The 288,358-nt window shown below is 37.8% G+C and overlaps 3 protein-coding genes across 6 annotated transcripts in view; 1 reads left to right on the top strand and 2 right to left on the bottom strand.

The window, feature by feature from the left end:
• dpys (dihydropyrimidinase) overlaps nt 1–5,735 on the bottom strand; it is a 10,982-nt gene extending 5,247 nt beyond the window's left edge. The window contains exons 1-7 of the mRNA XM_084385441.1: nt 5,327–5,735; nt 4,064–4,222; nt 3,660–3,839; nt 2,300–2,489; nt 1,023–1,179; nt 724–865; nt 407–549 (exon numbers count right to left, since the gene is read on the bottom strand). Of these exons, the coding sequence (XP_084241567.1) occupies nt 407–549; nt 724–865; nt 1,023–1,179; nt 2,300–2,489; nt 3,660–3,839; nt 4,064–4,222; nt 5,327–5,566 (1,211 nt within the window). The 5' untranslated portion in view covers nt 5,567–5,735. The remainder of the gene's footprint in view (nt 1–406; nt 550–723; nt 866–1,022; nt 1,180–2,299; nt 2,490–3,659; nt 3,840–4,063; nt 4,223–5,326) is intronic.
• Nucleotides 5,736–85,001: 79,266 nt separating this feature from the next.
• zfpm2a (zinc finger protein, FOG family member 2a) lies at nt 85,002–252,934 on the top strand. Of its 4 annotated transcripts, XM_084386173.1 has the most exons (9): nt 85,002–85,029; nt 89,388–89,458; nt 134,400–134,558; nt 145,080–145,181; nt 175,235–175,353; nt 196,367–196,478; nt 248,185–248,391; nt 249,279–249,500; nt 249,879–252,934. In XM_084386173.1, exons 2-9 carry the CDS (start codon nt 89,428–89,430, stop codon nt 252,347–252,349), a joined length of 3,423 nt encoding a protein of 1,140 aa, XP_084242299.1. In that variant the 5' UTR covers nt 85,002–85,029; nt 89,388–89,427; the 3' UTR covers nt 252,350–252,934. The 4 variants fall into 4 exon arrangements, with proteins under 4 accessions (XP_084242299.1, XP_084242298.1, XP_084242301.1 ...); XM_084386172.1 differs by lacking the exons at nt 85,002–85,029; nt 89,388–89,458 and adding an exon at nt 92,093–92,340; XM_084386174.1 differs by lacking the exons at nt 85,002–85,029; nt 89,388–89,458 and adding an exon at nt 126,933–127,108.
• Nucleotides 252,935–253,367: 433 nt separating this feature from the next.
• On the bottom strand, nt 253,368–278,126 carry LOC311276493 (uncharacterized protein). The gene is made up of 11 exons (XM_084386178.1): nt 277,960–278,126; nt 277,488–277,647; nt 277,324–277,395; nt 277,152–277,228; nt 274,982–275,082; nt 271,584–271,700; nt 271,070–271,144; nt 259,957–260,095; nt 255,319–255,401; nt 254,146–254,242; nt 253,368–254,038 (listed from the first exon to the last, which is right to left on the bottom strand). The coding sequence occupies exons 1-11, from the start codon at nt 278,020–278,022 to the stop codon at nt 253,871–253,873; spliced, it is 1,152 nt and encodes a 383-aa protein (XP_084242304.1). The 5' UTR covers nt 278,023–278,126; the 3' UTR covers nt 253,368–253,870.
• Nucleotides 278,127–288,358: the final 10,232 nt, after the last annotated feature.

Raw genomic sequence — 288,358 nt, 5'->3', positions numbered from 1 at the left:
GTTTCTACGGTGTTGCTAAATGTATGAGTACAGGCAAATAAGCCCACCCCCAGTCTCTATAATATTCTGTTCTGTAAATATGGCTCTTTCAGTGTAAGTCTATGCAACATTTTCTCCTGGAGGAAAGCAAGTCCGAGCAGTTAGAAAAGGTTAGAAAATTAAAAGTACACATCTCCCCAAAAAGCTGTAGAATTTGAGTTATACTTGGGGTTAGTGGTTTGTTCAAATGCCTAACCCCTAAGTATTTCTGACCTATTTCATTAGTAAATCAAATTTATTTCAAGTACATTTTGTATTCACATTGGCCAGAGGCTGATAGGAATGTCTGCACAATGAAACATGGCTCACTATTCATTAGAGCATATAAATGAGGTCACATGTAGTTTTCTAGGCAGCTGTGAGTTACCTGGTGGCCTTTGGGTCCCATATGACCAGGTCTGCATCAGAGCCTTTAGCAATTCTCCCTTTTCGAGGATAAAGGTTGAAGATTTTTGCTGCGTTAGTACTGGTGACAGCAACAAACCGGTTTTCATCCATTTTTCCGCTGTGCTGGGCAAAATAAAACACACATATAGTGAGTTATTTTTGTGATCGCTGTACCTCACGTCAAAGAATGAGAAAGCCAAAGGTCAGTGCTGCACTGAGACTAGATAGATAGATAGATAGATAGTTCTATCAGAGAAATGTGAGAATGAAGGAATCATTGCTATCAGAGGCACTGACCACTCCCTTCTCCCATATAACCGACATCCTGTCTTCAACACCGTTGACTCCGTTTGGGATTTTGGTAAAGTCGTCTTTCCCAAGGGCTTTCTGGCACACCGAAAAGGTGCAGTTATCCGTTCCTGTTACGCTTAGATCGTCACTGTAAGATAATGCACATTATCATCTCATCGCTTCATGATTGTTAATGTTCTTTTTTTATTATCTTGTGACTTTTGTATTCCGTGGTAGCAAGGAAGTCATGCAAGTTTGGAAGTAGATGTTAAGTGAATAATGAGATCATGAAAGTTCCCACATACTTGGCCAGCAGGTCCATCAGATATCCAGGGGTGCTGGAGTCTGGCCTCAAGGGTGGGCCCATGACAAAACCAGCAGCATGAGCCCAATTCTTATGCCAATAGTTAGTGCCATCTGTGCCCAGTCCAGCCGCAATGGGCTCTCCAAACACCACTCGACCTGGCGATAAACAATCAGTGTGATAAAGGATCAACTTTGAGTGTTTGATAATCAGGTTTAGAAATGTAAAAATTAAACAACATCAAAACCAGCTCCAGCAAGTCCAAATGTAAATGTAATAAAATCAACATTTAGTGGTGCACGACCACCATTTTAAATCCATAATCTTAGTGAAAGAATTTTAATGTAGGATGGGACTTTATTGTATTTTATTATACACTTAAAAGTTTGGTGTAAAATATTTTTTTGGAAGGAAATCAATCTTTTTTTTTTTTTAGCAATGATCAAATGAGATTAAAAGTGAGAGCAAAGACATTTAAAATATTATTTCAAATAAATGCTGTTCTGAAATTTCCATTCATCAAAGAATTCTGAAAAAAATATATATATGTTTTTCCACAAAAATATTAAGTGGCACAACTGTTTTTAACATTGATTAATAATAATAAGAAATGCTTCTTGAGCACTAAATCCGCATATTAGAATGATTTCTGAAGGATCATGTCACATTATGTGAAAATTCAGCTTTGCCATAATAGGAATAAATTAAATTTTAAAGGCTTATTTCACCCAAAAATTCAAAATCTGTCATTAATTGCACACCCTCATGTCGCTCCAAACCCGTAAGATTTTCGCTCACAAATGTCCGAAACGTGTTGCATAACATGAGAATTAACCTCATTGGTTCTCGCACGCCAGGCGAACATGCTTGAGCTTCCGTTTACCACAACTGTCCTCTTCAGAACACAAATGAAGATGTTTGTAATATAATTTTTTTGGATGGGACAGTGCATATTAATGAACGTACAATAGAAGTTGACGTAAATACGCCGGATTTAGCACAATGCTAATTTCCATCCGTAGTCCCACTTCCGACATGATGGTGAGTAAATGACAGAATTTTCATTTTTGAGTGAACTAGCCCTTTAAAATGTATTAAGTAGAAAACACTTATTTAATACTGTAATAATAGTCCACTAATACTGATATCACAATGAACTTGCCTCATGATTTGCATCACAAAATAAAAAATAAAAAAACTCAGATCCAGACTTGTATATTTTTGAAACTTTTCTGCTTTGAATAATAATCTTATCTTGTCTTATCCCAGCTCACTCACCGTTTCTGCGTGCATTAGCCACCACCTTCGCTGCAGATTTGCTCATGACGTGCACCACATAGAGCGGGCAGTTAGCGGCATGGGCGATAGTGATGGCGCGCTGTGTGGCCTCCGCCTCCACTTCCTCCGGACGACACATCTCATGGCCCTCAGGACCCGTGATGCCCAGAGAGAGCATACGCTTAGCACCCTGTGTGTGTGAGCACACACGCAAATCAATATTCACAGAAAAGGACTGTTTAAAATGAAATGAAATCTCTACGTGCTCTGTGAGACAGGCATCAACTGTGTCTCAGCACACTGCATCAGCATGAAATTCTTCAGATTTAGCAACTATAGCTTCTATTACCAACTACATTAGCATTTCTGAAGGAAACAGTAGTGCCTGCAAAGCAGGAAAAGAATAGTAAAACAGATATTTTTATTTTCTGAAGAGTGCTGCTTGCCTAGCAAAACTCACTGCCACAATCCTAAGGTTTTGTAGGTGGTTGTCAGGGCTTTGATATGTTTATAAGGGCATTCTAAAATTAAAATTATAAAAACTCATTCATGTATTTGGTGCCCTCCAGTGGAATCATATTTCACACATTTCTTGGGATTTATTATAAGAATGTCAGGATGGCAAAATGTATTTCAGCTAACGTAAATATTATCATTATAATTTGCCTGAATTTGTACTTTTAATGGCATATAATAATAAACTTCTCCATTGAACTCTGACCACTCTAATACTAACATGACACATCTGGTTCTTTTTTAGGCTTTTTGCTGCATTTGGCAATAGACAGTCTAAAAATGAATGTGGTCAGTATTTATGTAACAAAAATAGGAAGTTATTTTGGTGTCTTAACACTATAATCACATGGAAAAAACATTTATAACTGTTCTTAGCTAAATATGCCCCATTTGAACTTTTGACCAGCATGTAACTTGCAAAAATGGCACTTCATGTTAGTTTAAAGGCACAGGCCAGTTCTTACGCAACGTGGTCTGTTTGTTTAGTTTTACATTTAAAGAATGATTTACAAAAAAACACCTACACACTGGTTTACTTCTGGTGAAGTTTAACTCAGAGAGCATTGGGGGTAAAAATGAATCCCTTCACAGGCCCATTCTGATGCACAAAGATGATATTCTGTATTAGAAGCATATCCAATAGTAAATATGGTGATGAATGGCTCTTACATATGCATCCAGGAATCTCCTTAGAAAAACCATCATCTGCTGTAAAACAACTTGCATCCCTCTATGAATCATCCTCCCCTCAAGTCAAATATAAATTCCATGATAGATTCTTGAATTTGAATGTTAGCAATCTAGATGCAGAATTGTCATTTGAAGATCTTGGAATACTTCTCACCTCTGCAATGAGGTCTCCATTCTCCGCATGGACTTGAGCTATTGCTCCGATGTCCTTACACTGGGAGAATGCAGCATAGAGCTCATGGTCACGCAGCATGAAGACGTCTTTGTATGCCATGAACATCTTAAAAGAGTTGACACCTTTTTCACGAACAAGCGTCTCCATTTCCTTCTTGACCTAAAGAGAGTCCCATATGTTAATGTTAAGATAGATAGATAGATAGATAGATAGATAGATAGATAGATAGATAGATAGATAGATAGATAGATAGATAGATAGATAGATAGATAGGGCAACAATATGTAAGTAAAGTGACAAGTCCCAGTTAGTCTAGCACAGTACAGGGAGCAAGTTTTTTATTTTATTTTACTTTATATATATGTGTGGTATAGTAGCCATACAGTGTCATCCCACCAGGTTACAGCCATATGAAGGGAGTAATCGCAGCAGACTTTGGCATCCGCTGTTCTTCTCCACCGCTCATAGGCTTCCAGGAGTGAACACCCCTTCTGAGGGATGACGAAGTCCAGGATCATGGTCGTGCCTCCTGCGACTGCGGCCTGTGGACACATGTTACCATCATAGACTGGTTACCATGCAGCGATGTAAAACAACATTAACGTGTTTCTGGAACACACCGTTACAAATTAACTCTATGGTATCATCCAAATCAGCTTGGGTGATAACCTTTGACCCTTACCCATAATTTTGTATAACTGACCTCTTTATAAGTCATTGTTTTTGTTTTTATGACTTACCAGCATGCTAATGCACCAGATTCTTCTGTGATATTTACCACTATTTTATGTTGTACATTTCCCCCCCAGTGATTTTGTCCTATTAAGCCTACTTATCACATTGGAAACATGAATTTCTAAGGCCTCTAAATTTTCAACATGATCAAAGTTTTACTGAAAAACCTGTGACACAAAAACTTCTACATGACTTCTGCACTCTGATTGATGTAGCTCACAGTTTTTTAGCAAGTAAAAGTATATACAGTAGCATTATATGTTTTGCCCACCACAATAAAAACTACAAAGCCTTGATCATAAAACTAACATTTAAATATCATCTTACCAAGGCATATTATTATTGGGAGATATATGGTGACAACTGATATTTATGCAATTTATGTAAGTAGTCTTCTACACGGTTATAAAAATCTCATTGGTTTACATTACAAGCCATCAGAACGTCATCTTATTTTTTGGCCATATAAATAATATCTGCACCAAATTGCATATTTTTGCTCCGTTTGGGCATGTTTTTTACTCCATATTTTCACTATATGGGTCATAAAAGCCGGATGTATCAGATATGATACAAAACATAAAACACATAGTATTTTCTTTTATATTTTGTCTAAAGATTCAGAATGAATAATTCATCCATCAGATGACCTTCAATTGATGGATTGTTCTGTTCTGTAAGACATCTGAGTGGCTATATTAGTATTAAGTAGGTGAAATAAAATGTAATAGATGCCCTTATGTTCTGTTACAAGAGCACTGAGCTTATTTGCATTGCTGAATGTGCAAGAATACTATACATGAGGGGGAAATCAAAGGAAAATTTTTGGTAGGTAGGTTAAGATGACTTATCAAATGACTCTTTAGGAACAATAATGGATGCACAGAACATATTTCATGGGTTGTATTTACCTTGGTACCTATATGAAAGTCATCCACAGCTGTGGTGCCCATGAACGACAGCTCCATGTGTGTGTGCGTGTCTATTCCACCCGGCAGCACGAGTCTGTCTGTGGCATCAATGACCCGTGTGCCAGCTGCTACCTGCAGATCTGAGCCAACTGCACTGATAACTCCATCTTCAATATACACGTCTGCCATCACAGAAAAATCCTCATTTACCACCTTCCCTCCTTTAATCAAGGTTGTCATATTTTCAATTGTCTAACTAACTAATGCACAAACGAGTAAAAAGGGTCCTAATTTGTTGTCTTCGGTACACAATCTCTAGAAGCATTAATCAGTGTGTCTATCAATGTTGAACTAAAAGTGTGGTCCGAAAGACTGAAGGTCTGTCTCTCTAAGTGTTTTTCTTCTTCTTTTTTTACCTCACGCCCATTTCATTGCGAAACATGGCCGACCGACCTGTTCAGCCTGTTTCTGACACGATGAGCAAGATTTATCTGAGCTCGTTTAATGATCGATTCAAAAATCGATTCATCACTCAAAGTGTTCCCAGATTAAATCTCCACCACAAACTTTTATAGCCTAGCCTATAATCTTATTCTTCATAATCTCTATGTTAAATAAAAAGTGTCAGACTCAAAATATCTAATAAACTTTAAACGTGATTCAACACGTCTTGTTGTGAAACCTGCGACCTGTTTAAAACAAGATATGAAAATGAATGATAGCCTAATTATAGTCGTTTTTTTAAATAAATAAATAAATAGATAGATATTATTGAGTCTTGACTAATAATGTAGGCTAGGCTATCTGTATAAAACATTTTTCATTTATTTCCTAAAATTATGTTGTATATATTTTTATCATAAACAAAATGTTTCAGTGCATCTACAGTAATAGACACGTGATTCAAATACGTCTGATACGATGATCATGAGCATAATTAATCTGAGCAAATTAGATTAAATAAACCCCTTCAACAAAATGAAGTATAACTGGTTACCTGGCATCAATGCTATCTAATGCTAAAAAAAAGGAAGATGATTTATTAAGATTAAGATTTTTTTTTATAAAATTAAGATTTAAATTTGTATTCCAATTAGGTTTGTTCTCGCATGTTAAGCAGCTTCGGTTGAGCTTGTTTATATTTGCTGATCAATGTTTATGAATAAAAGCCTAAATTCAGTATGTTTCAATCTTGTAAGTTACATTTTTCTTCATAAAATTTGGACTAAACCACAACAAATTCATATGGATTAGTTTTACGATTTCTTTATGAACCTTTTCAAAGTGGTAGTTGCGTAGCTGTCAATGGAGAGTATAGAACTGGCTTACATTTTATTAAAAATATCTTCATTTGTATTCTGACGATGAACGAAAGTTCAATTTTTGGGTGAAATAACCCTTTAAGTGTTTGATAAAAACCACTTATTGATTTGAAACTATAGGCCAAACTGATCAACCATTGATAATAATAAGTCTACCCGAAAATAAACAGTTGATGGCAAGTATCTTTTAGCAAAGAAGAACGACCAAGAAACGATGTGTGTTGTAATCTACATGTTGAAATTTGTTTGAAAATTTCCTCAATTTGTAGTCGCATTTAAACCTTCCCCCGCAAGGTGGCGCCATTTGCTCATTTTTGTGTGTGGTCTAAAATGTATCACTGCAGCCTAGAGTCCTTCAAGTGGAGGAACTTGAACTTGAATCTGAAAGTAACCTTCTGCCCGGGTAGACATCTTGATCTTAATATTTGTAAGCTGTAATATCATCACATCAGAATCATTTTTAGAGACACATTATGCAAAAATTGTAACAACGATCACAGTGAATGTGTTTCTGGTAGAGTTATCGACATGATCTGCAATGTGCTCATCTTCATAGAAATGATAAAGGATACTTGATCAGACATGCTCTTACTTTCAGCTGTTTTGAAAGGAAAATTTGGCTGCAGGTTCAGATCATAATACAACATTGTCTCAAAGCATCCAAAAGGGAAATTTGAATAGATCAAAGATTATAAGCAGAGGAAAGTCCCTTATCTAATAGAGTTTCTCTATAGGTGAACTGATGTTGGAGTCATGATAACCTGACATGACCAGTTCCTAGCGAAATTGAGCTATACCTCCATTTGAATATTCATTTTGTGAATATTCAAATGTGAGCGAATTTGAGTTGCAAAAAAAATAAAACTCTAAGATTTGCTTTACTTCAGCCTAATTATTCTGCTGCCTACTTAGCTCACTTTGGAAGTTCAAAAACCACACCTCTCAGGTGCATTTCACACTGTCATACTGTCATTCTTCAGATGTTCCAGCCATGACACTGTATATCACTCTGGGTCTCATCACTGTTTCTTTCTCCACAGGTATGTGTATTTCTTTTTATGATTCTTACTTGATTAAATTACTACATTTCTGTATTAATGAGATTAAAATGCTGATACATCAAACAAATGCCTTTTTATTTGTTTTACTATATGCCATTCTCTTTATATTTCAGTATTTGCTCTGAGATGCTACCAGTGCAAATACGAATACAATTCATCATGCAAGCAAAATCGAACAAAATGTCCTCTTCAATGTGGCTCCATCACCATATACAACAGTAAGCATTGCATGATTTAGAAAATTATTAAAAAGGTTTATTAGCCAATCTTTATGTGTTTTTTAAATATTTTTTGTGTAGATGACAGTACATTAGATAGCAGTGAGAAGAACTGCACAGATCCTGCCCTGTGTGTTACTGACGCCATACATTTGGGACGAAACGAAACGACCTTTAATCCCCAATGTTGTGACTCAGACCTCTGCAACACCGAAGAGGCACCAGGTACATGAACATATAAGAGCGAGTTTCTTTTTCAGATATTTTTTTTTATTTTTCATTTTAGTGTATTAATTTAATAGCAGTGATAAAGTAAGTCTCAATTTAGGTTTTGATTGTTGCATTAACTACTCTTATTCATTATTTCATATCATAAAGCTTTGCTGCGATATTACAATGGGCTGATGTGTTACACCTGTGGCATATTCAATAAGGACTGCTCAAACATTGTGACTTGTTCAGGTGACCAGAAAAAGTGCTTCAGTACAAAAGGTGATTACAGTCTCACACACAATCTGCAGTGATGTTATACTCTTACTCTTACAAAATACTCTTGTTTTAGTATTTCCCCCCTTTATAACATCTCCTTCTTTTTTTCCAGTTGACATTATTGGTATGAATACGAAAGGATGTGCAAGTGATATAATATGTGGGAACTCTCTATTAAATACCCTGGGGTCTATATCTGGTGCTCAGACGACATGCTGTGAGGGAATCCTGTGTAACAGCGGTCAGGGATTGAAACAGAGTCTCTTCCTGCTGCTGGTGACACTTCTCTCCCTCCTTTTCCTCTGAGATGTGCTCTGTTTTTGGTTCTCCAGACTTTTTGTGCTTTATTAACATACAGTAAGACTCTGTTGTAATAGATGAAGTATGTAGTATGCATGGTGGTGCCACTTCTCTTTTTACGCTGCGTTCTGGTTTTGGTGAAGGAAAACTTTCTTTTAATGCAGGATATTCTTCATTTAATTAACTACTTTACTAAAATATATCCAGCTTTATTGAAAAATGAAGATGTCTTTTACTCAGGAGGGGGTAGATGGATTGAACATAAGGAAAGTAAATATTATAACACTAAATTGCTTTATTTATCTATGATAATTATCTTTACTTCTATATTGTTTATGTGTTCCTTTAAATACAATCACTTTTATTACTAAGTTGTTGATTTGATTAAAACTAAAACACTTTTTACTTTTACCAATTTTTACTTTTTAAAATGCCTCTTTTAATTTGTTTTACTCTTCTTCCAGAACTTGTCAAACTTAAATATGAAAATCCATCATAAAAAATATGAATTATATTATGTTTAATGGTGCGTTCAAGTCCTCCTGGGAAGTTCGTACTTATGGTGGGAAGTCGTGTTTACGACGGCATATGCGTTCAAGTCACTTTCGTCGGAGCAAGATGGCGGTGAACTTTCTCTTAATTAATTACACAAAAATACTGCAAGGTTCTTAAACTCTAGTTCTAAAAAATGAAGAACAAAGAAATGTGCATCAGTGTGCTTTGCTTTTTTATGTTTTTAATTAATTTATGAAGCTTTATCGTTATATATATTACATTGTTATATTATAATGCCATCATATTCTGTGCAGGCAAAACTTCCCAGACAGCAACATAGTGTCGGCCCAGATCCGGGCCACATCTGGTACATGTGGATTCGACGCATACCAGATGTGGGCCGATGGGTCGACACTATGTTGCTGTCTGGGTTAATGCGCTGTGAATAGAAAAGCCTGACAATATCACTAAATAGGCTACCTTTCGGTATTGTGGTATTCTGCCATGATTCTCACTGACACGCCCCCATGCAGCTCGTAAAGATCGTCTCTTAAAGAAAATCCCGAGCTTCCCACTCTTATTTACGACATTGTGGTGGCCTTCATGTGCGTTCAACTCGTAAATACGATCTTTACGAGATGACTTGAACGTACCATAAGACGTTTATGATCGAAACGAAGAGTGAAATAAACCATTTTGAAACTATTGATTGAAACAATGTAAATTCCAAATTGTGTCAGTCATTTTTTTCCCACATTACAACTGTCCCTCAGTTTTGATGCAGTTTCTTCCAGAACCAACTGTACTTCTAATAGGCTTATTTTTCAAATATTTAAGATATACAATTTTTAACCCTTAATCGCTGTTTGGGGTCAAAATGACCCCAATGGACTTTTCATTTTTTAAAAGTGTTACCTTCATCTCAGGGGCATGAAACTCTGTGACTTTTCCTAAATAATCTATCTAAACATGCACAAAAAACTGGGCTTGATTTGGTTGCTCTAAAGGTGTGTAAAAAAAAAAGTACCATTTAAGCTGTTTGGGGTCAAAATGACCCCACATTGAAAATGAATGGGAAAATGAAAAAAATGACTTTTAAAAATTTAGTTTGTCAAAAAAATAAAAGTAAATCCATTATAAATCTAAAAAAATTTACAAATAAACCAAGGTCTGGTCCTAGAGCATAAATAAAAAGTAGAACGAACTTTCTATCTCATACACACACACTCACACACACACACACACACACACACAAACACACACATGTATGTGACTGCAACAGAGAGCATTTTTACAGAAATTGGCAAATAAAATAAACAAAACTGGCATAAATCTAAAAATGTTTACATTTAAATAAAGGTCTGGTCCTAGAGCATAAACCCAAAGTGGAACGAACTTTCTATCTCATACACACACACAAAAACACACACAAACACACACGTATGTCACTGCAACAGAGCATTTTTATAGAAATTGGCAAATAAAATCAACTAAACTGGCATAAATCTGAAAAATGTCACATATGCAACATGGAACAAGCTTGCCAACATGGAACAAGCTCGCTTTTATAACATAAAAAAAATTATATATAGTTTTCCATTTAAAAAATGTATATTTCCTTATGCAATCGCTCTTTAAAAGTTTGGGGTCAAAATGACCCCAAACATCTTAAGTGTTATCCTTTTTTAACAGCGATTAAGGGTTAAGATAAAAATAAGATATTTACATATGAACATTTACATATAGACATTGAAAAATAACATTTTTTCAAATGTTAGTGTAGTCTACTGTTCTAAAAAAAGTCAGTAGTCAGCAGTATCAGTGAAGGGCATGCTTGAAATTAGACTTTTTAATATTTGTGAACAAACTACTTTTATTGTGCATCTTTTTTTTTTTTTTAACTATAGTAGTAGCACAGGCTTTAATTAGCCTACTAAACGAATTTTCAAGGAGCCTGACCGTGTAAAGATTACCAAACCGGAAAATCAGAATGAATATGCAAATGACGCAACGTCCTGCTTCTGTCTAAAATAAGACACATTCCCTGCGTCCTAATGCACACACTATCTATCCTAAATAGTAGCCTATGTGAGATTAGAATAAGTGTGTCCTAAAGAGTATGCCAAAAGTCCCTGGATGGTCTACTATTTACGCATGAAAGACCCGACTGGCCTAGGCCTAGCCTACTTCTTTTCTTTCCAATAAGGTAGGAAGTTAAATGAGACACAGGTTGTGTATATTATTAGACAACATGAGCTATAGGGAAAACGTGATCTAGGAGCTTTATACAGCTTTTTACAGCGGATGCCATTGAAAACAAGGTAAGTCTATCCCTCACAGACTCGCATTCATACCAGTCATGAATAAGGTCTAAATAGGCTATAGTTTATAGTTTTGTTTATAGTTAAGTCTATAGCATATATATGATGTCCCGTTGATTTACAGTATTGACAAGTGTTTTTGTGATCAGAGAAATTATAACGCGCCAATATGTTGGCTATTTTAACTTAAGATATCGAGGGTAGGCTACTATAGGTGTTTTTTTAATTGGTTCCATCAACATGAATTACTAACCTTTTAAACTCAAATTGAAACGATATACCAGTCCTACTGAGATTAAAAGTATTTAAAGCATTTTTGTTTGACCACACGGGGGTGCTGTTTATCCTGGTAAATGAGTTACTTCATATGTTGTTTTCAGCTCTTAGTGATTAGTCATTCCTGCTATTCGGTTCCTTTTGAAGTCTGTAAGTTTTAAAAATGTGATATATGCTTTTGGTGTAATATAATGACCGGACGTGCTTAGACACTTAAACTTTATTAATTATGACTCGATTATTTATACACAATGGCAAGAAAATTAACAGGATGGGAAAAGAGCTAAAGCCATTGATCAGTGAGGGATTGGGTTTACATGAGGGTTTCAATGGATTTTTAAAATGGATTTTTAAGGGAAATTGATGACATGGGAAAGTTATACATTTATTACCAGCTTTGTTTACCATATTTTGTTTTAAACATTTTTATTTAAGCAAGAGAGATGTTTGTTTATTTACTTAGTCATTTATGGGGAAAAGAAAAAACTTTTTATGTAAAAAAAAAAAAAAAAAGAGGCTATAGTGTAGCACATAGACAACATCCTCAAACCGAAATATTATTTATAAGTATTTCAAATGTTCACGTTTGCTTAATTATGATATGACGTTACTAACTAATATGATTTCCATCTTTAAAGTGTCTAGGTTTAATATTCCATCCAATATATTAAGACCTAAATGCATAGTAGGGAAGACGCAGGAATTTTTCTCATGCTCGGTCAAGGGGGAATTCTTCTTAAGGATTTCAGGCCATTTCATGTCATGTGTCTTTAGGCTATAGTTGCACCAAAAAAAGTTTCATCCAGTTTTGTTGTTACTGTATTCATTGGTTAATTTGCAACATTGTTTTAACTTGCAGTGATTTGACGGAGTGCATGAATAATGACTATAATGATTTATTTCGTTGTTGTTGGTTCCGTTGGGTCTTTTTGTTGTTGCACAGGAATATCCTCAGAGCTGTGAATTGCATCAGCCGGTTCAGGGAAAGTCTTTTCACTGTCACAGCATCTTGTGCAGCTTACTTTGTCTTTGCTGCGTTAAAAAATAGAAAACTGACATGCACAAGAGACACAAAGATGCATGTGCTGGAAAGATAAGCAAGCCTTTAGGGTTTATAAGTACCTAACCTCTCTCTGTCTCTCTCTTTATCTTTATTTTTTCTCTCACTCATTTTCTTCCTCACACACATACACACGCCGAACAATTCTGCATGCCTTAAGAGGATTTACAGGGTGATTTGAAGTGTAATCAGAGTATGAAATATTAAGAAAGCCAGGGCATCTATACACCGCGCCTCTGCAGACAGGGATAAGAATTTACTTTCGCTCATCAAGTCTAGAAGAGTTCAGAAAGTGTTGTTTGTTTATCGAAGCGGTTGTGTTCATATAACATGATCATCGACTGCCAGATGCGACTGACACCTTTGCTGTGAAGAAAGTATCTTTCATATTATGACCATTGCATACGATCATACTACTCTTACTATTTCCATCTTATGTTTGTGTTGCTGGAAATAGTAAGAGTTTGTGAAGTTGCACTGGATAAATATACGTGAATATATTAGCATATAAATAAATGAACGAATTAATGAATATATATCTAGTTCAATCCATAGACTGTAAAAAATAGGTTCAATCACGGAACTCTAGAGGCAGCAGGCTGATAGGTCCCAATCACATCATTACCGCGTGGCACAGTCTGATTGGCCTCTGCTGATTCATTAGCCAATGAAACTGGTTGCTCAAAATTGAAATAGTCTGGTTCAGTGTTTGCTGTAAACTAGTCCTGCAGTGCGCTATTAGCCTGGGAAAACCCAGACAACTTCCGGCAAATTTAGATTTGCTCTGCATACTGGCAAAGAGCTCATTCAAGCAAAGAGTATAGAAGCTGATTCAAGCCCATTTCTAATCCGTCGAAATCGAGGCACCAATCAGAAACGTTGGGGCGGGCTTTACACGATGATGATCGCTCTGATTGGTTTAAGGTCTATCCAATTGCGCCCAGAGGCATTTGAGCGACGTCCGTTGGTGAAGCGCAGCAACTTTTAAACGCATTATTATATTCAAATTGCATTATTGCAAACACATGAGGACAGTCTCCATGAAAGACCTACTGGCAGATGAACGTGCTACTACATTTCTCTCCGAAACGGTAGGAAATTAAATTAGATTTAATAGAGGATTGTGACAAGATGATTGACAGGGCAGTTTACGTGACAGGATGCACGCGACAGATCCGTCCGATAAAGATGACGAAGTAGTATGTCCCAAAGCTTGCCTACTTTTTTGCTACACATTCAAAAGTAAATACCTTTTCTTCACAAAAAGAGTACATACTTTGGGCGTAGTGTAACTGGACGCAGCATATGACTTGACTTTACACGATGATGATGGCTCTGATTGGTTTTAGGTCTATCCAATAGGCCTATGTCACACTTCCTGCTTCCGGAACGCGGAGTAGGGATTCAGAACTTCCGGTCAACAGTATTTCTCCATAAGGATTTAGATTATCAGCCATAATGTCTAAACCATCCGAGGTAGACTGACCACGAGCTATGAGGTTGTGAAACGAATGTTTTTGCTCCTGTAGAAGCTATAAGTTCGTATGAAATCAACCCTGTTTTAAGAAAAACATGTTTTATCCGCGATCTTATGAAAAAAAACTACACTACCCACAATCCTAAGCGTAGCAGCAACGTCTGCTGATTGGTCCAACTCCCTGTTACCATAGAAACGTTTACCTTACTGACGAACAGCCCGCCGCTGTTGTTGTAGTGTACCGGGTTGCTCTGCGTCAGGACGTAGACAGCCATTCCTCAGCTTTCACGCTTTTCCACTTGAAAGTTTTCATTTACCATCCGAACTACATCGTCATATGTGACTTCAGGCAGGTTGCGGAGATATTTGGTCCAGCGGTATCTATCGGACTCCGCCATTGTATAAAGCTAACCGGAAGAGCCGTATCCCTACTAAAAGACGTACTTCCGGTCTTCAATTTTTTCGTGACATAGGCCTATTGCGCCCAGAGGCATTTGAGCGACGTCTGTTGGTGACGCCCCTTTGGAAATGATTTATTAATTCTCGAGGTCGGACATCCGGGACTTGTGCTCCCATAATGCACTGCGCACGCATAGCAACCGCGGCGAAGGGTAAAACAAACAAGCGCCCGCCATTAAGCAACACACAAAGCGGAAGACAAACGAGCGCCTAACTCTTTTCCTTTGGTTGCAAATCATGCCGAAAAACTGTTGTGTTGTTGGTTGCACCAACAACAATCTCAGCTCTCAGATTTTGTCACTTTTATTACGAAATTCAGACAATAAATAGCGTTTTGGCGCTTGTAAATGTGACGCGACAGATCCCTAGCGGCACGTGAACCGGTCTTCTCTACTAGCTAACAGTAAATAAACACGAATGAACAATGTTGAAAGATACAGTACAACTTACCGAAATTGATATTCCTCATACATAATATCGACCAATCAATCAAACAAAGGGGTCAATAAAACAGCTGGAGAACAATTATGTCACATTACATTTACCTCAGGAAATCCATTTGATGACCATAATATAGGCTAAAGCATGTAGTTGGCTAGAAAAAAAGAGCTATAGGGAGTATTTTGCTAAATATAAATAATATTGCCAGCTGATGGGGCTCTCTGTATGTTTACAGCATTAGGCGAGTTGTTTTTTTCTTGAGAAAAATTAATGCCTATCTTGCGTAGCCTACCTAATATTTATCCAAATTAGTCAATATTAAATCAAATCCCAATAATTGAATTGAAATAATAAAAAAGCGTAACGTTAGCTTACCAGAAATTGTACCATGTAAACATTGTAACATGTCACTAAACCTAATAAAATTCAGTTTAGTTACTAAATGTTTTGACAATCAAAATACACTTAATGTGATGCAATATTTATATATATATAGAGTCAGTCTAATATATAGAGACTGTCTACTGATAATAAGACATTCTGTAATAGAAGAAGATCTGTATTCATATAGCGCCTTTCACAGACATGTAGCTAGTCACAAAGCGCTTTACATGAGTGTTTTATTACATTCACTTCTCACCACCGACATACATTCGCATACACAGATATCATTAATACAAAGTAGTCCGTTAGTATCCATAATTGACATAATACACAGCAAAACTTCCGTGAATAGATAGCTTTTTGATTTGCCTCGGGCTTTGCCTTCGGTTTGTTTTACCCTTCAAACATGGCGGCGGCTTGTTGCTATGCAGGTCACATGATTTGTGACGTAACGCCGACCAAGAGAATGAAGCTTTGTCAGACCATAACTCAGTTACTACTGAGAATGGTCTGGTTTTAACCAGGCTAGTGCGCTATCAGAGGTCCTCTGAAAGCCTCTACCTCCCCCAGCTCCACCTGCCTAGATCTGTTACTGGATTTATGTATATTTATGCAACACAGCATATCTTCCATGCTCACTGCAGCATGTCTGTGTATCTATTAGCACTATAGCAAGCAAGTCCATACTTGCTCTGCAGCAGCAGCGTAGCCAAATACATTAACATTGCCATATTCAATAACATGCTAAAACTATTCAGATAGTTGTCATGATTGAAATGTGTATACACTGTCAAGTCAAAAGTTTGAAATAAAGATTTTTAATGTTTTTGAAAGAAGTCTCTTATGCCTCTGAAGATTAAAATGTAATTTATTCCTATGATGCAAATTAGATTTTTTTTATCCTTCAGAAATCTTTATTTTTGATCCAATAAATGCAGCCTTGGTGAGCATAAAATCTTAATTATTCCAATATATATATATATATATATATATATATATATATATAAAATAGTATGCTATTCCAAATTCAGCCCATGCAAACCTGGCAAATCTGAACTTTACAGCTCAAATAGCACTTTTCCGGAATAATAAAATATGATGATTAAACAAAAATTGACACTTCCAGTATGCTTGTCCCATAGACTTCCATTGTAAGTGTATTACTATACATATTTCCTTTTATTTTCACAAACCGAGGGACAGTACAACATTATTAGCCTATCTCTGTCTGTCTAACATGAAAACATTAGCTAAAAAGGAAGGCAGAGCAAGTTATTATTATTTTGATAAAAAATTATGAATGCATTTTTTAAATAAATTTAAAGTAATATGCACAAATAATTAATTCACAGTAAGACCACGAAAGTAAACAGAGTTTATTTTGATTGACATTATTTTCATGTTGACTGTAAATTGTTTTTAATCTGGAATATTCCTTCATTGAAGTACTAGTGTGAATACATGAATGCCAGCAGATGGCAATATTTATCTGTATTACAGAGGATTTCGAGAGAAAGACTCAATCCTAACCATCCTTACACTTACACAAAAGACTCAAATGGCAAGAAAATATATATCTGATTTTTTTTTAATGGTCAACTGCCATTTTAGATTCAACCCATGCTGTTAATACATGAATGAACTAGTTAAAGCTTCTACAACTACATGTATGTCTCTATTTGCAGTTGAAATCATACATTGTTACATTCCCTTTTAACAACAATTCTGTCGTATTTTCATTCGTTCTTCATTGCTGGATATTCGTACACGAGTAAATCAAAACAACACGGCATGTATTCATATGCCGTGGTGAGATTGAAGCATGTTTGTGCTGTATGTGTCTCGAATGTCGCAGGGTTTGAATATGTCACAAAGTGGCATGTCAAGCACCAGTGCAGAGACTCAGAGAATGTAAAGCTTCCAACAATGGGAGGCGGAAAATGTGAAGGGGAACAATTAAATTACGCCTTGCATGAAGTTTGCTTTTCATTTTGTGAGGCAAATTTAGTGCCATGCTTAATCATTATGCTGTCGAACACGATTTGCAAAAATATTCAAGAGCTTTGCGTGCCTCACTGCCCTTTCTGTATTGAAAAATAATGGGGCTCTATCCAATTAAAAACTGCATTTAAATCAAGAAAGTATTACATGCTCTTTAACAGTATCTCTCCGCTGAAGCTTTTCAGATGCTGACTGTATGCACAAGAAGGACTCTAGCGGACCTGTGTTTCTCTCAGGGTGTGTTATTGTGCTGAGTTTTGTCTTATGATTGAGAACAAAGCTATGGATATCTTCATAAGGAAAGGTCACTTGCGTAGGTGAATTTTATAGCGGTGGTTCTCGACTGGTTTTGCTTCAGGACCCAGATTTTGCTCACAGTACCTTTTTTATAATCAGACATTTAAGATATATATGTGAACTGCATAGTCCCAACAAATAGGCAAGATTATTAACATAGCATGGGCTGAACAGAAAAATGAATACCCTTTCTGTCTAAATATATTTTAATGTTTTCCCATGCACCACACAAACAATGTGGTTGCAATTGAACCTTTTTTAACGTGACACACACACACACACACACACACACACACACACACACACACACACACACACACACACACACACACACACACACACACACACACACACACACACACACACACACACACACACACAGTACATAACTTAACTTTTGTAGTCACATGACCTGTTCATGTATAGCTTCTACCAAGTGAAAGATGAAATTGCAAAGTACAGTTTGATTGGATGCACAGCTTTTGATGACAACAACGTCAAATATTATGGGAAGATATGGGAAATATTCTCCTGTTTCTTTTTAAAATTGATCAGCTAGAATTATTTTGCAATGAAAACTATACCACATAATATATGGTTACCGGATATATACTGCTTTTTTTTTCCTTTTTTTGAGAACAGACCTATAAGTTATGACCTGCCAGTTAAGAACCACTGCTTTAGAGTTTATGTAATAATAATAATAATAATTGGTTATAAAACGTTTATATAGCACTTTTCTCTGCACTCAAAGCATTTTATGGAAAAGAATCTCCTACCAACACCAATGTGGCACATTTAGATTAATGCTATATTGATTATACACACAAAAATATACACACATACAGTACTTGCAGGTTACATTTCAAGACCTATTTGGATTGTCAGTTTATATCTCTTGGATATACATAGCAATTTTGTCTGGCATGCATCGATTTTTCATGGTTGCATGCCTGGCAAAAATATTATCAAATATTTGTATTCTTCTGTATGAAGAAACATTGTCTATAAATGCACTTAACCAGATTTTACTGCTAGAAAAAAAAAATACAGTGCTCTAAATTACAATTCATACATAAATGCATGTTCTTTATTTGATTACTAGCAGGCTCTGCCTACTCTTTTTACTTTTTAATCTCACCCTACAAGCGTATTGCATGTAGTCTACTGTAATAATGTCATGACTACTGAAATGACATGTTTACTTGTGCAATAATTATGAATTCTTCTTATGTTTCTTCTCAGGAAGGCAGTATTTAGTGTTTTTGTACTGATTTCGTGGTTTGTCTGTGTAGTAGTGACCAACAATTTACCTAAACATTTTCATCTTATAATGTTTTTGAAGAATGTGTGGTGAGTGCATATATTGTGAGACACCGTACCTTTAATTAGGCATATATTATTTTCCTAAAAAATCTGCATTAAGTTCTTGCAAATCGATGTAGTGTAGGATGACACTGATGTACCCATTTGTATTAACAATGACAAATCATCATCACCAGAATGTATCCTGCTTTGCCTGCATATTCAACCTGCATGTAAATCATAAAACCAATAACACATGCTTTTGGATTCTACCAGTTACAGTGCGTCCTGTGAACCTTCTGAATCTGCTGCTCGCCGGTGTAATTAAAAGATTTGCAAACACGCGTCAGCCGATAATCGCACACAAACTGCTTGCTGCCGTCCCCAGCTGCATTACGTTCCAGAAATCATTTACTGCAGCAATCTGATGTTTATTTCGAATGAATAAATCTACTTACCACTGAAGGCATTAATTGATATTTTAATGCTATTCTTATAATTGAAGTTGCAGAAATCCAAGAACAAAAAGACACAGTGAATACAAATACTGATCAGTGTAATACACACACACTTATTTCTATTATTGTCTCTCTGGTAAAATGAGCAATGCATCTCCATTTGCGTCTGGATGCACCAATGTTGAACGGCTAGATGGCATCATTGAGCAACTGAATAAGCTCTCTCTCTCTCTCTCTCTCTCTCTCTCTCTGTGCAAGTAATTTGAATTGTGCGGTTTTGCTTCAACCCAGATCTGTACATTTTATCTGCAAAGACAGATATTTGCAGGACCCTTGTGACATCCTCGCTTACAGATGCATTTCTGAAATACTTTAAATGGCAACGTTATAAAAGTAGAAGAGGATTGTGGGTCAATGGTCTTCTGAAATCAGAGAGCGCAATAACATCCTGTTTAGAACAGAAAGGCTGATATTTGCTCTTATCGGCCGAGAATCAAAGAGGACATTTTCCGTGTCTCAAGTTCTTCGTGATGTTAATATTCTCCTTTCACAGGAGGTAAAACATGACCTGGGCCAGCTCTACCCCAAATGTCACTGAGTTCAAGAAAAAGGATAAAAGCTGGAAGAGCTGGGAACTAGAGTTCTCATGCATCTGATTTTTTTTCAAATAAAAATCATTTTAATCAAATCTGAATTAAACATTAGGAGTTAAAATACTTTTTAGCATTTTAATAATTTATTGCAAAAACTAAACAAAGTATATTATCAGCATAACCATTATAAGTAGAAGTTGAGTGACCCCAAAATGTATTTGGACTAGTGCTGTCAAATCGATTAATCACAATTAATCGCTTCTAACGTAAGTTTGTAAATGTATAATGTATATGCGTGTGTGTGTGTGTACACACACACACACACACACACACACACACACAAACAAACTTTTATGTAAGATGCGATTCATCGATTTGACAGCACTCATTTGGATACTCAAGCTGTAATTTAAAATGTCATTGCATTATATATAAAATGTCAAACCAAGTGGTATTTATTTAAAAATATTGTTAAAGCTTTTCAGTTAACACATTGATTGCATTTGAAATGCAATACATTTTGTGCATTTTTAAGTTTGTTTTAGATGTCCACATGATTTGTGGAGCAATTGTACATCCCGTTTTTTTTTCTTTCTTTAATGACAGCAGGACTTGGGTTGGCATGCCATTGACTTCACAAGTTTATGCAAAACCCAATGATCCATGTTATTCCGTCATGTTGTGCTTCAATGGAAGCAACAAAATCTGACCTTTTATACGGTCAACGGCACTAATTTGCTGACATTTCATTAGTAACCTAGAAATAATTTTACCTTATCTTTGTTTTAAATGTTGTTTGTTTTAAATGTCTGCTTAGGGTCCAGGTTTGAATAAAAAAAAGAGAGAGAAATCACAGATTTTCAATGTGATCTCATACATTTGGACCCCACTGCATGCAATATCTTATATGACACTGAAAACTTAATTTCATTGTCACAATGTTCTGAAATCTCTATTCCCTATAAGCCCTATGGAACTCACAGGCATCATGGCAGCCAGCTCTTATCAGAGAGAACAATTACTGCCTCATCCGCTCTGACTATCAGCCCTGATGATCTGCACAGATTCACTTGACAGCTAAATAAATATGTAAAGGTGCTGTGCTGGAGATCCTGCAGATAGTTACAAGCTCATTGAGGAAAACTACAGCGCCAGAGGAGATGATAATGATTGTGAGAACGCACACTAAATTAATCTCTCTCTTATCGCTCCATCTTCAAGCTGATAAATGTGTTACGAGCGTGTGATTTTGTATGCCATTGTTTCTTTTGATAGCAAAAAAATACTACCAGGTTAGATGATATCTCTTAATATACATGCTGAAAAAGAGACAAATATTTGCAGTAATCAATTTTGCATTTTGTTTTATTTAGTCGTCTTTTGTGTTTCATGGAAGAAGGAAAGTCATATGGGTGAGTCGTGCACCCGATGCCAAATGCCAAAATTAATAATATTTGGGTGAACTGTTCTTTTGAAACAGAAGTTGCGATAGGCCTTTCTTCCCTATTGTGACGTATATCCGATTGAAAAAGCTTCTTGAACAAGAAAAATGTAGGGCGGAACTTGATTTTGTCCATGGGGAATTGATTGGATGGTTGTGGTTTGCTATTGGTTGATCTCATGTGAGTGATAGGTTGTCCCGCCCTCGTGACAGTAAGCACGTCAACAGAGAAGAGAGGGGGGGTATTTTGATTAAAGATTACAAAGGCAAAGGCATTAAAGATTACGAAGGAAACATTTTTTTTTATATAAAAAAATGATGTGCACGGGTAAATCATTTATAAATACTGGAATATTCCATAATCAGAAACAAGAATTGTCAATTTTGATTTCATGGCTATTTGTAGATTTGAGAAACTGTTGTTATTAGTGACTACGGTGGCCGTTAAGTGAACTGCAGCCAGCAACTTATTGCTTGTGCTTGCACCAAGATGTCTTTTGAATCGACCGCAGGGAGGAGTTTGCGTTAAACAGGTTTTGGGAAATAAAAAGCACTATGTATTGGATTTAATGGATTTAATAATTGGATTGAATCATTGGGCTACAGGCTGCAGTGAGGACTGAGGAGAGTCTTGCTCGCACTCATGGACACGTGAAGAACAACACACTGAACGTGCTTTAAGGCCCCGAAGAAGTTCTTTTTCGTTCTTCGCTTATTAGTAAAATGTTGGAAACACCTTTGCAGCACATCCCAACGCCGTCCACACTGCTGAAAGCAAAGTTTAGATGAATATGTGCTCTTTCCTCTCAATGACAAAATGAACGCACAACAAAAATGACATCGGTGAGAAAGCAGCAGTTAAAGGTAGGGTAGGCACTTTTCAGAGAGGCTAGCAATAGCGAGCTAGCTTTGAGATCACAAGCCGAGCCTCCTTCAAAACATGAACGTGTACAGCAGGGAGCAAACAAAAGCACCACGAGAGACGGCGTTAAACTACTTCATGTCTCAAAGCACATAACATTACAATAATAATGAACATAACTTGAGAGCACTGACATGTAACTTAACACTTACACTTAGCAATGACACTTAACTTAGTGATTGATATCAGGATGTGAAGAGACTTTCAACCGGCATAACAAAAAAAATGTTTCTGGAACAAATCACCTACCCTGCCTTTAAGAAAGCATCTGATGTGGATATTTGCACCAACTCTGCGATTCACCAGCATCATGTTGACAGATGAGGTAATTAAAATTACACCATTATGATAGTTTGATTAAAAAGATCTGGCTGTGTGTGACCATAGTTTGAATTAATCCATTTTCTTTGCATGACACATTGACAATACAGAATCGCTCTTTTGGCATTATGCATTCATTTCATTTGTCATTGAATGGAAGAGAGGTTCTCGTGAGGATGCGTAACCATCACATCCTTTGGATTTTCCCCGGCAAAACCGACCCGAGTCCTTATCATAAAAATCAGTCTACATGCTTTCATAGACAACCTAGGAAGTCGGGGAAGGTCTCTTGTTATTTTATTTTTTTAAGTTTTGTTGCAAACTGTTCATATATTGGTAATACAAAAAACAATCAATACATGTAAATTTTTACATATAGCCCCTTTAATAATAATAGTAAAAAGGACTTCATTATGTGCTTCCCTCTTTCAGCTTTACCAAAAGCCAGGACCTCAAAAAATCAGAGGTTTCTCAATAAAGGATCATAAAGACATGTCTAGTAAGCTCTAATACTTTGGGTTGGCGCCTGCTCCCCATTTCCCAGCATGCTTTGATTCGTGTAAGATCTTCTCAATCGCTTTTCAGCCCAGCGTTGATATTAGCTGTGCTTTGGCGACACAATGAGTGAGCGAGACGGTCATGGGAGGGATCAGCGTTTTTCCACCCAAATAAAAGCAACGGAAAACAAAGCATCATCGCTATATTTAACCAAATCTGCAGCTTACTGCGACAAGCACATGATAATGATATCCTCTTAACAAGCGTCGGCACTGAATGACAGCCAATGGCACTGAGGCAGCCAGCACAAGATGGTGTAAGAAAAACAGCTTCAGCCCCTGCGATGCTACAGTACCAACTTACAGGAATGTATAAATTACAGATTATAACGCTTGCTGTGAAGAATGATTCTACTATTTGTATAGTTTACAGTTACATTTACAGATAGACAAGAAGTAATTTTTTTTTTTTTTTTTTTTTTTTTAATGAAGGACAAATGTGAGTCTTACTCTCAGAAAAATTAGCTAAATTTTTACCAGTTGGCTAGTCTGTATCTCAGTGAAAAACTAAAAATGACTGTTTATAGATATGTGAATTATAAATATACAGTAACAGAAAAACATATCAAATTAATCTAAAATCAAATGGACTATTGTAGCCAATATTTGTTTGTGTGTGTGGTGCTTTTTAGATCATCGTTAGCTTAGCATCATGCTAATGGAAAACTTGAAATCAACTGTAAATCAAATCTCTTGTGCAGTTTTTTTTTTTTTTTTTATGAATTGCTATTTGAGCAGCAAATCAGCATATTAAAATGATTTCTGAAGGATCGTGTGACACTGAAGACTGTAATGATGTTGAAAATTCAGCTTTACCATCAGAGGAATAAATTGCATATCAAAATATATTCATATACAGTATACACTCACCTAAAGGATTATTAGGAACACCTGTTCAATTTCTCATTAATGCAATTATCTAATCAACCAATCACATGGCAGTTGCTTCAATGCATTTAGGGGTGTGGTCCTGGTCAAGACAATCTCCTGAACTCCAAACTGAATGTCAGAATGGGAAAGAAAGGTGATTTAAGCAATTTTGAGCGTGGCATGGTTGTTGGTGCCAGACGGGCCGGTCTGAGTATTTCACAATCTGCTCAGTTACTGGGATTTTCACGCACAACCATTTCTAGGGTTTACAAAGAATGGTGTGAAAAGGGAAAAACATCCAGTATGCGGCAGTCCTGTGGGCGAAAATGCCTTGTTGATGCTAGAGGTCAGAGGAGAATGGGCCGACTGATTCAAGCTGATAGAAGAGCAACTTTGACTGAAATATCCACTCGTTTCAACCGAGGTATGCAGCAAAGCATTTGTGAAGCCACAACACGCACAACCTTGAGGCGGATGGGCTACAACAGCAGAAGACCCCACCGGGTACCACTCATCTCCACTACAAATAGGAAAAAGAGGCTACAATTTGCACGAGCTCACCAAAATTGGACAGTTGAAGACTGGAAAAATGTTGCCTGGTCTGATGAGTCTCGATTTCTGTTGAGACATTCAGATGGTAGAGTCAGAATTTGGCGTAAACAGAATGAGAACATGGATCCATCATGCCTTGTTACCACTGTGCAGGCTGGTGGTGGTGGTGTAATGGTGTGGGGGATGTTTTCTTGGCACACTTTAGGCCCCTTAGTGCCAATTGGGCATCGTTTAAATGCCACGGCCTACCTGAGCATTGTTTCTGACCATGTCCATCCCTTTATGACCACCATGTACCCATCCTCTGATGGCTACTTCCAGCAGGATAATGCACCATGTCACAAAGCTCAAATCATTTCAAATTGGTTTCTTGAACATGACAATGAGTTCACTGTACTAAAATGGCCCCCACAGTCACCAGATCTCAACCCAATAGAGCATCTTTGGGATGTGGTGGAACGGGAGCTTCGTGCCCTGGATGTGCATCCAACAAATCTCCATCAACTGCAAGATGCTATCCTATCAATATGGGCCAACATTTCTAAAGAATGCTTTCAGCACCTTGTTGAATCAATGCCACGTAGAATTAAGGCAGTTCTGAAGGCGAAAGGGGGTCAAACACAGTATTAGTATGGTGTTCCTAATAATCCTTTAGGTGAGTGTATATAAAAAATGTGAATTATAATCATATTTCACAATTTTACTGTTTTTACTGTCATTTTGATCAAATAAATGCAGCCTTGGTGAGCATAAGAGATTTCATTTTAAAAACATAAAAAAATCTCACTTTTGACTGTAGTTTATGTACATGAATTCAGGCTTAGACAGGAGTCTTCACTTCTGCGGCTGCCGTAACAAACTTCCAACAAACTTTTACTGAACATTACCTGAGACCCTTTTCTCCATCTCTAAAAATAGACTCCTCTTTCATAAGTGTCTTTTTGTTGTTCTGCCAAATCTTAATTAGCGATTAGTCAGAATTATTCTCAAACTGCTTGATTCTTGTGCAGAGCCGTAGATAGTGTGGTGTTTTAATTAAGCAGAGGTCAGATGTCTTAAGTCAGCAGGAGACGGGCGGAGTGACGCCATGGTTGGCGGGAACGCGCTCCAGGAAGGGTGTGACTTCACCGTCCCACATCAGTGCCCAGGATCTGTTATTCCAAAGAGTGTTTCGGAAGGAAAGGAGTGGACAAAAGAACTGGTGAAGAAAGAGAATGAAAAAGTAGATAGTGATTAACTTGCTAAAACAACTAGCTTGAATTCCCATGGTGGTTCAGGCTGGATCAAGGTGGTCTGGCTGGTGGAAAACAGTGTCAGTGTCAACCAGTTCTCTTTTAGTATTATTATTTATACTATTGTACTATTTATTACTTTTTTAAATTAGCTTTTATTTTTATCTTTTCAGATTTAATTTAATTTTGGTAAAACATTTTTTTTTTATCTTTTTCTCTCCAGTTTTTGTAATTTTAGTACTTCAATTTTTTTCAGTTAGCTGCCATGGTGACATTTCTCATTTCAAGTTTTTCATCTAATATGTATATTTTATTTCATCTTCAGATCAATTACTGAAAACATTTTTTTTTTAATAGTTTTGGTTTTAGTTAACAATAACAACACTGCTGGAAAAGCATAGTCATGCTGCTTACCTGCAAAAAAAGACCAAGTAAGTCTGCTGGTTAAGCTAGTTGAGATGCTAGTGTGCCCATCAGGCTTCTCATGTCATACAGGACCACCAGTATCCAAAATATAATCTTTAGTGACCAGGGTAGTTAGAAAGTAAATAAGCCACTACATTTCTTCTAGAATTCAGATCTGATCAACCTTCTGTTACTCACCGTCATGTCGTTCCAAACGCTTTCGTTCTTCTTTGGAACACAAATGAAGGTATTTTAATGAAATCTGAAACATTTCTTTCCCTGTATTGAAAGTCTATTCTCCCAAATATATCTGAATCGAGCAGTGTACTCAAAAACACAAACACTTTATATGATGAACCAATTTAATTTAGGCTTTTATTCACATATAAACATTGATCTGCGAACATACAGCACTCAAATTGGGAAAACGGAAGCTCAAGCATCAAGCACGTTTTGAACCGTCAGAGTTTTGGGTGAAAAGACTTTCAATGGAAGGATCGAAATCTCACTTATGGGTTTGGAACGACATGGGGTTGAGTAACTGATGACAGAATTTTATTTTTCATTTTTGGGTGAACTATCCATTTATCCATTCGATAATAAATCTGCTTGCTTGGTTTCATATCATAGCAGGTCATCGCAACTAACAGAAGGTCTCAAATGACATTTTACTCTGGATTGGATTTACACGCATGATTTGAGTCCATCAGCCAGGCTTCAATCTCTTAACTTGGATGAAAAAACTTTTCTTTCTTCAATGTGCAATAAGGCTCATTCGTCTGTAGCACCTGCTCTCCTCGACCTGTCTCGAAAGAATGCGCTTCAAATTCACATTCACTTGTACACCATCAGTGTCACAGATTCCCTCTCTGCTTTGCACGATCATAATCGCAAAATCTTCTACGAATTTAAACTAGTCCCCCCGGATGCTGAAAGACAAGAGCGGTCTGATATTAAAACAGCTCGGCTGGCAGGCCTCAACGCTGACTGACACCCTCCCAATGATAGCGAAATCTAGCAGGTGCGTTCACGCGCTCTCCTCTGATCTGTACACCGACCCACTTGTCTTCTTAGTGTACTCTGTAATAAGCTGCTTCAAAGATTACTATGTATGCTAGCGACCGATAAGATCTGCAGTATGGAGTTCTCCTGTCGTCTCTCTCGTGCTCGTGCTCTCCTACTCGGTCCCTCTCTCACTCACTCTTTTGGTTTTCTTAAGAAAATGTCAGTCTAATCATATCTTAATGCTTTGATAACAGGCTCTTTTTTTCAATGTGAGAAGAACAGATACTCCAGTGTCTTAAAGGCCGAGGGATGGGAATGGAAATGAAAGAAAACACCCTTGAAATTCAATTTTTCTCCAGCGTGGGTGTAGCCGCGGTGGCTTTTGACCTTATGCGCAATTACTTAATTGTTTCATTTAAAGACGTAGAAAGATCATACAAACTCGCTCTACACGTGATAAACTGAAGAAATGTGTGCTGTGAAGTGCAAATGTGACATTGTAGTGTACTTTTGAAGTCTGCAGACGTGTTAAGGAAAACAAACTAGCATGTCATAACCGCGTGATTCAATTAGTGTGATATTTCATTTATGGACGTTCAAAGGACGTTCATTGTGATTGATGGCTGCTTATCGGCCACAGTGAATAGATACAGTTAAATTGATTGTTTTAGCGAGGAACTGTGTAAAACAGCGTAATAGGTACATAAAGACAAAGTATAGGAATTGTCCCTTTATCTTCATAATCCCGGGAGCACAGACGCTTCATATACTTTCCACAATGCCTATATAGGCTTTTTGTAGTTAAACTTGGTGCAGTGTAGCAAGTTTAAAGTGAACTAGAATGCAAAATGTGAATGGTGGCTGTCTGTGCAAAACCCACTGGAGTAACGCTAGGATTATTAATAATATAGTGTTTATTAATATTTTGAATAGCTTAATTTGATATATTTTCAGTTTAATTTTTTCTTTCCTTTTATTTCTTTTATTTTTCTTTCTTTTACATTGCTACGAGGTTAGGCTGCTGAAGGCTAGCCAACACCAAAATATTTAAAAAAAATCTTGTCAGATTTAAAAACAGACACCACAAACAGGATGAAAAAAAAACTAGTTTTAATGGTTTTGCTCCTATAGTGTGTAGAGTGCCGTGATGTGACCAAGACAGCACCACACACTTTCAGATTATATTCACAAACAACCAGATTCCCGACTGGAAACACGGGATATCTCGCAAAATCTCTCGCAGTCAAACGTGACTTTAGAGTAAACAAACATGGTGGACGATGGGCAAGAATAAATGGCGATAATAGGCTGTGTTCCAATTCAAAGGCTGCATCTTTCAAAGGACTGAGACTTCGAAGGCCGTGAAGGTCGAACTGAGCGCTGTTAAATGGGACGGTCTAGCCTATGGAGGACTGTTCTTGTCACCTAGCAACTGTGACAGCTGCCGTTTGGTGAGTGATAATACCGTTTTGCACTGGACTTTTTTTGAAAGTTATATTAAACTATCAGAAGACAGGCTTCGCAACCTGTCTAAATATGTTCATGGTCCAATTTTGTATATAATAAAGAGTATAAACTATATATTTATAATCGCCACTTAGGAAGACACAAGTCAACATTTGAATTGCTTTAAAGTTTTTATTTTTTACATTTGTATCATTAGATATTTGAGTAAGTTGAAACCCAAACCATTTAAAAGTGTAATTTGGAGAATTCTCGCAAAAAATTCCTGTCATCACAATGAATCAGCAATGAATTCTGGGGTACACAAGGCCGCGAAGGGTCCATCTGTTGTATCCTTCATTTCACGGGAAACGAAAGATGCATGGAGGCCGCATTTGAAGGAGCCTTCGAATTGGGACGGCCTACGTCGCACCACGGTGATGCAATTGGCCTTCGAAGGATGCAGCCTCTGAATTGGGACACAGCAATAGTGTTTGGACTGATTTTTACAGTCTAAGCTCCCGTCTTCCGTCAGCTCACTTTCTGATTTGGTATCGTTTCATTCCACGTGACAATCTACAGAATGCGTGCGCATTTGTCCCGGGGGTTCGCCCCACACAACAGTATTTCTGGATGTTGAATACTTATGTTTTGAGATCGGTGTGACCCCAACGTTCTTCCGAGCAGATTCAATCACTCTTAACACACCTCACAACACACAGGAAAATCTGTAGAACCATCAAGATAATCTTGACTTGTCGGAAGGGACTTGTCCCTGAAATTGGCCCAATTATCTTGTAGTGTGGGTGCCTTAAGGAATCTGTGTGGTTTTAAGCATTTTGCTATGCAGTTGCTTGGGTGTTATGGGAAGTTGCTAAAGTATTGCTAGATGGTTCCTTACTGTCCCAATTCAACCTAAATTTAAAATGTTCTTAAGAAATTAGCCTTTGCAAGACTTTGCCACCACTATGCTAGTATGTTGAAGGCAATTGCCAGAGGCGGAGTATTGCTATGCATGTGATAAGGTGTTCTGAATAATTTTAGCATGCTGCTATGCAGTTGCAAGGTTGTTACTTACTGACCAAAATTAATCTAGATTTTTCCTTTTTTTCTCAATAAAATGTGAGAAGAAGTTCTTGTCTGTGCATCTCAACCATTATACTAGGGTGCTGTGGGTGGTTGCCAGGGCGTTGCCATGTAGTTGAAAATGTGTTCTAAGTCATTTTAAGCATATTGCTTGCTATGCAGGTTCTAGGGCGTTCTGAATGGTTTCTACTTTCTAGATGGGTTGCTTACTGGCACAACTCATCTTTACAAGAGTGGTGATTGCTTGTGCACATTTTTGCCTCTAATATGCTAGTGTTGTGGGTGTTGGCCAGGTTGATGCTATGCAATTTTTAAGGTGTTTGAAATGGCAAGTGCTGTTCACATTTTCTTGATTTAATTTGGGCCAGTAACAAACCACCAAGCAACTGCATAGCAACATGCTTAAATCATTCAGAACACTATCATCTGAACAGCAACTCCTTGGCAACTACCTACAGCACACTAGCATAGTGGCAAAATGTATTGCACAGTAAAGCACAACTTGCATTTTCTTAGGATGTTGCTTTCTGGGCACTATAGGGTCTTTATAATGCCATTGCAATTTTGTTTGGTGTGGTTGTTGCTTAATTACCCAAATCAAAGAAGCCCACCTAGTCTATAAATATGGCTTCCTTCAATGTAGGTGAGATTTTTGTCACTTCTATGCCATCTTCCCAGCAGTAAACATACTTCAAATCACTTTTCTTCAACAAGATGAACTATTTAAGTTATGTTGTGAAGCTGAATATTTAGGGTTCAAATGCTTAAGATTAAAGAAATGCAGTAAAAATAGCAATACATTCTTTCTGCAAAGCTCATATCTGTATAGATGCGGTGCTTTGTTTGGCCCAGTTTAAAGTGAACAAGTGCTTCTGTTGGTACAGGCCTCTGTCTTGAGATTGCAGGTGCATATGCAGCTGCCAGACCTTTGGGAGGAGTTTTATTTTTTTGTCCTCTTCTCAGCTGTCACTCAAAATGATGGGCAGCTGCGGCTGGAGATGCACAGAAGCTGCTGTCATCCGCCATCACCATCACCCTCTTTAACGATGGAGGTGTGTGCGTCTGACACTCACCAGGGAAAGCATGCAGCGAGGATTCAGTAAAATGCTATACAGAAACTTTGGGGCAGTAATGAGGAGATTTGACATATCTGTAATATTAACCAATGTGAAGCTCTGTTTCTGGATTGGGACACGGTAAAGCAGCGTGAGAGGTGCAGGCCGGCAGCCCGCGGGGTTTTACTGTAACAACAAGAGCACAATCAGTATCCTGACATGAACTCAAGGCACCGTGAAGCCATATGACATGGACATGTCTGTCACACCTAATGGAGCATATACTAGAAATATCCACCCCACTTTATTCATCAGGGTAGGATTGCACCAGCCGTCCATAAATGGGGTTGTAAAGTTTACACTAATAACTGTTGTGCTGCGAATATTTTTTTTTTTGTGGATACTTTTTTTTCAGGATTCTTTGATAAGTAGAAAACTCTGCTGCTCAACCAAGACTCTACGGGTCACTAGCATCACTTAAAAGCAAGCACGTTGCTGTAAGGTTTAAAGGATTAGTTCACTTCAGAGTTAAAATTTCCTGATGATTTACTCACCCCCACGTCATCCAAAATATTCATGTCTTTCTTTCTTCAGTTGAAAAGAAATTAAGGTTTTTGAGGAAAACATTCCAGGATTTTTCTCTATATAGTGGACTTCAAGTACAGGTATCAACGGGTTGAAGGTCCAAATTGCAGTTTCAATGCAGCTTCAAAGGGCTCCGGAATAAGGGTCTTATCTAGCGAAACGATCGGTCATTTTCTTTTTTTGTATAGTGGACAAGAAGCGAGGTGGGAGAGAGACGGGGGACGGGATCGGGAAAGGTCCCCGAGCCGGGACTCGAACTCGGGCCGCCCGAGTGCAATGGCGCTACATGTCGGCTCGCTGACCACTGGGCAATCGGCGCCGACACGATCGGTCATTTTCTTAAAAACAAAAACAAATATATATACTTTTTAACCACAAATGCTCGTCTTGCACGTCCACGACTTCACACATTACGTAATCACGTTGGAAAGGTCAGGCTGACGTAGGCGGAAAATATAAGGTATGGCAAAAAACTCATTTTCTCCCTCAGCTTCAAAATCGCCGACATTTTTGTTTTACCTTGTATTTATTCAAAAAAAATTGTAAAGGGCGTAGTCTTTGCACGTTCGCTTTGAAAACACTAGGTCAGTACTTCAGCCTACATCACGCGTGACCTTTCAATATGATAACGTAATGTGTGGCGCAGCACAGCTAGTGCAAGACGAGCATTTAAGTACATAAATTGTTCTTGTTTTTTAGATAATGAACGATCGTTTCGCTAGATAAGACCTTTAAACCGTTGAAGTCCACTATATGGAGAAAAATCCTGGAATGTTTTCCTCAAAAACATTATTTCTTTTCGACTGAAGAAAGACATTAATATCTTGGATGACGTAAATGGGGTGGGTAAATTATCAGGAAATTTTTATTCTGAAGTGAACTAATCCTTCAATGCCCGGTCCGGACACATTGTACGATTTTGGGCTGTCCCAGACGAAAGATGACCAATCGTGGCGAGTGCTGTGGTCGTGGCTCCTAAATGGTGGTTCTACGTCGTACAGAGAGAGAGGTTCAAAGACGGCCGTTGTGATGGTCTTGCGACTAAAGATAGCATGCGATAATTTTCTGACAGTGTTAGAAATTTAGCATGATCGTCTCACAGTGTGTTTGACCTACGTCTATTGACTAGCCAATAAAAATTCTATATGTGTCAGAAACATACAGAACAAAAAGTAAATCCCAATAGTCCACAAAGTAAATCTAGAAGGAATTTGAAAAAAAGTTCACAAAGAAGATCTGAGAGTACTCCAAAAATTTCAAGGAGCAAAAGTCAATAAAACAAAACAAAGGAACCATACCAGGTACACAAAGTAGATTAGTTTAGATAACTCCAAAAGAGGGTCATGGTCATGGCACTGGAAACACGGAGTAAAGTACTCAAGAGAAGGGTGACTTAAATGCACAAACAGGGAACAAGGCACAGTTGACAACAATAAGACATAATGACAGAGACTGAAAACCAACAAGAGACGCAATGGGGGCCACTAGTGGCCAAACATAAGCCTGAAACCCTGACAATATGAAATGGCAAATTGATCAATTCGACATGGCGCTAAACCTTGAAACTACTTAACTCAAGCTCAATTTGCAAAATTGGCATGCCAAGTTGGCCTCTTTTCCCTAGCCAAGACCATGTCCATATTCTCCTTTCGATTCTTTTTTCATCGCACATACTGTAAAAACCACAATTGACCTATGGCTAAGCCACGCCCCCAAACGCGATGAGCCAATCACAGTGCGCATAGCTAGCCCAATACACTCGGACATTCTCTGCTTCCACGTCCATTGAAATGCATTGCAGTTAGTCAGTTTTCATTTGTTTTTATGTTTTTTCTTGTCATTTTTGCTTTTAAACAGCGTGTGTGTGATTTTGGTTGGGTGACAGTTGTAGGTTACAGTTTGACAAGAGTTTACAGTTTGACAAAAGCACAATGTTGTGTTTTACACAAATATAAGTAGGCTAAACACTTTGCAGTTTTAATGATGTCCTGTATGAACAAAATGGAGTATGTTTTTATGTTTCCACTGTTCGATCGCGCCCGCGCCTCTCTCTCTCTGACACACACACACATTCCAGCATTGCAATCTTGACATCGCAGCCTGTTCATTATGCTGCGTTCACACCAAACGCGAATAGAGCGTAAAATTCGCGCGTATCGCGTCTAGTTCGACGCTTGAACATTTTGAATCCATTCGCGCGTCCAAAGCGAATAGGACGCGCGTATAAAGCGAGCGTTTGAAGCGAAATAGCACCAAACTATAACGTTTACACTGTGAACTGTAAATCTTTGTCTGGAGCTGAAGCTTATCGACCTTCTCAACAATAAAATTATTAATATAACCCTCCAATGCATAGTTAAGGCCCCTTTGGTGACTTCGAAATGATATATAATCTTTCTGTCTCCAAAAATCATCAATTGCCTCCTGTGAAATGTCTCCTACTGTGACAGCTAGCGCCTGTTACCGAATGTTGACTGTTTGTCCGAGTGAGTGGAGGGGGCGTGGCTTAGCCATAGGTCAATTGCCAAAGTGCGATTAATCTTTCTCTATTTGTTTACAACTAGCTCATGCTGATGACATTTTATTCTTCTATACTAACTTGCGTCATATCACACGATTCAATAGGTGTCGTATCGTATCGTACAGTCTACATACACGTCGTACCCAAGTTTATTTGATCCATGTCGTAGTGTGATTTTTAATGATCTTAATGGACTGCTGAAATCGCAGGCATTATGCATGTGAAAAGAACAGTGCTCTGAGGACTCCAGCTTACAGCTCCTTCCAGTGGCTTGTTTTACACTCTTAATTTCACTTGCATAATGTCAAATTGCTTGGGAGGATGCTGTCGGCTTCATCTTTTAATGAGTTGGTTTGCATGGTCTGTAGAAAGCACAGTACGCAGCGGATTTTGGTCGTCTTTTGTGAGACACAGCTAGCCGTGGTATTGTTTAACTGTGTGTCTGCATCCACTTTGATTTGGGATAATGGAACCCCACCAAGATATACAATTAGAGGGTTGAATGTGTTAGGATCTAATTCCGTCTCATCTCAAAGAGGCATGCACATACTGCAAGAGAAGTGGACATATCATCACTCCAAAGAAGCCTAATGAAACCGTTAGTAGTTGATCACAAACCCAGAGCATATTCAGAATCAATGGTTTTATGGCTCATTGACCATCTTGACAAACTATTTACAAAGCAAAACCTCATACAACAATTAATTCCTCTGTTTGATTGGGAAATTAGAAAATAGGGCTGCTTTCTGCATTTCCTTTGTTCTGCAGTTTGTAAACAGCTTGGATTGAGTTGAGAGGAAAGCAACTATAAACTGCAACAATAGAAACAACAGATGCGTGCCGGCTCGTAAAGAATTCATCATGCCTATTACAGAATCAGGTCAGCTCAGTTTTAATTCATCTATGCATTAATATATACAATTGTAATTAAAAAAAATTTTGAGAGAGAGAGAGAGGTGGAACAATTTATCTTCATTGCGTGAATATGCATTCTGGCATATATGGAAGTAACAGCTCTTAAAAGGTGCCTATCAATCACACCTTCTGTGTGTTTGTTGCTAAAGTCAGATATAATGAAGTCAAATTGTCTAGTGACCAATACAAATGGTCACTGGACAGTTTGCCTTCATTATTTGGGTATTAAATATTAACACAAAATGAATTTACTAATCTAAATATACAAGAAGAACTGCAAAGAATTGTGGGGGAGACCAGGGCTACTTGTCACACAGTGAAGAGTTATAATTCACTAAAAGGTTTTGAGTGCTCTCACACGCATGTTTTGTCTAGCATTGGATGTGTTATAATGGTTTGCAAACCACTTAAATTCGAAGTTTTGTAAATTCTGTCTTCTAAACTAAAATGACGATATCACATTTTTGTAATGCCTGTGATTCTCAGAACTGTTTTCTCAGGACTGAGATGTCGGAGCAAATTGTGACATGTATATTATGTCAATTTGCAGTTTATTTTTTACAACATTTTTGGCCCAAATGAATAAAACTGAATAAAAAGAATTAGCTTGAATGTAGAATTTGAATTTGAATTGGAATGACAGGAACAGGATTATTCTGCACTGCAATTCAAAGGAATAACTACATCATTAATTTTGACTAATGCATATGTTTCACTGATACAGTATGTACTGTACAATATGTAGATTTCGTTTCTTGACTGATAAGATATAATTTTGTATTAACATCAGTACTGTTAAAATGATCATAGACATCATTTTATTTTTAATATTTAATTTCCACTACTCTCTCTCCTTTTTATATAATGATCATTTATGATATTGATTTTGGTGCCATTAAAGTCAAGAAATAATGAGTGTTCTTCCACCAAGGTTCATAAGATGGAAGGTCATTTTTTTAGACATGCCCAATTTTAATATAATATATATATAAAATTGTATACCTTATTCCATCCATCCATGCATCCATCCATGCATCTATGCATCCATCCATCCATCCATCCAGTTTTAATTGTTCTTGAAGAATACAGCATCCAATTTGCTAGTTTTCCAAATGAATAAATTCTGAATTCATTTCTGACTAGCAATAAACCCTGCTGTCAGTGCCATCATATGATGGCCGAGGGTCAAAGGAATGCCTGAAATATTTCTGAGATTGGACAGTGTGTTATTTTTAGAGTTGTGGAATGAGAGGGGAAAAAGTTGAGAGCTTTACAAGTAGGTCAGCTGCAACATTGCTTCATATCGCTTTCAGTATTATTACCATCCTGCAGCCCAACTTTTAATCCAGCTTGAGCTGCACCAATTGCACTTTCACGGACATCTTTTATTGTTGTCAAAACTGCTTACAGAACCAAAACTGAGCTTCGCCAAATACCTGAAAGGCTTTCAGAAGAGAACGATGGCCAATGATGGTCAGATTTGTTGTGCAAGATTTGGTCGTCGGTGTTGGGGGACATTCGTTTTTAGAGTAACGTGTTATATTATTGTCAGTTGGTTCCCTTCTACAACTGTACAGTAGAACTATGTTTGGCTTGCTGATTTTGTATTTATTTTTTGACATTCATTGTGGTATTTGTTCCTCTGTAGTCAAGTGTTTGCCCCCCTTGCATGTGATCACTACACCTCCTTTATTTTTATTTTGCCTTGTGCTGGTTGCTTGTAGCTCTATGCATAAATAACTACATTTTGGTGAAGTTTACAGTCTAACTGTAAATAAAATACTCCATACAGTACATGTGCATATATACAGTACCAGTCAAAAGTTTGGAAACACTACTATTTTTAATGCTTTTGCAAGAAGTCTCTTATGCTCATCAAGCCTGCAGTTAAAAAAAAAACAAACAAAAAAAAACAGTAATATTATGAAATATTATTACAATTTAAAATAATGGTTCTCTTTTTTAATATACTTTAAAATGTAATTTATTTTTGTGATGCAAAGCTGAATTTTCATCAGCAAGTACTCCAGTCTTTGGTGTCTTATGATCCTTCAGAAATCATTCTAATATGATAATTTGATACTCAGTTATTATCAATGATGGAAACAGTTGTGCTGTTTAATATATTTTTTTGGAATACTTTTTTCAGGATTCATTGATGAGTAAAACGTTAACAGCATTTATTCATAAAAACAGCATTTATTCAAAATAAAAACATTTCTAACAATATAAATCGTTACCATCACCTTTTATCAATTTAAAGCATTCTTGTTGAATTAAAGTACTAATTTCTTTAAAAAAAAATAGTTATTGTTCCCAAACTTTTGAACGGTAGTGTATATTGTTACAAAAGATTTCTATTCTAAATAAATACAGTTCTTTTTAACTTTTTATTCATCAAATAATCCTGAAAAAAGTATCTCAGGTTATAAAAAAATATTAAGCAGCACAACTGTTTCCAACATTGATCATAAATCAGCATATTAGAATGATTTCTGAAGGATCATAAGACACCAAAGACTGGAGTACTTGCTGATGAAAATTCAGCTTTGCATCACAAAAATAAATTACATTTTAAAGTATATTAAAAAAGAGAACCATTATTTTAAATTGTAATAATATTTCATAATATTACTGTTTTTTTTTATTTATTTTTTTTTTAACTGCAGGCTTGATGAGCATAAGAGACTTCTTTCAAAAACATTAAAAATAGTAGTGTTTCCAAACTTTTGACTGGTACTGTATATATACCACAATTTACCAAAATGGGGGCACTAATTAATAAGTCATGGGAACGAATCCTTAATTCAAGGTCACAATTTAAGTAAAACAAGGGAACAAATGAGTAAATCGTGGCTACACTCTCAGAAAAAAAGTTACAAAAGCTGTCACTGGGACAGTAGCCTTCAAAAGGGTTCTAATATGTACCATTTAGGTACTAATATGTACACTTTTGGTTCCAATATGTACCTTTTGAGGGACTAATATGCACTCTTTAGGAACAAAGGCGTACCTTTTGAAAAGGTACCGGCGCAGTGACAGCTTTTGTACCTTTTTTCTGAGAGTGTACGTTTTACTAAATATATATATATTTGTTCTCATATCATGTGCGGGTCTCCATATAAAATAAAACTGTAACATTACTTTTTGTAGCCTATTTACTCCCAAATTACTTGGAAAAAAGTCACCTGGGTTGGCAAGGACCAAAACAGCTAAATCATTCACAATACGGCATGAGGACGATAATGTTTTGAGTTGTTGATGTTTTAGGCTCTAAGAAACATTGCGTTTATTTATTTTTTTCAGTTAACGGGGCGAAACTGTCTGGTGCGTTCATTTTGAATCTGATCTTCAGGATCCGTTTGAGCTGCGGTGTCTCTCCGAGCGCAGAAACACGCCAGGTGTCCCAGCAATTAACTGCTGTGAGATTGATGAGATCTGGCTGGGCTGATGGAATCACTCTTATTACATTACATCTGGACCGATGTCCATTTATTTATGAAGCACTGGAGGAGCAGGTGACTGCGCCGTGATGGAAATGATGAGGTTTATAGTAGCGTGGCCCTCGTTTGAACTGTGACAGGTAAACAAACTAATTGATTTTAGAGGCCCCAAGGAAACAGGAGCTGCCACATTTCCCACTTTTCTGTTTGCCGAACAGACGAAGCTGTCATCCGCAGCGGCGAGAACACGTCAAACGCGGAGCCGGTAATTTGTGCTGATGAATGACAAGCCGAGACTCTTGTTAGGTAGACGACTCGCTCATTAGAAAACACATTTTCAGATGTCAGTGTGCTCCCGTCTTCCGTTTTTCTTCGTTCTCTGGATGGAGGAAAGGAAGAAATAAGCGCAGTGTGAATATTGCAATGTCATAGAATCAAGCAGAAGGAACTCAAACCTCAATTGACATGTCTGGTGTATCCGAGCGTGTTTTGAACACTGACAGCCATCTGCGAGGGGTTCCTTTCACTCCTGCTAATGAGCGGCGTGTCACCGCGGCCCGATCTCCTCTGGACCGTCCCGGGAGATGCGTTACAGCTGTCGGGACTCACGGCTCCATCCCGCGGCTCGCAGCGAAGAGCCTCAAACGACATCGACTTCCGCCGTGAGAGGAAACACAAAGGCTTCGCTGACTCGCTTTCATGTGCGCATGAAGGGTTTGTCAGAATGAGTTGAAATGTAAACCAGCGCGTTGAATGCTGCTCCTGAACCTGCCGTTGTGTTCAAGTTCTGTGAGCACTAATGCAGTTTAGAAGTCTTCTGGAACACTGTTTGAATTATTAATACACCTTCTGTGTGTTTGTTGCTAAAGTCACATATTATGGAGTTAAATTGTCTAGTGACCAATACAAATGGTCACTGGACAGTTTGCCTTCATTATATGTGAAGTTGGGTGTTAAATGTTTACACAAAATGAATTTACTAGGCTAAATATACAAGAAGAACTGCAAGGAATTGTGGGGGAGACCAGGGCTACTTGTCACACAGTGAAGAGTTATAATTCATTAAAACGTTTCGAGTCCTCTCACACGCATGTTTTGTCTAGGATCGGTTGTGTTATAATGGTTTGCAATTAAATTCTAAGTTTTGTAAATTCTGTCTTCTAAACTAAAATTACGATATCATCATATTTTTGTAATGCCTGTGATTCTCTTAACTGTTTTCTCAGGACTGAGATGTTGGGGCAAATTGTGACATGTATATTATGTAAATTTGCAGTTTATTTATTACTATATTTTTGGCCAAAATGATAGATTGATGTTTAAATGTATTTGGCGGTGTATGCAATCTATGGCACGTTTTTGCTGTTTAATGAAAAGTTTTGTTTCATAATTGAATTCCTGAATCATTAACTATAATAGGACATTTAATGTCAGGGGTTTGTGAGATCCATCCATCCATCCATCCATCCATCCATCCATCCATCCATCCATCCATCCATCCCTACCTACCTACCTACCTACCTACTTACTTACTTACTTACTTACTTACTTACTTACTTACTTACTTACTTACTTACTTACTTACTTACTTACTTACTTACTTACTTACGTACGTACTTACGTACGTACTTACTTACTTACTTATACTTAAATGCAAATTGCACAACTTAAGGGGAATGTTAGTTTTAAAAGAACTGAATGACAAGATACAAAAAATTTATCTCAACCTTTAATTCTGGTACAGGAGTATAGGAAGAGGAATAAAAAGAAGTCAAATTATCTATGGAACTAGAAGAAAAATGGCCAATTGGAAATAAAGTCAAATGTTCTCTGGTTTCACTCCGTAAATCCCAAGACAACAAATTTCATCCATGAGACGGCAAAGTAAACTGAACGAGCTGGATGATAATTTCCCGTAGCTGGGGATCATTTCACTGAAATACAAATTTCTGATGATACCAGAAGAGAAGAAAAACACACATTTGACTCTCTTTAATTATAGTCCATATCAACTGGTTTGCAAGGCTTTTTTATATTAAAAGGAAAATATCTTTGTCTCTCCTTCCAGTTGAACACTACTGTCAAGGATTTACTGCGTTTTAATCTAATCACAAAATCGGAATATTCACAAAGCACTGCGATATCTCCCAGAAGCAGCCAGCCGTTCATTTTGAAATTTGTGTAATTTACTCTCACATAGCAGGCTGAAAAACCCTTTCCTGTGTGAGAGAAAGAGGCCGAATCAGTAAGAAGCACAGAGAATAATTTATCATGGGAGGAGTGTCATTTGAACCTGCGATTCAAGTAAACTGTATGTTTAATTTTGCCTCAAGATCAAGAGTTAAAAAGCCTATTAAAGTGGCTCTCTTGATGCCGAATCTATCTGTTATCAGCATGTCGAGGAAATTCGAGAGGCTCTCTGGTGAGCATCTCTATCTATGACACACTGTCAGTATTGTTGAGGGGGTTGTGCCGTCGATGACATTATTCACTGCATCATAGGACAGGTGGGGATGAACAGGGAATATTATAACAATAATAACCACCCCCGTGTTCATAACAATAATAATAACAACCGTAATGGTTTTTAAAGAAGCCACATGACTCTTTGTAAGCAGCATTATCGTTGTCTTTCCCACACAGAAACACAAGACGTCAACGGCGCTTAACAACCTTCACCTTTGTAAGTATTAAATTGTTAAATGATGATTTAATTATGATCTCATGGGCTTAGACTAACAATGTCGTCAGCCTCTTGTTTTTGCGATGTGTTAAATCTGCTGCAGTATCTGTATTGTTTTGCATTGAATTCACAGACAAAAATATATGAATGTCACTGCATTCGATAACAAAATATCGAAGAATATAAAGAAATATAGCATAAAGTCAAGCAAAATGATGTTCAGCAATTCCAGTGATAATAGTAAATGATGTTTGTGCTGTTGTTTTCTTACCAGAAATGATGTCACTTCCTGAGGATCATGTCATTAAGGACCTAGCTTTTGCTGTTTAACAAAAATGTTACGCTATCCTATTTACTATGAACTATACACTATTTACACTAAGATTATCACTCTTAAAAGAAAAGGTTCTATATAGAACCTTAGAGTTCTATCAGGCGTTTCATATAGAACCTTTTAGGGGTTCCCATCATAGATGGGAACATAGTTTATTACTATTGAAATAACCAGTTAAACATGACAAAATTATTGCCATAATTTAAGACATTTCTCAACAACAACCCTACGATTCTACAAAACGCCACTGAACCTTTTTTTTCTAAGAGGATGAACGGTGCTATTGAGGACATTGGAAAAACAACAACAAAAAATTATCACCAATTAAAAAATATGCACAAAACATTTTGTTTGTAGGCTGTTTTAATGCCATCATAAAATACAAGATTTTTTTTATTTATTGTTTTGTATTTTATATCTCATTTTAATTTTATTATATGTAATTTATATCTCATAATAACACTTTAATCTTGTAACCCTATAGCTTTATTCTGAAAAATGTATTATTTGACTCTCGTATAATGCCTATCATTTTCAAACCATTATGACTTTATTTTCCTCATGGAATGATTTTATTCTTGAAATCCTTAGATCCTTTTTTATTTTAACATGGCACTACAATGTTGTCATACGCTGCCCGTCCAAAAAAAAAAAAAGTCGCTGTTTGGATTTAAATAGGCAAATGCTTAAGAGTCTATGATTGGATCATCATTGCAGTGATTATTGTTTCTAGCATGTTATATGTTTGGCGACAGTTCTTCTAAACCTATTTGATGGAGTGTGTAGCTTTTAATTTCTTAAACAACCATGTAGGAAGACACATCATGGTCATATTCCAGGATGACAATGTCAAGATTCATCAGACTCAAATTATGAAAGAATGGTTGTGAGGAGCATGAAGAATCATTTTCACACATGAATTGGCACCTCTGAGTCCAGACCTTAAATTCATCGAGAGTCTTTGGGATGTGCTGGAGGAGACTTTACAGAGTGCTGGACTCTTGTGTTTCAATACAAGATCTCGACCAAAAATTGAGTTACCTCTTGATGGAAATAAATGTGATGTTATTTCCATCAAGAGGTGCACACATTTTTGGTCAAGATCTTGTATTGACAATACAAGAGTACAACATATAACATGTTAGAAATATAATAATCACAGCAATAATGATCCAGTCAAAGACTCTTAATTTTTGCCAATTTAAATCCAAACAGTGACTTTTATCCAGTATTTTACAACCATAAAATAGGGACATGAAAATGTATTGCCCAAAAGCATATTTGAAATGAAGACTGAAAGTATTGTGACTCTTTGTGGATGTCAAACATTAGTGGAACATGTTCATAGTTAATGTGATGAACTACTCTTGTGGTTCCTCTGCTATACAGCCCCTTAAAAATCACTTTAAGAATAGTCAAAAAGGCTTCTCACATTTGCAAAAAAATTTGTTTGGCCTTTGATTTGAAATTTTGCAATGACATTAAAACACTTTGAAATGTGACTTAATTGTCCAAATGCATTTCGGGGGTGCTGTATTATTATTATCCTAATGATTATAATAAGGACTGCTTGTAATTTAAATGAATAGTACTTCACTTGCAGTGATCTGTGCGGCTGTTTTTGTCAGTGATTCTGAACTTGAGTTGGATGGACCGTGGCGCTCTGATCGTGGCCTGATAACCAAAACGGATCAATATGTGTGTTGTAAAGGTTAAATGACGCTCTGTAGTGTGTTGTCATGGTGCAGCGTGAGTCAGGATGAATGATAAGAGCGGCTCGAAACTACAAGCCACTAACATGACCAGAAATCGTGTTATGTGTTAATCAGAAGAAAGATGCAGGCTTTAAAATCTCTGCTTGTTGAAATGAGAAATGTGTGTTGAAATTTCCCCCGTGCGTTATGGGTTTTTGCAGCATTCCCAGGCTGCGTGTTGCTGACGGCGCTCCTGATGCCGTTGTGTTCTTCTCCAGGAGGATTAGACACTTCCTGAATTACGTAAGTGAGCTAATGAGCTGCACACACTCCCACACACACACACACACGCTCATGCACACTCCAGTCCCTGTAGGGACCTCAGACAGACAGTCTATCCTCTCTCCCCCGGGCTTCTCACTGCATGTTATATACACCAGAGAGAGAGAGAGGAATACATGAACTGTATCGTGTATTCAAGGACACAGAGACAGTGTAAAAATGTTTGTGACTATCACTGTTTATCTTTAATTATTCTGATTTGAAATGTTTACTATTCGTACTCTTCCTGCAGTATAGTGTGTGTGTGTGAGTGTGTGTGTGTGTGTGTATGTATGTATATATATAAAAAAATTATGTTTGTTTGTTTTTTCAACAAACCGGGTAATATACATTAACACATTTTGTAGATTTCCTTGTACTTTTCTTTCTATCTTGTTTTTCTATCTTGCTCATGGGATTTGTCCTTTTTATTGCTTTAAAAAAGGAACTGTATGCATAAAAACGCATGTTTAAAAAAAGCATATGTTGATTTTGATTCGTATTAATATCTGATAACTTGGTGATGGTCACCAGTGACCAACCATTTTAGTTGACTATGTTTTCTATGTCATTTACAGAATAGATTATAGCAATGCATACTTATTAAATCTTGACAAAATACACATAAATCAAAAGATCTAAAACATATGACAACAAGTCGACTTGCTTAGGTCGCCTGCCGGAAGCTAGTTATTTTAGTCAATAAAGTTTTAAATATGGCTATTTTTCTTACACGAACGCATCGCTTCACTTCAGAAGGCCTTTATTAACCCTCGGAGACGCGTGGAGCACTTTAATCATGAATAGATGCGCTTTGATGGACTTCCAAAGACATACAGCCATTCACTCCCATTATAAAGCTTGTAAGAGCCAGGACATTTTTATATATAACTCCGATTGTATTCGTCTGAAAGAAGAATGTCATATACACCTAGGATGGCTTCAGGGTGAGTAAATTATGGGCTAATTTTCATTTTTGGGTGAACTAACCCTTTAAGTGAAGCTGAGTAAAATTGTCTACATCCAAATGTTTAATTATGACCAATATGGTATAATTATTACATTTTTTTTACACACGCCCCAAATCTGTTATTACATGTCTGCTCATCTTGTAAATATGATCATTCTGACATGACTTGAAGACAGTAAATGACAGCATTGTCTTTTTTCAAGGTCGGCGCTGTTGTTAATTAATTTGTCTGATTCATTCCACAGATGTTGTCAGTCTTGAGGAGGATTGTTTGCATCTGAATACTCTCATGTTCAGGTCGAACAGTAAGATGGTGAATATTATTTCCCTTATTCATATAATGGCACAAAAGGACAAAAGAGTCGTCCTTGGATCTGCCCTTTCACAAAAAAAACAAAAAAACAAAAAAACTATTGTGAGCGTTTCAATTGCAGAAACATGATGTATTGTTTTCATGGCAGCAATGAGCTTAGTAATTGTAATGAGTACGTATTAATTCCCCATTGAATGTCAAATATTTAGATTTACCCATTAATTAAAATGTGTACTTGAATGCTTATCTTCTTTGTTATATTACCTCTACTGTGAACAATTAGGATTTTTTTAAAGACACTCGCTTCCATAAGCTAATTGTTTTCTCTTTTTTTCTCAGGGAGACTTTATCAGAACTGGCCACTAATTAACAGAAATCGCAGTAACTATTGCATAGGTAGCTTGTTAATTAATGGTCTAAGATGCAATTAAATTACAGATGCACGTCCTAATTTACTAACCAACTTCTCTTAATCCTGTGTAATTTCAGAGGGATCTTGTTAAATCGAAAAGCGGAGTGATCAGGGTGGCAAAGTGCTAATTAAGCTCTAAATGGGGGGGCTGCATCAACAGAGCACGGGGATGATCCTTCGCTGTCTGTTTACATCGCTGCAGTGCATTCTGGGAGGTCACCCCACAACCTGGGGCAGGCGTACTGTTCTACTGCTCTGGGAAAAAAGCGTGTAAGACAGATAAAAAACAGCACATCTAAATCCCTTCAGCTCTGTGTTTATAGACACAGATGACTTTATCTACTCTAATGTCATCAACATTTAGAGCAGGAAACTTAATTTCCAAGAACTGAAGCATTTCCACACAATACGTGACCGGTGAGTAATTTGTTACTGCAACAGAAGCACAAATTTTCTGTTAAATGGTGGAAAGGGACACTTTAAGTGCACTTTATTTTACAGTATGTGCACTTACATGTACTTAAAGTGTACTTACCTATAAAGTACTATATAAGGTAAATACATGGGTTAAGGTTTGGTTATAGGGGTGGTTCAGGGTTAGTACCTAGTTATTACACAGTAATTGCATTTACTATAATAAGTACTTAGTATGTACATGGGGAACAGGACTGTAAAATAAAGTGCGACCAGCTCTCTCATTGGTGAGTCGTCGCTTTAATGTCTCATTTGTTTCTTAAAGGCAGAAATGATTAATTGAAGAGAACGCAGACTTGTTTAAGGCTCTCATTTTTTAGACGAGAAAAAAAAGAGTTTAAAAAAAGATCTCAATTATGTCTCAAACTGTGCTCAGATTTGACTAGATGTCAAAGTCTGCTTCCAAAGGTGAAAAATCTCACTATGAACTCATCATTTATCAACAAATCCTTAGCTAACTAAGTTTCTAGTGAGGAAAATGAGCTCAGTAATCTCTTGTGTCATCTCTAGTTTCAGAAAGGATCTCAAAAATGTCTCTTATTTTCCTGAATACCAAAGTCTGCAATTAGATATAAAAGATCTCTGAATGAACTCAAACATTTCAAGAATTTCTTGTACTCAACATCAGGTTGCTGTTGTTGAGTTTCAAAAGAGATCTCAACTATGTCTCAGATACCAAGTCATACCACGGTCTGCTTCCAAAGGTGAAGCAGTGCATAATGAGATTTCTCACCTTTGGGATCAGACCTTGGTATCTTGTCAATTCTGAGCTCAAATGCGACTTAATAGAGATCTCTTCTGAAACTCTAGAGGAACGACATGCAAGATGACTAGAGTATTTTTTTTTTTTGGGAGAAAACAACAACAACTTGATGTTGAGTTCAAGAAATTATTGAAATGTTTGAGTTCATTCAGAGATCTTTTATATCTAATTGCAGACTTTGGTATTCAGGAAAATTAGAGACATTTTTTAGATCCTTTGAGAAGCTAGAGATGACATAAGAGATTACTGAGCTCTTTTTCCTCACAAGAAATTTCTGAGAAAGAAGCTTAACTAAGGATTTGTTGATAAATTATGAGTTGAGTTCATAGTGAGATTTTTCTCCTTTGGAAGCAGACTTTGGTATCTTGTCAAATCTGAGCACAGTTTGAGATGGAAATCTCATCATCTCATCATCTCTAGTTTTTCAGAAGAGATTAAAAAAAAATTCTCAAATTGTGCTCAAAATTTTCAACATACCAAAGTTTGCAATCAGATATCAGTGATCTCTGAATTAACACAAAAATTTGCTCAACAGATTCTTAAGTTGTTGCTTTCCTTCAGATTTGTCTCCTGAGAAAAAGACCACAGTCATCTTGCATGTGGTTCCTCCTGAGTTTTTGAAGAGATCACAACGTCTCAAATGTGCTTAGATTTGACAAGATACCAAGGTCTGCTCCCAGAGGTGAGAAATCTCATTGTGAACACAATATTTCTCAAATTCTTAGTGAAATCTCTCTTCTTCTTTTTTTTTTGGCTTGTGGGAGAAAAAAAGACTTAAGTAATCTTTTTTCATCTCTAGAGTTCCCCAAGAGATCTAAAAAATGTCTCAACCTGTGCTCAAATTTTCCAATATTCCAAGTTTCCAGTCAAATATCAGTGATCTATGAATAAACTAATTGTTCATTTGTTGTTAATTTTTCTAGATTTTTCTCCTGAGAAAAAGACTCCATGTCATTACTTTAGTGTTTTGAAGAGATCCCAACATCATCAAAAAATTAGTTTTGGTTTGACAAGATACCGAAGCGTAAATTCTTAGTTTCGTCATCTATTCAGATTTGAAGTCCCTCGTAATCTCACGTCATCTCTACTTTGTCACAAATTTTTAGTCACAAAACTTTAAGTCACTAATTTCGTTATGAACTCAAACATTTCTCATCAAATAATCACTTACAGTACGTCAACAATCGTCTCATTTGTGTCCATTTATATGTCTCCAAAGGAATTTTAGGAAAAACATCTGAGAGAAAGTTGACACTTAAATACAACATAATGGGGCGAAGCATTAAGCAAATTCAGTCGAGACTACAGACGTTTCTTACCACGGGGTATTAAATGACAAAGTTAAAATCAAAACTGAAAAATAAGGTATTGCGGTAAAACAACTTTGCAACTCTGTCACTGCGAGTCAGATATTTTACATTTGTCTCATGCTTGTTGACCACAATTTCCATCATTTTTCGAGGAAAACGTAGCCCCCGTCATATACGGTTAAGATGCCTTCCTCTGGGCTTTAGGGAATCAGACAGACAACATGGCTGCCTCTGATTAAGAGTGTCAGAAATCCTGTTACACACTTGCAGCTGAACGCCTGAGAATATCACCACTCTCATTATTGGGCTGGGATTTAGAGAAGGGCTTGTAGCGTTCCTCATTGGGAAAATGTCTACAAACATCTTTTCATCCTTTTTCCTCTATATTTTACTCCCTCAGTCAATTTAGTTTCATCAGTCTTGTAAAACAATAAGTAGTCATGTTTCTTTTCTGCATGCTGTCTTATGGTCAAGGTGACTCTTTGCTAATGCGTGTAATAACAGAATCGTGTAGCGGGAAATGCTCACAGCTGTCTGTAGCGCTCTGCTTCCACTGCGAGATCTTTTAGTTTTCCTATATGTTGCATCATAAAGAACAGACAAAAGGAAAGTTGCATGGTCAGTAAAAAGATTTCAATGGACTATACACAAAGTTAGTCCATATACTATAAGAGTTTGTTATATAATTTCTGTATCTTTGTTTTGTAGCCTGTGAGATCAGAGAATACTTGGAGACAAATTGAATGTAACAAAGAGAAGGCAATGCTGTTAATATTGTGCAGTACAGAGATGAGAGTTGATTTCTGGTTTATGCTCCCGGCTCCAAAACAATTCCATGAGTGATTCTTTTAACGTCATTTTTTTTAAACGTTTAAATATTTTATACATGACATGACAAAACATGTTATTGCTTAAGATAACTTAATTAAAATGTATTAGATTTTTTTATTACAACATGGCCAAACTGTTTTTGTGTGATGTCAAATTTTCATATGAACAAACAATCAGAAATATTTAGAATTTTGATTTAAATTTCATATTAAAGTCTTAATACACAAATCAATAAATCATAAGTTCGAGACATATGAGAGTTTGTACGGAGCCCCTAAAAGGACATGGTGAAGAAACAAAATATGAGATGGGAGGAAAAATAATTTTGCGTTCTCTCAAGAATTGTTTGCATCCCCCCCCAAGAAACTGCGTTCTCTTGTAAATGTTTTGTTCTCCCGAGAAACTTTGCGTTCGCTCACAAAATGTTTGTGTTCCCCTGAGAAACTTTGCTTTTACTCGCAAAGAACACAAAACTTTTGCGAGTGAACCCAAACGTTTTTGCAAGGGAATGCAAAGGTTTTGTGAGCGAACGCAAAGTTTCTCAGGGGAACGCAACACATTTGTGAGAGAACGCAAAATAATTTCCCCTCCCATCTCATATTTTTTTCCACCACCAGTAAACTCTGTAAGTTTGAGAGTTTTAATAAAAATAAAAGAGTCACAAGTCGCTATTTAAAAAATAACATGTTCATCAGTTTGCAGTCTTATGCAATGCAACCAAAATGCACACTTTTGACGATAAAGATTCAGTAACGGTGCAGCCGGTGTTCTGTCCGCTAAGGCGGAAGTATACAGACATTCATTTGAGAACCGTTAACCGAACGAACCGGCTCTCCATTCAAAACCATTGGTGTGTTGTGCATTTATTGTGCATTTGACACTCCAGCTTGTGTGGGTTCAAACTTCAAATTTGTACAATTTCATGAAATGCTCTTTAAAGGATTAAAGTCCACAGAGTTTGAGAACGCGTCTGCAACATGGAGACTTTGCTCTGTAATTACAGTCGTGCCTGAACCAGCAATTTGTTCCTTGACACAAAAGCATAAAAGTCTTTCCTAAACGGCGACCATACACACGCACATCAACTTTTGGAGACTATTTTGATCCCGCTAGAATTCCTATCAATAACACGTCCCCGATCAGCCAGTGAACTGCAAAACAAGGCGGCAATTAGCGCAAATTAACAGACGTTTTCAAAACCGTCTTTTGCTCAGAAAATGGCCGCTTTGTAGTTCAAAAACATCCCATTCCGGCCCTCGTGTGGGAGTTCTTCCAGCAATTGCTTAAATCCTAAAATAAGTACTGCAATCTCCAGGCACAGACACACTGTAATGCTTTAAAAACAATTTAGAAACTGTCATCGTTGTAATTACAGTAACTAATTACCGTCCTCGGCAAACAAATAGCTTAACATAATACGGCGGCCCAATCAATTTTGAAGAAATGCAAATTCCGAGCGCGAAAGGGGGGCATTTTGGCAAACCTGAAAAGGAATTCCGGAAATAATGCACTTTGTTTTATCCACACATAATTCCCAGGGAATATCATATCATAAATATTTGCATTCAGTTCTTATCAGGACATTTGCATTTGCCTCTTATCAGCCGGCAAACCAGGCACCGGCAGATAGCGAGAGCGGCTTCCACGCCATACACACATTTCTAATGAGACACGTCCCAGGCTGATATCATATTTTGGCTAGAACTTTATCGCCAAACCGAGGAGGTCATTTTCTCCTAGAGTTGGCTCATCTTGGAGCTGTCTTTGAGTTGTTGCTTTTTTCTCTCATTTGATGTGATTCAACTCAGATTCATTTTTTAAAAGCCCACAAAAAAAGGATTATTTCTTTTCTTCTCGCAACCGCAACTGCCTGCTATCAGTGGCACGTATGCTAGCAGTGATTATCACCACGTCACAAAATATTTCAGTTTTATCAGTGTATTATTTTATTTGCCGCTGCATCATCCCTTGAAAGATGGTGGGAGGAAGAGAGGGAGGAAGAGAGACGGGCGAAGCTCATCTGCATGAACCGTCGTCCTCGAAGCACAAACAGACAGCGCAGCCGTGCCCATCTTCTTCAATTACTACACGTATGCAACAGTTAGAGGGGAAAAAAATGGAAATAATTGTTTGATAACGTTTTCAAAAAGGCATTCCACAATAACAATTTCATGGCGCATTGCAGAGTGTAATTATAAATCAGGCGTTTTTCTCGGACAGCCAGAAAAACACTGGAGGTCAAGTGAAGTGTCCTAGTCAAATGTTGGTCTCATTAGCACAATCAGCTATTATCTGCTAATTATTTCTCTGTTGCTCCAAACCGCTGTGCTGGGCGCTGGGCATCCGTCTACCCACGCGCCTCTCAAATCAGTCACCTCTCCAGAGCGGGTGCTTGTGCAAATGCGTTCCTTTGCATAAATTACTAAAATGATTCAACGAAATGTTACGTTTTCTTTTGATGTAACCGTAATCAAGAACAAAAAAAAAACACACAAATATATGTTGACTCTCACTGTTTTCCTACTTATTTTCTTGGTGTCTGTTCTTATCGCTTTTCTTCAATTAAACGCATTGCTACGCTGAAGAAATAAACAGGAGTAAACAAGAAATGCTGAATTATAATATCCATATGCAACCCACTAGAATATGGAAAGAATCTGGTGCAAAAACTAATTTATCTTGGAGTACACTACCTTTCAAAAGTTTGGGCTCTGTACATTTTTTTTTTTTTTTTTTTTTTTTTTGGAAATTATTTTATTCAGCAAGAAAGCATTTATTTGATCAATAAAGACATTCATAATGTTTCAAAATAATTTTATTTCAAATAAATTCTTCTTAAATAAATGCTTTCATCTTGCAATTTCATCAAAGAATTCTGAGCAATCAGTTTCCACAGAAATATTAAGCAGCACAACTGTTTTCAACATTGATGGTAATAAGAAATGTTTCTTGAGCACCAAATCAGCATGAAACTGTGAAACTGAAGGCTGGAGTAATAATGCTGAAAAGTTAGCTTAGTCATCACAGGAATATATTACAATATTTTACAATAGGGGAGAGCGGGGCACAACCTAACGCTTTTTGACTTTCTCAGTTTGTGTAAATCTACTTATGGATCAGAGTATTTATTCTTTCCCACATTAATTCCCCACATGTCTAGTACAATTATGTGTTTTTGTTTTATTAATACAGTATATACTTTTTTCTGGATATACCCCGAAAGAATGGAAGTGAAATGTGACAACATGCCCCATAGGTGGGGTACACTGTAACATGTGAGGGGCACATTGTAACATGACCATATGACAGATTAAAATGCTATCTGATCGAATAAAAAAAATATACAAAACAAACTAAAATATTTTCTAAATAAAATACAATTAAAAAACTTTTTCAAATAAAATAATGGCAATTTTTAATAATTAAATATAAACTCATTTTTGAGTTTTGACTATGAACACATGAAAACACAGCTATACAACATAGTTCAAAACAAATAAATAATTAGTAATTTCTGAACATTGACTTTCAGTCTTTATTCACCTTTTTCTCACGTTTTCTCAATAAAATTAATAAAAGTATAGAATAGAATAGCATATTTCTAATAGGGGCACATTGTAACGCAGTGTTACAACATGCCCCGCCTGCACAACTGGGATTTAAACCCTGCTAGTTAGCGAAGCATTAAATAACTATCTCAACTGTTAAATAACATCTTGGAGATTAAAATAATATCAGATTTGTCTTATTTTAAATATACACAAAAAATAGAGATGAAAAATTAACTTAAGTAAGAAATTTACTTTTGCTATGGTTTAATAAATGTCTATGGATATCTTCCAAAAAAAAAAAAAAATTTGGCGGAATTTTATTTTCTATATAGTGTTGATATGGCAACTAGTAAATACACAAAGTTTCGTCATCCAAGCATGTGCAGAAGTATTTAAAACAAGCGTGTTACAACTAACCCCGTGTTAGGTTGTGCCCCGCGCTCCCCTATATTCAAATAGAAAACAGTCATTATAAATTGTAATAACATTTCACAGTATTACTGTTTTTACTGTATTTTTTTATCAAATAGATACAGTTTTGCTGAGTGAGCAAAGAGACTTACTGACCTAAACTTGTAAACAGTATATAGGACATTTTCTATTATTTTATCATTCTCAGTGGAGATTTTGTTTCTCTATGATTTGAATACTTTTAATTTATTTTATTCACTAAAAAGTTTTGTTCATTGATTAGTTGTTACATCGTTGCACCAGTAAATCTTTATATTTATTATGTGTGTTGTGAGTGATCATTGTATAATGCATGAAACTGATTCGTTCAAGAAACAGTCATTCATGATTCAAACTTACTTATAGATGTCCCTGCATATTTAACTGGGATGGGAGGACACTGTAACATGACACACAAATCAGCTTGAAATCTATGGGAATGTGTAACGTGCAGAAGCAAACATTTAGGTCAATGCTACAACATCAATGCTAACGCAATCTCTGTTTACTGCTATCTCTGCTCTGGGCTCTTTCTGATTCTGAAAGAACACAGATACAGAGGAATGAACTGATATGTGTATCTCGAGCAGACCAATCTCTCATTTTCGGAGCATATTAAACGTTTTGCTCACCCTGTCTGCTAATGCTAGTAGTGGCTAAGTTATCTCACCTTTGTTATTGTCTTGAAATCTTATCAACATCTTTGTTTAAACAGAGAGGCCAACACATTCCTGCTCTGTTTCTGCTGTTTTCCCTTCATCCAGAGCTCCTCCAAAATGTTGGTTTGGTACTACAAAAACTAGACTGATCATTGTGATGACAAGTGTTTTAATTAATCATAAAAGTGAGTCATTATGTGGTGGAATTGTACTAAATTCTCAGAGGAAAGGAAGTCATATGGGTCTGGAACAACATGATGGTGAGTAAATGATTTCAACATTATCACCTGTATATTTATTCATTCATTAATTCACTTATGTCTATAATATATTATTATTGTTATCATCATTATTTTTATTGTAGATATTCCACAAGTGACTGAAAAAAAAATGCACACACTGATAAAATCAGTGTACTAACACTCTGAAATTTTGTAAAGCCAGCTAATCAGATAGTAGCTTGTGATTTCAGCCAGCTTTTGACATTTTTTTTGTAATATGCATCAGATGGTTTGCAGGCAGCCTGTAAGCGTTCCGTCTGAGAATAGAATGGAGATGGAGATCTGTGAGATAACCCTTCCAACAGAACATCTTCTTTAATGGATTCAGCTGACAATTACTCTATCAAAGCAGCTGATGACATTTAAGTTGTAGTGGATTTTAGGGATAAACGTTCTCTTCTCTCACGTCTCACAGATGGAGGAGCAAAGCCTCAGACAGACAGGAGGAACCAAGACACATACACAGACATGTGGACAGAAGTCAGGTAGAAATGTCACAGCATGCGCAGTTTAACACTTACAAGTTACTTACAGGTTTTAAATGAATGTTGAATTGGAATGTTATTACGTGTTCAAGTGATGCAAAATGTAAAAGTAAGAAAAAAAAGTACCATGTTGAAATATTTTTCAGTACTTTCGGTTAAATTGGTTTTCGACTAGCACTATTTTATTGTTTTATTTTAATTAACGTCAGCCAAAATAAGATATTTAATTGTGAATGTTCATTTGTCCTATATTTCATTTAGATTGCCTTTACTACTAACAAAGTTAATCTTAAAAACACTTTTTTGTTATGCAAATTTCAAAATGAATATTTTTCATACTGTACATTATAATGTTGTGATGCCTAAATTTACTTGTAGTACTGTGTTTTTATTTTTATTTAACATAGACAAAGTAGAATTTATTTACTTATTTATTTATTTCTCAGCCACAATCAAAAGTTTGTAATATTGGTGCATCACTGTAAATGACATAATACAACATAGATTATAATTTGGATCATAATTTGTCATCACAAAAGTCTCATTTTTAATTTCGTCTTTACTTTGACCTGAGAAAAAAATTCTCTCAGTCTCTCTCTCTCTCTCTCTCACAAACACACTAAAAATGGCCTGTTTGAGGTTTGGAAATGGCGTACGAGGGAGGACAGGACAGGGTTGGGTGGAGTCGTGCCGATTAAGTGATTGGAAGCATTCGGTCGCTGAAGTGCTTTTCTTCAATCCTCCAGATAACATCGTCCCTGCGCTCTTTATCTCTCTTCTTGAACTTCTTTTAAACATCCCTCCCTCACTCTCTCTTCATTACATACTGTCCGCTTCTTCTGGCGTCCACTTTCATTACCGAGACTTATCTCATTCACCCTTCCGCTGTCACTCCTGTTATTGTGTGGCAGAGATTTTTTAGATTAGCCGTTCCCACAGACTCTTCACACCGAGGAGCTAAATATTTATTTATAAGTGAGGTAAATTAATTCGATTGTCATTGAGAGATGAAGGGCTCATGTGTTTGTGCACGTGGTTGGTCGATGGTGCTCTGATTGGTAGAGAAAAGTGCATTTCAAGCCTTATTAGACCTGACTGGCCCCTGATTCATGGGATTTAAAGTGAAAAGCAACTGAAATCAGAAGCATGCTCTCCAATCAGTCCTAACGCTTGATAAATCAAATACTTTAGGGGAGACAGAGAGAAATCCTCTTCAGACAGGTCTGTAATTTATAATGAGAGTCATTGTGCGACGATCATGTGGTGATTATTAATAATGTTCATGCCATCAGTTCATTCTGTGATTTTCAATTCTAAAAACATATGCATACATCTGTTTTTTAATTCTAAAACAATGCCTATTAGAGGAATGGTTCACTTAAAAATGAAAATTCTGTCATCATTTACTCACTCTAAAGTTGTTTCAAACCTGTATGAATTTCTTTCTTCTGTTGAACACAATAGAAGACATTTTGAAGAATGTCAGTAACCAGACAGTTGATTTGAGTTCAGTTGAGTTTGTTTTCCTACTGTGGAAGTCAATGGGGTCCATCAACTGTCTGGTTACCGACATTCTTCAAAATATCTTCCTTTGTGTTCAGCAGAAGAAAGAAATTCATACAGGTTTGAAACAACTTGAGGGTGAGTAAATGATGACAGAATTTTCATTTTTAAGTGAACTATTCCTTTTAAGAGGCTCAACGGCACAAGATTTGAACCAATGCGTCAGAATAAATTAAATCCCATTGCAAATGCCAGATGTATTGTTTCTATGTAAAACTGATTTAAACATAAATTGTGCAATTTCTGCAACGACCTTTACAAGTTATGAAATGCCACATTTGGGTCAGTTTCCGGAACACTCCCCCCTTCTTCCATTGGTCAGACAAACATATACTTGTCCCAGCCCAAACTCAAACCTTTGGTTGATCCAGTGTTGCTACATTGGGCTAGTCAGGATGTTTAATCATTATCTGCAGAATCTCTTTCAATCGGATAGAAATTTAAGTTTGATTGGATCATATTTTCAGATTGATTTGTTAACGTGAAGGCGTTCTATTCTGATAGAGCTATCATTCGAGTTGCAGATACATTTTTGTTGGCATTTTGTTTCACAATATTACTATTTTCTGTATTTTTAATCAAATAAATGCGGGCTTGATAAGCAGACTTCTTCCAAAAACATTAATTTAAATAGTAATGTTTCCAAACTTTTAACCGGTACTGTATTTAGCATCTGAGCAGAAATTTGCGAACAAAAGCTTAATTGATGTGAAATAGGCTATTTTAAAGTAATTTTACTTCATAATCTGTCCAAAACAGGCCACAGAAATCTTGTCTTAACATTCATATTACATCTATGACATTTTATGTATCGCATTTGTTATATTATAGATCCTATAAATGTTAATTTTCAGTTTAATACATTGCTAGGACATTTTATTTCAGTTATCGTTTTCAGTCATAGCGATATATTTTGGGAAAAGCCAATATGGCATGTTTACTAATGTAAGTATGCGTAGTAAACGAAACTCTGCGTCTGCGCCATTCATTCACACAGAGACACGCAGAACATGCAGGATTCATATTTAAACTCTCTTTTTGCGGTTTAATATTCACAAGCACTATTCCATATCGCGATTAGAATAAAGAACTTACCCGTCACAATCCTCAGCTTGATCAAGTTGCTCCTCTAAATGAAACTGAAACCAGTCGCACTCTTCCTCTGAGGTAAATTCTTCCAGCATTATTCCTCACCGCGTCTCATAACGATGTAAAGTACATGAATCTGACTAAACTTGATGCATTTTTTCAAGTTGATGCGTGCGTTGACTCGGAATAGATCACGCTCTCCGTGGGCGTGGCCACATTAGCGGATAATGAGGTGACGTCTCTCTCTTTTCAAACAGAATACATTAACAGAAAATATTTGTTTTCGATTTGACTTACATTATTTACCTGACATTTTAACGTTTCTTTAGACATGTCTCATGTTTGTGTATGTTCAAGTATTCGCTAAGTTACAGTTCGTTTTCTGGCGAGTATCAGAATGGACTTCTTTGAGAGAGAGACTGCCGATCGCGCATCATGTTTGTTTTCTTTATTTTGCAAAAAGCACAACATTTTGTTTTTATTGTGCATGTACACAAATAAAAGTAGACACTTAACAGTTTCCAATAATCTGTATGATCAAAATCAACAAAGTATTTTGAGTCTCTTTCGCACTGATAAGAAAAAAAGCGAGGTGGTTGCGCTGGCGCGATGTTGACCCCAGGGGGTTAATTTCTGACATGCGCCGTAAGCAGTAGACCAATCACAACAGACTGTGCCATCTAACCAATCAGAGCAGAGTAGGCTCTCTGAAAGGAGGGGTTTAGAGAGACTGAATCCTTAATCGAACCATTTTAGACACTGATGCTGCAATGTATATTATGAGAAAATTATAGTGTGTGGTTTTTTTTTGTTGTTTTTTTTTACCTCGGATGCATGTAAACGAGAGCTATTTAAATTACACATGTGTATGTATTTCCACAAAATTTTCAGTGCTTATTAACTATATTTACTTATTTTACTATAGTAAGGAATTCCAGAAGCTTTAAATGCCTTTAGTGTGAAGCTGGATCTTATTAATATACTGCTTTGTACTGTTGTTCCTCAAAATTTAAGTTTGTACTTAATTTTCTCACAATTTCTATACAGTAGTACACTGTGTTGAACCGAAAGTTGCGGTAACACATTTAACACAAGGCTTAAATCTAGTCCCAGACTAAAGTGCACATTTGAGCTATCTTAACTGTAAGTAACTTGCTCCGACATACTCTTAAAATATGTCAGTGCCATTGTTTTGTCTAAATAAAGTTTTTTTTAAGGCACGTTTAAAAAAGCTACTTAAATGTCCTAAAATAACTACGGTCTAATCATTACTTTTTGGTGAACAGGTTCAAAAAATTCGAGTCACTGGGTTAAATCAAGTTACTCAAATTAACTCTCATTCACACACGCCAAATATTAAAGTGTTTTTGATCTGATAAAAGTCTTTCCCGTAGTCTCTGTGCATGATGTAATTTCATCATTCATCACACAGGTTAAGAGAGGTAAGAACATTAACAAGGTTTTTTTTTTTTATGTGCACATATTCACACAAAGCACATTTCCCTGCTGTTTTAATAACTCATCTAAGACCTGCGATCTAATCGGCATGTACAGCAAGTAATTAAAGTTGAAATTAATTACAGTCTGTGCTGATATTCTAATCAAACAGCTTTGGAGTATTTCGTAGCAGAAAGTTGATATTTTGTCATCCGTGTTTTATCTCCAGTGGCGGCGCGCGATCGTCTGTACTTGCAGATTATTCCTCGCCAGAAAAAGCTCAGGAAACGACAGATAAAGAGGGAGAGAACTTGCACGTTTCTCTTTTTTTCTAGTTCCCGCTCTGACCTCTTGACAGTTCTCATCCCTCGTTCCGCTCCTCCGTCTCTCCCTCTTTCTCTTAACATTCCTTTATCATGACAGTGTTTGGAGAGAGATATGGCCAAGGCTTTGTGGATCTGTTTGATGGAAATTAGACAATCGTTCATTAGTGAGTTAGATAAAGTCTCTCCCTTCCTCCCACCCGGCTGACAGTTGTCTCCTCGGGGAGCTCATTTCACACCGAGAGCTTGCGACGGTGGAAGTGACTCCGACTCGCTCGGGTCCCATCTGAGTTTGTCTCCGCAGACAGTGCCACTGGAAATGTCAGCAGGAGCAGAGAGGAGCCGTGTTGAGGCGCTCACTCTAACAAGCTGAAGGGTTCTTCCCACGGGTCCCGTGTGTGCAGAACCGCTCTTATTTCTGCGGATCGTCTCCAGTCAGGCTCGTCAGAGAGCCCGCTGCTCACACAGAGGTTGCTCTTATAGAGGAGACTCGTGCGAGTTCTGCGCCACTAGCGTCAGTTGCAAAAAATATGACTGTTTTCGAACAGGTTTTGCAAACACTCCACAGATAGTGCCAATCAAACACACACTATGCACCGTTCAAAAGTTTGGGGTTGGTACGATATTTTTCTATTTTTGAAAGAAGTGCTCACAAAGGCTGCATTTATGAAATATTATAACAATTTAAAATAACTGTTTTCTATTTAAATATATTTTGTAATGTAATTTATTCCTGTGATGCAAAGCTGAATATTCAGCATCATTACTCATCATTATCAGTCTTCAGTGTCACACGATCCTTCAGAAATCATTCTAATATGCTGATTCTGATTCTAATAACTTATTATCAATGTTGAAAACAGTTGTGCTGCTTATTTGTTTTATAGAAACCGTGATATATTTTTTCAGGATTATTTGATTCATAGCAATTATTTGAAATATAAATCTTTTTAAGACATTTACAGTAAAATTGTAAACTTTAACTTTTGCAACTTAACGCATCCTTGAGGAATAAAATAATTAATTTGTTTCTTTCAACAACAAAAAAAGATCCTGGTGAACTGTAATATAATTGTAATATATTCCCTTTTTTGAAATTTGAAAAAGTATTTACAATACAGATGCAATTAACATTACTTAAGCAAGTACATATTATTCTTACATATAATATTAATATCTCTTCCTCATCGCTCATGTGCTGAAATGTTTTTATATTATATGTATTTATTTTATGTGTTATTAAATATTATATATATTTAGTGGCATAGTCAAAGTTTTAAGACAATTATTCTGCCAGTATTTTACTGTTTTAAGGTTACCATGCATGGGCATTTGGCAAGAGTAAAATAAACACTCTTTTTTTATGTCACAAAATTGTATTATGTATACAGTACATCAGCATATATGGTTTCTAAATATCGGCTGTTGCTAAACTCATATTGGCTGTAAAATTTATGTGGATAGCACAGATCAGATCATTTGGTCCTTTTTTTAAGTTTGTTGAAATTACTTAATTTTGAAAATCATCCTTGGTACCATCTTGACAAACAGACATTGTTGAGATTTGTCTCTAAAAGGAGACACATGTGAGATTAGAGAACAATCTAAAAAGCCGAAGACATTCAGGAGCTGTTCATTAAATCTCATTGTTGTCTTTGAGAAACAACTGAGATATAAAAGAGATCTCATTTGTGATTTGTTTTTTTGCGCTACACAATTTTTCTGGCTCTGGGCATTATTTAAATCAGTTTACATGAAATGAAATGAGCTTGTTTTCAATCAGGTTTATTGACATACTGCAGGAGAAACTGCAAAGACATGAGCTTTGTATCATTAGCAAGTTTTCCTAATGATGAAGAGTAGCGACTTTTGAAATGATTAGCCAAAACTCAAGTCGGATGTAAACTGTGTTTGAGTCGAAAACAAAGGAGAAGTTAGAATCTCACTCCTCAAACTTCCAAACAAAAGTTTTAGACAAAGACTGATGTGCAGAAGATCAACCGTTTGAGGAAGCGTGTGGAATGTGGTCTACACCAGGGTCAGATGATCACATAATCACAAGCAACTTCACGTAAGGCAGGCCTGCCCTCTCTCTCTCTCACACTCCCTCGCTTTTCTCTCTCTGTTAGGCCGTCAGATATGGAGAACTGTCCCTGCGTCTCAGCTCACAGATCAGACGCTTCTGTTCTGGCCTGCAACAAATTCAGGTCTGATAGAACTTTCCAAAGCTTTCTGATGGCGTTCAACATTCGCCTCGGGGAAAATAACAAGCTGGTTGCTCACTTTGTGACCCACTGGATGAGGTAAATCAATACAGACTTACCAGGAGGAAAAATTATCATGTTAAATAAAAATAAAACGTTTTACATTTGTAATATGACATTTCTGAGTCAAACAAGATATTCAACAAGGAAAATCTAGGGTGAAACCAAATTCTGTCTAACGTAGGTGAAAATGTGGGTGTAAGACTAAGAGGGATTGATGACGTCATCCAGAAAGGAAAGTCTTTTCAGAGGAAGAGCAACTTAGAAGATTATTTGTGGACAAAAAAACTTGCTTATGGGCTTTAACACTATATAAATGTAGATCTATGAAATGTTCAGATAAATATTTCAGGTAAAAAATATAATGGGGAAGGGTGATTTCTGCAAAACTAGTGACACCATACGAACCCATGAAAAATAATGATTGTTTGTAAACAAATGGCCAAGGTTGGAATGCCTTTTCAGGGAATACTAAAGTTAATTTAGTTCAGTTTAATAGTTAAATTTGGTTCTATTCATCACACAAAACTATTGTATGAAGACTTCATAAGATTGTCTCAATATTCAATATTTCAAATGAAAAGTTTCTATTCTTTTTTTTAATGTACAATATATTTTTTCTTTTTTTTCTCTCATTAGCAAGATTATTTTTTGAAGAAATTAGTGCTTCTATACAGCAAGGATGTATTACATTTATAAAAAGTGATATTAAAGACATTTATAATGTTACAAAAGATTTCTTTTTCAAATTATGTTCTTTTTTCTTTCTATTAATCAAATAATCCTGAAAAAAAAAATGCATCGCCGTTTGTTTTTTACATTGATAATAATAAGAAATGTTTCTTGAGCAGCAAATCAGCATATTAGAATGATTTCTGAAGGATCATGTGACACTGAAGACTGGAGTAATGATGCTGAAAATTCGACTTTGACATCACAGAAATAAATGTAAAGTTCTGGCATGGAAGGGCACAGCTGATTGGTTCCTGCTGTATCAGTAGCCAATGAGCTCACTGCTCAACCTTCAAATACTTGGACAGCATTTGTTAGCAGTTCCAGCACACTTTCAGAAACCCTCCCCCTTCCCCAGCTCCACCTGTATAGATCTGCTACAGGTAAATAATGTATGCTTTATTGTACAGCAGCAGCATATTTTACTTGCTCACAGCAGCGTGTCGTATATGTACTGGCAGTAGCAAGTCCCGTACTTGCTCTGCAGCAGCAGCAGCGTCCCAGACAGCAACATGATGTCGGCCCACATCTGGCCCACATCTGGTAAACCGGATCTGGACCGACACTATGTTGCTTTCTGGGGTAGCAGATCTATTCCGCCAAGACAAAACATATAAACATTGTCAAATCCATTACCTTGCCAAACACTCCAAGAGATGTCATGACAGAAATCAAATATAAAAAAAATTTTTAGTGGTATTTTTGCAAAAATAAATGCAGCTTTGGTGAGCATTAGAGACTTCTTTCAAAAATCTTACTGACCCAAAACTTTTGAAAGGTATACCTCAGTAACAAAACTTATGGATTTTTTTCTTCTTCAGACATCTCATAATGTCTTGATTTTGCTCTTGATGGTTCTAGGTGGGTCCAGGTGTATCAGTCGCCCTCATCCTTACCCCCCCCCCCAGGCAGGGACCGTTGCCCCCTTGTAGTGCCTGAACCTCAGCTGAGTCGGGTGGCAGCCTCCCATTTGTTAAATGCTACGAGGTGACTGGAGCTTCTCTGCCCGTTGCTGAGAGGACAGATGGAGAGGCCACGGAACGTTCTGGAGAGCCGATGGTAATTACGAGCCAGCAGCAGAGCCGGTGGCTTCCGCAGGGAACAGTCCTGAGCGGAGCCGCTCGAGTGGCGTGGGGGTTGTTTGCCCTTTGGCTGCTCAGCATGCTGTTGCTCTACGCGGTGAGCTCGTGTTGGGACCGCCGTTGCTGCACTTTTCTCCGTCTTCACATCAATGAGTGTGTGAGAACATGGTGACAATTGCGTGGAGCTTTTGTCATTCACAGGGAAAGATCAACTCTTTAGGTGTGTTTCCAGTTCTATTCATTTTTCAATAGAAACTGATGGAAGTTGCAGACACAACTTATATATGTCTAAAAAAGCATTTTATGGAATAGTTCACCCAAAAATTCTGCCATTTACTCATGCCATTCCAAACCTGTGTGACTTTTTCCTTTTAAAGGAGAATTTTGAAGAATCTCCAGGCAGCTTTTTGATCACATCTGAAAAAGTGATAATTACTGTAAGTGTTCTTCATACAACATGTCTCATATTTCATATTCTCTTCAATGACACTTGTTTCCTTGGTAACCAAGTGCACTAACTGCTGGGAAAAAAAAGACAAAATTGTTGTTTGTGAACACCACACCTGAGGAACATGTGTGTAGAAATGTATAAATCATAAATATTGAAATGGATTATTTTTATTCTCCGCTGTTTAGATCATCATAGCTTAAAACATGTATTTTATACAGTATAAAGTAAATGTGTTTTATAATGGATTTTTTATTTTTTAAGTTTAAGATTGAAATTCAAATAGAATATAATTGTTCCATAATATTTCTTGCAATTATGTTATATTTCATAATTGTTACCTTATTTTACAACTGCAGCCCTTTCATATTTCTGACTATCTCAGAATTACTAGTATTTCTATTACTAGTATATCTCACAACAATAATTATAATAAAAAAGATCATCATCAAAAGTCATATGAAATGTAGCAGGAAAAATAAATGAAGGCATTTGCTTGCATTGCAGATATTTATCATTTATTGTTGCTCATTTATAGATGTTTATGTATCCATTTTATTTTTATCCTTGTCCCTTACTTTCACTCTTAAACTATAAATGATCCATTATAAAAATAGAAATTTTTATAAATGTCTAAAACTATGATGATCTGAACGAAGAGTCAAATACATGTAATTTTTGATTTCAATATTCATTGTGTAAAAAATATTTATATGATTTTTTTTTTTATGACTGTACCCTAGTTGTTGCATCCCTTAACAAGTTATTTTGTAGTTACTGTTCTTGGTTACCATAGAGACAAAACTGTTTTAATGTGACCTTCATTTAACAAAAGGGGGAAAAAATGAAGTCTGTTAGTTTCAATAAAAATCAAACCTCGAGACAAAAGGTGCATGAAACACCCTTGTATCTTTTCAGATCTGACCAGTCATCTGCACATCTGAAATGCTTGCCGTCTGCAGATGATTAATTACTTTGTCACCCATCAGTCTCACAGAAAATGAGGAGAGAGGAGGAAAAGGGAGGAGTATCCGAGAAAACGAGCGAGCTCAGCTTTGCGGGATGCTGAAATGTAGCTCTGCAATCCCCATAGGGCTCATATTAATGAGGGTGCAGGGAAAGTTAACAACTCGCATTAAGCACTAATGCATTCTTTAATTAATTAAGTGCTCATTTATAAATATCCAACACATCCTGTACACGTTCAGTCTGACTTGACAATAACATATTAACGATTCCTGTTCCAGGCATAACATATTTAAATGTCACTGATACTCCAACGGCTAGATAAACATACTCCGAAACTCTATTAACAGCATTAGGTGATGTCTGGAGCAGCACGTATTCCCCTGCAATTCAGTCATAATTACAAATTAATTTCACGTTTAATGTATGAACACAGCCATGGTGAAATTTAGTTAATTAGTTGATTAAAATGCATAGTTCAAAGTAAAAACTGAGCAATTTTGGTCCATTTAGTGTAATCATTTTGTAGTTATTGGACAGTTTTAACTCTGTTTCTTTTCATTATTTTTACAGCATGTTCTTAGACCAGGATGATGCATTCAAGGACTCCAGAATGTGTGCAACACCACAAAAAGCCTTTATTGTCATTACTGATGGATAAGGCGGAAATCAAGCACTTAAATGGTGTTGGCATACCAGAGCTGCCAGTGTACATGTAAGCAGCCCAACACACACACACACACACACACACACACACACACACACACACACACACACACAAAGCTGGTGTCACAGTGCTTTGAGAAGTCCTTTAATCTCTGATGTGCGTTAGGAAAGTACAGAGGAAGGAGATATCAAATGACACTCGCATAAAAATATTCTGGGGTTTTAGGGGGAAATTATTTGTGAAAACATCCTAGTAGAATATAGAAAAGCCAAAACTCTATATGATGTCATTCCATTTTTAGCCCAATGCGATGGGCTCCATAAGAAGGATAACATGATATAGACATGTTTGAACATATAATCTCTGAGGAAAGATTCATCTGGGTTAAGTTCAAAACAATCACTTTTACGCTCATCCGACAATTCTGTTTATCTGAAATTCTGTTTTAAGAGAAGCAGGAATAGATATTTCACACAGCTCTCTTATAGCTTAATACTGGGACAAAGAAACATATACAAGTAGCTGAAAAGAAATTGGCAGAATGTTGAAAATAAAACCCAAAACAACCCTCAGGATGTCAACAATTCCGACACTGGAAAATAAAAGCAGCCGTGTTAATAAAACGCTTGGTTTCCAGACAAACTGCTTAATGGGCGTCTCTCAGAGTCGGTTTCTACATGTTTGAAATCAATCAGAATATTTACGCCCGTGGAAGCAGGCAATCTGTGGAGCGCCACACACCTCCTCACTGGAGAGGAACTTCACTTTTGGCACGGTGTGTTTCGGTATTTCATGGAGCTGCACCTCCTTTTCCCCCTGCAGGCGTCGTCTCAATGTTCCAGCCGAACGTGTGCGCGCTGAACAAAAGCATAAGTTGTTTACGTCAGGGTAATTGGTCATGGACGGGTCATTACCTGCAGCAAGAAAACTGAAGAAAAGAAAAGTGTAAAACAAAAATACGTCAATCTGATTGACTGATCAGGTAATATATGAACAAACATATATATATATATATCTGTTTGTTCATAAATATCTGTTTCATATATTTCATATATCTGTTTGTTCATTTGTTTCACTGAAAAAAACATTGACATGATCACCCTCAAATTTTGAATCTTCTTGTAAGCATAGTTGTGCTTGGAGTCAATTGTTTTATTTGTGAAAACTCAATGAAACATGCCAAATTGTGCGGACATCGTTTTTGGCCAGGCTGTCGTACAAAGAAATGATGTACACGAGAAAAAAACTAAAGAGAACCAGGGAAATATTAATAGCTGATTATGTCGTAGTCAATGTGTGCTTTTTCCTGTGAGTTTTTTTTTTTTAATGCATAGTAAAATAAAACCTGCAGCTGTAGTTTACCTCCTTTTTTTGCCAAAAGTTTTTGTCAGATAAATGCCTTTACTAAGTTTAGTGTTTTGTTCTTCTCTCATAATCAAATTCTTTTCCTCAAATTTTTATGGTTTAGTTGTAGGGGTCATTAAAAACAAATCCCCAAACCGATCACTTAAAAGAAGGACAAAAGAGGTAGTTTATCATATGGATTCAGAAGACTTGAAATATATGGATTCATTTTGTTAGTTTTGTGTGAGGAACAAACCACAATCTTCGCCTCTCAAATCAAATCTTGTTTGACTTCAGGTCATTTGGTTACAAGGCGTTACAAGGCGTTACAAGGTGAAGGTGCTTATTGGGGTTATCATTTATTAATTACAAAGTCTAAAAATCATCATCCCTATTTGATACTGATAGGTATTTCCATGCGGTTGGGTGAGGAAGATGTGGCCTCATTTGCTGAGAGCACTTCTTCTTCCTCAGACGCAGCACCCTTCGCTGCCTCCTCTTCCTCCACGTGGCTGTCGGGCAGGAGAGGGCGATTGCGTTCCCCTCCCGCGCCTTGCCGCCTGTCCGCCTGTGGGACCTGCTCCGTGGGCTTTTCATCAGCTGCCATTTTCACCAGCATGCAGTAATTTCATGGCTCATTGCAAGCGCTGAAAACCTTTGAAACTGCAAATGTTAACTTTTGCCTGGCCCGGAGCCATTTAGAAAGCGATTAATTCGGCAAACAGACGTGAGCCACTTTCTCCTCCCAAGTTTTCGCATAATTTTCCAACCCTTTCTATCTGGGATTTGCATTGCAGGGAACTCGCAGGACAAGGATAATAACTGTTCCTGTTAATTGTGGTTTGGTGAAAATACAAGGCCTGTCGCTCTACGGTCTGATCTTGCCCGTCTGTCCCGATCCAGTCCAGAACCGGAAGAACGGACAGAGAATCAGGCCAAGAATCAGAGAAAATCAAGGTGAAGTGTGCGCTCTTTTAGATATTAAATCAACAAAACATTTGCAGTCCATTTTACTTCTGTAATGTGACGTATTTCTGAGTGAAACAGAAAAGTAAGGTGGGACCATGGGACTTTATCCATTGGGAATTGATTGAATTGTGAAAAATGTGTGTTTACAACAGCTTTGAATGTTGCTCATTCACAACTATCCATTTCATAATACAGTTTAACTGTTTTGAGTCAAGTAGATTTTGGTTCACCTTCAAAAGTACTTTTAATTTGTAAAATATTAATTCCATATTATGCCCTTTTACAAAGTCCTGGTTTTGTTTTTGGGGTCTACTAGAATAGGTTTTTATGGTTAAATATAAAACAACATCATTATTTATCACTTTTTTTCTTTTTTGCATATGCTCAATTATTTAAATGAGGAATATTGTGACATGTTTGCTCCCAGGAGAAAACTCAAGACTACAATCAAGGTTGTTCAGGGAGTTCAGAAACAGTGTGCACTGGAGAATAGAGAATAACTCCTTTTGGAGTGACTTTGTTCATTGTAACTTTGCAGACATTTTTCATGCTCAAACAGCAGCAACAAGAAAAGCATAATAGGTCATCTTTAATCCGAAATATGCATTACTATATGGTTTATTTTTTACATACAGGATAAATAAATGTTGTATATTGTGATATATACAGTATATATATACCTCTACCGTGATAAAATGACTCGTATCATGAGGTAATGTTTTGGTCATGCTGCCCACCCCTAATTCAAAAGCATTAAGATTACACTGAAATACTGAAATACAATTATCAAGGCTTCCAAACATCTGGAGTTACAGATTCACATTTTAATCTGTCAACACAATCAATCAGAGCGCTGCGTATGAATGTTAAAGCTGCAGGTACAGCGTATGTTCTGTGTATGGTAGGAGAGAGAGTCCTGTGCAGTAAAGCGTGAGAGATGCAGACGTCCCCCACAGCTGTCCACCTGCGCTCTGGCACCCACAGACGCTTACCAAACACAAGAACTAATTCTGCCGCCTGAACTCCATTAATTTCCCTTTGCTGGGACACCCAACGCTTGACAATAGCTTGTGTCGGAGAAAAGCTGGACTTGGTCAAAATAGTACAAAAACCCGAAGATGGCGGAGGGGTTGTCTTTAATGCAAGGAAGCTTGTTTCCACCACTGAATAAAAAAATAAAAAAGTAATAATTGCGACTTTTTATTTCACAATTCTGACTTTTTTTAAATTGCGAGATTGTATTACCCTGGTAATCCAGAGTTCTCGTGAGAGCACAAGTTGAATTTACTCAGCGAGTTACTCTGGTGTCGAGTAATGATGCTCATTAGATATGCCCTTCGATCTGAGCTGCACCAATCACATCGGGTTATCTGATATAGGTGGGCCAGTGGCGAGCTAAACAGATGACGACAGCGCTGTGACGTCGAAGTCATTAGTAAACATTGCAAGATGGCTATGGATGAATACCAGTTGTTTGAAACGGCTTTGGCCGCTATAATAAACGAGTTAGACTTGACTTTTTATCTTAAACAGGAACAGAAGATGCCGCTCGAATCGTTCCTTTGCAAGAAAGACATTTTGCTGTTTTGCCGATCGGATACGGTAAGAGTATAACGGGTTTATTGTTGTGATTGGTCGTAGTGTTATCCAATGCGTGCAGTGAGATTTTCAAATGCACGCGTGGTGCCGCCCCTCGAGCTGGGCTTTTCATTAGTCGAGGCCAGACCATTAATCTTTTAGATTTAGGTCTGGATTTCCAGGCTAAGATTGTATCTCACAATTCTGAATTTTTCTTCTCAGAATTGCGTGATATAAACTCAGAATTGCGTGATATAAACTCACAATTGCGAGTTATAAATAATTGCGAGATATAAACTCGCAATTGCGTGTTATAAAGTCAGAAATGCGAGATATAAACTCACAATTGCGTGTTATAAAGTCAGAAATGCGAGATATAAACTCGGGAAAATTCTGAGGGGAAAAAAGACTGACTTGCAAGTTTATATCACGCAATTATGACTTTAAAACTCGAAATTGCGAGTTTATATCTTGCAATACTGACTTCATAATTCGAAATTGCAATTTTAGTCTCACAATTCTGAATTTATAACTCAAAATTGTTTATATCTCGCAATTCTGACTGTATAACTCAAAATTGTGAGTTTATATCTCGCAATTCTGACTTTATAACTTGCAATTATGAATGTATAACTCAAAATTGCGAGTTTATATCACAATTCTGACTTTATAACTCACAATTTCAACTTTATATCATGCAATTATGACTTTAAAACTCAAAATTGCGAGTTTATATCTTGCAATTATGACTTCATAATTCGAAATTGCGAGTTTACAACTCTAAGTTGTGAGTTTATGTCTCGCAATTCTGACTTTATAACTCGCAATTGCGAGTTTATATCTTGCAATTCTGACTTTATAACTTGCAATTGTGAGTTTATATCTTGCAAATCTGACTTTAAAACTCGAAATTGCGAGTTTATGTCTTGCAATTCTGACTTCATAAGTTGAAATTGCGAGTTTAGTCTCGCAATTCTGACTTTACAACTCGAAGTTGTGAGTTTATATCTCACAATTCTGAATTTATAACTCCAAATTGCGAGTTTATATTTTGCAATTCTGACTTTAAACTCGCAATTCTAAATTTATATTACGTAATTCTAAGAAAAAAGTCTGAATTGCAAGAAAAAAGTCTGAATTGTGAGATAAAGTGTCACAATTTCCTTTTTCATTTTTTATTCTGTGGCGGAAATAAGCTTACATATTTAATTGATCTGATATAAAACTAAAATGTTGTTTGGCTGAATCACATCCTAATATTAATAGGTAAAATCTTTTAAATCGATTAACTGGTATTTTTCAACACATCTCTGGGCTCAGTATAGTACACAGAAACCACAAGGCATGGGAATTGCAAGAAATGTAATGTTTCTAATTCACTAAAACGAACGACTCCTAAGAGTCTTTCACTCATGTATTGGTCGAGCTGTTTGGTTTGATTCACTGAAAAGAACCAGTTTAAAAGAATCATTAGTGCGAAAATCTAATTTCACTAATTGCGCTGTATGTTTTGAGTCACTATAAAAAGAAAGGGCTCATAAGAGTCATTAGGTCGGCAAACAGACTTCAGGTCATTTCAGCTAAATGAGTTTAATTTTCTTCTCAAAACTACCGTCCGTCCATTGACAATAATGCAGACGGAAATTCGCTTACGCTGCTAATCAGAGCCGCATGTGACGACACGCGGGCCGCGATAGAGGCCTAAAGTTAACTTTATAGTTATCGTTCTTGGTGTGAACGAGAATAAACAGAACGATATTGTCCACTGGTGACACTAAAATAGTTATCGTTATAGTTATCGGTAGCACTTTATTTTACAGTCCTGTTCCTCATGTACATACTATGTAGTTATTATAGTAATTAAAATAACTGGGTAATAACTAGGTATTAACCCTGAACCACCCCTAAACCTAACTTTAACCCATGTAGTTACCTTATATTACCCAGTACTTTCTTAGGTAAGTACACTGTAAGTACATCATCTTTATAGTTATCGTTCTTGGTGTCAACGGGGCTTAAGAGCTGAAAGAATGAAAAAGTGAGTAAATGAAAACGATTAATTTTAAATTATTTTTAGACTGTGATTAATGCACCTCTGCAAAGTTATCTGGGAAAGTGATACTGTTATACACGGCAAGTTTCATAATGCTAAACCTTACAATAATGTTGCTGTCTTTACAGGCAATTTGTCAGTCACAGTCACTTTCCTTTTCCACTAAAAATGCATCAGCAAAATCATGCAGTTTCTTGTTAACCGCGAGCAATGGATGGGCTTGGTTCATGAAGCTGTGTGAAGTTTGTTGGATACCTCCTTTACTCATGCGTACAGATTTTAATGGGAGACAAATTTGCATCTCAACACCGTAACTGCACAAGAGTCTGACAAATAAAAGAGGCCACCTGGGATTTGTGGAAGCTGCCCGAATCGTTCTAATGAGAATGGATTCAGCTGTTGGGATGCAGTCCTGACAAACACAGCCTAGTTTCTGCATGGATGTTTTCTTCTAAATATTCCTCTACTTGTCAATAAAATGCCCCTCTGCTCCCTTTATCAGCTGATGTTGAAAGAAGATCTGACAGCATTACTGTGGCATTTTCCAAGCTAACAAATCTGCCAAATCTTCTACAAAATTTTCCATCAAGAACAATTAAAAAAGAAGTAAAAATAAAAGGCACAAAATAGAATAAATGTTTCATTGTTTTTTTGTTTTTTGGGGGGGTCATGTGGAATACCATGGCATTTGTTGAAGTACCTCAGATAAAGATTATGGTTTATCTATAATGAGTAGATAGATAGATAGATAGATAGATAGATAGATAGATAGATAGATAGATAGATAGATAGATAGATAGATAGATAGATAGATAGATAGATAGATAGATAGATAGATAGAATGAACGATAGATAGATAGATAGATAGAATGAACGATAGATAGATAGATGGATAGAATGAACAATGGATGGATGGATGGATGGATGGATGGATGGATAGATAGATCGATAGATAGATAGAATGAACGATAGATAGATAGATAGATAGAATGAGCAATAGATAGAATGAGCAATAGATAGATAGATAGATAGATAGAATGAACGATAGATAGATAGAATGAACGATAGATAGATAGATGGATAGAATGAACGATGGATGGATGGATTGATGGATAGATAGATCGATAGATAGATAGAATGAACGATAGATAGATAGATAGATAGAATGAGCAAAAGATAGATAGATAGATAGATAGATAGATAGAATAAATGATAGATGGATGGATGGAATGAACGATAGATAGATAGATAGATAGATAGATAGATAGAATGAACGATAGATAGATGATAGATAGATAGATAGAATGAGCGATAGATAGATAGATATAGATAGATAGATAGAACAGTAGATGGATAATAAATGATAGATAGATAGATAGATAGATAGATGGATATAATGATAGATAGATAGATAGATAGATAGATAGATAATAAATGATAGATAGATAGATGGATATAATGAATGATAGATAGATAGATAGATAGATAGATAGATAGATAGATAGATAGATAGATAGATAGATAGATAGAATAATTGATGGATGGATGGATGGATGGAATGAACGATAGATAGAATGAACGATAGATAGATAGATAGATAGATAGAATGAACAATAGATAGATAGAATGAGCGATAGATAGATAGATAGATAGATAGAACAGTAGATAGATAATAAATGATAGATAGATAGTTAGATAGATAGAATAATTGATGGATGGATGGATGGATGGAATGAACGATAGATAGAATGAACGATAGATAGATAGATAGATAGATAGATAGAATGAACAATAGATAGATAGAATGAGCGATAGATAGATAGATAGATAGATAGAACAGTAGATAGATAATAAATGATAGATAGATAGATAGATAGATAGATGGATATAATGAAAGATATAGAACTATAGATAATAAATTATATATAGATAGATAGATAGATAGATGGATATAATGAATGAAAGATAGATAGATAGATAGATAGATAGATAGATAGATAGATAGATAGATAGATAGATAGATAGATGGGGCCAAAAAAAAATCTCCCCCTGAAAAAACAATATAAAGAATTTATAGGGAAAATAAATGGGAACATGTTTATTTATTTTATTTTATTTTTTGTACCATGGTAGTACTGGTATTGGTAAATACCATTATACATGAATATTTTTTGGGGATGTATACCGTGACAATATCATGTCTTTTTTTTTTTTAGGTAATGGATGAAATGCTGTTGAGGGATGGACACTGAGAATCATGTAAGTGGAGTATGTAATGCCCTGAGCTGTGTGGTTTTACACGGGGATCATGGCAACGTCTGCTTCCTCACCTGGCTTGCCGACAATCACATCTGCGTCCTGCTTTAACGGGACCGTCCAGCAATCTCCACGCCAATGCACCGTTAATTGAGCTGGAAGCCACTGAAGTCACCGTTGCAGATAGTGGCCAGTTTTATTTCACTGCTTATCATAAAGCTTCCACATGTCCCCAGTTCCAACACTAAAATAAAAACAGATAATATTGTCTTAATTGCATCCCTTCAACAATGATGTTCGACAGCCAAACACATCAAATTAAATTTTGTTTTTGTCCGGCGAAAGGCTAGTCAAGGTCTTATATTTCCATTGCAGGTACATTGTCTGATAAACAGGGGAACGAAAAGAGTAATTACAGGGAGGAAATTACATCAGAAATGAAGGAAGTCGTGCTTAAATGGGATTGAGCGGAGCGTTAAAAAGGCCATTAGCGTGACACCACACAGGTGTCCCTCACTCCTACCAAAACCAACAGAACACAAGAGAAAAATACTCTATAAAACAGACTTTTAAGTTCAACTTTATCACATCATTCAAAATAAGTTCTCATTTCACACTTGTACCACTTTGCCAAAGAAATAAAAACATTCCCACTAAAGGCCAAATGCAGATATTATTGCGGATATTCAGAAAGTTTATTTTTTCTCCTTCTGCTAATGACCAATGCCTGTCAATGTCCCTCTTCTGTCATAAATGTGTCTCTGCTATCTGTGTTTTCACAGTCTCTACTGCTGTATCTATATCATCAGTGTGTCAAAACGAAACGTTTAGGTTTCGCTAAGCACTTTCACTCCCGCTAACTTCAGTGAACTGTAGTCCACTGGCTTCTCGAGAGGTTTCCTGAGAGCGTTTGCAGTGTTTTAGTTCTACGGCAGAAACACATAATTGTTCAGTGTTCACCGTTTCCACAGGTGTCCAGCCGTGATAAGATAAACGGAGAGCTCTCTGTATTACACTATACAGGCCTGCAGGGCTGATCATCTTATACAGAGAAACACTGGGGAAAATGCTTAAATTACTTATTAGAACAAAACTTTGAGTATTAAAAATGGGAAAACCATCTTTTGGTTTTTGACATCATTAGTGATCTGTATAGTGATGCACACCAAAACAGCATTTGTTAGGGTTATGTTTAGTTTCTTTGTGTTTAGTTTGTTCCCAGTTTTCCCTGTCATTGTTAGTTTCCGTAGTCGTTAATTAGCGATCAAAAATAATAATATTTTTACAAACAGAAAGAATATTATTATTTAATATAACTGTTTTCTATTGTAATATATTTTAAAATGTAATTTATTCCTGTGAGGAAAGCTGAATTTTCAGCATCATTACTCAAGTCTTCAGTGTCACATGATCCTTCAGAAATCATTCTAATATGCTGATTATCTGATTTAATTTCTTTCACACACACAAAAAAAAAACCCTAAAGACTTGTTTATTTTTTTTTATTAATTTTATTAGCATTTTATATTTTTACCATATTTAAATTACCATAAGGTGTCCACAAATACTTTATTTTTGTAATTCCCAATTTTCTCATTTTTGATTTTCGTTAGAATCTTATTACAGTAGTAACTTTTTTATTTATTTCTAAATACTCTAAAATGACTCTAATACAATGATTTAAACATTTTAAATCAGCATTGGGTCAGTAAAACAATATCTACTGTATTATGACAAATACTTTTTTTTTTTTAATAATATATCAGAATTGATTGTTCAATTATTCACAGTAATGGGAATTTGGGAGGAAAATTTGTTCCTTTTGATTTTGGGGTGAAATATGTTTTCACCTATTCATGTGTAAAATGACTCCTTGCCTTTATTTTTATTTATTTTGAATCAATTCATGATAGCATAAAGCATTATTTTGTATGCTCAATACATACATACACACACATATATATATATATATATATATATATATATATATATATATATATATATATACATACACATATGTGTGTATACTGAGCATCACAATTTGTATGTGTGTATATATATATATACTGTATATATAATGTTTATATATATTTATATATATGTTTATACTCTTTGGGACCAGAATAATAGCACATTTTCTTTAAGAGTATTTTAGTCCTGCTGCACCCTACTATAAAATAGGATTAGAATTACACCCTGTTTACAAATGACACCCCTGCACCTCCTCCTTTTCTCTCTTTTTCTCCAGTTCTGGATGGCATGAAGGTTGACATGGCTGCGGTCCAAGATCATCGTGCCTGTGACCACACAGATGGGGATGAGATAAAACTTCTGTGAGTCTCTCTCTCTCTCTCACACACACACACACTGCATTTCTCACTGAGTACGGCGGAATGGGCTGTAAGCGTGTGATTGGTTATTTGTCGGTTGGGGGGGGCGGGGTTAGGAAGCCACCTGCGGCAGTGACATCAGCGTGGCAGAGATCAGGGCCCCGGTCTCCATCCCCCACCGTCCACCTCGTGTCCTTTTATCTGTGATCATGTATCACCTGCAGCTACACGTCCAACCGGAGGAGACAGATTTCATCTGTCATCTGCGAGTGGATCTCAATACCCAGAACTAAGTCAGTCCAGGAGTCCATGTCCAGCGGCCGGCCTGCCGGAGCTAATCTCACAGATGAAGCGTCTCCTCTTTTGCTCAGTCATGTCCCTGTGCGGGAGGGGGAGAGAGACGGAGAGGCCTCGCCATCAGATTCAGCTCTTATTAGAACGTCCATCTGGGGTTATAGGGTTAGTTCACACAAAAATGGAAATTCTGCCGTTATTTACTCACCCTCATGTCATTTCAAACCCGTATAAACCTTTCTTTCTTAGGCAGAGAAATTACAGCGAATGGTCAGCGAATGGTGCAATTTCAAGCTTTAAAAAGGACACAAAAGCACCATAAATCTATCACAAAAGTGGTCTATTTGTCTTGTTCAATAGCTTTTCGTATTAAACAAACTGAAGTTTCTCTGTGAACGGTTTATAAAGTCACTGAGTTGAACTTGTGAATCGAATCAGTCGGATTTGTGAACAAATAATTCTGACCAGTGTGGTGAACTGAATGAACCGATTCATATAAAATAAATGATTCAAAAGAATAATCCATTTATCATTCCAGAAAGCTACTTCTCACATAAACTCTCTTAAACACGCCAAGGAAAGCAGAAAAGTCATGATTTATATATAATATGATATAATTGACTAAACACACACACATACACACATTTTAATGTATTTCATTTTTCATTGATTTATTTGCATTTTATTATTTGACATTTTTAAATTGCAACAAAAATTCTTTATTTTTGTCATTTCTAATTTTCTAACACTATTTTTGTGTCAGAAATTGTCTTTTTTGTCTATTATTATTCAATAAAAGGATTTTAGATGGAAAAACCTTAGTCAAAGATACTTGACCGTTACTTTTCCGGTCAAACTGTGAATGTAGTTTGAGCATCGACACAAACTCCACGTCATCTTAATATAGTGCTGCAGTTCAAGATCTTTTATACAAACACACACCCACACGACCGCATGCAAGCCTTGAGTTCATGTATCTGTGGTGTCAGGGGAGCATGCTTTAATTAGAGAGACTAATCAGCGTTAACGTCTTCATATTCCAGACAGGAGAATGACACGTCTAAGATTCAGACTCGCTCTAAACTCATCTACATTCATTGTGTTAACGTGCTTCGATGCAGTGGAAGATGCCCACCCACATATCTGCTAATTGCAGGTCTTTGCCCCTGAGCATCCTCACAGAGACAACAGGAAAATTTGGTCGTTTTAGCTCTGCTGCTTAGAATGAAAAATTGATGACACTTTTGCCTCCTCCACTCTCCGGTAGCATTGCAGAAGGGAGAGTCTTTTCTCTTCCCTGTATTTGGATTTTTGTGTTTTGTTCAAATAAATAGTCGTTTCTCCAATGTATTTTGGGTGAACACACCCCAAAATTGCATTTTAACAGCTTTTTATTTTTTTATAAAATGCAAAAATAGCTGCCATGATGCTAGTGTTGTTGGTGGTTGCCATGCTGTTACTTTCAATAGAGTTTGGCATTAGCAAATTGCTAAGCTAATGCACAATACTCAAGCAAATGTTTGGCAAAAGTAGACTGAACTATTTTAAATTACTTATTTTTTATTCAATATTTGAATATTTAAAATAATGCATTATTTTATTTTTAGGGAGGAATATGGTTCCTAAATTTGGAAACATTTGGAAACATTACAATTTGTTTAATGTTTTTTTAAAAAGTCTCTCATGCTCAACAAGGCTGATTTATTTAATCAAAAATACATTAAATAATAATACATAAAGTAATATAAATAATACATTAAGTAATATTGTGAAATTTTATTACAAAAAAAAAAAAAAAATCTTTCTTGAAAAAAAAAGTATTTCTTGAGCAGCAAATCAATATATTAGTGTTTTGGAGAAAAACATTTATTTCATAATGTGAATACTCAGCGTTCCCTCGACTCCAACATGGTCCGTCAGCCCTAGGACTCCTCCGGGCTCAATCGTCTCTCCGGATCAGGCTCGGCCAGTTGTCGTTCTGCCTCAGCCACGGACTTCCGGGTCTCTGGCTATACCTTGCCCCTCCACCCCTTTGGCTCCACCAGGCTTCTCCTTCCCTCCGGCTTCCCCATCATCCTCGCTCCCTCCATCTTCGCCCCGGTCTGCCGATCCCCCATCTGCACTTTGGTCTAGTGCTTGCCAGGTCTTCGGGGCCGCGGATGTTGCCCTGATCCGTCAGCCTCTCTGCTTCGCAAAGCATTCTCTCTTCTCCATTCACCTTGGTTCCGCCTCCGTCAGTCAGTCCCCGGGTTCCGTATGGACATTCTGCCAAAGCTCCACCCTGGCTCCTTCCACCGCCAGCTCCACCATGGTGTCTTTTTCCTATCGGCTCCTCGATGTCCCTGTCCATCGCCAGCTCCATGCTCACCTCCAAAGCCCCCTCCATCCATCCCTGTTGTGGGAGTTTCAGTTATGGCGCGAGGACATGCCTTCCGGGAGTGGAGAGTACTGTCACGATTATGTTCTTTTTGGTTCGTTCCTGTCGTTTCTGTATTAGTTCTCGTTAGTCTCTATGGATACTAATCAGTTAATACTCGTCCAGCTGTTCCCATTTAGTCCCCCCTCATGTTCCTTGTGTATAAATACTTCCTGTTTGGTTCAGTTTGTTGTCGGTCATCGTCTATGTTTAAGTGGTTGTGTTTATGTTAATCTCCAGCGAACGACTGTGTTTCTGTCAGTGGATTGAATAAAGACTGTTCTGTTTATTCTTCTTCATCGTGCGATGTATCTACTCAGCCAGATTATGACAGAATGACCGACCTAAAAAAGATTTTAAAGATAGACTTACCGATCTTGCAGAGGCTCATCAGCTGCCAGAACAGGCCACTGGTGGCACACTGGTGGTGGAGTCTACAGCAGGGAGAATCCCAGTTCACCTACAGCGGCACAGAGAGGGAGCAAGAACCACGGAGCAGACGCAATCTGTCCAGTCCATCCCAGAGCCTGGAGCGGAGCTCTGCTAATTGATCTGTGGTCCACGGATCCATTTCCCTCCCGAGTCCCCACCCTTGAGTCTTCGCCTTCCCCGTCGGTCCTGTTTAACTGCCCAGATACTCCGGTCCCGTCCTGAGACCTTCCTCCTCTGATGTACCCACCTGACTTCCTGGTCACATCCCCTTCACTGGTTTCGTCCAGTTCCCTGGATCCGTCGGTGCTACTGAGGTCATCCTGCCCCTCTGCTCTGCCCCCGCCTCTTGCTCCATGCGGCCCCTTGACTGCTTCTTGGGCTTCCCCTCCACCAGCTCGGCATAAGATCGAGTCTGCGGCTGCAACTCGGGCCTCCAGGCCCATGTCTCCACCTCAGCCTGTCAGCCCATCTTCGCCTCGGTCCCGCGAGACAGCAGCTTCACCTAGGGCAGTGGTTCCCAAACCTGTCCTGGAGTACCCCCAACACTGCACGTTTTCTTTTTCTCCCTGATCAAACACACCTGATTCAACTCATCAGCTCATTAACCCATGTGATAATGAGCTGATGAGTTGAATCAGGTGTGTTTGATTAGGGAGAAAAAGAAAACGTGCAGTGTTGGGGGTACTCCAGGACAGGTTTGGGAACCACTGACCTAGGGCTTCCGGGCCGCGGATGTCACCCTGGTCCTTCGCAAAGATCTCCATGCACCTTGGTTCCGCCTACGCTAGTCAGTCCCCGGGTTCCGCATGGACATTCTGCCAAAGCTCCACCCTGGCTCCTCCCACCGTCAGCTCCACTCCCTCCCTCCGCAGTGGGAGTTTCAGTTACGGCGCGAGGACATGCCTTCCTGAAGGGGAGAGTACTGTCACGATTATGTCCTGTTTGGTTCATTCCTGTCGTTTCTGTATTAGTTCTCGTTAGTCTCTATGGTTACTAATCAGTTAATACTCGTCCAGCTATTCCCATTTAGTCCCCCCTCATGTTCCTTGTGTATAAATACTTCCTGTTTGGTTCTGTTCAGGTCATCGTCTATGTTTAAGTGGTTGTGTTTATGTTATTCTCCAGCAAACTCCAGTGTTTCTGACAGTGGATTGAATAAAGACTGTTCTGTTTATTCTCCTCCATCGTGCAATGTATCTACACTGCCAGATTGTGACAGAAAACTTGTAATTTATAGTCATATTTCACAATATTACAGTTTTTACATATGTACACACATACATATGTATATATATAAATATTTCATTCAGAGCCCCTAAAGGAGATATGATTGTTACTCGTTGTATATGAGTCTCAAAAATAAGAGATGGGAGGAAAAAATAAATATAAAATATATTTTGATGCTTTTGCGTTTTCGCAAAACCTTTGTATTCTTTTCAAACCAAAGCTGTCACTTATCTCTCTGCCATGTTTTTTTTTTTTTTTTTTTTGCATTGTTTCAGACATCATTCATGTCTATAGCACAAAAGACATATTTTATTTCAAAGTTTTAACTACAGATTATTAATCTTTGTGACACTGATAGGAGTCGTTTCACACCCTTAAGTGAACCATCAAACTTGCAGTCAAGGGGAACCAAGCAAAGCTTCATCACTTCATTATCCTCTCATTTCATCAGACTCTGATGAATATTTTTTAAATTGCTATAAGCCGTGTTCATCGTGAAGCCTAAATGCCATAGGATTGAAACAATCTCTTGTTTTTCCCTTCTGACTTTCCTGAGGAAGTGGAAAGAGGTCTTCAGATAGTAGACAAGCAGAAAGCCATGAGCTGATGAGTGGAAATCCCTCTGCTTTCTAATTAATGGAGGTACACAGGGCCAGAGGATGAGGCGGATCAGGGAAATGACATCAGGAGGGAGATAGCATCACTCATTTCTCCGGTCCATTGTCGCCCCACGGGATCGGCTGAAATGAACCGCTCAAGCATTCGCCGATACATTTGAATGGTGGAGAAAAATTCATTGTCCAGTGGAGAGTTTTCGATAAGGATCTCATCCACTCTCTCTTTTCTATTCTGCTTCCACTTCTCCTCTTTGTAAGAGAGCGTCCCGATCAAAAAACGGAATCGAGGCATCGGCAACAGGTGCGGTACATCCCTCAAAGCTGCAAGAATCTTGCAAATGAACTGAGGAGATTTGGTCTCGCCTAACCCTGGTTTCTTTCATCCGTCGGTCTGTGTCAAAAGGGGCAGACGTGAGGTGTTTCAGGAAGGTGGAAGATCATTTAGGCGCATCTTAGCAGGAAAGAGAATTCAATGCAGTCAAAAAACTGAGATTTGCTGCTAGTGACTTAAGTGTGTGTAGCCATACAGCTCTAAGAGCGAACAGCGGTTAGATGAAGGCAGATGAAAATTAGTTCAAATGTAGTTGAATGCCCAGGGCTGCGGTTTTCAAAAATCATTGTAAGCATTGCCACCATTGGTCTCTACGATCAACTTAGCGCACGGTGCTTTCGGGAAACACAGCCCAGTACAGGTCAAAAAATATAGTGAAAGGGCTTGGTTTGCATGACAGTGTGCGTTTATTTAAATGAAAACATTTGATATTGACACAAAAAAATGGTTATAGTGTGTGACTGATGTTGAACATGATTTCTTTTGTGTTCCACAGAAAAATAACATTGTGGAAGGGTGAGTAAAAACTGACAGATTTGTCATTTTCTGGCAAACTATTCCTTTAAATGCATTTTTGTTTCGCTTTACAGTACATTTCCTTTGTTCATTCTCTCGTAGTGTTGCACTCAACACCGTTTTCGGCGAAGAAAGACGAGGAGAAACCACAAAAAAACCTTCATCAGTTCTCGCATGTATCGCAAAATGCCAGGTTTGAATGTGTGAACGTGGAGTTTTAACCACTGGGTCAAAGTAAGTCACTAAGCATTGTGGGAATGTTTTTTCCCGCAATTTCATTTGGTTGATTTGCTAAAACGTAAAAGTTTGGAAGAGTGACGAATAAGACTGTTGAAATGTATTTGCAAGAAGGGAGTCCCTTTAAAAAGATTCTGGTGTTTACTGGGGAAAGAACGGTGTGTTGAAGAACAGTGTTGAAACTTCCATGATCCCTGCATTTGTTGTTGTAATAGTCATTCCGGCTCAAATAAAACAACAAAACTGGAAATAGAGGTATCTTCAACAGAACGAAAGAAACAGCGAAAATCAGGGTTTGTTTTGGATTAAGCTTTGCCACCTTATTCCTGTTCCTCGCAACACCAAACGGTTTTAGGAACAAAGAGCTTTGCAAACGTTACTGCAAAATCCCAGTTTTCTAAACGCAAAAGTGGAAATGACCCATCATTCGGCATTATTCGCCATATCGCTGTAGCGAAAACACAGCCAAAGGTCCGCGTGCCAGAATCACACACATGCTCTGTTGGGATTTGCGCAGCCCTATCCATTGACGTTCCCTTCAAAGTTCCCAGTGATAAGTGAGAACTGAACTCAGCAGTGCATATATTCCCTCCCTGCTTGCCTGAAGGAAACAAGCAAGCGTCTCTGAGCTCCGCTAGCTTTGTCTTTCCTGGCTTTTAAATGATAATTGAAGTTTTCCTGGCTAAGTAGTTCCGTCCGTCCCTAGAGACCTCCATCCCTGTGTAAGACGTTTTTTTATTTTTTTATTTTTTTATTTATTTTATTTTACCCCCACCTCAACCCTTATACCCCGTTCTGATATTTAACACATAACCACTCATAGTCTGCCTATGAGATATGAATATAATTGTATGTTAGTTTTTAATTACAGGAAGAATCTAACTTGTAAGACGATGAGCTGGAAGGTGCCACCGCATTGTTATATTTTTTCATCCTGGTTTTTCTGATTATGTGAGCTCGGCTCCTTTGCTAAGCGTTGATAAGCAGAATTTCCATGTTCCCTGCATAATTAATCCATCTCTGCCTGCCTTCCATGCCAACTCCTCCGTTATCGCCCGCACATGCCTGAATTGCAAAAGAATTCTCTCTTCAATTGGAACTTATTGATATTCCAAAAAACTGGAAATCCTTAAATTTAAAGCCACAGATTGTTAAATGGATTAATTTCGCGGCAATCTCGGGCATCTAACGCGGGAAGACAGGCAAAGCGAATCCAAAGTGTCTCCCGTTTGTGGACTTTTAGTCCCAAATGATAGGGTTTATTGGCATCTCCCCCCTTCGCTTCTCCTCCATAGTCAAAAATTACCATTCATTTGCATCGTATAAAACACTTTTTATATGGTCTGAAATTCAGAGGAATGTCTTTCAATGCCTGTCGTTTGGCCGCCCGATAACAACTCCGGCCTGGCACATCTGGAGCCTTTTGATACTGTGTGAAAGGGGCGCCTGAATATTTAATATTTTTATCTGTTTTTCATCGAAGGTTTCACCATTAAGGATGGCGGCGCTATTTGCATGGAGGCTGGCAGATGTAGATTCACTTTTCTGAGCCGTCTACACCCAACCTCTCTGTGAAAATATACACATGCTGCTTCTCTTTCCTGTTGTGTTGCACTGCTGCTTCTGCGAGCAAAACAACCGAGAGATAAATAAGATCCGAACGCAAACGTTCTAGTCCAGATGTTTTAAATGAAACGCCATGGATCGGACAATTATATTAGGCGCATTAGAATAAGGGCCTCTGATTAACTGGCAGCTCTGCTCAGAAATGTGATATTATGCTGTTATTGTTACATCTGTCATGGGCGCAAGTGCTCCCTGCAAGCATGTAATTAACCGCAACTGTTGTGGACTGTGCCCGGCCATTTGTAATCTAATAATTATAGATGAATCAACTCGATATTCTGTGTATTTTCCTCCCTTGGCAGCCTTTAATGAAGGTATTGCAGAAATTGCGTGCAGCTGCATTTCAATGTAATTATTCTGTCAGAGCGTTCATATGCCGTTTGTGACTGATATCCACTGAATATTATCCTCGCAAACCTGAACGGAAGGGAAGACTGCAAATAAATCCCTTAGGGAGGATATTTTGCTCAATACTGGACATAATAGGATTTGGATAAAAATAAAGAGGTTGATCATTTGCTCGTGGTTGTAATATATATGCACAATAACAATGATTTGGCCTGGATTACAGTATAAAAATGCTCTGAAAGATCTGCTGGTAAAAAATAAAGGATAAATCTCTCTTTTGGTCAGGATGCAAAATAATCTTTTTGGGGTTTGCATTTAGGATTGGCTTCTTCCCCGACTCTTTCTTGAAAATGTAGTCGTGCGGTTTACTTAAACTTGATAAGCAGTGATTTATTCTGATTAAAAATGTATTAAACGTGCAGAACAATTGTCGTTGTCCCCAAAAACGGTCAGTTACGTAACTGTAGAACATCTGCTTCTCTCTAAATGCGTCTAGTGGCTGTTAAATGTTTAAGTGTTGCGATATTTCACAGCTCTTGCTGTCATTGCTTTCAGCCTGCACTGAAAAAAAAAAAAAAGTTTTGTCAGGTAACCTAAAATAATCTGCTTCAAGTGGTAACATCTAAAATAACCAGAAATGTTATTTAATATGACTGAATCAACCTGACAGCAACAAAAGTCATTTTTATGGGTCAGAGCAGGTATAAATAGCTCATTAAGGAAACAATAATGTTTTGGGTGCGTGTGTGTGTTAGAAGAGGTTGTCATATTGAAACGAATCCGTTTTTCATTTTTACTGCTTAAAAAAATAAAATAAATATTAAGAAATATGGTCTACAGATCAGCATTGTCTGTCTGTATATATTTAAGGAATAATGTTAATATTGCTTATTTTCCATTTTATTTTTATATAATTTATTTTACAGTTATGACTATGTGCATATTTTTTATGTGAATTTCTAGTGGTTCTTGAAATTGGGGGTAAATATTAAATTCCAATTAAAGTGGAATTGTGATTATGAGATTGATTCAAATATAATTCACACCTTTTATGATTTTTTATAATAATAACTATTATTATTAAAATGTTTATTAACCATAAATAGATTATATTAATAACTTTGATGATCTCCCAATTTATCTGTTAAATGCAAATGCAACAGATATTCACAGATGCAGAAATTAATTAAAAGACTGTAAAAAAAAAAAAAAAAAAAAATGTATATATATAAAATCAATAAAAACATTCTTGAAGAATCAGTCAAATATGAATCGGTTTTACAAAGTGATTTTTTTATTGAATTTTTTCAGGGGAAATCTGACAGTGGGGTATAATCTGTGTTTCTGCTGATAATATAAATAATACCTATATTTTGGGGGGAAAGAGATGAAAAAGAATCATTTTAGAACACTGTTTACATCTTTGATTTGCATATTTGACACAAACAAACAAATCCCTTCTCCCAGAATGAGTATGTCCTTACAAAGGCAATTTTTTTTGTAACTAATTTATTATAATTATTCCAACAATTTCCTCTTCACAGAATGTCAAATAATTTCCATCTCTGTGTGTTTTACTTGTTTTCAGCTCCAACACACAAACCGAAGAAGAGCTTCAAAATGGAGGGATGGAAATCAGCAGTGAAAGAGAGGAAAGGACGACTGCAGAGAAAACAAAGAAACGGAGGAACAACACAGAGAAGCCGGGGAGAAGAAGGTGTGTGGCAGCAGAAGTGTGTAAGTGTGTTGCTGGGCAGAGGGTTGGCAGGAGGGGTGGAGAAGCGGGCACGCTCGCAGACATCTGTTGGCACGCTGCGGATGCTGGAGGGGGGCACGGTGCCATGACCAGCGGGAACATGGCACACTGATAATGCTGTAGCTATACTGAGATACACACTGCATCTCTATAGAACGCCACACACACACACAAGCACTAATGATCAAATAATCTCACACTATCGACAGGAGCGACAGGGACACACATGTTGAGGATCAAAATATTATAATTGCCAGCTTTCAGGTTTTAGTTTAGGCAAAATACTTTTGATAAGAATCAGAGAGAAATGATCCTGCTCAATAAAAAGTGAATTTACATACATTCTTAAAAAGAAAGGTTCTTTACATTCTTAAAAATAAAGATTCCAAAAGGGTTTTTTCACAGCGATGCCTTAGAAGAACCATTTTTGGTTTAACAGTTGTTAAAAGAACCGTTTTTATCTTAATGTGAAGAATATTTTAAGAACCTTTTTTTTCACTATAAAGAACCTTTTATGCAATGGAAAGGTTCCATAAATGTTGAAGGTTTTCCCTGGAACCACACATGCCAAAAAAGGTTCTTTAGAACATTTTAATATTCCTCTATGGCATCACTGCGAAAACCCCCTTTGTGGAACCTTTTTTTAAGAGTGTAATTTGATTTAATCACCAACTTTCAGTGGTGCAATAATATAGTCGCTGATTTAGTTACATTAATATTATTATTAATATATTTGACTTCAAATAGATTAATTGCATATATAATTTTAAGTGTCTATTATAATATTCATATTTCAATATATATATGTTAATATAATAATATTTTATATATTATGAATATTATAATTTTTTATCCATCGCTTTGGATAAAAGCATCTGCTAAATACATAAATGTAAATATATTTCCGATGTTTACCACACAGAGCACTTTTTTTTTAGGTTACCTGACTACACTTTTTTTTTTTTTACACTGTGAGTCATTTCTCAGCAATATTATTCTCTGTATCTTCTGGTCTTTATTAATTTTATCAGTATCAACACTAGACCTTCCATCTCTTTTCAAGCAGATGGACATGAATGCATGGCCTTGATGCCCGTCCACTCCTCCAGCTGTCTAACAGCGCCCACACACACACACACACACACACACACACACACACACTCGTCACCTCCTCTGGATAGCAGCCAGTCCCATAATGCCAGTTGGTGTGGCATCATAGAGCAGACAGTCAGCCTTGCGTCTTCAAGAGCCACCGCCGATGCTGATGCTGAAGTTCAGACGGCAGTAAATCATATTTAAATGTGCTGGAGGCCGACGCGGATATATTTAGCTGTGCACACACACACCTCGTTTACAGTGATTTCGCAATGTGAAAAGTGAAAATGTGCTGTTTTTTCCTTTAAAGAGCTGTTTCTATTTGCCCTGATCCATTATTTCATTAGTGTAACCTATGTAGTCAGATTGATAAAGTAATACTTTTGACTTCATTTAGATGTTATCAGATTTTTATTGCAGGCACCCAGGCAAAACATTTTTTTTTTTTTTAAGTGGACAAATATTGGCTTGATCTTCACCACTGAAATACATGTTTTGCTGCAAGTCAATGACTGTGCATTTCTTATCATCACAGCACAATCCCATATGCCTTCTAAATCCCTTCATTTAATGTTACCATTAAACTCCTCACTGTATGTGTGTTAAAGTAGCAGCGGCATGATCTCCATGCCACTGATTTCCCCTGCGATGAGAACAGCATCATGTTAATTATTTCAACCATCTGCTGCAGCCCGTGATGGAGGCGCCCTCCACCTCACACAGATTTGTACCTGTCAGTCAAATTGCACGACCAACACAAGGCGCCGCGGCGGCGAGAATAAGATCCAACGCATGCAAAGGTCCCGAGGGATCGAGATGTGGTGTGAAATTAATCTGGAGTTCACAATTTTAGCTGGACTCTCTGAATTTACGCTCAAAGAAGCCCCAACATCTGCCTATTTTTGGAGTGTTTTGGCATGAGAAATGTCAAATGCTGAACTTTAGGGATTTCTGCTGCTCGGTTTGATTAAAAGAAGAGAAGTCTGATCAACAGATATGAGTTTTTAATGGTCCATGCTGAGGATTCCTGTTACTTAACATCACAGAATTCTTTAAATTCATTGTTAATACTAACCAATGTTTATGCTGTTGCCCCCCTCCCCTCCCCCTCCCACTCCCACTATAGTATACAAATGATGTCACTTCCTGGAGAATGATGTCATTAAGCAACTTGCTTTTTATTTTTGATTTTTGAAAGAAACTCAGGATGGAAAAGATACAGGAAAAAACTCCACTAATTGATTATCAATTCAAACAATATTCACACACACACAAAAAAAGTGAAATATTAATATTAAATATTAAAGTAAATAAAAAAAAAAAAAAAATAGGAATATATATATTTTTTTAATCGGTTTTTCCATGTTAGATGTAGATGTCATGGCAAAAAAAAAATGTCGTTGTGATATTGTGATGAAAGACTGTATATGATTTCCATGAAATTACTATACTATAAGAAACATTACGGGAATATGAAATTGTTTTCTAACTTTAAATGAGCATATAGTTTCTCAAAATTCAGTTAAAAATGAAACCAGAAAATTGTCATTACTCATCAACAGGGTTACAGGTGAAATTTAAACAATTTGAATATCGTGCAAAAGTTTGTGTATTTCAGTAATTCAAATTAAAAGGTGAAACTAATATATTTAGTATATATAACTATATACATATGCATGATTATACTTTTCAGAGGGCCGACATTTCTGTATTTAAAATCCTTTTTTTTTTATTGATTTAATTTAATATTCTAAATTTCTGAGATTTTGAATTTGGGGTTTTCATAAGCTGTAAGCCATAATCATCAAAATTATAACTTTTGCACGATATTCAAATTTTTCGAGTTTCACCTGTAGTAGTTTTTTGACATTAGTCAAAACTGACATTAGATTGAGTGGCCACTGTAAATCAGCCAATCGAGTAGAATGATAATCTCAGAATAACCAAACATCATCTCATTAAACAGCCTGGAAGGTTTATTGGTTTGAGTAATGCAGTGTTGCCAACTATATTTCATTACATGTATGCACTATGCAGCAGTGGATGTCTCTTTGTGGTTTGAATTTGGGATGAACAACACCTTAGCAATCATTATTATACAGTATACTATTATACAGCCATGTGTGTGTGGATTAATTTAATCTTACCCTGAAACAAAATACGAGGCTAAATTAAGAAAGAGCAGTGTTTTCTGATCACGGTGACCGATATAGCGTCGCAGTTACACTGCGTCCTCCTGCAGTTAAATCTCCTACAGCAAAACACTTTGATTTAATTATTGATTGGTTGAAAACGGCCTTTACTTCTTTGCATATGTGTGTTCATTTCTTTTTGAAGAAATGAAACCTGTTTCCAGACGTAATCTAACCTTGAACGATATGAGAAGACAGAAAGGACTGGGTGGCCCTGCACTTGCCCAGGGTCACTTAATTAATTTGGAGGTGCTGGTTAATACAAAGCACACGCGCTGCCCCTGACCTGCCACAGGAGCTCAAAGAGGGGCAGAGAAGTCATAGTCAACCTTATTCATGAGTTACACCAAACAACAGACTGGAACAGCTGTGGCCTTCAGAATTAAATGTTATGAACACCACACAAACACACAATAGACATGAACATATATGCAACATATTACTCTGTTTCACAGGGGTGCACAGTTCAAGGGAACAGCTGTGAGTGAATTAAGAATATAATGTGTTTTTTAACATGGAAATGAATAGCTTTTTACAGAAATGTCAGAATGACTTTGTAGGTCCAGACTGTAAACTTTCAGTTTGATAAAGTACAACCTCCCTTCTCTTTGCACAAACTGTCCGTCGTCTAGTAATTTAGAATTCCATGAGTTTAGAAAAGATGAGATGAGAATATCGATCGATCGAGATTCAGAAATGTTATTTGCATTTAAAACCAGCTTAAAATTCTCTTTACCTAAAAAAAAAAAAAACACTTATAAAATGAAGGGAGAAATACATTGTGTGCTAAACAACTCATTTTTAAAACACGAAACTGCACTTGCGACTCGTTTTCTACTTTTTATGTGTTTGAATCTGTGTTCAATGGGAAGTTACATGGTATTACATTTTGATAAAATATTAACCATTTGGAATAATATGCACATGTGACAGATATAAATATGATTCATATTATGAACAATAAATAATTAATTAGGATAATCACTTAACACAGTTATTTGAACAAGAATCAACATTCTCTTTTCTTTTCAGAGATGGCGAGAACTGAGGGATTTGAAATGTTGTTGAAGTGATGCAGAGATGGCGTTTTTATTATTCAACAGGTTAGTACGGTGTTTTATTGATCAAATTATTTGCCATATGTAGCTCTCTAACAGAGTTGATTGTAAAGCATTATCTATTGTTAAGGGTCATTTCATAATGGTTATTGTAGCGCTGTGCTGGAGTTTATTTTAAAGGATGCACCGTGTCTATATACAGTAACATCTTCAGCTGGTCAGCTTGAGATCCTTTCCATCTAAACTGGTTACATAGGCCTATATTAAGCCTAATAGTGAATGTTTTATGAGCAGTAGGATAACCAAATTCATCCGGACAGTCACGCAGAGTCGAAGCACAACCACAACCTTGTTCTTCCAAAATGCAAGCAGATTTTTTTAACTGCAAGACGGCCAAAAGTAACATAATGTACCTTTAATTTCATGGTTTACTGTTGGCAGGAGCCTCAGTGTGTCACTAATGGCACCACATGCAACTGCAAAAAATAAGGATTGTCTGCCATTGGTTCAGCCGAATGTTTAGTCTCACCCCAAACTCAGACCATTGGTTGAGTGGGAAGATCAATGAAGAGCAATGTTTGAATGCGTCACAAAAATTAATGCTTTTAATTTGCAGAGTAGACAGCAGAAATCAAGTTGTAGAAAACACTAATGAACATGAGCTTTAAACCATTACACATAATGAAATGATAAAAATTTGAACATATCGATTTTTCACCACTAGATCTGAACTAGAACTATAGAACTCAGCTCTGAATAGCTAACGTTATTCTCCTTCATGGCTCAAGCTCACGGCCCGCCAGCGCTGGAGCAGAGGATGCTGGGAAGAGCACAGTTCTTGCCAGAGTGTAATGGCTGGTGAAAGCAGAAGCAAACTGCACAGAGGCAGATAAAGGTTTCCTCAAGGTGCAGCTCTGTTGACTAGTTAACCCCTTGAAATTATGCCGTAGTTTCAGACTCCGTTCCAAAGTCCCGGAATTGGGTTACAAGATAATTTCACAGGCGACTTGCTTGTCTTACTTGGCAGTTCAACTGGCTAATTGAAGGTGGTGATTTCCGGGCCCTGAAACTGTTTAGGAAATGATACTTTAAATTTGAGTAAAGAGATTTTCTGTGACGTGGACATTGCAGGATTTTTGAATAAATATGAATGTATTTTTTTGACCAAATGCATGATGAAAGTAGCAAACTGAGTCTTGAGTTAGTTGAAGATCAGTATTAAGGTTAAAATGCACTGTTTTCATTTAGCATTTGTTTTAATTTCAGGTTGGCCTCATTGATTTAAAAAATATAGATATATTTCTTGTCCTGGAAAACGCATGGAAATTTGGATATAGTTTTTTTTTTTTTTTAATAGTGCAATTTCTATTAAATTATTACAAAAAAAAATCAGTAATCACAGACGACTGGAAAAATCATTTGACCTGTTTAACATTTATATACATTTCAATAACTGAGTTATGACACTCTTTCTGAATAGGGCAATCATTCTGTAACTTTCTTATACTGTAGAGTGATTTGTATTGTGATTTAGAAATAAAACTGAACTGCACTGAATCAATAACAATTTTAAATTAATTCACAAAATATTCCTCTAAAACACAAAAATGTGCCATCAAAATTAATTTAGAAGATTCCCCACACACTACAGTTTCATACGGATGACATGTGTAGGTCAGAGAGTATTTTATGATGCACAGAAATGGCATATGAATCTGAGACAATGTCAAGTTAGTATAACTTAGTATAGTTAGTATGTGACTTCAATAACCATTCAGACTCATCCAATTAGAGAGAGAGAGAGAGAGAAAAAAAAACATTTGTTAAGACATTCATAAAAAAGAAAAGCCACTTCATATTTGCCAACAAAACTAATTTCAAGTCAAATTTTTTTTTTAAGTTTATGAAAAATAAATTCTGTCAAGTGTGTCAAAAGCTTCGAAGGTAGATGTAAGTAGTCAGGACGACGTGAACGCGCAGAAAGGCACGAGACAGTCAAAAGCGCCAAAAATCTAGCCTTTTTTGTCAGCCGAGCCCATATATAAATTAATTATTATTTAGGCTACTTTAAGAAGGCTACCTAGTTTGGTTTAAAGTAATGCTAAAACGTGGTGCTTTCAAAGGATGCTTGGTGTAATTTAGAAAGCAAGAAGCAAACATCTATTTTACTTTAGGTAGGCGTGGTTCTAACTTCAACCACACCTGTTCCAAAACCCCGCCCTCCAAATAATGGCAGCCAATCAGATTTTAGCAAACCCGGATACGGATGATTGACAGGTAGGCTAACGAACGTTTCTGATTGGCAAAAAAAAAAAAAAAACCGCGCGAGGCACTCCTCACTAGGGTTGTCACAACGACAATTGTAATTTCCGATGCACATATCTATTAGGTAGTAGGAACACTTTATACTCGATAAATAAATTAAATCATTAATAGGCTAGGCTACTTAAGTTTCTTTTATTCGAGATTTCTATCTATCAAACCTTTTAAATAACTTTTTTGAAAATTCTAAAAATAATGAACACGTTTGGCGTCAGTTTAGTGCTTTTTGGAACAATAATCCGTACGAACAGTGAAGTTTAACAGCCATACATGTAAAAGATTGTGTGTGTACGGCGCCCGCGGTGGATCAAACTTCATGTTCAAACAAAAGCGCGAAACGCCTTCCCCTCTGCCGTCAGTCCGAGCGGACCGCAGCTCCGCGCGCACACACACACATATAGGCTACACGCACGCACTGAGCGAGGGGGACGCGCGTGTGAGAGCAAGAGCCTGTGAATAATAATCCTCATTCCTTCTGCGACCCGTTCGGTTCTTGGATGATCCATAATAACCTCTAATAACAACCTATAATAATATTTAATAATCAATAATCATCCGGATCAACATGTCCCGCAGAAAGCAGAGCAACCCCCGGCAAATCAAACGTAAGTTACTCGGTTTGTGATTATTACTGTTATTTGTTTCTAAACCAGGCGGAGTAAAGTTGGATGAAAGGGAGACAGAGATCGATCAGTTTATTATCACAACTGATAGTAGCAGCAGCTACAAATGTCTTTCTTTTAGTCCTTCTTTAAATTATCTTTGTTGTTTCGGTGTTTTTGTATTTAATGCGACTTATTTTTCGCGTGATACGATCAATGTAAGATATTTAAGTCTTGTTTGTTATGCTTTCGTTTTGCACATTCTTCGTTAATATTCTTTTATTCTTATTGAGATGTGCTTATTTCATGCTGAAAGTTTCATATGACAACCACAGGAACTGACTAAAGTAGTTGTTTTAGATTTGAAGATGATTCTTTCAGAGGGTCTGTTGACAGTCAGTCTATCTTTCAGTATTTCTTTTAATTTGTTGAGGCATGTGGAGATGTTTTTCATAATGATGCAGTTAGTGACATTTAAAGACTTGCTTATTATGCTTTTATTTTGCATTTATTTATTCTTAATGCATATTCTAGTTTTATAGAACCTTTTCAGGCAGAATAGAAAAAACTGTTGTTTATTTTTTTTGAAGTGCATTTATAATAGTAATGCATGTGTTTGTTTAGTGCTGAAAGTTTCATAGAATCTCTTGCACTGATTTGTAATTTTATGTTCAGCTGATTCTTTAAAAAGGTGAGACTATGTGTTTTGAGTCAGTTCATCTTTCAGTCTTTTTGTATTTGGGCATGTGAAGATGTTTTCCACGATTAACAGGCGATGATTTAATTTTTACAATTGTTCTAGTTTTATGGTGGCTTCGAACGCATAATAAATGCTGATAGTTGAGTTGTCCCTCAGTTTTTAAAACATTTCCAGCTTTTCTTGTAAAAAGGGTCTTTTTAGAATCTGATATTGATATCATGAAATAAATATTGCCCAAAATCCCTCACACAGACTGATACATATATTTTCTATAATGTAAGCAAATTAAATATTGCATTTTTACTCAATATAGGCTAATTGTATTCTTCGAATGCATCCTTCCAAAAGTATTTCTGTAGTCTAAAATAAATTTCATATTTAATGAATATGACACATCTCAGCCTAGAATAATCTGCAGAGCTCTACAGAGTTAAATAAATAATGTGTTTCATAAAATATACACCATCAGAAGCTTGAGCATTTCCATTTTTCAGGCCTATTTTTGGACACTGTTATGATGGTACTTGAATATTTTTAGCACTTCGGGAAGTTAAAAGATCAGACAATAAAATTGCAGTTCTGTCTTTTATACAATAATTAAATGAGCTGGCTATTGTGGCATTTATCTTTTGCGAATGAAGGAGTCGAAGTGCGATCGCTGGTCTGGGCCCTTAGCAGCCTGTGTGTGTGTGTGTGTGTGTGTATGGACCGCAGGGAGGAAGGATGAAGGATCTTCTTTCTCTGTTGTGAAATGTTTTTTTAGAAACAGGTTAAACTGAGCCAAGGGGATGAGAACAAGCGAGATGAACTAGTTGCACAATTCTGAAAGCCATATACTTTTTTATTAATGTCGCTGCTCGATATTCGTGTGTGTGTCATGCAGAGTGTGTACTAGTGAAAGAAAATGCTTCTCTTTGAGTGTGCGCGCGCATGAGATGGTGCGTGCTATTTTGAGCTCGTGTATTTTAGTATTAAAGTTAAATGTAACTTTTGAAAAAATATATCAATAATCCAGACACTGAAACATTAAGACGTATTGCAGTGAGAGCGTGAGAGCAAATGTTGTTTGACTGTACCAGTGTACAGTACAGTAAACACAAATACGATTGAAGGCTTTCAGTCGTATTTCGTTTGATGTGGTACTTTCTCTTATCATTCGACAAGCATGACGGCTTCAGAATACCAGAAATGAGCTGGAGTCATTAAACTGTTGACCGAGGCGTTTGCATGCAAATCGATCTGCGACGATTTCCCCTTTTGATACGTCCAGGAAACTGAGGTCTGAGTTATCTAACAGCTCTCACAGCTCCGTTACTAGAGCATTCATAATATCAGGGTATTGTCTCTGGCTCCGAAAGGTCACGCGAAGCCCATAGTTCCTCTCTCCGGCACTTCAGGAAGAGGAAGAGAGATCCAGTGAACAGAGAGACCGAGTCATTCTAAAGGACAAAAAGGTTGTTGGGCACCGTACGCCCCCTCCATACGTTGGACGGTTATCTAAAATTGTGATTTATGCAGTATTTTAATATTTTGCTTATTCTCTCCCCTTGGGTGCTCTCTGAGCAATGATAAAAAGGCCGTGCTGAAAAAGCACCATTAATTTGCACCGATGCCTGTGAGATAGGGCCAGATAATGGGAAAGATAAGGCGGGGAGATATACCATCAGAGCCACGATTATTACCATTAAAATTCCAACCCAGCAATCTGCAGCCGGCTGATAATTCCCTCTCCGTTTCCACCACTTTGGATGATAAGGCAAAAAATAGTCATCCACCGCTCCTTGATTAGGCTGCCTGGATATCCCGATAATACTGTGATAAATTATGTATTTCTCCTCCTTGTTTTTTTGGCCCTGAAACGTTACATCTGATTCCATTTATTTTTATTTTTTTATCAATATTTATTTTTGCGTTAGTTTTGGTCCCCGCCCCCACCGGCGAAGCGAAGACCCCTCTTCGCCCTCTCCTCTTTCAGTCCTTCTCATCGTAATAAGAGTTTGATAGAGAGGTGATGGAGGGTGAGATGTTTTGTATGGGAGCTCATATCGGCGTTATCAGCTCATCTTCACGAGCGGCTGCTTGCCGCTGTTGTTTTTAGCCCTTATCACCTCATGCCAATATGCCAATAAATTGGGGCGATTGTTAACCGGGCTGAGCCGGGGCCAGCGAAAATTTATGACAGGAAGAGATGAAAATATGGCTGATGTGTTTGGATGGAGCTCGATTAGCTTCGCAGGAGAGTGTGATGTCTCAGTCTGCGTTGAGGAATGCCTGTTGGCGCTGTAATAGGCAGGGCAGATACACAGGTTGGGGAATGGAAAGCATGCCCCGTGGTGTAATTTGTCTGTAAAATAGCCATTCGTGTTGCACATGTGGGGTTGGAGAGCAGGCAGGGGTGATGGGTATAGCCTCTCTCCATCTGTTCACGCTCTCTGCAGCATCACTTCTGCTTTGTGAGATGCTACGGTTTCTCTTTCAGCTCTGTTTCCAAAGCCAGCGAGCTGCATTGTTGTGTACTTCCTACATGGGTATCATAATACATTTGTGCATTTGGCAGATGCTTTTATCCAAAGCGACTTGAATTGCATTTATGGTGTCCTTTTAATCAGTTCGTGCATTCCCTGAGAATTGAACCCGTGACCTTGGCGACGCTAGCGTCACAGCTGTCACCACCATAGACTTCGAGAGCCGGTATTTGATGTTGTTGATGCTGCTCGTCTGCACTTCATTACACGCCGCTTTGTTTGTTGTAAGGGTGGCTAAAAGTTTAAAAAGTTATATTTTTAGGCTGATTTGCCACAGTGGTCTAACAGCGATTGTCTGTGTTAAGATGATGGACTTGGCCAATCAAATCAAAGAAGGCGGGCTTTACTGCTCACAGACTCTGAACATGAATTTCAGTGTGACACTTCAGTTTTAACGGTTTTGACAATTCTTTTTTGACGACTTCTTTTTTTGGTCAAATTTTGTTGCAGTTTTGAATTGAAGGCTACCATTTAGATTTGATGTAATTCATAACAACAAGAAACATTAACAGAGCAGTTTTCAGGAATATTAGGGTACCCTAACCCAAATTTAATTTGCAAAGAGCTCAAATTGAATAGGTCATAATATCATACAATGCATTTTTGTTATTTTTGTTTCTTTATCTTCTTTCTTTTTCTTTATTCCATTTAAATCCTATAATTATTAAATACCTTTAAACAAAAAGGAGCATGATCCCTTTTTGTTTTCCCCAATATTTACCCCCCCCCCCCCCCCCCCCCCAATTCAAAAATTAATTGTTTTGTCTCAATTTATGTTAGCAGTGCTACACAAATAGCTCTCACAATTGCTTTCAGTAGAGTTTGGCATTAGCATGGATACATTAGTACGTATTTAATTAGATTAGACTTTTGGTATTTAATAATCAACATATTGTTTTTCACTGAGCTTGTCGCAGTGCATTCTAGGATTGCCTTTTCCCTAATGAGAGATCCAAAGGGACGATCACAGTGACAGCAGTTTGTAGCAACCTAAAGTCATTAATTTCAAACAACTGTTGGCGATTTGACTTTATGCAAATGAGCAGCAATGCCTTACAATGCTGTCTAAGTAGGATGTTCACTAGGTTTTGGAGCAAAACTAATTCTAACCAATTCAACAACGTGGTCAGGAGCGGACTGTTTCAAACCTTTTTGAGCCTCTTCCAAACCAATTTGCACTGTTTCTCAGTTTTCAGCTGACAAAGGAAACGTCTGACTGAAATAGCTACAGTACTTTAAAAGTGTATTCGCGATCCAGTGCCAATCCAAATGATTATTACGCTCGAACTGAAGTATATGGAGGATTTGCCAGCTTTCTGTGTTGGAAAATAATAGTCAGAGATCTCGGGTGGAGGTTTGTTGTTGCTATGTGTCAGTGTATGTGTGTAATGGACTGTCAGTATTACTTCATAATGAATGTGTGATTGTCATCTCGGCTCCGCCCAGCAAGATGATGATGTCATACGAGAGCTCCGTCAGGCCTATCAGGTGACACGTCTATCTCTGGACGGGGTTTATCACAGACTCAACTTATAATGGTGCAGTGAGAGTGTTTGCTGACTTGGCTGCCAACATGTCAGTGTGTGTGTGTGTGCATGGATATGTTTATGTTGGAGATGAAACTGTGTGGTTTGAATTCTGTGGTTTACCAGTCAGTCAGTTTAGTATATTTTGTTCTATTTTTATGCCTTTTTGTTTTATCAAATTATTGAATGTATATGGAGCTTACATCTTTGTGTCTGCGGTCTGGTCGATGTGTTTCATCACCGGGGAAATTCTGACGCGTGAAGACTGTGTGTGTGTGTGTGTGTATTGTGTTCTATTGAACTGTTGTCCAAACCAGCTCAAGCATTCATTGGTTTTGGAGGAGAATGTCATTGTGGTAATAATAAAACTCCTCTGAGAGGACTTTCTCATATTTTTGACTTTTTTTTTTTTGTTAGATTCCACTGATGAAAGTGTGCAGTTTTTTGTTTTCCTTATAGATTTGTCTCATGACGAATAGCTGCTGGATGCCAACTTTCCTTTTCGACATCTGTTGGCTGCCAATAACAGCTTGAGTAGTTTTGCCTTGTCTAAGCTGAAGGAGCCATTTGTATCCACAAACTTATAGAAAGCAAATGCTCCCATGTACTGACAATATTTTTCAATCTTCTGCTTTTATCAATTACTCAAATGCAAATGCTTGGTCGATGTATTGCAATCGCGTTGTTGCATTCAAAATACATGCATTCCTGTGGCTGCCTCAATACTTAAGTTCACCCAGTAGAATTCTGCCAATAATTACTCGCCCTCATGTCGTTCCAAACCCGTAAAACTTTAGTTCATCTTCGGAACACAAGTGAAGATCTTTTTGTAGAAATCTGAGAGCTTTCTATTCTTCCATTGACTATTACACAACTACCACTTTGATGCTTCAAAAAAGTTAATAAAGAGATCGTAAAGTCGTAAAATTCATCGTAAAAATTTTAATTGAGCGGTTTATTTCAAACTTTCTGAAGAGACTTGATTGCTGTATATGATGAACAGATTTAATATAGTCTTTTATTCACATTGATCAGCGAACATAAACAGAAGCTCAACCGAACCGGCTTGACGCGCGAGAACAAACCTCATTGGTTCATGTAGAAGCTCAAACGTGATGCGTAACACGAGAACGAACCTCATTGGTTCTTGTAGAAGCTCAAACGTGATGCGTAACACTAGAATGAACCTCATTGGTTCTTGTAGAAGCTCAAACGTGATGCGTAACACGAGAGTGAACCACATTGGTTCTTGTAGAAGCTCAAACGTGCTGTGTAACACGAGAATGAACCTCATTGGTTCTTGTAGAAGCTCAAACGTGATGCGTAACACGAGAGTGAACCTCATTGGTTCTTGTAGAAGCTCAAACGTGATGCGTAACACTAGAATGAACCTCATTGGTTCTCGCACGTCAACCAAACATGCTTGAGCTTCTGTTTACCACAACTGATGAATGTTTATATGTGAATTAAAGCCTAAATTCAATCAGTTCATTATATAAAGCGATCCAGTCTTTTAGAAAATTTGGACTTAACTGCTCAATTCATATGGATTAGTTTTATCTCTTTATGAACTTTTGATAAGCTTCAAAGTTGTAGTTGTGTAGCTGTCTATGGTGGGACAGAAAGCTCTCAGATTTAATCAAAAAGATCTTCATTTGTGTTCTGAAGATGAACGAAACTCTTACGTGTTTAGAACGACATGAGGGCGAGTAATTTATGACAGAACTATCCCTTTAAGTGGACAAGTTGTGTTCAAATATAAATATAATTTCAAGCAAATATCAAGCAAAAGAGTGGGGTTTGTTTTGGTTAAACCCTTGAATATCTTTTGTTATTATTATATACTATGATATTTTGTACGTGGAATGGATGAAATACCCTTGTTTTGTTAGTTTTTTTTTTTTTTGTCTTGTTTTGTTGACTTTTTTTCTTGTTCTCAACTGGACACTTATGTTGTTTCGTAAAAAAAAAATCATGGATTAAAAATAAGAATAAGAATAAAAAACTAGGGAAGCTGTTTTAATGACAAAATTACCAGAAAAAAAGCCTGATGCATTTCTGAACGTATAGCAATCAGAGAAAAAAAATGGTTTACCTTAAAGAGAAAACTGTTTGTAAAATGCAAGACAACATGGGTTTCGTTATGAATTACAATCTGAATAATTTCCAAATGCAACAATACATGTAATCGTGAAGCTTTTCGTAGCTTTGCGTTTATGTAAAGTATAGCCTACGAGTATGCTTCAGGTCTTGTTATTGTCACTGGTTTCATTTGTGAGAGTTTCATTGAGCAAGTGTGTATGTAGAGTGACCATCTGCGTTTCCTGGGAGGAAAATACAGATGTGTGTAAAGAGTTTGCACATCCATCATTAGAGAGGAGGAATGCTGTCATTTTTGACTCTCTGAACATTCCCCTTTTCCTTTTCTCTCTCGCTGTCAGTTTGTCTGTCTGTTTCTCTCGCTGTGTTGGAAAACAGTCTATGATGCATCAGGGTTGGCGGTTTCAAAAGGTGGAGGTCATTTCCTGTCAAAGTTTCCTCTTTATCTTCCTTTTTCCTGAATTCCTCACGAATGATTCCAGAGCTGACAGTTTGCCTTCCTCGGCTGTGATATTTGTACAGAAAAAAAAACGCTTTAAACAGTATCTTTATCTTAAGAGAGCAACTCATCAATTTACGGTTGTCACTTCAGATTCACATTAGCTTTAATCCCGAATCATTAATTCTCAGAAACCTGTTAGTTGGTAATCATGCAGTATTTTTCCTCACAATTGATGAGCTTGATGAAAGCGATAGTTCACCCAAAAATGAAGATTTTGACTCTCCCTTATGTTGTTCAAATCAAAACCTAAAAAAGTATACAAATGATATAAATATATTATGCAAATAAATCTAAATAAATATTTTATTCACACTATGTTCAAAAGTTTGGGTTAAATAATTTTTTTAAAGAAATTTTAATATTTCACAATATTGCTAATTTTACTGTATTTTGATCAAATAAATGCAGCCTTTGTGAACATTTAACAAAAACATTTAAAAAATCTTGCTGACTCCAAACTTTCTGAAAGGTACTGTATATAGTCTGAATTACTCGTTTGAGCTATTTCAACTACTTCAATGGTATTTGTTGGTTGGTTTCTCCTTTTCTGCTTGGCATGAGGCATGAACTGTCCCTTTAAGTCAACTTTTTTCTTTCACTCTGTCTTGAAGGACCTAACAAGATCAAATCGCAGAAATCGTACTTGACTAATCTGTGTCGTCCGTTGTTTAGTTTATTTAGCTGTGATATCAGTGATCAGTCTATTGAGCTCCAGGTAACAATTGACTTTCAGCCTCAGAGTTAATAGCCTTGTGTCTTGCTTGTACAGATCGATATTGGTATTAATTAATCAGCGCTATCGGCCATGCGATCTGGTTCTATTTGTTGTTACATCAGCGTAATATCAATAGGGAAAGTGTACTCCCTGATCGCCATGGCAACTTCATCGCTCAGGTCAAAGAAAGTTTATCTTATCTTGCTGCTGAGAGTGGCAAACTGCTTAGAAATCTAGTTTAGACTCTCAGATCATCGATTGGGTCCTTTCTGTTTTTCTCTCTGTCTCTCTCTCTATCTCTCTCTGGCGTCATTTTGATCAAAACAGAAATGGAAGGTTGGAACATCCGTATTTAAAGTCTGATACTGCATGCCCTGAGGAAGGAAAAATCACAAATGAGATCTCTTTTACATCTCAATTGTTTCTTCAAGGCACCAATGAGATTAAATAATAGGAGGTTTTTTTTCTCCTGAGAAAAGGACCCTAGTAATCTGACTTTTGTCTTCCTGAGTTTCAGAAGAGATCTCAAACTGTTTTCAGATTAATCAAGATACCAAGTTTTGTGATTAAAGGCTCAGATTGACACCAAATTTTCTGAGATATGCTATCAATGTTAGCTCTATCCTCTTCCTGTATTTCAACAATTGTCTCAATTTGTCTATTTTATTTTTAATTTAAAGTGCCCCATTATGCGTTTATTTTTATTGTACCTTTCATGCAGTGTAATATAGCTGTTTGTAAATGTAAAAGGTCTTTAAAGGTTTAAAGATCAATGAAAAGATCTTCTCCTAAAAGAAAGAACTGATTCTGAACTGAATAAAGCGAGTCATCAGTAATTTCAGAGTCACTTCCTTTTAGCAACGTAACAATGTAATAAATTTGCATAAAGCCAGCCTAATGTTTTCATTGGCTGCCCGTGAACGATGTTTATTTTTACTCGCTCTCAAACACTACTTGTAACTGAGGCCTGGAAGAGTTTGGTTTGTGTTGTCGACTTGTTGAGAAGATGCTGTTTTCAGCGCTGCGAATCCACTTCGCATTCACTTCATAAGGATGAGGATTCGCTGGAATTGATACAGAAACAAAACTATGCCACCGTTACTGTTCGTATCGTATATCATTAGTGATTCGTGACCAATCAGAGCAGAGGAGACCAATCGCAATAGTCTGGGCCATCTGACCAATCAAAGCAGAGGAGACCAATCGCAATAGACTGAGCTGTCTGACCAATCAGAGCAGAGCAGACCAATCACAATAGACTGAGCTGTCTGACCAATCAGAGCATAGAATACTCTCAGAAAGGCAGTGTTTAAAGAGATAGAATTTTTGAATGAACCATTTCCAGGCTCTTTGAGAAATGAGGTGATGCAGCAATATTAGTTTGAGAAAATTAAAGCATTTTTTTATTTTTATCTTTGATGTATGTAAACCTGTTGTAGAAGACCTCCAAAGCAAAATTAGGAACTGTTAAAATAGCACAATAGGGGCACTTTAAGGAGTTTCTTAGGTATTTTTTTTTAACCTCTGACCAACACAATTGTCCTTTTAGGTGGAGGGTTTTAGAACCTGTTTAGTCTGAAGCGGGGACTTTTATAAATAAAATTAAGCTGCGATTGTCAGATTGAGTGTGCAGTTGATGTGTGTGCAGGTGTCTGTCAGTCAAAATTCATGTATATTAATAATCAAATATGAATAAGGAGAAATTAATGGTGTAATTTGAGAAACGTTGTAAAACCCAAACCCTTATTAGAAAATACTATATTATACACATAAATAATATTCAAGTTGTTTGCTTTCCTACAGCAGTTGTGTCTGTGTATTATCAGTAAAGGTTTTCACGAAGGCTCTATTAAAAACTGTTTCATATTAATCAGAGGTATATGGCTCTCACAGACATGGAAGAGGTGAGCCCGATGTCATTTTAGTTTATTTATTTATTCATTTTTATGCAAGTGCCCATCTGATTGTTCAGGCATCAAATGAAGACTAACACACATGCACACAACCATACACACACTCGCACAAATGAATGACTCTCATCAAATATATAGATCAGAACAAAATAAAATATTTAAAGATATTCCCTTTTTTTTCCTCAACATGGCACTCTATTCCATACCTGTGTATAGACCAGTGTTGGGAAAGCTACTTTAAAACTAGCCTCTAAGCCTCTAAGGGTGTAACTACTTGTTCTCCCAGAGGTCCCAGTTATGGCCCAGTTTGCGATTTGGTTCCAGCTTGGTTATATACCTCATCAGGCTCAGAATAGCCCCCAGGGATCCCAACACACAGACGCTCGTATCCCCCCCCCCCCCCCCCCCCCCCCCCCCCCCCCCCCCCCCCCACACTCCTGCCTTGGGGATTCTCTATTTGGCCCCTGCCAAAAGGGGAAACAGCCAGAAAGAGAGTGAAGGGGCAACATCATGAATTCACTCATTTCACTCGCACGTCTCCGTCACCTTGGCTCCGAACATCACCGGCGTGGATACGGCTCAATTAAGTGCGTTTCACGGGTTAGACCGCCAATCTGCCTTCCAAAATTTTATCAGCGGAAATCTTAGCATGTAATGAATATGGATATTGACTTGTGTTAAGCTTGTTTATGTGTGTGTGAGGCATGGAGTTGAACACAAACACACAATCCAGTGCTTCTCAGAATGAATGAGACTTTAGCCAGTATCAGTATTAGACTTAGATTCAGGAGCGGAGGAAGAGGAAGTGAGGAAGAGGAAGAGTGTTTTTTTCTGAGACATTGAGTTCACAGTTATGTTTTATTTAAATATGAACTCATTGATGCACTTCTCAATGCTTAATTGAAGTTCCAGCCTTGTCTCAGACGTTTCACTGGTCTTAACATTTTAGGGGGGATTTTTATGAGAAATGTTTGCATTCATATTGAGGAAATCTGAGCATATTTTGAGACATTGTTTAGATCTCTTTTGAAGACAAATGAAACTTTTGTTCTCCATTATACAATCTTCCAGTTCTGCCTTGATTGGAAAATCTCATCTGAACTGAAGAAGAGACACGTGATTTCTCAGTAGAAATGTCTTTGATTTTCATTCAGTCATTCTCATTGTCTTTTGAGATCTTAAAGAGATCTCATTTTTGTGATTTTGTTTTCTTTATCTTTGCAATGGAGATGTTGATTGGACACAAATTCACTTCTTGAGCTTATGATGATGATGATGATGTTACTTATTTTTCACTCATATTAAGATTTACAGGGAATATTTCTCATACACACTGACCTTAAGCTGGTGACAGACATATTGAAGTGTGAGTTTCTGGCAGGAATTAGTGGAGCTGGTGTGTATCTGATGGGGGGTTTGGGCATTTCTCTGGCATTTCTTGGGAAACATTATTAAGGGAAAGGTGCTGGGGAGGATTAAGCATCAGGCCTTTCACTTCAATTTGTACATCAGTATTTCCTCGAGTCTGTAATATAAAGCGGACATCATGTTTCCGACTGGCTGGAAAATCACTGGAGACAAAGCTCCGGGAAATAAACAGATCAACAATTTACGTCAGATATGTAAGAAATGAGAAGTAAACCTCCAGAACATGTTAAGGCTTTAAGGGCAAAGCTGTGCATTGATTTGACAGGACCGCATGTCTGAGGTTTGTCATGAGATGGACTTTCTGTAAAACCCTGTTTTATCCTTTGATTCAGGCATATCTGCCCTTCTGCCTTCACATGATACAGTATACACAGAAAACATTAACCAGGATTAGGCTTTAATGTTATGGTTCATGCAAAAAATGTAAATTCTGTTCTGTTTACTCACACATATGTGAAAATTCTGTTCTGTTCATTACACTCCAAACATGTATGAATTTCTTTCTTCTGTGAAACAAAATGATATTTGAAAGAGGATGAAAAGAGTCTGTAAAACTCAAAACAAAAAATAAGAAATGTGTAATAAAATTGCATGAGAGAAACAGACTAAATCTGTCTGTCTATCGTTCTGTTTGTGTGTCTAATATTTTAAAGGGATACTCCACTTTTTTTGGAAATAGGCACATTTATACCTCCCCCAGAGTTAAACAGTTGAGTTTTACCGTTTTCGAATCCATTCAGCCGATCTCCGGGTCTGGCGGTACCACTTTTAGCATAGCTTAGCATAGATCATTGAATCGGACAGGACCATTAGCATCTCTCTCAAAAAAATTACCAAAGAGTTTCGATATTTTTCCTATTTAAAACTTGACTCTTCTGTAGTCACATCGTGTACTAAGACCGACGGAAAATGTAAAGTTGCGATTTTCTAGGCTGATATGGCTAGGAACTATACTCTCATTCCTTCAAGAAACTTTGCTGCCGTACCATGAGTCCAGCAGGCGTAATGATATGACGCCTGAAAATAGTCCCCAGCTCGGTAACTTCCAACGTGACCGGGACTAAGTTTGTCTAACCTATTAGACCTATTTTCAGGCGCTGCGTCATATCATTACGCCTGCTGCACTCATGGTACGGCAGCAAAGTTTCTTGATTATTATGCAGGAATGAGAGTATAGTTCCTAGCTATATCAGCCTAGAAAATCGCAACTTTACATTTTCCGTCGGTCTTAGTGCACGATGTAACTACAGAAGAATCAAGTTTTAAATAGGAAAAATATCGAAACTCTTTGGTCATTTTTTTGAGAGAGATGCTAATGGTCCTGTCCGATTCAATGATCTATGCTAAGCTATGCTAAAAGTGGTACCGCCAGACCCGGAGATCGGCTGAATGGATTCGAAAACGGTAAAACTCAACTGTTTAACTCTGGGGGAGTTGTAAAATGAGCCTATTTCCAAAAAAAGTGGAGTATCCCTTTAAGATATATATATATAATATATAAACAACAGGGTGGGGTAGGCTAGGGTGGGGGGGGGAGGGGTGTATACTGTATATGTGAGTTGGTTTGTGTGTTTGGGATTTGCAGAGGCACACATTTGACCATCATCAACTTTCTTAAGCCACTGAAACAGGATAACACATGGGTCAAATGATAAGAGAGGCCAAAAAAAATAATATATATATATGAAAGTACTGATTGATTGATGTCTGGCTCTGCGTTTGACAGCGAGTTTCGGATCAGTGTGTTTGATTCCCTCTTTCAGATTGAAGCTCGGCAAATGTGAAGGACAAAAAGGTCACAGATATTCGTCTCCTTCTCTCTCATCTTCCACTGGTCTCGTGAAACTAGTTATAGCACAGTGGTCAAGTGGGGCAGCTTCTGCTTCTTTACATTCAACATACATTATTATTATTTTTATTTTTTTACAATGAGTTTTGTCTTTGAGGCTCTGCTTCTTTTAATCCTTAAAGTTGATAACTTTAAACGTGTAAAACGTAAATGTTTTTTGTCTTTCTTAGTCAGATTTTTGAAACAAACTCTTGCAATTGTAGAGGATTTCTTGTCTGCGATTTTCGTACTAAAGGACTAATGTTGTGTATCAGGTGTGATGCATGTGACGTCACAACTAAAACTACATGTACGTGGAGCAAAGAAAGAAAAAGCAGTTCAATGGCAACCTGTCATGTCTGATTTTGGTTTAACATCTTTATGGTTTAAGCACAAACATAAAAATAAAAGGAACCTGTTATGTCTGTAAAGACGACTCATCCTTGAGATTACGTATCCTTTTTATTCTTCTTGTCAACCTACTTGACCTCTTTCACATCACTGAACTGTGTAAAAACATTCTAGCGTCAATGTCACTCCCCGTCCAAAACCCTTGCCGTTCATTCTCTTATTAATGTAACGAACACATTAATTTAACATTAGATTATTAGTCTAATTGAGAATGCAACAGAACCGTAATTGGGGAATCTGAACCAAAATCATTACAGGTAACTTGCACAAGTTTCTTTCCTCAGAAATCTTTAGTAAAAGGAAAAAATATCACATGTCAATGAAGAGAAACTCAAGCTGAATTTATATATAATGCATCATAACCGACATCGATTGAGCTTCAAACTTAACGATTGAAACATGGTGTGTTGGTGATACTGGAGGGTTTGTGAGTGCAGTAATGTGTGAATGTAATGCATGATGGATTGTTTGAAGGACGTGTGCTGCCTGGCTCATTGACGCTTTAATCGTAATGATCTCCCATGTCCATTCATTTCTCAAGCTTTTCCTGAAGATTAGCTCCTTGTGTTGGTCAGAAATGTACATTTGAAAGGACTTTAATGAATGTAGTAAAATGACTTTCATCACATTATCTCCAATTAGATAGCAGCTCCACTTAGCAGATTGCACACGTTTATCTGAGTTTTAAAAGTCTTTTTTTTTTTTTCCTATACCTCTCTTTGTTTCTTCCTCTCTCTCTCTGACTTTCTTCTTTATGGCAGTTTAAAAGATATAGAAAGATAGAAACATAGTTTTGTATTTCAGGCAATTTTTTCAGAGGTTCAAAGACCCTTTCATATTTCAGTTAGCTGTAATAAAATGACCTGGCTGTTACATGACCAGCATTATTATCTAATTTAAGATAATCCACGTGGTCAAGATTTGGCTGGAAATCATGATTGTTAGCCACTGCTGAAAAAAAAAAAAAACTCAATTGATGGCCATTCATGTGTAACCGTGTATTGTTACTTTTTTTTTTTGCAAGATATTATTTATTATATAATATTTATTTAGTGATGCAGATGCACCCAAATTCACATTTCGGCTGATATTGGCTCTCTGAATATTCCATAAATCAATTTTTTTTTTTTTTTTTTTTAAGAAAATAAAACAAAATCCTTACTTTTATGAATGTTAAAAAAATGTATATAACTTTCACAAATATAACAAAGAATTTTCTTAATGCATTGTTTTAGAGGCTCTGAGATTGATTTGTGTTTTCAATATGTAGGCCAACTAGAAATATTGTGGGCATTTGGCTACTTTATTGGCTTATGACCACTGATATGTCATGCCTCCCTAAAAATATTATATAATAATCTGGAATGACCAAGTGACTGTCATGAATGGGAATGTTGACAGATAGCTTTCACCGTGGTTCATAGACATCCTAGTTGAGGTCATGACAGACTTTAAAACTTGTTTAATATGGGAACGACACACCTCAAGCCTTTAACTCGCACTATCATGATCTGTGACGCCTAAAGCAACAGACAGAGAAAACCAGTCCATAGGCTTTTGCATTTGAATGGTAGTGTAGTGTGACCAGGCCTTTAGCATGATCCGGATCTGAGGTGTGAACGGGTCAGCGGCCGTGTGGTCCCAGTGAATAGGCCGTGGCGTGTGACTGCATGTGTCTCTGGTGTTCAGGCGTGTGTGGGTCCATGCGGTTCCCTGTGGACTCTTTGTTCAGCACCTATCGGCATATCAGCAGAGAGTCCTTCAGCCCGGGCCTCTAATGCACCATGTATGGCTTTGTAGAAGCAGCCAGGATTGTGGGCAGTGCTGGGCAGCAGGATAGCTGCAGGCCTTCTCTGCAGTCAGTGGATTAGAGGTACACACACACACACACACACACCGGTGTGAAATTGGGCTCTCCTCAAATGCTAAAGCCTCTTCCCGACCATCTGTAAAATCCTCCAACTTTGTGTCTAAGTTGAGTTCAGAGTCCAATCTCCACTGCCAAAGCCAGAGAGAGAGAGATAGTGACAGAGGATAGAAAGGAAAAAGAAAGAGTGGTTGTTGAGGTTATGTTTGGAATGACATACTAGCACTTACTACACACGGTATATACTGTAAACTACCTAGTTTGAATATCAGAAGTACCTGTAATTTGCAACCAAGTGTGACGATACCATTGTTTCTGTGGTATCAGAAAGTAAATTGCGGACTTTATCTCTGTTTACTTAATTGAGAATTACTTAAAGGCTACATGACAATGTGCTAATTTAATTTGTTAATATATATTTATGTTTAACTTCTATTTAAATTAATATACATAAACATGAATATGTATGTATTAATTTACATAAACATTTACATTAAACTTTGTTAATGAGTGTGTTCTATAACTTATAGAAATTTCATCTCAGCCCTGTTGACATGAAACTGTAAAAAATGTAGTAGTATGTTGCATTTTTGTCATGTGGCAGCAGTATGTTTAATTTTAATGCAGTGATTTAATTCATCACTTTATTTAATTAATCATTCACTGAATTTAACTTTTGTGCTTGTTATCAAGTTTTGTGTTGAAATGTCTTATCTTTTAGAAATCTGAACAAATTTAGCTATAACAGTTTATATACGTAACTTCTAGTATGTTTGACACACTGAATATGGTCAACTGGAATGCATTGCATCATGGGAAATAGTGTTTCTATCTTTGTTCTCTGTTGAGCTTCACACTTTGTTAGATACAGTAATTAGTACAACTTTTATATAATATTTCGTACAGAAAAAATACAGTAATGCATACTGCAAAAATAGGTATGTAGTATGAACAGAGCCATGGAGCATAAATAAGGAAATACAGAATTGTCAAATTAACTTTGTGGGGTAAAAAGGACATTGTTGATTACAGAGAGACTACTTGAAGCATGCAAAATGAGTTGGGTAACAGGATGTCTCTAGGACTTCTTTTGAATAAATACATGTATTTTAAATAAATGTAATAATAAATAACAAATAAAATATATAAGCTACCCCCAATTTACAGCAACAGTGCAAACCACATTGTGTGTGTGCGTGTGTGTGTTGAGCCAAAACATCAATCTATTGGTCAAATATCTTTTCGCTAATTTGCTGGACTTGTCATCTGAAAGTCAATGTGACCCCCATTATATTTTGCCGCTGTGTGAATTTTTGTGGTGTTTGTCATTTTTGTGTAGTTACGAAATGTATTTAAGAATACTTGTTATATAAAATCAGAAAGCAATGGTTTATTGTGTTTGCTGTGTAGTCGTACAGTTTACAGAATGACAGATTATATTTCTGCTTACGCACATGCTGATTTGTTTATAATGTTGTTCGTAATGGTGTTATATTTCATGATCGCCTCAAAATCTAGATCTGTGCTTTTGAAACGAGTAGCTAAAACGAGTGTGCCGTCTTTTCAGACTCTCGCATCCATTTCAAGTCGCTTTGGCAGTCAGACTTCTTCTGTGGTTAAGCTGGGTGCATTTTTTCCATATTTTGACATTTGTAAGTCAATGGTAACACTCCTCAACGTCAGCTCTCTCCACAGCTGTGTCGAGAAGTGGAATAAAAGAGTCTATCATAATCAGGACACAAATTATGTCCTCTGTTTTTTTTTTCTCCTTCTGTGGCTTTGGAGTTGAGATGCATGTCTAATCTCTGGTGATTGTGTGGCATTTTGGAGGGGGAGGGGGGTGGTCGAGGGGGAACATTGGCCTTCGTCTCGGCCAGCACATCAGCTTTCCATCCTCCATGTGAATCACGCTGTCGCCGGACTCATCAGAGATGGAACGTTGATTGCTTTCTGACACCCCTCCAGCATGGACTCGGTCTTGCATACATCATCCAAATTGAACACACCCAAAGTTTGGTGTGTGTGTGTGTTACTTCGCCTTTTTCTCCTTAAAGACTTTGATTCCAAGTGCTCTGACAGTGTGAGTGTGTGTTTTAGGCTGTGAGGTTGATATTACCGTGTTCGTTTAAGATTTTCAGAAAATTGCTGGAAATTTGAATGCCACATTTGTCCTTCTTATAAGTGGAAGCAGTCATCTGATCATCTGTCACATATCTGAGGAAAAATATCTGTTTTGAATTTAGTGAAACATAGAACTGTTTATGAAAAGCATTTTTAAATCACATATGAAACCAGTTATGTGATGCTTAGCGCTCTTTCACTGAAAATGTTGACTTTTTTGGTGCTTCATTAGGCTGTTATCACATTTCAAATGGTTTTATTTATAAAAATTGTATTTTATTACATTTCATTTACACATTTCAAGACAAAAGGAATGTTTGATAGGCAAATCTGATTATTTGCATTGACAAATTGATAGTTTTATGGGTTAATAGTGACATGATAGCTTTAGAACAATTTAAAGAAACGCAAAAATAATAAAAATAGTGAAATACAAAATAGTATACAGATTACTTGTGTGCATGGAATACGTGAAAGATCTGTACAACCAGAGCACTTTATGAGATATTAGTCTATGCAACAATGCAATGCACTTCACTTAACTTGACCTTTCATTTCCAGTGTAAAAAAAAACCCAGAAGTATTTAACACAAGAACCATTTTTACTCTCTGAATTAAGCATGCAATGTAATGAGTTCATGTGACAAACAATGTAGCATACTACTTTTTGAAGCAAACTATTGTTCTTGCTGTTTTAGCAGGTAGTACACTAGTTTTTCATTCCGAACAAGCCTATGTTTGTCACTTACTGCTGAGAGCATGTGTCATGTCCGATTCGTATGGCATTTTTAAGAGAGTTCAATTAGGAGAGGAGCAGAATTAGGTTAATACCACAGGGCTTAACAACAAACATCTGTTTTATTTTAAGCATTGACCAACGGGACATTGAGCTTTGAATGAGTTCGAGAGCTTAATTCGAGTTTCCTCCTACTAATGTCCCCCAGGTATGCAAATGAGCTCTTTGTAATTGGTGGGCGTAACAAAGGGGAGGAGAGTCTCTTAATTAGGCAGCACAAATGAGTGCGTGTTATCCAGCCTGCTTTAATAAAATTACTGGAGACAGACAGCATGTCACGCCTCGCTCGTGCGAAGAACCCGTCACATAAGATACAGGTCACATACTTAAGCAGGACTTTTTCTAGTTCGCACGTATAATATCACTGCAAAAAGCACTCTATATCAGTATCTGTGCATTTATTAATTTGCTTTTATATTCATATTTTCATTTATTCAGATTATCTTATTCAAAGCCACTCACAGATTGAGGAATGCAACAACAGCAGTGAATTATCACCTTTTGAAATTGCTCTGAGAACCTACTGTAAATGTCAATGTGATATTTTCTTTTTCATTGCATATAACAAAAATTTTACAGAGAAGCAAAATGAATGTCATATAATGTACATTTCATTGCATTAGATAACAAAATATTAGTGGAAAGACCACACTCTAAAAACATGTTCACAATGTAAGTACTGCAGTGACAGATGATTTTAACCCTGGTTGTATCGAAATTCGTTGTGACGCCTAACCCCGGTTGTAAACCTAAACTTGACATAAACTGTAAACTTGTCCCTCAAATCTGATTGATTGATTGGAATGTTGTTCCAGGATCAACAAACATGTTGCACTTGGTGAAATCAGGTTCTGCGTTGGAAAACCATTAGTGGGGTTACCATTACCCAGCAGGAGGTGCATCATTTCTACTGTCAGAGAAACTGCATCCCAGGCAAGATGCACCATCCCCGGGCACGAATCGAGCCCCTGGAGGAATATCCTCCTAAAAAAAATGGCTAAATCCAAATGGACAAACTTGGCCTAACATCCATGCTGTCCGACCTCCCCCTCCAGGCCAGGGAGTGTGGCTCATTCCCGGTCAAAGTCAGATCTGTCCGCCCCCTCTGGAGGTTATTCTCAAGTATGTACTGGGCGAAAACAGACCACATAGGTGGTGTAGAAGAAGGTGTACTGGTGGTGGCTGAACTTTCCTAGCCAAACAGGAGCTTGTCGCGGAAAAAGTGCGCCCGGCGACGGCCAGGTGGTGGTCCCCAACTAGGGGATTCAACTGATATTCGAAGTGAAGACAAAATCTTTTTAGACTTTTTTTATTTCAGACAGAACACTTTTTGTTGGGATCGTGGGTCGTTGGGATGTTGGGTTGTCATTGTGGGATATTAAAGTGTGGCAGCACAATTCAGAATCCCAGCAGATGTTGTAGATCATCCAGGTAGTGTTCACCTACTGTATCATGAATACTAAGTATCTTTTAGACATTTGACATATTGCGTTTTGCATACTTTGTTGCAGGTACACATATTCAGATGTAGGGCTTGACACCAGCTGGTTAAAAGCCATTGCAAAAATGGCTCAGAAAAGTGAAGTTAGTTCAGAGTTCGTTTTAGGCCACTTGGTTTGATGTTTTTTTTTATCTAATCCAGTGACATTCACAAATTTGAAAGTGTGGCTTAAGTGTCCAAATACTTTTTTGAGGCCGCTGATCTGCTCATCTCGGGTCTGTTACTAAAAGCTTTTGCGGGTTCTTTCAGGAGCACAGGTGCTGTATCTGAGCTGCAGCCGTGAATCTGTTGCTCCGCGTGTTAGAAACGAGAAAAAAAATAATAACACAAAGTGCAATATCGGCTCCAAAAGGAATCATACTGCTGTTTCTCCTCTTAATCTCGACACTGATCTTAATTCCAATAAAACGTTTCCTTTTTCCCAGACCAGGAAGCACTCCAGTCATGTTTCTGTGGTCATACTTTATTGAATATCATTTTAGATAAGAATATAATCCTTTCAGCCAGATGATGTATATTGACCAGCTTTTTTTTTTCTTTTTTTTTTTATCAATAATATGGTACAAGGCTAGAGACCTTTAAAGTGGAGTGTGATTTTGTATCGGTGTGTTCTTGTGTCATTTCATACTCTTGACTTCTGATCTATTGCAATAAACCCACATGATCTGGTAAGGAGGGTCTTGTATTTCCCTGAAGGGGTTTGTTTGATGATAATGACCTGCTAACTTTACATTATACTGGCTTTTTACCACATGAGTCAAATATTATGATGTGAAAAGAAAGAGACCACAGATGTAATGTAGGAAATCAGTTGCCTGGGGCAACAGTCAGTTAAACAGTTTAATAGTCACTATACAAAAATATCTGACCACAAGATGCCAGAATTGACCAATCATTTTGATTTATATTAGGCCCAGTCACATCTTCTGATAGTTTAAATGGTCTGTGCCACTAGCAGCACAAATTAACATTTCAATCTATTTCTTACAAGTCAACCAATATTAAATAGTATTACAAAATGCACTATATTATTTGTGTATAAAAATTCTATCTATCTATCTATCTATCTATCTATCTATCTATCTATCTATCTATCTATCTATCTATCTATCTATCTATCTATCTATCTATCTATCTATCTATCTATCTATCTATCTATCTATCTTATCTAGTCTGCCTATCTATCTAGTCTTATCTGGTCTGTCTGTCTATCTATTTATCTGGTTCATTTTACCATATTAATTGTTAATAATTAATTATTAATCATATTTTTGTAACAATTAATACAAAATAAAAATGGTAAAAATATGGTTGCTTGACTTTTTGAGTTACCTTAATTCTGAAAACAGAATTAGACAATTTCTAATTGTCAGCAGCACTCAAGTTTAGTGTAGTTTTTTTTTTTTTACCTTTATTTTCATTGCAGTGGAAAGCTTGATCGACTGCCGTTTGTGTGTAAATCATCAGGTTTGTTTCCCTGAGGGATGGGAACACGTCTGAATTGTTGCTGTTAATGTGACTGCATGAAGTTGAGCATGGTCTTGTTGAATGTGACCACAGGACATTGTCCAGTGCTTTTGTTTATGTTGACTCATAAAAAAAAACAATAAAAAAAACATATCTCAATTGTTTCTCCTGCACAATAATGAGATGAAATGGAGAGCAAATGGGGTCTCTATGTCAGAATCGTGTTGTGTTGATCAGATCTTGTGGTTGGCTTGAGATTGATCCAGATTGGTGAAATTCGTCGTGGCAGATGTCCCTGTGAGAGCCCACACTGAGGTGACATCTCACCCCAAAACGTCACCCAGGAGGAGGTCAGAATGTGTGTTTTGCTCCAATTTACATCAAAATCTGTTCACCAAATCCTCTGTAGTTCTAGTATAACCCTGCTTACACCAGCTCATATCCTCTTACTGTTTCTCTCCAGCTCTTTTATGCCACTATTTGATCCGTGAGACCTGTCTGGCATAAAGGCGTTGGAACCTGAAATTCCCAATATAGGCTTCTATGCAGTGCATCCTTGCGGATTTTGGGCACAGAGAGCTTCTTCTAATGCCGTTATCCTGTGTTTGGGAGCGCTGCCGTTCTCTACCCTCAGACGACTGAGGCTTGTAGACCCGGCATGTTATCGGCACCAGATGAGCGTTGTCTTCAGCCTTTTAATGTACGGTAGAAGGAGAGTGAAAACTAATGAGACCCATAAAGCACCTACTGGATAAATAATTAGGCTGCTTCACAAAAATCCTGCCTTAAAGGGGGAAATAAACTTTCTTTTCCTTCTGAAGTCAACAGTGTCAGTGATTTCTGAGGTGTTTTTCTTCTTTCGTTGCCACCGTAGAGGATTTTCTTCTATGTATTTTTGTCTGAAGACTGTGAAGGTTGACTGCATTGAATAATGAATGTGTATCACTAACAAAAGCACATTTAATCTGAATATCTACAACCCTGAATAATCACGCAGGGAAATGTTTGCCTTTTGACAGGCCACTTATGAGCTAATCCTTCAGAAAGATGGTTATTAAACATTTAGATTAAAATGTTTGGAACATGTCTGTATATTCTGTTACAATTGTTTTTGTTCAGATGATAAATATTATATCTTTATTTCTCAAGCTACTGAATATTTGCATGTCCTGAAGGAAATATCTGCGCTTGCAAGGCTGTGCATGATTAATGCTAAAGTTTTAGGTAAGTTTAGGTTTCTTAAGCTTTAGTTTGGAGTTGGTTCCGCTTCATCATGACAACGTCACAAGAATGCCATGTGTGCCAGATTTTTCATGCTATTTTAAGTGTCATGACAACTTATGATAGACATATATCAAGCAGGCAGATTAATTAGCAGATATTTGGCCATTATAGGAGATTGTTAGCATCAGCCGATAACTGTGCCCTATATTGGTGATTAATAGAAGTGTTTGTTTCACCTAATGTAAGTTCCAAAATATATCAAAAGCATTGTAAATGATACACATTTTTGTACTTAAAAAAAAAAAAGTACATTTTTAATATTGTGCTTTTATGCATTTTTTTTATGCTGTTATTTTATAAATTTTATTTCTTGTCATTAATAGGGATTAAGTGACAGGAATGACTGATCAATCATCAAAGCAATGATGCACGTTTTTACTGAATTCAAAATTCACTAATTACTATAATCAAAGTCTCAAAAAGTGGATTTTTTTTTTTTTTTTGTGATAGAGTTCTAGTGGTGCCTTGCTGTTCAAATCATCAGATTTTTTTAGACACATTTTTTGAAACATGATATTTAAAATAACTACTTTTTAAAACAGAAGAAAATGGCGATGCACAGTTATTGATATAGGTAAGGTAATCTGAAGAAAAACAGAGAATATTTTTATTTTTTATTCCAGAAAGTCTTCAAATAATGACAAATCCTGATCCCTTGTTTTGAGTTCACTGTTTTATGGACCGTTTTAAAAACTATATTAGTGAATATGCAAAACGTGCAATTAAAAAAAAAGTTTGGTCGATCACTAATGATAAGATTACACTTTAATGCTTTATTTCATTTAGAAAGAAAAGACCAATCACAATTCAGCATGTAAATATCACAGTGACGTCATTCATTTTGGTAAGTGTTTATAATTCTGAAAAAGATATCTTAAATATCTTAAAAGAATACCTTATAATACCTCAGAAAGAAATGATCTCTCTGTACACGAAGCAGTTCAAGCTGGGAAGAAATTGTGGAAAAGAAAAAGAATGAGGGATTTCAATGCAGTCCTGCCTTGCAACCACTTGAACAGTGTTCACAAATACACAAGAAAGGATAAATGAGATTGTTTTATCAGATCATTTTGATCAAAAGACATCTAACTGTTAACATGTGATCTGTACAGGCTTAATATGCTTCGCGTTCAGAGTTTTTTTTTTTTTTTCACATGCGCCGGGTCCCACAGGATCGGCTGCTATTGTTGTCATGCTCTACAGAGCGTTCGCATTCCCATTGTTCTAATACTCTTCCGACAGCGTCAGAAGAGGGGGATAGAATGGAGTGAAAGAGTGACATTATCCTCGTCGTCTTTGATGGCGACTCGTGTTTCGGCACTGGCTAATCTGCTGCTCTAATCTCCCCGGCAGATAGAAATAAACAAGCAGGTCTGTGAATGAGGAACCGTGCATGGGTGAACCGCAGGAGGATTATGGTAATTTTTAAGGGATAAGTAGAAGTATTTGAGACATGGCTGTTCTAATAGAGAAGTTGCTTTTAGTAGGTGAGAATTGGGGTATTTTTAAAACCTAAATGTTGATCATTCTCTTTTTGCAAATGCTTTTCAATATCCTTTGGCCTCCGTGATGCCAGTTGGCCAGTCGAAGGAAAGAGAAACGCATTCAAAATTTGGAAAGTCGGAAATCAATTACGAGTCGCAGCTCAAATGAAAGGCAAGGCACCGTTCGACTTAAAAGTCAGGCTGGCTCGCCTTTAACCGGGTCCATTACAAAGGGAAAAGGAAATCACACCGCATACCTGATCCACCAAAAAAGCCCTTTTGAAATGTGTTGCTGGGTGGCATCCAGCCTGGCAAACGCGGCGGGCATCGATGGCGCAGCCCCTGGGCGCGAGGATGCTTGGCCCAAACGCGACGGTCCTGGGCATGTATCAATGGGCACTGGCCCATCCGCTGGGACCTCCTAAGCCATGCTGTCTGAAGGAGAACCGATGGGCTTGGCAGCACATGTGGGCATGCGGCGCCTGCCTGCGTGGGCACCCGATGTTATCGCCTTGAGCCACCGAACGCGCTGCCCACCTCTCTGAGCCCAGCCCAGCTGACCTCCCTGACTGCGGCTCACACAAAACGCCTTCCTCAGAACTTCTCTAACAAGCTTTGCTTTCGCATGCATTTATTTTAGTACACTTTTCCTTTTGGTGCATGAATAAACACGAAATGCAAAACAGTCCAAACGGCCTTTAGATGCAAAACTAAGCGTGTCATGTGTCACGCTAGCTACGCGCTTTCCTCGCATTGGATTCGCTTCGAAGCGACCGTGAATGTTAACTTTAAATGAAAATACATAACCTTTGCTGAGAAGCCAACTGAGTTTTTTTTTGAACCGCACAAAAACCTGGATGGAGAGCGAGGCGATGAAAGCGTCAGGCGGTGGGTGGGTGAAAGCGCGGCCCCGCGTTCGATTTAAAAGAAACTCCGGGCGGAGGTGAGGGGCACGCTCTCTCTGCTCAACTGTCTCTGGAAGACTGCTGCCAGGACATATCTTTTGTCTTCCATTATCTTTATTTTCTTATTATTTAAAATGGCCGGATTTTTTCCTCTCCTTTGCTCCAGCGGTCTTTTTTGATATCCATTTAGATTGGAGCTTCATTAAAAAAGCTCAGACAATAGAGTGACTTCTAATTAAGAGCAGCAGCATCTGGCCTCTGGCACTGTATCCCAGTGTTCCATCTCTTTTGCTGGGGAGAATTCATTTGTTTCTTAATTAAGAAAAACACCAATAGCGTGAAAAATCTGCTTATGTTACCTGAATCCTAATTAGTTAAATAGTGAGTGGAAAACACATTCCAGTAGCCCTAGAAATGAACTCGGTGCTGATAAAAAAATGAACTAGCCTCGCATAAATCGAAGCCGGATGGAAAGTGTGCCGTCATTACGGCTAAGACAATATGAAACTATCTTCAAAGAAATCAAATTGCCGGAATGTTTTCATTTGCATGCATTAACCATTAACATAATGAGGGGAAGTGACACCGGACTCGGATCGCGCGTCTGCTCGGATTGATAACTCCTACGTCTGCAAATAGTCTTTTCCGCCGAGCACGAGCAGTCAGATCGGCTCTGAACCGCGAGCGTGCGCGTGCAATCAAATAAAGCCGCGTGCCGCCGTCTCTTCGAGGAAAACGAGGGTCTGCGGACGTGTTGCACGGAGCACTTTTCAATCCCATAGCGGGCAGGCGGCCAAAGCTGGCACCGTGTGCACTAAACGCGACTGTTTTAAAATCCAAAAACTGTTTTTTTTTTTCCTTTTTGCTACATGCTATTGCGGCCGATCAGCCTCTCAGGTCAAATGATTCAATTAAGTGTCTGTTTATGGCTGATACCAAAGCTGGGTGTCGTCTTCACTTATCACCTTTTTTGCAGATCAGTGTTCTCCCAGAATGCCACAGGAGAGATTGCTGGGGCTGTAATTAAAATGGCACGGAGACAAATTTGACGTAGGGGCTAACAAGCGGGGGGGAGGGCGAGGGGGAGGGCGGAAGGAAGGAAGGAAGGAGGAAGCTTTTAGAAATGCCGTTAGCCAATTAGGAAAAAGAGCAGGTTTGAAAGAGCGGGTGCAGTTGAACCATGGACCCGACAGGCTTATTGGCTCTTTACGATGTCAACATGTGATCGGTCCTTTAGCACTTAGTTTAAATAGTTTAGTACCGATTAAATAAGGTCAGAGACTTTTGATTACGCCTAACTGGGAGTCTCGCTAAAAGCCTGGTCTTGGGCGGTTGACGCGTGTGGCCCTGTTTGGATGTATCCGAGACCCCTGCTGTGCTACATTTGATGCTCGATTGGCAGGAAACAGACACACGTGCTCCCTGTGTCTCATGGCAGCCGTACCTTTCACCATGTGACTTCTTTCGGAAGCCTGAAAAAAAAAAAAAAGAAATCCAATGCGCCAATAAGTAGCAGAAATGCAAGATGAAAAAGAGACAGAAAAACAAGAAAGAGCTGTTACAAAAAAAAAAAAAAAAAAACGACTTTGGATTTCCGGGGCTGAAATCTTCCGAAGGCTTTTGACAATTTGCATTGTTATCGGCGATAAGGCTGATGTTTTTCCTCAGCTGTACATTTCCGTGTGAAATATTTCAAGTGTAAACCAAGCGAGCGTTCCGTTAATGAGCAGGGGATCCGGTCTCTTGCCGGGATGGAGTCTTAAGTAGCGGCTTGCTGCTTTGGATGTCTGATATCTGAATATTTAAAAGAGTTTCAAGCTCATCTGCAAATGTGATTTGCACATATCACACTTCTGCAGTCGTCAGGCTGCCACATCAGCGGGCTTCTGAGCAAAGACAGAACACAGAGGGAGAGAGCGAGAGAGAGAGAGAGAGAGAGAGAGTCGAGGGGGAGATGTTGCACATATGGGTTGCTATTGATGTATTCCAGTCCTGACCTAATTTAACTCTCTGCCAGCGAGCTCATATGCATACTGTACATTTGCTAAATTAGAGAGTGCAAACCTTGCCTTTCTCTTGGAGACAGGTGTAAACAGCATTGTTGTCATAATGCGGCCGCAGTAAATATGATAATTGTGCCACGATGCAACGGAGCACAAAATAATTTGGCCATCATTTTGATGCCCGGGGGCCCAGGGGATCGCCCTCCGGAAGGAAGACGGGCCATTGACATGCGGCACACGCAGCGATATAATTATGGCTGCCCATCTTTGTTCCTCGCTGGCGTCTTCGCACTGCACTAGTAATTTGCTTGTAATATGGAAGCGTTTAGTAAAAAAGGAGGTTGTGATATTTAGGTTGGAGGATTCTCAGCATACCAGAGATTGACGGCATTATAATGGAATGGGTCTGTGTCGCAGAGCTCCAAGCTGTTATATAAGAATACAGTTACATGCAAATGTACATTCTGTCACTGTTACAGCAATAATCATTTTAAACAATAAAGATTTTTTAGTTAATAATAATTGTATGTAATATTATTTTTAGTAATATTATTTTTTATTTCATGTGTGTGTGTATATATATATATATATATATATATATATATATATATAATTATTATTATTATTATTAAATTTTTTAATTGTATAATATAAATTTTTCTTTCTATTATATGAAAAAATTTATTATGAAGAAGCATATCCTTTCTATTATATGAATCAATTAATTACAGTATGAAGAAGCTTATAATACAATCATTTCTCAATAATAATGAAATAATAATAATAATAATTATTATGATTACTAAAATTTTCATTAAAGATTATAAATAGAATAGAATAGCATAGCATAGAATTTAGTACAGTCAAATGAAATTAGACTGTTTCTAATGTGCTGCAATTATATTTATATGCAAACATTGATCATAGGGCCCTATCATACACCAGCGCTAGGCACGATGCAAGTTTTTTTTTCTAGTTTCAGACCGACGCAATTATCATTTTCATGTCCTGCACCACGTTGTTTAAATAGCAAATGCATTTGCGCCCATCTGTGTGCCCATGGGCGTGCTGGTTTGAAAACGAGGTGTGTTCTGGCGCATTGATGGCGCGTTGCTATTTTGAGGCAACTAAAATAGACTGCGTCTAAATTCAATGGCGCAATATTTTTTTTGTTATTTAAAGACCGCGTTAGTAATGTGCACCTATAGGCAGGTCCACAACGCGCGTACACTCTGCTTATTAAACACGCGCACAGCAGCACACAAATATGCCAAATATTACAATTAAAAGGATTACATTGTAAAAGATTATTATTGTGTACATAAAGATATGGTGGAATCCAGCTTGTCCCATAGATGGTCTGCTCGCACGCTTTAACCTCGAGCACGAGCAGATCCGTTTGCGCTCTGGAGATCCGCCAAGGCGCGAGCTCAACTGGCATTTAAAGGGAATGGGAGATGAGACTCTGATTGGTTTATTGCACGTAAAGCCCAAAACACACCCATTACTCATTAATAGAATAGGGCAAACCTTTTAGACCATACGACTGGCGCGCCAACCTTTTTGCCCGTCGTTAAACTAGCAAAAGTGGATTCGGACACGCCCTAACTGCACTTTAGACCATGCGCTTAGATCGGTAAAATAGGGCCCATAGTGTACTGTGTTATATAGTTATGCTAAGACTTTAATTGCAAACATACTAGTGCTGCATATATCGTTTTAGCATCGATATTGCGATGTATGCATCCACGATAGTCACATCGCAGGATGTGTGATGTCAAGTATAGGGATCGTAGTTGATCTGTACGGATCAGGCACCACAGTTCAACCATCATAGAGTGAAAGTTTAACATTTGCACGTTTTAATTCCTGTCAGTTTAAACATTCAAGTGATTTTAAACCATTTGAGTGCAAAAAGATGCGAAAGAGAACTGAATTTGGAACTCACGCGCTGTTTACTGTGTGCACAGACAGCACACGAACACAGAATTTCGTTCTCTTTTGTGTTTGTTTGTGCTTGAATGGACTCCATGCACGCAAAATTGTCAAAATGCCCGCTATGGCTTACTTGAACGTAAACAATTAAGAAAGTAAAACAGATTTGTATCATTATATTGAATCCATGCATTCGGTCTTAAAGGTGCAGTGTGTGATTTTTAGCGGCATCTAGTGGTGAGATTTGCGAATTGCAATCGGTCAATAATTCGCGGCCTTTCCTTGAAATTTCAAACTCGAATGAGAGGCTACGGTGGCCGACGTAGGAAGCCGTGTCTTTTTCTGCTGCTTCTCATTCAAGTTAGTGATGAAACGCGTCTGTCTGTTCGCTGTCGGCTACGGTAGAAACATGACGTCACGATATGGCGACCTTCATAGAAGGGGTGGCCGCGGTTATGTACATATAAATGACTCATTCTAAGGTAATAAAAACATAACGGTTCATTAAGTAAGGTCTTTATACACCACTGAAAACATAGTTATGGATCTTATATTGCATTTCTGTCAATAGATCCTCAGAAATATCACACATTGCACCTTTAAAGTGACAGCAGCCTAATATTCCTGCTACTGTCTGTGTCATCAAACAAAATACTAAGAGAAAATAACTTTTGTAGCTGCACAATGATTAATTATTTTAAATGTTTTAAGTGAAGACTATACAGTATTTTACATCTGATTTATCAATTTCTGTACCTGAATACTTCAACATAAAGCACTGTTTATTTCATTTGGATCTTTGTTCTATTGTATTTATTTATGCTTGTAATTTGTTTATTATTTTCTATTGAGATTAAGTACTCACCTACAAAATTACCCCAAACATTCTAGAATGATTAATTCTTTCCACATTTTTCTATTAAAGTCATCTGGTGAAAAATGTTTCCGTATCGCAATATATATTGAAGAAAAACAAAGCACATCCTATGCTGTCTTATATGAGTCGGCTGCAGTACAGACCCTCTGTTAGTGTGTGTGTGTGTGTGTGTGTGTGTCCTGTCAGGAGGGGTGTCTCTCATTAAGTCTTTTGACATGAGGTCTCTCTCTCCCCAGTTTTAGCTAAAGGTCAGTGTGCTGTCTTCTGTGTGTTACTGTGGGAGTGTCTCTTTCTCCCTCTGGAGGTGACGTCCCTCTCCACACACATATGAAACATTTGCTCCTGCTGCCAGCTGTAAGAAAATGAATAATACAGAGACTGCATGGTGTTCCACATGGGTTTGTGGTTTTACTAAGTAGGATTCTGGATATTGGGAGTTATATATAATGATCTGTTTCATCTGACAGTCTATTTAATTTCCCCAAAATATTATTAGCCAATAACACTTTAGCCTGGCCATTACAATCCAATCCAGTCGTTATTGCTAAATTCAAGTCTTGCCCTATATTATTGCTCACTGAAGATTCCATTTCACTTGAAAATATTGCACATTGCCATATATATATAGAGAGAGAGTGTGTAGTGTGACATGAAGCCCAGAATTATGTTTTTTTTGTATTATATTACAATTATATTTCTACAGGTAATCAGTATAGTTTTATGCTGAGTCATTTAGAAGAGTGATCTAATTACTCATAGTTAAACAATGACTCCATCTTCTGTGGTTATTAGACATCACACATGTGTTTCAGATTTGTTGGGTAGCCAGTATTTCATGGCCTTTTTATTGAGCTATTATGAAGCTGTTCTAATTGTACTGCCTACATAGACTGCATTTTAAGGCATCATACACCTCAAAAAGGTATTTTTGTCTTGTTTTCCAGTACAAATATCTCAACATTGTTAAATTCAAATTTACTTGAAGCAAAGTGACTTTAAGATTTTAAGGGCCAGATTTACTAAACGGGGCAAATTAGCGCAAGGTCGCAACTCCAAAAAAGCGCCGAAGGGAGTGGAAAGTTCTGCGTGCGCGCAAATTAAAGAAACCGATCATTTCCATAATGAACAACGCAATCTACCAAGAGCAGCGCAAATTAGCGTCTGATTTAAGACAAGCTTTTTTGGGGCGTTAAATAATGGCGCAAATACCAGTAAATTGACTAGCGCAAACCTTAGTAAATCACCTTACAAGATTCATTGAAATACTCTCCTACCGTAAATTTTGCGTCTGAAAGGGAAACTTTTTTGGGGAAAATGTTTTTGTTCAATGCTGAAAAATATCTGTGTATATTTGTATCTGTGAACTTAATTGCAAATTGCGATGTTGGTTTAACAACAAGCAAACAATGAAGAGTTCTATCTTTATAGCTGAGTCGCTACCCTTAGAAAGAAGGCCTTAGAAGCCAGCACCCTATGTAAGGCAGTAGACAGCCAGGAAGCTCTAGAACTAGAACGAGGTTTTGAAATCAAGCCATGTGCTTTTAACTCTCTGACGACATTAAATGAATAACAGTGTAATGCAGGAAGACTCATCTCCCCGCGAGTCTCACCGTCAGGATCATTAGAAGTGACACTGGTGCTGCTCTATAAAAGCCGAGTGTAAATACCCTCTGGAGACACCGTGGAGACAGTAGGTGAGGCCTCCGAGGGCCCCTGGCTCCGCTGTTTGAGAAACATTATGCCGTGACACTGCAGGAGCGTCTCAAGTTCTCTGATACATGATGAAATCAACACGAAACCTGAGACTTCATCTTTGGCGAACAGTCCACATAAGTTTCTACCCATAGGAAAGAAACATCACAGAGGAAATGTTTTTAATATCATACTTTTTTTTTCTCCTATACAGCAATGCCCAGGTTTTTCTCTTGAGAGAAAATGACCCCAGTAATCTCAAAAACCTTCTTTAGGGTTTCAGAATTGACCTCAACAGTGTCTCAAACTGGGCTCTTTAAATGACCTCAAACATTGCTCCTGAAATTCTTAGATTATCGGAGCTATATCATCTGCAATACCTCATATGCTTTCTGTATGTCAACATTTATGTCTACTTTCATTTTTCCTCAGGGATTTAAAAAGCTGAAATGTGTGTAATTCCAGGTAAAGCTTTCACTAGTTGGAAAAAACCCCAAAACCATGCCATTGGGCTGTTTGGGATGCTCATACAAGCAGAGTGATGTTTTGACTTAGAGTTAAAGGGATAGATCTCTCAAAAATAAAACTGTATGTCTTCATCTATTGTACTGTATGTATGACTTTCTTTCTTCTGTGGAACATATTTTAAATAGACGATGTCAGATTTTTTTTATATTTGGGTGAACTATCCATAAGAGAAATATACACTCCTTAAGAGAAACAGTCAAAGTTGATACTTTAATGAAAGTGCAACCTCTGAGCAATATAATTTCTCTCTGGGTTAGAAACAGAGCAGCCCAGATGAGTTCCTCCTGCGTGTTATCATAGAAATAGAAAATGTATTTCACACTTGACCCACGCGTTAAACAGTTAGACCATCAAATAACGATCCAGGAGGAATCCAAAGATATAGTCGCCCAATCGAGGCCACGTTCCCCAGCATCTTCAGGGGGGAAAACGGGCCCTTCGTATCGGCTTCTGAAGGAATTTTAATCTCTCTCCGTAAGCTTCACACGGCCACATCAAGACTTAAGAGCCGGCAAGAAAAAAACCCCGCCCTCTGTCTGTTTTAAAGGACAGCACTTTGAATGTCATTTGACAATTTCCTTTTAATTAGAACTAATTTACAGAAAGATGCCCACCAGCTAATCTTTACAGGATAATTAGCTTCTATTTTCTTTACTTTTAATTAAAAAGTGGAAAAGATTTAGCTGATCCATAAATAATTGTTCTTTTGAAATGTTCATCAGACTTCACACTTCTCTTTGGCATGAGTAATATTTAGATCTTATCGTGGGTTCTGTCTCCTTAGAGTTAGAGCAGCGTTTTTTTTATTTTTTTTATTATTATTTTTATCTGGGGTATTAAGAAGTGGAACTATCAATAATAGAAATAGGAACCAGAGGCAAATTAGAATTGAATTAATGAGGAATTTATTACTTTAAAAAACGGTCCCCTCTTTCTTGCTGGAGTGAAATTGGAATCGCGGGTATATCCGTTTCAGAAATTGTTCCTTGATGGAGAAACATTGTTTTATCTGCAAGTATTTAAGACTCCAATCACTTTCCTCTGAAAGCTCCTCATTTATTTCCTTGATATAAAATGGTCTTGATTTAAAACTAAAGCACTGAGAGCTCTATAGTGCTCATTCTCCATTACCTTAGTATAGTCAGATCAATAATAGTGTTGAATATTTATAGATAAAATGAACTAAATTAATAATTGATGATCTTTACAGCGGAACTGAATCAACACTGAACTGACTTCAGCTGAATAACAGCCGAAATACATCATTTTCCTGTTATCGCTGTAAAGCTGCTTTGAAACAATCTGTATTGTATAAAGAGCTATAGAAATAAATTTGACTTGACTTAACTTGACTTCTGGATGGCAAAAAGTATATCCTAAACATTATCCCTGGCAAAAAGCATGCCCTAACCGGATGTGAAGTAATTTCTCTTTCCACAATGAAAAAGAAAATGCTGTACATGACGGCCAGTCAGAACACTTGTGATGTTTAATTTCCAGTTACATGGAGCAGGATTTTGGACCGAAATATTTGTACAATCTGTTTTCAGATTCATATAGCGAATAGATGTTTGAATTATTTAGTATACAGTATTGAAAGTCAACATTTAATGCCAATTACATCCCGTTTTTCTCGTGCATTTTATTCATAAATTGGTCTATAACAATGTTTTTCACCATCTGTTGTATTTTTAAGATATAAAAAAAAATGTGGGACAGGACTTGATTTTATACATTGGAAATTGATTGGATTGTGAAAAATGAGCGTTACATATCAGTGGAGCCAGTTGGTTGGAGGGGAGGGGTTGAAAAGTAGGAGGAATTCATAAGGAAAATAGTTTTTAAATGTGAAGTATATTTTTACATTTTGCCTAAAGGAGAATATGGAGACAAACATTTGTTTTACTTCGAATAATGTGCACCGAAAAATAGTTTGCAGCAATACCAGGAATGTTTTTCATTTCATTTTCATTTTTAAATCTGCTATTATTTGTTCATTTCATTTCCTAAAAACAAAAGCCCAAAAGTGTGACATCCTGTTCGGCCATATTGGTTGCAGGGGCCGAAGTGATTTTGCATGCTTGAAGTGTAGTGCGACCTCACCTCAGGCTCAGAAATCCAGTGCGGAAGGCAGTTCACTTGCAAATGTCTCTCCCTGGAGCTCAGTGGAGTTGATGTGGTGCAATCGGAGGGAGTGTTTCTGAAAGACGGCCCAGTCCAAATTGGGACAGAGCACAGGAGCTAATGAGAACGCACACCTGAGCTTCAGAGAGCAGGGTCTCTGTGATTGGTGTTGAACATTTGGAGGACGACCCGCAGCCTTTAATAGGCATGTGGCACTGCCAGTTGGGTGCAAAGAGAGGGAGAGAAAAGTAGAGGCTCTGAGATCCTGGCATCTGTTGAAGCCCATCAGCTTGCTCAGAAACGCCTCCAGCATTTTAATGGCCTTGTCAAATGCCAGTCCTGTTTTTATGCCACTCCAATTCCAGTCTACTAGATGCTGAACACAGGGTGTCTCACTTTCATACGCACAAATTCTAGTAACTGCAAACTCAACAGCTCAGAGCTGCTTTGCTGTTTGTTAGCATGTACATGTGTGATTTTTCACAGTGATTATGAAACGCTCTGTTCCGATCTGATCTTCATGGACTTCAGCTGCTATGGTAATTGAATCTTTTAATCATGGATCTGTGGGTTTTAAACACATTAAACATGCAACCCAGAAAGCATGACCTAATTAAGATATAACCAGATGTTTTGCCCTCATTAACGATCAATACTTTCAGATGTTTATGTTTGAAAACACTATAAAATACATTTATGTTCAAAACTATTTTATACTTAATGAATGGGTTCCCATAGGCACGTAAATCCTGGATTTTAAAATTGGGATTTTTCGGGCCTGGATTTTTTACAATTTTATTAATTTCCATAAGGTTTTTTTAATATGAATTCTGGAACCTAAAATGTAAAAAATTAAAGTCATTGAAATTTAAAAAAATATGGATATTCTATATAGCCTATCATAAAAACAATTATGCTCAGTCTCCATTTGGTTTATCTTATTTTTCTCCTTTAATTTCATTGCTTTCTAGGATAAAGACATTTCGACAAATTAAAGAAATCACATCTTTTTTGGGCTTTAGTCATATTTTTGTTTATATTAGATCACTCTCTATTTTGGTAAAGATATTTTACCAGCTGATTCTCAGTAGTTCGACCAAAATATGTGTGTGTGAATCTAATGGAGGTTAACCGGACGATTTAGCAGCTCTAGATGAGTTGCGCTGTTCTGCACTTGTGGGTCGGGCTGTGTGTGTGTGTGTGTGTGTGTGTACTTTCAAACCAGAATGTCCCAACTCTATAACAGAATCTGTCTTTGGCCCACAAAAGGCAGGTTTCCGTCCAAGTCTGGCAGGGTTTGGGCCGGTCTGGACGTCCCTATAGGCCTTTACGCAGCATTATGTATTCGTGTTGGGTCTCAGGTGCTCGCTGTGTGTTTTATCCTCGGGCCAAGCTCGGTCCCGTTTTCAATGGCACAGCCAGATGAAAAAACGGCTGCTATAGGTGCGAGCAGAATGATTTCCACGCTTGTAGAGATCTGCTGCTTTGTTCTATGCGATTCAATTACCTCTACCCTAATTAGGAGCCATAGAGAAGTCCCAGACTGTGATGGGACTCCACACTGTGGCTCCCGCTGATAAAGTGCGCTATCACCATCAGAGGCCCCAGACGAGCCCCGGCCCGCCTCCAAACGCGCGCATGCGGCTACACCGGCGGCCAGTCCCCAACACCGACCCGTTTGTTTTGAAGTTTAGAAATCAATTTCAAAATGATTTCATTTTTCTCCTCTTACTTTGTTAAGGTTCGTCTGGGTTAGCCAGAGTTAGATTTGAAGTGCGGTGACACGTTATGAATGATCAATTTGGCAAAGACGTTTTGATTCTGTCCTTTCCTAGGCCACTTTTCCAGCATGTGTCTTATTTAGAGCAAGTGGATGTATCTTCACATCTCTGGGCTTCGCTAGGTAAATAGCCCTGCGCTATATTAGTGTACACTGCTGCGAGTCTACGAGTTGAGGAGTTTTATTACGACAATGATTCCCAAACTAAACACCAAAATATTAACTTGAATTCCCTCTTAAAATGTAATATTTCAATAATTTAACAACACATTCGCATGCTTGTGGTTTTCTGATGACAGTTAAAGGGATAGTTCACCCAAAAATGAAAATTGTGTCATCATTTACTCACCCTCAAGTTGTTCCAAACCTGTATGAGGTTCTTTCTTCTGTTCAACACGAAAGATGATATTTTAAAGAATGCTGGTAACTAGACAGTTGACGGTATCCATTGCGTCAACAGTCTGCAGTGAATTGAATTCACTTGTAGTATTTGTGACGTTATGCATCTATCCGACTTTTCTTTCAATAATAACTGTGACAAATTTCTGTTAGCTTAACAACAAAGATCAATTTTCCACTTCTAGCTGAATAGCTGCAGTTCGTCAATAGACCATCAAAAAGCGTTTTGTGTAAAATGGATCACAAAGCATGCGGTTTTCACATGACTTTCATTTTCTCCGATTCTTCATCTAACGAGAGTCTCTCTATCTAGTAAAATACATCTTGTCTCATTGATTTTTCTCTCTCGGGTTCAGGCGATTGTGTGAATGTGTCAGAGGGTGGCGTCCGGCACATTTGGCCTCTGCGAGCGTCTGCAAACCGCAGCCAGTGTTCAGCCGGCAGGAGATTGATTGTGACAGACTTTTAAACAGTACACAACTAAATATAGCGGGCTACAGCACTATCAGAAAATGAGCTAGGAGTGCGGGCCTAGTCGTTTAGAAAGTCATTATTCTTATCATTTGCTGTCTCTGAAATTATTTCAGGTCTCTTCATGCAATGAATGCAGTATAATAAGCCAAACATGTGCAAAGGGCTTGAACTTTGGTAATCGGAGCAGGTCGGTGAAGTAGCCTTTAAAAAACATGACTGATGCAAGGATCCACTGGATTTGAAGTGAACGTTCAGATTGTTGTGATGCATTTCATCTCATGAATCTGTTAAATGTGTTTCTGGTATGGTAATCATTCAATACCATGGTATTATCTTTCTGATTTAACTAAAAAAAGAGCTTTAGGAGCTATTTCTCATTGATCGGACCCTTACCGTAACCAAATGTAATCAAGTTGATTCAGACGTAATCACTTTTTTTTTATTTGTGTGATGAAACTAGGACATTTAGACATTACCTCTAAGGTTTGGATTGATGCCAACATTTTGGGTTTGATACAATTCCAGTCTCTTGTACCCGTGCATTAATACTGAATTGATATCTTAGTATTTAATGTCACTCATTAGTGATGAGTCATAATTTTTTCTCATGAATCCACTAAGGAAACTTAGGCAAGGCAAAATATATGAGGAGTGCTAATGACTTCACTATCACGCCACTATCAATTTAGTTAAATATTCCATCTGAATTTGATTAATGACAAGTTTATTAGTAATAAACTGTGAACTGTCTTGAAAAGCAGCACATTGTCTGCTTATCTGGGTCAGGAATAGAGATTTGCTAAATATTGATTATACTTCAGCGAATTTTTGTCACCACTGTATACTTTTTATGACCGTTAAACAGCACAACCCTATACATAATAGTAGACTACTGTTAAAAAGTTTGGGGTCAGTAAGATAATAAAAAAAAAAAAAAGTGTTTAGCCAGGCTCAAAAATGACAGTATAGACTTGTATAGTATGAAAGATTTCTATTTAATTTTTTCAACATTCTTTGGCTAAACAAAAAAATTATTGTATAGCCACGATCAAAAGTGACAGTATAGACTTGTATCGTATTATGAAAGATTTCTATTCCATTTTTTCAACATTGATAATAATAATAAATGTTTCTTGAGTAGAAAATCAGCATATTAGAATGATTTCTGAAGGATCACGTGACACTGAAGACAGATAAGTAATGACTGCTGCAAATTCAGCATTACAGGAATACATTACATTTTAAAACAAATATAATGCTCCAAATAATAATATTCTGCTTTCACTGTAATTTGATCAGTTAAAGATTCAAACTTTATCGTGATAATTACCGATATTGACTGATTTTGACAGTAATGTTATCGTGATAATATTTTTGGACATATCATCCATCCCAAGTACTTTATAATTTTTACAGTGTACCATAATTTTGTGTGTGTTTCTAAAATCATTTAAAGACATTTAATTAAAGCTGTGGGTGATGTTTTTTCAGGACATCTTCCCCTCATCTTTTGTTTGAACAGTGTCTTTAAGGAACACTTCTCCCAGTCAGCCCTCATCCTCTCAGAGAGATGTGTCAGGCCTCAGTGGTTCTGAGGGGCCGATATCTCTCTGCCCATCTGCTTTTAGCATTCTGAGATGTATTGAGAGAACGCGAGGCGCCGTTTCCCTCCGTGAGCCGGTGAAAGGCCCGAACGCGATTAGATCATAAAACTGTAGCCTAATTTAAACGCCGGGTCTCCAGCACTTCACACCGTGTCTATTAGAGATCTGTGCGCTAATTCTTTTCATGTAGCATGAGTCCTGCAGATGTAGCACACTATAAAGGAGTCATTTAACAGTCTTAATGAACAGAGACGGCCGTTTGGGAAGATCAGGCGCTGCTCGACGGTTCTCTGTGCAGGAAGAAAGGGCTCTTCACTGAATTTATTGCTTTATTAAAGTGAGCGCCTCGACCGTGTTACAAACGAACAAAATGACATGTTAAGTGGTGCACTTAGGATGTCAACTTCCTTAACATGAGAATATATGGGAGGTTTGACATGCAAAGTGGTCATGTGTGCTTTTAATGATGTTTTGATATAGAAACCAAAGGTCAATGAACTAAATAAAAATAATAATAATCATTTATGGTGTTTTAGGTGATTGCTTAAGTGTTCTGAGGGATTGTTAGCAAGTTGCTATGTTGTTCTGGGTATTATTATAATCTATTTTGAAAAATCTCTATTTAGTATGATCGATAGTAAGCATAAGAATTTATTTGAAATATAAATCTTTTACACTTTTGATCAATTTAATACAGATTTTTTCTTTTTTCTTTTTTCTTTCAAAAGAAAAAAGAAAAAGAAAGAACTTACTGACCCCAAACTTTTGGTGGTGAGATATGAAGTCATTTTGCAGTTAGCATCACACTTGTTCCCTCGAGAAAAGGATTTTCGGCTTTTGGATTATCGCTAAAAATAAAGCTCTGTGATCAACAAAAGTTTATTATACTTACACATTTTGTCCATCAAGATAATTATCACAGATAAACACAAATTTTATTAATTTTGAAGCCTACATGCAGTTGCCAGAAGTAAAAAAGCTAAAGGTAGGCTATAAACAAACTACACCACGGTCCCACGACTTCAACGTTACCATTCACTAAGCTTCTGACTACTTAGTTTTTATCTAAAACGTTTTCCCAGAACGTTGAGTTAGAATAGTTTATAAGAGCACAATTATAAGGATAACGATGCTGTAAAAGCGGACTGAGTTTCCCTGTTCGACGAGATGATGTTTAACCTCCCCGACTGTAGTCACATTTAGTTAGCAACCGCCTTTTTCAAGACACGTAACAGCTTTAAAAAATCAGGAGTGGGGTAATACTGATGCATTTTATGTCGTAGGATAAAACGTTGAAGTGTCTTGAGATCTTATTTCAGCCATTTTACCAAAACCCCATTAAAAAAAAACATTGACTTTGGGACGATGGAACCGGAAGTGCTAAAATGCTAACTCGCTTCCACGTTTCGGCCTACAAAGCAATGTCATACCTGCACCACTCTATAATGTATCAATGCTAAAAATAAAAATAAAAACATGTACTGTATATTAGAGAAATATTTATTTTTTAGATTTCTAGGGTGTAAATGCAGAAAAAATATTTTTCAAATGCGGTCTAACTTTTTCCCCCTGTACATTTTAGGTCCTTGATTACAGCAAAACCGTAATATGCAAATACAACCCCCCCCCCAAAAAAAGTACAGCTTCAAGCTAAAGTCAAGAAATCATTTAGATTTAAAGAAATAACATTGCACAGAGCAGAGAAAAAAATTAATCATTCGAAAAAATGTCTCCTTTAAGATTGCACCGGTGTATTACCTGGAGGCATGAAATGTAAATGGAAAATCAACATTGTATCCTGTGATAAGACGGACAAATTAATAAAGGCATTTTCTGTCCTCCGCTCCTGCTGACGCCGGTGTTAAAAGTCAGTAGGTTGTGCGGGAGGAACTTTTCTCGCAGATGAAGTGGGTTTTACAGGTTTGACATCGGCTGAGATGTGGCTCCACATGTGCAGCAGCGGTCGTGAGGATACTCAGTCAAGTGGGCCACAGGAAACACTTTCCTCAGGAGAGATTATGCTATGAATACTAGTGTGAAGCGGATACTGTATGCTGCCTACTATTTCACAAAAATATATTAAAGGAAACCGTATTCAGTATGCAGCTACATTGTAGCATGTGCAATTCAGTGGCCAACCAATTGTCAATTTGGAAATAGTTTTTTTTCTTTTTTCTATGATATTCTAATTTTGTGTAAAAAGTCAAATAATGAGTCCAATGAAAATCAATACAACTTTCTGTTCTGGAAATAACAGGTCACTTTGAGTGCATTGCATTGTGGGATACAGTATTCCATGCACTATTTTCTGGTTGTATGCTGTAAACCTTTCGGCTTATGCACTGAAGGTATTTTATGCAGAAAATATAGTGTGCATACATACTGAAAAACTTTTTTTATGATAGTATATTAGTATTTGATTTTGAGCAGAAATGGTGCAAATGCAAAAAAAAAACTTTATAGCGACATTCAGTGTCTCTGTTTTAAAGTAAAATGCCTTTCTAGTAAGCATCTTACTGAAATAGAATCTCATAAGTGACTTGGAATTAAAAATATGTACCTCAAGAGAATAGCACTTCCTTTGGAAAAAAGCACAGAAGACTTGACTCATAATTGATTTAAATAGTTTGGAAGTGTGTTGCTAAGCAACAATGCAATACTGTAATAAGTTCAAAAGTCCATGGCACACACATATTGGGATGAATAGTGTTTTTATTTAATTCAATTATTTGTATGAGTTCTAAATGAATCATATCTTATTGACAATTATTTCGCTTTGACCGCCATCTTGGATGGGCTTTTTCCAAAGATTTCTTATGTACAAAGATGGTCCATCTTTGGGAGAAACTGCAAAGCGGAATATGTCAGAATAAGTCCCATCTTTTAAATAAAAGAGCCAACCACCGATTGGTAATGTAATCGTGTCAGCTGCCATTAAAAGCTCCGGTTGCTATAAACACTCAGTGTTCTGAGACCTGCGCTTTGGACGGCACATGCCCTAAAAATGTATTTAAATGTGAGTTCGCAGGCAGTTTCTGACATGTAAGGATTCCCTAATTCTAGTATGTAGGACTTGAGTTGTGTCCTAAATGACGCACTATACACTATGTACTTATGCATATACTATACATATACTACACTGTACTTATGCATAATGTACTCAACCGTGTAGTGTATGATTTTTTCAAGGTTATTATTATTAGGCTATTCAGTATCAGAGTCTCCCCCTCCTCTACGTAATTTAAAGTGTCCAACATTCCACACCTTTTGTTTCGGATGCCAGAAGTTGCTGCCCAGAGTCGTTGCAAATATGGCTGCCAAGTGAACAGACTTTATTCTTCGAAAGGGACTTTGGTTTTTGCAGTGCATTATAGGATTACCGTCTTCACAAAGGATGCATTCTATTCTATATCTGAATGTTGCTAAAGTAAGGCATCTCCAAAAGGTGGCATAATTTTTTGAGTGGCTTTCACGTGTACATGTTTCTGACACGTGGCGTTCGAATAAGTGCTCCTGCTTGTGCAGTGTCTCACTTGCAACAAACAATTTGATTGTGCTGTGTTCTGTGTGTAGGTCCACTAGATGGAGGTCTGGAAGAGGAAGAAGAGGAGTGCATATCAGACGCAAATGAACTCACTGCTAAAGAGGAGTTTTCAGCGGAGGAAAACTTTCCTGCTGACTTTGAGCCAGACAACCTCACCTGTGAGGACATGGAATACTTCTGCGGCAAAGGTCAGCCATTCCTGACGCTTCTACTTCCATGTATAGTGCTATCTTTCATGTAGGAGGTCTATAAACTAAACAAGTATTTAGATATTCATCACAGAGCATATCCTAGTTAAACGAATTGTGGCGTAACATTCGATGAAATCTGGTTTTGCTAATTGATTCCCAGCTGAAGTTTGACTCTGAAGCATCTCTGATTATGGGTTTGATGGCAGTTTCAGACCAAAGCTTGAACACACACCGTTTTGCTTGTAGAGGTGTGGGAAAATCTCCAGAAACCTCAGTGTCCAGGTTTAGATAGACTCCCTTTGATATCCAATTCCCACAATGTACTGGAAAAGAGGAGTTTGATCTAAGAAATGGCAACCAGTGTGTTGGCTTATCCTTAGTCATATTCCAGCCAGGACTTACCATGGGGAGTGAAACAAGCTTTTATCACTTAAAGGGTAAGTTCACCCAAAAATAAACATTCTGTCATCATATACCCACCCTCATGTTGTTCCAAACCTGGATGAATTTATACATATTTTTTGTTCATCAGTGAATCCCATAAAAAATGTATCACAGTTTCCACAAAACTAGCAACATTGCAAAAATATTTTAATATTGATAATAATAAGAAATATTTATTGAGCACTAAATCAGAATATTAGAATGATTTCTGAAGGATCATGTGACCCTAAAGTTCAGCTTTGCCATCATGGCAATAAATGACATTTTAAAATACGTTCAAATAGAAAATACTTATGTAAAATTTTAATACAGTTTCAAAAATTGCTTTTTACTGCTCAGCCTTGGTGAGCATAAGAGACTTTAGAAACATTCAAATAAAAAAATTTGACCAGTAGTGTAAAGTGCCTGGAGTGTCATGCTGAAGGCATATTTTGAGGAGAATCTTGCAGGGTGATTAGGATAAGTTTTAGTTATGCGGTGTTGAGCCTGTATAGGACAACACCCTTGAAATGTGTTGGGTTTTGGCCTGATGTCTGTCATGTGCCAGTTCACTCAGTTTGTGCCAACTCCTTTTTAAGTCATCTTTCTATTCCTTTTATGTGTTGGCCACACCTGACTAATTTGCAATGTGTGTTTAGTTCAAAGTTAGGAAGCTGTCTGGACCCCCAGCACATATGCAATCTCATCCACCCCTCCAAAAACCCTCCTCAGGATTCCCTACTCTTCCCTCACTGTTCAGTGAGAGGAATCTCACCGAGTTTGTGCTTTGAATGTCCCTCCACCTCAAAGAGAAATGTTTTTAAATTACGTTTTGTTTAAAAACCCACTGTACCCAGAGGGATTTCATATAAGGAGGAGCAGAATCTTTTTATGTCTTGCACAAGGTGGGCTCAGTTTTAATGATTTTCCTTTTGTTCTTCCTGTAAAGGTGTAACAGGCATGACATGTGTGAACCTCAGAACTAATGGCAGTTCGGCAATATTTTGCTTTCGGGCACGAATGAAAATCTTCATATGTGCTTTTGTTTCCCACTGCTTCATTGAATGAGCCCTGCAGATGAATGCAGCTTTACTTTATTTTGTTTGTGGAGATTTATGCTTTATTCAGATTCCCCAAGGGATGTAATACAGTATTCGGGTGCTCAATTCAATTACTATTTAAAAGATCCTAAGGTCGTTCCTTCCATTTACAAATTAATTGCGAAAAAAATGTGTTCTTTTAAGAGTACTATGGAAATAGCATCAATCCCATGGTAAATATTAAAGTACCACGGTCACAGTACTATTTTGTAAGGCTTGCACCAAAGATCTCACATTCGCAAGGCAGTGTTTGAGTGTGTACTTGTATCAAAGCCATTTGATGGCCTTTTTTGTACCACCAAGTTTTAGCAAATCTCCTCAAATATTACTTTGAAACTTTTGAAGGCTTTGCAAAAACCAACAGTGGTCAAAAGATTTCAACTCTTTAACTTCCGAGATGCTTTAGTAATCTTCCCTTCGTCATACGCGAGGGGGTTTGCGTCAGATTTCTCAAGCTCCCTATCTGCTGCAATTTGGCTCTAAGTCTTCCATGTCCTCGAATTCTTCGGACAAGTTCCCATTCTCTTCCCGTTAATGCATAGTACAAGCTCATCAGGTGTATTCATTTCCCCCTGATCCTCTGCTCAATTAGATCTCTTTAAAGCGCATTTAGCCCAGCGTCTGAGTGGCTTAAATTCACTCCACTTATGCAGAAGTGCTATGAATTGACGGCGAACGCAATCCTGGTGGCATTAAACGGTTTATGTGTGTTATTCCTCGGCTATAGGACGGCAGAGAGGGTTCTCTTGATTAAGTAAACCCTCTCAAATGAGATGGCGGGCTGTAATTAGCCCAAGCGGAGTCAAACGCCAGAGCTTTAAAAAGCAGTCACTCATCCCTGTTCCTTTATCTGTTTTGGAGAATAAGGTCTCCCGTGTGAAGTTCCTCGCTGGCAGGCGGTTGCTCCACGACTGGCTCGTAGTTCAGTGGTCGTGTATCTTTGTCGTCATTCGCTGACAACTAGCTTGTCAGGAGAACCTAAAACCTCCATTAAAAGTTTCATCCTATAATAGGTATTAAAAAACTGTCTGAACAAAAAGAAGAATCGCCCGTCTTCATTAACTCACCAAGCCCTTATTAACTTTGATCGGACGACGGTGAAGTAGCAAATCAGCTTAAATTTACAAAGGTCAGGCCGTTGGACGCCAGCAAAGTATCACCCATTTGCTTGAGTCTGAGTCTGTTGCACCTTGCAGCTCATGGTTTGAAATGGAACAAACCAATTGTTAAAGGAAATCAGAATTTGTAAATGCCTTACGATTCCCATCCCTATAGTCATTAAGGCTGAAGATCCAAACATCTGCAGCCCATACAACTAGGGATGGGAATTATAATGTATTTAATGGTTATTCTTAACGTTTCAGATTCCTTCCATTAATAGTTCATTTGAGGGAAAAACATTTTTCAAACTGAACACTAGTCTATTGCCAATTCGATTGACTCATAAAGCCTTTGAATGCATAGCCTTTCAAAGCATAGCCTACTCCATTTGATAGCTTGCATGAACGCAAGTGGTCTACACATGCGCTCTAGAAAATGACAAATTTATCCAAAGTTATGATTGATAAAAATGTCTTTGTATTGTTTTAAACTAAAGTTGCGGCTATCTCATAACCCCTTCACACAAGCGCTTGTCTATGCAGGCTTCTGTTGTTGTTGCAGTCTCTGGTATTTTGTTGTAGTTGTTGTTGTTCCATCTCTTTAGTTTCATTTTCAACTGTGAAACAACGGCCCGGGCCAGTGTTACCACCTTGTGAAACAACTGATTAGTGCGAAACAAATTCATTGCGCATGTGTTACCTGTGCGTACAAAAATCGTACGGTGAAGAAATTTGCATAATGCACACTGTACGAGCACCCTCGAATACGTGTAAAAAACAAAGTATACTCTTGGCTTAAGCATTTGATTCACTAAATAGAAGCTTGGGAATTGAGAGTCTTAAGAGTCATTTGATCAGAAATCGGATTCACTTTTCGCACGGTATGTTTCTACAATCTTCCATCCAAATTAGCAATGTGTTGCACAGTTTAGAACCGTTACCCATAAAAATGGTTTTTATATTGAACCACATAAGATCTAGTTGTTATTTATAAGTATTTGTTTCACTAAAAAGAATAATTTGTTCAGTAATTGAATTAAACTTGTCCAGCTGTATGTTTCTACAACGTTCCTTCTGCATCAGTAGCATATTGAACATTCAAGCACTATTACTTTATGTATTTTTTTTCTTATTCATAAGTATTTGAAGCTGCTCATTTGTTCAGTAACTAAAATACACTTGTTGCGAAGTACTGTATGTTTCTGTGATGTTCTGTTTGCCTTACTATTTTTAAGAATTAATCCAGCAGCTCATGTTTTCCATAAATCTTTTTTAAATGAACATTTGTCTTTGACTGTTTAAGACTGTAGCTTGGACGTTCGAAGTCCAACATCGATGTCTGTATATTGATACACTCTAATGACTATCATAGTATCAACAAAACATCTATGTGGTTTATAACAGTAAGAGTTCACAAGAACCATCATGCATTGTGATCAGTGAATCTTTTTGAAGCGTTGACTCTTTGCACATCACTCATTTCAATTCCCAGAAGCCTCTGTGGAACCAAATACCCTGAAACAGCAGAGGGGTTCCTCTCTGCGGCGATCCTAAACTGTTTGGAGAGGGTCTCGGCTTCAGTCGCATCGTCGCGCACTCATGTACCATGAAATGATTGAGACGCTTCCGTCAATGGCTTCATACGAAATGGTTTCGAAACAGCAGAGCGCACTGTGAAATGAAGTCCCTGCCGATGAATAGGGTGAGTCTAGCGCACAAACGTGAATAAACATGAAACCTGAGGCCTGTTGAAAGAGATGGGCCTCCTTATTTGAAAGAGGAGACGGATAGAAATAAAGAGAAAAAAGGCACCCCTGATAGTCCAGAGAGACAACCTTGTTGTCTCCTTGACAATTGAAGCGGCCCCCCTCAAATAACTCCCTTTTCACGGTCAATTTCACATTTATGGGCGCTGCGCTTGTGAACAAGTTTCAAACTGAAATTTACAAGCCGCTGTCACACTGGCTGCTATAATTGTGAGAATACTGGTGTTATATTTTCAGGGTTTTTTTCCCCCCAGTTTTACAGAAATTGTGAAATTTGACCTTGCTTCAGTGTTTTTCCATTCTTGTAAATGCTTCTTCTGGGAGCAGTTGAGTTGGAGTTACGCGGAGTGGTCTGATTTTTTTGCAGTTGCATGTTTCCTGAACCAATAGCGACTAGCGAGTGTTACTCAGTGGCCTTGCTAACGACAATACGTCCCAGGATAGCCACAGCATAAACATGTTCAATATAAATTAATTGATCTAAATGACAGCATTGAGATTCCATTCTGGTCCGATCATATCACAGCAGAGAAAGACTTGAATAATTATGAGTCATTTTAGCCCGTAGCAAGGTGCCACTTATGAACGAATCCTTTGAATCCGGGCGGACTTGCGACGCGAGCCAGTAAACAGTGCGCAGTAGAATTAATTACGCTCTTCTTTGTGCCGTTTCCTCGCTAATCGGGATCTTCGGCAGCAGAAAGATCTTTTCAATACATTTCTCCCGCCGCTGATGGTAAAGCGTGGAGAATATGGAAAAATGCTCATTTGCGCAGCGATAAGATGAAAGACACATCCCTTTAGCCCCGTTTGACTCTGTGCAGGAAATCATTCATTAATGTTTGTTAAGTATGACAATCTAGCCAGGCCAGATCTACATACTCCAGACGGCATCGCACGGAGAGATAACGCAGGCCAGCAGCAGCCAGAAGAGAGCACAGCCAGTTCCTGTAATGATGGGGAATTTATGGGCCTTTAAAGAGATAGTGCCGAGGCCTTCCACTAATCACACACTCCACCGGGGTGCTGGGTGGGATTTTGCTGGGTTATTTTCCTTTTTTCTTGTCCGCACTGGAGGCATTTGAATTTTTTTTTCATTTTTTTTTTATTATTGTAATCAGCTTCCGAAAGCTGCGTGCCACTGCAGATTATTGTGCGGAAAAGCGAAACTGTGGACTTTGTCGTACAGCTGCCTCTAGTTTTACAGGGAAATCTGTTTATTTAACAACAGTTCACTTTATAAAGTCCTCAATTACCACTGCTTTAAATGGAGGGGAAATATTGGCTTCCTAAGTGGCCACCCATCACCAAGCATAACAAAATTAGCACTTTATCTTCAAACTACACAGGATACATAATTCAAAAGTCCCCATTATTAGAAAACAATTCAACGAGGCAATTTTGTACATGTAATAGCTGGAGCCGGTTTTCTCTCTTTGCTCACAAGAAATGAAATCTTTCTTATGCGTAAACATCCACACAGAGGGTACAAAAATGTGTAAATTACTAACAACAGACATTCTACTGTACATTTCTTGGAAAATGTTTTTTTTTTTTTTACTCTTGATAAATGATACCCAAAACCCTTACAAAAAGTTCTGTGGTGGTACAGTGATGGCATCAGATATGTTGGACTATGCTACTCGTGAGCATGATATGCCATTCATAACCCATTTTACTTCACAATCTGTTGTTTTCTCAGAATGAAACAGGATATTCAATGATAAAAGTTGGGTGGATTCATCAGGAATTTATTGTACCGCAATAGAGGAAATGTGCTGAAAAATAAGAGGTACAGTGATGGCAGCCAAAAGCAATTGATACTGGCGTTTTGATAGGATGTTTTTTATGATTTCTCTATTCATCTATCAGGGTTTTCCAAAGTGTATGAAAATGATTATGGTACTGCCAGTACATTTCCAAAAAAACCTTACCATGGTACCATATAATGCAAAACCTTTTTTTATATATATATTAAGGAATATAAACAGTGAAAAGTTTATTTTCAATGAGAGTGATAAGCAATATTTATTATATTTAGTGTATTATTTTAGCCGCAGTGATGTACAAGTGTTTACTATTAGAATACTTAATCTGTTCACCTTTTCTTTTCTTTTTTTGCATTTCCTGCACTGATATTGTGAAAATCTGTGTATCATCCTGTGTAGTTCTGTGTGTGGTCATTCAGAATCTAGACAATATATTGGTCTGTTTGATCTCTCTCTCTCTCTCTCTCTCTCTCTCTCTCTCTTCCAGTTTATTGGGATTAGAAAGCTCAGATCTCCTTAAAATCACCCTCACCAGATTGACATTTTCAAGGGCTTCCTTGGTAGAACAATGCTGAGAGGAAGAAAAAAGCCAATATGACTTTGTGTCTACCTTGCTGCAGGAGCTGTTTGTGTAAATCGCCTATAAGCTTATTGACCCGCATGCATGTCAGTGCCATTAGACAGAACCGAGGAGCTGCGATCCGATTGGCAGATTTCTCACTAACTCTATCCTAATGTCTGACATATGCATTCATGGATGAACGCACACATGCAAACAACATCTTGGCGCCTAGATCAATCTCTTAGCATTCTCTTTTTCTTTTTTAGACCAGTGAGGCAAAGGGCCGTAAACCTTATGTCTGTCCATTTCTCTTTTGACACAGTTTTAAGGTCTGTTCTAAACCCCAGTGAGTTGTCCACTGTCTGCAAAGACTGCTACCTTCCGAGGCTTCATCCTAATTGTCATAAGTGACTGATTTGAAATGGTTTTCACAGGCAGCAATTCATTCAAAAGTCATTCACACCCGTCACACAAATATCGCCCCTCCCTATAGGCATTAGCATGTTGCTAAGCTAATGACTCTATGTTATAATTAACGAAAAAACACATAGCACATAAATAATGGAAGATATGGTGCATTTAAATCATATATATTTTAAGTGCTCCCTAAAGATATGTTCAGTTGTGTTTTGAAGAGTTCTCTCTATTTTGTAATCTAATCTAGTTTATACGTTAAAGGGGTCATATAATGCCATTTTTGTACAAGCTAATATGATTCTTTAGGGTCTAAATTAAAAGTTTGTAATGTACTTTAATTAAAAATTCTCATTAGTATTGTAAGAAAACACTCATTTTACCTGGTCAAAAACAGCTCTGTTTTCAGCACGCTGTTTAAGTGCATGTGTCTTTAAATGATAATGAGCTTTGCCCCGCCCCTCTGTTCTGGGGGCGTTTTGCCACAACAACACGAGTGTTGCCTTGACAACAGTTGAGGGTATATTTTGAAGAATGGCAGCGGGAGTCTCTGAGGACACTGTGCAACCGTATCAATTTGAACCGGAGTCGGAAAACAGGACGTTTCTGAATGGTTGGTTAACGTAATGTCGGTAAATGTAGGCTTGTCCGTGATGCGTAACGTTATCTATGCAGTGTTAGGTACAACTGTCAGGGCTGAAGCACAAAAATTTTACTGATCTGTTTAAAAAAAAAACAGTCTGTGAGACTATGACAGTCATTAGGCACATAAACAACACATACTCAGACAGGGGCTAATACCTTTTTCAATGTTCTCGTTTGTAAAGCAGTCTGGTGAAATGATTCGCGCAAACATGAAAGCATTGACGTTGATCGTGGGGAATATTCCCTTCGAAAACAAACTCAGCCACTGCGTCTTCAGCGGTTCAGATTTAGGAACATCAAAATGACTGCTGTGTTCGTTATTACACCCAAGAACAGAACACTACAATTGCTTAGACGCCATTCTGCTCATAGACACAGACAGTGCTCCAGCGTATCAACAATGACGCACGGACTATGATGACAGACAGGTAGCTCACGAGCGAGGGCGGGTCTGTGTTGAAACGCTGCTGTCAATCAACAATCGTGGGAGGGGCGTCCGACCGTGTGACGTCACAAGGAGATTTAAAAAAAAACACTGGGTTGATTTTTATCATTTTATGATGGTTGTGTACAGGCACTGCCAACACACATTTCAGTATAACCAACTTGTAAAAGTGCATGTACCATTATATGACCCCTTTAAACTCGGCATTGTCTTGACTATTGAATTTTAGTTTACTATTTTGTAAATCGCTTTTGATAAAAGCATCTGCTAAATAAATAAATTTTAAGGTAAAATTAGAGTTTGTTTCATCACCAAAAGAGAGCAAATACAGTATGAGTGACCAGTCAAGTATGGAAGTGACCTTCTGGGGATTTTTAATTATCTTAATGAGGGCATGTATTTCAAGCTATATAAAAACCCACAGTGTGGACCCTAACCCTCATGTCAAATACTGTACATTAGTTGAATCAGGTAAGCGAAATTGTTTCTCATTCTGAAAAAAATAATAAAAAAAAATTCTGTTTTTAAATAAATATAAAATTCTGTCGAATATAAAGTGTTTTTTAAAGAAATTAATACAATTTAATGCTTTCATTTAGCAAGGACACTAAAATATTCAAAAGTGACAGTAAAGAAGTGTAATGTTACATTAGATTTTACATTTTCAACATTGATAATAATAAGAAATGTTTCTTGAGCAGCAAATCAGCATATTAGAATGATTTCTGAAGGATCATGTGACACTGAATACTGGACTAATGATGCTGAAAATTCAGCTTTGCTTCACAGGAATAAATTACATGTTTAAATTATTAACATAGAAACAGTTATTTTGAATTGTATTAATATTTCACTTTTTTGCTGGTTTTTTTCAGTATTTTGTGATCAAATAAATGCAGCCTTGGTGACTTCTTTCAAAAACATCTTACCGTCCCCAAACTTTTGAATTGAAAATGTATTGATTTTTTTCTGTCAGATTAATTGCCTCTGCTTGTATTATTCTCATTTGTAAGTCACTTTGGATGAAAGAGTCTTCTAAATGAATAAATGCTGAGATGGGAATGTTGGAGGCAAATATCTGGGTCTGACCATGTTTATCTGTTTTCTGAGAAGCAAGATGGATATTTATAAAAATTGCATGCAAGCGTGACAAAGAAACGTGGAGGAATGCAAAGTTACAGACAAGGAAATAAACAGTTTGCTGCTACTGTCATGTGCACATGACGTGAAAAAAAAAAAAAAAAAAAAACCTTCAGAACTATATTCTGTTGCATGTCGGCCTTCTTTGTTTTATGCAGGTGTTTTCTGTCGCACTTTACCTGCTTGGCACAATGTTTTCCCTGCAGATTCCCTCCATGTTCCTGAAAGAAACTTCATCAAGCTGCCGTGACACTTGTTCCCTGCGAGGTTGCCTTGGCGATTGTGTTTAAAATGCATTGCGAACGGTGTTAGATAGAAGGCAGAAAATCCTTAATCACTGCTTAATTAACGAATCATCTTGTAGCTTCATTTCCTGAGCGGTAATTAAACAGTTCCAAGACGTTTCGTTACAGGGCTTAACATGTTCGCCGGAGATCAAGGTAGAGCCTTTAATGTTATCTCGCTGCCTTCCCAAACTCACTACACTGGAAAGGAACTGTTGATATTGCCTTTTGTTATCCTTATGGTAATGCTCTATGAGTATGCTAAGGAGCTTCTCAAGGCCTGACAATACAAATAGTGAGTGGGAGAGTGAGGAGGACAGAATGAATAAAAAAAGCTGAGCCCTAGCAGGAGCTTGCATGCGGGAAAATAGGTCAGAATGACCTCATGTGCAGTAAGTAGGGCAGCGCGGCCCTCTCCTTTCGCCCGGGTGTGCAGAAGCAAGCAAGAAGCTGCGATCCTTTTGGCCATGTTTACTGCCTGCCTTTGAAGTGAACCACGTCTTAACTGGCTTAAACACACCGTGGCGAGAGAATTTGATCTTTAGATTAACCCATCTGGATGGACCAGTGTGTGTTTGAGGACCATGGTGAAGGCCGTTCTGCTGTGTTAGAGAGTCGCTGAGACGCTTTCATGAGTGGAGTGTGACTCCAATGCAAAAAAATCTATCTATCTATCTATCTATCTATCTATCTATCTATCTATCTATCTATCTATCTATCTATCTATCTATCTATCTATCTATCTATCTATCTATCACAAAAGAGTTTGAAGTGTCAGTGTGAAGTGTAGCTGTTGAAAATAGAAACTAAAATATGTTTAATGCTTCTACTAAATGTACAAATATTTTCTTTATCTGTTGTGTTTTTCAGGGGAGGAGAACGGCAACAGAGAAATAGGAGAGACTGAGATGGAAACAGAAAGTGAGAAGACCAGACACCCCCCTCTGGAGCCGGAGGAATGGGACGGTCCACGTAAGTGCATCATTTGATTGTGTCAGTGTGCGTTTGTTTGTTATATGACCATGCATTTTGACTTTGTCTTGTAATTGTGACTTTATATCTCAAACGTTCACTTAACATTCATTATCTATACAGACAATATGCGGTCTGACTTATTTTTATTTCCTTTTGGAAGCCCTTTTCAAATCTGCAATTATAAAAAAAAAAAAAAAAAAAAAAAAATATGTGATGGCATTAGAATGTTGTTGTTTTTTTCTTTCTTTCTTTCTGTCTTTTTTATTTTATTTTATTTTTTACAAATGTGTCGACTTTCAGGTCATCTACAGTGAGGAAAATAAGTATTTGAACACCCTGCTATTTTGCAAGTTCTCCCACTTAGAAATCATGGAGGGGTCTGAAATTGTCATCGTAGGTGCATGTCCACTGTGAGAGACCTAATCTAAAAAAAAAAATCCAGAAATCACAATGTATGATTTTTTAACTATTTATTTGTATGATACAGCTGCAAATAAGTATTTGAACACCTGAGAAAATCAATGTTAATATTTGGTACAGTAGCCTTTGTTTGCAATTACAGAGGTCAAACGTTTCCTGTAGTTTTTCACCAGGTTTGCACACACTGCAGGAGGGATTTTGGCCCACTCCTCCACACAGATCTTCTCTAGATCAGTCAGGTTTCTGGGCTGTCGCTGAGAAACACAGAGTTTGAGCTCCCTCCAAAGATTCTCTAATGGGTTTAGGTCTGGAGACTGGCTAGGCCACGCCAGAACCTTGATATGCTTTTTACAGAGCCACTCCTTGGTTATCCTGGCTGTGTGCTTCGGGTCATTGTCATGTTGGAAGACCCAGCCTCGACCCATCTTCAATGCTCTAACTGAGGGAAGGAGGTTGTTCCCCAAAATCTCGCAATACATGGCCCCGGTCATCCTCTCCTTAATACAGTGCAGTCGCCCTGTCCCATGTGCAGAAAAACACCCCCAAAGCATGATGCTACCACCCCCATGCTTCACAGTAGGGATGGTGTTCTTGGGATGGTACTCATCATTCTTCTTCCTCCAAACACGTTTAGTGAAATTGTGACCAAAAAGTTATATTTTGGTCTCATCTGACCACATGACTTTCTCCCATGACTCCTCTGGATCATCCAAATGGTCATTGGCAAACTTAAGACGGGCCTTGACATGTGCTGGTTTAAGCAGGGGAACCTTCCGTGCCATGCATGATTTCAAACCATGACGTCTTAGTGTATTACCAACAGTAACCTTGGAAACGGTGGTCCCAGCTCTTTTCAGGTCATTGACCAGCTCCTCCCGTGTAGTTCTGGGCTGATTTCTCACCTTTCTTAGGATCACTGAGACCCCACGAGGTGAGATCTTGCATGGAGCCCCAGTCCGAGGGAGATTGACAGTCATGTTTAGCTTCTTCCATTTTCTAATGATTGCTCCAACAGTGGACCTTTTTTCACCAAGCTGCTTGGCAATTTCCCCGTAGCCCTTTCCAGCCTTGTGGAGGTGTACAATTTTGTCTCTAGTGTCTTTGGACAGCTCTTTGGTCTTGGCCATGTTAGTAGTTGGATTCTTACTGATTGTATGGGGTGGACAGGTGTCTTTATGCAGCTAACGACCTCAAACAGGTGCATCTAATTTAGGATAATAAATGGAGTGGAGGTGGACATTTTAAAGGCAGACTAACAGGTCTTTGAGGGTCAGAATTCTAGCTGATAGACAGGTGTTCAAATACTTATTTGCAGCTGTATCATACAAACAAATAGTTAAAAAATCATACATTGTGATTTCTGGATTTTTTTTTTTAGATTAGGTCTCTCACAGTGGACATGCACCTACGATGACAATTTCAGACCCCTCCATGATTTCCAAGTGGGAGAACTTGCAAAATAGCAGGGTGTTCAAATACTTATTTTCCTCACTGTATATGCAAGTATACTCTCAAATATGGACAAAATTAACTTTTAGCAGATAAACTGTAAAAAAAAGTTGCTGCCTTAAATTTTTAAGTTCAGTTAACTTTTCAACTTAAATTACATTAAACTAACTTGCTTAACTTATTTTGATGAGTTAAAGCAATGTAAAACATGTTATAACTTACTTATCATTTAATTTTTACAGTGTACACACATTTAAAAATTTACCATTTTTCTAATTCACGGAAAAACTGACCAAATATATTGATGAATCATCTTGCACTCAGAGGTGTATCCAAATTTTTGCCAAATCAAAACTCTCTAGAATGAGAATGTTCCATGTTGATGTCAAATAAAGTCTATTGACTATGTAAAAAGAACAAACACTTTGATTGACGTGCGAAAGGAACTGTGAAAAGGAATGTGCAGAAGATTTTAAATCATAAATAGGTTGTAAATAGATAAATAAGTTTTCTATTTGGCATTTAAGTAAATGTGCGATATAAAGTCACATGTATGAGATATAAAGACAAAATGAACCAATAATGTGGCTTGTTTTTGAGTTTTGGGCCTCCATGGGTGTCTTGGTTTGAGCGCCTATTGGTCCACAGTCCATCGTGGATTGGTGATCATCTCCTGAGCCCTTACTGTACCACAAAAACTTTTCGGATATTATATACCGGAGAACAGAAACTAGACAACAATATCAGAAAGGAATAAAAGTCCACAGTGGCCCTCTGATATGATACTCAGTCTTGAAGGTCCAATCCAACACGCGATCATTCCTGGCCCTCCTTTAACCGTTTAGCCCATTAGCTAGCGGCCAGTAATCACTTGTAAGCAGCTCATTATGACACGTTTTAAATGAATCCATCTGGGATCAGGGGATTTCAGACGCTCAATAGCAGGACATCTGAAGATATCCTTGACAAGGCCACCCGACAGAGGTAAAAGTCTCAGCTGTTTCTGAAGACTTAATGAGCTCTTGAATTACGAAGAGTGGTTTTTTTTCTAACTTATGTTGAATTGTGATGTGGTCCTGCTTTTGATCACTGATTCAGTGGCAGTGTTACTAAAGAAAGAAGGCAAAATGGAGCACAGTAGTATTCTGTTTCTCAAGGTTAATTTAGCATGCTGCCAACTCAGTATACCATGATAGTAAGTTTATAATTAATGAAATTAGATTATTCTATATATTTGTTTGATATGTTTTTATTATTATTATTATTATTTTGCGCCTTGATAATCTGAGTGTTTTGTTGTTCCCATTCCTATTATACGTGATATCATTTTTGTCATTTATTCTCTCTTGTTGTTCCAAACCCATTTTAATGTGTTTCTTTCACAGAAGATATTATACTGAATATCTTGATATTTTTCCATACAATGAAAGCACACAGTGACCAAGCTCCAAAAACACCATAAAAGCACAGTACAAGTACAGTAGTCCATATGACTCATGTGCTATTTTCCAATCTTGATGAAAATAAATGTTGTGATGTTATTTCCAGCATGAGGTGCGTCAATTTTTGATCAAGATCTTGAGTCGTACTGTATGCACTATGCAATATATGCCTTCAATATATGGAAAAAGCTGCATGAGTATTCTGCAAATGTTCTCCTTTTATGTTCCGCAGACGAAAGAATGTCAAACGGGTTTGGAACGACATGATACGATGATGAATTCTATGATGATAGAATTTTCATTTTTGGATAAACTATCCCTTTAAGCTTCAATAGAAAGCGCACAACAGACGTAAAAACAGATATCTTTTCTTTCCCAAGAATCTCGCCTTACCATGCAGATTTTCCCTCGCCGTCTCTCAGTAGAAAAAAAAAATCGGTTTTATCTGTCTTTTTTGCACTTCTTAAAAGTCACTTCATCAAAGTGATGGATAATACATCCAACAAGATAGCAACGGCAGCAATTACTGTTCAGCCGTGGCATCACATCGCAGAATACACAAAATATGATTCCCCTTTTAATGCATATGACCTCCAGAATTTATTGCAGGTACGTACATTTATAAGAAAGTGGATTTTGGCAAGTTGGCACCGGTGAGCCCCCTGGGGTGTGTATTTTATACTGACAGCGAATCAGAGTTATCAGCACCTATCAGATAATGCATTTATCATTAAATTTCACATTTGCATTTCAATCTGGAAAGGAAATGAGCATTGGCGGCGTAAGATAAGAGCGGTAGGGACGACGGTAATAAACGGTCCCTGTGATCAGGCAGCCAGCAGGGCTGAGGGGGTCAGTCACACAACGATGAGGGCAAGCGCATACAAAAAGAGGCATCATAGACCAGTTAGGGCTTTCCGGAAGAAAATGCTGAGCTTTAAACTCCGGCAGTGTGGTGGGAGCCTAAGCAGCCTGATCATCCATCCTGTGATGCTGAGAGAGAGAGAGAGAGAGAGAGAGACAATTCCCTCCCAATTTGTTTTGAATGAATGATTTTAGTTGGTTGTCGCTCATCTGTGAAAGTGTAACACAAAGAAGCATGTTCCATAACAACACTAGATTTTTACATTTTCTGAATGAAATGCGAGTGTTGCTTGAGGTCTCCAGGTATCGGGTCCCTCCTTAAGTGTAAGTTTGTGATCATAATTTTTTCTTTTTATTTCTGATATGTGAAAACACACAAAAAGTTGCATGATTTCTGGTGTCTTTCATGTTTGTAGTAAAAACGGTGCAGGCGAGTTACACGCTCAAGTTCAATATTTAGGGTTAGAGGCTTGTTCAAAAATGTTGCCTTAGCGAACACTGCTAAAAAGGTCTGAAACCATATTCACATTGATTTAATATATTCATTTATTTATTTTTATATTTTATAGTGCAAGCTCATTTTGTTCTCTATTTTTACATTTAGATTACTTTTGTCATCATCTAACTCTCTAATTTTTAAAACACTGATAATTTAATAACACACTTAAATATAATACAATCATATAAACAATAAATCAATGTTCATACTGTGAGTTATAATATTGTGATATCATTTAAAACAAATGATTTAATGTTTTATATATACATGTATTTTGATGTATTTATTTTACATGTATTTATTTTAATTTAATTAGTTAAAGTTTTAGTAGATTGTACTACAGTAGTTGATGTAAAAGTGACTTTTTATGTTTATTTTCATTTTTATTTCACTTTTAGTTTTAGTTATTTTAGTACATCAGGTTTTAAACTAAATGAAAATACGACATTTAGCCTTGGCAATAACATGAAATAAAATACGTTTTTGTATATTTTTTATTTTTTATTTTTATTTTGTATAATCATTTTATTTCAAGTAACGAAAATGTTTTTTATGCTGTTGGTTTTAGTTTTAGTGAACTATAATAACCCTGCTTTGCAGAATATCCAGGTTACACAAGTAGATTTATACTGAATCCTATAAGAAACCTTGATCAGTGTAAAAGAACCATGAAAGTAGTCCATATGAATTTTGTGCTATATTCCAAGTATGCTGAAGTCATTTGATATCTTTGTGAGAGGATCAGACAGACATTTAAGACGTTATTCACTGAAAATCTTGCCTCTAGCTCTCAAACCTCATTCAAGCCACATGAGGGTGAGAAGATAATGACAGAATTTTCATTTTTGCCTGAACTATCCCTTTTAATCTAGTTTGTCAGATTCATCTCAATGGTGTTTTCCATATTTACCTCCCACCACGATCTCTCTGATAGCGCTGACGCTTGCTAATGCTGCTGATAATCTTGTTACATTACACAGATAAGATCTATTCTACATGGCCCATTCGCTCCTCACAGAGACATTACTGTCAAACTCCGGCAGGAATGTGGATTTCTGGGAAAATAGAATGTAAATGAGAAAATCGCCCAACAGGAAACAACCCTCTCTGAATACAGGATATGACATCGCTCACACAGCCGCATCGCTGTCTCTCGGGGAGCAGTACAGTGGACATTAATCTCTGCACGTAATAACCGCATTCACTTTCACGTCATGTCTTCTTCTGAAAGGCCATTTCCCCCCTTTCATTCCTCCCATTGTGTTGGAAAAGTCAGATGGGCATGTTATAATTTTAAATAAAGATGGGATCACACCATCAAATATGAACATCTCAAATGACATGACGCCCTGTTCGCAGCGATTAAAAGCAAATTTATTTAGTTTAAGAGACTACCTTGTTATCGCTCTATTTATTCGATTTTTTACTCTTCCTAATCTGGACTCTTTGTTATTGCTCGGCTTAAGTTAAAATGCCTGATTGCGATCAGCAACGGATAATTCTTTAATTGTTCAGTGCGAATGGGATATTTAAGAGTACATCAAAAGGAGGACAGTATCTTAATGAAGAGGCTCAAACAGGTTCCTCCTGCATTAAGAATCTCTTAAAACCAATTTCAGGATTTGCTTTAGGTGTAAAATGTTCACATGCTTCAATGTTAAAGAGGTCATGTCATGTCAAATCAGAGGCCTTTTACATGGTACCTGTATCTGATTGGCCGAACTTTGCATGTCATTTTCCTTGTGAAACATGAAACATGCTGCATCTCTGAATGAAGCTGTTGCTGTCATTTTGTGTTGCATACTGTAAGTGATTACTAATGAAAATAAAGCTAAGTAATAACACTCATTTTTAAGTATTATTTCCAATTAACAGACATGTTTGTTTTAGCTAATAATAACCCTGTTTGGAGTGCAGACTTTGCAGCGATCTTTTGTTTTTGAATGAATCTTTTATGTGAGCAAATCATTCTTATTCACTGACTGATATTTTTCATCTCTTCTTTTAAAAGCATGTGACTTCTTTTCCATTGTTTGGTCCTACTGAACAAGTTTTTTGAGTCTGAGTGTGGTTGACTAATGACTTAGTTGAGTGAGTGATTTGTGGACTCATTCAGAACACACAAAAAGACCCTTTTCACCACCTACTAGAGTAATGATACAATCAGCAGAAAGTTTCACTGAACTAATCAGTTAACAAATACCAATGCTGTGTTCGAAATCGCCCCATACCCTCATTCACTATTCCCTACATTACTCCACTAGTCCTCTTGAAGGAGTGAATGAAAACAAGTGAGTGAATTCGTACACTGAGTGCGCCGGAAGAGTTGCTGATTTTGCCAAATGGCTGTCCCCTCAAATAGTGCCCTATTTAAGAGTATAGGGGGCGATTTCAGGCAACAGCCCAATATCTATCATGAAATGGCGCTGTCTGGTGGGTCCTTAACAACCTGCTGACAATTGCATCATTGACTACACGGCACAAGCTGATTGGTTCCTATTGCATCTGCAGCCAATGAGCTTGCTGCTCAACATTTAATCAGTTTGCAGCATGCTTTCAGAGTTCATCTGAACCCTCCAACTTCCCCAGCTCCACCTGTATAGATCTGTTACGGCAGTGGTTAAATTGGGCCGGGGCTCTCCGGGGCTCAGCCCCGGCACATAAGCCTGCTCGTTTGCAGTCAGTTGCCTATAGGAAATTATGTCACATAAAATTTGATAAAAGTGATGCTTTTGAAAACATATTTCTGATTATAAATGAAAGATTTTGAAATGGCATGTCTATTTTGTCTCGGCGGAGCTGAGATGAGAACAATCGGAACACGGCCGTGCCCGTACTCTTGTTCAGCTGCTTAATCTCGTTGTCAGTCGACCATGATCGCGCACCGCTCGCGCATGCCATGCGCATCTAGGTAGGCTCAGAACTCCGACATGGATAAATGTACGCAGCAATAATGAATGTTCCTGGGAGATCCGTAGTTGCGCGGGATGTGGAAGCGCGCAAAAGTTCCAGAACCTTCTACTGCCTTGAAAAAAAAAAAAAAAAAAAAACCCGAGCTGCTGACCGCCGCTGCAGCAACAGATCAGTTTTGTCAAGTTCAGCACAACGTTGGTTGTACAAAAAGTGCCCTGGCCTTGAATAACAAGGTAAGGAAAAAATGTTTGGCACATTGTATGGGTCACTATATCATAACAAGGTAATACAATGTGTAATCAAGCGTTTTATATTTAATATGAGGGAAATAGGCTACACATGCCGTGGACGTGACACAAAAAATCTTTAACTTTTAGGTGGCAAAAAATTTTTTTGTAATTCTGTGAATTACACTGCAAACCAAAGTACTACCCACCGGATGAAGAAGGGTTGGCTCTCCACAGAACATAACATATTCATTTTATTTTATTTTTCATGTTCGCATTTATGAGGAAAAAAACATGTTACGGACGGGACCGCTCTGAATGTGGCACTAAAAGACTGTTTAAAACTTTCACTGAGACCTCAAACAGAAAGCACAAAGCCTTTCTTTAAAATTAATTTCGTTTTGTATTAATTGTATCTTAATTTTAATCAATGTTTCATTTCAAAAATAAGAAGTAAATATAGTATATAGACAATAGATAGGCTAATCACGACACGGACGCGCCGGCGAGTGAACTGGACTCTCGTCTCATAAATGAACCGAAACTCAGCGTATAAGGGAGCCTACTTGCCTGACAGACCTGATAAATATATCTATAGAAAGCTTGGAAGGTCTTCTTTTCAAAACGAAAGAAAACAGACCGCTGCTTGTGTAGCCTAATCCGTATGAAATGTGCATTTCTCTCTGGCGAGTTTACTACTGCGAAGATTGCATCGTCAACTTCATCTATGCAGGGCACTGACACAGAAAACACTTGTTTATTAATAAACAATTAAAATGTCTCCTTGCTATATTTTACATATTCATAATCATTACTTTGATGGTTCTTTGTGACAGCTTTTAGGTGCTTTATTGGCAGCGCCACCCTTACATGAACGCGTCACCACCGCATCAGCACCGAAAACAGGACATTTTTTTCAATCCCTGTTTTGGCAGGGGAAAACTGATCAGAAAATGTAACGAAACGTTGTAGAAATGTAGTGGAGTAGAAAGTATAATAATTGCTGCAAAATGTAACGAAGTAAAAGTCAAACCTATGCACTATTGATTCTACTTAAGTAAAGCCTACAGAAACGAAGTATTTGTAGGCTACTTCGTTACATTCCACCACTGCTGATTAACAGTAATGTAAATGCTAAATGTCCTAATACCTGTTGATACTACAACAATGCAAATATGCTCTTAACCTTGCAGTTTTTCACATATCATGTAAGACTCAATTTCTCCATTTCTTTGCACAAAACTCTCCAGAAAATGCCATTTAATAGTTTATTTTTCAAAAAAAAATTCCGGGGGGGCATACCCCCGGACCCCCCTAGGGAAAGCCCCCACACTTAATAAATCCCAATTTAACCCCTGTGTTACGGTTAATTTCATATATGATTGTGTATGTCTTATGTATGTCTTACATACTCACAGCAGCGTGTCGTGTATACATTGACCGTAGCAAGTCCCGTGCTTGCTCTGCAGCAGCAATAACAGCAGCGGCAGCATTGCAGGTCTATTCCACCAAGACAAATACATTAACATTGTCATATTCACTACCATGCTAAACTCTTCCGAGAGTTGTCATAGAAATTCAAAAGATTCAAGACACTTAGATGAATCAAGATGGTCAGTGAGAGGCTGAAAAATAGTCATGACAGATCTTGGCACAAAAAAAAAAAAGTATGATTTGACCCCTATAAGCACTTGTTCTACAAAAGTTCGCTTACAGCTTCCTTCTAGTCCATAAGCATGTTCTGTGAAGGCAGGAGACCATCCCTGAGATGAAAAGAACGTTCACTCTGAGCTCATAAAGGAAGTGTTCTGTTATCTGCCCCTCCGTCTTCTTCATTCTCGCTCATCATGGGCTTCTGTATATTAGTGGTAATAGCCTGTACAGCTATTCTGTTAATTATCTTGGACGTCTTTGATGCATATCTTGACACGCTCCTCAAGGCATAAAGAAAGTGCATGTGCAGGAAAAGAAAGGCAAGGAAGCTTTTATGCATTAATGAACTTCTTTTTTGTACTTATCACTACGTCTGCCCTCAAAGAGAAGCCTTTAACTTGAACTTAAAGGAGTTATATTGTGGAAAACAGACTTTGTCTTTCTTGCTTCGAGATCTCTTATATATTTTTTATTTAATAAGTCTAAACACAATTTAAAAATGTATTGTTATATATTAATTATATATTAATTAAAAAATATATATTTAAATAATAAAATAAATTCTAATTGATATATAATAATACATTTAAAACAGTGTTTATTTATTTTTTCTTCCCTGAAATCAACTTATGATGTGAGTTAAGCACCAAAAGGATGTAATTTACTTTTAAATTAGCATTTTGTTCTATTTTATATATATATATATACAGTAGTAAATATTTGAAGTGGATCAAAACCTTTCATCAAAGTTCTACATGAAATTTGAACAATATCCGTTCTTGTCTTAGGACAACTTTGATTAACTTTTTTGATCTTCTTCAAATGTTGACTATCTGCATATAAAATATTATATATATTCTGAGAATGAATGACGAAATGGATTGATGATGAGGATGATGAATGGAGAATCTTGATCATCCAATAAGCACCGAGTAACCCTCAGCTAGATCCAGTCACCTTGAGGACTGACACACCTCCTCCTAAGCCCAGCAGTGCCTGTCGGACACAGTTGGTTCTCTGTTGTCTCTGTGAGCCAACTGGACCCGGGCCACGATCAGAACACTGGCAGGTTCTGCTGAAGAAGCCCTAAAGTAAGAAAGGAGCAGGTATAGCACACAGACAGGCAGAAAGCACGTATAGATTGCCTGTTCTCCGCTCAGCCCACCTGTACGTGGAGCTGACACTGTCCGCCCTTGACCGGACCCCCTCACCCGCACCAAACAATAGCCGCTTCAGCTTTAATGCACATATGTCATGCTAAGTGAATTTGTGGAGCAGATGGTCAGGATAGCATGGCAGGTGCCTCGGCAAATGTTTGCGTTTGCTGTGCTGCTATTTATATCGGCGCAAAACACAGCGGCACAAATATTTGAAAAGGCCATTGGGTGTTTTTTCAACATGCGTCACAATTATCAACGTGTCTTTTTTGTTCTTCCTAGCCCAAAACAAACAGATGGCAGTTATGGGTTCACTGCTGACCTTAGATTTCTGTGCAGATCTGAAAATACACAGCGAAAAGATGGATGAAGGTCTTAAATGAATAGTTCACCCAAAAATAAATATTCTGTCATCATTTTACTCATGTCGTTCCAAGCCAGGGTGACTTTTTTTCTTCTTCTGTGGAACACAAAAGGAGATGTTTATGCTACTTTTCAATCTAATGAAAGCAAATGAGGCTTCAAAAATGCCAAGAAAGCACCCTTTTCACTTTTTTTATTTTTTTATCTTATTGACTTGTTTTCAGAGAATGTGTGTTTATTATTAATGTTTTGAAAAAAGACAGTCATACTGGTTTGGAACGACATGAGGGTGAGTAAATGGTGAGATCATTTATATTTTTTGTGCTGATTATCCCTTTAAAAATTTATGAATAAATAGTTTTGGCAATCTCTGGTCACTATAAAAGTAAGTCATATGGGATTGGAAACATGAGGATGGTTAAAGGGGTCATATAATGCCATTTTTGTACAAGCTAATATGATTCTTTAGGGTCTAAATTAAAAGTTTATAATGTACTTTAATTAAAAATTCTCATTAGTTTTGTAAGAAAACACTAATTTTACCTGGTCAAAAACAGCTCTGTTTTCAGCACGCCGTTTAAGTGCATGTGTCTTTAAATGATAATGAGCTTTGCCCCGCCCCTCTGTTCTGTGCGTACACCGGTTGTAACACAATAACACAATAACCATAACGCGTTGTTCATTATAAACGTGGGATTATGAATTATATTGAGAACGTCGTACATAGAAAACATGCCGTAATGTACCCTGAGTGTAAACCTTAGCTGCATTCATCGTGAAGCGTGATAGCGATTTGCAAAGATTAATATACAGATTAATATAAAGGTCAATAAAACGTTACACTCACTTCAGTTTTTCTGGAGGTTCAGCAGGAACACGAATAGTTGGTACCGATCCTTTTTTCAGGAGCAGCTTCTTATACTGACCCTCATTTGTAAAGCAGTCTGGTGAAATGATTCGCGCAAACATGAAAGCATTGACGTTGATCGTGGGGAATATTCCCTTCGAAAACAAACTCAGCCACTGCGTCTTCAGCGGTTCGGATTCAGGAACATCAAAATGGGGTCACTAGCAACCCAGGGTATGTAATATTGTAAGTATATATTTTTTTCTGCGCAACAATAATTGAATATCTGATTCACTCTGATGAATAGGTGCAGTTCACCTTTATTCCTTAATGTCTCTGATGTCTGATACACAATGATGACTTGATGATTCACTCATAATTACCACAGGCATTCAATCAAATGATACACTAGCTTAATTAGCAAAACTTGAAATGCTACGTGACTTTTTTGCAGAACAAGTACAGTTCGTGATCAAATAATAATTTCACTGTCACTTGATATTGTACAGAAGCGATAGTTTGAAAACGAAAAATTGAACAATATATTTGAGATCGTGAATATGAGCCAGACACTGAATGTTCTGGTAAATAAGCTCTGACGAGGACAGTGATGAGGATAAAAAGAATCTGCTCAAATTGAACCCTTCCATATTCCAAAAGGTAACAAAATATGCTTTATTTCATTATTTTGGAATTGTTATTTGAAAAATCAAGAGAGTTTTATACAAAAACCACCCGAGAACCATTAGAGATCCATCCGTGTTAGATATCGATCTGGGAATATGTATTAATGATTGGTGAAACGTTCATTCATTTATGGGTTAATGATGCCACAGTTTTAGCTTTTATTATCAAGTAGGAATATTTAACACAATCATAAATGTCAAAGGAATAACACACAGACCATTCTAATCGCTCTGAACGTCTGTGCATCTCAACATATTTAGCAATGACCTAGAATCCAGGAATTAAACATTCAAATAGCTGCAACCGGCACTCCATTGTCAGGCTTGTTGACAGCTTTTGAATTTCATGCTTTAATGCTGGGCCTTCAGATAAACATCCCACTGTACCCACAAAGAAATGAATCATCGACGTCCAGCGACTGACACCTGCTCGTGTCCAGCGTCTAGTAAAGTTTCTCATCCTTCTTTCCGCATTTGTATCTTTTCCTCTAATTATTCGCCAAAGTCTGTTAAGTCACGGTGCCGTCCGAGGGGAGGGAGGGGGGGCCCAGATGCAGATTAGGCTCCTGAAGATGAGGGTCTAAAAGGGATTTAATGGTAGAATGGATTAGAGAAATCCTTGTAACAATGTTAAATAATTATAGTTCCAGCCGAGATCAAAGCAGCATTGATTGAACCCCTCAAGCCTTTAACACAGAGAGAAGAGAGAGAAAGAGAGAGAGGAAGAGAGAGTCTTGGAAAGCAAAGATTGGTAAACTCCTGCTCGGGCCGCAGCGGCGCTACACATGTGGATTGGCGAGGAAGCGCAAGGATAAAAAGATGTATCCTTTAGGAGAGCTCCGTCTGGCTTTTGTCACTGTAGCTGGAGATCCATTTGAGAGGTCTGATAACGGCGCAGCCGAACTCGTGAGGGAACGCTGTCAGAGGCGCTCGCGCTGATACCTAAGCGTTTTAAGACGACTTATAGACAGACCGGAATTTAATGTATGCAAAGCACCAAGTTTGAGCGGAGGCTTTCAGTCGGAGTTGTTTATTTCCCATGTAATCAAGAAATTTTGACATGCCTGGCTGCCGCTCATTTTCCGAGCGAGGGTGTCTTGTTCGCTGCTCTCAGCCATCTTACCGCAGGCTTTCTCTGCTAGTCTCGCGCAGATAAGTGGTATTGTGCGAAATCAGATTGTTGTGACAATGTGGTACAGTAGAATTTGCTACTGAATGAGCCGGGGTTATGTAGACGAGGTGGGTCAAAGAATCGATGTATTTAAAAGGACCTGTTTGGATATAAATAAGGTGCATGCGATTTCTGGTGATGTACCCGATGCGTGAATACACGCTTGTGGGCTGGGCTCCATTTTGTGTTTCCTCGAGAAGGAGGGGCTAACATTTGGTACTTCACACACACTTAATGTGTGCCACATGTACTTACTGCGCTGATGAACTACATAAGCATAGATTAGTCCGAACTCTCTGCTTGTAGTCTTAAAGTGTCCAGATGCAAATTTCTCCACTGATCCGAGATGTTAAGAGGTTTAAGACCAATGACTTCATGCTTGTTATCAAATGGAATCAATCTGAAAATGAACAAATGAAGTCTCAAGGCCATGAACGCATTATAATAATGCTGCACTCTTGTTATTAAGCTAAGATGTTTCTGTTTCACTGTTCAAATATAAATATAGACCTCGGTAGCGTGCAGCGGAGTAATCTGTTGTCTGGTTTTGTTTTCAGTGAATCTTTTATCTGGATTGTGTGTGTGTCTCTGTGTATTAAACAGTTGCTGGTCCCCATTGATATCCATAGTTGGAAAAAAATACTAAGGAAGTCAATGTGAACCAGCAACTTTCATTACCAACATTCTTTAAAATGTCTTCTTTTGTGTTAAGCAGAAGAACGAAAAATTCATACAGGTTTGAAATAACTTGAGGGTGATTAATTCATGACAGAATTTTCATTTTTGGGTGAACTATCCCTTTAAGGTCTGGGTAGATTAGTTCTCATAGTCAATGTGTTGGAGGCAGGAGAAATGGGCACGAATAAAGATCTGAGTCACTTTGACAAAGACCAAACTGTTATGGTTAAGCGACTGGGTCAGAGAATCTCTGAAACGGCAAGGCTTGTGGGTTGATCCCAGTCAGCAATGGTGAGATTTTACCAACAGGAGGGACAAACCACAAACCGGGTTTGATATCGAGGGCAACGAAGGATATCCCTTCTGGTCCGTGCCAACAGAAGGTCTACTCTGGTACAGGTCACGAAAAATTGTAATGATGGTAATGGGGTAATTGAATGTGTCACACTGCTGCTTATGAGTGTGAAGCTTCTGACCAATTAGAGTGGCTATGATGACCCCTGTCCGCTGGCGAAAGCACCTGCAATGGGCACGCGAGCATCGGAACTGGGCCTTGGAGCAGTGAAAGAAGGGTGTCTGGTCTGATGGGTCCTGTTTTCTTTTACATCATGTGGACGGCCCTGTACGTGTGCGCCGTGATCCTGGGGAAGTGATGGCACTAGGATGCACTGTGGGATGACGATAAGCCAGTGGAGGGAGTGTGATGATCCGGGCAATGTTCTGCTGGGAAACCCTGGGTCTGGCCATTCATGTGGATGTAAATAATAATAATAATACTAATACTAAAAGAATAATAATAATCAAAGCTTCTGGATTCACATGCAGTCAGAATTGTCCAATCCAAATCTTAGGCAGACCTGATGACAGCTACAGGAATATGAGTGGAATAAAAGAAAGAGAGGGAGGGCAAAAAAGAGGGTGTGCTGTGAGAGGTATCTGTATCAAAGCAAAGCCCCTTTTATTTGAGGGAGGAGCAGAACAACCAAACACACACACACGCTATTCTTCCACAAACCCCCTAACCTATACTCCAGTTCTACCAGTTCAGTCGAGCCAGTCATGGAAATCCTTATGACATCATCTCAGCAAAAACAACAACAACAATTTTTGGTAGTATTAGTATTAGAAACTCATACTTTCTTGTGTGTGTGTGTTCAATTATGCAATTTTCATTGGCATATTAATCATCTTTTCAACAAACAGGTCCACGTTAATTAAAGCAAAGCACGGATAAAGACGTGTGACTGGATCATCACTCTGTTTATCACAGAGCCAGAGTCAAATAATTCAGCCTGTGAGAAAAATTTTAATGTCTTTCCTCCTTTCCATTTTGTCTTTGTGTGTGTGTGTTACGAGAGAGGGAAAGAGAATGAGAAGTTGAGAAATTAGTGTGTTGTCATAGTAGCTCATCTTTTGTAAAGGTTCTTGACTAGAGATTAATTGATTTGGGGTTCGAGAGAGTCGTCTGATTGTGAAATGGTTTTTGTAAAATTCTGGAAAAAAAAGAGCTCAGGGGATTTTTAAAGGAGTCCTTAGTTATGTTTCATTCATTCATTTCATTCTACCAAAATGCCATTAATTCCTATAGCTGCCATATCAGTCTTCTGAGAGATTTTTCTCCATTGGTAGTCGCTGCATGACGTATCACTGCTAAGTTGAACAACAGAGATCAGCAGCAGGACATGGCTTGTGTCAGAAAACTGCTGACTTGTTGCTCTAACGGGCAATGATTTTGCAGGCAACGTTTGCACACTAAGGTATCTCACAAAACTGATTTCAGACAGACTTCTGAGGCAGTGTAATGGGTTAATGATCCACAGCATTATAGAGCGAGCTTTGGTGATAACTAAGCAAATATTTATTACTACAACAGTAATTTCTCGCTAGAAATGACATCGAAAGTGGAAAATGTTGGTCAGAAACTTACATTTACACACAAACTGACCACCAACCACAACTTTCAGATGTCATCTTTATTTTTTAGCTCAACTCTCACAGAATGGAACGCACAGGATTGTGGGATATCAAAGACAGCAAAGAATACATCTGTATACCTTCAAAAATCGATATAGGAATATAAAGCTAACATTGAATTCAGACGTGCCTTGATGCTTTTCTACCTTGCGATGCATCCTCCAAAGGCTTAGTCTGGCTATCACCAGAGTAAGCTCAATCTTTTAAGATTGAACATTAGTCTGGAGAGTCTGCTCTGTATTTTCTACTGCACAAGAGGCGTGATCAACGGGCATAGTTCAAATGACTCTGTACGCAATTGGATAGTCCTTCAACCAATCAGACCAACGATCCGGGTGACGTACTTTGCTTCTCTACCGTCATTGTGTTAAACCCGCCAATAGCGCGCCAGGTGGATAAACCAGTTTGTGATTGGTCCCCACAGATTTGTAATGTAAGCAGGATAGAAAAATCATCTTGCTGGGTTTACCCAGTCTACCAAAGGCCATGATGTCACGCTTTAGTGGGTTTTTTTATGTCAAAAATACCAACCCCTGCTGGTAGATGGCAGAACTGCACATCTGACAGCAAAAAAAACTGCATATATATTATTATTATTATCATTAGCCTATATTTAGAGGACTCTTAAAAGCTTGAAATGGACATGTTATGACTTAATTGTCATGGCTCAGGTGATTGGCTCAAAACAACCAGCAGAAGTGAGCGCCCGTGAGCAAAGATAGCAGATTTCTAATGGTGTATGCTCCTGTGCCAGCCGCGCAGCTGCCATTGAGATGAATGGAAATGGCAACTGATAGATTCCTTCAGTTACTACAGATCACGTTGGTTCCGACAGACAGAGCTGTACTGGGACTGCAACTCCAGCTGCGGAGGTTCAGGTGTGTGTGGGCCGGCAGCTCTCTTCCTCTCTGACTTTATCAGCTCACACACTTGTGGGCGAGACGAGGGCGAGTCTCACCCTCTATACCTTAAACACAAGATCTCTGTGGTTTGAAGCACTCGACTGCTCCTCTTTCCTTCGGCGTCGCTCTCTGCCAATCTGAAAGGCAAACAGACCTACACTGGAGCTGGTGAAATCACACACAAACACACACTTGGTTTCTGCTGTGTTAGCTTGAATCTAAATGCACTCAAACAGAATGTTGCACAGGAGCGAGATCTGTTCTCCAGGAAGACAGACAGAAGGAAAGAGAGGGAGAAAAAAAGAGAGAAATAGAAGCAGAGAAAGATGGAGAGAGAGAAACCAGAGTCAAAAACCGCCACATAACAATGCCGGAGAAAAATCAGAACATTTTCCAGCGAAAGATGGGCCATTTCCAAATCCTCGTGCCCTATCAGACAAATTAAAGTAAATCAAGCATGAAATGAAGCAGGAGAGCCCGGAGATAAGACTCCTTTAAGTCCTTTCCAGATTAGGATAGGGGAAGAGAGGTGCATCTGCTCTCTGCCAGCCGAGGAGGCTAGCTTCTCATTTCACAATAGCAGCCTGTGTATAGGATTACTTTCCCCTGTCACCGACACACACACACACACACACACACACACTCACACTCAGTCTGAACATGTCCTTAATGCGTCGGCTCACTAGCTTGTTTTACACATTTTGACAAGTAATCTATAAATGTACAGCAGCTAGTTGATCATAGAATGGAGTGAAAACGTGCTAAGTGATGCTTTAACCTATAGTTACTGTATAGTCGTGTTCCTGTTGCACAGCCGGTAGAACACGGTGAAAGACAAGGTCAGGGTTCGATTCCCATGCAGGGTATGTGCGTGCTGATAAAGTATTCCTTGAAAGCCTTAAATACAAATGATGACTTTTTAGACAAGTGCTGTGACATGTTAAGGTTGCATATACTCAGAGAAATTTTGTGAGCAAAATCCAGTAATTCCAAAAGGAATCCGTGTAATCGGGAGTTTTGTGCGAGGGCGAAAAAGTTCATTTGCAAGATTTTTTTGGGAGTTTTTTCAAAGTGACTTTTGTTTTATACATTGCTACACCAGGGATAATAAATAATAGCCTGTTTTTGCTAAATTTCTGCAAAATAGCACTTTATACTTTATCTTTAAAGTATTTTAAAATGGATATTGGTCATTGTTTTATGATTAAACTGTACATGCAGTTGTTGCCTCAAAGTAATTGAGAGCTACTTATTTGGAATTACTTAATATGGAATAGGCTACTTATGTTACATCGCATGACTGCAAAAAAATTATTTATTATTATACATATAGGGGACACCAGGGCTAGTTGTCACAGTATCAATAACTATAGGGTTTATAGGACTAAAGTCCAATTACAAACACTTTTTTTTCCTCTAGAAGTATTTTTTTTCTCTTGTATAATTGTATAATACATAATTTTATCATTTTTGATATTTTTTTTATAAATGTCAGGTCAGAGTTTGATATTTTTGTTGTTTTTACTTATTACATGTTTGCCGTTTCATAAAAAATGTTGTGCGCCATAATTGCTGTTCACATTTTATTTAAAAGCCCATAATATGCTGCTGTTTAAGACCGCTTCCATTGTGACAACCTGCCCCACATAGTGTATGAACAAAAGATGAACTGTATATATTGTTTTCCAATCAATGTTCAACAGATTGTTTTTCAACCCAAACTTTAAGGTATATACAAAATTAAACATACTATAAGAAATATTATCCAGAGTAAAAAGTGTGACAACTTGCCCCAGTCTCCCCTATAAATTCTAGCATAAAATCTTGATGAAAGTTCAGTCATGTTATTTGTCAGATGTACACATCTATAATGCTCCATGTATTCCATATATTATATTCTCACCACAAAAGTTTTGACCCCAAAATTTATTATCTAAGAGTTTGCAGATTGCAGAAACACACGCATTCTTGGTTTCAGTGTCGTGACTGATGTTTCTCCTCATGACTGATGCTTTTCCCTCATCAGGAGTTTGTTAGTTATTAAACAGCGCGACCGTGACCTTCTACGCCCTGGTGTCAGGTTTAGGCCTTTTATCAGCCTCTATCTCCAGCCATTTAAAAACTCCTCCTGAAAGTGACTGATTTAACCTGCTTTTACGCCGTTTATATCAAAACCGGATGAGAGAGAGAAGGGGAGAGGGAGAAAAAAAAACTTAATCCATCTTATCTGTTGACTGTCAAACTGCTGGAGCTAAGACCTCCTCACAAAAGACAACTGGGTCAGGCAGGCAGGAGCGGCCGGATTTGTGCTGGAGGAAAGTTTGAAATGTGGTAATTGACTGGAGGATCGAGTTAATGACCCGCTCGAGCCACTGGAGAAAAACAGCACCTGTAAATGCAGCGGGAAAACAAACGTGCGGGAGATACTTGAGCTATTGTGTGACTCGGGAGCTTGGTAGTTATTAACACACCCACCGATAAATGTGCGTTTATTTGTGTGTGTTTATTTGTGTGCGTCTTGTGGAAGCGCAATACATCCGAACGTTCTCCTTCAGATCATCGGGAACGCCTTGAGATTCTTTCAGAGGGGCTGAAAGCAGCATTCATTCAAAGTATTTGTGAGCATTTCCAGTGAATGCAGGCACCATTAGTCAGTCCGTACTGACAGGAGAAAGAGGAATTATATCCCACATGAGCACTGAGATTTGTAACACCTCTCTGACTATCATATTTGTTAGCTGGAAAAAGTCTCCTCTAGATTCAGATAGGGCATCTTCCTCAAGTTTATGTCTAATCTTCTGTGTCCTATCATTCAGAGTGACAGAAGGAAAAGAAGCCGTGGAGATTGTTGTCGGAATGACTTTGCTCAGGTTTTGATCGAAATGAGCTGGAGGAAACGATCAAGGTTTAACAGTTGGCCCCTGCTGCTGGATATCTTAACTACAGCATTTGACTCTAAATGATTCTTTCTACATTGACGAGCAGTAGCCCTATATTCTAAGTAAATACAATTTTTAAATATATATTTAACATAAAAATCCAAAAAATTTATACGTAAAATATTTCAATCTGAAATATTTCGTTATAGTTTTACTAGTGCACTTTTGTTCCATAATAGTACCATGGTATTCTCCGAAACACACTTGAGTACTACTATTTAAATACTATGATACTGGAAAATGATAATTCACATCATGATATTTATCAGGGCCAAATTTTTACTTTTGATCACACTTACCAGGGAACGAAGAAAAAAATTGTATTTTTCATTATTATTTTTCATATATTTATTTCATTTAGTAATCCAGTTTTTGAAATCTTTGATTTGTTTTATCTACTATCTACTATTTTAGAAGTTTTTACTTAAAAACGTGTATATTTTATGCTGCTGTTTCTGGATGTTGGCAAGTATGTATGTATGTATGTATATATATATATATATATATATATATATATATGTATGTATGTATGTATGTATGTATGTATGTGTGTGTGTGTGTGTATATATATATATATATATATATATATATATGTATGTATGTGTGTGTGTGTGTTTTTTTTTTACTTCCTTAATTACATTTATTGCTTAGCAAGTGTAAATCCTTCATGGTATACAAAGTTAGGGTTTGGTAAAATGTATTAATGTTTTCGAAAGTCTATAATGTTCACCAAGGCTACATGTATTTGATCAAAAATATGGTTAAAAAAACAGTAATATTGTAAAATATTATTACAATTTAAATTATCTGTTTTTTTATATATATATATAATATAATATCATATAATATAATCCTGTAATGCAAAGCTGAATTTTGCCACATGATCCTTCAGAAATCATTCTAATATGCTGATTTGCTGCTCAAGAAACATTTCTCATTATTATCAACTAGTGCAAAATACCCGTGAAAAATCAGTTTTTGTGTGTGTTTTTAGTAATTGTTGGTTTGGTGTGTTTGAGTGCTCATTGTTACAATTACACAGCAAAAGTTCAGTGACAATTTTATTTGTGCATGGTAGAAAGCACAAAGTGAACTCAGAGAAAACGCTATGCTTAAATGATGCCCGTGAAAGAGACTGTGAACGCATAGGCTACTATTACACAGTAGCGATAACGTTAAGCGCACCTGAATGAAATATAATATTCAGAAGTAAACAGCATAGCTGACTTACAGATTCACTTAACATCCACAAATGAATAAGCGCGTCGATTCAGGGAGCAGTGCAAAGTGCCCGTGCAAAATCAGTTTTTGTGAGCTGATTGCCGTCAAAAAAGTTCAGAAGATATTTCTTAGCGATGGCTGATTCCAACAGTTTCAATATGATAAAAAATAACTTTTATATTGATTCAATGGATTAATTGCATTTTGAAAAAAAAAAAAAAAAAGTGTCATGAATTTATTGCATTTTTTGGGGAAAATTATTGCATTTTTGGGGAAAAAAAGATTTGAATTTGTTATGTTATTATAACCTAAAGATGCTATGTGAAAGTTTGAAACAGAAAATAGTGGTTTTCATCTTGCCACTTTCTTGGTAAAGAAAACACATTTTTACTCAAATTAATCAAAATGGATTTATCACGTTCTGGAACCAAACTATAATATTCAGAAGTAAACAGTGTAGCTGACTGAGTGTTTATGTCAGAATGTTTATTTTTAAACCACAACCTTCTTGGGGCTTCTTTGACCGATACAACCCTCTAATGTCAGAATGTTTATTTTTAAACCACAACCTTCTAAAAATGATATATTTAACGATATCTTTTGCATTTCTCATCCAAACAACGTCAAACTTGGCACTGCACTTACTCGTGCCCGTGGCGAGACACCTGTCGAGTTTGAAATCCATCGGACTAACGGTTCGAGAGATATGCGGTTAACAGACACACAGACAGACAGACAGACAGACACACAGACAGACAGACAGACAGACAGACGTTTCTGTAATTTATAGAGAGATGTTGAAAACAGTTGTGCTGCTAATTTTTTTTTAGGATTCTTTTATCAATAAAAAGTCTAAAAGACCAATTTTCAATAGAAATATTTTGTAACATTATAAATTACTTTGTCACTTTTGATCAATTTAATGTATTATTGCTGCATAAAAGTTTTTTTTTTTTTTTTTTTTATCGTACAGACCCCAAACAGGTAGTGGAATGATTAGCTTGTGATTTCAGTACTTTTTCATGAGTGTAGGTGTAAGTCTAGACGTACAGTAATAAGTGTAACACAGACAGTTTCTTCTTCCATAAATAATGCATGTTCTCAGAATAAAAACTTCCAGCCTCTTTTAGTAAGAGGTTAGTTTATTAAGAGAGAGAGAGAGAGAGAGAGAGAGAGAGAGAGAGAGAGAGAGAGAGGGTGTGTGTGTGTGTGTGTCTGTGTGTGTGAGAGAGAGAGAGAGAGAGAGAGAGAGAGAGAGAGAGCAAGCAAGGTAAAAAGGTCCTCCTGTGTTTTAAAACAAGTGTCTCCTGAGGAGATAATGGTAAAGCCGTGGGATAAAAATGATGCATTTGCTTCTCTTCGAGCTGATAATGGGGGTTTGGAGGGGGGTGGAGGAAAGTTCATCGCTCTCTTATCGAAGCGCTCTGACATTTCTCCTTCAGCTGTAAAATTTCAGATCACATATCTCCTTCAGAGCTCCTGCACCTTTTATGGAGTGATACTGAGCTCTCCATTTCTCTACACATGCCCCTCACCGTATGTTCATTTGGTTCATAAGCTGCTGTAGATCTTGATATGTGACTCCTGTATTGTCACACGCGGCTGATGGGCATCTGTACCTTCCAACATGACAAATTCATGTGACCTTCTTTTTAAAGCATCCATTTTTATCTAATCTAGACCATTTCTGAAGTGTAAATGTTTAAAGATGACTATTGAAAAAAGAATTGTGTTTTTTCGGATAAAATACTTTTAAAGGTGAATTGTGAAATTTATGCACCATTAGTGGCACTATACGGTTTTAACCCTTTAACCCTCATTTTTTAAAGTTAGACATCAATATTATTAGTATTCCTCAATCTATTCATGCTAAACCATATAACATGGGGAAAAATTAATTAGTCTGTTTTCTTTTTCTCTTGTAAAAAGTGTATAGGGTCACTAGTGACCCGAGGTATGTTATAGTGTAAGTATAACAGTAATTGAAACTCTGACTCAATAAGTGCAATTCACCTTTATTCCTTAAGGTGGCAATATCTGATACACAATGATGACGTGATGTTTTACTCATAATTACCAATTACCTGTTTTAGGCATAAAACAAAAGAATACACAAGTATCATCAGCAATACTTGAAATGGCTCAGCGATTAATTGCTGATTAAGTATTGAATGCAATCAAATATTAGTGTCACTGTCACTTGATTGTGGATGTGGTGAAGAAGCTGTCAGCGATCAAAATATTGATTTTGAAGACACTGAAAACAATAGTTTTGAGAATATGTTTGAGAACGTGAATATGAGCCAGACACTGAATGTACTGGGAAAATGAGCTCTGATGATTACAGTGTTGATGATCAAAAGCATCTGCTCAAACTGAACACTGCCATATTACAAAAGGTAACAAAATATTATAATAAAAATTATTTTATTCTTTTGTAATTATTATTAAAACATCAGGAGATGCTATTGTAGCAGTTAGAGAGCCATCTGTTTTAGATATAGATCCGGGTCGCTAAAGACCCACAAATGTAATAATGATTGACGAAACATTCATGCATTTAAGGGTTAAAGTTTGCAAACAATTTTTCAATTATTTTTGAAATTCTTCACCTTTAATTGAACTTGATTAATTTAAATTTTTTATTCAAAACTATTTTTTCTGTCTTTTTATTAAAACACTCATCAAACAAAAAATCACTCATATTTGACCTTTTTGATTCATACAGATATTATTTAAAGGGACATGAAATGAGCCTCTGTGTGTCAGATAGCATGTGCGCTAACTTCTCTGACAACAATATTTCTGTTTAAAGGAGAGGTGCTTGATAATGTAACATTTTCGATGTTAAATTACTTTCTCAGTAAGATCTAACCCACCTATTTAAAGGGATAGTTTCAAAATTAAAGTTGCATCATCATTTACTCACCCTCAGGTTGTTCCAAACATGTATGAGTTTCTTTCTTCTGCTGAATACAAAAGCAGATATTTTGAAGAATATGGGTAACCAAACAGTTGATGGGCCCCATTGACTTCCATAGTATGGAAAAATAAATACTATGATATTCCAATAGTACATCAAATATTTATAATGCATATGTAAATATACTATCAAATTTATCACATATCACAAGCATTTAAAAAAAATTACAGTTGACTAGTGACTGTAAGGGTACAAAAGACAGTTTGGGTTGTGCAACATGCCCACAAAATTAAAGAAATTACACTGTATAATTTGCAAAATCCTTCTCACAATTGTATTTGTTTGGTTGGTCTGTGTTTGTTGAAGAAGTAACTTTTTCCTCTCAAAAAGTTGTTTCTTTCTCTTGCTGTGCTGTGACATTGTAGCTTTGTCTTAGTAGGTTCCAAAAAACGTATGTTCTTGTTTAGTTTTTGTCTGTATTTTAAAGGTGGGAGACGTGATTCCCCCACCCCAATCCCCCATCTTCCCTCCGTCACAGGGGGAAACAAACAGTTGCCGCGTGCAGCATCTTTTTGGGGCTATCAGAGAAAGATCTGTGCACACAAAAGGGACATTCATGGTTCTGCCAGGGATCTGTGGTGAGGGGGAGCGGACCCCGGAGAAGAGCGACAGATGATCTTATCTAGGGAGGAGTGGAGGGACAGGGGGATGGAGTTCTCTTCACTCATATCAACAGCTCCTCCGTGCCAAGATGGTGGCATTTCAGGCCTGGTTGATGAGAGAGCTTTTGGGTGTTACGACCTGTGAGCTCTGCCTGAGGACGCTTCATTACCACTACTAAACTGATCTTGCAACTTCTGTTTCAGTGATACTCACCTAATGGGTTGTGACCCAAAAACGAGCCACAGTTTTTTCTGATAATGACCGCAGTCAACAGGGAAAAACAATGCTAAACCCTTCTCAAAAACAGCTGGTTTAATGGTCTTAGCTGGTTTAAACAGGTCTAGCTGGTCTCTCACCCTGGCTAAACTTGATGTTCAGCAGGTTTAGTTCGTTGACCAGCTGGTATCCAATCCTGACCTTCTGACAAGTGTTCTTAAAAGCAAACAACAGACAACCTAGCTAAACTGGGACAACAGGTAAGACCAGCAAACTAGACATTGTTTTCAATAACATGGTCACTGTGATTGTGCATGACATGTTCCTGGATCAACATCTTTTGTTGATCCTTGAACAGCATTCCTGTCCAAAAACATAGTCCTAACCCTTTCTCTGCCCCTAAACCTAACCAATAACTTATCCCTAAAATCAGAGGGAAATGATAAATGAATAAGAATGGCGTAGAAGCCCTAACCCTTGTTTTAAGCCTAAACTGGAGATTAACTGTAATCTTATCCCTCGTATTTGATTGATTTATTGATTGGACTGTTTTTCTACCCTGGTAATCCAGAGTTCTCGTGAGAGCACAAATTGAATTTGCTCAGCGAGTTACTCTGGCGTCGGGTAACGATGCTCATTAAATATGCCCTTGTATCCAAGCTGCACCAATCACATCGGGTTATCTGATATAGGCGGGCCAGAGGCGAGCTAAACAGATGACGACAGTGCTGTGACGTCAAAGTCATTAGTAAACATTGCAAGATGGCTATGGATGAACACCAGTTGTTTGAAACGGCTTTGGCCGCTACAATGAACGAGTTAGACTTGGCTTTTTATCTAAAAGAGGAACAGAAGACGGCGCTCAAATCGTTCCTTTGCAAGAAGGACTTTTTGCTGTTTTGCCGACCGGATACAGCAAGAGACTTATTTACCAATTTAGCTCCGCTGGTAGCTAAGCGTATGGGGCTTACTGTTGTGATTGGTCGTAGTGTTATCCAATTGCGTGCAGTGAGATTTTCAAATGCATGCTTGGTGCCGCCCCTCGAGCTGGGCGATTTTCATTAGTCGATGCCGGACCCTTAATCTTTCAGATTTGGGTCTGGATTTGCAGGCTACTGTTTTTCCAGGATCAACAAGAATGTTGATCCAGGAAAATTATTTATTTGGTGATATCACGCTCACTAATCTGGTATAGTTAAAGGTATAGTTCACCCAAAAATTTAAATTCTGTTTTCTTCTGTTGAACACAAAAGAAGATATTTTGAAGAATGCTGGTATGGTAACCAGTTGTCGGTAGCCATTGACTTCCATTGTATAGAAAAAAGTAATAGGACAGTCAATGGCTATTGTCAACTGTAGAAGAAAGAAATGTATACAGTACAGCTTGAGAGTGAGTAAATGATGACATAATTTTTATTTTTGGGTGAACTGTCCTTTTAAGATTAAGATTTCAAAATATTCCCCTTGAAAGTATTTTTCATGATTTTGTTAGTATTTTTCATGATTTTGTTAGTATTTTTCATGATTTTGTAACAGTTTTGGTACTAATTTTGCATTGGCTCTTTGTCTAAAATAAAACTAAAATAATAAAATATGACAACTTATGAAATATAAACTATATTCCATGAACAGATTTATAAAAAAATTAATTAGCCTTACAATGAGCCACCGTCCCTCATTGTGTACGTCAAGCTCTAAACTTTAAATTTGGTGACACATCTCAAATACATTTGTTATTGATAAAACACTGCATTTGTATATTTGACTCATGGAAAATCTAGATAAAAAGTACATGCATGTCAGTAATTGACCAGCAAAGCCAGCATTCATCGCCATTCGTGCCAGATCCAAGTGTATAATCTGCAACTGTACATCTTGATCTCATAATCTATGGCGAGTCAACATCTAAACGCTTGTGGCAAACATGGCGATGGTGGCAGGCTGGCTCATTACGCACCCAGAGCCGTATGTCGTCGTCTTGCCTCTCGGGCTGGTGTCGTATCAGTAACAGCTGGGATGAGCCAGCTGGGACGTGAGGTTTCGAGACGTGGCTTGGAACGTTCCGCGGACGACTGGCACATTGGTTCTTACCAGAGTTAGGTCTTCAGATATCCTTGTGCAGCACGCCTTTCTCATTCACCCCAGCATGGGATGCGCAGAAGACTTCAGCGAAAGTGACAATGCGGGCTAAAGAGAAACTTGGGCGATCATGGCGAAAGGCCACAAGGTCTTATCAGAGTAGGAACAGAGCACATCAAGCGGTGGTGGGCTAGCATAGATTTAGCCTGTCTGTGATGTGGACCAGCTGCGCTCCAACGCTTAATTATTTCCCTTTAATGAGGTTCCCCACCTTCCAACAGGCTGGCAGGAACACAACAGGCTTCAGAGAGACCCCCCACCTCCTAAATTCTCCCACTATCTCTGCTGAGCTCCATAACATGGAATAAAGGCATTAGCACTGGAGCGGGGGTTGCAGGAAATAAGAAAAGCAATTCTTTGAACATATATAAGTATGGTTTCACAAGCAGTGCTTCCAACCCTATCTCATGGCAATTTGTATTCGAATTTTACGAGGTGGCTAATTTGTACGAATTCATATGACCTCACTCGTACGAATTTGTACGATTTTTGCTGAATCGTACATATTTTACGAGTTGCCCAATTCGTATGAATTCGTACCCCGACCCCGCCCCTAAACGTACCCACCACTGGGGTTTAGACAGATCGTACGAATTAGCCACCTTTTACGAATTCGTACGAATTGGTCGTGAGATAGCGTTGGTGTTTCATACTATTTCAGTTTTCCAGTATTTCCATGGTATTTGGATATTTACCATAGTACTGAATGATTGCCATATTCATTCACCATGGGCTTTGCTATCCAAAAATCCTATTTACTACATGGTTACATGCTTTAAGGCATATGCTGGAGGAAAATGCACTAAACGTCTGGGAATCTGTGTACTGTGATGTTTATTCAGTCGCAGGGGAATTTCCATACAAGCAGACTAGCGTGTTAGTATGTCACAGATACGCAGATCATATCTGCAGTGAGAAACACAGCTGAATAGGTCATTTTAAAGTTCAATCAGCGCTTCAGCCAACAAAGAACACGCTGAAGATCATCTACCCAACAGGCTTTTATTTAGCACAGGTCACCAAACATGCTACACTACAGAAACACCTTTATGTTGTGTGCGAGCGATGCAGACACTGTCTGTCTGCAGTCAAAATCACAAATGATGCCTCTGTTCCTAGATATGTGTCTTCTGAGAGTTTCAGAAGATATCTCAGCAACATCTCGAACTGTGAGACCCCAATTTCTCAAGAGACCAAAGTCTGCAATCCAAAAGTCAGAGATCTCAATATTATTTCTCATCAAATTTTCCCAAGGCCAAATAATCTGCACAATCTTAAAAATATCGGTTCCAAAAGGGGGAACCTTTTATTGAACAGTTTTTAAAAGATCCATTATTTATTAGTGTGAAGAGCATTTTAATAATCTAAAGAAGCTTTTTCACCCACTTTTGTACATTGAAAAGTTTTCATTGATGTTAAAGGTTCTTCATGGAACCATCAATGCCAATAAAGATTAAGATATTAGGATAAAGATAAAGGATATTTTTGTGTATTTTTTATTTGAATTTTATGAGAAAGTTGCAAACAATTCACGCAAATATTTTCAGCACAGATTCTCAGTCCCCGGCTCGCTGTAAAGAGCTGTTGCTATGAGTGCTGTAACACAGCTCGCAGGAAGCTCGCAGGAAGATAAAGCAGATAGCACTCGAGCTCCGAGGGATAAATCTCCCTCCGTCGCAGGTTGGCCCCAAAAAGCTCTCAACATCGCCATGAAAACCAGCCGGAAGTCTGCTCTTGAGATCCTCATGACAAGAGCCCCCTAGCCCTCAAGAGACGAGAGTCATGACCAGGCAGTCTATTATAATAACTGTTTGATTAATCACTGTCCTAAAAAAGCACACAAAATCTAACTGATTAGATAGCAGCGCTCGGGGAACTCGCAGGGCTAGCTGTGCTATCCCGTGACACGGTTAATTAACTCCGAGCTCAGCGCGGCACTAACAAGAGGCCTCGGCCCCCTTCCTGGAAAAACAGAAATAGAGCCCACGCTGCCAGTCTGTAAGCCTGTAACATCTCAGCGAGGTTTTATCAGAGAGCGAAAGACGCTCTTTCAAGAGGAGTTAGCATCCCAGCGGTTTGATACGCTCCATCTGATCGCCATCAGCTCTGAGAACAGGTGCTGGAGTCTGTATCAAATACTACAGTCACTCACTGGAGGAGGCAGGAAAACACTCTATGATGCTCAGATAATGGTTTTTTTATAAAACAGAAACTTCTAGCAATGAAAATGTGATCGCATACGCAATCAATTCTGTATTAATACAGCAGGTTAAATATCAACAGTATTACTTTTGAGGTTATGAGCTACACTACTTAAAAGAATTGTTAATGTGATTACCATTAATAAATGTAGTTAGATTGTTGGACATTTTATTGAAGAAAATGTCAGTAGTGCAAAATTTGCATCATCTATCTATCCATTCATCTTTCGATCCATCCATCCATCCATCCATCCATCTATCTAAAAAAAAAAATAATCAGAATTTTTGTCCTAATCAGCAACTACTAAAGACATTTTGTCAGTCACTTGGTTTATATTTCTGTCATGTTCCCTCACTGAAATCTAATTTAATTATTTTTTTTATGCATTTCTTATTGCTTAGTCTCATTGCAAATAATAAAAGCATAAAAAATTAATATATTTATGATCACCTTGAAGTATTTATTGTGTGACACTGATTGACTGGCCTGTTCTGTCACATAGGAGAACTGGACCTGTTCAACAAAGATGGAGAACGTCGGATTCACAGCCGACAGCAGCTTCCTGTAGGAACCACGTGGGGGCCTTTCGAGGGCAAAATTGACCTAAACACAGATGCTCAGGTACGTTATCTCGAGTTAAACATTGATGAGGGTTAAAGGATGCACCAAATTAAAATAAATTAAATGGTTTGTTCAAACAGAAAGATCTGTTTATTGGTTGAACCAGCAGCATTGGTTTGCGAAAGTCTCCTGTTTAAAAAAAATGAATTGTCTGCTAGCGCAGAAAACACACACTTCACCTTTAACAGAGTCTAAGTATTTGTAAATCAGTCCATGAAGCTGTTCGTTATTAAGGGTGAGGCTTATTTTCCCTGAAGTCCATCATTTGCATATTGACATACGGGAAAGATTACTGAACATAAACAGATGTTAATTGTGTTGCATATAGATTATAACCCAGTGCTACTTGAACATTCTAGCATCAAGCTGACCTCAGAATTACCTCCTATGTGCTTTTAACCATTTAATCTGCTTATTTTATTACTAAACTCCTGGTTAATATAATACCTTCTAGATTTGTTGTTCTCAGTTTGGATCTGATTCTTCCAGTTAGGCCCAAGTTGTTGCTACGTTCCTTCATCCGTTAAAGAAAGAACGGAAAAGAAGAAAGTGTTGACCTAACTACACAGGCGGAAAGAGGAATCCTTCAGGATTTAACATTCCATTTTGAATGTGGATTAATTAAGCAATAGTTATTAAAAATTGTAACGAATCTCATATTTATCCTGTTAAAACGTAAGGAAAAGTCTGTGAGGAGTTCGGACTTTGAGGCTCCATTCTAGGGGATTACTCTAACGCATAACTCATAACTTTATTAAATCTTTTTTTTTTACATCATGCTTTTGAGTTGATTTTCCTCTGTACCACCCCTAGAAAGTGCACACAAATCGGAATATGTTTTTGCTTAAATTCAGTTGTCTGATTTATTTAAAGCAATAGTTCACACAAAAAGGAAAATTCTGTTTTCAAAATTTCTTCTTTCCTGTTTCTCTGTAAAACACAAGTAAATACTGTAAAAGTGGGTAATAATGTCAATTTTGTGTGCATTATTCCTTTAAATTTTTTGAGAAAAACATTGTCAGCAGTGATTCAAGGAAACCAAACATTGTGTGACGTTCTGCAGGGTTAAAACATGTAATGTCAGAGAACAGCATGAAAACTCTTGAAGTTGAAATGAAGTGCGATGTCTTTAGAAAGAAAGCTCCATCTTCATGGATTTTGACCCTTAGAGGTGCACTCTGTTGAATTTCCAATTCACTGTGATAAGCACCTGTGTTACCCTCTTTAGTGCCTGATCTGGGAAAGACAGAACTTGCTGATTTATGATATATGATGTGGACTGAACCCAAAGTGCTTTCATTTTGCCTGCTGGTTTATGGACCTGCATGCAACTGGCTAAATTGAAAAGTGATGTCTCAAATGTCAAATGTTAGTATACTGAATGTATTCAGCATGCTGAGTCGGGTCAACATTGGTTCAGATCATCTGAAGGGACAGTCACACCAGTTTTTAATGTGCCGCTCATGTCATTTACTATGATTGAATGTTCAGAAAAACTCCTGTGAAAAACACTGCTCTGAATCCTTTAAGGACGGTTGGTCAAACGTGGGGCTGTGTGGTATGCTGGTATATCGTGGTGATATAAAGTTTGTATCGATAGAATTGTTGCTATCTATATATTGTGGTATGTAAATATTTTCATGCACTACAGGACTTCTAAAGTTATTTACATGTTAAAGCGATAAAGAAACATACATGAATGATAAAATAAAGTGCGAAACTAAAAAGTAATCAGGCACAAAAGGCTTAGAAAAAGAACTCAATGCGGTGAAGAAAACCACTTCTCTCAGACAGCATTCGATCCAGAATTCAGTTCTCTTTTGCTGGTTTTTGCGTTTGAACTGTCAAAATGCCCATCTGGACGAGTATTCATGTAAACACAGTCGGTTATGTCTTAAAAGGTTAGTCCACCCAAAAATGAAGAATGATGTACAAGTTTCAGTTCTCAATGACTTTTTGTCTATACAATGGAAGTCAACTGGAACCAAAACTGTTTTGTTCCCAACATTCTTCAGAATATCTTCTTTTGTGTTTCTCAGAAGAAAGAAAGTCATACAGGTTTGGGACAACACAAGAGTGAATAAATGATGGCAGAATTTTCATGTTTGTGTGAACTAGCCCTTTAAGTGGACATAAACGGTTAATAACTGGATGTGTATCAACATATTGGATCCGTGCATTAGGTTTTAAAAGTAACAGCAACCTAACATACATATTACATACAGTCAAACTAAACTAAACAAACTAAAACATTTTCAGACACCTTCAACATTTTCCACATTATCACAGTTTATTCGCTATGGTTTAGAAATGGTAATAAAATATGACAAGAACTCAGAGATATCAAATCAGTTGATATTTCACTGGTTTTGGCAATCCTTCTGTTAGTACACAATTAGATAATACCAATTTAGCCAACCTATTACAAAGCAATGCTTAATTTTGTTCAGTCTGTGGTGTAAAAATGCAATTAAAGAAAAAAAACACTTAAGCAAAACATGGTCAGGCCAAAGTGTCTGAATTTTTTTTATCAATTTTACTGGTAGTCCACTGTATGAAGAATTTTGGGGTATAATATGTCACAGTTTACTTTATTTTGCTATCCTGACTTAGATAAATGAGCTATAGTTCTACCAGAAAGACTCGGCAAGCAAATACTAATTGTTTGCGTCAGCGTCTGCGAACTCAAACATGTGTAAGTACCGATCTTTTATACAGCAAGTATTAGGACATGATTGGATAGACGTGAAGGTAATAAGTGACATAGTAACTGAGTCTTCCTGGCAGAACTTATGCTAAAGCTTTCATTGTCCTGCACCCACTAGGAAAAAAAGATCACAATTTAAATCTGGTGTCTGAATCATTTTTGGTTTGACTGTATATATTATCGTGAAACAAGATTTTGGTTATATTGCCCAAATTCTCAGATCTAACTTTCATTAGCATGAAGACAATCCCCAAACCTTTAGTGTTTTACATGTGTATGAATGAAAGTGAATAGAAAACCAAATCTTGTGTGTCCGCCCTTGTATATGGTGAGGTAGGACATGAGTTTGGGGGCGTCCAGCATCTAGAACTGAATAACGTAGCCCTCCTGGTGTGAGCGGGTAAGTGAGTGCAGTCAGAAGATCTTGGCATCTGCGGGGCAGAGATAGGGTCACATGATGAGGGCTTATCGGTGCGAAGGGCACATCTGATGTACAGAGAAGTCAGTGGAGACCAGAGGGCTTTTGGGAGTTTACGATGCCACGCTCTGCAGTCTCTACACATCAAACTCAGTCTGGATGCCATCCATCTTCGTTCCATTCAAACGATTCACTCAAATGATTCACGACTCAGTGAGTCGCCTCTCACTATAATCGCATTTATTGATTTAACACTCTGGAGCGGATCTCCAAAAGCTATCTGAACAGTGAATCATACCTAGTGTAAAAGTGGACACTATTGTATCATATTTCCTACGCCAGGTCAGAAAATAATTAGGTATTGAAATGATTGAAGATGTGAATAAAACTGCAAGACAGGCTGCTTTAACAGAGTTGTTGAAATGTGACCGAAATGACTTGCAAATTGATTTAAGATATATTGTGGTGTCAGTGTCCGATGGATGTTTGAACGGCTGTGTCTACAGAGCGCTTTCTCTCTGCGTCTGAGTGATAGTCGCCTGAGCTCTCTCCTCTCCTGCCGATCAATCAGGCCATTAGAGCTCAATTACCCAGCAGCCCCTGTGCAGGTGAGCGACGAGCCCGTCCACCCCACCAAATTAACACAAATTAATAATGACACTCAGACATAAATGTCTGCCATCTGGGGGCCGGGCGGCCGGTCTGGGTCGAAGCTATTGAGTAGCAGGTGTCTTCATCACGGTAATTACCGGGCCTGGACTCAACCCGTACTGCGGCCTATAGCTCTGTGCCTCTCGCTGCCCGGTGTCCATTTTAAGTGTTAATAATTGATTTGGAAACAGCCTAATAATGAACTACAGATTTACAGGCCCCTTTTCAAGATGGCTGTTAGTTAAGTATGGCTTTTAGTTCAGTGTCCATCTAATGAATGATCTTTTCGCTAATTAAAAAGCTTTGTTAAGAAGCAGTGATAACCAGGCAGGATACGTATCCTCTACTTTTTTTTCTGTCAATTTTAATTAACTGACAGTCTCGTCAATGGATGACTTTTTCTGCTTTAATGTTTGAGTGTGTTTTGAGTGGGTTGTGCATAATTTACATTTGAAGAAACTGTTCCCTTTAAATTAATGAATATGAGTTGAATTGGCCACACCCCACAGGAAGTCGAATTAGATTTTGTAATGACAGGAAGTGGAATCTACTAAATTGCAATTCAAAGAAATTCAACATAGAATTCAACAAGAGTTATCATTTATTAAATATAGTCTTTGTATATGTAATATCTGATTAGATATTATACACATATTATTCGAATTTCAGCTCATTTTTATTCTACAAATTGCAGTTCTGTATCCTGTTTATTACCTCAATTTAAATGAAATTTGAAAGACATTATCAATTAAATTCTGATTCTAGCGCAACCCTGGTAAACGTTGTATGAAGTTTTTGTTTGATTTCAGCAGATTTGCATTTCATTTGTCATCATAAACTGTATTTTAGCATTGTATTACATCACTCGAGCATTTGCTATATGTTTAGGGACGCAGAACCTGATTTCACCAAGTGTAATCCAATCATTCCAATCAACCAATCAGATTTGAGGGACGAGTTTACAGTTTATGTCAAGTTTAGGCTTACATCAGTGTTATTCACCTGTCATTTCCCTCTGATTTTAGGGATAACTTATAAGTAGGTTTAGGTTTAGGGATAGGGATACAGTTAAGATTGAATTTTTGGACAGGAATATTGTTCTAGGGTCAACGCGTCAAACTCAGCAAAATCAGGATGTGCGGTAGGAAAGAATACTCTCAAATAAGAAAACTCTCTCTTTATTTCAGTTGTTTCTCCCAGAAATGAGACTCAATGGAGTGCAAATGGAGACTTTTGCTTAAGTCTCCTGCTCCACAGATGTCTCTCCTGCGAAAGACTCCATGATCTTACATAGGGTTTCAGAAGAGTTCTCAAACTGTGCTCAGATTCGCCAAGGTATCTGCAGTCTAAAGATCTCAATATGAACTCAAACATTTCTCATCCAACTACTCAATAAGAAACATCCGAAATTAAGAGAACTCTGGAGTCTCCTGAGCTATGAAAGAGCATCTTCTGAGCTTGTGTTTGTATTGGTCGAGTGTCCACGGCTGCAGAAATGTCAAGCTATTGTCTTCATTTGCGGCCGTCAGAGGTTGACCAGTGTCTGTTGCGCTCCTGGATTGTTTTTATGCTGTAATTCAGCGTGCACCAGTGTATCGAATGAGCGGGAGGAATAATTCCAACCATCAATCGGCTTTATCTCCTCCTCTTTGCTGTCCTCTTCCTCCTCCTATAGGTTTATTGTTCATCCCAAACTTGAACAAGTGGCAGTGGATTTTTTTCATGCCGAAATTATATTTTTCTTCTTGTCATTACTTCATTAATCAAGAGCCGGGCCTTTGGAAAAATGTTTTGTTTTGGTGGCTGCAATCTATTTTGTGGGAGTGGGTGCGTGTGTTTGAAAGGGAGAGAAAGCGAATGTGTGTGTGTGTGTGTGTGTGTGTGTGTTGTTAATCTGTGCCTGTGGCAGGTTTCCCCTCCGAAACGCAGCGCTAAGCAGCAGTATCGCATGCCTATTGTTGTAGCCTCTGTCATAGCAAGGAGCGCCTGATGCAGGCCTGCACTGCTCTGATAAGAAAAGAGGATTCAACATGGCTGGAAAGACGAATCAGTGGGACTTGAGAGTGGAGCGCGCACATACGCACACAGACAAACATCATCCGCGTGTTGGCACATGCATAACCAATTATTTACACTTACATCTAATTATATATGCAAGTGGGGTTTATTTGCTCATAAGCATGAGAACTCGTGCAAGTGTATATTTGGCACGTCGTGTTCATATAGATCTTATTTACATCTGAGGCTATATTTATCAGAGAGAAAATCTCCCCCGTTTGTAATGTCGCCCGCTCCTGAGCGTTAACGGGATTTTAATTCCTTGTTGGACACAAAAATGATTTTGGCAAGCCGAATGTGGCTTTATCTAATGAAATAATAGGCCCAAAGTTTAGGCGGGGAACCAATTTGTGATTGCACGCATCAATTACTTTGCTAGGCTTTAACCAGTCAAAAATGGCTCAGCTTTTAGCATCTGGCTGAGGTTGAGGGGGGAAAGCGACAGGGCAAGTAAAATCAACACACAACTACATTATATGAAGAGCGTCATGTCTCTGTGAAACTCTGTTTGCTATATATATAGATTGCTTAGAAATATATGAATGATCCATGACAGACTAGACACTGAAGTTTAAGAATTAAGTTTGGGGTCAGTAATAATCTTTTTCTAGATCCACCCCTGTAAGAAATTCCAACAGCACACTTAAAACTGTGTATACGACCCATCTTGCTTCTGTAATTGACACATTTTTGAATGAAACTAGAGACAAATATAGTGCAGGACATTTTATTCGTCAGGAATTGATTGGATTGTGAAAATTGGTCTCTATATGACAGATGGTTAGATGTCAGGGGTTGAAATATTACATTTAAAAAAAGTTTCCAAATACAAAGTTTGGAATAAGTACAGTAAGACCAGATTTGTGTATTAAGAAAGTACATAGGGCCAATTTTGTATCTTTTTATAGAGTCGTTCATCATCAGTCATAATTATTTGAATGGATCCTGTTAATGAATATAAATCTTCCTAACTAAACATCAGGGGTTATTATACCCTGGAGTAAAGACACAGGAGGTCCAGCATTCATGTCTTTGATTCAGCAGCTTTACCAATTACGTGCTCTGCTGCAGAGTTTCAAGGTACTAGAATCCAAGTACATTCTCATATTCATATCACTGTGTTCATAATGCCACATGAATGAAATGAGTAAAAGCTGCAGTCCAAGGTGATGCGCTCTCTGTGTCATCTTCTGTGCATTTTTAAATGCCCGATGGTCCAGTTGAAAACCCTATAAATTAATGGATCAGTGCATGTGTTTTTCATGGGCAAAAGAAATAGGAAATGCATAAAGAATGATTTGTTTTTGTGTGAAAGCATGCCTAAATGCAATTGATTAGATATGAATCTGCCACAGGGGCTTTCATTGAGCTTCTGCTTTTGTGCTTTTCAGTGATGATAACCTAAAAAGCGTGGAATGAATTCAATCAGGATGGTTCTTTGAATAATATTTACTTCGCTAATTATCGTACGGCAGGTATTTTATCTTAATGTGACTGAAGCTCCTGTGCTAGATGGTGAAGTTACGTTATTTGCTGAAAAATCGGGATACACATCTGATTTTTTATGATGTAGATATAAATCACTTTAATCACTTAATCACACTGCAGAAAGATCCACAAGTAGTCATTTATAAAGTTTGACACATCTCTCATCACTTAAATATTCATTGATCAGATATTGTGACTAATTTTAGAATGCTTTCAGCTTTGATAATACTTTTGATGGTGTAATTAAATGTAGACAGGTTGATTCCTAAATAATATTTTTTTATTTGAAAGCATATAAATTTGATGAAATATACTTTTAGCATACCAGATGAAATATTTTTGTTGTGAATATCTGAATTTATGCATAATATGAAAGTTTTTCTTTTATTTATGATTTGTTAGTAGAAGAATATTGATAATATGCTACTAAGATATAATTTACTCTTATCATAATTCTTATAAAAGTTCCAAAGAATTCAAATTATAGTCATTCATAAAGGTCTATACATCCCTCACTGCTTAAATGGTCATTTATGAGATATTTTGACTAATTTGATAATGCTTGGTTTAATCCAATGTAAGAAATGTCCTGGAGATCTGGAGAGAATTCAGACGATCGTCATTATGATATTGAATTGTAAAATTATGCAAAAGCTTCACAGAAGTCAAATGATAGTCATTCATAAAGTTCTACATTCCTCACCATTTATTACATATTTTGGCTAATTTGATAATGCTTTCAGCATTGATAATACTTCTGTATTACATAATATTTTTGGCCTAAAACCATATGATTTAGATGAAATATAAATTTTTAGCATACCTGATGAAAAAATGTTGCAGTGTATAACTGAATTATTTACATATTATTCCACAAATTTCATGACAAAATTACAATACACTCATGTTGAATATGAGTCATTAGATATAAAATATTTTGCTATTTGCATATATATATATATATGTGTGTGTGTGTGTGTCTGTCTGTCTGTCTCTGTATATAATTCAAACTTATTCAGTATTTTATGAACAACTAGAACGACTGATCTCTCCCTTTTAATGAATCAATTGTATGATGCTGCCTGAAGGATACAGGGGACCTGAGGTCACGACCTCATGGTGGAGGAGTGTTTGGGATTTATTCTTCCTCTCTCTCTCTCTGAGGGATCCTCTCAGCCCGTTTCCATCTCTATGACAGGAAACGGTGTGTGTGTGAGAGAGTGTGTGTTCTCTCCTCACAGCGCCAGCGGCTGCCGGGGCCACAGATGACTAGAGCTGAGATAATACATGCTCGACTTGATCTACAAGTGAACCTGACATTTCCCCCTTCTCCTCTTCATCACTGCATGTCCCAAACAGGCAAACAGATATGGAGGGAAAGCGATAAGCGGCCACCGCTTTGTGACTGAAGTGATGGCTACATAGTTTAGCACAATCAGGGCGAAGACACCGTTAAACGCCGTGTCACAATTCATGGTGTCAAGTTTGTGAATGATACATCCACATAGACGTCATTTGACAAGGGCTCTTTCCTTTCAGTCGGCGTGCAACAAACTGGATACCTTATTTTATTTGAGCGTAAGCACCTTGGGCTGCTTTTTGAAGATAATTTGAAGAAATAAAAAAAATAAGCCACAAGAGGCTGTGAATTCTGTGATTTTTATCAGGAGGATGCTTGTAAAAGTGGTCTAGCATTAGTCTAATATTAATTATCATCATTTATTTTTATTTGTGATTTATATTTATTCAGTTATTTTATGTATTTTCATTTCATAAGCCTAAATTCAATCTGTTCATCATATAAAGCGATCGTGTCTCTTCAGAAAATGTGGACTAAACCGCTCAATTCATATGGATTATTTTTACGATCTCTTTATGAACTTTTTGAAGCGACAAAGTGGTAGTTGCGTATCTGTCAATGGAGGGACAGAAAGCTCTCAGATTTCATCAAAAAGCTCTTCATTTCCGTTCCGAAGATGAACGAAAGTCTTAGGTGTTTGGAACGTCATGAAGGCGAGTAATAAATGACAGAATTTTCATTTTTGAGTGAACTAACCCTTTAAGAATCCTGTTGGTGACACCATGACAGTCATTTCAGTCAAATAGATTGTGGTGTAGTGGTTAAGGCTAAAGGCTTATGACTCAAAAGTTGCTGGCTTGACCCTCGTTAACAGCGAGCCAAGATTTTAATAGTTTCAAATGCAATTTCTAGAGCTAACGTGTGAATTGACGTCTGTGGTTTAGCTTTTGGAAGTTTTTTTTGTCTGTAAAGAAGTTAAAACTAACGCCCGCCTAAAGCTCCCCGAAGTTTGATATTTTGCATAACCTCATTCAAATCTGAATTAGCAAGAAACAACATAAGTTTGTCCACAATGTTGTCTCCCTCGGTTTGCGCCACGTCTTGCCAAAGGTGTTGGAATACGCCACGGCAGAATCCACGGCGAACACTGAGGGGGAAAATCTAGCACAAGGGAGAAGAGTTTGAGCGATGCCAGCTGCTTTGCCATCTGTCACTGTCAAGACTCCACTTGTGGGACACTGAAACAACTTCCTTGAAAAGTTGCCGAGATAATCCACAATAGTTTTCACTTGCAATCTCGAATCCCCTGTTGGAATTCAACATTCCACCGTGTGAAGCGGAGATGGTTAATTGGTGGCGAAATCCAGGAGATGTTGGCCGTCCTTTCTCATGCATGCACATATTTTGAAGTGCGCGACAAGCCAGTCTTGGCAATCGATTCTGAAATTGCCTTTCAAGTGAATAAACGTGTGATATATTGTCTAGTTAGGAGCTTTGAGCCAAATTAGGCTCTCTTTTAGCAAATGAGTTGTTATATCAGCAGTTCACCAGTACAGCTTCTGTTTTTGAGTTCTGATACGTTCAACTTAATACCCGGTTCTGCTCGATTCTCTTGCCCTAACTTACTCTTACTTCCTCACAGGCCACAGCCGAGTTCCCCGTCTCCTCTCGTCTTTTGTCACACAAACGCTCATCAAACCAGTCCAGATGGAGGAGCAGCACTAAATGAAAGTATTCAGTGTGAAAATCGCAGATTTTTTGCAGCGGTCATCTGGTGCGCTATCACAGAAGCCTTTTGTGAGATAGAAACGCTTGGTAGAGGCTGCAGAAGTCTGGACAGCGTCTGGCCGTCTGTCCCGGTGGTCTAGCACATTAGGCGAGGGTGTACGAGCCTGTCAAAACGGGAAAATTAGACCACGGGGGTCGTCAGTAAACTAATTGGGTAACAAAGAGCATACGCAGCCCCGCAAAACCCTCGCTTTAACGGTCGGCGAGCCGAGATAAGAGAGTTCACGCCTAATGCGTTCGGAGGAGTTGAGTTCACTCTTATTTATTTACCTATGACTCAATATCGAGAATAGGTTTTTACGAAGACCCCATCTCAAATCATGTAGCGCTTTAATGCTGCCCTGGAAGATTATGCAAATGGTTGCTGCCTCATGCTGAGCATTTTCTTCACCCACATTCACTCTGGTTGTTTCTAGTTTTCAGAGGTTGTATCACATCTGATCGGGTGGCTTTCATTCTCTGCACAGAACGCATCTAACGATGAGAGGAATCTGGGCAATGCAGTGACGTTTCCGTGCGATTGGTTGCCTGGCAGATGCCACCTGCCTCCCCGGGCCTCCAGGCATGCAGATATCTGTACAGGTGTACGGGACGTACAGAGAACCCCTTGTTATTGGCCCAATAGCGAGCTTTTGCTGTAGGAGTCGTAAGCAAGTTGCATGCAAAGATCAAAGAAGCCAGCAATTGGATTCAAAGTGGAAATTCAAATTGAAATAGGGGGGATCTATGGGGAAGGCACGCCATTTCACGAGCCGAATTTGAGCACAAGAGCAAGGCATGTTCCTCTGCCTCCTAGACATTATTACAATGCAAAGCAAACATTATGAATTCATCGTCGCCATGTCCTCTTCAAATAATGTGCATGCGAGCTATGCACAAAGTGCATTTAACTTCACGCGGCAGTCAAACACTCTACTTTGTTTGCTTTCAAGTATGCTTGAATTTGTTCAGGTTGTGTTGTGTGGATGATTTTAGTTATTGTAGTTTTATTCTAATTTGTGCACGCCCAGTATTGTTGCATCTACACAATGGCAAGTGCTTTCTGCTTAAGATATTGGCACACTTTAAAGGAATAGTTGATGAAAAAATTAAGTTTCTGCCATTATTTACTACATTATTTACCTCATGTTGTGTCATACCCGGTTTTTATTTTATATATTATATATATATTATTTTTATTATTTATTTTATTATTTTTGGCGAAACAAAAGGAGAAATTTTGAAGATTTTTACAGAGCTCTTTTCCATATCATCACTGTTCATGACTGTGACTGTCAAGCTTCAAAAAGGACAAAAACACACTATAAAAGTACAATCAAATTTGTCCATAAAACTTCTTGTATTTTTCTGAAGTTATACGAACAAGCTTTGTGTGATGAACACAAATTATCTAAAAATTTAAATATTAAAATAGTCCCCTTCTTCACAGCTCTCAAATATCATTCCCCATTATACATTAATCATCAATGATGTTTAAACCTGCCTTGACACTATATTATCCATTGATTTCCAGTGTTTTCCTCATGCAAAGCTATGTTTGGCTTTGTAAAACTGTAAAATTGTGCTTTTAGGAAAAGAGCTTCGTAAAGGTCCTTCAAAAGCTCTCCTTTTAGGTTCCACGTAAAAACCAGCCTGTTTAGAACCACATGAGGGTGAGTACATGATGTGACAGCATGTTCATTTATGGGTGAACTGCATTTCTTTTAAATTGTACCATTATAAATCTGGCCCATCACAGTATATGGCCGGGTGCATGTGCTAATGAAGTCCCCAGCAGCCTCTGACTGTACCATTCAGCCCTGGAGGAGAGACACGGCGACAGGAACAGCTCCTGTCCTGGAGGCTAAGTGCTCATTAAACCAGAAACCTTCAAAACATGCAGTCCAAGGCCAATACAAGACACTGGCTAGCATCTACCCCTCATTTTTCAATTCATCAGCTCAGTTGTTGCTGGTAAGATAACCAATCAGATGCTCAAGATCAGGAAATGGACGTTTAATGGCAGTAAAATGCAACGTGTCAAAGAAAACGAGAAATGACAACGGCGCATTTATACAAAACACACTGTCCTGTTCATTCGCTTCATTCAGCCATTTTAATCTCTGTCAGCTGTTGTTTAGGAGGTAAACAGGACACATTTCTGTCTTCAGAAAAGATTGAGATGAAATCAGCACTGAACAGTCAAACTATTTTTTAAAGCAAGGTGATTTTGAATAAATATGCATGGTTCCTATAGCAACGACGAACAGTGCAAAACGATAGGCCCGAGCGAACCTCAATGGGTGTTCCTTAAAAGATTGGTAGAGCCGGAGTGATTCTCAATTTAATCGATTTCAAACGAAAAAGTCAATTTAACAAAGTTGAAAAGAGAAAGCTGCAGAGAGGGGAGGAGGAGGAGGGGGGCTGAAAGCATTCTTTTGCACTCAAGCAGTAAACTAACTACGGCACGCGGGCTGAGATTTCTTCCCCATTATCTCCCACCTCACATTTGCTCTTAGGCAAGCAGTTTAAAAGCCAAGCGATTGAGCCAGTGATCCAATTTGAAATGCAGAAATGATTAGAGCAGCTTGCCTCATTTCATATCGAAATTCTCTGATTTATGACAGGGCAGGCGCCAAGATCTATCTCCAAAGGGAATTAGCGTGCAATTTCTCTTTTTGCATATTTCCGTTATTTAGCCTCCCAATAGCAGATGCTCGCTTGAAAAAAAAAAAAAAAAAAGAAAAGAAGAAGAAGCAAAGACGGCACCAAGGAGGAGGTATCTTTTCATTTTAGGCAATGAAACCACTGCCATTTAAAAAGAGCAGGCTGGAACGGATGACAGACATGGGAATATATTTTCTGGGCTAGATAGTGATTTTGAAAAAATGGGGGGAGGGCTTTATTTAGTTTATCAAACAGCACATGAAAAGGAGAAACATCAGGGTTTATTTTTAGAGAATCCATAATTTCATGTGGATTTGGACGTTTGCTGCGTGGAAGGGGAAAAACTGTCCCCCGCAACTCACCCGTCCAGCGAGCCTGAGGAAATATTAATACACGGAGATAACGAGAGCTGCGGGAAAATCTGTCTTAATGAAATTTCCAGTTGACCACATGCAATTTGTTTCATCAGGGCGAACAACTAATTGAAGTCGCCATATCGAGGCTGCGTTATGTTGTAAACAGAGTCTTAGAGCAGGTCCGGTCCTGTTATCCTCACCTTCAGCCTTCACCTCTGCCTCGAACCCTCGCACATGTCAGTCTGACATATGGCATTCATATATATTCATATGGGGGGGGGGAGGGATGTAGTAGAGAATATGAGTATTAGAATCTACTCTCAGTGAGAATGTCCTGTGAACACAGTGTGTGTGTGTTATAGGTTATACATGCAGAAATGAAGGTTCTTTGAAAAAGAAAATCTGTCACTTGTGCGTTTGCCAGACACTTTTATCCAAAGCAACTTGCATTACATTAAAGACATACAATTCAAGCTTTCTTTGGAAATATAACCTGTGACCTTGGCGTTGCCAAGTGACATGTTCGACTGTTCGAGCTACAGGATTTCCTTTCAAACTAAAACTAAAAATTGAATTTAATCAATTTTAATTCATTTATGTCTTTGAATCTCTGCTTTTTAATACATGAAAAAAAAAAATGAAAATGCAATGATTCAAGGACATTGATCTATCAAATAAAGCCATTTATTTGGATTAAAATTGTCTAAATTTTACTCTTTAAACATTGTCCTTGTGTCATTTATTTTTTTGTTTTTTCTTCTTGCCAATTATCTTTACTTTTGGTTTCCTTGTTTATGTATTTACATACTTTTGTTGTATCTTTGTAACATTGCTGTTAGTCTTAATTATAGTCTAAATCATAACAAAATCACAACAAATTGAAAATTCCAATGTAAACTCTAATGTATATTTGTTTGATTGTTTTAAAGACCAGTATACATCTAATTTTCCAGCATTTTCATTGTTATATATTTTATAATTTATTGGTTGCATTAAGAAATCTCCAAAACCAGACATTTCAAGTTGCTCTGATACAAATGTATTGCATAGAATTTAATAAATGCATACCTTCTTGTTTTATGATAATAATAATAATCTACATTAATATTTGAGGTATCCTGAACTTCAGATGTGGAGTGTTTCTAGAAGTGGAAGTGAAAGTGAATCTGACAAATCCATATCTAACCATAATTCTCATGCTGAATTAGATTTTTTTTTTTTTTTTTTTTCACACTTACCTAAAGAATGAAATGATTTTGGTCGATTTAAAGGCTTAAAATCAAAAGGTATAACATGCTTTTAATCTCTTCCTGTGCGGTTTGATAGCAGAAATGAAGAGCGCATAGCGTGGACACTGGGATTTCCGGCGGGCAGGAGCGCGCTAGGGACCGTGGCAGCGGTCAGAACCGATATCATTAGCCCGTTGTTTACACACAGGCCTGGAGTCAGGGTGGCTCACAGTGTCACCAGCCACTTTCTTCCCTTCACCTCCTTCGGCTGATCAGAGGATCAGGGTATCAAGGCCGGATTAGCGGCGACTTGGGATTTGTGTGATTGGTTAATTTATTGCGGCGATGGCGGGTCTTTCATCTATGGCAACATTTAATCAGCTGCCGCCACACAGGCTATTACAGGTTAGCTCTTTTCTGCGGGCCTCCGCGCCACTGCCATCAGCTCCATCACAATTCCCCCTGAAATTTCCAAATTATCTGGAACAGGCTTTAGCCGCTCCGTAATAAAAATTAGAGCTGATTCCCGATAGAAGCTTTCGTCGTACCGGGCCAATTATAAATAGTACAGCCGTGGCTCGGAAAGAGGTGGAGGAGAGGGGAAAAAAAAAGGGGAGAAAGAGAAGGAAGAGGAAGGGGGAAAATAAGCCAACTCTGAGGGATGTTAGCGAGGAACTTATCGGCAGCCCCTGCTTCCCTCCTCTGATCCAAATCCGACCGGCTGAAAATTTATATTAGATTTTATCACACAGGCCTAAGTCGTGAAAAATCAATGAAGGTTATCTTTTATGTTGCAGCAACTTGTGGAAATATTGATTTTCATTTTATAGCGAATTTGGAGCATCAGTTTGTAATCACTCGCTCGCTGACTACACTGTTTTGGTCACTGTATCTCTTACACATGGAGAGAGAGAGATTGCAAACCAGTGGAGTGAGACTAGAGATCTGTTACTTACACACAGCGCCTCCGGTGAAGGTCTTAAATCAAGCATCACCTCAGCATCTGTCTGCAAATGAGACGCTTTCGCTTCACTTGTGCATTATCTACTGTTTTATTACAGTATACGTGTGTGTTCATTTGTGTTTGACTTAATTATATTAAACTTGCATTGTTCGTTCGAACATATTGCAGCGGATCTTTGATATTCAGATGTCTGCAATCACAGATTACACTGTATATTTTGTAAACAAATGGTCAGTTTCCATAGATGCATCTGAAAGATCAACTCTGAGTACATTCAGAATAGCATAGTACAGACTGTGCACAGTATGCAAATGTTGCAAATATTGTGTATTTCTATAATACTGTACATGAGTGAACCATATTTGCATAAATGTACAGTATACAACCCGAGCATACTGTTTCCTTCAGAGCCTTCTGTTTCCAGCTTGAATTATGTTAATAAACAATTTTCTGACTCTTGAAGATATTTTTATACAAAATATAAAAAATTTATAAAAACAAAGTTCAGTCATGAAACTCTAGATGGCGCAGGCTGATAGGTCCTTAACTCAGTCTGCTTGCAATCACATCATAATCTACAGGGTACAGCTGATTGGTTCCTGCTGTATTAGTATCCAATGAGCTCGCTGCTCAACCTTCAAATACTTGGTCGGCATTTTCTGTAACAGTCGCTTTCAGAAACCCTCCCCCTTCCCCAGCTATAGATCTGCTACGGGTAATTCATGTATGCTATATTGTACAGCAGCAGCATGTCTTACTTTTTCACAGCAGCGTGTCGTGTTGGCAATAGCAAGTCCCGTACTTGCTCTGCAGCAGCAGCAATAGCAGATCTATTCCGTCAAGACCAAACATATTGTCATATCCATTACCATACCAAACACTTATGGCGCTTTTCCACTGCATGGTTCGGCTCGGTACGGTTCGACTCGGCGCGGAACGGTTCGGCTCGCTTCGCTTTTCCACTGCGTGGTACGACTCGACTCGGTACGGCACGGTTCGGTTCACTTTAGCTCGGTTGCTTTTCCACTGCAGTTAGTACCGCTTCAAAGTGGGTGGGACTGATCGTTATAGTTGCCGTCTTTACTGCCATGATGATCCTCATTCCGTCCTTCGGATGAGACGTTAAACCGAGGTCCTGACTCTCTGTGGTCATTAAAAATCCCAGGATGTCCTTCGAAAAAGAGTAGGGGTGTAACCCCGGCATCCTGGCCAAATTTGCCCAGTGGCCTCTGTCCATCATGGCCTCCTAATCATCCCCATACACTGATTGGCTTCATCACTGTCTCCTCTCCACCAGTAAGCTGGTGTGTGGTGGGCGTTCTGGCGCAATATGGCTGCCGTCGCATCATCCAAGTGGATGCTGCACATTGGTGGTGGTTGAGGAGATTCCCCCCTTCCTTGTAAAGCGCTTTGAGTACCTAGAAAAGCGCTATATAAATGTAACGAATTATTATTATTATTATGACATCATCATATTAAATGCGAATTTTTCATTCCGTGTTTCCCCATTCACTCCTCGGCAACCAACGAGAGGAACGTCTGCACCTCGTCCACTGACCACGATTCAGCCATTTCTTTTTTTGAAGTTTATACTCTTTTAAAACAAGTAAAACAAGTACTTTTAAAACAAGTGCTACAGCGTTGGCTGTTGTCTACTGGCTATTTAAATCTAGCGGGTTTAGTGTCTCGTGTCGTAAATACAATGACGCTGGTAGTGATGTTTCTGTCTGACCAATCAGTGATCTGCAGTGTTTTCACGTCACATTTTAGTATCGGTACGGTACGCTTGGAACCTCAACAGAGGTGGTACCATTTAAAGCGAGCCGAAGCGAGCCGTACCGTACCGTACCATGCAGTGGAAATGCGCCATAAGTGAGCCGTACCAAACCGAGCCGTACCGTACCATGCAGTGGAAAAGCGCTAAAGCGTGCCGTACCGAACCGAGCCGTACCGTACCATGCAGTGGAAATGCGCCATAAGTGAGCCGTACCGAACCGAGCCGTACCATATCATGCAGTGGAAACGCGCCAAAGCGTGCTGTACCGAACCGTACCATGCAGTGGAAAAGCGCCATTAGAGAATTGTCATGACAGAAATATGTTTAAAATGACCATTTGGAACCAGTATAAAGTATATTGTTGACAGAAGTAATTGTATTACTCACTATGTGTCCTTAATGTTATTGTAATTTTTGTAAACTGCACTGCACACCTAGTGAAACAACACTTCATTCCACTGAATACCTCTGTATGGCTTATCAGAGATGATAGGCAAGCCACACTGAATTAATGGAGCTTGTCATGTATTTTGAAATACTGTTTTAAACATAAAAGCATGAAAGCACTGTATGCAGTACTGCAGCTATAGTTTTTGAAAAATATTGATAAATGGCGGAATTTGAGTCTCATGATGCACATCTACATTTTTTAAATGTACATGTGTGGCCATTTTTTCCATGAATTGCATCATTAGCTGCTTTAGCTGGGGAACTTCTGGGCCTTGAGAGAGAGAGAGAGAGAGAGAGAGAGAGAGAGAGACAGACAGGGCGGACCTTTGCTTCTGAATAAGAGATGACTCCAGACGGTGGGGATCAGAGAAAGGGTTAATCTGATTCTCATTTTAGATAGTTGTCGTGGCAACAATCAGACTGTCTGTGGTGCTCTTTGACAGGCCTGTAAAATTCTCAGGTCAGCCTGGATATAAGACGTTATTGTATGGCTAATTTGAGATGTGAAACGGGAGCTGTGTTAAATGACCGAGGGTTGTCTCGCTTGCCAGTGTGGGAAAATATGCCAACGTAGACGTCCAGGTGACAAGATTTCACCTGTAGTTTGATAGAATAATGAAAATATATAACTCAATTGTATAACCTAAATTAGATTGAGAGCAAATGGATAAGCATAATAAATAACACGAATGAGATCTTTTTAATATCTCATTTGTTTCTTGACAAAAAGATCCTTGTAATTTCCCTTTTGTTCTACACTGTAAAAAGTTATTCAAAGCTGTAAATAAAACATTATTGGAGTTGTATGTTGTCAAGACTGTCTCAGATTGTGTTCACAAGACAGCACAGCAAATTTTGCTATTAAAATTTCCGAGATCTCAAATATTTCTCTATAAATTCTCTCTCAAGACCAAATAATCTTTTTTTATTTATTTTTTTATCTGTACAATATATGCTGTTTCTTTGTTTCCACTAAAGAATTTAAGGAGAAAAGTGACCAAATTGACAACATTTCCCATTTGTTTCTGACATCCTATCTGTTGTGACTGCATACCTCGCAACAGCTCGGGGGATGTAGACTCGGGAAAGGAAATGATGTCACGTGAGCTGCTAGAGAGTGACTCCAGCCCATTTTCACTTAGCTAAACTATTTCTGCTGCACTCTAATGAAGGTGTGCCTGGGGCGTCACGTCTAATGGCCCAGAAAGACAGACATTTTGCCTGCCAGTAATGGGCTACTGTAACAGCTGTCCAAGATCTCTACCAATCCTGCCTCGGAGTGAGCTTTCATTGCCCTTTAAAAAAAGCCATTTGAAAAATGAAATAACTTGCATAGAGAACAGCCGGGCACCAGCAGTGTCTCTCTCTCCACAAAAGGGTGCGAGTTCATTTTAGTAGCTTTTCTCTATCTTACCGCTTTCACCTTATAGATAGAACTTGAAGCTGTGCGCTTCGACCCCGGCCAGAAAAGAAAAATGACGTTACACATTCGGAATAATTTGCCGGAGCATTATAAAACTTAACCTCGATCGGCCTTTGAAATGGATACTGATTCTTTAAATTCTTCTCTGCCCGTTGCAGGAAATAGTGAGATGGTGGCGATAGGGAGGCACAATGTGGCCAAAGTTCAGTCCTGAACGCTCGCCGAAAGCTGCCCGCATTCTTTTTGCAATTCCCAGGCACCTGAGAATCAGGGCGTAATCCGAGAGATCAGAAACTGGATCGCCGGGGAAAATTCAGGCTGATAATTCCACACTCTTTGGAGTTAAATGCGAGGACGCTGGAGAGGTTATTGAAACTGAAAACACCATTAAACTCTAGAAATTGTTCTCATCATGTGTACATACATCACAGAATCGTCCTCTCCAATCGTCATATTATTCTTTTGCCTGTCCTAAAAAGGTTCAATTTTGTGTTTTATTCATTTATTTTTTACTAAAGGATGTTAAATCAAGTCTAATAAGCCACGTTGTCACTTACTGTTTTTACACTTCGCAGACATTTAAAACATTAGGATTTCTATGATGTTTTAAATGTTTTATTGCAAATCGTGATGATTTACATTAATGTCTACAGTTTTGATAGAAGTATCTTATGTTCACCAAGGCTGCACTGATTTGATCATAAATACAGTTAAAACAGTTATATTGTGAATTATTATTACAATTTGAAAAAGCTGTTTGAATATATTCTAAAATGTCATTTATTCCTGTGATGACAAAACTGAATTTCTCCAGTCTTCTGTGTCACATGATCTTTCAGAAATCATTCTTTGCTGAATAAAAGTATTAATTTCTTAAAATTCTTCAGACCCCAAACTTTTGGCAGTGTTTGTCACCAAAATAAAGATATCTCGCTGGCTTTTTAAAAAAAAAATTAAGAAATTTTACAAAATGTTTTGTTCATTAAAATATGTTTTTTCTTTACAAAAGGAAAATATGCAACAAGCTGGAAATTATACAACTGCGATCTATCTCCAAGAATCAATGATGCTTCCAGCCATTTTTGTAAATTCAACAAAACCTCATCTATGTTAGTTAGCTAAATAATATTGAATCAATTATGATCTTTATGACAGATCAGCAGAATTTGCAACAACAATGTAGAGTACATCGCAGAAAACCAAACATTTAAGTTTGTAAAACATAAAGAAGGTAACATAAGGTTTCATTCATTAACATTAGTTAATTACTTTTACTAAGATTAATAAATGCAGTAGAAGTATTGTTCATTTTTAATTCTTGTAAACTAATGTTAATTTCAACATTTACAGTTACAGTTAATGCACTGTGAACTAACTTGAACAAACAATGAACGACTAATATTAGCAAAGATTAATACATACAGTAATACATGTATTGCTCATTGTTAGTTCATGTTAGTTAATAAATTGACTAATGTTAACAAATGAAGCCTTGTTGTAAAGTGTTACCAAAAAAAAATAATAATGTACAAGATGCATGTAAATTGTTTAGTGGCAAAGCAAGTGTCAGTTCCATCAACTGACCCAAAACTGTCACACTGCAAGTAAAAATGTGAACGAAAAAAAATCTGATCTTTATTGATCCCTGTTGAATATCATAAAGTTCCTTCTGATTATGAGCTTGTTGCTAAACTGTCCCCCAAAATAAACAAGTGATTGTTGTGTGCGTGTGTGTGTGTGTTATCTCCACCTCTGCAGAAGACGAAGCCTCACGTCCCGCTGGTGTTGAACGCAGGCCCCAGGTGGCTGCTGGATGTGACTTGGCAGGGAACAGACGACAACAAGAACAACTGTGTGGTTTACAGCAAAGGTAAGAGGACGCTTTATCTGCCCCGTACCAAACACACATGCACCGCACACTTCTGCTATCTTTTCTTTCTTTCTGACCTGTGTTTGTGTACAGCTCACGCTCAAAGATGTCTAGTGTGGCTTTGGTTCCCGTGTCTCTCACATCTATTAGCATTGCGATTTGTAATGTAAGGTCGTGGGGTCACAGGTCATTGTGATTTTGCTGTGACAAATGTCATTCGCTGACATTTTCTTTAATGACATAATTTTCCGTGTTTGCAAATGCTTGTCAACAGCGGATGGCCTTAAGACAGACGTGATGGATACACACGTTTCCTCATGCATCAAACTGCACATGTGTGGAGAATCATCTGGGCTTCAAACGCAACATTAAGATTTAATAACCCCATCCATGCTGTCTAAACTTCACACAGTATGAGTGTGAACACACAGCTACTGTTTTTTCCACCAGAACACTATACTTTCTAGATAATTTCTAATAAATTCCCACCCAGGGTCATTGGAAATGCCTGTGGATACATTTCTTCAAAATCATATTACGTTGCTTCTTGCACGTTTCACAACACTTTTTAGCAAATTTTCAGTAAAACATGTTTCATTTTACAGATGAATCACGTCAGATGAACATGAATCTGGCAACGTTTTTCATTACGTTGGTTCATGTATGTATCGTGGCATTTCGGAAATGAAAATGTCCAGTGAGTGGTGCTAAGAGGTTAATGCTCTATTGCGTAGTGCCTGCACTAAAACCTAATCAATAGTGTTAACCAAAGCAAACATGAGATTAACTCTTTCCCTGCCAGCGTTGTTTGTTTTTTTTGCCACCCAGCAAATGAATGTGTTGTATGAATATCTTAACAGGCAATGTATCAAAAGAAATAACAGACCCTCTGCTTTTAAACAAAACAAATCAGTTTTATTCTAGCTTCATGCATTATTTTAATATTGCATGTGGGTTAGTTTCATAAAAAAGCAAAATTTTGAGCAAAAAGTTGAGAAAATTGTGTTTTTGTCAAAGACTACATCTGGATGGGATTCAGAACGATGATCAAAACATAGATGGAGTCCATCAACACCCCTAAATCTTGCACAGTCCTATACCTCGTCCTGGGTCGACATTTCATTGGGTAAAATTAGGCCATTTTGATTTATATGCTGTTTATTGTTGATGATTGCATTATTTTTCATATGCATCTGCTTACGAGATCACTCGTTTCTGCTTCTTCTTTCCCTGTGTTTTGATCTGGAGGTACTGTACTCGTTCAGTAGATGCGTAATAGTGCCCCCTACCACTGGTGGGGGTTGAGGAGAGATTCCCTGATATGATTGTAAAGCGCTATTGGGTGTACAGTAGTACATATGAAAGCGCTATATAAATGCCTCATTCTATTCTATTCTATTCTACCTTATAACAGTGAAAACACGGAAAACCGGGAACACGGAAATGGCAGTTAAAATGCATTTGCTGAAGCAACCATGCCATTTTAGTTTGATTCTACAAGTCTTTGAGCTCTTTTAATGAGCGTTGTGAGTCTGACTAACGGGACTTATAACCGATGCTCCTCATCGCAAGTATCAGGTGAGCTTCTGAGCAAGATTACAATGCTAGAAAAGCCATACATAGCTGGAAATGTGATGTGTATTACTAGTGTTTTGAGGTCATAACATACATGTTGCTCAAGGAACTGTGAAAATAAGCCTTTATAAATCTATAATTTGCCCTGAACAGAAATACAAGTTGTTCATTTCAGCTAGAACCTGCAGTGAATTATATGTATACGTATAGGCATGTTTTTTGCAGTTTTGCAAAAATGTAGGTAGAGGCACGTACAGTATGAGCCTGGGTTGATCAATTCAAATAACTTTCTTGTCATTATAATTTATTTCTTTTTGATGATGTGGTATGGCTAAAAGCAAGTTAGCACAGTTTTACTGTTGACACAACTGGATTTTCAGAGTAAAATAAGTCACTGTTTGTGTTTTGGGTTCAACAGAGCATTGCTGCATGATTGCTTGGGTGTTCTGGATGGTTGTCAGGGTGTTACCGGGTAGTTGCTAGGGTGTTGTGGGTGGTCTCTATAAATGGCTTGACTCTTTCAATAAGCCAATAGACTTTCTCCTGTCCAATTGCTTAGAAGCTTTATAGCAGACCACTTCTCAACAAGGTATTGGCTAATTTAGTAATTTGGCTAATTTGAGCTATTAGGCTAACAAGCGACACTAATAACTGTAGTCACTTTTGTGTTTTAGCAGACTGTGTATCACTTTCGTGATACATTTGTGTAAGGGAAGCATGCTGACCTGACAATTTGAAGTGTTGTTCCTTATTAACTTGTTTTTACGGGCATATTACACTGAGATGCATGTATAAATAAGTAAATACGCAAAGTACAAGGATTTCAGAGTGAGAGCCCTCATTTAGCCGAATGTTTTTCAGATGATTATGACTCTCCTCTGCGCTGAAACAGAGTTTCTTCCCCCTCAAAGTGAACATGAGGCAGACGTGGGATTTTTCCTTTCTTAGCTCTCATCTTCTAATCACTGCACTGCACTGGGGGGCTGATCCTCTTTACCAGCGCCTTCATTTGTGCGCTTTATCAGCAAATCATTAAAGTTTTGATAAGCTGTTAAAGAAGATTATGCAGTTCTTTTAAAATCGTCTAATCTTTTTGCCAGGAGACTGAATATGGCAAACAAAAAGGCTAATAACAGGATTTCTGGAGTGTTGTGTTAAGTCTCTATAATTTCTTCTCTGCCTTCCTATTTATTAGCAAGAGAGAGAACGATTCAACTGCGAAGTCAACGATTCAACTGTTCTGGACTGTATTTGAGCAAAAATGTACGGTTCTAGATGTCGATTGGTCTGATTGTTTATTTAATTGTAAATGCATGCTCATTTTCTCCTATTTTTTTATTTATCTTTGGTGTCATCTAATCTTTATTTAAAGTTGATATTTAAAAGCAAATAATGTAATAACACTATTAAAGTGTAATATTTAGCAAATCTCAGAAATCAATGGTGAATTTTCATATTGTGCATTTGTAATGGTGCCTAAATTCACTTAGAAATGTAATAAATATACAATTTTAAAATCAAAACTATATATATTTAATATATTTTAATACCATTTATCATTTATCATATTCAGCCGTAACATGAAAACGTTTATTTTTTGAGACATGCACTTTTTGTAAGTGTTAGCCAACAAAATTAGAGGTAAAATCAATAAATATGTACATACAAAAACACAAAAAAACACCATGTGACTAAAGAAAATAATGAGGAGGAAAATAATGCACACTTTCCCTATTGGCCGACATCCTTGTTTAGGATACAGCACAGATTTATTGACATTTTATTGCGAATAGTTGCATCAGTGTTCTCTCAAGGCCTTGAATGTTCACAGTCCAGTCTACATACATCACCCTCAATGCGCTAAAACACTTTCTGTGAACAGACACACATGGTGAAGACGGTAATTGTGTGTTTGCTCCAGTAATAAATGCATCCCACAATATATTTAGGCCTGTTTGATTCCCTGCGGGCGGCTTGGAGCGACCGATGGAGGACTCTCACTGAAAATAGCGCGTCGAGAATAATCAGGGAAACTTCGGACAACAAAACTGGAAACAAACACTTGTCTTATTATACTCCATCTTTTTCCTCAATATTTCTCAGTTTTAGGTCAAATGAAATGTTTATTGTCATGATACAGATGCTAGTAGGATTTCAGGATTGACCAGTGCAAGAACTTCACAATTTTTATGTTTTATTGAAGTTTTTGGTTACTTAGTACTTTTGAATGAACATTACAAAGTCTACAGACATGTTTTTTTTTTGTTTTTTTTGTCTTTTTTAACTATTTGAGATAAACCTCCCTCTAAACCAATGTTATTATTTCCATAACTTAAATGTGTTGTTTAGAAGTTAATGTGCCTGTCAGACGCTGAAATGACACTTAAAATCAAATTTATTCTTTTGAAATTTGGGCACCAGACAGTTGAGCTCTTGTGCGTTTGGACGGCAGATATTCTGCTCTAGTGTGTCTGATTATTTAAAGGTCACCTAAATTTTTCCTCTAAGCCTCTTAGAAGCAGGAACAGTCAGATAGAGCGTGTCAGAGGAGTCGAGGGGGAAATTTGGCCATTGTGCGTGTGGAAATTGACCAGTGTAACGAGAGCGTTTTACATAAGCTCATAGACCGCAGGACTGGACTAATTCACTGTGTCTTTGTGCGGCTCATATTCTGTAATTCCTCTCCATCTGATTCTCCTCCAACACATCTCTATTGTGCATTTGATGTGACAGAGTCAGAGCAGAGACATGTTACCTTGACCTCCATCGTTGCCTCGACCTCCAGCCTTTTCTTTCATAATCTTCTGTTTCTCACATTCTCTATGTGATGGGAAGCGCTAACAGGGATGGGAATCATAAAGAAATAAAAAATTCTGGTTCAGATCCTGATTCCACTTCCAGTTTCAGTTCAAGTTCTGCAATGATTCCATTGTTTTTTTTTTTAAAGGGGTGGTTGATTATGATTTAACTTTTTTAACTTTAGTTAGTGTGTAATGTTGCTGTTTAAAGTTACAACGCTCAAAGTTCAAAGCAAAGGGAGAGATTTTCTTTTACAGAAATTGCTTCTTAAAGGGGTCATATAATGGTACATGCACTTTTACAAGTTGATTGTACTGAAATGTGTGTTGGCAGTGCCTGTACACAACCATCATAAAATGATAAAAATCCATCCAGTGTTTTTTTTTGTAATCTTCTTATATGTTTTCCCCCATCTCAAATCAAGCCGTTCGATTTTGTGACGTCACAAAATCGACGCCCCTCCCACAATTGTTGATTGACAGCAGCGTTTCAACACAGACCCGCCCTCTCTCGTGAGCGAGCTGTCAATTATAGTCCGCGCGGACCGGCGCGGTCATTGTTGTTATTGTGTTACGGTGTACGCACAGAACAGAGGGGCGGGGTGAGCAAAGCTCATTATCATTTAAAGACACATGCACTTAAACGGCGTGCTGAAAACAGAGCTGTTTTTGACCAGGTAAAATTAGTGTTTTCTTACAATACTAATGAGAATTTTTAATTAAAGGATATTACAAACTTTTAATTTAGACCCTAAAGAATCATATTAGCTTGTACAAAAATGACATTATATGACCCCTTTAAGGACGCTGTAAAACTAACGGCTGGTAGGGACTATAATGAGCTTCTTCACGGGTTAGTGACATCACTAACCCTAAAATTGGCATAAACCCCGCCCCCGGGAACACGGTTTATAGATTATCATGACAGAATATGCTAATCAATGACTAGAAGATAGTTAACTCCTACATAAATTCATCAACTAACCATTCAGAAACGTCCTGTTGCATTCTACATGTTGTCACTTCTTCTTGAGTCTCACCATCTTTGTCCGCGACTCCGTTTGGAACATAAAAGGCTAAACGTTTTTGAAATTTTCAGTGCGTGTCTGTGTGAGGTAATCGGAGCTGCTAACACACACAAGTTCTTGAGCTCCGCCCTCTGTGCCGGGAGCAGCAGCTCATTTGCATTTAAAGGCACACAAAAAACATCGCGTTTTTGCTCATCCTCAAAAAGTCACAATTTTTACATGCTGCAAAAAAATAAATATCTGTGGGGTAATTTGAGCTAAAAATTCACATACACACTCTGGGGACATCAGCGATATATTTTACAACTTGTGAAAGGGGCATTATAGGACCCTTTTAACAATTCCAATGATTCTTTCAATACATTTGAAGAAGGACCCCTCAAAATAATTAGTCCTAATTATATATTAAGGCTAAGGCACTACAGGAGAAACCATTGTTTTTTCATGCACTGGTCAATCTGGTTTGAATCCCACTAGGACCAGTTACATTTGGAACTAATTTGTGAGTTTTTTTGACTGATTCGTTAAAAAAGTCCAGCTCATAAGTGAAGTGAAGTGACATGAAGTTAATTTGTCCTCTGCGTTTAACCTGTCCAAGTTAGTCACACATTAGGAGCAGTGTGTATTGAACACACACACACACACACACTACAAACTGTGGACACACACACTCGGAGCAGTGGGCAGCCTGGGGAGCGAATGGGGTTTAGGTGCCTGGCTCAAGGAACCCATTGACCACAACTGCCCGAGTCATTTGTTCAAGAATCAAACTATACCAGACATATTGTATGTTTTTCATTGCATGTAATGAGATGTGGCCTAATGGTCAGAGAGTCAGACTTGTAACCTGAAGGTTGCGGGTTCGATTCTCAATACCGGCAGGAAAATGTAGATGGGGGAGTGAATTTCTCTTCCACCCTCAGTACCCTGAGGTTCCCTTGAGCAAGGCATCGAACCCCCAGTCGCACCCCAGGCTGCCCACTGCTCCGGGGGTGTGTGTCCATGATTTGTAGTGTGTGTGTGTGTGTGTGTGTGTGTGTGTTCACTACTCACTGCTCCTAATGTGTGCGCACTAACTTGGATGGGTTAAATGTAGAGGACAAATTCTGAGTATGGGTTACCATACTTTCACATCACGTGTCTTTTTATTAATTATTGGCACCAATTTCTGCCTCATAACATTCAGTTCAAACTTACAACTAAATATGATTTATTTTGCAGTGGTGCTGCAGATTCAGCATCAATGTAGAAAACAGAAGCGTTATCATAACCGAATGTCAAGCAAATGATTCGGTTGCCATATTTTTTTGGAACCGGTTCTGAATAAGAACCAATTCTCGATTCCCAACCCTAATAGGCAGCGAGCCGTTTCATCACTGTACAAACCGAACCTTCAAACATATATTTATCTCCATTTGCGTGCATGTCTTTGTGTAAGCGCAGTGCTGGGTGAGGGGTTTCACGCTGGCAATAAAGCGCTAGAAGACGGACACATGCCAGCTGAGTTTGGAACGACACAAAAGACAAATGCTGTCGTGTTTTAAACTGTTAAGGCCATTAAATTGTTTTCATTTCATCTTCCTCTTTGAAAGGCACGGAGGCAAAGCACACGGAGGTGCCAGGGTTATTATCTCTTATCTTTGAACAGCGGAAAATACTGCAACGCATAATAACCAAACAACTGCACACAATGTAAAATTTCATTATCAGGGTGTTAAAACTGGGTTGTACCCTGAAGGGGTCCCCACCACAGCTCTGAGCGCCAGCGTAATTATGTTTAATTAAAATACAACAGAGATCAACAGAATCATTTTCATTAGGAAATTATTAATGATTCTTCCGTAACAATAATTGATTGCAGTGAGCCAGGCTGTAAGAACAGACGGTCAGAGAGAGAGAGAGAGAGAGAGAGAGAGAGTGGTGGGGGGGGGGGGGGGGGGGGTGCATAATGTTAAGTTGAGCACACACACGCACACACATAAACATACACATTTATTCGACATAAAGTGTACTAACAAAGGGAATTGTGTTGAATATATACACATTACATTTGACAAACTTAAACATTTTATGACTAGTTAGTCATAGTTAGTATGACAGGAGGATTGAAAGTTAAAATAATGTCATTGCAGCTGCTGTTTTCAGCCTGTGGAAGCAGGAGTGAGTACTGTCACAATGATGACGGTGCTTTGATACATAAAACGGCACTGTAATTACCATATTCATTCATCATTTGAATTTAACCATATATACCAAAAAAAAAACAAAAAAAAAACATGGTAATACTATGGTGCATATTGAAAAACAAACATGGTATTATCATGTTGCATATTCAAAGAAAAACATGGTATTATCATTCTGAAAACACATGGTATTCAAAGACATAACACTATGGAAAAAATCATGGTATTACCATTGTAGATATTCAAAAGAAGCATGATAGTACATATTTGGAAAAATATGGTATTATGGTACAATAATAATAAATAAAAAAACATAATACTGTTTAATTTTCTAAAAAGGATTACCATTCTGCCTGTTCAAGCAAAGTGATATTACCATGGTGCATATTCATAAACATGGTAAAACTATGGTAAATGAAAGAAAACTAGCATGGTGTAGTTTCAAATATGAATTACTGGTTCTGGAGTAGACTTTTAGTGCTGTTTCGCTCTGCATATTTTGTCAGTGTGTACAGCTTTAGTAGCTCTCTGTGTGTGTGTGTGTGTGTGTGTGTGTGTGTGTATGTGTGTGTGTGTGTGTGTGTGTGTGTGTGTGTGTGTGTGTGTGTGTGTGGATCACAACCTCCTGCTGCTACTATTAATTATGATTCAATTGTGTAGCTCTGGAGCTGCTAAGAGTGATGTTCAACTCCCCCGTGGCATTTCTAATCAGCTCATGAAGTACCTGCACCTGGAGTGAGCGAATGTGTGTTTCAAGAGTGCGAGTGTGTCTTGTGAGAGTGTGTGTGGGCTTGATGATTTAACCTGCATAATTGTATAATCGATGTTGAAAAATGCCCGTGCATCGATTTCCAGAGGGCAGACAGATCTCAGTGTCACTGTGAGAGCTGAGCTTTTTAACACTGTCTGGAGCCGAGCCTTCAAGAGACAGGAAACAATACACTTCCTGCATCCCACAATACATCAGCGGGTTATTGCACAGCATCTGTTTCTCTTCATGGAGGATAAATAATATCGTATATAAACATGTTTTTAAGCATCATATAAAGAAAATAAATGTAAAAAATAAATAAAAAATTAAGATTTATATAAAATAAATAAATTGATTAATAATGATATAATAAAATATTAATTAATAAAATAGGGCTACGTTTTTATTACATTTTTTAATGAATTGTGACATTATTTTAATGGCAATTAAGCACAATTTCCCTCAACTTCTCATTACTGTAAAAAAATTTTTTAAGTAATTTATTTAAAATAATTAAAAATCTTTATATTACAATAACTGTTTCCTAAAGTACAGTTATGCAAATAAAATGGGAACTATAAGAGTTAAAAAATTATTATTTTTTTAAAACACCTGGATATATTACAGTAATGAGATTTTGTGGGAAAACTTGCTTAAAATATAATTTCACACTGTAATAAACATTAAGAAGTTGCATAATCCGTAATAAAAATCACTAATGATATAATATAATATAATATAATATAATATAATATAATATAATATAATATAATATAATATAATATAATATAAATTTGGGGTGGGATATGACATGGACCACACACCCTCCCTCCAGAATGATTGACAGGCCGAGTTTTTCAGTTTCCAGAGCCTGCGGCTGTCACGGAGACGGGTGCGATTTTTCAGGACACATATTTCCTTGATATTCAATGCATGTGAGATCAGTAAAATAGATGTCTACAGTAGAAAGAGCAGCTATATTTTCATTGTTTATTTCTTCTTTGTGTACAGTGGGGTGACAATTCTTGTTTTGTGTGCTGAGATTCTTCACACCCGATCTATATGTACCGTGATGCTCATTTCCCGTTTCTAAATCGGTCAAATCCACCCACGCAGTAGCTATTTTTCCATCTGCAGACATTTTTCACCATGTTTAAGCACATTATTGTGATTATCTATCTTGCGCCTTTGGACATCAGCATAAGTGGATTTAGAAGCTTTCCTGTGTGTTGATTTTAAGTTTGGACTCGAGTCGCTTTAAACACGGGCAAAATAGAGCACTTATCACCAAACGATTAAGAAGCGAAAGCTAATGTGATTATGAATATCATCATACGTTCTCACAGCATAATCAACAAGGAGCCCTTGAAAAAGAGTCGTTGACATATCTGTGAGTGTTTAACTATAGAATAATTGAATGGAAAATTACTCTCCTGAAAGAGCCTATATTCTTTTTGCCTTACAAGCTCTTGAACCCTCTGAAGTCTTAGAAACGAATAGAACAAATTGACCATTTAAAAACCAGGCATAAAAATGCTTTTATTCTTGGAGAAAGGAAAATTTGAGCGTCCAGTTTTATTATATAGGGAAATGTATACTCTCGGGTTCAACGCGACGACATGAGGGGTTAGTGAATGATAACAGAATTTCCATTCCCTTTACCGTCAGAGCCAACGGTGATGTACAGTAAATGTGTGAATGTCACGTGCGTGTGGCATTAGTGACCTATCGGAGGAGGTAACATGGAGGCTGACAGTAATGTTATGCTGCATAAAGAGTGCAGCCCTGCGGCCGAGGAGACGACATGACTGGACCGCCATCCATCCTCACACAGTGGGTGGCTGGTGACCCGCGTGATGGTTTTATATCCATTTACTCTCTCCCTCTCTCTCTTCTCCCAAACCTGAGCACCAGATCACTTTATCCATGTGTTTCGCTCAAATCAAATCTCTCTTTCTTCAGATCTAAACCATCCTCATGCTTTTATCACACAAGGGATTCGACAATGAAATCTATCAGTTTCTGAGACTGGCTTCAAGAGGCTTTTAGGTAGAGTATGTATTTCAGAAGACTTTTCTTCATTGGATTTTTCATTACACACATACGTATTTAAAGATATGCAAAATGCTTTATGATTTATGAGTGATTTTGAGTTGTTGGTGAAGCATAATTTTGATTTTATTTGTGTATTTGCTCTAAAATTGCTTAAATGGGGTGATTTATTTTCAATTAGAGAATCTATCAAATACAATTTTTATTAAGACAATGTTGCTAAATAAATCAGTAAAAAGTTAAAAAGCATTAACAATCTTTCATTTATATTCAGCAATCTTCATCTATCTGCAACAATTTAGTATTGTAAATGAATGAAATGACAACAGTCATTTTATTCAGAAACGTCCATAAAAGAATTTGTTTGAGTTTTTGACAAAAGACAGTTTCAACTGATTCAGAAATGATTGGTAACACTTTACAATAAGGTTCATTAGTTAACATTATTTAACCGCACTAGTTAACACGAATTAATAATGAACTGCGCTTCTACAGGATTTATTAATCTTTGTTAATGTTAATTTCAACATTTATTAATATACAACAAATACAACAAATGTATTGCTAATGGTTAGTTCATGTTAGTTAATACATTAACTAATGTTAGCAAATTAACCTTACTGTAAAGTGTTACCAAATTATTGAGATGTTCTATAAACAAATCATGTGGTTTGTGAACAAATCTTTCAGACTGGTTTAGTGAACCCAATCCATTGATTTATTTAAAGGAGCTGACTCAAAGCAATAATTATCCGAATCAGACTCATCACTTCAACCCGAATAATAGTCATAATTATTGTGACATACTGTATGTTGTGTCAGTACAGTTTGCCTGTCCTTCTCACATTCATCTCTCAGACCATTAACAAGCCCCCTGACCACCCCATAACTAACGCTCTGGTTAACAACCCTTTCCTTTCTGCTCCATTCCCGTTCACTGCACTGCGGAGGGAGGGAGAGTTTGGGGACGAGGTGATGGTAGCGCCATCTGTCCAGTCTCTGTAGGTATTGTCATAAAGAGAGCCTAATGTTGTCATCATCCTTACATGGCAGAGGTCATTACCGTTTATAGAGGCACATGAAACTTTATGGCACATGAACTTATGCTGCCATGATGTGAAAAGCAATGAAACGGGATCTGAACAAAATCCGCACAATGATCCTGCATGACCTGCTACGCAAATTAAGTAAAATGTATTCTTTGAGATGTAGTGGTGAATTTGTGTATATTAATAATAAATAAATAAAATATATTTTTTTTAAGTGCATAAGTACAAAAATTCAAGGCTACTGCAGAAAGGGGGCGCTATTCAAAAGTGTTGTTCCAGATAAAAATGACGGTTGCAAATCATGTTATAACTCGTTTTAAAACACTCAATTACAATTATTAAAGTGTCCCTATTATGCGTTTTCAAATTTTACCTTTCATGCCGTGAGTAATATAGCTGTGTGTGAATGTAAAAGGTCTGCAAAGTTTTAAAGATCAAAGTGCACGACAAATAAAGTTATTGTCTCCTAAAAGAAGAATTGATTCCGAACTGCGGAAATTAGTTGTCAGCAATTCCAGTCTGACTTCCTGTAACAAACTTATGTAATATTGTAACACATTTGCATAATTCCAGCCTGTTGTTTTTATTGTCTGCCTGCGAAGAGCGTCTACTTTGACTCGCACTTAGACTCTGTAGTTGTAGCTGAGGCCTGGAGAGTTTGGTTTGTGTTGTTGACATGTTGAGAAGATGCTGTTTTCAGCGCTGCGATTCCACTTCGCATGCACTTCAAAAGGGTGAGGACTCGCACTAGAATTGATTCTGGAAAAAAAATAAAACGATGCTAATGTTACTGTTTGTATCACTGTGTATCAAGCGCCGAGGAAGCCTCCGGTTCTGAAATTCAGATATGGTAATGGATGTTTTGTTTCTGACACGCGCTGTAAGCGGTAAACCAATCACAACAGACTGGGCCATCTGACCAATAAGAGCAGTTTAGACCAATCACAACAGGCTGGACCATCTGACCAATTAGAGCAGAGTAGACTCATCACAACTGACTGGGACATCTGACCAATCAGAGCAGAGTAGACCCATCACAACAGACTGGGACATCTGACCAATCAGAGCAGAGTAAACCGATCACAACAGACTGGACCATCTAACCAATTAGAGCAGAGTAGACCAATCACAACAGACTGGGACATCTGACCAATCAGAGCAGACCAATCACAACAGACTGGGACATCTGACCAATCAGAGCAGAGTAAACCAATCACAACAGACTGGACCATCTGACCAATTAGAGCAGAGTAGACCAATCACAACAGACTGGGACATCTGACCAATCAGAGCAGACCAATCACAACTGACTGGGACATCTGACCAATCAGAGCAGAGTAGACCCATCACAACAGACTGGGACATCTGACCAATCAGAGCAGAGTAAACCAATCACAACAGACTGGACCGTCTGACCAATTAGAGCAGAGTAGACCAATCACAACAGACTGGGACATCTGACCAATCAGAGCAGACCAATCACAACAGACTGGGACATCTGACCAATCAGAGCAGAGTAAACCAATCACAACAGACTGGACCATCTGACCAATTAGAGCAGAGTAGACCAATCACAACAGACTGGGACATCTGACCAATCAGAGCAGACCAATCACAACTGACTGGGACATCTGACCAATCAGAGCAGAGTAGACCCATCACAACAGACTGGGACATCTGACCAATCAGAGCAGAGTAAACCAATCACAACAGACTGGACCATCTGACCAATTAGAGCAGAGTAGACCAATCACAACAGACTGGGACATCTGACCAATCAGAGCAGACCAATCACAACAGACTGGGACATCTGACCAATCAGAGCAGAGTAAACCAATCACAACAGACTGGACCGTCTGACCAATTAGAGCAGAGTAAACCAATCACAACAGACTGGGCCGTCTGACCAATCAGAGCAGAGTAAACCAATCACAACAGACTGGGACATCTGACCAATCAGAGCAGAGTAGGCTCAAGGTTTTCAGACTCTTTGAGAAATGAGGTGATGTGCAATATATATTATGAGAAAATTAAAACTGTTTTATGACCTGTAAACCTACTGTAGGAGACCTCCAAAACAAAATTAGGAATCTTTAAAGTAGCATAATAGAGGAATTTTAAATGACTATTTCATCAGGAAATTGTTCCGTATTTATATGTATTTGTTTGTTTTTAATGAATACTACATAGGAGATATTTGTGGGTTTATGTTCCACAGCAATCTTGACAGCTGTACGCATGAATTTTGCTGCCATCATTATTTTTGCAATTCAGTTTTGTGCCACTAGCGGTGCAGAAATGACACAAATGACACTTTTACATCCGTTTGCGGCGCCACTACACTCGGATCGACGATCAGTTGCAGGTTTTCATCCACTCTCTGTGTGTGCTTACAAGTGAGGGTGATTTCTGGGTTCCGGTCGCCGCGAGGTTGCCTGCTTTTCACTCGAGCCGGGCTTCGGCTTGATTTAAAGACCGTTAGGAACGGCAACAAGAGGGAGAAGACAAAAAAAAAGACGCTCGACAAATCAACTCCCGCCGATGCCTCTCAAGGTTTCGACTGCAACCTATTCAGGAGGAGAAAAGAGAAAAATATATACACACTCTATCCTGTCAGGAGCTTTTGGCTTATCTTGAGTGACTGTCAAGGCTGGGAATATCAGGGAATGGACAGAAACATATAAAATTAATAAGCTCCTGGATGTTGTCGGAAGTTATGATGCTTCCATAAATCCTGGTTTGATCAGAGAGGACAAGGCTTAAAGCCGGAGCCGCCTAACGCACACGGCGAGTGTGTTTCGGCCTGGCTTCTCATTCTGCCGTGGAGATAGACGCCCTTAGCTGGCGAAATAAGATTTATCTTCCTTCCTCCCCCTTTCATGACTGACAAATCTGAGAAAGCTGGAGGCGACTCGGCAGCCATTACTACCTTAAATAAAGGGCATGGGCTCAGCAAGGTGAAACTTGGGCCAAAGGCACAAAAAATGTGCAGAAGAGAAAAGAAATTGGCGCTTACTTATCAGTTGTACGTCCCGTGTTGGGTGAAAGGTCGAAGAGCTTTTTGTTTGTTTGTTTGTTTCTTATAGCAAAAGGATGGATGCTATCTGTCCCAGCATCCAAACGGCGAGGCTTTCTGGAGTGGTGCAGGTAATATTTCATGTCAAGAATTAGGCAAGTGAACCTCTGTGGTTTTTTTCAGTGGGTGGCGGAGAGAAACATTGATCATCGTCTCGGCAGCGAACACCGATGCGTTGGCTTTTTCAAGAGGATGTTCTGTGCCGCTAGTACATTCATTGCAGGGTAATTAAATGCTGCGGTTGTGTGTGTGTGTGTGTGTGTGTCTTTCATACAGCTTGAGTGTGTAAGAGGTTGCAGTTTTTACTAGGAGAGAAAACTAAACAATAACAATGCTTGCTGGACCAGATTAGAAAAACTGTATTTCAATTTGAGGATTTGTATTGAGAATGTGTCATGCTTTCTGGGCATGTCAATACAAAATGACTCACAAATACAATTGTAATGATTGCACAGAAGAAATCACAATAAATAATGCAATTAAAATCATAACTGAATGAGTCAGATATGATGTATATGTGGGCACTTTTTTTTTTTTTGTCTTTAGCCCAATGGAATTGGACTTTATATTGATACCTATTTATGGATTCATAAAGTGATTAACAGGCTCTTTTGTTGTGTCATTAGTGATGCACTGATATTAAAATGTAATTCTGATAAGATTATCAATCTTTTCATGTTTTGGCTGATTACCAATATTCTATACTGTTTTATCAAAAAACAATATTGTTCAAAAAAGGTAAGGTATGGTTTTGAAAGAAGATATGTTTATGCTCACCAAATCTGAATTTATTTGATCAAAAATAATGTAAAAATAGTAATACTGTGAAAATTATTACAGGTGAAAATGACTTTTATTTAAATATTGTTTATATATATAATTTATTCCTGGGATGAATTTTCAGCGTCATTACTCGAGTCTTCAGTGTCACATGATCCTCCAGAAATCTTTCTAATATGATGATTCGCCGTCACAAAAACGACGCCCCTCCCACGATTGTTGATTGACAGCAGCGTTTCAACACAGACACCTCGTGAGCGAGCTGTCAATCATACCCCGCGCGTCATTGTTGATATAATGGCGTCTAAGCGATTGTGGTGTTCTGTTCTTGGGTGTAATAATGCACACAGCAGTCATTTTATAATATTTTATAATATCGCGAGCAGGCGGGGGCGCCGTGAGCGCTGAGTGAGCAGGTAGGCTACAAGTCGAAAAAGCAAAAAAGCTGTCGGGACTAAAAATAGAAAAAGAAAGAGGGAAAAGGAGATGGCATGTCAATTGATGCGCCAGCAGCTAAATAAGTGGACGGTCAAAGGCAACAGGTAAGATTTAAAGTATGACGTCTACGCATGTAGGCTAGGAGATTCCCGGTGGGCCGACGTGCTTTTTGGGCCGATACATCTAATAGGCTATTTTTTTTTTGTCTTTGTCTTAACGGCTCATAAAACTCGTACATCGGCGGCCCATTCGTTTTGTTTTGTTTTGTTTTGCTTAATTGGCGGCGCTGGGTTAGTGCCGTTGTAATGCATTGGTCAAAAAAAAAAGAAAAGTTTTTTGACATTTTTCATTAAACACGCAGATCAGCGGCCCATTGGTTCTTTTCTTGATAGACACTGGGCTGGCCCAATCACATCTTTAATGTGAAATATAGAAATTAGTACAAAACTAATTATGAAAGTTTCCCTTATTTTTCAGTGCATTTGTTTTACAATATATGGCTATTACTATCATGGGATTAATATTATTTAATTAAGCCAAAAGTGTTGCTGCATACCCCTCTGACACTGGGTAGTTGCGCCCTTGATTACGGCATGTTTCTATGTACGACGTTCTCAATATAATTCATAATCCCACGTTTATAATGAACAACGCGTTATGGTTATTGTGTTATTATTAAAACCGGTGTACGCACAGAACAGAGGGGCGGGGCAAAGCTCATTATCATTTAAAGACACATGCACTTAAACGGCGTGCTGAAAACAGAGCTGTTTTTGACCAGGTAAAATTAGTGTTTTCTTACAATACTAATGAGAATTTTTAATTAAAGTACATTATAAACTTTTAATTTAGACCCTAAAGAATCATATTAGCTTGTACAAAAATGGCATTATATGACCCCTTTAATTATGCTTTATAAAGCCCCTTGAGCGCTTGAAAATGATTGTTTATTATTTAAAAGCTATTGCTATCATTAATAAATGGATTGGCAAGATACATCTGGTCATGTGATATCAATGGTGACGCTTATGAGGAAGTGACCCGTTCGTGTCCTGTAGACGCTTTTTCTAGACGGCTGATACTTTTCATTTAAAAAGTATTTTTCAAAAATACTACTTGTTTTTTGTGTGTAAAACTTTTTGAATTAGCACTAAAAATGATTATGTACCTTTAACTGTGAGCTAGAGGAGATTTCCACAGCTTTCACAGGTCCTGTAAATGCATTCTGTGAATAAGTGTTTTCTAGGAAATAATTGAATTGAGTGTTTGACGTCTGCGCTCTGGGTGCTTTACTGCTGAACTGGTTCTGAGCTGAAGTCTCTCAGATTATCCTGTGAATTGCTCTACCTGTGAAGTCTCCGGTTCGCCGATGGCTCTTCTGCATGAATTATTCAGATAGGCAGAGTCCTCACAAAATGCTCGTGAAGGAAGTGAATTCTGCTCACTGGTAAACAGATTTTAGCGATTTTCTGCTCCGAATCCCTTCTGAGTTGAGTTGTGCCTCTGTGCCAGTGACGGATAATTACATCACATCTCTTTTTCCTCTCCAGACCCGTTCAAACTTTCCCCTGAACCCACTGCAACCGCTCCACCACTCCGCCTGCATCCAGAATCACCAGTCAGGGGCGCAGGGGCGATCTGAAAAGTGGGGGAGACATATTATAAACCTTATAAACGTGGCTGATGAATATTGAATAGGCCAGTAGTCAGTAGTAACTAGTTTGCTGAAGGACTGGTAAGTGGGTGTGAGTCATGGTATTACCACTTACATCTAGTCTCCAGCCATATCAGTAGTGTGAGGGGAAAAAAGTCCCTTTATATGACCAGCTGAATACTTACTTACTTTCTTTCTTTCTTTCTTTCTTTACAATTAATGATTATTAAATATTTATTACAATTATTTAGTCATTAATCAAATAAATACACATTTACACGTCAATATTTACTTATTACAATTTATTAAAAATAAATAAATGCAATTCATTAATAATAAATAGTTATTAAATTAATTGATTGATTTATGAATAAAAAAGGAAAGTGCATTTTGATAAATATTTACTACAATACAATTTATTTATAGTAAATATTTATCAAATTTCCAATAAAATCAATTAAATACATGTTTACACATACATATTTATTGATTTGTTTACAATTATTTATTAAAAATAAATAAATGCAATTAATTTATAATAAATATTTATTAAATTGATTGATTGATTTATTAATAAAAAATGAAAATGGCATTTTGATACATATTTACTACAATACAATTTATTTATAGTACATATTTATCAAATTTCCAATAAAATATATTAAATACATATTTACACACCAATATTTATTTATAATAAATATTTATTACATTTATTTATTTATTTATTAATAAAAAATATATTCAATACATATTTACACATCAATATTTATTTATTACAATTATGTATTAAAAATAAATAAATGACAATTAATTTATAATAAATATTTATTTAATAGATTTTTTTATTTCTTATAGAAATGGAAATGGCATTTTGATAAATATTTACTACAATAAGATTTATTTATAGTAAATATTTTTTACAATTTCCAAAATATTAATAAAATAAATATTAACACATTTTATTTATTTATTCATTTATAATAATTAAATACATTTTGATAAGTAAATATGTATTTAATTTATATTATTGGACACTATAGGATGCAAAATAAATATGACCCATTTCTGGCATTGGTACCTGAAAATGTTTCCTTTTGCATGATCATGCATCAACTGATAGGTGTCGTTATAAAGTCCACGATGACGTCCATATTGGCTAGCACAATTAAAAACAACTTTTTGCACCTTTAAACATAACATAAACCATAAACCTGCTGTGAGACATTGTGTTTCAGTCAGTGCAGCTGATGCATGTGTGCGTAGTGTGTTGTGGGCTGCAGTCTGACCTTCACCAAGGCATTATTTGGGAGGGCGCATCTGAAACCGCTGACCCGTACTGGGCCGCACTAGAGAGGAAACACAGCAGACATGAAGGAGTGGCGTTTGGCTGGAGCCCAACCGCGGGAGAACACCCGACCCGCTCACAGCATGGGCACGTGTGTGTGTGTGTGTGTGTGTGTGTGTGTGTGTGTGTGTGTGTGTTTCAGATATTATGGACAGTGTCATGAAACGCCTACTGGTGCAATACAGAGGGTTCAGAGCATCTCCAGCATTCCAGGGCAAATAGGAGGAAAGGACACACACACACACACAAAACTGATAAGAATGAGATGCACAGGTCCAAACTAAGGCCGGGATGTGTCTCACTTATTTACATAGCATACCTAAGAAAAGTTTTGTTACTTTGTCCATGTCCAGGTGTTTTTCTCTGACTTGGCAAATCAGAACACACTTTGAGACATTTCTGAGACCACCAGAGGACACTCATGTGAGAATACTGCTGTTTTTCTCAGGAGACACATTTGAGATAATGAGATTTGGGATTTTTTGGGGGGGGATTTTGGGATCATGGCCAATACAAGCATAGTTTGAGAAACTGTTGAGATCATTAGAGGAAACATTAAGTCTATGAAAAACAATTGACAGATCTCATTTGGGATTTTTCTTTCACAAAATATACTTTATGATAATTATTTTTGGCAAGATGCAAAGACAGATGGATATTAGAGAGGCAGATGTTATGTAATCAAATAGCAATTAATCATTTTAATCCATTTCTGTTCAACTTCACTTTATTTCTGTCATCAGTTTGAAAACTACATTTTTATATAATATACTGGTTTCATTCATTCATTCATCAGAGGCTTCATTTCAAAAAGCCGCTATTGAGCCGTTCATTTGCTCAATGATGTTTCAACTGGAGTTCATAGGCTGGTATTATTGTTCTCTCCCTCCAGATTAAAGCTAAAACAAGCATTTCCCACATGTCATAGCATTTGATAATATTTGCTTCCAATCGTCAGAGGACTCGCACTATTCCTATTAGTGAACATTAGCCGTTTAAAGCTGTTTACACACTGCAATCAAGGCCATTGGCCGCCTTTACCGCTTCACAGATAAATAAAGCACAAAGTTTGTTTTCCTACTTTGTCTTTGAGCTCCTTCTCAGCAGAGGAGAGGCCAAAACCCCAAAGACGGAGGCAGGGAACACTCCTGTACCGCAGCTTTGTCATCACGCTTGAAGAATTTCTGTTTAATGTACTGTAATGTGGAATTCAGCAGGGACCAGTTTAATTGAGTTTTACACAAACCAGTTGGGAGCGGCGCTGGAAGCTAGGTGATGTTGAGGTTCTTAATCTGTCTCTCCGTAGAGGGTTGTTGACGAAGTGGTTCTTTCTCTTTGTGCGGGGAAAAAAGAGGAAGCCTAGGAAATGATACATCCGTGGATAAAACCAATTGGCAACCCTCAAAGGGAACGAGGTTGATAAGACAAATCCAGCACTTGTAGAGAAATAAAAGAATCCAACTGTTCATTAAAGGCGGAAACAAAACAGGCGATTGAGAAGGCAGGCCGGCTGGTCGAAAGAGGAGAGAGAGAGAGGCAGGCAAACAGAGATGGCTCCTATCAGAGGAAAGGATTGGAAAATAATCAAGGATTTGTGAGCTGAATAATAACCAGACAAATACTGATTTTTTTTTTTGGTTCCCGCTTTCGCAAAATTAGGAAGGATGGACCACAATTATCTGACGCAGGACGCCTTTTAGCTGCACTTCCTCCTAATTATGAAAGATAGCTCAAATCTAGAGCTTCAGATGTTTCATAAAAGCACTTGGAGATTCAAACTTGCTGCCAAGACTTCAATGTGCCCATAGGACAGAAAAATCACAAAGGAGATCTCTTTAATATCTCAATTGTTTCTCCTAGAGAGCGAAGAGATTAAATGGAGGGCGAGTGGAGACTTCAGCGGCATCACGTTTCCTCCAGAGTCCTCTGGGTTCGGTCAAAATTCTGAGCTCGGCACCCTCCCCTCGGACAGCACGCCACATATGCATAACCTTTACCGTAGCTGATTATATGTAAGTGTGAACTCGTGAAACATAACTGAGTGATACATTGATATTTGGTTATGTAACATTTGCCTGTCTTTCTCTGCATCTTGCTGTAAATAATTAGCATAAATTATATTGTGGGGGAGGGATCCTAAATGAGACAGTGATGAGACTGAATGGAGAGCAGGTGGAGACTTCTTCAAAATCCAGAAGTTTCCCCTGAGAAAAAGACTCCAGTAATCTCACATGCGTCTCCTCTAGAGTTTCTAATAAGGTCAACAATGTCATTACAATGATAGTTTGGCATTTGAGTTTATCTTGTGAAGAAAAAGACCACATAATATCTTTATAATATCTAAATAGTTTTCCTAGACCGCGATAAAATTGAATGGAGTGCAGATGGAGACTTCTTCAAAGTTCAGATGTTTCTCCTGAAAAAAAGACCTCGGTAATCTCAAGTGTCTCATCTAAAGTGTCTAAATAGGTCAACAATATCATTTAAATGATAAATTGGCATTTGAGGATATTGTAGGAAAGAAAAATCCCAAATGAGATCTTTTTAATCAGTCAGTTGTTGCTCCTACAATGCAGTGAGATTACATGGAGACTTTTTAGGGATTCTTGCTTTAGAAAAAACTCCAGTGATCTCACACAAGTCTTTAGGCATCTCAATAATGTCTCAAACTGATTTGACAAGATACTAACATCTGCAGTCAAACGTCAGAAACCTCGATCATTTCTCATCAAATTCTCAGGAGACCAGATTCAAAATCCATGCTATCCACATGAATCATATTGCTTTGTACTCTTAATGAATGTCAACTAATGTCTTTGTAAGACATTTTAGGAGAAACATCTGTGACATTGCATAAATGAGATGGTCATCATGTCTCCTCATCTATGAAAGAGCAACCTCTGAGCAACTTCATTTTCCAGTGGCTATTAACATGACACATGTGAATCTAAAAAGCAATTTTAAAACATTTGGAGCGTGTGCAGAATAAGTAAATGAGCGAGGATGTGTGACCGCGGTACTTCACCTGACCATAGCTGTGTAATGAGAGACCGTCCAGCTAACGGTGATATAAACACACACAGATAGAGGGCTCAGGAAAGGCAGGGCCCGTAATCAACGCTTGTTTGATCTGCATGCTTGGACATTCCATGGCTGTTTTGTGTGAAATAAAGCCATTCATCAACACATCAATAAAAATATAGAGCAGATTATTATTGCGTTGGCCGCCCCATACAGCTTCAGTCGTAAATAATGGCCTGCCCGCCACTGCTTATATTAATTAGAGGTAGAATGCAGATAATGCGAAGGCTCTTTTATTGCGGCGAGCTGAATCAATTTTACAGTGTTATTCAGACTCGCACAAGGTCAGGCAAAGTTGTTGCGACAAGATGTGTCCCTTGTAAAACAGGTTTTTTCTGATCAGCCCCTACGCTCTGCAGCGAGGACAGATACAGAGATTGAACGCCACCACTTCATGATGCGCTCGATACTTTTGCATTGATACTTGACTGGTGTCATGCATGCTTTCATGTTTATGTGTATCTGGTGGGACATGAGTGACCGAAAAATGGCTCACAGGTCAGACAGCTGAGAAAAACAACTTGAAAATGCAACTAACCATGTGATCATCCAAGTTAGGAGGACAGAATGAATAGGTTAATCAACTTTTAAAAGGGAGAAGAAAACACTTTTGTTGATGTCAAAGTTTGTGTGTTCAGACTATGTAGTATTTTTTTAATTATTATTTGTATGGTATTTCAAACTGTTTGGTATCACTTTCATCCTAAAAAAACAAATGTATGTTAACATGTATAATCATAGTTTGTGCATTTTTATGAATTATTAGATTAATAAGTACACTGCATTTCGAAAGTTTGGGGTCAGTATTTTGTTTTTTAAGAAATATATTTTTTATGCATGCAAGGACACATTAAATTGATCAAAAGATGTTAATGTTACAAAATATTTCTATTTCAGATATATGCTGTTCTTTTCAACTTTCAACTTTTATATTCATAGAAATTCTATATGAAAAATCAGCACAAATGTTTTCAACTGTGATTATAAGAAATGCTTATTGAGCATGAATCAGCAAATAAGAATGATTTCTGAAGGATCATGTAACACTGAAGACTGGAATAATTGTTTACAAAAAATTCAAAGCTGAAAAACTTTAGCTTCGCCATCAAAGGAATAAATTACATTATAAAAAATATAAAAAACTTGCATTCATTTATAATAATATTTTACAGTATAACTTTTTTACCGCAATTTAGTGAGCATAAGAAGATACTTATTTCAAAAAAAATTAAAAAATATTACAACCCACAGTTTTTAATGGCAGTGTATGTCATATTTATTATAATTGTTATATTTTATTATATTTTTATGTAAAATATTATATTACAGTAACCTGACATAAATATTATGAAACAATAATGTCATATTTTATGTTTCCTTGTGCCTAATAATTGACAGTATACTTCTTCATCTCCTTATAGTCTTTTTAGCAATAGGCCAGAGGTTTAGAGAGCAAACCGATGTGCTGAATCTTAATTTAAGCTGGATTTAACATGCTCAACCACTGCTCACACTGTTCGCTCGCTCTCTCCAGTAAAGTCATCAGATTAGATGACAATAGCACTATTCTACCACTCTGGAATACCTTCATAACTCCCCAGTTACTTCTGGGAATTTAACATGGTTTTGAGTGGTTCAGATGACAAATTCCAAAATCCTTTTTTTCTTTTGGGGAATTCATTATTGATCAGATCAGTGAATGAGAACCACTGCTTTAAGGGGATTCACTCCAGTGTTTCAGTGCAGTTATCATTCGCATAACTTTACAGTGTGTCTCTGCAAATCTCTGGTCTAGATTATGTCAGTTTGTTTCAGAAATGACTAAAAGAACTCAAATGCCTATTTAGTTTTGACAAATGACTTTATAATCTCATTAAAACCATTAGAACCAGTACATTTCAGTCTGTTTGGATAAAATAGTGCAATAGTGCCTGGCCTCTTTTTCAGAAGCGCTGGTTCCGGAGGTATTTTTTTTTTTAAGTCTTCGTTAAAGAGTTCTAAATGAACCAAGCCGATGAGCTACGAGGTGAATCACCACACTACAAACTTTTGATTTGAAGCAAAAAAGGTTTTGAAAATGGGACAAAAAGACAAAGGTACACTTAATGACTAAAAAAAAAAGACTTTTAACTACAAGCTTTGTGAAAAGCATAATCAAATAAAAAACAATAGAGAAATATAAAACTACTCATTTACAAATGTGGATTATATAAAACGTTTATTGCAAAATATGCATAGATATACAAATATGTAAGTATTTCGAGAGAATAGGGAGATCGACTCGCTTATGTAATTTGCAGTACTTCTTGGGAGTGAGCGGAGCTAAAGAGCTATTTTGGCACTTAATGTAGTTTTTTGCCAGGAATTCAGCTGTTAAACAATTATTTAAAAAATAAGCTGAAATAATGCGGGCTAAGGGCTTCAACAGAAGCAAATACCACAGATTAAAGGTACAATATGTAAGATTTTTTGTAAAAAAAATCCAAAAATTACTTGCACAGTATGATATATTTCCTGCAGTTGTGTACTAACAATATCCCAAAAGTTCCCAAAGATTTTTAATTCAAAAGAAATTCCAATTTTAAATAATGGCTCGTCCCTGGTCATTGTCGCCTGTTAAAGGGATAGTTCACCCAAAAATGAAAATTCTGTCATCATTTACTCACCCTCAAGTTGTTTCAAACCTGTAAGAATTTCTTTTTTCTGCTGAACACAAAAGAAGATATTTTGAAAAATGTCTGTAACCAAACAGTTGATGGACCCCATTGACTTCCATAGTAGGAAAAAAAAAAATACTATGGAAGTCAATGGGGTCCATCAACTGTAAATGATGACAGAATTTTCATTTTTGGATGAACTATCCCTTTAATGACGTAATATCCGCGTTATCCCTGGTTTCCGCTCGTACTGCCATAGTAACCATGGCGACAGACGTGGACATGTCATGCTGTTGTTGTTTCGTTCAAACATTATGGACCATGTCAAGCAGGCTTTGGGACAAAAGGAGAACTAAAGCGAGGATCAATATCGGCGTGGCGTTTTCGAGATGCCGAGAGCTCCACGTCCACGACTAACTTGGACTTGACACTGAGCTTCAATACTTGACAGATACGCCGCTCTTGCATGTACTTTATTAGACGTGAGCAAATTTACATAAAACTAATCAATGTTATATAGCTCAACATGACGAAATGTTATAATATGATCAGTATGTTATTCTAATGTTGATCTAGCTTACTGCTTGTCTCATACAGCCAACAAACTAACACATAGAATAACATTATAACTTACAACACACTCAAATGCAGTTTAGTATGATAGTGTAGACCAAGTGAAACAGCGCTGCGTTACCTCACAAGTTTCATTCGTCTAATAAACTGACCTGTGTGTAGTAATTCAGCACTTGCGGGTAAGTTAGTTCGGTAGAATGAAATGTCCTTATTCCTTTATAATCCGCGGGACTCGCGTGTGGCGCTGATATCTGTCTCTCATTAGCAATCGCACCTTGCTTCATACCACAGTCATGTTAAAAAACAGCAATGTATTCACTCATCCATAAACATTATTAGATCTATCGGCGTGTCGTCAAGTTCCATAATTCCGCTTAGCGTCATCAACCTTCACTTTTGTTATTGTAAGAGGTTAGCGACCCCTAGTGGCGAAAAAAAATACATATTGTAGCTTTAAAGGGATAGTTCACTTTGAAATAAATTTTTGATATGTTTTAGCTTACCTCAAGGGCATCCAAGATGTAGGTGTCTTTGTTTCCGCAGTAGTTTCAATTTTGATATTTTTAGGTCAAACCGTTCTTGTCTGTCAGTCATATAATGCAGGTCTATGGTCACTGGCTCAAAACACAAGCACAGAGTCCAAATTAAAACAATTCCCCATCGTCCAAATGAAACAATTCCCCATCGTAAGTACACATTGATGGCCTAAGACACGAAACGAGCGGTTTGTGTGAGAAAACGAACAGTATTTATATCGTTGTTATCTCTTGAAAACAGCACACGTCCAAATGATCTGACGGCGCGGGCGGGTATAGATATATACATAGATGTCGCCTTGGCTACGGTTTCGTTCCAATGAACTGCAGTAGCCAAGGCGACATCTATGTATATATCTATACCCGCCCGCGCCGTCAGATCATTTGGACGTGTGCTGTGTTCAAGAGATAACAACGATATAAATACTGTTCGTTTTCTCACACAAACCGCTCGTTTCGTGTCTTAGGCCATCAATGTGTACTTACGATGGGGAATTGTTTCATTTGGACGATGGGGAATTGTTTTAATTTGGACTCTGTGCTTGTGTTTTGAGCCAGTGACCATTGACATGCATATGACTGACAGACAAGAACGGTTTGACCTAAAAATATCAAAATTGAAACTACTGCGGAAACAAAGACACCTACATCTTGGATGCCCTTGAGGTAAGCTAAAACATATCAAAAATTAATTTCAAAGTGAACTATCCCTTTAACAACCTCGTAGCTCACAGTAAGGCTGTCTTTAAAGGCTTATAAGTTATTGTTCAAAATCAATTTCCCTATGAAGAAAATGAATGGAGTTTTTACTTCCGGAACCCGAGTGTTTCCCTCTATAGTGACGTTCAGCACTAGTTTTCTATAGTCCTTTTGAAGGCCACCTGTAGAGCTTCCTCTTTCTGCAGTAACTGGGCTGAAATTATGCCATTCTCTGTCCGTGAATATCACACTGACCTGCTGTCTGCTGTGAATATCTCCATCTCTCTCTCTCTCTCTCTCTCTCTCTCTCTCTCTCTCTCACTTACTCTCTGCCCGCTGATCCGAGCGCTGACTCCTGTTAAATCTTGATTATGGATTCTGTGACATTGTAAATGACGGGTGGATCGGGTGGGATGTCTCGGATTAATCGGCGGGCACGGATGCAGATTCTGTCAGTAGACTCCATCTCGAGCAGAGAGGCTTCATTTCCACTCGGCCGCCCCCGTTGTGCATGCAAAGCAGATTTAGTGATAGGTAATCCATGTAAGGTTTTTAGCACAGCTTTTCAGAGGATTGGAGAAAAATTATGTACATGTTTTAAAGGAAGAGTTCACTCAACAATCAACATTCTGTCATTATTTGCTCGTGTTGTTCTGATCCCATATGCTGGTATTTTTTAAGGTGGATCACAAAAAGGAGATTTTTTTTTAGAACAGCATTATATAGACAGTTATATATATGGGTTATACAGACTACTTTCACGGTGCTCATTGTCATTAAGTGCGAAAAAAAGAAAAGAAAAGATGCTTTAAGTTTTCTCTTGATGTGTTCCACTGACAAAATAACTTCAAATAACAGGCTTGGAACAACATAACAGAAAATAACTATGAATAACAGTTCCTAGTGACCATCACAGGCTCCAGAAATGACCCCCAAAAAATCCTCTAAAGTATAAAGTACTTATGTGCTACATTAAGAGTCTTTTGTATGTCATACCATGGCTTTGCACAAGGAATTGGATGTTATTGACTGTAAAACTATCAGATCTTAAATCTTACTGTCCATTTTACATATTTGAATTGGTGGGGTTGCGAGACCAAGCCTATCAATGTTTTTTTTGTGTGTGTTCAATGCTATGAATCTTGAGATGCATCAATATGTCATTTGTGAATTTGAACAAAGGTGAATATGAATAGCATTTAAGAGCTTCAGCTGGGGGAATTAACCTACATTTAGGTCTGTTTATCAGATAAACTGATCGAATGGCTTTAGAAATTGTATATAGCAAATGGGTTATATGGACTGCTTTTATAGTTCTTTTATGGTGCTGTTTTACCGTTAAGCACAAAAAATTATTGATCTTTTGGCCTATTTATAGGCCTATTCTAAAGCCATGATTGGTTGGTGTTAAGTAAAGCAATGAGTGTTTGCACACGTGAGGAGTTAGCGTGAGGCACTGCTGAATTAGTGTGGCATTTTGATAGGTTGTGTTTAAAAAGAAAGATTTCGATTTGTTTGTGTTAGATAGAGAATTGTGTGTTGTAGTTTGCAAAAAGTGTTTTATGAAATTTAAAACGTGAGTCGAAGGCCGAGAATTATGGTTTTGCAGATTTGGTGTGTGGTTCTGGTGTTTGAGTGTCAGCTTTCAGAAATTGTGTGACAAGTAAGGATGTTGTGTGTAAGCGGTTGAAAAAAACAGATTTGGACCAACATGCGAGTGAGTAAATAACGACAGCATTTCATTTTGAGATGAACTATCTCTTTAACATGGCGACTGTAGTGCCTCAAAAATGTTTCAAATGGGAGGAAAAGCCATCTTATTCTTTCCTCCACCTTCTCTTTCCGCCTTCAGAAGCGCCTCCAGCAGTCTCCATCTCGATCCCAGAGGACCTGAACTTTGCTAGAATATTCCTGAATATCACATTCTTCCCAGCTCTCTCCCTCCCCCTCCGCCTTGAAAAAGTTTGTAGCACCTGTCACCTGTCAAGCGTCCGGTTATTTTCTGTCGGTTTTATACTGCTCTTTCATATTATGGCTCATTAAAGCGCAGCGCGGTCCACGGCCGTATTTACATAGCGCTGGCGGGAGAGTTTTAATTTGCACTGGTACTGAGCATGACCGTAACTGAGGAGTGCAGTGCCACAAAATGACTTTTCTCACTTGACATCCCCCTTAGAAAACACCGAGCCGGGCTTAATTGCTTGAACAGGGCCACAAAAGATGGAGACGGAGCCCCTCGCCGGGGGACCTGGGGGCCGCTGCCCGGCTCCTCATTGGTCCTGGGCGTTCTAGTGAGATATTATTTTACAGCATGTGACCATCCCATTAACCCTTTCAAAATGCCTCACATTCTCTTTGGCTACATCTTTATTTTTTTCCACATGAATTCATGGTTTTCTGACCCAGCGGTTTTCTGTATTTCATGATTTTCTGATATTAATGCATGTTTTGTGTCTTGGACATAAAAATTACATCATGAAAGATGAGCATTCTTGTTTAAGGATCAACGTTGTCTTAGTTGTTTCTCATAAAATTCCATAGGAGAAATATATATTTTTTTTAAATAAAAAAAAAGATCTCAAAAGTCTCACATTTGATCTCTGTGTAATTGCTGTTTAGGAGAAATTATTGAGATACTAAAGAGATTTCTCTTTTGATTTTTCTTTCCTAAGGAATTACATTGTGGAAAAGACTATTGTTAAGAATATTTTGTTTCTTGAGTTCTCAGCCATTTCATGTTTAAGTAGGAGAGTCATTTAAGAGTCATTCTCTCCTATTCCTTAGGAGGAATAAAATAAAATAAACACAAATGATACATTTGTTGGCGTACAGTACAGTAAGAATCGGATGAATTTGATGAGAAATGTTTGAGTTCACTTTGAGATCTTTGACTTTTGATTGCAGACTTTGGCATCTTGGCAAATCTGAGCAAAGTGTGAGACATTAAGATCTCTTCTAAAACTCCAGAGAATTCAAGTCTCAGTTAACACATTTTCATCAGACTGCTGTATAGGGGAAGCAATTGTTTATTTTGAGATTACATCTTGACAAAACAAATATGGAGATCTCAGTTATGTTTCATTTAAGTCTTTCTCTTTGTCCTTTTCTCTCCTTTGTTCATTGATGTAGTCAGTTCCTAGATCAGCAGTAGTTTGAGGTGCTGAGCCAAAATATCACACACACACACACACACACAGAGAGAGCTCTGAAATCAATCACCAGCAATGGGGTTTGGCTCTGATCTTGCTCATCAGCCACGGACACACCAAACCACTCAGTACCATCAGCACCATCACTGCCGCGCTCAGAATGCGCTGTGGTTTCTTGGAAAGCATATTGTATCATTTCACCATCTGTCCTGGTGGAGGAGATGGCCGAGCCTGTTTACCGTCTGCTGCTTTCAGCGCACGCAGATCTGGAGTGTTCTTTCTGGACCGGATCAGTGTGGATTGGAACGCGGTGGAAACAGGGGTCGCCGCAGAGCACGAATATCAGCACTGGTGGAATAAATGTCTTCACAGGCGATAGTGCCATGGATTTTATTTTATATTATTGGTCTTATTGTGCATTGGTGCATGTCATTTCAAATAAAATGTGCAAATGTGTCATGTTTGCGAAATGCATTTCATTTAGACTTTAATATTAATTCAATTTTAGGGAGTTCCAACTCTTCAAAAGTGAAAATCCAAGGTATTGATTGATTAACTCATTTCTATGCCAAGTTATTTAGATGGTTGTGGCGACGTCTGGTTCCTCCGTGTGGCCGCTGGCTGCGTGTTCGGATGCTCTTTGGCTGATGGAATAATACGGAGCAGATTGGTGGAGATCTGCAAGCCGTGTTGTTTGATCTTTCCTCTTCACGCCACGTTTGCTGGCACTCACCATCTCAGCCTCACCGCATGGCGCAAGCGGCACTGGCGTGGCCTCAACCTGCCTGCCAGCTTTCTCTCTCTCCATGCCAAACTTATTCCCTCATGGCTGTTCCTTACACATTCTGCACCCCTTTTTACAAGAGCTAAACTAGTGCAATCACAGGACGAATAGTTCAATATACATATGAATGGCCCATACACTCATTTTTCTGATGGACACAAAAGAATTCTAGTAGCGTTACATTCAATTCATCTGCTTGAAGCCAAACCAGACCTCTCACATTCAATGCAGAAAGGCTGTCGCTCATGAATCGTGATGGCCGGACTAGAGATTCTCCTGAGAGTTCAGACGGCGTGGCAATCTAAGTATCTTTTTAGTTTTCATTTTTAGTGTATTCTCTCTTATTCTAGAGCGTCATCCTGTCATAATTTAGTGCACAATTAAAAGTTTTAAAGGAATAGTTCACTAAAAAAAATCTAATGACCTTCTTTCTTCTGTGGAACGTGCAATGAGAAATTTTAAATAATGTATTAGTTGTTTTTTCCATGCAGTTGCAATAAATGGAGGCTTTAAACTGCACCAGAAGCATCATTAAACGGACCTTATGACTTGTGCGCTATATTATAGTCTTCATAAGTCACATAAAAGCTTTGTGTGACAAACAGACCATATTTAAGTCATTATTCTTCACAAATAATCAGTGAGCTGTTAACCGTTGTGAAACTCAAGGACTGGACCGGTCTGATTCTTGAATGAATCTTTCAGGTTTTGTGAATTTAATCGTATAATTTATTGAAAGGGTCCAACTCATTCTGAATGATTCGTTCTCAAATCAGACATTTCTAACTCTCCCATAAATTTGCTAGGATCGAAGACATGAGTTTTAACGAACAACCCGCAATATAGTAAACAAATTGTTTGGACTAGTTGTATAATGCTTCTTTTTGTCATTTTGAAAATTTGCAGCTAAAGTCCTCACTCACTCTCTCTATATTAAAAAGAATTGATATGTTCTTTAAAACTTCACATTTTGTGTTTCACAGAAACAAGAAAGTCATATGGGTTTGGAACAACATGAGGGTGAGTAAATGATGACAGAATTTTTATTATGTGGACTATCCCTTTAACAAAACTAAGCTCAAACGTCTCATAGGTCTGTGTTCGATTGCTCCAAAAAACTGTCCTTGCACTGTTACGCTTTGTTTTTTTTCTTTCCTTTTTGTCACGATGGGTGGGAAAACCTGCGGCTAATTTAGTAATAATAGTGTTTCATGATGTGTAAGCCCAATTTGCACACTTTCTTTGCCATTTCCCCACTCTGCCGCGATATCTCGCCACATCTGCCTCTTATCTCCTCAGCGTGAAGCACTTCATTTGAGGCTAATGGCATATGCCTGATCCTAATCTCTCCCATTCATTCCTCCACTGTGAGATGGAGATCTTCATTGGCAGGATAAGACAATACGTTGAAAAAAGGGTTTTGTTAATGAGCCGTGCCGACTTCTTCTTCTGTGCTTTTGAGAGTCAAAGGCAGACGGAGCTCGAGATTGAGTCGAGGAAGCAGAAGAGATGGCAGCTTTGCGTGAGGGTGCGTAACAGTTTTTATTAAAGGGACAGGGGACATGGCTCATTTAAAGGAGATATTTGCAGATCAGAACCTCAGAAACATTGTTCTGCTTCTGTGACCGAAGTGTAGTATTTGTCCGTGGTATTCTTTATTCCATGATCTTTGTTGCTCCAAATCTGTTTTTATGTTATGATTTTGAGGTCATTAATGTGTTAAAAAATGTGTTTGCATGTGGGTGTATTCGTACATTTTTCTGGGCTTCCTCGACTACCAGCACTCTTGATAACTCCAAATGGATTGTACAGTAAGTTAGCATTGGCCTTTCAACACTCACAACCAGATGAGATGTTGCAGCAAACACCCAAAGGGACGTAAATAAAGTTGCACTCGACTCTTGATGTTCCATCACCTTCTTCACTGTGTGTCTGAGCTCAGAGAGTGGGTTCAGTTGTACTGTCTGCAACACTGGGTTAGTTTCTCAGCCTCCTGGGCAACATATGGAGGCCTCGGAGTTGTTGCTGTACGTCTCAACTGCTGCGGTACAAAGTGGCGCTCTAACTGCAGCCCTTGAGATCTCATTAGAGGCCTGATTCAGCGGCGTGGCTTTGGGAAGTTGCCGTGGGCTGCACAGTCTCGACCAAGACAGGATCTGTACCGCCTGCCAGATCATAAACAACATTTGCATATAATGTCAGCGTTTGGCAATATCCTTTAGCAAAGGCACTATCTACCCTTTGACAGTTCCTCAACAACAACAACAACAACAACATAAAGCTGAAAGGTAAACGATAGTGTTTAGTATTCAGGTGAGCGTCAACAACAGTACAAATATATTTGGAATGTTCATCTTCCGTTTTTTTCTTGCAATAGAGAAAGAAAAAAATTATTTCTGTAGTCTTTTGATGCAATATGATAGCTTTGTGTGAGGAAAATCTTCCCTTCTGCTCCAGTCTCATTCAGTTCAAATATGGTGCAGTAAGAACATCAAGGGCCAGATTTACTAAACGGGGCAAATTAGCGTGAGAGCGCAATTCCCCAAAAAAAGCACAGATGGGAGTGGAACGTTTTGCGCGCGATCTACTGAAGAAGCGTACAATAAAGCAATCGCAATCTACCAAAAGCAGTGCAAATTAGCATCTGGTTAAACCCTGGTTTTCCGTCCCTTGGTGTTTGCTGCAACATCTCATCTGGTTGTGAGTGTTGAAAGGCACATGCTTTTTTGGGGCATTAAATACTGTTAAAGGGTTAGTTCACCCAAAAATGAAAATTCTGTCAGTAATTACTCACCCTCATGTTGTTCCAACCCCGTAAGACAGTTGAATAAGGGGGGGGGTGGGGTCTTGCGCAGTGGCGGTTCTACATTGAATTACACCCTGGGTGAGACCCCCTTCGAGCGCCCCCAATACTAACAAATAAGAGTTATACCCAACAATTAATATTGCCCCTTCATTCATGACATGGATACCGTAATCATACAGAGAAAACATAGTTGCATTGCATACCTTTATCTTTCGCTCGTTTCTAAATTGGGCACCTGATGGCTTTGACCTTTCTTGTCCATCTCTTATTTGGCACTCGACATCGACAATCAACAGATTTCCCCTGATCCCCCCATACCAACTGTCACTCACGAGTCACGACCAGAAGTCAAGACTAAACCAATTCACCTTGGTGGTGGTGACCAAGTAATCGTTTTGTATTACCTATTTTTATTAGCCATTCAGACCATTCAGAAAAACAAAAATGTGCAGGAAATATAGAGGCCTGTATTTTTAATATTATGAATGAAATGTGCATTATTTGGAAGAAAGTCGAGGTGTGACTGACTTCGATAACTATGGATTCTGGATCCTGACCTTTTTAAAATCCTTTTAAAAGCCAAAAGAGGGTTTTGCGCTGGCACAAATCTGCCCCCAAGGCTCAAACCTTGGTGCAACCTCGTTTTGACTCCACATATTTTAATTCCGCTTTCAATAATTTGCAACAATGCCAAGGTATTTGGTTTGTTTATCTTCAGCAATTGTTTCTCTTTCTCCCTCATAAAAATGAAAGAAAAAATCTCTTTACTCAGTTAATTATCATGCTCACCCTTGGGTGACTCAAAGGCGCACGATTTCTCTCCAGATACTGCCTTTGCTTTAGAGGCGTCACTGTTGCGGAGCGCACCGCATATTAGCGCTGGAGTAATTAGGTGGCATTAGGTATTATTCACACCTATCCAACTGTATTAGAGCGTCGAGCTCTGCGTTAATGAGAGCGTCTAAGCCGCTGCGCCATCGAGGACGCTCCGCCGTCCCCCCACCCTCGCCGCTGTATTTGTCATGCGGCGTAGTCTCACACAATCAGCCTTCGGTTCCTCTATAATTGCGGCATGGAGCTCCACACAATGATAGGAGCTGAGAGAATACAGTCGCCTTGACAGATGTTGTAGGTCTTTGGGGATAAATAAAGAAAAAACAGGCGTAACCTTTTTTTACTTGAACTGTAAATCACTTTGTGCTGCTCGCTCTCTCTCCACCCTCCCTCTCGCACTCCGTTATAGATGGAAAATAAATAATGTGTGAAGGTGCGATGATTTGGGTGATTTAGGGCGAGCTTTGAGAAGCGTATTACGGGGGTCTGACAGGCGAGGGGAGATAGGCTGGTGGTGTTAAGAGGCTGGGATAAGAGGCTGTGACATTATGTCTGCGGGGTTAAGGTGTCGGGCGTCAAAGCATCAGCTGCTATTACTGGATCAATACCTCTCAGTTTTGCACTTATCTCTGGGCTGATGGTGAGCAGCTTTACTGGATGCACACCAGGGACTGAGCGCCGACTTCCCCTTCTGTATCTCTCTCTCTCTCTCTCTTTCTCGTTAGATAATGCCGGTGAGACCTTGAGAAATTAGTATCAGTGTAGAGTTCAGAGTGAAGCATTTCTTGGCTCTGTGTGCACTTTATAAGTGCAGTCGTCGTTTTTTCCGCTCATGCTGTGGTTTTGTCGCAGACTTCTGTTTTCATGCTAGGAGAATAGTGAAATTACATTATTGTCCAAATAAAACAAACTGCTTAGATTTGCATTTCTTAAATTAAAATACTAGTGCAAAGGGGTGATTGGCTCTTTTAACTGAAAGGCGAGACTTTCATTCCTACAGTCGCAATTTTGAGAATTGCTATTTATAATAAAATATTATTATATATTTCACATATCCTTCCCAAACTTCCCCTCCAATGATCCTTCAGGTCAAATTTAACCTGAAATAAAATGTACAAAATAATAATAATTATCTCACATATATATATATATATAGTTAAATATGGTTAAATATATAAATATAATATACTGTGTATATATATAGTGGCGTGTAACACAGTCACTCCTACTAGCCACTTTGGCGTTTTTCAATTGTAGTTTTTTAAAAAGACATCTGAAATAACAAACTAAGTGCAATGTAGTGTTGTCAAAAATATCGCTTTTTCGATACATACAATATCTGAAATGCTTCCAATACTCATTTTCCGCAGAAGAGATACATGATACCAGCTGCGCTTTCTCATTCTCTCATCTCTCTGACAGCGAGTTGACACACAAACCCGCCTCCACTCACTCACTCACTCATTTCATTTGCTCTGTATGAATATTGTTGGTGCTACAGCAGGGCTTGAATTTCGGTGTGGGATTGAGCGTATTGCGCATAATTTTATTAATTCCTGCAGATTTTGTGCTAAACTGAGTTCTTTTTCGCGGCTTACACAGTCAAATACACACAAAATACTGTCAAAATGCCGGTCTAGCCAAGTATTCACGTAAACATAGTCAGTTATGTTTAAAACGAACGTAAACAGTTGAGAAAGAAAAAGCAGTGTAACAGAATAATGGATCCGTGCGTCAGGTCTTTAAGTGACAGCAGCCTAATATACCTGCTGCCAAAATATGAAATAGTATTAAAAAATATGTATATGGCAGTTTTTCCCCATGGTATCGATGTCAAAATTGTGTCCAGTGAAACTTTGGAAAACCACTAGCCACAGTGGCTGGTGAGCAAAAAAGTGAATGTCAAGCCCTGTAAAATACTATATATATTTATATCATTTATTTTAAAAAAGCAGCTAAGGTATAAATTGGAAGTTATGCAATACTTCCAAAAAAGTTATCTGATTTTGTAACATATTACCCTCATCTGTGGTTATGGTGTGTGACATTAGCAATGGCATCTTATAGGTAAACCAAATGTCCTCCTGAAGTGTCCTGGTTCATCAGCACAGGAGAGAGTGATTTATTGTATTAGCATGAGGCCACAGAGAGAGCGTTCCGGTCACGGTTGTCCTTTGATTTTTTTTTATGTGGAGAAAAGTGTTGTCAGGAGTGGAAAAGAGGCAAAAGTGAGTGAGTTCCCCAATGGGGCGTTTGCCTACTTTCAAGTCTTTCATTAAACTTCAGAAGCCAGAGTTAATCCTTGCTACAGCATACAACAAAAACTGCATTCAACAATTGAAAAGGAGGGGGAAAAAAAGAAAATACGATGGGGGAGGGTGGAAAAAGAGAAAAGAACAGGCCCGATCGCTCCATATTCATATTCCTATGCAGCCGTTATCACTTAAAAGGCTTTCTAATTACAACAACAAGACAAAAACTCCTTGGATTCATTCCAGACCCGCTAAATGATAAAATAAGCTCTCACTCTCTCTGCCGCTTAATCTCCGTAAAGCACCTTGGAGCGTCATCTCCCAAATACATGCCACTGAATGTGGAAATGCCATTTGGAGATGCAGGTGTGACATTTGATAAGAAACTTCTGGATTAAATATGTTCAGCTAATGAGGAACCCAGCTACCATCAGGGCAAACTATTGGTCGGATTGTGTGCGGGCTGATAACATTCCACAACTCGATTATTAATAAACAGCCCTAGTCTCTCTCTCTCTCCCTTTCTCTCCTTCAGCTAGAGATGTTGTTTAAAAGTGCTTGTTAATGCTGCTCTGAAACAAAAAGTTGAAAGCAGAAACGAGTTCAGATCAGAGGCTCGGAGGGTTTTTTTCAGTGGTGGTGGTGGCGGCGGCAAGGCTTCGGGGCGAGCGTGTCGTCCGCTAAGCGCTTGGTGCATTGAGCCAGAAGTCCCCTGTCCAAGCTTGACATTTAGAGTGATTTGGAGCAGATTAAGGCCGCATTAGTGCCGTGGCCTGTCAAAGGGCCTTTAATGAAGTGTGGGGGGCGTCCGGACTCAAACCATGGTCCCGGATTCGGGGTTGACGCACTGATGCTCTGTAGTCGGTGGAACCGATCGATAAATCCAGGCCGCACGCATCACAGTGGGCCCGGAGAGTTTCTCGGAGGATAACTGGACTGCTGTGACGCTCCTGCCAAAGTCTCCGGCTCGTCTCATTGGAGAGTGTCCTTCTAAACCTGCTTAGCTCAGCCAGCCAGAGAAAGAGTCTGCGAATAACGGCAGTGTGTTACCCGCACCAGTGGCTGTCCGCAAATATCCATATTTAAATTAAAATTAGAAGAACTAAATGTATTCCGAGCGCCGGATTTGGCAGGAGTTGGGGCGTCTTATAAAAGGCCAAGCCGAACTCTGCAAGACAAAAGCAGGCCACCATTTGCATATTTCGAGACTTCAAATTTGAAGTTTTTGTACACTGTACCCAAATAATTGCAGACTAGATCATTCTGCGAACACCTTGACTGGTCAACTAGATTCTGTACAAGTCTGAAATGTATTGTAGCATCGGTGACTATTCTGTGCGATTTGAAGCTTTTTGAAGCAAGTTGAGAGTCTAAGCAGTCAAGTGGAAAGAAGTTGCTTATGCGCAGGTGAGATTCTCCATCTGATATACATTTATACCGTAGATAAGCAAATGTGCACAATATGATAATCGTACATGTTCATAAACCGGTATGCCGTTACAACCCTATTCTATATTAATAAATAATATGTTTATGAAAACTTTGTATAAAGATTGTTATGAAACAATAAGAAAAAAAATTCAAAATGCTGTTGGTTTTAGTTATAGTGTGGCATGACACGTTGCAGGACATGTCAGCTTTCTAAGAGTATAATATGACTACTACCCATAAGTTTAGCAGTCATAAAGCACACAAAAATGAATATTCTGTATGAAATGCATACATTAGCTGCAAAAATTAAAAACACTGGCCATTTTGCATTGTTTTAGCATGTGCAAATGAAGGTTGCAGGTGTCATGCTGTCACTGAAGAAATGCTTTATGATGATAATGAGAAGTTGGGTTAATTTTCAGTCTCTGCCATCAAGCGTGAGAAGTTCACAGACCCGCTGTTCAACGCCGCCCGAACGGGGCCACCGCGCAGATAACGCACGGGTGACGATGTCACGTGCCAGTGCCGGCGGTCAATTACAGAGACAATTGAAACCGTGAGCTAAATGAATCATTCAGACAGCATATCAAACGCAACCGCCACAGACTGGCATGTTGCACGTGTGTGTGTGTGTGTGTGTGTGTTTGTTTAAAAGATAAACAAAAGAGCAATCTACAATCCACTGTCATTAAAGAGCCTGGGAGATTTATGTATTTGACCCTAGTCATATTTAAATGGCAGCATAAATAAAGTTCTTTTGAATTGTGGTTGGATGAAGGCAGTGTATCTGCGAGACTTCACTTCATGCTGGTGTTGCGGAAGCTACTTTACCACTGCTTGCCAAGGTATAAGCTACTCATGATTTTAAGTATGCAACTATACAAGCTGCTAACAAAAAGCTAACAATGTTGAAGCTACTGTTGCGTGAAAATACAATGTATGTACTTATCCCCTCAAGCTCTTTAAAGCAGGATTCTGACTGACTGTCAATGTTTTTATCACTCAATCTGCTTATCGTTTCCAAAAATATTGTTACTCTGCTATTCTTTTATATTTACAACGATCTTTAGAACTATATATTTACCTTTATAGTTATTATCCTTAGTGTGAACGGGCCTTAACTCCCCAACGCTGATAGAAAATCCGGCTCATGATCAGTGACGTTTGTGCAGACAGCGTGATGGTGGAAGTGAGGTAATGGACATCATAAAATTGAGTTGTACAAGGTGTGCTGCACATTTCATAGTTTTTTTTTTTCTTCCCACCCCCGTTTTCTCTCCTGCTTTATGTGGAGGGAATAAAAGCCATGGGAAGAGACTTTCATCTCCGTAGGCCCAATGCGACAGCTAATCTTTCCCTCCTCTGCAACAACATTTCCACTCCAGTTCCTATCCACTCCAGATGTATTTGCTCTCCGCACCTGCTCGTGTCCCGTTAAGATTTAAACGGCAAACACAGAATGCCCAAGATAACCTGCACGCAGGGGCTTTTGGAGACACTTTACTCCCTCGACATTATTTTAAAAGAGCAGATCTGAGCTCTCCGCCGCTCGAGAGAGACGCGATTATCTGTCGCGATCCCTCTGCAACGCACCACAGCCATTCATCTCTCTCTCTCTCTCACACACACACACATGCAAAGGCCTGATCTGAATTTAAGGATTTTGGCAGGTGTGACTGTAGCGTCTGCGTTGTGACACTCTCATTCTGTCCCTCCTCTGATGAATTGCTCTCTGCCGTATGGAATCTTGCAAATCCTGCTCTTCGTCAAAGGCATTAGTGTATATCACTGCAACCTTTTCAATGCAGCCACATGCATGTCTGCTTTCTTTATAACGAGGTCTGTGAACATACTTAGGGTCTATGATTATTGTCCCATCTCCGATATTTTGTTTTTCTTATTTTCCTCAGCTCTTTCATAACTCAGGGGACATAATTGAGATCTCAGTTTTCTCCTATAATTCCTTCAAAGAAACATAAATAGACACTAATGAAATAATTGTTGACATTTGTGACCCTGGACCACAAAACAGTCACATGGGTAAATTTTCTGAAATTGAGATTTATACATAACCTGGAAGCTGAATAAATAAGCTTTCCATTGGTGTATGGTTTGTTAGGATAGGACAATATTTGGCCGAGATACAACTATTTGAAAATCTGGATTCTGGAGGTGCAAGAAAATCCAAACATTGAGAAAATCGCCTTTAAAGTTGTTCATTTACGTTCGCGATTGTGCTGCATTCACGCATAAAAAGAAATGTTTTATATATTTACGCTAGGAAATAGACTAAATATCTTCATGGAACATGATCTTTACTAAATATCCTAATGATTTTTGGCATTAAAGAAAAATCGATAATTTTGAACCATACAATGCATTGTTGGCTTTTGCCACAAATATACCCGTGCGACTTGTGACTGGTTTTGTGATGCAGGGTCACATTTAAGAAAAGTACAGAGCTGTAAGATTAATGTAGGCAGCAGGGTGAATTTTATGAGAAATGTTTGAGTTTACATCGGGATCTGAATTTTGATTGCAGACGTTAGTGTCTTGGCAAAACTGAGCTCAATTTGGGACATTTGAAAAATACAGTAAAAGCATAAACATTGTTAAATATTATTACAATTTAAAAGAGCTGTTTTCTATTTGAATATATTTTAAAATGTAATTTATTCCTGTGATGCAAAGCTGAATTACTCCAGTCTTCAGTGTCACATGATCCTTCAGAAATCATTCTAATATGCCGATTTGCTGCTCAAGAAACATTTCTTCGTTATTATCAATGCTGAAAACAGTTGTGCTGCTTAATATCTTTTGATGAAATCAAGACTATTTTTTTTTTCAGGATTCTTTGATAAATATATAGAGGTCAAAAGAACAACAAACTCATAGTCCCGCCCTAAACTCACCCTATTGGTTGAGCCAGTGTTGCTAGTCGGGATCAACTCAAATAAACACAACAATGTTTTGATAGTGTCACAGTGTTTACACTTTTCTCAGGGAATCAGTCTACAAATTATAGTTATTAAGCTGGCACAGGAGAAGTATTTTAACATCTTGTTAGTCTGGTATTGTGTACAAATATATTTCATTTGACCTCTCTATGTAATGACTCTATTTCGGTCCCTCTTGGGCCAGTAAATCTGGGCCCTCAGGGCGGGACGGCTCATGCGACGGGCTGATGTACCTGTATATTAAACTCAGTAACTGTTTGCATTCTGCCTGTCAGGATTCTATTATGGAGCATGTGGCGCTCCTTGTTTTGATACAGTGGTAATTTAAAGAGCGTCTTAATTGACTTGATTTCTCCTGCATGCACCGCAGTGAGCCTTGTTGCTTTATTAGGCCACACACAATGCGCCAAGTTCAATTTTACCATTCATAATGAATGCAGTCGTGCCATTCAAATGCAGCCATAAGCACACAGCAGATAAGAATTTAATTAAATGTAGATTAAAACCAAACAGGAAAACACACTCGCTGATAATTTTTTATCACATCCCCTGGTCATATTTTTTTTCTCCTCCTTCGCACTTTCAACTTGTTCTTCCTTGGGCTACAGGACTCTCTCTCTCTCTCTCTCTCTCTCTCTCTCACTCTCTCTCTCTCTCTCTCTCTCTCTCTCTCTCTCTCTCTCTCTCTCTCTCTCTCTCTCTCTCTCTTTGCGAAGCTGCAAAAGTGAAGCACCTTGTGCATCTGGCTTTCGGTGCCCTGAGATTGAATGGAAATGCGAGATGGGGGACGGTCGCAGGTTTAATCAGTGGCGGGAAGGAGAAATGAGGGGCAGGAAGAGGAGGGGTGAATCACTAACTTAACATGAACCGAATTACATGCACAAACAAAATGTCATAGTGACACGACTGCGATTGGCTGGGGGAAATGCGACCTCAGCACATTTATAAAGTGTGTTTTATAACCGTATATAATATGAAATATTATATGATTTAAACTGAAGCACTGCTACAAATTTTTGGACCATACATATTTTTGTCACTTTGGCATGAATTCATCGCTCATGTTTTTACATTTACAGTGCCTGTGAAATTTAAAAGTTTTGTTTTCATTTTTATCAACAATAATCAAGCATTTAAAACCTGACTAACTAGCTTAATGTCTTCTTCCTCTATAATAAATAATGTAGTAGCATTTTATTTTACAGTCCTGTTCCGCATGTACGTACTATGTACTTATTATAGTAATTGCAATAACTGGGTAATAACTAGGTACTAACCCTGAACCTATCCCTAAACCTAACCTTTACCCATGTAGTTACCTTATATTACCAGTACTTTCTTATGTAACTACACTGTAAGTACACGCACTGTAAAATAAAGTGTAACCAATAACGTTTGATTTGATATTTTGTTATATAATGCAATGATTCAGCTGTTTTTAAGCATGTCCAAATACTTTTGGAGCCACTGTATATAAAGCAAATAATGACAATTCATAAGAAATGAATTTCTTTTCTAATAACATATTAATCATTGTGTTTTGTGCTGCTAAAAAGATGAAATCTGTATAAATATAATGAAATGTTGAGTCTTGTGCAGAAGTGGTTCACTGGACTAGCACGAGGAGTTTAGCAGATGTTTCGCGCTCATTAAAATGTTCCTGTATTCAGCATATCCTGAATCACAGAGTATGTTTGCTTCTGAAAAAAAAGCAGAGCGGCCCCCATCTGGCACATTTATCCCTGTAAATATTTTTGGGATATATTTGGGTTTGTTTTTTGACACCTCTCCAAACTCGTTTGCCGTTTTTGTGTCATTTTCCGAAAGTGTGCTGCGAAGTGAAGCCTTTCAACGCGTATCGAGAAGTTTTAATGATGCCGTAGGATTTTCATTTTAAAACAGTCCTTTTAACGCTTTATTTCTTCTCCTGGGATCACCGTCTTGCCGCAAACACACGCACACCAGCTGAAGTGGGCACGTCCTGGCACAGCGTTCCCACCAGCGCCCGTTCCACGTTTGCTGTGGATGCCAGGGCTGGTGTGTGCTGCGGTGAGACCCAGCGAATCTGTTCCACTCTATTACCCTCGTGCCTGCCGCCCACCTTTACTGTGGGGAAAAGAGCAATTTCCTGTCGCAGTCTGTTTGATCAAGTGCTAAACCCTTATGATCAATAGAGAGACAGATGTCAGCTCCAGATGGCCGTATGGCAGTACCTGGGGCAGTGGACAGGCCGTGCCAGGACGACAGCATGGCACTGTGCAAGGGCAGCAGTGTCCTCCCTCCGCACCAGCCGACAAACGCAATTAGATCCTTTAGCCGCTGAATGTTTATTTCAGACGCTCGAAGCGACGGAGGACGTAATTAGCTTGCGCTTTGCACAATATGTGGAATTACAGAAGGGTTACGGTGCAAACAAGTTCGGGTTGCTCAGGTACACTGAAACAAAATTTGGTGTGCAAGCAATTTTCTGTCAGAAAATTCTTTTACAAACAATTACAAAGAAACAGCAAGTAAAAAGTAAAAAAGAATGAAATGGTGTTTTCTTGTAAAAGGTACTTCAATAATACAGCCCTGCATCTTGAAAAAAAAATTGATTTTCAAAAAAAGCCTAATGTTATCTAATTTGATGATGTTGAGTTAAAAATAAAAAAATAAAAAAAACTGTCCAAAACTGTCTATTTGTTTTTCAAATTATATGTACACTACCAGTCAAAGGTTTTGGATCAGTAAGATTTTTTATGTTTTTAAAAGAAGTCTCTTCTGCTCACCAAGGCTCCATTTATTTTAATAAAAATACAATTTTAGACCATTTAAACTAACTGTTTTGATTAAAATAAATGCAGCCTTGGTGAGCAGAAGAGACTTCTTTTAAAAACATTAAAAATCTTACCGATCTAAGACTTAGAAAGTTGTAGTTTTCAGTATTCAAAATATATCTTTTAAATTACAATCTGCAAAGGAGTAACGCAAGTTTATGAATAACCGTTTTCGCACAAAATCTGTCATTTTCTGTCGCTGTTTGGATGTAGTAAAACATATTTGTATTCGATTGTAAAACAATATGTAGTCATATTTGCATAATTCTTACCTTGCGATTAGGATTAGGCGTAAAATAATGTCATGCATGTGAAAATTGTCTGAGAATTGAACAAATAGTTGTGAATTGGCTCAGAGGAAGGCAGTTTTTCTGGTGATTAAGGGATAATACAAGACTTCTTAAACCTCACAGATGGTCGTCGAAACCAAAAATGCTACAAAAGCCACATAATATTTTGAGAGAAAGTGTGACGTGCTAGAGCAAAACTAGGCACTATTTTTGGGAATCTGCACTCCAAAATTAGTAAGCAACAAGTACTGGGTTACATTCAGCAAATGAGATTCAGGACGGTGTGACATTTTGTTAACAACTTTGAAACATATTTTTTTTATGCTGTAGGATTGTAGATGATGTCTTTCTGCACATTTAGAAAACAAAACAAAACAGTTGCCCTCTCTCGTCCACCATTGTTCAGACAAACACTGTCTCAATTGTTTACTGTGTTAATATCATAAAAAATTGACACGCTTATCCTTAAACGCCCCTTTTTCCCAAAATGCATTATCACTGTGAGACATCTTTGTCGGGCTCTCTTCCTGCGATCTGTCCATGTCACAGCGATCCTTCATCTTCCAAAATGGTTGACAGGTGCATCAATCTGGCTCAATCTCCCACGAAAAAAACGTCATTGCCAGTCGATGTTTCCAAAGAGGAGAAGGAGCCATTTTTTGCAGGCCGTGCATTTGCATGAGGGCAAGCGTCCACGGGCCCATGTGGCACGGGGACGGAGCCATGTTGGAAGAGAGCGGTCCCGCTGGATCCCGGCCGTTCACCTGCTCCCCGGCGTGGAGCATGCTGGGAAGGGGAAGCGGGCCACCGACCACAGCTGGGGGTCTGCCGCTCAACTCAACACTACCGCTCCCCGCTGCCACGAAGCCGCGACGTCCCATTAACGCTGATGGTCAAGACGGGTGGCGTGTGTGTGTCCCTCCCAGCGGGGGCCGCAGTAAACACATGTCGACTAGCCGCAACCATTACGCGGTAACCTGACGAAGTGAGCGCTGATCTCGGTGAGAATGTTTGCTCAACACTCTCATTTACCCTCGAGTATTTCACGTCGAGTGAGCTGATGATGAAAAGCAGATCAAATTCTATTTTTGTTTTTCATAATTAAAAGCACGTACAAAACAAATGCGTAATTTCAAGCCAAATATATATTCGTTTTCCACTGCGGGATGCTTGCTTTTCATCCTTAAATGCTTTTTTAACATTCATGTGATGTGCAAACAGAGTTTGGGTTTGGCGTTAAACTGATGAACGGATGTGTTTTTATAATGCTAATTCACATCACAGCTGTTGCTCTAAACGCTAAATTAAAGCTTTTGTCAGTGCGATTCTCGAATCTGCAAATGAAAACTACTTCTAAAGGGATTTGTCAAAATCAGCTTTTAATCATTAAATAAACATCAAATTTTGACTTATAAATCATTCAGTGTTATGAACACGCATTTCTGCATCTAAACGGAAACCTGACGTGTTTTGAGCAGGGATTTTGTGCAAATGTAATATTGAGAACTTTTCTGACTGATACTGAGGAATTACTATACTGTGACACTACTAATACCAACATGTTTTACTGTCATTGTATTTTCTTGAACTCTTCCACAAATGTATCATGCGCAAAGAGTGTCAGCATGTGTTGAGTAATTCTCCTGATGCAAGCCATTTCTGCTTCCGAAAATACTGTAAGACAATGAAATAGTTGAAATGCTTACAAAGGAGTGAACTCACTTTTAAGAGAAACAAGGAAGGGACAAGTGTGTCTGTGTTTGGTCTCGTGTGGTTTTGGGATGAGCAGAGAGAGTTCTGATACTGTAGGTCAGATCTGTATTACAGTATGTGAACAGTGCCCCCTTATGGCCGTACACAGTGACTGTTGACATTGAGACAGAATCATATCAGTGTGATGGCTTATCACTAACGGACTTGCTGTATTGGTTTGTTGTGTTTTTGGTCTTATAATAACTGAGGTTCAAACTGTAAGTGTGTAGTTCAAAACTAGCGTTAGCAAACACTGCCTATATGATCATCTCTCTACTTAGTTCAGTCTGAACCCAAGTCAGCATGACATGCAACCCATTTTACTTCCATTATCTGATGTATTTCCAAATGAAACACAATTAGAAAGATTTATCGTATCCATTTGGGAATGCATATGGTAAATCGCTGACATTAAGACCAAGAACATGTTGTGGGTCACTTTAGCATCTCTATTATTGTTTCTTTTTCTTTTTCATTTTTTGATTTTAATTTACCACATCTATTTCTGAGGCAAAATGAGAAACTATTTGCTGTTTGTTGGTATAAGATTTTCTTTTTACTTCACACTTTGCTATTAGCAACTTTCATTCTGAATTCAGTGCATTCTGCCTGTTAGCATAGCGTTGTGAGAAGCATTTCATCTCCTTTTAATAGCTGATAAGCCTATGCACAATTACTTTTTGGCATTTAACATTGTTTCGTTCTTTTCTCCCTGCTGTCTAATCAGGTTGCCACCCTCCATTTAAGAACTGCTCCCTTACTTGTTTTTTATTAGCCTGCAGTTCTTACGGAAAGGAGCAGAAGAACAGAAAGTCGTAATTACATGTTGTTCCTTATGCAGAAGATATTAACAGAAAGGAGCTAGTGGAATATTTTGTTATTTGCTCTGGCTTTGCATGTAGTGAATGAATTATTAAATACTGAAGGTCTGAAGGTAAAAGCCGCCTGATCTTTCTGGAACGAAGACACAATTTACACATCAAATACACCATTATTGACACAAAATATAAAGGATGCGTTTGCCTTCCTTTGCCCCAGATTTGTTTTTTGGCAGTGTCATTTTTGGCGTAGCGTCGAGGTTTGTGCTCCGCGCCTCCGTCACGGCCTCCGATGCAGCCTTTTGTCTGGACAGATGGGAGAAACAAACACAGATATGTTTAACTATGCATTTTACAGCAAACTATTAAAGTCTTCTACTGTTTACACATGCAAACATTTGAGTAGCTGTCCTCCGGCCAGTTCATTAGCAAACCCTTCTGTCGGCTTTTGCCACAAAAAGACGGAAAGAGACAGCAAACGGGCGCTAGAAAGGCTTGTTTTGTGCTTTTACAACACGGTCGATCTTTTAAAGTGATCATTCAAAGTGCTCGTGCCCTGCATTAGGTGCCTTTGAGGCTTTCAGACGACGGCTCATCCTGGTGTGTTTGATTAGAGCGGCATGGACTTACACATGTAATTGCATAATTCTGAACCCCCCTGTAATTCCTTTATGTGAACATCTTTAAGTAAGTGTTTAAAAGCATCATTAGTGCGAACGAGGGGGGAGTTTGGGCCGCGAGGACGAGCCTGCGCTAGAGGATTCTATACCGCGAGATTGTATGAAAAGAAGCTTTTTTTTTTTAAAGTTATCTGGACTATGTACAGGATACCGGGTTTTGATTGTTTTAATGAAGCAGCTGGCGTATTGTGTGTCCTTAATTCCTCCATTGTTTTTGGAATATGTCATAGTTCTTTATTCTTTTATCAGGTGCGCTGCAGGAGGATGGAGACAATAGGCTTCATTGCGACTGCGTTGGCCGCGGCACAAAGGCCTTCTGCTGCCTTCAGACAGCTCACAGGCGAAAGCAGCACCGCGCTGGCTACGCTTTTCACCAAGGGTCCCGCGTCTCTCACTTTAGGGCTGCCCATCGACCTGTGCATTTCAGTGTGTGAACTTACAGTGGCACAGACAGGAAGTCTCCATCTGAACTGTGGTTGTTCTTTAAGTTTGACTTTTTGACCCTGCGAGCAGAATCAGTTGGAAACGCTGGCCTGATCTCCCATGCTGTACTGGACCTGCGAAGGGTTCGAGCACACTGCATGATGAAGTTAGGTTTTGTTTGACATGGAATATTAGAATACTACTCTTACTGTTGCTGCTTTATTAAGTAGACATTGTGCAGAAAGCAAAAATATGAGTCACTGTATCCATCAAAGCATAGTGCTCAATTTGAGTGTGATGGAAGAGCTGGAAGTAACATAGTCTACCGTGTGTGTGCATGTGTTGCCATAACATTTTTCACAAAATTGGATTAAAAATGCAAAGCTGTTATTTCTAAGATGATAACGGGCAGCAGTGTGTTTTTTTTTTTAACTAGGTTGCAGGTATATTCTTCTGGTAGGGTCACAGTCGGGGGAAAAAATGCTAAATGCTAATGATTGAATGTATAATCATGCACCATTTAATCATGTATTAATAGCAGAATAAATAGGCATAATAGCTTTTAATAGGGAGGAGAAAACATTTCCCCATATCTTTTGTTGAAGTCAAAGGTCTTCCGTTCAGGGTAAAGTATTTTGAATCAAAGTCATGAAAACTTCAGAATTTAGAGATATTTAGGAACTAGATTTTGATTTATTTATTTTTTAAATGCCATTATGATAATTTAGCATTTGTTGTGTCTATGCAATGCATGGTATACTATTATTAATTATTAATATTAATGGTATTGACGCATATTCATTGTTTTGTATGATACAGTATTTTTATGAACTAAAACTAGAAATGATTAAAACTCGTTTTCATTCATTGAAAAAAATGCCGAAATAAATTATATGTGTATATATATATGGAAAAATTTAAGCAAAAATTTGAAATGTTGGCAACTAACTGAAATCAAATAAGTTTCAGTTGAATAACAAAATAAAATAATTTCAAAAAAAAATTTTACAAAAGCACTAAATTACTAAAACTGAAAATGACATAAACTAAAATAAATAAATAAAACTTAAAAAAGAAAACTGATATAAAAATAAACATTTTAAATCTTTTTCATTAAAAAAATACAACTTAAAATTATTTAAACTACAATAAACTGAATACATAAAAATAAAAGCTCATTCAAAATATTAATAAATACTATAATTTTGTTTAAATAATACTAAAATAACACCTTTATGATACGGTTTTTGGTGCTTGGAGTTGTTCTAGAACCTTCTGCTGTAAATCATAAACTTTCAGCCTCAAAAACATCTTCATCGGAGAAGGACATGACTGTAACATGTTTACAACTAATATCTTTCTGATTCTTATTACACCTTATTTCTGGGCAGTCGAAGTTTGTCAGCGATTCGCTGTGAGATGTTGAAACTGGCCATCCCACAATGCCGCAGCGGTTGTGGCACCCTGCATACATCACATTCTGGCTTCTTTTCTGGTGCAAGTAATGAGTTCTTCATGCAACTTCCAGCAGTATTGAGCAGGCAGAGGTGACCTGCGCCCTCCTGCTGTTGCAGGTGACAGTTTTGATCTGCGCTGATGGCGACGGTAGTTTTTGTTATTTTAATTAGGAGATAAGGAACGAGAGAGCCTCTCCAGGCAGTGTGTGGTGTGTGACAGGATCCCGCTGATGAAGAGGACCCGTCTGAAGAGCGTGTCTCCCCGCTGCAGATCCACACGTTGATAAGCTGCTCTTTCTGGCAGCAGTCGCGCATTTTTTTAACACACTGAAGCTTTCGCAGTCAGTGCCTGTGTTAGAAAGCCATTTCATGCACTAACTTTATTTCTTTTTATATATCTGATCTGATTGTATGATATCTTTCATTTTTGAGCACCCCTGAAAAATAGAACATTACAGTGATTATTCAATGATTTGACTGTCAACAGTCTGACCTAAGATTCCAACTTGTGCAAATTTGTACTGATTAGCAGTGTTGGGGAAAGTTACTTTTAAAAGTAATGCATTACAATAAAAAAAGTAACTAACTGCTTTAGTTACTTTGCTTTTGCATTACTTTTTCTCACCTAGGCGGGGCTTTCTTGTTTGTTTTTAATAACAAAATAAATAAAAAAATCTATTATTGGCTAAATGTAAAAGCCCTTTCTCACCAAAAGTGAAATGATTAAGCCTCAGGCTAAAGGAAATGCAAATTCACGCCTGTACAGTATAGGGCGCAGCTCAAATAAACCTTTCAGCTGTGCTGACATTCTGGATTACAGAAGAATAGCACGCAGGAGTCCAACATTCATAAAGTGCAACTAAATAAAAATAAAGACAAACGTGGTCATTTTTGCTTATTAGCATGGTCGAATTGGATCATCGAATGTCAGCAGCAAAGACATTACTTAATAAAGTGAGATTAAATACATAAAGTATATTTGAGTAATTTAACATTTAATTAGTGCAGGTTTGCATTATATTATGAGTTTGCATTTATTCATTCATCTGTTTTTGTGCTGGTGAGATGTGCCTGCTCACATTTAGTGTAGAACTACAATAACCATGTTTACACAGCGCACACAACGCCTCTGCACTTACTCACGATTCCTCTCAACATGAGGACAGGAGTGCTGAAGTCAATAAATAGGAAAACAAGGTAACTTGCGTTGCATATTTGAAAACGAATCCGTTACTTGTAATGCGTTACACCCAACACTGCTGATTAGCTTTTGCACGACTACTTGTTTTTATTCGTCAACTTGACCAGCAAAGTAGTTAGTCAGTGGGTTAGTGTTTATGTTTGCCTTTTGTAAATTTTCCTAAATTCAGGAATTACATTCCCTTCCTGTTTTTCTCTCATTACCTTTCCTCCCAACAGCTGGTCTGAAAGCACAGCTCATCTTCCCCTCTGAAGCTCAGTCAGTGTGTTTGAGAGCTAACAGAGAGCTTTAATTAATTGTCCAGCTTCCCTACTGAAACAATGTACTAATTCTGCCATTTAGCATCTGCGTATCATGGTTTGTTGTTATCTCGGAAGCCAGATTTTTTGTAAATAGTCATTTTTAAAACTTTAATCTCTTGAATGGCAAATGAAGTGTGGCTGAAATCCTTCCGTGTGTGAAGATAAATGCTATCTGAGCTTAAACCCCTTCCACTGACTTCCATCTATCCCTCCCTGCTTTTCTTTTCCTGTCTACTCTGAGTATATTTAAAATGATCAAGCAGAATGTTTGATCTGAACTCCAAATGTTAGATGTGCAGTAGACCTTAAAGATATACCATGCCTTTAAAGCAACATGATTAATTAAAGCTAAAGTGTGCATCATCACCACCCAAAAAGAGTGTTTTTTGTTTGTTTAGTTTTTTTACCCAATCCCTGTCTTCCATTAATTGGACAGATTGCACCTCCCCAAACTCTCACTATTTTTACCCAGTGTTGCTGTGTCTGGCTGTCAGTAATGTTTTACTGCAAAAGTGTTTATGAATTTATGGCTGTCTTGGAGTTTCCGGTATAATTTCCAGATAAAGTAAAAATTAGCATTTGATGGGGGAAAAAATACAATTCATAAGTGTGAAAATGTATAATAAAAAATCACAATTTTCAGTTTTCTATTTTAAGATATTTTAAAATGCTATTTATTTCTGTGAATGCAAAGCTGAATTTTCAGCAGTGTCACATGATCCTCCAGATGCTGATTATGCTGCTCAATAAACATTTCTTATTATTATCATTGTTAAAACCTGGAAACCGTGATACATTTTTTTCAAAGATTATGTGATAAATAGAACGTTCAAAAGAATAGCGTTTATTTTGTTACATTTTGTTGAACCAACTTAATAAATTTAAGTTCCTTTGTCATACTAACTTGCAAAAGTTATGTATGACATAGGAAACTAGTATGTTAATTTAGTTTATAATTATATAAAACATAAAGTATGAGCAAGTAAGAAGAGGCTGATCTCAAAACTGGCATTTGCACAGTTATTGCTTATTGAGTGAAACAACACAAATCATGGTCATCATGTAACCACCCACAGCATTAGCACACCACCACTCTTCTGCACAATGGTAACCTCAAAACTATATAATAACACTTAATTTCAAAATTTACTCTCCTAATTCAGTCCCATGCAAAGCATGCTGGGAACTACAGATCCACTGCCCAGGTAGTTATATCAACAAAAATGATTAATGTAGTCCCAACTCAAAATGATTAAGTTATCTTCCATTTTACAAATTTAAGTGGATTTAACAATGAATTTTGTGACAAAATGTTTAAGAACTGTGTTACAAATTTGAACAAGCGGCAAAAATCTTAATATAAATGCATCATAACAATGATCAAACTACTTTTACAAGAAAAACGTTTGCATACATTTTAAACTGAAGTGGCTAAATGCAGCAGTAATGATGTGTCTATTATTCTTTGTCACACAGGTGGTCAGTTGTGGTGCACCACTACCAAGAACATGATGGAAGGCGAGGAGCTGGTGGCATTCGCAGTGGACTTTGACTCTCGATTGCAGGCGGTCAATCACATGTCTCTCGGTGAGGGCATGTACCCAGCACGCCTCCTGGACACCATCCAGCTCCTGCCCCAGCAAGCTGCCATGGCCTCCATATTACCTACAGCTATAGTCAACAGTAAGTTTAGTCAACTCTTTCTGTTTACACGCAAACTCAATAACTGTCCACAGGCATCATAAACATGTAAGCGGCGAATCAAGACTAACGGTCAATGTACTTGTACAATAAAGCTGTAGGGTTTGGTCTTACCGTAAAACTTGGCCCCAATATTGCTGCATATGGGGTTTCACCTGTTCCGGCGCTGCACCGTTAAGCACTCCAGCCAATCATTTGAGCCAGTTCAGAACAAACTACACTGAAAACAGAGTATGCGGTAGTTATTCAGAGATTAACCTCTACTGGAGGAACAAGATGTTCTGCCCTTCCGTTTAAGGGTACAGTAAACATGTCTGGACTCTGACCAACCTTGTAATTGCAAAATTCAAGCCATTTGCAAATACTTTGTTTGTTGACTTTATCAGTGAGGTCTGGAGTTCAGCTTGACACAGAAGATGCTGCTAGCAGATGGTGCAGTGTTTTCATTTGCCCTTCAGGAAAGGGCACAAGCCTACTGGAATCATCTCTGTTGCCATGCAACATCACAGCAGAATTGTTATTTAAAATCATTTTATTAGACTATTTGAGTAACTTCTCCATCTTCTTCCATCAGCCGTAAATATGAACTGACATACAGCCGTCCCAAACACTCCTAATGCCCCTTCTGATATATCCCCTATAGGGATGGGATTAAGCAATTGCACAATTCCACCATTCCAGTTCCACTTCTGAAGAACAAATGAAAAGGAAAAAGAAATACAATTCCATAGCCAAATGATGAGAATTTCATTAATAAATACAATTGCCAATAACTATATAATGAATGACATTAAACAAACAATAAAAACATAATATTATATAAAAATAAACAAATTAATATAGTTTACGTGCTTGCATCTGTGTTTCAGAGGACATCTTCCCCTGTAAAGCATGTGGGATATGGTACAGGAGTGAGAGGAACCTTCAGGCCCACCTGATGTATTACTGCAGCGGGCGGCAGAGGGAACCAGATAATGTCCCAGAAGAGACTGATGCCAATTCCCACCAAACTCCCAGTATCTGCCCTTTCCCACAATGCAACAAGAGCTTCAGCAACCCACGTGCTCTGGAGATGCACTTGAGCTCACATAGTGAGTACAGGGTATTCTGTTATCATAATTACAGTACATTTTGACCGTTACTTTTTTTTTTCTTCTCACAATCAATGTACATAAAAATTGCATAGGTAACTTTTTAATTGTTAATTTAACTTACTCATCACCCATTCCTATTTTGATCTCATTTAGCAGTCACAAAAATAGCAAATCAGCAGCCGAACCCAGCCAAGCTGAACATTAATGAGAAAGATGATTAATTATATTAACAATTTTATATTATATTAATATTATACTATTAGTTTCACAGCATGTTTAGTAAATAGACACAAACAGATCTATCGCATACACAATGTCAAATTAGTGGAAATGCTAGACTGACAAAAAAACAACTGTCTTTTTTCTTTCTCATAGGTGTCAAAATGGAGGAGTCTCTTCCCCCTGGCACCAGCTTGAAATGCACAATCTGCAACTTCACAGCAGATTCACTCCTTACATTCCAGCACCACATTCTTTCACACCTGTCACAGGCAGCCTTCAGATGCAATCACTGCCACATCAGCTTCCAGAACCATAGGGAACTGCTGCAACATCAAGACTTACATGGACACTCTGGGAAGATTCACAGGGAGAGTGACAGTGAAAACTCCCCACGAGGAGGAGAGGAAAGTCTGCAGGCGGCAAGAGCAGAAGTGTCAGGCAGGAAGGATGTAGTCATGCAAAGTCCCAAAAGCACACCCAACAAGGCCAACAGTCCTGATGGAGAACTTGAAAGACCTGAGAAAAAACCTACCCTCGGATTGCAGAAGGGGGAAAGTCACCCAGGCAGCAAGGCTAGTTTCTCTTACACCAGAATCAAATCGGAACCCTCAAGTCCACGGCTAGCCTCCTCTCCTGTCCAGCACAACATGGGCCCAACCTTCCCCATGGGTCCGTTTTTGTCGCAGTTTGCATTCTCCCAGGACATTTCTGTGGTACCACAAGCATCTGAGATTCTAGCAAAAATGTCAGAGCTTGTGCATCGCAGGCTACGCCATGGAGGGAACAGCTACCCTCCCGTCATCTACAGTCCTCTGATGCCCAAAGGAGCGACCTGCTTTGAATGCAACATCACCTTCAATAATCTAGATAATTACTTAGTTCATAAGAAGCACTACTGCAACAGTCGCTGGCAGCACATGGCAAAGTCCCCAGATTTCTCTAGTGTTCCGGACAAGGTTTCCGATGCCATAAGTCCAAACAGTGGCCACACTTCAGTCGGTATGCTCCCCGGATGCCTTCCATCAGAGACCGACAGTCATCTCGTGACAACAGCTTGCTTGAATTCGTCTGTTTTGGATATTATGAATGCTAGTGGGAAAGTGCCTGAAAAAGACCTCACGGGGCAAGTAAAGAAGGTTACTACACCAACAGGAGTTGAGGAAAGGCTTGGTGGAAAACAGCCTGAGGTGAAGAGTCCCAGCACATCTTTGGTGGAAAGTGACAATGACCCAAACAAGACCACCTGTGAAGCATGCAACATCACCTTCAGCCGGCATGAAACATTCATGGTTCACAAGCAGTACTATTGCGCCACTCGCCACGACCCACCCATGAAACGCATGTCCGCGAAGGTGCCTGCCATGCAGCGGACCATGAGAACGCGCAAGCGGAGGAAGATGTATGAGATGTGTCTGCCTGACCAAGAGCAACGGCAGCCCATGGGGCAGCCGGGATTCATGGGTTTGCCTAATCTAGGAAATCCCTGTACATCCCAAGAGACGGTAGAAAGTCTGGCCGACCGCTTCCATCCACGGTGTGACATTTTTCCAGGCCTTGTCCCGAAACACTTAGATGCTTCTCTAACTGTCTCCAAGCCCATCCTTGCCCCCAAAGGTAACACTATTGCAGACCCACAGGAACTAGATGCTCCAATAGATCTCAGCAAAAAGTGCTCACCTCTTCCTGACAAGTCGTGTAACTCCCCTAAAAGACTGCTGGACTATCACGAATGTACCGTCTGCAAGATAAGTTTTAACAAAGTGGAGAATTACCTAGCACATAAACAGAACTTTTGCCCTGTCACAGCTGCTCAGCATGGTGAGATCTGCAATCTGGAGCAGGCGATGTTCCAGGGCATTAAGAGCGAAGGCAATAACTCAGATGACATCTATGACAAGAGTTCTGTGAAATGCGAGAAAAACGGTGGCAACAAGTTAATGGTGCAAAACGGAGGCATGTTCCAACCACACCTCGGGCCGGCACCGGACCTGAAAGCTTTCGGTGATGCACAGCTCATGGCCTCGAAAGATGAGAACAAGAACATGTTTTTGCCTCACTGTCTCTATCCTGGAGCAATAAAGAAGGTGAAAGGTACAGAGCAAATTTCGCCATATTTCGGGATAAAGAGCGGCGACTACATGGCAGGGAGTCTCGCAATGCAGGGTGAGGCAGCCGAACAGGAGCAAAGCAGCAATGGCGCAGGAGAGACGGGCACAGAACCACCTGCGGCCAATGGCTGTGCCCATCCCAGCAAGGAGCCACTGCCCCTGCTGCCCAAAAACAGGGGCATGGTGATTGTCAATGGTGGTCATAAAGAGGATCGCCAGACACCAGCAACTCCCCAGCAAGAGAATCAGCCTCACAACGCCTCATCACCAGAGGAACAAACATCTCCCACGTGGGGAGCCGAGAACCCTCCCGACCCAAACGAGAATGTATCACCCACTTCTAAATCACCCATGGAAGAATCCGCACCTGCCGGAAAAGGCATAAATGGTTCAGCACCGCCAGCAGGCAGTGGGAAGTACTGCCGCCTCTGCGACATCCAGTTCAATAACTTGTCAAACTTTATCACTCACAAGAAGTTTTACTGCTCGTCACATGCCGCTGAGCATGTGAAATGAAATGATGCTCTTCTTCCCTTGTTCTCCCCTCTTATTTTGGGTACACGGTCGTGTCTGAATTAGTGCATCATGCAGTTTTATATACTGCTTGTGGACAATCAAGAGAAGCTTCTTTTTTCGTTATTTGAAGACTTAATGCAAAATGATGAAAAAAAATCCAAGTGTAATATTGGTGCCACTTTCACATTTTATTTATTTTACAATCAGTATTAATAGGAGTAGTGCTCTTAATTTAAATTCAAAGAAAGTTTATATCAGAGTTGTTTGTAATGTTAATGTATAGTCATTCTTGTGTAGCAGACATATTGTTTACAATGTATGTTAGGTTCAAGGAGACAATAGGCACGGGATACAAAACTGAAATGCGTTTTAGACCCAACAATAGCTACTGGAGCACTTGTGTATTCTTATTTGCTGGTACAGTCTTTTGTATATGTCAAAATGTCACTTGCAGTATGATTCTCTTGACTACAGCCTTAAAACTGTTTGGAGGGTTAACCAGGCAAAACGCTGCAGCTCATGTTTTGGCATATACTGTACACATGGCTTTGCATATACATGTTGCTGTTTGTCTGTGTCTTTTCTTCGACTCAGAAGTGGATGTTTAAATGAGGAGGGCAGCATTCTTGTATAGTACTTGTATTTCTGTTTGCTGAAACACCTTGTTCTCCCTTTTTAAAAATTTGCTCTCGGCGCAATACTTTGTAAAAAAAAAAAACAAGAAAAAAAGGAGGGCGGGAACATTACAGAAAGCAGTATTATAAAGGGAGAAAAGCAGCTATTCCTTACTCCTGGAAAAAAAAAAAATGAAATTGTACAAAAATCAGGTTTATCAATGGTGATTATTGATGGGTGGGACGAGACAAGGGAATACTGTAAAAATGATCATTCCAATGTCCTTATGTAAGAAAAATATTTCTTAAAAAAATGTTGTTGCTATGCATGTATATGGATGGAATAAAATTCCAGATCTGTTGGAAATTTTTATTTTGATGTGGTGTCAATTAAACTTCAATCCTCAGGATAAACACACCATTTTATTGTCTTCTTTCAGGATGTCTAACAGAAACAGGGGATCAGAAACAGGATCGTGTGACTTCACCATGGTGATTCTCATACATTTTTTTTTTTTTTAATCACACTACAATAATGAGAATCTGGGGTAAAACTTTGTTGCTAAAAACAGTCCTTAGGTTTAAGCCAAAATTGAATTTCCAATATCTTTTAAGATGAAATATTACATTCTCTACAGGTTTCGTTAAATTCAACTTTAATTCAACTGCATTCATAATAAAAAGGTATTTTGACAACAAAAAAATGTACATAGGCAGTTTGTCTTCAGCAGTACAATCCCTCAGCAAACAAACTACACAGTTTTCGGTTTCCTTTGTAAGCAGAAATTTGTTATGTCAAATTTGTTATTTGGCTTCTTGCATCATAGAAGAGAGTGCACAGCTGCAGGGATGCAACTGTTAGTTATTGAACTGTTGTTATTAGAGAGGCGGCATTTTCTGAAGCATCTCACTGCCTCTGTTGGTTGGACTGTCTTTGTGACACAAGCTTATGCAAATGTTTGATAACCGAGGATGGATTTTTGTAGATCATATGACGATCCGCCCCACGAATTTGAATGTGATTGGCACTGGGATAAGAGCGCTCCAAAAACTTGCTCTGAAGTTCAGCAACCACCTGACGTGGAGAGATGACAGTTAATGAGATGTTCAGCAAAGGATTTGCCTCTGATTAAAACTAACTAAAGTTCAGAAGTGAAGGTAGAAAGTGGGACTGACACTCACTTGGTTGAGATCTGAAGGAAGCTGATCATCAAACGATTCCCCAGTGATCACATGCACAGATGTCTTGCTAGAGAGAGGCTTATATCTGGAGATCTCCCTAAAAAGTCAAGGACATGCAAACACAGTGTAAATTATGCCACTGCACGCCTAGACTAGAAATCACTTTTATGATGGTTCTTTTTTTCCCGTTATATCTATGCTGAATGTTTACATTTGACTTAAGTTATTGTTAATAATAACAATGCACATTATGAATTTATTGTTGATCTTGTTTATAATAATTCATAATGAACAATGATAAAAATGGTAAAAATCCACCCACTCTTTGTTTCATATACCCCTTAAAATCATAAATAGTGATCAATTCGCATTTTCTATACAGCATTTTCTATTGTGACACAATGTAACGGTCCCCTCCCACAACTGGTGCCAGAATCTGTCCTATTAGCTTAGCTCCTCCCCTGAGTCCGTCATGTTTATCTCCTCGCCAGAGCAGCTGGTGGAAACACAAGAATGTCTCAGCTACGTATTAGACTATGTAAATGTTCTGTTGTTGGCTGTATCTATAAACACAGAATGCGTTTTTCCATTTCATAGTGCTACTTTTCCATTGCTTTTCTACAGGCTAGACAGACGTGTTAGACCGTTACGCACACGTCTCGCATCTTTTACAGTTTCTCGGTCAGGGAACAGTGTTCTATAAACACAGCCTCAAGTTAAAAGAAGTTTAACTTTTAAAATCGTGTCTTGACGCATTGTATTTTCCACTGCACATGTCTCGCGTTTTTAGACGTGTTGTGTGTGGATGGCCACGGATGTTCCCTAGAGCGCGTACATAGCAAATAATGGAAAAGCAGCACGGTGGAATGCAAAAACGCATTCTGTGGAAATGGCCCTCTACTGTTTTTCCTGTTTTGTTGTTGTCTGAGCATCCGAGGCACGAGCTGTAAAGGCACAGCCCTCTTCTGGAAAGGGGGGCTGGAAGCAGCAGCTCATTTGCATTTGCATCACCCGAGAAAATGTGTTTGCTTCGATACAAAAATGATAGCATAGTTTGGCATGCTATAATAAATGATCTGTGAGGTGAAACTTCTCAGACACATTGTGGGGACACCCAAGACTTATATTACATCTTGTAAAAAGGGGCATAATAGGTCCCCTTTAAAGTCTTACCGGACTTGAGATGCGCTCTCATTGAGAAAGAAATGCTCATCTACTGCAGCGCTCTGGTGGGCAGGGTTACACAGGAGATATTTCTGACAGGAGAAAAATAAAATGTTTTTTTTTTTTTCAAACATTCTCTATGCAAAACACACAAGTCAGCCAAAATAAACATTCAAATCTCACTTAATAGCTAAGACAAATGCATTTACGTAGACACATATTATATGCCAGGAATGTTTGAGATGGTTCGAGTTGTTCAAATATTTCATTGTTACTCTTTGATTATTATAATAGGCACGCAGATGTAAAACTCTCTTGGTGACCTCGGACAGACACACTTGAAAGCGTCAAGTCAACACTTGAGTCAATAGCACGAGGGGAGCAGACCCTCTCATGAAGAACAATCCTCCATTCTGAGAGGCAGAGCAGTCAAATTAAATGTCGACAAGCATTTCAAGGGCCACAATTCTTCTACGTTAAACATGAAAGCACCATGTAACTACTAATTGCTATTTGATTGTCTGTGTTCTTGTGTAAAGAAGTCTTATGTGAATACAGTGTAAGCACTGACAAAACCTTTTCCTTTATTTCTCTAAATAAAGTGATTTGCAGTTGTCACATCCGTTGACGAGTCACTATGGGCAACAGCAAGACTTGATACTGGCCTGGCATGAACATTTTTTAACACATGGACCTGAAGTTGACATTACCTGCGGTGTGACATATTATACTGCATTTTGCCATTTTTTATAATTATTATGCATGCAATTTTATTAGTTAAGAGAATTTGTCACACCGTAGCATCATTTAAATTGATATAGTAAAAGAGAATCACAGGAATAGATCACAGGATTTTATAAATATATATTTTAACAGTTTTAAAAATATTTCACAATATTAGTGTTTCTGAGCATAAGAGACTTCTTCCCAACTGTTGAACAGTAGTGTATAATGTATGGCTGGATTCTTTCAATAAATACAAACCATGAATTAAACATGTATTAATAAGATTATTATAAAGATATTAAATAAATAAAGCGCAGTCTGGTTATTTTTGAGCTTTCAGAAATTTACGACAGTCAGAAACTGTTGAAAACTAATATAGAAATAGTGGCATGTGCTGTGAAATAAATCCTAACTCACACACAACTCACAATTCCTGTGACCTCTCGTATAAAACAGCAGGTTTTCGTAACAAACAAGTTGTAAAAAATGAATGTCATGGCAAATGTGCATTCAATTTATTATGTCATGAACTTTTACGACACAAAAGCACTTTATTCAGTGAAGTGACTGAGGCAAATTCTCCACTGACTTCCATGCAAATGGGTCTCCAAAACTGCAGCTGTTGACGTTTCTGAAGTTGGCGAATGTAGCAAATACGTAATTAAAGGGTTAGTTCACCCAAAAATTAAAATTCTGTCAGTAATTACTCACCCTCATGTTGTTCCAACCCCGTAAGACTTTCGTTCATCTTCGGAACACAAATGAAGATATTTTTTATTAAATCTGAGAGCTGGCTCACTTCTCCATAGGCTGCTATGTAATTGAAACTTGCCGGCCCAGAAAGTTAGTAAAGCCAGTGTTTAAAATAGTCCAAGTGAGTACAGTGGCTCAACCATAAGTTTATCAAGCGACGAGAATACTTTTTGTGCGCAAAAAAACTATTAAACTATTCATTTTCTTCTGTGTGGGCCTCTGATGTGAGTTCACGTAGTGTAAAGGCCTCATTATACTTCTGCGTCGGACATACGCCGGAGCCTATACGCCGTAGGCAACGTGTTGGTTTTAATTTATACTTCTGTGTTGTTGTCCGCGTTGACGCGCACCTGGGGAGCATGAAACCCCGAGGGAGGGGTTCTGGCAGACCAATCACAGCGCTTGTGTCCGCGTAGAATTGACGCGTTGTTACATTTTTGGAGAGGTGCACGTCAGGGTACGCCGAAGGGTACGCGCGCTACACACAGCCTACGACGTAGCTACGGCGGCAGTTCGACGCAGAAGTATAAAACAGGCTTAACAGCGCAGCACTTCTAGGTTGTGCATCAGAACGTAGGCTCCCTATTGGCCGAAGCTGGTCATGTGTGTGATATTGGTCACTAGTGAGCCTTCAGCTTTCAGATTTAATAAAAAATATCTATGTTCTGAACCAAAGTCTTAAGGGGTTGGAACAACATGTGTTGGAACAACATTACTCAACATGTGAGTAATTACTGACAGAATTTATTTTTTGGGTGAACTAACCCTTTAAAATGCATCTGGCGTGACGTACACTTTCATTTACATTCATACTAACGTAAAAAAAAACGTGACGTTGAACCATTATGCTTCAACCAGTCAACTGCATTTATGCCAACAACATAAGCAAAGTAGTTGTGGTCTCTAACAAACATGCAGATATTTAAAGCTTGTTTATTTTGTTTAGTTTTGTTGAAATCTACCGTTACAAAGAAACATATTGCTTTCGTTTTATGCTTCTAATCTTTCCCGGACAAATGAGACAGAGGTCTTAAAAACACTGTGTCTGTTTTTATGCAGATAGAGAGGAAGGATGGGCATGTATGAAATAAAGGGGGGGGAAATGTACCTAGTCCTCACCACCGTCCTGTTGTGCATTAATTATTTCAACCTCCTTATAAAGGCAAAACATTCCTCTAAATCACCTCTTCCGTTCCTCAGGTCAACCTTCGATTCATGTCGTAAATGGGAATCTGTAGCTTTTTGAGGGGAAGAGGGGCCATTCAAAATTCTAATAAATGTTTTGCATATTCGTGTCCGCATGTTAACGTGCATGAAATTGGGTGGAACTGGAGCGAAGAAAGCGGCGTCGTACCTTGACTGCACGCGGCTGTTTTGCCTCGTGACCTGAGAAACCCTGTCTGAAGGCGCTTCACAAAGAATCCGCGTCAGTCTCTGTCTGCAGACTCTCACATTCACACAGTCAGTCCGGGAAAGTTGTTCATCTTAGACAACTGATCATTAAACTGCTTCTCTTGTTCTCCAGAAATCCTGCCCTGTGTGTCAACTAGCTCATAGATACGACTGTAATTTAAGCAACAGCACCACCAAGTGGCCATGTTGTAAGAATGATGTTTTTTGTCTCGCTGCCCCGTCAGTGAGAATCAAATACATTCATTGTCAACAGCAACAAAAAGTTTGTTGAAAAATTAAGTTGTAATTTCTTTTTATGTTTCAACAAGTTAAAACAAGAATTCGAAAAACATGAATTCAATCAATTAATTATGTTAATATTTTGTCGATGATAATATTTTTTATATGATATTTTTATAGGTTTAACAAGTAAAACCAAAAGTAGTTATTTAAGAACTTTGAAGAAAATAATTTCATTAATTATAATTAATTATTTCAATCCTTTGACATTTAATATCTATTTTTTTTTTTTTTTAAGTTGTTTCATATTTTATTCAGGCAATTATTATAATAGCCTTAATGATCCAAAAGGTAAATGAGAGAAAAAAAAAAAAAAGGAAAAAAAATATTGATGGTTGGCCTTTCCCTTTTGTAATATTTTTTCTTTCAGTAAAAGTATGAGAATGTTTAATGATCATAGTGCTATCTTGTCTATTTTTTTAACTGTTTATTTTCACATTTTTTTCTTCTTACCATAAACAGAAAAAAAAAATATTGTGTCAAATATGTATTTGTATTTTAAGTTGTAATTTCTTTTCATTGTTATTTCAGAACTTCTAAGAAAAAAATCATGAAATTAATCATAATTAATGTATTGACAGCATATATGTAGATTTTATTTAAGTTATACTTTCTTTTTTAAAGGTTTAACAAGTAAAACCAAAAGTAGTTATTTCAGAACTTTTGAGGGGAGGAAATCCAGAAATTTGCTTGTTGACTTTAGCTCTTTATTCATTTATTACTTGGGTTTTTATTCATGTACTGTTTTATGTATGTACTGTTTATTTTGTGTACGTCGCTTTGAGAATCTTCTTTTAAAGGCGCTTTATAAAATACAGTTTATTATTATTGTTATTAGTATTTTTATTTTAAGTTGAAATATCTTTCTTATAGGTTTAACAATTAAACAAAAAGTAGTTATTTCAGAACTTTGAAAGCAAAATCATGAAATTAATCAATTATTTGAATCTATTGGCAGCTATTGTGTATTTGGTAACACTTTATTTTACAGTGTCCTTGTTACATATGTACTTACATTAAATTATGCATAATTACATGTAACTAACCCTCAACCAAATCCTAATCCTACCCTAACCCTATAGTAAGTAGATGTTGTTAATTAATATTACTCAGTACTTAAATGTAAAATTACAATGTAACAATGACACCTTAAAATAAAAAGTGTAACCGTGTATTTTTTAGCTTGTAATTTCGCTTTATATGTGTAACAAGTAAAAGCAAAAGTAGTCATTTCAGAAAGAAAAAAGAAATCAATTAATCTACTGACAGCTTATAGGCTAGTTAATTTCTTTTAATAGGTTTAACTATTATAGTGCTCTTTGGAGCTTGTTCAAATGCCATTTAAGTTATTTGGTTGGGAATCAGTGGCAGTGGCATCATAACCTTTAGTAGTTTGTTTACTCACTGGTCTGCTTAAGAGACACGATTAGCCATCAAACTGAATGATCCAGGCTCAGACGGACCCTGTGGACTGACCTGTTGCTGAAGGATTTCCTCTGAGACACCTTCTCCCTGAATGAGCGGCTTCAACATGCCCAGAATTATGAGCAGACGACTCAAACCTGCGGCTGCGGAGAACTGCATCATCTGCAGGGACGGGACGAGGTGAGAGTACCTGTCAACATACACAAACATAAGATCTGATCTGATTACAATTCACTTACTGTGACCTTCAGAGCTTTGACCCATCCCAAAAAGACCAAATATTGAAATAAAGCAACAAAAATGGTTTGTTTACTTATGGGTCACAGTGAGGATGATAAAGCGCAGAACATTAGACCCCGAGCCGCAGCAGTGGCGTTCAATAAATGAACTGCATTAATTGAGCGGTCATTACCAGCGCATGAAGAACTAAATGACTCCTCGCTGTGCAGTCGAATGCTTCACAATGACAGCTCATTTATGAAGAATGAATCAATGACACAGACACACTGATCAACACTCTCGTGAACATCACAGAACACACACATATGACAGAACACTTCTGTTGATGCTCTGGAAGTTGCTAGAGTATTGCTGGATGGTTTGCTAGGGAGCTGCTATAGTATTCTGGGTGGTTGCTGACCCGGTCAAGTCAAAATGAGTCTCTGTTCTGGTCTCTTGACATGGCTCAGGTTCCTCCTCTTATATGTCTATGAAATACTTTTGTATGTTTTATCGCCCGCCGCCAGGAGTAAATCTAGTTAGTCTGATTGCGTGGAAAAATAATAGAACGCTTTTCCTCAAGAAGGCCCATGATAGGTATCATTCATGTTCAAGAGCAAGACTGTGACTAAAAATTAACAAAACTCGACAAAAATCAAATCTACAATTCACTAAAGTTTCAGGGAAATTTTTGCACGTGTCCAAATGCTGTCAGATATCTTCTCATTTGAACAATGAGCAAGGAACAGTGCAAGTAGAGCTTCCAATTGTAGCCTGTTTAGCACATTGTTGGCATGATTAGCACGTTGCTAGCATAAATTAGCACGTTGCTAGATGAATTAGCATGTTGCTAGCATGACCTAAGCTATTTGCTATAGCCTTTGTTAGTGATAGATACTGTACGTAGTGGATGAAGCTAAAAAATACTCTATTAGAGTTATTATTTTGACCGCCTCAATGAAAGTGTATGGGACTTTTCGTAGTTTTGATCATCCATTTAGTAAAAATCGTAAGTGTACAAATATAATATATACATATTTATTTATTTTTTATTATTATTTTTGCGTGTCCATATGCGTTTTTATCAGATATCATCTCATTTAAACAACGAGCAAGGAACAAAGTGCAAGTGGTGCTTCCAATTTACAAAGACTCATGAATCATTTATTTTCAACGAGTCACAAATGATTCACAAAACAAAATGATTCACAAAACAGCCTCAAAATCGCTCCTGAGTTTTTTGTATTTTATGACACCCTTATTAAACCTCTTCAAATAACAGGCATTGTCGTCGTTAAACAAAATAAAAAAACAATATATAAAAGCAAATTCTAACAAATTAAATTAAACTTAATCAATATACAGACCCTTTCCAAAAAATTTGAATTTCATGGAAAAGTTTATTTATTTCCATAATTCCATTCAAAATGAAGTCAGCCTCTCCATAAAGCTTGTCTGCTGAAGGAAGCATGAAGTGCTCTGAAAATGTCCTGGTAGACGGCTGCGTTGAGTGGACAGCACAGTGGACCAACACCAGCCGATGACCAACACAGACTGTGGAAACATCACACTGGACTTCAAGCATCTTGGATTGTGTGCCTCTCCATTCTTCCTCCAGACTCTGGGACCTTGGTTTCCAAATGAGATGCAAAATTTGCTCTCATCAGAAAAGAGGACTTTGGTCCACTGTGCTTTATTAAATCCAGAGTCAACGCAGCCGTCTACCAGGACATTTTCAGAGCACTTCATGCTTCCTTCATTTTCCAGCAGGATTTGCACCTGCCCACACTGCCAAAAGAACCAAAACCTGGTCCAATGACCATGGTATCACTGTGTAATTACTGTGTGATTTCATGTAATATTCAAATTTTTTGAAATCCTGTTTTCGTGGGTTTTATGAGCTGGAAGCCCAAATTATGTACAAATAAACAACTAAATACTTGAAATCGTTTAAGTTGTGGGCCCTGAATCTATCATCTATGGAAATTTAACGTTTTGAATGGAATTATGGAAATAAATAAACTTTTCCATGATATTCAAATTTTTTGGAAAGGGTCTGTGCATACTGTAGCTTAAGTCATTGCTATAAGGACTGAAATAAAATTTTCAAATAATTTTTAAATGCCACAAAACTTGGGAGCAAAAAGGCATTTGTGTAGATAAAACTTAGGCTACCTATAATCAAAATATTATTACAAAAAAATCCAACCTACTCGCTCCTGAGTTAGCAGTAAAGTCATTGAATCATTCAGAACTGATACGGAGTTCACAACTGACTCCCAGACTGAACCATTCAGTTATGTCTAAATTGTACAATTATTTTTTTCTGACTGTTTGTGCATGTTATACAACCAAAAGTCATTTGGCCCCTAAATGATTCTTTAGGAAACACTGCAGTATGATAATACACCTCAGTTTATTACTTAGCGTTAGGTGTTTGTTCAAATAGTAGGCTAATAATGATGTAATAAAAACAGTGCAGAGTTCAGACAAGTCACACTGAAATTATCCAGAAAAAAAAAAGAAAAAAAACACATCCAACCGCTCGACCTTCCATCAAAAGTTTAGCATCGAAAGTTAAAGACTGAGAGTTTGAGCTCATCTTTTTAAACATTCTTTCCCATGTCATTTTACCCCTTTTTCTTCAAACCGTTCTTCCCTGACACTTTTCATCTGTCAGCATTTCCCCCAACACGGCCCGTATCGAGCCCGACAATTTGATTCGGAGTCAAATCAGTCCGTTCGCTCTGACATTTTATTTTCACCTGTCCTATTCTCTCCATTTCGTCATTCTATCAATTCCTCCGGTGCTAATTCTGCCCGGTAGGTCTGGATTATGCGCAGGAAGGCATGCGTGTCAAAGGGAAATTTTGCGAGGGTAAAGACAGCCAGATAGGAGGATGAATTAAACAGATAACGGCAGGCAGACGGAGTGAGGAAGTCGTGTCAAGCAAAACGCCTCACCAATGTTGGTCATTTTCTCTCTCTCTCTTCTTCCCCCCTCCTTAAGCATGACAGAAAAATCTAAATGAATAAAAAAAGTGATGAAATGACTTTGGTGCCGTGGACTTTCTGCTCTTTGACTTCCCATCTGGATTAGTGCAGGCTGAATGGAGTCTGTTTCTTTTGTAAGAACCAACACATGAGTCTGTATGAATGTTTCTCTCTCTTTGACACACACACACACACACACACACACACACTCTGTGCTTGATAAGAGCCATCTGAATTTGCATGGCAAATTATGTCCTGTACGACCACTTGAGCTGCCCAGATGGACGGCTCAACACCAAGGGGAGAAGGTTGTGACAAATAAATTTCAACTGATTATTTAGCTTTGCTTGATTCAAACCGATATGACAGGATGGACTGCCGGCCTAATACAAAATATTTCCTTCTGTTCATATATTGAATTTCAGTTTGATTTGTCTGAAATAGACATTTTTACATTGCAAAAGCAGTGAAATTTAACAACCAAAAACAATTCATATCTATGATATGAATGTTAAAATTAAAATGTGTTATTCTGAATCACTACCATCATCAAATAAATTAGCGAAGACAATCCTGAACATTTGATATTGGTTTGACAAATGGATTTGGAAAAAACATTAACAAAATAAAAACAATAAACACACCATCCTTAAAGGTTTTGGGGCCCTATTTTAACGATCTGAAACGCAAGTATCAAGCGCGAAACGCAAGTAACTTTGTGGGTGGATCTTGGGCGCTGTTGCTATTATACCGGCGGGATAAATCACTCTTGCGCCCGACGCAAATCTAAAAGGGGTTGGTCTGAAGTAGCTTCATTATTCATAGGTGTGGTTTGGGCGTAACGTGAAATAAACCAATCAGAGCGACATCTCACATTCCCTTTAAGAGCAGGCGCGCTTTTTCCATGGCAGATTGCAAAAGTTACATTGGGGATAGGAGAAACCCACCTAAATTAACTATGGTTAAACAGGCGTATGATAATTTGGGTAAATGTGTAAGCTAGATGTATGCTTTTATAATAAATTGTGTATCTATCTATCTATCTATTGTAATAATGTATGATTTGCAAAAATGAAAACTGCTGCTTCTGTGTAGATGAGAGAATCAAAGTGTATGCACGTTGTGCACACGCTACATTGATTATGGCCAAGCATGCGCCCTTAAAATAGCATATGAATAATATGCGCAAAACTAGGTTTTTCCTGGTCAGTGGCGGAATTGTTTTCTAAACCTGCAAAATAGCATGAGGGAACGTTTGTGCCAGAACACGCCTACTCTTTGCGCTGAACCGCCCCGGGGAGCTCAAGTGTATTTCCTAGTTTGTCGACGTGCGTCTGTGGAGGGAAAAGTCCGCTGTGCGCGGGTGCAAAATAGGAATGATACATGCGTCGGTGTACAAAGTCAATTGCGCTGGGTGCAAGATAGGGCCCCTGGTGTTTAAAGGATTATGAAAAATGAAAATACAATTAGCATTTTCTTTAAACTAGGTTTGGGTGCACCCTGCTGAAAAATAAAAACATCTTAAACCAGGCGAATCTCATTTGCTGGTCTGTGGCTTGGAAACCAGCTGAAGACCATTGGCCAGTTTCAGAGACCACATTAAACTAGCTTAAAGATCAGAAATAAACTTGGGCTGGTTTCATTTTTTCAGCTGATTCTTTCAGTGATTTTTAGATTATTTTATTGTGTTCGAAGTATCTAGTGTCAGTATAGAAAGAGAAGATGGAGAAAACACAAAAACGTTGTCCCAGGCCTCGTGAATTTAAAGACCCTGACTGCACTGTCAGTGAGCAACTTATTTGACAAGTATCAGAGTGGCGCGACAGATGCTCTAATAGCATCTTTAATGTAAACTTCAGAGGAAGAAATTAGGTTAGAGTCGAAAAGTTTGTCAGTTCAAACTGTCCATTTCAATAAATCAACTCACGAATCAATTCAATTAGGATGTTGGCTTCATCACTCAAAAATGCTCGCATGAGGCCTTTTTCTTGTATTAAATAGTTAGTCAAAAACATGTGACGGTAATTATTGCCTAATACTCTGTATTGTTATCATCATCAATAAAAAATGATTCAAAATTATTTGTCCTAACAACATGTAGTGATTTTAACTAGAATTTTACTTTTAATTCCTGCATGAAATATTTTGAATCTCCTTGATAACATTATAGCTGTTTGGTTGAAATAATGTTTCCTCTGAAAAAAAAAAAAAAAAAAATATATATATATATATATATATATATATATAAAGCTGTCTCAGAGAAAATACACAAAACATCTGGATAACAACTACAGTTGAGCCTTAATGCCAGATAACGCGGTGTATAAAGCCATATATAGTGGTGAGGTCATTCTGAGTGCGGTCAGTAGGGGGCAGTCGTGTCTCACTGTGATAGACTGAGTGAACAAGAACAGCTGTAAACACAGCACTATAAAGTGTCCTTACTTCATTACTGATGACTGACAGCATTTGCTCCAGCACAAGAAACTCGAATTACTGTTAATTGTCATTTTTGGAGCCAGACCCATGAAATTCCAGAGGATCTCTCTCCTACTACAGAAGGGCTTGTTACAGACAAGGCCAGCAATTTTACCAATATGACTTTTATACACATAAGACGACTTGATTGACTGCCTTTCATTTTTCCATTGACTTTTGTCTTTTAGAGGTGTCTGTGAGGAAGGCGTCTGACTGTGAAGTCTTCATCAATCATCTTTTGCACCTCAGACCTGTCACGGCCTGCTCAGCTTTGCAGGGTCTCGTACCGCTGCCCTTCTGAAAGTGCGTTCACACCAACAATGGTTTAATCACTGTATGTTGTCAAGCTGTTGTGCTGGTGGTTGCAAGTAGGCATTCCCACTAGATTACACTGTCCAACACAACCAGGAGATGAATAACATGAGATCCACAGTCTTCATTTCCATTAGTATCTGTGAATGTTTTCCAGTCACTTTGTCTCTGCAAATGAGTGAACGCCCCTTGATTCACTCAGTTCACTGTTTTAAAGTGATTAAACACAATAAGAGCTGTTTTTCCTGACAGGAAGCTCCAAGTACAGCCAATAAACAAGAGCTTTGAATATTAAAACATCCACAGATACACCTTTTCCAACGAAATGGTGCCATTGATCAGCCGGTCTTGTTTACTAGTCTTATAAGAACATATTCTACTATTCAAAGTAATTTAATTCAGTGTCTAGTGTCATGATTGTGATGCTACGGTCATAAATAAAAAAAATATATATGTATATATTACCAGAACCTTGTGTTTTTTGGAAAAAAGTAAAAATGCACAATGCACCGTGATTTTGCCAAGGAAGACATGTTCCTGGATCAACATATTTTGTTGACCCTGGAATAACATTCCTGTCCCAAAATTTAGTCCTTACCCTATCCCTACCCCTACCCCTAAACCTAACCCTACCCATAACTTTTCCCTAAAATCAGAGGGAAATGATAGGTGAATAACACTGATGTTGAAGCACCTCACCCTGGTTCTAAGCCTAAACTTGACATAAACTGTAAACTTGTCCCTCGAATCTGATTGGTTGATTGGAAAGTTGTTCCAGGATCAACAAAGATGTTGATCCAGGAACATGTGGTACTTGGTGAAATCACGTTCACCGGCAGTTTTAGGGTTAAGGGGATAGAATATACAGTTTGTACAGAATAAAAATCATTATGTCTATGGAAAGTCCCCATAAAACATGGAGACTCAATGTGTGTGTGTGGGTGTAGAACAATTTACATTTTCCAGATTGTTCTACTGGAGCATCAGCCACAGAAATTTTGATGAGCCTTATTTTGCAGTTTGATAGATGGGATGCACAAAAAGAGACGACTTTATCTTGGGGGAAATCCCTCCAGAGAGAGACTTTAAAAGTTGACAATTCTGACATGTTTACGTGTAAATGTCAGCGTGGGGTTTTCTGACAGCTGCTTCTGTTCCTTCAAAAGAAAAAACACAGTCTGTACTGTGTAAACCTCACAGGAACTTAATTCAGCTGTTTTTTGTCACCACAGCAAAAAAGAAAAAAAGAAAAAAATTCTAAAGAAAAAGACCATCTGTTCCCAATCAAACATATTCTGATATGACTAAACCCAGCTAAAACCAGTGTTTTGCAATGGTAGCTGGTTTGTTGCTGGTTCAAGATGGTCTACTAGCTGGTAGTCCAGTTAGTTGACCACCTAAAATGTTGCCAAATTAATTTCAAACTGATTTTAGCTGGATTTTCCAGTATGGCTAGATTCAACTTGTCACCTCTGATGTGCCACCTCTGATGATTTTCATGATCTGACAATATCTGAGCATTTACACAAGTCCCTGACCACACATCTGAGTTCAGACCGGGGACACTCTTGTTCTCCAGCGATGGGGAGTGACAAAAAAATGTTTTTCAGATATAACAGAACTCATTTCAGAGTGAGGCAGTGTTAATGAGACGCCCTTTTGATGTGGAAATCCTGCTGGCACGGGAAGACGCTGATACCGTCTCCGCTGTCATCCTCAGGTGCAGCGGCTCTCCCTATTGGACACCGGCAGTTTATCTCTTAGTCGCCACACAAGGCTTCTTGAAAGGACGAAGACGGCAATTACGCAGACTTGTGACCCAATTAAAAAGATTCAAAAGAATATGGAGCCACTCCAGTCAGCAAAACAAAGAGTCTTTTTAGTTTGAGTTTACGCCTCATGTAATGGCCTCTCATCGCTCAAAGAATTAATGGCTGATTTGACACACCCTGGAGACACTTAGTAACATAAAACGAATCTGTAAGCAGGAAATGGAGCTAGAAATTAATGCTTGTCAAAAAGTCCTATAGGAAAATGTACAGTATTTGAATAATAATATGCAACCAATAGCATGATTTGCTTTCCAAATGGAAGCAAATTATAATCCTCAAAGAATTCGATGAAATAATAATAAAAAATAAAACGCACATATAGTATCTATATATCTCCACTGTAAAAAAAAGTTGAGTTAACGTAAAAAGTTGAATGCGATAGGTTGCCTTATTTTTAAAGTTAACTCTACTAATTTGTTCCAATTAAAGTCAACTTAAATACTTTTGTTCATCTAATGAGTAACAGGTAGTCTTTTGAACTTAAAATGTCTTGTCAAGGGCAACTAAAAAAAACAAGTTGAGCCAACTTGAAAAAAATAAGGCAACCTATCACACTCAACTTTAAAAAGTTGAATGCGTAAAAAGAAAACGAAAAAAGTTGAATGCGATAGGTTGCCTTATTTTTTAAGTTAACTCTAACTCATTCCAGTTAGTCAACTTAAAAACTTGTGTTAACAGGTAGTGTTTTGAACTTAAAAAAATCTTGTCAAGACAACTACAGAATGTTTAGCATTTAGCAATGGAAGCAGCAACAATTCTTGTTTATCAAAGATACTTGATATGAACATTATGTGCCTCTTAAAACTAGAGACAAACATTTAACTGTATAATATCTTTAATCTACTAGGCTTGCTTTAGGACAGTTAGCGGAGCTATATGAGTTTTAAAATCTTGAGATATGGCCATGAATGTGCAGTTTATCCTATTGGGAAACTAATCTTCCTATTGGGAGCTGCATTACTGTTCAAAAGTTTGGGGTTGGTAAGGTTTTTACATGTCTCTAATTCTCAGGAAGGTTGCATTTATTTGATAAAAATGAAATATTATTACAAATTAAAATAGCGCTTTTCTATTAGAATATTTAAATTTTCAGCAGAAATATTTCAGTCTTCAGAGTCACATGATCCTTCAGAAATCATTCTAATATGCTGATTTGCTGCACAAGAAACACTTATTATTATTATTCAATGATGAAAACAGTTTATATTTGTGGAAAACGTGAAACATTTTTTCAGGATTTGCAGAACAGCATTGAAATAAAAGTCTTTTGTAACAATGTAAAAGTCTTTACTGTCACTTGTGATCTATTTAATGTGCCCTTGCTGAATAAAAGTATTAATTTCTTTTCTTTCTTTTTTTTAACTCCTCACCCTTAACTTTTGAACGGTAGTGTACTTGTCATAAAATATCTAGCTTTCTTGTGTTCTGATGGAATAACATAAGAAAATTCCCATTATGATCAGTTCCAAATTACAATATAAGTTCCAATAGGAATTTTATTTTATACACATACGTTTATGCCAGTGACTGCAGATAATAAAAGTACATTGTAGAAAATTCCACAGATTAGTCCAGCCTGCAAAGCTGTTCTAAAAAAAAAGTATGCAGTATTTATATTGCACAGATATCACATAATCTCAAGCAGAAGTGTTTAATACATCTTCAGCATCTTTAATTTAAACCAGCAGCACTTATGATTTAAGTAAGATCAGTAATAAAACTTGTGTGATAAGGATATTAACTTAAGCCCTGACTTAATATCCACAACATTTAATTCACTGTGTCCTAAGTAATTGGATTGCATGTACACCGTCTTGCACTCAATAGGTTGAGCATCTATTAATCAAAGCGTAATTGCGCACATTTCCCAGATAAATGGCGCTGCTTCGCGTCCAGTCATGTACAAATGAGTCAATCCGGACATATTCATTTCTTATCTAGCTGAACTCATTCGAGTCGCATAATGGCGATAAATAATAGAGGTAGGAGTTTATGAAACGGGATATTCTGAGAAGGAAGGAGAGCCGTGCAGAAGGGATCTCTGAGGAACTGCGATCATGTCCTTGCTAAATGACTCCAATAGCAAGTAGAACAAGGCCAGAAAATGTGACTATTTCGTACTTGCACTGAAATTCAATAGCTTCAGCAAGCTTAACTACGGACATAAACTACAACTAGCTTAAATACCCATGCAATTGGAGCTGTACGTGGTTGTGTAAATGTTTAATGAGTGCTTATGTGGGCTGTATATTATGGGCAGCTCAGATTTTTCAGGACTAAACAGAGAAAGTGTAGTCAAGACTTGCTATTTTCAGCTCTGACAAAAGACACAGTAAATGTAAACAGTACGGGAGCAAATATTTGCTCTTACAATGATTAAATTCAAATCTTTACTAAAAAAAAAAAAAATCATAAATGTGGTCCCATTTGGTTCAATATAACTGGGAGAATTTAGTATTTTCAAAACAATTAGCTCTAGACACTAAAATAGCTGCACAAATAACAAGGGTTTTAGGTTAAAATTCAGATGTACAATTTAGAATGTACACAGAAAAATGTATTTTGAAAACTCTTGATGAATTTTCAAGAGTTTATGTCAGTTTATGACTAAATACTAAGAAATTCTGAATTATTAACATTATTAATTCTGGAATATTAGTATTTTCCATATATATTGAAAAAATATGAGTTGATAAATTAATGTTAAAATATAATAATATTAATAATTAAGATTGTATATTTTATTGGAATGCAAATGTGTTTACATAATATTAATAATTCATATATATACTGAAATACAATGAAATTTAGAAATATTATATTTTCATATATTTTTTCTGGATTTAATAGTATTTTATGAAATATTAATATTATATAAATATCAAATATACAGTCTGATAGACTATCAAATCAGATATTATTTGTGTATCAATGAATACAAATTTAGTATACAGGTATCACTTGATCCATTCATTATTGTCCCGTAAAAATCAAATCAATGGTGAAGTGTGTAATTTATGTGCCACTAGCATAACCAAACTTAATTGCTAAAATAATGATTGTTTTCATTGTGTATTGCTTATCGGGATGATAAAATGAATAGAGTCATCATGTGTTAATACATGCTACAGTCTACAGTCTGTATGCTTTTCAGGAAAATCAACCTCTGAATCGCTTAAAGTAAGAGAAAGTATTTTAACATCCCAAAAAAAAAAAACACACTCCACATTTATATCTGCCTCTGGCTCTCATCATTAGGATGGAGCTGGTATATGTGCCTCACACACACACTCTCTCTCGCTCTCTCTCTCTCTCGGCTGATGACTCACCAGAACTGCTTCCACTTCTCTTCTTCAAAGACATCCTCTGGGATCGGATCGATCAGCACCAGGTCAGACACTTGCCTGAAGAGACAGGGAGAGAGCAAAAAGACCACACAGAGGATGTTTCATGAGCACAGATGAGACCTCACACACACCGTGAGGAGAAACGAACAGTGTCTATCGATTGAGATGGATGGGCTCAGAGCCGCAGCAGGGACGCTTGGGCGCTACAGGGCTGACACAGCTGAATCTATGGGTTTTAAAGCTGCACATCAGAGCAGATGAAACGTTAAATCTGTCAGATGGAGGGTGGAGGGTCGGGTGAGTGTGTGCCGAAAGGTCGGCCCCATTCTGCCCTCATGGACCTTTTGGTCGTGGTAGGTATAAATGCCTGGAAGAAAAACCCTAAACAACCAATGTATTCTACATACTGAACATGCATTCTGTAGTGGTCACAAACTTCCTGACATGTTCAGATATAACTGACTTGATTGTTTCCAAACAGAATGATGTGACTTACGTGTCATGGATGTGGCTGTAGAACCTGCCATTGAGTGTGCCCAGCTCAGAGCCAATCAGAATGAAGGGTGTGGCTATATCTGCAGCCTTGACCAATCGATGAAGGTCATCCACCATCCTGAGGGATAAACAAGGAGAGATGCAGGTCAGGAATGAGCGAAGGTTTGTGTGAGTGAAGTCTAGACATGACTCATCTGACAGTTCATTAATCACCAGGACACATTATAACCCACATGTCCGTTCACCTCCAGACGGGACGCCCACTGTCCCAGACTCCTGCTCAGATTTTAAAGCGGTCAGTGATGTTACGTCAAGGACAACCTGACCTCAAACCAGAGGCTGACACACTAAACTAATAAGCACTGTGTACCATGAGACACTAATGGGTTTTATTTCTGACATCCTCATTAACTAAAAGGCCATGAAGATTCATTGAGCGCTGAATGACTTACTGCCGTGTGTCTTTGGTATGAAATTGGACAAGAAAAACTAGAGACTGACCGACATTTTCAGATTGCTGTCAGTACAGATTCCTTTTATGTTTAATTGTCTGATAAACAATATACAGATCTAATATTTAATATTTAAGTTTTATTTCTGTTTTTGGATAATGATAATAGTAATAATTATTATTATTATTATTATTAGGTATTCTGATTATAGCAATTATAACTCTAACAACAATTATGAATTTATTTGTTGTTATTATTATTATTATATCAATTATAACAATAGCAATTATTATTTATTAGTTGTTACTACTGTATTATTGCTGTTATTTTTTGCAATTGTGTTTATGAGAAGATTGTTTTTCAATCAAATGATTACAAATTTATTTAATGTTTGTTTTGGGCTACATCTAATCATTAAGTACACATTTTTGGGGTTAAGTTCAAATTAAGTTGAAAAGTGTTATACATTATGAAAATGTTAAGTATGGTAGTATGCATAGTCAATAAGTCCAAGAACAAATAACACATGTTCTTCTCAAAAAAGGAAACTTAGCATTTACTTTTGGCTTTCCTTCGACAGCAAATCAAATCAGGTTCCAAAAGAAAAAGTTTCAATAAAGAACAAAATGTACGATCATCAAAACATTTTCGCTCTTATTGAACTTTAGTCAAATTGATATCTTTCCTTGAAGCTTGCCGTCCGCCTGCTTCTAGAGGCCAGACAGAAGAGGAAAAAAAGACCACTTATAACCAACTCCCCTGTCCTCTCTCTACACATTACTTTAATGCATGAAGAATTGCTACATGTTACAATGTCAAAAACAACACAATAAGAGCGATTCCAGGGGCCTGTACCATGATGGTAGTTAAACAAACTCCGGGTTACGGGATTAGTTTTGAGTTGACAAAACCAAACCAATCCAACCAGGCTTTGTTGGTACCATCATGCTGATCATCAACTTTCTCCATCAACTCGGGCTTTGATCCTGAGTTTAGGAGTTTAGGTGTGACATCAGTAGCAAACAGCCAATCACATGCTGAGAAGGAGTGAAACTAACTGCGATTCATTTCTCGCGAGAGAAGCAGCGCGATTCACTTCTCTAAAAAAAAAAATTAGGAATTTAAACAAATTTACACAGCAAGAACAAAAATAGCTGTCAATGAAAGAGGACAACTAAAAGAAAAAGTCTTGCTATATCAGTGCAAGTAAAAGTTGTGAAGTTAATTTATACAGTTGATAAAGGTATAGAGAGAATTGAACTTTTAAGATCACATGTAGTCATTTTATAGCTTAATCTATTGATTATAAAGCGTATTTATATTACCTTTATATATTTATTCCTTTAAACTGTGCGTAAAAATAATTGATAAACTAAAATCGTACGTGTGATCGATTAATAATCACATAAATAACATCTAAATCATACAAAATTATTATTCTAAATAAGTGTTACTAAAAGCCAGATGATTTTGTCTTTAAAAATCATTTGCTATGTAGTGACCTTTAATTTGGAGTAGAAACAGGTGGAGTGAATTTACAAAGAAATCCTTTGCTCACAGCTGATTGGTCCAATTTCGGTTTGGCGATGAACACTGCTAAAAGCCAAACCACTTTCATGGTGCCTAAAACCCAGGGTTGGAGCAAACTAAACTGAAACATAAGCTAAACAACAGCCAGCCACTCATGGTATAGGCCCCAGATGTAAGATGAAAAAAAAAACTAAAGGCAGGACGTCTAGTTGCCAGAGGACAAGGACAAAGACATCTCTCTCCAACAGCGTTGATTGAATAGTATAGCAGGTCATTGTCAAGGACATGAGACTCACAGATACCCGCTTGTGGATTAAAACTGTTCATGTGTTTCAGGGATGTTTCTTTGTTTTCAGATTTAGAGCACAATATAACCATACAATATTTATATTTCACGAGTTCACGTTAATGAAATCTGATGTAATATTATAATGCGTATTTGGCTTGCTGTCCGGGGGGAGGGCTCCGAGCTCGGAATTCGGCCCGACCCCAGAGTACTCACCCCTATGAATGTATAGATCATGGGTATCTATGAGCAGACCCATCTGAATGTGAGGTGATGGGGTGGTGGCGGGATGCTGAGAAATTGTCATGAGACAGGAGGTGAGGGAAGGCTTTATTTATACTGGCTTCTTCTTGTGCTGATTGGATGATTACCTGAACATGCTCCTCCCGAACTTTGTTACATAAAACTTCATATTGTGGATAAGTACATTACCGTTCTTTTTTAAAAGAAATGTATACTTTTGATCTATTTAATGCATCATTGCTGAATAAAAGTGAGAGTAAAGACATGTATAATGTTACAAAAGATTTATACTTCAAATAAATGCTGTTCTTTTCGACTTTCTATGCAGCACATTGATAATAATAAATAATGTTTCTTGAGCAGCAAAGCAGCATATTAGAATGATTTCTGAAGGATCACTTGACACTGAAGACAGGAGTAATGATGCTGAAAATTCAGTTTTGACATCACAGGAATATATTACATTTGAAAAATGTATTAAACAAAAAAAGTTATTTTAAATTGTAATAATATTTCACAATATTTTACTCTATTTTTTGTTCAAATACATGAGAGCTGATGATCTTAAGAGACGTCTTTCAAAACATTTTAACGGTAATGTATATATATAATTTGAAAAGTATAAGGCTCAAATATAAGGCTCAAGTGTCAATATTTGGCCACTGTTACAGAATAAACATTTTATAGTGGTCAATTTCTTGAATTGTGTCAGGAAGTCATCTTTCATTTTATGAACCATGGTGGAGGAACAAATAGTTTCCCATGAGCTATAATTCATCTTATTAAATTTCAATGCCAATGAAGTTATTTGAAAACAGTACAGTGGACATCTTATGGTACTGTTACACCCACAATGTTGAAAAACTTCAGACTAAGACACTTTCATACCTTCCAGTGGTTGATATTCCCCACACTTTCTCGGTGCCTGTAGTTTCATTCTGCAGAGTTCTTCGGCTAAAACCTAGGCCGACCCTGTCATAGGTGCACACCTGAGAAACAACAGATCATCAAGTGTCATAAAAACGAGAGCCGGAGAAACCTCAACTGTCACTCAAAAAAAAAAACCTTCATTGATAAATTCTTTAGGAAATCTACAAATAAAGTGTGCATTAAAATCACAGCAAATTTGACTAAATCACATAATTTCACCATCAAAATCATCTATGTCATCAAGCATTGCAAATGTTTGTAATGCAGTCACTGTAATGCAGGCTATCAGCAGGAATCTCCAGCACTCCACAACTGTAGTTTTGTGATGAGAAATGACAGCACATCACCTCACTGCCTTACTAGAGTAATACAGGAGCACGTACATGCATTGAAAGCTGAAATCATTTAACTTTGCAGGAGATGAAGAAAAATCAATAATGTCTTTATGGCCTTTATGGTCTCTTTGGACTCAAATCAATGAAAACTCTGGTGCTGCCTTGTTTATTTAATGTTGTACATGAGAGCAGTGAAAGGCTTTCTCTTATCATCTTGTTAATGAAAGAGATTGCATTAGATCATTTCTAAACAGAATACACCGTATAAGAGTAAAAAGTATTATAATATTATAAAAAAAACGTATAATTGTGTTAAGATAAAATTTTATACACAGATATTTTATCTTAAATATCTGTTATCATATACAGTGAAAGAGTAAGAAAATCTGCGTTATAGCTTGAGCTGCGAGTTTCTCTGTATGACAATGTAGATATGCATATAAGCTAGTCAGGGGCGTCTCTAGACCCTTTTTACTGGGGCACAAACCCCAGTGAAATACTGTTGTGCCCCAGTAAAATATTACTGATAAATCCTTGTCTGACGATCGTGGAGATTAACGTTTACCAACCTGAAAATCATTTTGACAATATCTCTGTCATGACAAATCTCTGAGTGTTTGGCATGGTAGTGGATATGACAAATGTTGATATGTTTGGTCTTGGTGGAATAGATCTGCTACACTACTGCTGCTGCAGAGCAAGTACAGGACTTGCTATTGCCAATACATACACGACACACTGCTGAGAGCAAATAAGACATGCTGCTTCTGTACAATATAGCATACATGAAATACCCATAGCAGATCTATACAGGTGGAGCTGGGGAAGGGGAAGGGTTTCTGAAAGTGCGCTGCAACTGTTACAGCAAATGCTAACCAAGTATTTGAAGGTTGAGCAGCGAACTCATTGGCTACTGATACAGCAGGAACCAATCAGCTGTGCCCTGTAGATAATGATGTGATTGCAAGCAGACTGAGTTAAGGACATATCAGCCTGAGTCATTTCAGTAATCATGTTATATGTTTGCCATCAGATGTTTAGATTCGGCACTAGCAATGGCAGATTCGTCAATGAATCACTCTTTTGATTCATCGGATTACAAGAATGTTTAATTTCACAAATCGCTGAATCGTTTGCAGTGGTTTCTCACTCCGAAATAGGTGCGAAACACTTTATTTGAGACAAAAGTATACACTCACACTGGGCGAGGTGAATATTTGGACTAAATATTTAGGTTGTATTCACCTACAGTCCACTGTAGGAAACAAACTTGAAAATGTCTCCTGTAATTTGTCAGCAAAGCAGCTTCTTTTGTATGCAGATTGTTAACAACTCTCTGCAAAAAGCCATATTTTGGAGAAGGTTTGGGCGTGTTTTCGCAAATGACAGTTATGCTCATTTAGAATACTCCAAATTCAAAACATTAGAAGAAGAAAAATGAATGTGTGTATGCACACATTGTGAATTAAGCATCATTTGTTTTGTGTGATAAGTTCTCCTGTGCGTACAGATACGAAATAATTCAAGCAATTATTAGTAAATGAGACCCAATGTCAGAATTATAGACTGAATAGATCAGGCAACTCACTTTAAGTGAATAGTTCAGTTCACTCCAAATAACCCAAGACCAGTTATGATACAATGTGTACTTTTTTTGAAAGAATGGTTTAAAAGGAAGATTTGTACAGTTATTGAAACTGAAATCAACAAAAATTTCTCAATGACTGTTCTTAAGACACTGAGTTGCTAGTAGAGATGTCCAGTACTCATGTTGGCAGTTAGTTTAAACTGACCTTTGTTGATAATGAAAGACTCTCTTGCACATGGTACCAAATATCTGAAGACATTCCTGCTGGAGCATCAAGAACAACTGAAACACAAATGAAACATCACTTACACTGTGCATAACTGACAATATAAAGATCAGATCTTTCATTTTTTAGATTAACTATTTATTTAACCTACCAACTGGTCTTCCATAGCCTTTGCAAAACAGATGGATCTTTTGGCCGAGGCCGATATCAATCAGCTGGGCACCTGCGAATATAAAGAAATAGTAAAACAATGAGCTGAAAACTTAAGTTCACTGCACATGACCCTAAAGTCTTCCTGAGAAGAGGAGGTCTCACCTGTGGGTGACAGCGCCTGTCCCTCTCTCTGCAGTGAGGCGTAGTTCAGGAAAGCTGGAGTGAAGATGATGAAGAGCAGAACCTTCGTCCAGAAGGACACAACAGCCCAGCAGCTCCTCTGAGAGACAGTCACATCAGGAACACCGGAGTCCTCTGATGTCTGTGGGTGGGCAGTTCACATGACATGAAGTGGTGACATTGTCCAGGGACAGAGTTAACGTTACTCCCTCTCTAAAACAACTTATTTTTTTCGTTTTATGCTGCAACCAGTACACTGAAAAATCATACAGTGCAGCGTATTTACGACACAAATGGTACAATAAGATGGTATCAAATAGTAATACCATGAATTTTTTTTTTTTTTTTGAACCACTGCGGTAGTATTCACGGGGTACTTCAAAATACAACATGGTAATACCAAAGTACAGACATATGGCGTTACTATGGCACCCTGTTCACGGGGATTCATCACCTTCTTTCTATCAGGTTTGACCCTGTCCTCATCTTCTCGTCCGTTTGTCTTTCTGCGCAACATATTCTGATAGTTTTTCACTCATATGAAAGATAACAGATGATATTATATTTGTATGAATGAGCGTCAAATACAGCAGGAAGACACTTCCGCATCGACGGGGACCCATGAGGAGCTAAATGCGTTTCGTTAAAGCTTATTACCGTATGTTTTGTGTATAACATTATTATACACTGAGCGTTTTGATTATTAAGGTCAAAATGTAGAAATAAAACAATTAAAAACCGTTTCACTTATTGGTTATAACTTATTATTAGACACTTAAAAATGTGCATTTATTAATTTAACAGACGCTTATTCAGATTCAAAAATGAGGATCGTCAAAAGCAATCATTTAAAAAGGAATGAAAATATTCAATAACAATATTCATACAAAAATAATAATATTTGTAGTTGGCTACATAATGCCAACAAGCTAGAGCAGAAGTGATACTAAAAAGGTAAATGTGTGTGTGTGTGTGTGTGTGTGTGTGTTTGTGTGTGTGTGTGTGTGTGTGTGTGTGTATACACACACATTTACCTTTTTTGTGTAAAGATTTTAATGGAACAGGGTTAAAAATAAATTGTATCCTCTCTAAGTTCGCAGCCTTAGGACAAAACAGCATCAACACTCCTCATCTTCTCTAGCGCAGCTCGACCAGGCCTCACCAACTTTTTTTGCTTATTCCGTGGACAGGGATTATTTAAATGAGGAACATTATGACTTCATAAGATCCGGAAAAAGAGTGTTGTAGTCCAAACGAGCCGTTCGTTGTAGAGTTCTTGGAAAAGTGAATTCTGTTCAATAAAATATCTCCCTTTGGAGTGGACTTCTTGCTTTGTAACCTTGCAGTTTTTTTAATGCTCAAACAGCAACATTACAGACTAACTAAAGTTGAAAAAGTGAAAAAGCATAATAGGACCCCTTTAAGGCTGAGATGTATCCAAAGGTTCTGGGATGCACCACTTTAATACTAAAAGTCTTGCAATGAAACATCTGTCCTGTAAGAGGTGCTGTGTGACATTATCTGACTGTCAGTTGATTCATTTACACATCTTAAAGCACATTTTATGTCACACTAGCAGAAGGACACACAAGATCAGTTGTGGCAGTGCTGCACTATAAGAGAATATTTAATGTGGCAGCAGAAATAAAGGTCATTATAAAGGTCAGTTCCAGCACTGCAACATGAGTGTGAGTGCATTTAACATCCGCCACAGGATACTGACCCTTTTCAGGCCCTGTATAGGTTCAGAGTTTAATTATGTATACAGTGCTGGTAGTCTTTCTAAGGGCAATGCTTCTGTCGCAGATATACTGTATGTAAATTATGATTTCATGCATGCTCTCACTGCAGGTTTATGCCAGAGTCCAGCATCCATATTGAACAGACTCTGAAGCCTGTGAGCAACCTCAGTTTGTGTCAGTTTGTTTCCTTAGATGAGGCCATGCTAAACTGAACAATTGTAGATGTTCAAGGCTCTTCTCTGCAGGGACCCAGAGGAAAATAAAACAACGACGACATCAAGTGCCAGGAAATGTAAGACTTCACGCTGTGCCTCAGACAGTACTGTCATGTGATCGCAAGCGTGGCTCTCTGACTGTCATTCACAGCAATCTCTGAACGATACCGCTGCCGCCAAACACAGCAGAAGGAGCGTCAATCATCACGATCTGTTCAAACATGTCTCAAATCGACAGTCATGACAGAAGTATCATGCCCGTTCAATCAGCACATGATTTTAAAGGCAATAAATGCATGCGAGTCATTCTATAATTTACATTTCACAACAGCAAAATGTAAAAACAATATGCTTTCTGAAAGAAAAAAAAACTATTGGTTTCAGTTGATATATTTTATCAGTGTGACTTATCTGCTATTTGCCAAGCTTAATCATTAATTAAGCTTTTATTATTTTGATAGTTTTACGAGATGTTATGCAAAACTCCAGTCCACGTGAATGTAAACTTTCCCCAAAAAGAATATTAGAAGCATAATTCTAGATATTTAAAATGTAAAGTTTTTTTTTTTTTTTTTAACTAGTTGACCATGAGAGTAGCATTCTGTTGACCCAAGTAACATAGTTGACTGGACACATTGTTACAATGACACACAAGTCATTTACATGTGAAGATCTCTTATGTTCCCACTTGCAAGTAAACAATATATAGTAAAAAAAATAAGTATTATCCCATAACTTGCAAACATTGATCAGCGAACATAAACAGAAGCTCAACTGAAACTGCTAAATGTGTAAGAACAAACCTCATTGGTTCTTGTGGAAGCTCAAATGTGCTGCGTAACACGAGAATGAACCTCATTGGTTCTCCAATGTCAAGCACCACAACTGATGAGTGAGTTGATGAATGTTTATGTGTGGAAAAATGTACTTTTTGAAGCATCAAAGTGTCAGTTGCGTAGGACAGATAGCTCTCCCAGATTTTATTAAAATATCTTCATTTGAGTTTCAAAGATGAGTGAAAGTCTTACGGATTTGGAACGACATGAAGGTGAGTAAATGATGACAGAACTTTCATTTTTGGGCGAACTAACCCTTAAATGATGAACAAAACTAATCTATGGCAAATAATTCATTATCATCAGAGGACATGATAATGAATTATTTGGCATAAAGGCAATTTCAAGCAAACTGATGTCCATGTTTTCGGTAGCACTTTAGGTAACACTTTATTTTACAGTGTCCTTGTTACGTATGTTACATGTACTTACCATAGTAACAGTAAATTATGCATAATTACATGCAACTAACCCTCAACCAAATCTTAATCCTACCCTAACCCTATAATAAGTACATGTAGTTGATTAATATTACTCAGTACTTAAATGTATAATTACACTGTAACAATGACACCTTAAAATAAGGTGTAACCGCACTTTATTTACAGTCCTGTTCCCCCATGTACATACTATGTACTTATTATAGTAATTGCAATAACTGGGTTATAGGGACTACCCTTGGACCACCCCTAAACCTAACCATAACCCATGTAGTTACCTTATATTAACCAGAACTTTCTTATGCAAGTACACGTAAGTGACATTCATTTACAAAGGTAAATAGTAGAATTTAAAAAATTTTTGCAGATCATCAAAGTTTGAGGCACATTGGGAAAACACAGACATAATATTTACCAGGCCTGCAACATAATATTTCACACATTTTCCATTATTTTGATGAAATTGCAGCTTGATTGGAAATGATACACTAAAAATATGAACCACAAAACAAAATTAATCTATGCACAAAAGGTGAAAAGTAGCATATATAAAAGATGAAGGCATTATAATATCATTGTATAATATCATGTTTCAAATTGAGTTGCATGATTATTAAAAAAACAATGCTAAAAAAATACCACAAAACTATTCTAACTTACAGACAGACCTCAAAGGAAAATGAAATACCTCCAAGGCTGCTTTTGTATAATAATTTCAACTTATTTTACATTTTATTGCCTTTTTACATACAATTTTTAAAGTTATATTGATGATGTTTTGTATATTTTGCTTTAAATTCTTTTAACATACAATTTTAAATGACAAATATTAAAAATTGTATTTAACAATGCAGAAGACATTTTTATGACAGCACCTGGATTATGAAGATATGTGTCATGTGAACCATGATCATATTAGATTAAGAGATGTTTATCCAGATTAACATTTACATGTATGCATTTGGCAGATACTTTTGACCTTGACCTTGGCATTATAGCACTGCTACTTCTGCGGAGTGATTTGCTCACAGCACCTGAGAGGCCCCGTGGTGAGGAGCAGAGAGTTCGCTCAGAGTTGGAGTAAATCACTCCGCAGAAGTAGCAGTGCTTCACCTTCTGAGAATATAGTTCCCAGAATGTATACGGTTAGAAGATGGCTGTGTCTCATGTGACCTTCTTATTTGTTCACGGTGTGACTATACAAATCACAACATGTAAATAGGAAAATGTTGGCGTTATTTTGTCACTTATTGGGAGCAGTATGCTAGCTAGAGCCATTTACCTCCAGTCTTTGTGCTAAGCTAGGCTAGCGGTGGGTGCGTCAGACAGAGTTACGGCACGCACGGAGATGAAAAGGGTATGTATGGACTTATCTAACTCTGGGGGATACGGTGAATAAGCCCCCAAAATTCGGCGTGTTCCTTTAAACACTAACCAAAGCTATGGAGAAACTCAGAGTAAATGGATGAAGGAGGTCCGAGCCTGCAGCCCTGCATTAGATTCATTGCGGTAATGAAATGAAAGCAGGCAGATATGGATGATAAATGGCAGTTATTGAAGGGACTGTCAGGTAGCGTGGGTGCCAGATATTTTTGAACAGCGGCGTTGAGGCCTGCGTTTCCAGAGGCTGTCGTGAGCTCAACCTCCTTCAGCTGTTTCTGTCTGGCCTAATTAAACTTCGGGACGACTGATCTCATTAAATTCAAACCGTACAGAAGACAGAACAGAATCTGACCATTAATATCCAGAGGCTAAAGCCATTATGTAATCAGCTGGAAAATGTTATTGTTTGTATTGTGGAAGTATAGAGAATTGTGTAGAACTCTAATTAACGTAATCAGCATTTGCCATGTTGTCGGCACAGATATATATGTATATACATAATCATGATTTTACCAGCATAAAATCTGAATGTTAATGGAATAATGTAGCCTATACTGATGTAGGCTTTTTATTTTTCACTAAATTATACTTTATTTATATCCTATTTGTCCTCTGCATTACCCATGCATGAGTATGTTTCCGAATCACTATACTTTTCCTAATTCGCATTTTTATTTCTTTTTCTGGAATGGTTTTCACATATACATTTATTTTATTTTTTTCATAGGTTTGTTAACACGTGAGATATGTTAATACATTAATTTCAGAAGCAGTAAATCGATTGCAATCACATCATGTCTGTCTGCAATTAAGGAAAAGGCTGTTTATGAGCAGTTTCAGTGAGTAATCATCATTGATTTGAAATAATTAGCCAAGAAAATAGGAACACGTAGGAGGCTTGCAATAAACTATGAGACGTTAAAGGAATAGTTACCACAAAGATTTCAGTTTTGCCATTCAGTCTTCTGAAGTCATACATTTGTGCAATCATCTTTGAGTGAACTATTAGATATTGCTTTCTACTAGATTTAACCATAAGATATTAGCAAAAATTGTGCTGGATATAAATTTCTCCTCACCTCAAAGAGTTCACAAACATTGCATAGTGTGACTCAACATAAAACAGAGAGAACCAGGAGTCAGGCGACCTGTCAATCATCCTAAAGCCAACAAATCTCTCCTCTCTGAGGAAGCATGATGCATTTTTAATGAACCATTTAAAAGGCATAAACTCTGGCAGACTAGACACACACCGTGTGGGAAGAGTCAGTCTGCATAGCCTACTGATACAGCTGGAATATTTATATAGCCTACATATTTGCAATACTCAGATATAAGATATTGAGTAGGCCTATCTAGGTCTTGACTTATCCTTAGTTGAATCTGCATTAATTTAATAAGTAAATATCAAACCTTTTTCCCTCTTTTTTACAATCCAAACAGAATCACTGATTTCTTCATACCCACAATAATCTATCTGTTCCTTCAGACTGATCAAAAAGCGATTTACCTGTGCGAAGTGTGATTCATTTAAAGGAATCTGTTCCTTCAGACTGTTCAAAAAGTGATTCACCTGAGGGAAGTGTGGTTCATTTCAGGGAATCGGTTCCTTCAGACTGTTCAAAAAGCGATTCGCCTGAGGGAAGTGTGGTTCATTTCAGGGAATCGGTTCCATCAGATTGTTCAAAAAGCGATTCGCCTGAGGGAAGTGTGGTTCATTTCAGGGAATCGGTTCCATCTGATTGTTCAAAAAGCGATTCACCTGAGTGAAGTGTGGGTCATTTCAGGGAATCGGTTCCTTCAGACTGTTCAAAAAGCAAGGCTTTTTTCTTTTGAGGTATTTTGAAATATCTATTCATGTTTTCATCTCCAGTTATATAAATTAGATTGTTATTAGTTTTATTAGGTGTATTTACTATTGAAGGCTAAAGTATAATGTTATCAAGATCTTCATTGTCTTTGTGCCAGATAAACACTGCTCTGATTGAGAAAACACATTTTTGAAATATATTCAGATTTGTGTATTCATTTCTGAACTGATACTCCATATAAAGATGGAAATATAAGGTACAAGGGCTCCCTAATGCCAATTGCACATTGAGGCTCTTGGATGTCCTTGGCTGCTGGTGTCCAAGTTAGTCATTTGTTGTTGGGTTGCCTGAGTGGGGGATCAAAAAATCGCCACGCTACAGATTGTGGATCAGACTCTGAAAAATAAGTCGGAGTGCCAAATCCTATGCTTTCAGCAGCAAGCAGGACTGATCCCTGGCTTCAGATACAGCATTCAATGAATGTGATTGCTTTTTCCTATTGAATAAATAGAGATATGGTGTAATAACACATAACCTTTTCACCTCACTGTCTGGTTTGCATTACACCAAATGTTGAGACACCACTGCCAGCTAACATGAATGTTCTCTGAACGTTCAAACCGTCCAGTTTTTTTAAATATTTGAAAATATATTTGTGTGAACATCGAGGGAACATTCCATTTTATCATTTTGCAAACATTATGAGTACTTTTGACTGTTCTTTTCTGAAACATTTAAAAACATTAGACCGCCATTTAACTAAGACGTTTCATGAACGTTGTATAAATGTTTTTGAGCTAACATTTAAGAGCAATTACTTTGATCAAACATTCCATAAATGTTAGGAACGCTTTTTTCATAACTTTAGGACAACCTTGCCAGAATGTAAGCCAAAGTTCTGAGAATGTTTCCTGTTGGCTGGGATGGAGGTAACTTTGTTGTTGTTTTTTCATTTTAGCATGCGGTTATTCTTTACATTATGTTTTGTTTAAGAAATAAATGAGTTTGTTAAAACAAGATGCCTCATATTGATACTCTTTATCATTTCTCATGGTTGCTAAAAATAAACACATTTATGCTTGTACACTGCCAGTCAAAAGTTTGTAATAATTACGGGGGTTTTTTTATGTTTTTGAAAGAAGTCACCAAGGCTGCATTTATTTATTCATAAATACAGTATAAAAAAATATATAAACTGATATGAACAAAATATAAACTGAAAATAAATTGTTTTTTATTTTATTTTAAATGCTGAATTTTCAGCATCATTACTCCAGTCTTCAGTGTCATCCTTCAGAAATCATTCTAATATGCTTCGGTGCTTAATTTGATCAATCATTACTGGTGCTAATGCAACAATGACTCTTATTATTATCAATGTTGAAATGTTGTTGGCTTAATATTTTTGTGAAAACATGATACTTTTTTTCAGGAATCGTTGCTGAATAGAAAGTATCTTTTGAGTTAAGACATCTTTTGTAACATCTGATGATGTGACACTGACGACTGGAGTAATGATGCTGAGAATTCAGCTTTGCCATTGCAGGAATATATTCCATTTAAACATTTGAATACAATTAAGTTATTTTAAATTGTAACAAATATTTAGCTGTTTTTACTGTGTTTTTGATTAACTAAATGTAGCCTTTGGTGAGCATAAAAACTTCTCGGAAATATTTTAAAAACATGAATTATTCCAAATGTGTATGTGGTGCTTATTCTTAAAGTAGATATCCACAAATCATTTTCTATGCAGATGCTTGCTTCATTCATGCAGTCTGTGACCATCTGACAGCAAAATAGAAGAGCTCCTCTGTAAAACTTTTAAGACATCTTTCTTGACATTTCCACTGTGTCTTCAGCCATCATCAGCCATTTTTCTGTGATGTTTCTTCCCTACTTTTCCCAGTGACACACTGTTTCTCCCAGCAGGAAGCTCTGCTGTGATGAATAGATTTTGAACTATACTGTGTACTGCTCTCAACAAACTCACATGCAAAATGATGTAGCATAGAATAATTTCATATTCAGACAAGCATGGCCTTATTTTCCACATCTCTTACCTCCATTTTCCCCAAAACATTCTTATTCTTAAACTTTGCACAATCCAGCACTGCTTATATATCCTGCAAATGTCCCCTATTCATTTCTAGGCCTGAAGAAAGACATGCAAAAGAGATAGATTTATTCTCAGTAACAGCCTAATCTGAAGCCAGAACTGAATTTCAGCACACGTTTTCCAGCAGCCGTGTGAGATGTAGCTGTAATTGAGATAACAAAAGCGTTCATGAAAACCCATTTCCCATTTGTGGTATCTGTTGATCAGATATGCCGGGTTCACAGGAAAATATCTGCGGTGAGGGAGTCGTATCTCTGATGGGCATCGTTGGCCTCGAAGCAAACTGCTGGTGCTCGTATCTCCTCCACCTGATTTCCTGCCAATATTCATTTTGCCCTCAACATGTCCATCCAACGGCTCGGGGGCTTTTCAGCTCAATATAGACTCCGCCGTCTCAAATATTCTCTTCAAATGTAATGAAAAACTTCAAAGCCCTCCATCATTTCTCTTTTAAATCGTTTATCAGATGTGATTTGAATCGTTCACTGCTTGAATTTCACAAATGCGGAATAAGAATTTATTCATTTATTCATGCAAGAGTTATTGTTAAGAGATGTTTTTCAGGTTGATCTGTTCACCAAAAAAAGAATTAGGATTCATTCATACTCATAGAGTCTTTCAAAAACATTTAGGTTTTTTTTTGTGTGAAAATGATTTGTTAATTTGCAATATATATATATATATAAGGTTGCTAACAAAAAAATATCTATAATAAATATATAAGTATGCCCCCTTAAAATGGGGATTTTACACCTCAGATCTTCTGAATAGTGTGAATATTTATATTTGATGTATTGCAGTAAGAATTTTTTTTGTAATTATTCATACATTTTAATTGCCAAAAACAGTTTGTTTTGAATGCAGTCCTCTATTTGCATGATTTTTCCCGAATTTGCATTAGCCTGCCTAAAATTGTGACACTCAAGACAGGAAGTGACATCATTTGGACCCTTTCTGAAAGGTATGAGGAGGTGAGGGCTAGGCCCCCTCATTTACATGTCCGGCCCCCTCATATTCCTGATTGTTTCAATTAAAAATGCTGTCTTTTGAACGGGAATGGGTGGATTCTCTGGACTATGCTGCTGACATGTTAGACATTTTTAATAATCACTCTCAAAGACTCCGCCTTGTCATGTAAAAAGTAAGCCCGTGATTTGAATTATAGCTTCAAAATTCACATCTAAACAAACCTTTAGTTTCCTAGACTCGTTTTGATAATAGATGTAACATGTATCTATAGGTGAGAATAGATTATCAAAATTCACCTCAGGGACTAAAGTGTTGTATCTGCTTCAGAAAACAAAGTCAGCAATGTGAAAAACGGAGGGAAAAAGCTTCATCTGGAAAAAAGCAAGGACTAGGAAATGTATATTGTCTCTTAAGCCATTCATGAGAATCCTGACATTTGTGAATATGTTGCCCTTTCTCATGCAAATAGCGCTTTTTCTTGCTTTCTTCCCTAATATGTGGATATGAGGATCATGTGACTGTCTCAGTATCTGACAGACATGTGAAAAGGGGCACTAGCATCTAAGATGGTTGCTGAAGGTCATCGGTTCCTGTGGCTGCCTTCTCAACCCTGCTGTTCTGCTGTCAGTCTTTTCATACAGATAATGATGACCTCGCGGGTAACAGTGCATGTACAGATAAAAGGGGACACGGACTGTAGAGCTTTATTACAAAACATATGGTTCCATGAAGAACCTTTAACATCCATGGAAAGTAGTGGGAAAATATTCTTCACACAAAGAAAAAATGGTGCTTTTAAGAACTGAAAGCCAAAATGGTTCTTCTATGGCATCGCTGTGAAAACCCTCTTTTGGAACCTTTATTTCTAAGACTGTATGTGCGCTCTTGACTGTTAATGCTCTCGTATTCATGGTTAAAGTAATAGGTACAATAGGTGTGCGCTGAGGCTCTGCCTTCTTTCACGCTAAAATCTTTTCCAGTTCATTTCTCCTCATGAATCCGTCGAGGTCAGATGTCCGTGAGTAAACACATGTACACACTGAAAAGTCGCTTTATAGAAGAAAAAGTTGTAGTTCTGATGAAATGAGACACTGACACTGTTTTTTATGTTAAATATGGCAAAGCTGCTTGATTTTTATCAATCTATTGTAAAAAAAAAGAAAAAAAAAAGTGCTATATAAATAAATATAATATCCACGTTGCTTTGATCGGATGCTGTTCGGATGCTTTAAAAAAATGCTTGCTGTTTTCTCAATTTTTTGTGTGTGTTTATTTTGTTACTGAGAGGAAAGCTCGCAGCACATATTTACATATTCATCTAAACACCATTCTCAGCAG

Source organism: Rutilus rutilus, assembly GCF_951802725.1.
Source record: "Rutilus rutilus genome assembly, chromosome: 17".
Classification (NCBI taxonomy): Eukaryota; Metazoa; Chordata; class Actinopteri; order Cypriniformes; family Leuciscidae; genus Rutilus; species Rutilus rutilus.
Note: the sequence above shows the minus strand (reverse complement) of the source record. Positions and strands in the feature narration are given on the sequence as shown.

What these genes read in the sequence shown, in the direction of transcription:
- LOC311276493 (XM_084386178.1), bottom strand. Translation starts at nt 278,022, where the DNA reads ATGTTGCGCAGAAAGACAAACGGACGAGAAGATGAGGACAGGGTCAAA. An exon ending in GAGAAGTGGAAGCAGTTCTG is followed by an intron (nt 260,096 to 271,069) that starts GTGAGTCATCAG and finishes GTATGTTGACAG; the next exon opens with GTACTCTCACCTCGTCCCGT. An exon ending in AGGAAATCCTTCAGCAACAG is followed by an intron (nt 255,402 to 259,956) that starts GTCAGTCCACAG and finishes TTCTCCTGTCAG; the next exon opens with AAATATCTCCTGTGTAACCC.
- zfpm2a (XM_084386174.1), top strand. Translation starts at nt 126,943, where the DNA reads ATGCTGAACACAGGGTGTCTCACTTTCATACGCACAAATTCTAGTAAC. An exon ending in GGAGGAATGGGACGGTCCAC is followed by an intron (nt 145,182 to 175,234) that starts GTAAGTGCATCA and finishes TCTGTCACATAG; the next exon opens with GAGAACTGGACCTGTTCAAC. An exon ending in CTGTGTGGTTTACAGCAAAG is followed by an intron (nt 196,479 to 248,184) that starts GTAAGAGGACGC and finishes TTTGTCACACAG; the next exon opens with GTGGTCAGTTGTGGTGCACC.